Raw genomic sequence first — 210,223 nt, forward strand, 5'->3', positions numbered from 1 at the left:
AGCAGGGGAGTAGCAATACCACACAATCCAGAAACTTGAGTCTGTGGAGACCTCAGGGAGCCCTTCTGAGAAGTTCTGACCTTCATGTGGGTTCTCTGACCCAGAGGAGGTGTACATAAAAGTCCCTGGGATGAAAAGCCACACTGAAAGGGGTAAATCTACCTGTCTGTCACTCCACCTGCCCTGGAGTGAGCTACTGATGAGCTCCCAGAATGGGAGGGAGTACGGTACAGGGCGCCACTCAGAGTTTCTCAGGCAGACGAAAGAACGAGCGAGTGAGGGCTGGTGAAATGGCTCAGCGAGCAAAGGGACTTGCAGCCAAGCCTGGTGGTCTGAGTTCGGTCCCTGGAACCCACATGGTAAAAGGAGAGACCAGATTCCTCCAAACTGTTCTCTGACCGACCGCCACACTTGCACGATGGCTGGTGTGCAAGCACACGCACGCGTGCGCGCGCGCGCACACACACACACATACACACAAACACATTACTAAAAGTAAAAATAGAGAGATAGGTAGATCTCTAGTTCAAGACCAGCTTGGTTCATATAGTAAGATCCAATCTAGCCAGAATCACATAGTGAAACCCTGTCTCAATACATACATACATACATACATACATACATACATACATTCATACATACATGAAATAGGGGCTGGAGAGATGGTGTGGTTAAGAGCACTGTTGCTCTTCAACCTGGGTTGAAGACCTGGCCTTGAGTCCTAGCACCTAGATGGTAACTTCCAACCCTCTGTAATTCAAGTTCCAGAAGATCTGATGCCCTCTCCTAACCTCTGTAGACAGCAAGCATACAGGTGGTATACACACATACATGCAGGCAAAATACTCACACGTAAAATAAAATGAATAAATCTAATGGCTCTGACTAACTCTTGGGAGGCAGAGGCAGGTGGATCTCTGTAAGTTTGAGGCCAGCTTGATCTACACAATGAGTTCCAGGACAGCCAGAGCTATGTATGTAAGAAACAACAACAACAAAATAGACCTGGAAAAATAGCTAGCAGTTCTGAGCACTTCCTACTTTTTCCAAGAACCTGAGTTCCACTTCTAGTAGCCACCTCCTAAGCAGCCTGTTCCTGCTGCTCTCCAGAGGATCTCACATCCTCTTTAGGCCTCCTCAGGCTCCTTACATACATATACAAAAACATAAATAAACCTTTAAAAATATATACATATATGCATAATATAAATAAAATACCAAATGAATATGCTTCAGTGTACCACGATCATTATAAACAGTGATGATAGGCTGGGTGGTGGTGCACTCCTTTAATCCCAGGACTTGGGAGACAGAGGTGGATCTCTCTGTGAGTTCGAGGTCAGCTTGGTCTACAGAGTGAGTTCCAAGACAACCAGGGCTACACAGAGAAAACCTGTCTCAAAAAACGAACAAACAAACAAACCAACAATAATGATGGAGTCAAATAGCTGGTTACAGTCCTGACTCTGCCACTTGTGAGGTAACCTGTGCTTATGAGTTTCTCTCATAAGCACATAGAATAGTAATAGCTTGTTCCTCAGGCACAGGGGAAAATATTTACTCCAGGAAATAGAAATGTTGGAAAAGGGGGAAGTGCCTTACATTAGCCATTATTATTATTCATTTGCCTCTAACATTTTGCTTTTATTACCAGCTAGATAGCTAGAGCAAGCCGGAAGCTGCAAGGCAGAAGCTCACTGCCACCCCTCTCTCCTGACTGCTCTCCGGACTTGGCAGTGGCTTTCGCTTTGCCTGGGATTGTCAGGCTGACCAGAGAGACCCTGTAGCCTCTGAAAGCTCCTCTTGACACTCCACTATGGTAATAATCCTGTACTGGGTTTGGCAACAGTGAGACGGTTGTTCTTAGACATCTGTGCACAGGTCCCATCCCCGCCCCGTCCCCTTGAGGGGTGCGGTATTCTCAGCACAGTGAATACACCTTTGTCCACTAAACATGTACTCCGTGATGTCTTTACCAAACCAGGACCTGTACAATTGCTAAAAACAAAGGGTATTCCTGCTGTTTGGGGGCTCAGATATCTGAGGTAGACACCCCAAAAAAGGCAATTGGCCTTCTGGTGGCCCCCATTCTACAGGAGGGAGCAAAGATGTCTAAGCTGACTCATTAGGTCAGGCAGACTCAGAAGACGATAGGGACAGAGTACAGCCTGTTCAAAATTAGTGAGAAAAGCCCAGCGTAGCCCAGGAACTGCAAGTTCTTAAAGAGGACTCCCCACAGGGTGTGGTGTGGTGTGTGTGTGTGTTTGTGTAGATGTAGAGCGTGGGGCACAGTTGCTGTTTAGCCATTGATTATTATTTGCAGGACAGATTTTCTGTCCTGATAACCTCATCAATAACTACTTTGGTTTTTTTCTTCGGAATGTTTTCTACAGTGCAACAATCTGCTGGTGCCTGTCTGGCTGTTTACAAAGAGGGAGAGACAGTTGCAAATCCAAAGAATGCAAGGAAGTGTGTGTGTGTGGGGGGGGGGGTCTCCCCATCAGTCTGACGCAACAGTTCTCGAGTTTCTGGTTGCATCAGAGTCAGCTCTGGCTTTGGATTTGGTTTGGGTGCTGAGGGGGGAACCCAGGGCCACACACCCCCTACACCTCCAACTTTTCTTGTGCCAGGGACTCTCCCCATTTTCCAGGCAAGTCTTGAATTTGTGACCCTCCTGCTTTGATTTCCTGAGTAGCTGGAATTACAGGCCTGTACCCGGACCCGGTGTGAGGGCACATAAACAAAACGCAGTTTGCTGGTCTTCACGCCTCACCCCAGCCCCAGTCTGCAGGGCTGAAGCGAGTCCCCTAGATTTGCATGTTTAACGAATTCCAGCTGCTGCCGTCGCCGCCGCCGCTGCTGCGGTTGCTACCCTGGGACCTCCCTCACAGCACAAGTGGCCCTGAAGAACAAAGAGAAGCTTTGTGGACTTTGGTCACAGAGGTCAGAGACCCCACACAGAGCAGAGCCCAGGAATCTGGTAGGATCTGCTCCCCGGGACCCCGTGTCTATGGAATGGACACGGGTGGAACAGAATGAGCTGCCGCCTGTATATCACAGGCTACATAAAGCTCCCACCCCCACCCGAGTTCAGCTTTTTGGGTTTGAATTCGCTCACCCTGAGCAGGTTTTCACTGGGGTTGGCTGGTCAAAGTCCTGTTTTGGAACCTAACAACCCACCGTTGGAGACAGAATCCCCGCCCCCACCCCCAGGACGCAGAGCAGGGCTGAAGGCTTGTGAACTGACTCACAAACACAAATACTCCCGAGCTCGCTGGGGCTGCCAGGCTCACATCGACCAGCAATTATATCTTGTAAATTGCTTTCCGGGTGATGTTCAGAACATGTACGTGTGACTCCCTGAGAAGAAACACGCAGAGGACACAGGGCGGGAGCGGCTAGCTGGGGAGTGGGCTGTCTGTGGAGGAGAGCCGTAGTCCTCATCTTCAGCCAAAATTTAGAGAATGTTGAACGTTGGAATTTAGGAATACTAGAATATTCCACTTCACTTTATAGCATCCTGCTAGGTGGTGGTCTAGCCTCTGCACAAACATTCACTTCTCTCTAGTCAACACTCATTCACAGTGATTCTTCGCCAGGCTCAATGAGGTCCACAGTCTGTCTTCAAGAAACCTGTAGAGCCTGGCAGTGGTGGCGCACACCTTTAATCCCAGCACTCGGGAGGCAGAGGCAGGAGGATCTCTGTGAGTTGGAGGCCAGCCTGGTCTACAGAGAGAGTTCCAGGATAGGCTCCAAAGCTACAGAGAAACCCTGCCCAAAAAACAAATGATAAAAACACTGGTTTTTCTTTCAGAGATACAGATTCCCAGCACCCACATGATGGCTCACAACTGTGTATAGCCCCAGTCCCAAGGGATCCAGTGCCCTTTTCCAGCACCACATCCACACAGATAAACATTCAGGCCAAACAACCACACACATAATAAAATAAATCTTTTTTAGAAAGAGGCCATAGCAGTTTGTTTGATAAGCGTGCGATAGGTGTCTGCAGGAGATGGCTAACCTGGCCAGGGACTTCCGGAAGGAAATGGTGTCTGAACCAAGTCCCGAGTGTATTGCATGCGACAGAACAGTGTTCAAGGTAAGGGGAACATGACAAGGAAGAGTCACAGGTGAGGACAGTGAACTGGCGATTGCTAGTTCTCTCTGGGTAACAAGGTAAGGTATGGCAAGAGATGACATTGTGCTTAGAAGCAGGTCTTGAAGCCCCTGCCCTACCTATTGAGAGGTTGGGAACTTTAGCTTCATGGCAATGGGGAGACATAGACCAGCAGTTTATGGGAGAACCTGATCTGACACATAAATCTGCAAGGATTTCTTTGGGGGGAAGTGCTATTGAATTCCTGCTGTGGGGGGTCAGGATAGCTCAGAAGTCTGCAGAACAGCATGGCAGCAGCTTACCTGCACACAAAAGTGACACAGGCCCCAGATAGCTGCTCGTCTTCGAGGAGGCCACTTAACACTGTCCGCTTTGTGCTGGGGACAACTGAAACCAAGCTGCGGGCGAGTGTCCAGGAGAGGCGCACCTGGCCACACCTCACAGATGGTCGCCCCAGTGGATGGGCCACTGGGGGTGTTGATCAAGCTGGTGCTGTGAATTTATGGAAGGAAACCTGTCCATAGGGACCCACTAGGATGCAGAGTAAGTTTCACCAGGTTAGACTCCGAAAAGAAGTCAGAGCTGTCAGGTAAATGTGTAGGGTTGAGGGCCCTTCAAGTGCAGATTCTAATCCCATAGATAAGAAATAACCCAGCGTCCTTTGTGAAGGAAGGTCTGGTTGAATTTGGCCTTGGTGGAACCTGACAATATTTGCAGGCCCCAGAGCAAAGTGTCTTTGTTTCTTTGTTTGAGAGACAGCGGCTTTCCGAGTAACCCAGGCTAGCCTCAGAATGAACACCCTCATGTTGGTGCACGCCAAGTGTTAGGATTACAGGTGTGAACCATCACATCTGGCTTTGACTTCGAATTTTAGAGATACGGGCCCATCCAGGATGGAAGTTGAGGCTAGCTGGCTCAGCCGTTAAGAGCACTGACAGCTGTCCCAGAGGACCTGGGCTAAACTGCCAGCGCCCACACAGTGACTCACAACCATTTATAATTACAGATCCAGGGGCTCTGACCCCCTTCATGGGAATTAGATCCACATAAGGGGTACATACAAGTAGGCAAACACTCATACACATAAAATTAATTTTTTAAAAAAAGACTAAAAGCAAAAATGGAACCATTCCTAGCACCCCCCACCCCTTACCACAACAACCAACACACATTCGAATCTTTTGCCCTGAGTTCTGTAAACAAATAAATAAAATCATCTTAATTCCTGTCCTGCAGACATCTCTCAACCTATTGGGACGGACTGGTAAATTAAATAGAAGGTGACATTGTAGTACAAAAAGCAATAATAGGATTTTGTCCTCCAGTTCAGGGCAAGATCACCGCGTGGTGCAGCAAGGGATCCATCTCCAAGTGCCTTTTTTTTCCAGGCTGCGAAGCTCCCTTTGTGAAACCATTTTCCCGGGCCTCACTCCGGGCTCCTTCACCCAGCCTCTCTCCTGGTGCGTTTCCATGGAGACCACAAGCCCCTCGCAGCTTCCTGCGTTTCTGCACCCCTCCCCCCTTCGCCATCTCTCTGGGCTGCAGATTCCCAGTAGGGTTGATAATATCCAGAACTTTCCCCAGGCAAGATTTATTATCCGCATTCGGTATCAGTGAAAGCTGAGACCCAGACGTTAAGCGATTTGTTCCTGGCTCCGCCTGCCGCCAGTCTCAAGCTCAGACAACCTCTGCCATGCATACTCCTGCCTTCAGTGTGCAGCTCACTGGGCCTCCAAGGCTTGTTTCTCTCTCTCCTTCCCTCCCTCCCTCCCTCCCTCCCTCCCTCCCTCCCTCCCTCCCTCCCTCCCTCCCTCCTTCCCTTTCTCTCTCTCCTCTCTTTTCTTCCCTATCTTTGGTACCTTGGTAGTTCAATTTTTGTCTTAGAAGAAAATCACAACATGTTCTGTCTTAAAAGACTAATGACATGAAGTTCAATCCTTACATTAGTAACTTTAAATCTATTCTTGGATTCGCCGTTTCAAGTCCTTTGTGAACTGAAAATAGTGCTGGATGATAAAGACCTGCCAAAAAGCCATCTCAGAATGTACCAGCCCTGATTATGCTCAGGAAACAATGATGATATTTTTGAGCCTTGCGATATGCCAGAGTGCATTAAGAAAAACCAGGTCTGACCATGCCAAATTTACACAGCACACAGGATTTAGATACAAGGTACCAAGTAGTTAAACTGTAACTCCAGAAGACAAGAACACCTTGACATATGGAAAATAGACTGTCTTACAAAGCTGTTTTCCAATCCCATCAACCCATTCTTTGTCTTCTGCAAGTTAATTTAAAGGTGTCGTTCTTATATGATAACCATACAGATGTGAAAGGACTATCAACATTTTGATGTGCGGGTCGCATGTCATTTATTGTTATTAAATGAATACTAGGGGCTGGAGAGATAGCTCAGATGCTAAGCGCTTACAGTCCATGCAGAGCCACATGGTGGCTCACTAACACCTGTAACTCCAGGGCCAGAGGATCTGAAGGTGCTTCTGTCCTCCTTGGGCTTTTCCGTTCACGTGGTACACATACACACATATAAAGCAAAACTAATAAACATAAAAAGAGATGTCCTCTATTTTCTTCCTCAGTCCCTCCTGTAATAGTCTGTCCTGTCTCTTTAAGAGACAAGCCCCCCACACACACACCCTCAGCTGAGGCAGGCAGATCTTCCTTCCTGCTTGCAGCCTGAGTCTCTATCTTTTCCATCTCCCTGTCTCCCTCTCGAAGAGGCAGCATTTTCCTCTCTCCATTCTCCCCTTCTCTCTCTCTCTCTCTCTCTCTCTCTCTCTCTCTCTCTCCTCTTCTCTCCTTCTTCTCCCTCTTCCCCTCCATAACCCGCTAAATAAATATCCAACTTCACTCTGCATGGAAAACCTATTCATGTCTCTCGCCTGCCCGTTGCACTGGACCAGCCGTCTTTGGAGACCTGCGGCATGGTCTCATGTGCCATCCTTGCTTGAGACTGGCTGCTTTGGGGCCCACTGCCTGCCCCACTTGGGGACCTGCAGCTCATGGCCTGCTGCCCACTGCAGCCACTCAGGATCCACAGCATTTTTTATTTAACCCAGTACACCTCCCCCACCCCTTGTCGGGTGGACTCTGAAATAGTCTGTTACTAACATAGGTGATACCGAAAGTCCACGAGCCTGGCATCCTGAGCCAGATTCTAATCCTGTGGCTCCAACTTTCTTGTTCTATCCATCTGGGCAGTCTGCGTCTAGAGGCCAGTGCAGGATGAGGACTAAGGCCAGAAGGACTGGCCTAGGCCATAGGGGACAAGCAGGTGTCTCTGCTGCCCACCACCGGTGCTCACCCATGAAGCTACAGCCTCATCCCTGTCCCCAGTGTGTTCCCTTCTCCCAGTCAACCTCCTTCAGGGCCTCGATTTCTACGCTATCAATATTCATGGCATAGTTGTCTCCCATTAATTCCAATTAGACCACTTTGCCAATGCTTCTGGGAATAAACCCTCCCTCACTCAGGGTGGGAGCCGGGAACCTACCTGTCCCTTCCTCACCCTAGACTTCTCATCCATCCCGAGCACCTGTTCCCACGGCTACACTCCAGGCCAGAGCAGCGGCTGCAGGAGCATTCCTGTCTCTGCAGGTTCTGTCTGGTACTTGGTGTTCTCTCCCTGATAGCCTCAGGGGAAGGGGGAGCTGCTGACTCACCCCAGGGTTTGACTAAAGCTTTGTTGTGTGAACTCATTTTAGATAGGCAGCTGGAATGGCCCAGCTCAGTGAAGTAATGAGTTTATTGGGCTTACTTCCAGAGGCCTGGGAGACCCCAACACAATCACCACACCTAAATGTCTCCGCCCAGCACAGCATCCCGCGTCCAGTTAATCCTCCACACTCTATATGTTGTTGCACATTGGAAGCTCACGGGCAGCTGGAGCAGAATTGCAAACACTTGGAGTTGAGTGTGTGTAGGATAGAGCAGCTAGAAACTCAGGGGTGGGTCTCAAGACCCTCCCCACCTCCTCCTCCTATGAAGGAGCACCACCCAGCCATATACTATGTTGGAAATAGCTTCCCATGATGCTTGGAGGACTGTGTTCCCCAACAGGTATCCAGGTATGTGTTCTGATAGGACTGCTCCACAGCAGGACCAGTTACCATGAGATCATGTGTCAACACCACCAGAGTGCCAGCCAGGAGCTACTGATGTACGTGGGTCCCAGTTCACGCTGCTTACAGAGTTGCTTCGTGGAGCCAGTGCCTCGTCTGGGTGCAAAAGTATAATGCTTGCCACACGTTAGACTCACTTGAGTAGGGGCCTCATCAGAAGAACTGTCCCGACTGCCTTCATTGCCATGGGAAGACCCTCCCCAAATGTGGCATCTTGAATAAAAAGAGCGTGGCAAAGGGAAGATTGTGCGCCTGTTGTTGCATTGGCTTTCCCTCTTGCCTCCAGGTTGGTTTGCGATGTTGAGGCTGCTGCCGAATCATTTGCTGATATCAGAACCAATGTTTCCAGGTCTCCATCATGGACTAGGGACCAGCAATCCTCCATTAATCTACCAGGTTTTCAGAAGAGACTGCTCAGGAACCCAGTCTCCAGGATTGAGCAGCAACCAGCCTCTCAGATCTGAGGCAACTGTTATTTCTATTTATGGATATTCCTATTCCTTCTATCGGTTCTGTTCCCTTAGAAAACCCCAACCAATACAGGGGACCTCCCTGCCCCCTAGACTCAAGGTTGTTTTGAAAGTTATGAGCAAAGAGCTAACTCTACAGTGTCAAACAACAGTGTATCGTGATGATAGGAAGTGATGTCTAAGTCATCATCACTTAGATGGGCAGCACTTGGGAGGTGGAGGTAGGAGGGTTGGGAGTTCAAGGTCATCTTTGGTTACAGCGGAGTTTGAGGCCAGCCTCAAATAAAATTTGTCTGAAAAACAGAAACAAGACCAAAAGAGAAGAGTGAAAGAAGGAAGATGTCCAAACACACTGTACCACAGAGATGTCTGTCGTCAGCTCCATGCCTGTGCCACTGCCGATCACCACCGCTTGTTGGGCTCTTGGCCACTGCAGCCTCCTGAAGTAACCTCTGACTGTCCTCACCCTTCTGCTTAGTTCCCACCAGACCCAAAGTTCAGACAGTGAGTGAACTTGGCCAAATGCAGGCCCACGCAGGGTCAGAGGATAGAGTCAGGAAAAGAATTCGGACGTGAGATGACCCAGAGCCATCTGTCTCCACAGCAGTCAAGGATCTTAAAGCAGATGATAGTCCACTCTACAGACGAAAAGACTGAGGCCCTGAAAGATTTATTTGCTGTCACCCAGCCTTACAGGAACAGAGGAGCCATGAGCTACGCAATGGGTAAGAGCTGATGTTCTTTCCCTTGGTAATAGTTCACGCTAGGAGTGTTTGCTTGGAGGAGGTTTTCAAAGGCTTGTCTACATTCCCTGGGACTCTGGAGATGGTTTTTCTCCTGGGCCACAATCACAATTGTGTTTGATCCAAGACGATTTCTGTACAGAGAACCATAGCCGCCACCATCACCAGCACGTGCCTTCCCCATCACCACGTTGCTTTTTGCTCACTGGAGCCTCCTAGACTTTCAGACTAGAGTTCGAGACTTTTTGTGGCTGCGGCAAATTCACAGGGTGCATCAGAGTCAGAATCCTACCCAGAGCTCTTGTTTCCCGAGTCCATTCTGGCGCACAGCCTCTCGGAGCGGCGGGCTGAAAACAGAATAGGCAGGCGTCCCCATGGACACACAGCATCCAGGCAGGAAGAGGCCTGGGCTGTGTTCGCACTCTGTCATCCTTGTCGCTGGCGGGAAGGCTGAGTTCCTGCGGAAGGTGAGAAGCGCGCTGCCTGACCCGGCACCACGAATGAAGTCCCCACGCAAGAGCTCAGGTTTAAATGAAATTCTCTTGCCTCTCAGCTCAGAAGTGTTCACCTCACCAGTATGAAGTGACTGAGACGGACATTGGGGAGTAAATAGCCCACCCCGATGTTGGCACAGGAGCTAGTGGAGGTGTGAGTTCACACGAGAAGACAGGGTGGCAGAGTGGCGGGGAAGGAACAGGTTTGCACCTCCGGAGAACTCTGTTCTCTCCGAATCAAGTGATGTCTGCAAACGTTAAGAGTCAATTACCGTCCCCTGTTTGGAATTGATTGCCATAGGCTTAAACCCGTGGGGTTACTGGAATAGCTGGGGAAAGAAGCCTGAAGGTAATTGACTCAAGTAGACCAAACATGCAGAGCCCAAGAACAGGACAGTCTGTGACTGTTAGCACCTTGCCCTGAGGCCCGCACCTCCACACCTGGTAATTTCCATGTACTTTTGCATTGTCCCCAACCCTTCCAGAGCCAGCTCAGACATCACTTCTCCAGGAAATGTTAGTGATTCTCACACCAGATGAGATCCTCCTCTGGTCTCCCAGAAGCCCCACAGCTTCTATGTTGTGACTCTGGCCATTCTGGCTGTTAGGACCTGTGTGTCTGTCTTCTCTATTCCAATGTGTTAACTCCTGGGCATGGATGGTAGCTGCCTGAAAAGAGAGAGGAAAGGAGAAGTACCCAGAAAGCCAGCCCTCATCTTAAGTCCTCCTCTCTCTGCTCCCCCTGAAACCCAGGCTAAGGGACCTCAGACTCCATCCTACCATCTCCAGGCTTTGGCTTCAGACCAGGTTTCTCTGGCCATGAATCGCTCATCACCCCCAAATAACTCTGACTAGCTGCCCTGCTTCTTACAAAAGTCAAGGGTCCTGAGTTGCATAGAAGCTGTCCCCAACCCTGAGTGTTTCATGTACCCTGGCCAGCATTCAGTGAGGTAACCCAAGAGCTGTCACAGGGTTAGCATGTACGCTGTGAAGATACTGAACTCACGTAAGTAGACAAAGCCCACCTTGAGCTGTCACCTGAAGCTTTCCCGAGGGCAGTGGGAGAGTCAGAAGGTGATAGGTAAGCAGGCAGGTGAGTGGTTCCAGCAGGAAGTGGGTGCTACCTCCATCCCTCCCTCCTCTTCCTCTTTTGAGTCACTGGTGTGCCGGGCCAGTCTTAAATTCACAATGTAGACAGGCCTTGTGATATTCCTGTCGCGTCTCCCGAGTGCGGGATTACAGTCGTGGGCCCACACCAGCTTTGTGGGGTGCTGGGGGTGGAAGCCGGGGCTCTGTGCATGCTAGGCAAGCACTTCTAACCGAGCAAGAACCTCAGTTCGACCAGCTGCTCTTTAAGAAGCTCTTACGGGTCACTGACTAGGGCATGCTGAGGCCTCACACTGAATCCTTGAGATGTCCCTAGGCAAGGAGGGTGGCATCATGTCTGGAAGAAGGAGTTTAGGAGTCAATTCCAGAACACGCTAACGTTCTGACGCGCTACCCTGCCAGAGCTGCACACGTCCCCATTTTGTCGTTCCCCACCTACACCACCAACCAGCACTACAACTTAAGCTTCCTTCACTACAAGTATTTATCCCTCTCTTCATTCCTTATACCAATAACTTTAATATTTTGCAGAATGTAAACCTCCTTGAAGAAAATGTTCAAACTAATAAAATGTATGATCTTTCTCCCCGGGGAAAATATACAAGTAAATTTTGTATCTTGTTCCATATAGTAAATGATTCTCGGCAGAGTCCACAGACTCTAAGTTAAGAGCTATTTCATTTTACCCTGCCTTGATCCAGAGGACATTTAAAATAAATCACGAAAGATTTGAGACAGGTCAAGAGGAGACTGGAGAAAAACAAGGTAGGGACAAAATGGAGCCCAGAATGATAGCAGCCCAGACCATTGCGACCTACACAGCCAAGTCTGTGTCATCTGTTTAGCCCTGAAGACTCTGGCAGCGCAGAGAAAAAGGGAAACATAGCTCACAGAGGTCACGGCATTCATGGGAAAAAAACAAACCACTTACTCCTCGAAGATGCACAGCCAGTCCTGGTAGATGAATGAGCTTCCCTTCTGAAAGCCTCCTTAGGGATCACAAAGGACAGGGGTCCCTCTGTAGCAGGGTGACCCCTGTCTCCTCTCCTGCCTGGAATGCTCTCGGCTTTAGTGCAGCCCACACTGCAGGCAGGCCGAGAGTGCTGGTCTCTTTTTGAGTGACAGTTCAGGTAGAGCTGTGTATGGGCCGGTGAGATGGTTTCATCAGGTAAAGGTGCTCACTGCCAGCCCTGGTCACCTGGGTCTCATCTCCAGGACCCACATGGTGGAAGGAGAGAACTGACTCCCACAAGTTACCTCCACAAGCATGCTGTAGCATTAAATGGCTTTTAAAAAATATTTTTATTTTTACGTGTACAGGCATTTTTGCCTGCATATATGTCTGTGCACAGCTTGCATGTCTGATACCCATGGAGGAGGCCAGAAGAGGCTTTGAATACCCTGGAATTGGAGTCACAGACGGTTGTGAGCTGCAATGTAAGTGACGGGAATTGATCCCAGGTCCTCTGGAAGTGGAGCCAGTGCACTCAACTGATGGGCCATCTCTTCAGCACGCATGCGTGTGCACATACACACATGTGCACGTGCGCGCACACATATACACACACACCTGCTAAAGTTTTTTTTTTAAGCTTTTGTAAGCTGGAGCATAGTTCAGTAGGAAAGAACATGTTTAAACATATCCATGATTTTCCATTCCATACCCAGTAGAAAAAAAAATAACAACAGCAACAACAACAAAACTACTCCCTCTAAGATAAAGTCTAGAAATTTTTGAATAATTAAAATTACTTTTTCTGTTTTTATATTTGTTTGTTTGTTTGTTTTTTGACACAGGGTTTTATGTAGCCTAGGCTAGCCTCAAATTCCTTAAACTCCCCACCTTTCTGCTTCCACCTCCCAAATGCTGGTATTGAGATCAAAATGATGCGTGTAAAGTCTCTCACTCTCAGCCAAAAGGTAACACACCACTGTTGCTGAACATACGTACACAGCCATGAGGTAACACACCACTGTTGCTGGACACACACAGTCATGAGGTAACACACCACTGTTGCTGGACACACACAGTCATGAGGTAACACACCACTGTTGCTGGACACACACAGTCATGAGGTAACACACCACTGTTGCTGGACACACACAGTCATGAGGTAACACACCACTGCAGCTGGACACACACAACCATGAGGTGACACACCACTGCTGCTGGACACACACACAGCCATGAGGTAACACACCACTGTTGCTGGACACACACACAGCCATGAGGTGACACACCACTGTTGCTGGACACACACAGCTTTTCTCCCGTGGATGGAATAGCTAGCTACCAGTGTGAGAACTGATGGAAATGCTGAGCTGCTTGCTCAAGGGCCACACTACAGAGTCATGTTCAGTGTGTAAGATGCACACGCATGAAGGAACTTATGAGCTACCTAGTCACTGGGACAGTGGACAGCCGGCTTACCTCTCTTTGACCCGCTAACCATGGGCTGATACTGGGTATAAACTATATGCTTAGTACAAATTCTATTTTCTATTTCTGTCCCTCCCTAGTGTTTTGTTTGCTTGTTTTTCAAGATAGGATTTCTCTGTGTAACAACCCTAGCTGCCCTGGAACTCACTTTGTAGACCAGGCTGATCTCAAACTCAGTGATCCACCTGTCTCTGCCTACCGAGTGCTGGGTTTATAGCCGTGTAACAACCCTGTCTAGTCTTTTGATAGCAAATAAAATTGAATTTCTTTTTTTTTTAAAGATTTTTATTTATTATGTACATAGGTTTCTTCCTTCATGTATCCTGCAGTACAGAAGAGGACACCAGATCTTATTACAGATGGCTGTGAGCCACCATGTGGTTGCTGGGAATTGAACTCAGGACCTCTGGAAGAGCAGCCAGTGCTCTATTCCTCTGAGCCATCTCTCCAGCCACCATAAAATTGAATCTCTATAAGCTAAAACAAGAACTGTATGTGTCTCACAAAATTGTTAGACGAGAATTGAAAAGAATCGAACTGTGAACCATGGTGTCTGAGCGGCCACCTGAGCTGGTTTGGTTTCCCAGCAGCGGCCGATAAAGAGTAAGCTCCAAATGAGCTTGAATACAGGTGGTTTGTTTACAGTTTTGAAACAGGGTTTTAAGTAGGCCAGGCTAGCCTTGAGCTCCTGATCCTCTGGACGACAGACATTTGCCGCTGTGTGTGGTGCTGAAGGTGGAATGCAAGGTATTCTTTGTACTTAATAAACCACGCTACCAACCGAGTTACAGCCTCAGCCCACCTGCTGTATTGTCTGTGGCAGAGACAGGCTATAGGACCTAGTCCTCTGCAGTTATAATAGACCATGACCGCACCTAGAGCATGATGGGTAGCCTTCTTCAGAGGCTTCCAGAGTGAGGAGACTGACTCTCACGTGGGATCTGTTAAGAAGGAGAGGGGCCCGTGTGGCCTTGCCTCTTTCCCCACGCTTGTTGACTGACTCCAAACACACCCAGCCAGCAACAACCCTAATTTCCTGGTGTTTAGACTGCACAGCCCCCTCCCCTGTGGCCCGATGGTCCCTGGGGGCAGGCAGCCCTGACTAATTGGGATCTGTCTGTGTGCCAGAAATTCGGCCACAAACCCATGAGCCACCGAAAGTGAAAACGCGACACGGTGTAATGCTGCCCAGATGTGAGAGGCTGGGACCAGCATGCGGAGGTGAGTTCACAGGCCAGAGAGACCAAGCCTGCAGAGGAGGAAGGAGCCAGCGGGATCGATTCAGAAGGCTTGGCGCGGAATAGACCTGACACTTTTTCCCTAGAACTTAGAAAACAAAGGGTAGACACCGACTTTGGTCGAAATTCTAGAAATAATGACCATAAAATGTGACCTAGCTTTTAGGGCCCAACCTTCTGCTCCTCCACTTAAGAGCGCTGTGACCAACAAGCCACTTAACCTCTCCCAAGACTTAGTTTGCCCGTCTGTGAAATGGGAATGCCACAACATGCCTACACTGCAGAATTATCCTGAGGATTAGATGACTCTCTCTACACGGTACTTCGTTTATGACAACATGCTTTGTGTGTGTAAACTTAATCCTCACACTAACCCAGGGGAGGGGATATCTTTCTCCTCACTTTCCAGGTGATAAAATGGAAGCACAGAGAAGTCAAGTAACTGACCCAGGTCACACAGGTGGAGACAGTCTTGAATGTCCTGTGGAGACCGTTCTCCAATGACCTGCTCTTGCCTGTGTTTCCATGAATTAATTATTTGCATACAGGAAGCGCTGTTTCTATCACTTGCCCGCATCATGGCTGCATTTTAACAGCTTTATTGGAGTATATTTTGCATGTTATGATTACATTTTGGCTATCATATCCTTCTGACACCAAGCTGAAGTCCCCTCAAATCAGGGCAGTTTCCGGTTTGATCCCCAGAATCTCTCCAGCCACATCCTCCCTTGCGTCTGTACGGTCTTGAAGAGATTTGCGGTAACAGGCAGACCTGCCTGGTGGGGCTTCGGCTAGCTTCCTTCCTGTCTGCTGGTGACTTAGCCATTAGCCTAAATGATGGGATTGTGGGATTGACAAGCCTCTGACGAATCCCAGAGCCACCATAGGCCCGGAGCAGCTGCCTCCCAGCCCAGAGCCCCATAAATAAACTACAGAATTTGCAGGGTCCAGTATAAAATAAAAATCTAAGTGTTCTAGTGTGACTTCTGCTGCCCTAATAAGCATCATGACCCAAAGCAACCCAGAGGAGAAGAGGGTTTGCTTGGCTTACACCTCCACATCACAGTCCATCCTGGGTGCCGTCAGGGCAGGAGCGCCGGCAGGAGCTGATGCAGACAGAACAGTAGAGGAGCTCTGCTTACTGGATTGTGTCTTCTAGATTATTTGGCTCCCTTTCCTGGATAGCACAGGCCTACTTGCCTGTGGACGGTACCACCAACAGTAGGCTGGGCCCTCCTCCATCGGTGAGCAATCAAGAAATCCACAGACATGCCACAGGCCAACCTGATACAGGCGATTCTTCAACTGAGGTTTCTTATCCCATGTGTGTCAAGTTGACAACCACGGTCAAGCACCACGTAGGGCCTCATTATCAAAATCGTCCTTAAGACTTTCAAGACAGGGACCGAAAGGCCTCAGACTTCAGAGCTGGATTATCTTCTTGGGTAAGAGATTTATTGAGAAAGTTCTTAACACCACAGAAAGACAACATGGGACTCTGAAGAACTTTCAGGTCCACGCGAGTAAGCGGGGACCCCTTCCTATGTTTCTAAGAGGACGGGGAGGGCTCTCAGCTCACGTGTTAGTAAGCAGCCTGTTGTACGAGCTTACAGTCAGTTGTCTCTGATTGCCAGGTGACAGGAGACAGGGACAGCTTCCGCCTTTTAACTAGTTCCTGTGTCCATCAAGCAGGGTGGGCCGCATGTAAAGTGCCCGGTAAACCTGCTTTGGGAAGCAGGGATTTTTGCAGTGACTGCCAGCCCCAGTGGGGCACGTGCCATGTCTTTTATGAAGCTCAGAGACAGAGAGAGAAAGAAGACAAAGACCCTCTAGGGCAGTGGTTTTCAGCCTTCCTGACGCTGCAACCCTTTAATTCAGTTAGTTCATATTTGGTGACGCCCAACCATGAACTTATTTTCACTGTGGCTTCATAACTGTAATTTTGTTACTATTATGAGTTGTACCATACATAGCTGCATTTTCTGATGGCATTGAGAGATCCCATGTGAAAGGGTCATTCAACACAAAGGTCGAGGAACATTAGAATCTAGCCCAAACTAAGCAGTGACCAGGAGCATTAATCCAAACTGCACCCTTTGCAAACGTGCAGGCCCTGAGGGAATCCTTCACCCTTGGCTCCTCTCGTCCCACCTGCAGCCCATCCCATGCATGCCCGCTGGAGGCTGAGTCTAGAAACTGCAGAACAAAGGAACCGCCCTGGCCTCTCACGTAAGGCCTACACACAGCTGCGCTGGGCCTCAACCTGCTCTTCAATACGATCTTTTCCTTTATGTTGTTGTTTTGAAACCGGGCTTGAATTTATAGCCCCAGCAGGCCCCGAACTCACTCTGTAGGCCTTAGACCTGCAGCAATCCTCCTGCCTTTGCTTCCTAAGTCCTGGGATTATAACTATGTGATACCTCACCCAGCTACAACCTGCTCCTTATAGAATCCTTGGCAGCATTCTGTTGGGAAACCAACTCAGAAACCTGGGCGTTTGTCTGCTATGCCCAGGACCCCCTTCTGAGGTCCCAGGAGTACTCTTTCCTTCTCGCAGAATCAGGGTCACTGACAGGGACCGCTTAGGCTCAACTCCAGGCGGGCCACGTACTCACTATGACTTAGGGCAGACTATATCTGAGCCCCAATCTCCTCATCTGCAAAATGGGCTCCAGTGGCCCAATCTTCCTCACAGGAGCTCTCTTCCAGGAGCTCCCTACAGGAAGAAGACAATATCACCATTCTTATCTACCCCACAGTGACTTCACAACCACCTCTTGCTCGGGAGCCAGAGGCAGGAGGAGCTTGTGGTTTGAGAGCAGCCTGTTCTACAGAAGAGTTCCAGGTCAGCCAGTGCTGCAACACAAAGAAACCTTGTCACTGGGGGATGCAGGCATCACAGCTTGTGGCCACTGATGTCCGGAGCCTGCTGCTGGGGCCTCAGGGAACCTGATCAGAGGCCGTCAGTCAGTGGCTGAGGAGCGGTGTCATCTCTATTCCTGGAGTGAAGAAACCCAGCTGGTTTCAGGTTCCCTCAGGGAACCCTGGCCCTGACAGCTTGCTGATCAGGTGAGCAGTGCCTGACCTCAGGGTGTTCTCCTGGGCTCTCCACGTGGCCAGGCTGAGCGGCCTCTGGAGCACACACAGTGTGCTGTGGAGACCCCACCCCCACCCCGCACAGCTGACCTTAGCCTAGCATCTAGACCATGCTCAGAGATGATGTGTGGCCGTTTGGTTTCCAACCTCTGAGCGGAAAGATGGAGGCAGGACTAGCTCCTAATCCCAGCCGCCTCACTCTCAGGGTCTGCCTGTGTTCCTAGCAGCTGCTTTGGCTGAGCCTCAGTTTCTCTGTCTGAAAAATGGTGAGAGTGAAAGTTTCCTCGGAGGGTCGCACAGAGGACAAGGATAGTTTGTGCTCCAATGGTAGTCACGACTGAGGCCACGAGCCCCTAAAAGACAAGTGCGTGGGTGCCTCTGTGTCCCCAGCGTCCAGCCTCAGGGCCATGCTGGCTTCATGTGTTAAAAACCTTGCTCCCAGGGGAGCTGTTGGGAGGTGGGGAACCTCTGAGGGAAGGGCCTTAGGGGAGCACTTTAGGTCACTGTGGGGTAGGGGTGGGGGGGATGAGTCTAGTGAAGCTGCTAGTTCTTTTATTTGTAACATGTGCATATATGTGTGTGGGCTGTGCATGTATGTGCCTTCATGTTTACATGTATGTGCAAGTGGAGTCCAGAGTTTGATAGCAAGTGTCCTCTCTTTGATCGCTCTCTAGCTGTATACCGGGGTGTGGTCTCTCACTTGTACCCAGAGTTTGCTGATGTGGGCCAGTCTACCTAGTTTGCCAGTTCTGGGATCCCGTCTCCACCATACAAGCTGTGAAACTGTGGGAGGGCCATCGCACCTACCTGGCTTTGCGTGGGTTCTGAGGATGTTTGTACAGCAGGTGCTATACCTGTGAGTCAACATTCTGGCCTCACTCCCCTTAGCAATTCTCTCTCTCTCTCTCTCTCTCTCTCTCCTTTCTCTGTCTGTCTGTCTTTCTCTCTCTCTCTCTTTCTTTCTGCCTCCCCCTCCCAGACAGGTTTTCTCTGTGTAGCCCTGACTGTTTTGGAACTCACTCTGTAGACCAGGCTGACATCAACTCAGAGATCTACTGGATCAAAGGCATTGGCCACCACCGCCTGGTCCAGCTGGTAGTTTGTAAGAATGCTATTGTGCAGCTGGTGGTGTGTGATCCCAGTGCCACAGGGATTTCACTAATTCAAGGCTAGCCTTGGCAATATAGTAAGATGTGACACCCGCTGTGATCATTTGAATGAAACTGTCCCAATAAGGCTTATCCATCTGAAACCTTGGTCCCTGCTGGGATGTTTGGGAAGGATTAGGAGGTGTGGCCCTGTTGGAGGAGGTATGTCACTGGGACTGACTTGGAATTATTTATTTTGTTTTATTTTATTATTTTTGTTTGTTTGTTTTTTATTTTTCATGTCAGGGTTTCTCTGTGTAACAGCCCTGACTGTCCTGGAACTCACTCTGTATGTAGACCAGGCTGGCCTCGAACTCACAGAGTGCTGCCTGCCTCTGTCTCCTGAGTGCTGGGTGTGCCACCAGCACCTGGCTCTGATCTGGGACTGTAAAAGCCTCCCATCGTTCTCATTGTGCTATCTGCATCCCGCTGAAGAGATGTGAGCTCGCAACTGTTCATGCCGCCCGCCATGCCTTTGTTCCACAATCATGGATTCTAATCCTCAGAGACCCTAGGCCCAATTATATTCTTTCTTTTTCAAGTTACCTTATAAAGGGTGTTTTATCATAGCCATAGAAATGCAAGCTGGGAGGTGGCACATGCATTTAATCCCAGCACTTGGGATGCAGAAGCAATTGAATCTCTATAGGTTTGAGGCTAATCTGGTCTACAGAGTGAGTTCTAGGACATCTAGGGCTACACAGAGAAACCCTGTCTTGATAAACAAAACAAACAAACATAATTAATAAATAATTTGGCCTATTTGGAAAAACCCTGTGTAAAAGCAAAAACAAAAACAAAAACCACAAAATAGTGAAAAAAGAGATAACAGCCACTGAGCTGGTTCAGCATGAGCTACATAAGTCTGACAACCTCAGTTCTGTTCTGGGATCCAGGTAAAGGGTGAAAGGACCAGCTCCACAAAGTAGCCCCTGGCCTCCACGCGGCACTCACTCACACACATCACACACAGAGAGAGACACAGGAATAAGGAAACGAATAAGCACTTTTTTTAAAAGAGAAGGGGATTATTACGAAGGCAGCAAGCCTGGCCCTTCCCTTCCCCTTTGCAGTGAGCCTGAGATCAGTCTCCTTGTTCCTACACACACCCCAATCATTTTGCTCTCTCCCTGAGGTGACACAGCTAAGGAGCTGCCCTTATCACAGGGTCTCTTCTGTGACACTTAAATTCTTGACCTTCCAGAACTGTGCACTAAAGCAAGCCCTTTTCTTACAAAGTTAGCCCCTTCAGGTATTTCGCTGCAGCAACACTGACTAATGCAGACACGAGCGACTCCTCTGGTCTCTGGGTTTCAGATTTTCCACACTAATTCCTACTCAACTTTACCTAGACTCATTACCTCTGCATCAGCCCTGGCCTTCCAGCACCCAGCTTGGCTTGCATGTGCCCGGGACCGGAAGTTCACTTTAGTTCACCAATGTTCTTCCTTCTACTCGGTTTCTATACTCACTTCTGCTCTCTGCTTGAGTCTAAAACAAGCCTAGTTCCACTTCCAGGAGAATTAGGAAGTGGCAGGCATTGAGCCAGGCACCTCATTTAATCCTTTAACCTTGATGTTAGCCTTGAAAATGGACAGATACCATCTCTACTTCAGAGACGACGGAAGCAGACTCAGAAGAGACATACCCTTTCTAACAGGGTTTGTCTGTTTGTTTCTTCCTTTCTGTGTATCCCAGGCTGGCCCTAAACTGTGTAGGTCAGGTTGGCCTCAACCTCTCGGCAGTCTTCCTGCCTGAATCCATTCCTGTGACCAAGGATTTCTCCAATGCTGCCCTTTCAACACTCAGGGAACCTGCTGGACGATAGGAGTAGTCCTCGGAGTTTCCTTTTCTGTCCCTTCCCTTCAGTGCACAGGTATGACATGAGTCAGGTGTGACCCATGCTCCAGACAGTCCAGGCCCTTCACTGTTCCAAACCCCGTGAAAAGAGATGAAGAAGCACACATCTTGGGGATCCAGGAGGGCTTCCAGGAGGCAACATTTGAGCTGAGTTCCGAGACTATTGGTTGTCCAGGTTCGTGCCAAGGAGCAAGAAAGCAAGACGTTGTTGTGGTGCGGCTGTGTGCAAACAGCTACAGCTGTAGAGAGCAGAAGGCCTTGGGTTCAATCCCCACCGTCGCGTGAGCTGGCTGACTGAGGTGGTGCACCTGGTGCACCTGGAGGTGGAGGCAGGAAATGGGGAATTCAAGGCCATCTTTGGCTGCACGGTGAATTCGAGGCCAGCCTGGGATACATGAAACTGTGTCTCAAAAACAAAACAACCACCACAAATGTAGAGACGGTGGAGCCGGGCTGCCGAGGGCACGGGGTCTGGCTAAGGAGGGTGGACTTCAGCCACTGGTGCAGGCTGCCTTGCCTGAGTGCATATGGCTCCTCTGGGGTTGCTCTGTTTGTCTGAACTCCAGGTTTTCATTCACTAGGTCAAGGTGGACCCCAGAATTCCTCTGGTTTAAACAGATGCTCCAGGAGAAGAGGAAGTAGGGTGCCTACCACTAGAGAAAAACAAAATCTCAGGAATTGGAAGAGGACAGTTTTTGTCTCTATTAACAAGTAGTTATGATGAACAAAGACCATTTATTATTATTATTATTATTATTATTATTATTATTATTAATTTTCAAGACAGGGTCTCTCTACTTGGCTAGCCCTGGCTGCCCTGGAACTCACAGAGACCTGCCTGCCTTCTGAATGCTGGAATTAAAGGTGTCTGCCACTATGCCTGGCTTGATCATCAACTATTTTTGTTGTTTTTTCAAGACAGTGTTTCCCTGTGAAGCCTTGGCTGTCCTGGAATTTTCTCTGTAAACCAGGCTGACCTCAAACTCAGAGTTTTGTCTGCCTCTGACTCCCGAGTACTGGGATTAAAGTGAGTTTGAGGCCAGCAAGAGCTAGTTCCAGGACAGGCCCCAAAACTACAGAGCAACCCTGTTTTGGAAAAAGTAAAAAATGAAAAAGTAGAAAAATTAAAAATAGAACGGCACCAATGAGCTTCACATTAAAGTTTATACTTTTGATGTTGAATGTATTTTATGCATTTATCTACCAGCAAAAATAAAAGTCATGAGAGAATTTGAACTAGAAAAGCAATTAGCTTTATATTATCTTTCATAACTCTTGTCCATCCCCTGCATCCAGTTCTCCCTCAGTTATTCTTAGTATTTCAAGAACATGTGGCCTACTTAGGAGTCTGGCTGTGAGGATATTAATATTGGTCTGCTGGCATTAAATGACCAAACACATGCTTTAAGATGCCAGAGTGGCAATTCTGGCTCCTGTCCCTTCATTATTTCATTATTATTATTATTATTATTATTATTATTATTATTATTATTATTATTATTATTATTTTGTTAAGCTCAGAGCCCAGTGAAAGCAGACTTGATCTTATCTACTGTAAGCTTCAGCCATATCGGTTGCAGCAGACTGGGGTGGGGGTGGGGAGCCTCATTTACAGCCCTGCGAACCACACGGAGCCTTATGTACTGAGAAGGAGCCTAGGTCTGATTTGTCTTGGTGGGGGAAGCTGTCATCTCAGCAAGCAGCCACCGAAGGCCTGGGATGGGCCCAGCCTCCCTCAGGTCTCAGGGTAGAACTAGAATCGACCAAAGCCCTGCTCCCCAAGAACTCAGTCTTGTGAGGAGCAGAGACCCGTAAATACAGAGAGCTCGCTCTGCTAGGCTCGGCACGTCATCGGTGCTGTGATGGATGGACGCTATGTGAGCGAGCCGACTCAGGGGCGACCCCACTGGAGGAACGTGCAGCCTTCCAGCCTAGGAGATGAAAGAGAAAGGGGTTCCAGGGAAGAATCCAGCACAGGCAACCCGGGTATTTTTGTTATTGCTTTCTCATTTTATTCATAATAACCGACAAATGAAAAGTGTATATACTCAAGGTGAACAATGTGTTGTATGTACACATTATGCACCGATGATCAGGAGTTAATGCCCAGCATATGTCTCCCCACCCCCACAATTAACGCGTGTGCCGACCGTCTTTTGTTGTGGGGTGATAGTGCGGAGACTACAGGCAGCTCCCCGATGCAGGAGCCCAAGACGGAGCTAAATACAGCGTCAGGAATTGGCATGGGGGTGGGGAGACATATGCCGGGCAAGGGATTGTCTTCCCCACTCAAACAGTAGGGAGGCCTGGTCCATAAACTGTAATACAATCGGCACTCCTCGGGCCTGCGGAGGGGCAACAGCTGGGAATAGTTTCCACTCGAGACCCCAGCAGGTGCAGTTCCCAGGGGCTGTGTTCCGGCAAGAGACAGAGGAGAGAGGACCGTGGGGCCCTAAGTCCCCTGCCCCAGGCCCACCTCTTGCAGCTGCTCTGAGCCATCAAAACCCCCCTGGAAAGCCTCCTCCCTTGCTCCTCTGATAGTAAAACGACAGCCTGTTTTAAACGCTAGACTCCCACAGAAGCCGACAATGCCTCTTGGCAAGAAACAAGGCTCTAACAGTAGAGGCTGCTTTTAAAGTCCGTGATTCCATGATAAAGGCTATTACTTAATCCTTCCAAGGACCTCTTAGAGGGCTTTCTTATCTCTACCTGAACACAGGTTGGGTAACTTGTCCGAGGTCAGAGAGTCATTAAATGCAGAACAAAGAGTGGAAACCAGCACGTGCCTTTGGACCTAAAAACTGGTATCTGGATTCCACAACCACCACAAACCATGAGGTGGACTTCAAAGGGGAAGATCCACGCAGCAAAACAGCTTGGCAGCCAAAGCTTTCTAACAATGTAGGTTTTTATCAACACTATCAATATTAGTATGTATGGGCGCCTGCATGCTACACACACACACGGAGAGAGGAGGTTGTTTATGGGGGTGCTGGGGACTGAAGGTCCATTGTCAGGTTTCAGTGGCAAGCACCCTTACCCACAGAGTCGTCTCAGCCCCTAAAACAATTATTTATTTTTCTCACTCTTTGTGCCCTAAACTGTTTAGTCTGTCTCGCTAATCCAGAATGGCGCACACCTGCAAGAAACAGCGTCCAGGCGCTTTTTCCACCCCGTTGGCTTTACAAAAAATGCCAGAAAACACACCAAAAATGTAACTTATTTTTAAATATATTTATCTTAAAAACCAGCAAACAGCTGTTTCTTGTTCTAGCCCCTTCACACAAGCGTCAAATCACTATGAATGACTCCCACTGTCCTTGGAATTGCCCGAGTTAAAATTTATGTCTCTCTTTAAATTCATGCTGGACTGGACTCCGCATTTTGCCTATCCTGTTGCCTCAGTCTCTTTCCCGCCCTCCCTTGCCTCACGTTCCTTAGCACAGGCCCCACACCATCCATGTGTCCCACACTGGGTTTTTTTTTTTCTCTTGAGACAGAGCCTCATTATGCAGCCCAGGCTGGCTTGGAATTCAGTCATCTTGCGTGAATCTCCCCAGTGCAGGGATTACACGCTACAGCACATCTGGCTGAAAATGTAACATTTTGACAGCTAACCTTCTCTATTGTTCCCAGCTCTATCTCAGGATGTGACCTAATGACACAGGTGCCTCAGGTCCCGGGCAGGAACTACTCCATACAAAAGAGTACGCACCCAACAGTGAAGTAAACTAACTCCTCAAATCACAAAAGCCATTGTTTAATTGAAAAAAAAAAAAATATATATATATATATAATTTTTTTTTTGAGACAAAGTTTGTGTAGCCCTGGCTGTACTATAACTCGCTCTGTAGACCAGGCTGGCCTCGTTCACCTGCCTCTGCCTCCTGAGTGCTGCGATTAAAGATGTGTATTAGCACCACCTGGCTCAAATTCCTAATTTTTTAAAAATTGATTTTTTATATGTATGTTCTATCCACATATATGCACCACGTGTGCCTGGTGCCTGCAGAGGTCTAAGAGGGCGCTGGATTGATTACCTGAAACTGCAGTTAGAGATGGTTGTAAGGCACCATGTGGGCACTGGGAACCTAACCCAGGTCCTCTGCAAGAGCAAATGCTCTCAACCATCTCTCCAGTCTCAATTCTGAACTTGTTTTGATTTTTTGAGACAAAGTTTCTCTGTGTAGCTTTGGAGCCTGTCCTGGAACTCACTCTGTAGACCAGGCTGGCCTCCTGCCATCCGGCCCAATTCTTAATTTTAAGAAGAGTTAATCTGGGGGCTGGAGAGATGGCTCAGTGGTTAAGAGCACTGACTGCTCTCCCTAGAAGACCCTGGTTCAATTCCCGGCACCCACATGGTGGTTCACAACCATCTGTGACTCCAGTCCTGGGGATCTAACACTCACATGGACACACACGCAGGCACATGCCAAAGCTGGTTATATCCCACTGTGTACGGCGTCTTGTGTTTTTCACACAGAGAAATCCCGGGGGATCCAGCTTCCAGTTCCTGCAGACAGGTATGCAGGAGTGGAATTACTAGCTCACAGGGCTAATTTAAAGTTTCCTCTTCTTACTGTCAGGTGCTCTAAATGCACAGGCTTGGTCTGCCTCTGCCTAGCCCAGAACTGCACACATCCACAAGAGCGAAGTCCAGGCCTCTCTCTGCTATGCTGAGAGCCACAAATCTTTCCAAGCAACTTCGTAAACAAAATGCAGTTTATTTCTAAATTTTCACATTTTCATCAGCAGGGCATAATGGTCCCGATTTCTCTATACTTGACATCTATTTTAAAGTAGTGGTCCTACTGGGTGTGAGGTAGTATCTTGGTGTGATTGTATTTTCAACAGATTTTCTTACAGCTTTTGGTTCAGAGTAAAATTGAGACAATGCAGCAACTTCCTATAGGAAGAATCAGCCCTTACACAGAGACATCCTGACACTTTCCCCAGAAGGCCCATTATGATCAATGAACCTCTGTTAGCACATGATCCCCCAAAGTCCTCGCTTACATTAGGGTTTACTCTTATTTCACATTTTACCAATTTGGACAAATGGCTCATGACCCGTATCCACATCAAGTGTACCATACAGAGTGGCCTCATGACCTTAAACACTGTAACCACCCTACCATGTGAACTTTACATATCTGTGTACCATGTATGTGCCTACTGCCTCTGGGGCCAGAAGAGGGTGAGATCCCCTGGAGTTGCCGTCAGAAGGTTCTGAGGCACCATGTGATAGAACCAATCTCAAGCCCCCTGCAGGAGCAGCAGTGAGCTCTCTTACCTGTTGAGCCATCTCAGCAGCCTGCCACCTCCGCTTAACCTGTAGTCCCAGAACCCACAGAACCCAGGAACTCAGCCCTCTTCCACAGAGTCACACTGCCAGGTTCTAACTTACCGATACCACTTTTTTGAGGACACCAGTATCATACAACGGGAATCAGGAATGTCACCTTTCAGATTTGGCCCTTCCGTTCAGTAATATCCCTCTGCATCTGCTGTGACTCATTTTTTTTTAAGTACCTAGATATTCTATTGTATCATTTACCCTTTCATCTGCTTTGTTGCTTCCAAGCTTTGACAATCACAAAGTTTGCCACTCACAGCCCTACTGGATTTGAGCCTATGTCTAATACCCCGGGGGAAATATAAAGAGGCAAGATTGCCAAAAGACGCTGTATGTTTAGTTTTCTTAAATACTGATCGGCTGTCTTCCCAAGTGGCTGAGCCATCTTTTGTTCTCATGAACGATGCTGTCCTTGCCACTAGATTCCACCTGCATTTGTTGTTTTGCCTTCTGGGGTCGCAGTGGTGCAGAGGCTGCTGGCTTTTGTTGAGACAGGGTTTCACTATGTAGTCCCGGTTAGCCTGGCACTTCTGCACATAGCTTTCAGTTATCTTGTAATCAAATCGACTGTCTACTGTTTTATTTCTTATTCCATTTATTTTTCACGGTGTGTACAGTCCTGCATGGAGGCCACAGGACAACTTGCAGGATCAGCTGCTTCCTTCCACGCTGTGGTCCCAGGACAGTAGAAGAGTTTGTGTGGTTTTCTTTTTGGTTTTTTTTTTTTTTTTTTTTGGTTTTTCGAGACAGGGTTTCTCTATGGCTTTGGAGCCTGTCCTGGAACTAGCTCTTGTAGACCAGGCTGGTCTCGAACTCACAGAGATCCACCTGCCTCTGCCTCCAAAGTGCTGGGATTAAAGGCGTGCGCCACCACCGCCCGGCTTGTGTGGTTTTCATGTGTAGTTTCCCCACGATTAGGATATTTGCCCAAGCCTGTTGGTCTACAGCAGCCAATCACAACAAACGCTATTTTCAAGACATTCTAAAAGCAAACTTGATGTCTTTTAAAAAGCTCTCTCCACACTCAGGAAAGGCCCTCCTCTGTGTCAACTTGAGGGGGCAGCTGGCTGTGTGCACAGCCCTCAAAGGCAAGCTTGCCTTCTAGGGCAGCCAGCTGCCAGACCAGAAGGGAAGCCAGGGTAAGGATAGATACAGTGGTCCAGCTGTCAGAGGAAAAGGACAAGCTCGCCCCCTAGTGACAAGTAGAGACAATAGAAGGAAAAAAGATTACAAAGGCACATGCAAACACAAAGACAAAAAAGAAAACTGCACAGCCACCATGATGAGTACATTCCATCCTGCCAGGATCTGGAGAACAGGAGCACAACAGATTAAAAAGTCAACTGAAACAGCTCATTCATCTGGACAGTTCAACAAGTTCAGTCAGTCCTGCCTGACACAGTGGGCTGAGGTAGGGCTGGGAGTTTTAAGGCCAGCATAGATAGCACAAAGGCCTGTTCAAAAAAGAAGCAGCCAGACGGTGGTGGTGGTGGTGCGTGCGTGCCTTTAATCCCAGCACTTGGGAGGCAGAGGTAGGTGGATCTTTATGAGTTCTGGTCTACAAGGCAAGTACTGGGATAGCCAGGACTGTTACACAGAGAAACCCTGTCTCGAAACACTCTGCCCACACCCCCAAAAGGAAAAGGTTCTGTTCAGTGGACAGCTTTGTGCTGTCCTGTCAGATCCCGAGCGGCAGCTGCTTCAGGAGTCATCTGTCTTCCCATGAGGAGCAGAGGCAGCTGAGGAGGGTAATTTTGAACTGCAAATGTCTTGTCTAGAGGAGGGGACGCTTAGGTTTTGTTTCCTAACCGCCAGGCATAATATAACCACCTTCAACCTTCACTTGGCACATAGCTCCTGATCCCTATAAGTCTATCGAAAGGCCTGACTGGAAAGGCAAGAAGCCCACACCGTGGTTACATAAGGCAGAGGGCGGCAGTCGTGACTGCGGCTGTTCTTAGCTCCTCAAGACCTCTGTTATGCAAATTAGGACACTTTCTACTTTTCAAGCTCTTCTGACTGATTCTTCGAGGCCTGTGGCTGCTAAATTTCCCAGCTGCTCTTTGTTTCCCCAACCCCAAAAGGCTCCTCAGTTTGCCCCTATTTTTCAGAGGTCCAGTTTAGAAATTAAGGCCCCCATAACACAGGTGTCTTCACAGAAAACCCACAAAGGATTATTTACTAAACACACACTTCCAGCCCCTCCCAGCAGGTGGCACTCTGGAGCAGATGGCACTGACTGACCTCCAAGGGCTCATCTGGTTCCATAGCAGAGGTGTCATTGTCAAGCTGTCCGCTGCTTGGAAGGGAGGGGGCCACATATTACCCAAACGTTAAAGGTTGGACGTTTTTCTGTTGTTCTTTGTGGAGCTGCTGGGCCCTATTTTTCAGCATTTCGGCCTTGGCCTCGTCCTTATCAACACCATCCCCCAGTTTATACATGCGGCTGGCATTGGCGCAGGCCCAGATGTGGCCCAGGTCACAGGCCTTCATTGAATATTTACACGCCAGAGCCATGTCCTTGGGAAAGCCAGGGGCACCCTGTAGAAACATGGCGCTGAGGTTGAAGCAGCTGGCTGCGTAGCCGCCATCACAGGCTCTAGTGTAGTAGTCCCTGGCCTTTCCCAGGTCAGGCTGGCCGTCCTCGTTGACCTGTCCGTCGTGTGCCAGGAGCCCAACATTGTGACAGGACTCCACAGACTTCTTCCCTGGCTTTTCACAGGCCTTCAGAAAGCAGGCGGACGCAGCTTTTAGGTCCTGAGTCAGGCCACCTACGGACACAGAATAAAAAGGAAAGGTAGGCTCAAGGGCTGGGCAGACAGCTCAGTGGGAGAGCTCTTGCCTAACAATATCAGAGGGCCTGGGTTCAATTCCCAATACCTCCACCACACCAAACCAGGGCTGAACCTATTTGTGTCTGGTCAAGGTTAGGGAACCATCCCTGAGACAAGCCTTTGAGCTAAAGTAAGATGGAGGAAGGGAGCCATGGACTCTTTGGTTCACATGATCTCTTATGAGGAAGCCAAGCCAGGAAGAGACAAGTCAGCTTAGAGCACCAGAGACTACCACGTGGGGCTCCGGTGAGAACACTGCATTTTTAAAATAAGCAACTGAATGTTTCTTAATCTAAATATACAGTTGGCCTCCATATTTATGAGCTCTGCATATACAGATCCCATCAGTTATGAACACGATTACAGCACTCAACCCAGACACCAGCTGCAAATTTATCCGACCACGGACTGAAAATATTCAGGGAAAAAACATGTCTGTGCTAAAAACGTATGGACTTTCCCTGTCATTCCCAGAACAGTCCATGGGACAACTATTACGGTAGTGTTTACACTGTATTAGGTAGCCCAGCTAGAAATGATTTGAAGGGAAGGAAGGATGTGTGGGTGTTTATGCCAATTCTCTGTGCACAAGATCTGGAGTACCTGAAGGAAGATTCTGATCCTACGAGGCTCCTGGAAATAATCTCCCAGGGCAGACCAACAACAACGAAAAGCTAAAGCTAAGATGTGTGTGGCTTAACACCTTTAATCCCAGCACTTGGGAGGCAGAAGCAGGAGGATCTCTGTGAGTTTGAGGCCAGACTGGTGCCAGGACAGGTCAGGCTCCAAAGCTACACAGAGAACCAAAAAAAAAAAAAAAAAAAAAAAAAAGTGAAATGGAAGGAATTTCTCTGGCCAAGGAGATAAACGGATTAAGAAATGGAATAAAGGGTGTGGTGACCTCAGGACAAAGATCCCACCTAGCTAAATTTCCAACTTGTGAAAAGGATTAAAGAAAAGTTTAGAGCTGTATGTAGTGACACAGTCCTTTAATCCCAGCTCTGAGAAGTGAGAAGCTGGAAGATCTCTGAGTTTGAAGCCATCCTGGTCTTCAGATCCAGTTTCAGGACAGCCAACTTAGGCCATGGAAGAAATGATCAAAACCAGAAAGTTAACAAAGATGTAACTGAATGAGCCATGTTCCAGCCCCAGCAGAACTTGGCAACTTGAGACACATGATTCTGGCTTTAGAGTTAAAAACAGAAGGGGCTATGGAATTCGCCTGTGTCTAAGGAAAGCTGCTGAGACCAGACATGTGTCAAGGGTGTCCCTGAATGAAGGCCTAGAGAGGGTGTTTTGTGAAGCTGTGAAGTTGAAGCTTGAATTGCGTTGGAGACCCCAGGATACTGGAGATGCCAGAGCTGTGGGACACCTGCCAAGAAAAGCTGCTAACAGGAAGTGGAACCAGTCCAAGAAGAAGGGTACTGCAGTCAACAAAATTGAAAGGACCCGGAGATCTGAAGAGCATTTTGACATGGAGGTGTAGAGTTTGGAGTTTGCCCAGCAGGTTTTCAGTCTTTTCTGGTCTAATATTTCCTCACTATGCTTCCTTCCCTATGTTTTGGAATGGTAATGTATAACCCGTGCCATTATATGTTGGAAGTATGTGACCTGCTTTTTGATTCTGACTTACAGGGGATTACAGTTAAGAGATTGCATGAATGTCAAACTTATTTTCTGAGTACAGGTGAGTGCCTGCATGTATATATGTGTATCACATGCATGCCTGGTACCTGCAGAGGCCAGAAGAGGCATCAAACCCCCTAGAATTGGAGTTAGGGATAGCTGTAACTGCCATGTGGGTGCTGGGAAAGAAACGCAGGTCTCCTAGGAGAACAGCCAGTTGAATCACTGAGTCATTGCTCCAATCCTTTTTGGATTCTCTGTTGGGTTACTTACCCTGAAGAAAGCTAAAGGCAGATCATTAGGAGACTTGAGCACAGCAGGGGGACATGGAGAGCTCACAGTCACTGGGATCAGAGTCCCCAGACAGCAGCTGACTTTGCAATCAGGCCAGGAAGTAAGTCAGCATCTAAAGGGCAACTTCAATCACACCTTCCAACCACTGCAGCACTACTTCCCTTGCCAGTGTTTTGACCAAGGCACCCAGCTAAACCAACCCCAAATTCCTAGCCCATAGAAGCAAAGAGGGAACCTTGGTATGTGGCAAAAACTTAGCATTACTTAAGATCTAATGCCAACTGGGGCGTGAGAAGAAATATAAGGGCACAATTACTCAGTTCTTATTCTGTGTTCAGGACATCCTGATAGCTTTACTGTATTTTATTTCTGAATTTTATTTAGAGTATTCTACCTGTGCATATGTGTGTGCACCATGTGTGCACCTAGTGCTTGAGGTCAGAAGTTGAAGTCCCTGGAACTGGAGTTACAGATGGTTGTGAACCTGGGTCCTCTGCAAGAACAAGTGCTTAACAGCTGAGCCACCTCTATCTACAGTCCACGTACTAATATCTTTACCTGACCTGCCCAGAGTAACTCCATTTTGTCCTAGTTTATCTAACGACACCCCCAGCGCCACATCCTGCAGAGCAGAACGTTCTCATGCGGCTTCCGGAGGGCCATTGTCTTACAACATCAAACAAACTGTTCTAACAAACTGACCTCCTCACACAGGCACACAGACATCCCACCCCACCCTCCCATGCCTCTGACGTGAAGTGATTGTGTTTTGGATGTTAGAACCCCACCGTGCTTCAATTTAGGTGGAGTTCTTTCTGGTATGAGCCTGTCCTCAGTCAGTAGCAAATAAAGGATTCTCCATTGGCCTTGTGTTCTCAGTAGTCTGTAATCTCCTCAAGTGTATGTTTCATACTGATACTCTCTATCTTTCACAATAAAACTATGGAGCAAGAACTAGTTCATTCCTTTTTCTTTTGAATTCTGAGGCAGGATCTCAATCTGTAACCCAACTACATTAAGTCCAGGCTCTGTAAACCCCAGTTTACAGGTGCTAAAACTGGAACACGGAGTTAAAAGTGACTAGCTAAGGCTGGGATGGTTGTCATGCCTAATTGTCAGGGTCATGCAAGGGAACCAACAGGCAGCATGGAAGGAACACATGGAACAATGGCTGGGCGGGCAGCAAAGCCATGTCTGAGTGAGCCTTCAAGCAATGGAACCGCAGGGACTACATGTGCTATTGAGCACAGCTCTGCTCACTGCCCATCATAATCTATGAGTTACATGAAAACTCTCCGGGGTTTCTAGCCCCTCACTGGGCAGTGTTGCTGGTACTTACAATAACAGTGATTGACTTTTTCCAAGCATTGCTGCTGGAGCAGATTGACGACTCAACCACCATTCTGAGAAAGACTCTAGACATATGGATTGCTAGTAATATAGGTTAAGATGCTTTTGTTAATGGCTCTGAGATAGAAAATCTTGGGGGACAATTTATAAAGTTTAGAAAGACACACTTTAAACAGCTGAATAAGGGACTCACTGATGTCAGGGAACAAAAACAATTGCAGCCTGGCCACTGCTGGCTGACGTACCTTTCTTGCGACAATAGCCTGATGATCAAAGACGATGATTAATTACTTGTAACCATTTCTGCTCTCAACTTCCTGATAGGATTTAATAAAAAACACTGTTGATGAGTGGGTATGCACCCTAAGGTCTTAAAGTAGAAATGACTGATTGTTTTTCATATATGGAAGTTTAGATTTGTGATTCTTTTCAGATTTTTATAAGATTACCTTTTGAGATAATTAAATAACTCATTTTTTTAATTTTTGTTTTTTGGTAACTGCAAAATGCAACCTGCTGGTAAAAGAATTAGCTGAGTAAGGCACTGTTGGGAATATTATTTTAAGGTGTGTTACTTTTGTTTATGTTGCATTTGTTTAACTCCATGAAGCTGTGATACATTTTCTGTCTAGAAAACCCGATGATCTAATAAAGATCTGAATGGCCAATAGCAAGGCAGGAGAAAGGACAGGCGGGGCTGGCAGGCACGGAGGATACAGAAGGAGAACACTGGGAGACGGACTTCAGGGGTCAGGCACTCAGCTACACAGCAATCCACAGAGTAAGATTTAAGCTTGGTGGTGGCGCACTTTTAATCCCAGCACTTGAGAGGCAGAGGCAGGTGGATCTCTGTGAGTTCAAGGCCAGCCTGGTCTACAAGAGCTAGTTCCAGGACAACCACAGTTCTTACACAAAGAAACCGTGTCTCGGGAGGCGGGGTAAGATTTAAAGAAATAAGTGAATAGTAGAAACACAGAGGCCAAATGGTAGATGGGATAATATAAGAAACGCAGGCAAGAAATGAGCCAAGCCAAGGCCGGATGTTTATAAATAAGACTCTGTATGTGATCCATTTTGGATCTGGGTGGTGGGCCCCTAAGAGTCCAAATAGCAAAACATCACATTACTACAAAGTGTCTTGTTTATTCACACTTTGTTAATCTATAACAAGTTGCTTGGATATGAATGTATGTGGGTTCTTAAAGATAATTTGTTTTCACCTGTAATATATAAAATATTTACGTAAGGGAAATGGAAAACATGATGTCTCTTATTTGTATTCATTGTAATCATTCTCTTAAAAAATAGAATATAACCATATTGTAATTTTTATATTGCTTGAAAGATTTTTGGGGGTATATACATGCTGTAAGGGAAAAAATAAAGAGGCACAGAAGGGAAACATCAGGGTAGAAGAACAGAAAAAGAATAGAGTAGAACAAGCAACAGAAAGAATAAAAGGAAGAACTAAGCTTTGGTCCGCAGAAAAGTCCTCGAGTGTCTGTTTGTCTGTCCAGCAGTTTGCCTGCTCTGTCTCCTCTTCAGTTTCTCTGAGGGCCTGCTATTCATCAGTACCCTAGTGAGATGCTGACATGCTGGAGGGTGTGTGTGTGTGTGTGTGTGTGTGTGTGTGAGAGAGAGAGAGAGAGAGAGAGAGAGAGAGAGAGAGAGAGAGAGAGAGAGAGTGAGAGAGAGTTTCCAATTCTCACTGGCCCCAGAGAATTAAGGTCAATTGAATGATTAGTCCCGCCGACTCCATGGCTCTCCTTCAATTCCTAAACTACCAAAGGCTGGTCCTTCCAACAGCACCTAATCTGTAATTTCTCATTCAGGAAGCAGAGGCAGGAGGTTCCTGAAAATTCCAGGCCAGCTTGGACTACAGAATGAATTCTAGGCCAGTGTCTTAGGGTTTCTATTGCTATGATTAAATATCATGACCAAAAACAAGTTGGAAAGGAAAGGGTTCATCTGGCTTATTTTTCCATATCCATAATCCACCCTTGGCTTTCTTTTTCTCTTTTTCCATTATTTTTTTGAGACAGGGTTTCTCTGTGTAACAGTCCTGGCTGTCCTGGAACTCGTTTTGTAGACCATAGCCTGCTTTCTTATAGAACCCAGAACCGTTACCTGCCCAGAGTTGGTGGTCTCACACACAATGGGCTGGGCCCTCCCCCATCAATCACTAAGTAGGCAAATGTCCTACTTGCTGGATGGTGGTGGCAACAGAACTTTAATCCCAGTAGAGGCAGGCGGATCTCTGTGAGTTCAAGGCCAGCTTGATCTACAGAGTAAATTCCAGGACAGTCTCCAAAGCTCCACAGAGAAACTCTGCCTCAAAAAACCAAAACTCACCGGGTGGTGGTGGCGCACGCCTTTAATCCCAGCACTCGGGAGGCAGAGGCAAGCGGATCTTTGTGAGTTCGAGGCCAGCCTGGTCTACAAGAGCTAGTTCCGGGACAGGCATCAAAGCTACAGAGAAACCCTGCCTCGAAAAACCAAAAAAAAAAAAAAAAAAAAAAAAAAAAAAAAAAAAAAACCTCAATCAAACAAACAAAAAAAATCCAAAAGAAAAAGAAACGTCCTACAGGGTAGCCCTATAGCCTGATCTTACGCAGGCATTTTCTCAATTGGGGTTTTCTCCTTTCAGAGACTCTAACCAGAGCAGCCAACAAAACTAGAGTAAAATCCTATCCTAAATAATGAGCTAGACCTGGTAGCCCATGCCCAGCACTCAGAAGGCAGAGGCAAGTGGATCTCTGAGCCAGCCTGGTTTACAGAGTGAGTTCCAGGACAGACAGGGCTGTAGAGAGACCCTGTTTAAAAATATTTTAATCATGGCCAGGCGGTGGTGGCGCACGCCTTTAATGCCAGCACTCGGGAGGCAGAGGCAGGCGAATCTCTGTGAGTTCCAGGTCAGCCTGGTCTACAAGAGCTAGTTCCAGGGCAGGAACCAAAAAAAAAAAGCTATGGAGAAACCCTGTCTCGAAACCCCCCCCCCCAAAAAAAAAAAAAGTATTTTAATCATGAGCCAGAGACATGACTTGCTGCTGCCAACTCTGATGACCTGGGTTCAGTTCCCAGAACCTACACGGTGGAACTGGAGAACCAACTTCTGTCAGCTGTCCTCTCATCTCCACATGTAGGGCATGGTACATACCTGCCCCACACCAAAATCAATAAGTAAATGTAATTTTAAAAACTTCTTTAAAGGGGCTGGAGAGATGGCTCAGAGGTTAAGAGCATTGCCTGCTCTTCCAAAGGTCCTGAGTTCAATTCCTAGCAACCACATGGTGGCTCACAACCAACTATAATGGAGTCTGGTGCCCTCTTCTGGCCTGTAGGCATACAGACAGAATATTGTATACGTAATAAATAAATAAATAAATAAATAAATAAATAAATAAATATTAAAAAAAAAACTTCTTTAAGAAAAAGAAGAAAATTAATTAGCTCAAGGTCCCACAATGTGCAAACAGTAACCTCAAAGGCTGCTTCACTTAAAGGGCCACTCTCTCCCACCACCTCTCTGCTGACCCCTGCCTGTACTCTGTGAGGCATCTTACCTTTTCCAGTCACGTAATAGGCCCCCAGTTTATAGCAGCTGTCACTGTGCCCATTGTCCTCACAGTTGAACTTCAGCACCTTGGCAGCTTCATCAAAATTCTTCTGGATCCCCTCCAGATAGTCCACCAGCCGATAGCATCCTAGGAGAGGGAAGAGTTGCTCATACCAGCTGCTGCTGTTCAGTGGGTCCAGGTAGAGCCAGATAGAGCCTAGCTCTTACTCAAATGGCTGTGTGTAGCTAGGCTGTGTGCAGCTAGGCTGTGTGCAGTTAGGCTGTGTGCCGCTAGGCTGTGTGCAGCTAGGCTGTGTGCAGTTAGGCTGTGTGTACCTAAGCTGTGTGCAGCTAGGCTGTGTGCCACTAGGCTGTGTGTAGCTAGGCTGTATGTAGTTAGGCGGCACAGTACTTGCTAGAGCGTGGGAGGCCCTCTGTTCAATCTCTAGCCCCGCAATAAAAATAACACAAGTAAGCTACAAAGAAGGGAACGGGCTAAGATTCGCTTTGCCTTTGTAAAAACGTTACACAGAGGCACATGTTTGCACCTGCCTGTATGACTACAGGATGACGAGACATTCTGACACAGAAAATCATAACACATGTTATCTTTGTTTTTTTAATTCTATTTATTTCCTTGAGACAGGGTCTTATATAGCTTAGACTGGACCAGAACACACTACGTAGCTGAGGCTGTCTGTCCCTGACCCTCCCTGCCTCCACTTCCCAGAGTGCCAGGATCACACCCAGGCCAGGCATGTGCTGCCACACCCAGTTTAAGCCAGGAACTGAACTCAGGGTGAACACTAGCACCCACATCCCCAGGCCTCAGCCCGTTCTCCACTCACAGCTCTGTATAGTCTCCACATAACACACACCAACTACCATGAACCCCTCAAACATCTCTACAGGATCAAGTTCCTGCCTTAGAAGGACGGACACACTGCAACCCAGGTTCCCTGTACAAACTTCATTCTGGAACCGGAGGCAGAGCACAATGGTAAAGACTTGCCTAATACACACAGAAGCCCTGGGTTTGAGTCTCAAAACTGCACCACAAGAATTAATTTGACTTAATTCTGACAGGTCCTGACTTCGACCTTCCAAAAGAGAACTCTGTTTTCCCACCTTACCTCCACTGACTACAAAATAAATAAAACACTAGGAAAACAACTCTGCTTCTCTGGGCGTCAATCAACCCTACACTCAACCACCACACTACACACAAAAGAGGCCAGTTCTGTCTCAGATCTTTTCATTAGCTATTATCTCTGCCTGGCAAAGACCGACAATGGTTTGTCCCCTCATATATAAGTTTATTCAAAAGCCATTCCATTGTGCAGTACCAGTTCTTTTATCCTAACCTGGTTCTCATTTACTATTATGACATATTTCTTTTATTTCCTATGCGTGTTCACCATTGCATCTCAGGTCCTTCCACCCTAAACCCGATCACGCCGGGTCTAGCCTGAGGGCTCCGCCCCTCCGCAGAAGCCCCGCCCCCGGTACACCCCAAGTCCCCGCCCACAGCCTGCTAGTGTCCCTGACCGCGTCCTCAGGCGTCCTCGACCCGCCACGTGACCGCGTCCTAGCCAAACGCTCGCGCCCCTTCTCGGCATCCCCGGCTGCGCGGGCGGCGCTCACCATCCGGGTCCTTCTCGCGGTAGCACTGGTAGTGACACTCCACCTTCATGTTCTCCAGGAAAGACTTCACCTGCTCCTCGTCTTGGAAGTCAACCAAGCCCGCCATGACTCCAACTCCCACGAACCCGGACGTGGTCCCGCCCCCAGATCACGTGAGCTGCCCAGTGGGCGGGGCTTGCCGCAGCATGTGTGAGGTCAGCGCTCTGCGGGTCTCCGGATACCGACGCTCCCAACAGCCTTTGCGGTAGGGGTGGCTTTCCCATTTCTTCGTCTTTGTGGAAGGCTCCCTCCTGGTAGTCTACCTCCGCTGAAGTGAGGTAATTCTGCCACATAGTGGTTTTCTCCCTGCAGTCGGGATCAGCCAGCCCTCCTGCAGGCCCAGTTCTAAAGCCGAGACAGCCGGGAGCTCCGGTCCCTGCCTTCCCAGAGCTTGCAGCGCTGGGCTGGAGCTCACCGCTAAGTGCTCCCAGCCCTGCAAAATACAGAACTTGAAATTCATCAGGAAAGCATTTGCGTATTCAGGCAGCAAGCGTTTTGAGTAACTTGTGTGTCCAACAACATATGGCTGGAACACCTGACAAAAATAAATCTCTGCTAGTGCCACGGGATGCATTTATCTCAATATTCTTTCTAGACCCATCAAGGTCACCACCATTAATGACGTGGGATTTGAATGTGATCGCGAGTGCTGGTAGTGACGTTGGTGATAGCTGGTGCCGAGTGCTGAGTATTGAATCCGGGTCTAAGAGCTTTGCACTAGCTAAACCTTTTACAGCGACAACGTACGTATGATGCTTCTCTAATAGCAGACCGAGAAATGGGTTCAGAGTTTAACTTTTTTCCAAAGAGAAAGAACGAAGAGCTAGGGTTGGAGAGATGGCTTGGTGCTTAAGAGCACTGACTGCTCTTCCAGAGGACCCGGGTTCAATTCCCAGCATACACATGGCAGGCAGCTCACAACTGTCTATAAATCCAGTTCCAGGGCGATCTGACACTTTCACACCAGTGCACATAAAATAAAGTGAAATAAATTATAAAAAGTTAAAAAAAAAAGAATGAAGAGCTAGAGAGATGGCTCAGAGGTTAAAAACTCTGACTACACTTACAGAAGAGGGCACCAGATCTCATTGCAGATGTTTGTGAGCCACCATGTGTCCTCTTCTGGAATGCAGGCAGAACGCTGTATAAATAATAAATAAATAAATAAATAAATAAATAAATAAATAAATAAATAGTTATTTTTAAAAAATATATTTAAGCTGGGCAGTGGTGGTGCACGCCTCTAATCCCAGTACTCAGGAGACAGAGGCAGGCGAATCTCTGAGTTCGAGGCCAGCCTGGTATACAGAGTGAGTTCCAGGACAGCCAGAGATACACAGGAAACCCTGTCTCGAAAAACCAAAAGAGAGGGAGAGAGAGAAAGAATGACGACTTAGCTTGGTGGCAGAGGGCTTCCCTAGCATGTGCAGGGGTCCTAGGTTCGATCCCCAGCACCACGCAAAAGGAGAAGCGCGTCAAGATCGGGCAAGGGGCTTCACCTGTATTTTTTAAAATTTTCACAAACTACCCAAAGGCAGTTCCTCCCTCCCCCCCCCCTTGGTCTAGGGCTTTTCTGTGTAGCACAGTCCATGTTTTCCCAGTATCTGATATAGCGTGGCCTCACCACTAACTCATTTTAATGACAGATGGGGAGCAACTTACTTCAGCTAGTAAACGTCTTTGGAAATTCCCGATTTACGTATTTATTTATTTGGTTGGTTGGTTTTGTTTTTTTGAGGCAGGGTTGCTCTGTGTAGCAGCTCTGGCTGTCCTGGAACTCATATTGTAGACCAGACTAGCTTTGAACTCAGAGTTCTGCCTGTCTCTGCCTCCAGAGTGCTGGGATTAAAGGTGTATGCCACCGTTTTCCTTGGCATAGAATCTCACCGTGTAGTTTAGGACTTCCTTTAACTTGAGACGATCCTCTTGCCTCAACCAACAGAGTACTATTGCAGGTATAAGATACCACATCCAGCTACCCATATTCTTTTTTTTAATCCCTGACCACCAGAGGGAACCTCAGGAAACATGCCCCCGGATGGGAAGGCCTGACCTTTGGTTTTGAGACTCCCTCCTTAGCCTGACCTTCAAGGCCCTGTGAAATCTCATCATATCCTCTCAATAAAGTTTGACAGATACAACGACTACACCAACCCAAAATAGATCTAGAAGCTTCTTCCTCAATGTTCCATATTACTTGATATATTCTGTATAATACGTTATGAAAGGACTAGTTTTGGAGGGTAGACAGAGCTTAGCTGAGAATGGCTCTCCCACCCTGAGAGTGGAGCTCAGAGTTATAACTCTTGCCCATCCTGCTCAAGATCCTAGGTTCAATCCCGGGGGCGGGGGGGGGGGGGAGTCAGTGAGATGGTGTGGATCAAACTCCCCTCCTCCCACAAATGAACAAATACAAAAAAAGTCCTTATCCTGTCCAAAAGCCAGGTGTAGGAGTTCAAAGTCATCCTGTTTTTTTCTTCAGAATCATCCTTGACTATATACTAAGTTGAGGCCAACCTGAGCTATGTAGTGAGACGTTGTCTCAAAAATACAGAAACAGAACAAACAAAACTGGTGTGTGTGTGGGAGGGGGGGGAGTAAGACTTCCTGTGGTGATATTTTGTTTGTGCTATAGCAAATAAAGCTTGCCTAAGGGTGAGAGTGTGGCCATAGAGGCCAGGCAGTGGTGGCTCACACCTTTAATCCCAGCACTAGGGAGATGGAGGCGGGAAGGGATATGGCTGGGCAGAGAGGAATAAAAGGCGGGAGGAGACAGGAACTCAAGGCAATCAGTCTGAGAACTTGTAGAGACAGGATCCCCATTCAGTCTGAGAATTCTAGAAACAGGATTTTGCCCCGTTGGTTCTGAGGATTTCGTAGATGTAAGAACTAGTGACCGGCTGCTCTGCTTCTCTGATCTTTCAGCTTTTACCCCCTAATATCTGACTCTGGGTTTTTATTATTAAGACCAATTAGAATTCGTGCTGCACATTTGCCTGGCATGGTCAAGGTCCTAGGCTGATTCACCAATACTATGAGAAAATAAAATAATAGAGCAGGGTTCAGTAAGGATGCTACACATAATTAAAGTCAAGGACTGGCCACAAGTACTCCTTCTCAGTCATTAAACTGCTGTGCAATGAGACCAACTGAGCAGTAGAGGGCAGTAGAGGGTTGGCAGAAATAGAGGCACCACCAGAACAAGCACAAAGTCACTTAATCATACTTTTTTGTTTGTTTGTTTTTGAGACAGGGTTTCACTGTGTAGCTCTGGATGTCTCAGAACTACTCTATAGATCAAGTTGGCCTGGAACGCACAGAGATCCACCTGCCTCTGCCTCCCCAGTGCTGGGATTTAAAGCATGCTTCAAATTTTAAAAAGAAATGTAAGATCGTCAAAAAAAATAAATAAATAAAAAAAAACAGTATGCTGCTGCTTTATTTAAGTCCTTTCATTATCTCTGTAGGATTATTTCCCTCGGTTTTCAAGTGCTGAGATCACAGCCAGGGCCTCACGTGCGCGGCGCGTTTTCTTCCTCTGAGGCATACCCAGATCTTCTGTTTTCTTCCAAATGTTCATGTTTACTTTGTAAAGGTATTGGTTGCCCAATGAATACATTGATCTGTGTTTATCACAAATTAATCTCTTATTTTTCACCTAACTGCCCTTTTCTGTAAGTGTGATGTGTAGCTAGCAGGCGTGTTTCCAACTGTTGCAGATAAGGTGAAGCAATTTTTCTGGAAAACACTGTGAAGGAACTCCTCCCCACCCCCCGAGACAGGGTTTCTCTGTTTAAAAGTCCTTGGTAGACCAGGCTGGCCACTAACTCACTGAGATCCGCCTGCCTCTGCTGGAATTAAAGGCGTGCACCACCATGCCCAGCTGAAGGAGTTTTTCTAATCCTAGAGTTCACAGCTGACATCCCAAGTGCTGGAGGGACGGATTCATGCATTGCACAGCTCACTTTCTAACTCCAGACTGAGACTGAGCTGATATCCATGGTCATTAACCACCGGTTGTGGTTAATTTATGCAATTCCCTTTGGTCTTCACAGCAATCTCCTCACTCATTCAATATCATCCCTGGGTGCTTTCATAGTGACTAGGGTTTGAAGGATGCACTACTAAAAACCAGAAGGTCTCAATCAAAGCATGCAACTCTCAGAACAGGAAAAGCATCAGCTCATACGTATAATAGTTCTTGTTCTTAATGATGAAAGCCAATTAAAGCCAGTGTGGGCCTGCAAGATGGCTCAGGGGGTAGTGGCACTTGCTGCACCAGCCTTGTGATCTGAGTGTGATCCTCAGAACCCATGTAAAAGTGGAAGGAAAGAATCAGCTACACACTGGGCAGTGGTAACACACACCTCTAATCCTAGTACTCGGGAAGCAGAGGAAGGCGGATCAATGTGAGTTCTAGGCCAGCCTGGTCTACAGAGCAAGTTCCAAGACAGACTGTAATGGTAAAAGTAAAAATCTGCAGATCCCTGGTGGCTGCAGCGGCAGAAACACTGCAGGTCCCCAAGCAGCAGCAGGCAGTGGGCCATGTGGTGGCAGGCAGCGAGCAGCAGGTCCCGAGAGCAGCCAGTCCCAGGCAGGGACAGCACAGTTCCCTGAGGGGCTGCAGCAAGCCACAAGGAGAGACAGAAAGACGGGCATGCCATGAGACCATGCCGCAGGTCTCCAGAGGCGGCTGGTCCCGGATAGGAAACCACATGGTGGGCAAGAGACAGACAGATAGGCATGCCATGAAGAGTGAGGTTGGATATTTATTTAGTGGGTTATGGAGGAGTAAGGGAGAAGGGGAGACGAGCAGAGAGGCGGGGGGGGGCAGGGTAGGGGAGAAGTGGGGAGAGGCAGAAGCTGCCTCTTTGAGAGGGAGATGGAGAAGGAAGAGATTCAGGCTGCAAGCAGGAAGAAAGATCTGCCTGCCTCAGTGGACAGGGAAGGGAGTGGGCTTGGCTTGTCTCTTAAAAAGACAGGACAAGCCTTTAATCCCAGCACTTGGGAGGCAGAGGCAGGAAGATCTCTGTGAGTTCGAGACCAGACTGGTCTACAAGAGCTAGTCTAGGACAGGCTCCAAAACCACAGAGAAACCCTGTCTCGAAAAACCAAAAAAAAAAAAAAAAAAAAAAAAAAAAAGGACAGACCATTACACTAGAGGCTCAGAGTACCATTGCAGGCAAATTTCTTCCTAGACACCTTCACTGGTTCTTTTTTTTGGGGGGAGGGGGTATTCGAGACAGGGTTTCTCTGTAGCTTTGGAGCCTGTCCTGGAACTAGCTCTGTAGACCAGGCTGGTCTCGAACTCACAGAGATCCGCCTGCCTCTGCCTCCCGAGTGCTGGGATTAAAGGCGTGCGCCACCATCGCCCGGCTGTTTATTGTACTTTAAAACAGCCTTTAAACTGGGCAGTGTTGGCGTGTGCCTTTAACTCCTGCACTTGTGGGGCAGAAGCAGGTGGATCTCTGTGAGTTTGAGGCCAACCTGGTCTACAAATCAAGTTCTAGGACAGCCAGAACTATAGAGAAAAACTCTGTCTCAAAAGCAAAACAAAACAGAACAAAAACCTAAAAACTAAAAAAATCAATTTAAAACAGCCTTTAATACGCTTCTAGTACATTGATTCTCATAATTTTTTATTTAAAACTCTAAAAGATAATTTTTTTTCAAATACCAAAATCAGTTAAATATTTTTCATCAATAACACCAAGTGATTTTCTTTTTCCTTATATGGATAGAGTCCTCAGTGCTGGCAGGAAGAAGGTCATCACCCTTACTGGCATCAGCAAAGCGGTCCAAAGAATGTAGGCTCTGAATAGTGGACATTCAATATGACTCCTTTTCCTGGGTGGAAATGGGCATCGGAAGATGGCTGTGGGTGTTGGGGAAGAGTGTGGGGACGTGAAAGGACTCTAGGGGGAGGCAGCTGAGTACTCAAAGGTGGGCCAGTGACTTTTTTTTTTAATTGCATCCATTTATGTGTGTGTGTATGTGTATGCACCAGTGTGTGAGGCCAGAAAACTTTGGGTAGTGTTCTCAAGTATCAACTGAAGTATTTTTGTTGTTGTTTTGTTTTTACATTTAAAAAAATTAATTTTGTGTTGATGAATGTTTGGCTCCTCTGCATTTGCCCCGGGTACACGCCTGGTGCCTGCAGAGGTCGGACAAGATTGTTGGCTCTACTAGAACTGGAGTTACAGGCAGTAGTGTGCTGCCATGTGGGTACCACCGGATCCGGGTCCTGTGCAGGAGCCAGGAGTCCCCGCCCTGTCGTCTTTTGTGATAGGGTCTATGTGTATGGTCCAGGCGGCCTCCAATTGTTGTGTGTTTGTTTTTGAGACAGGGTCTCAATGCATAATATCAGCTGGCCTGGAACTCACAGAGATCCTCCTGCCGCCACCCTCTCCCCAACCGCAGGACACGGTTCCATCACACCTTCCACCTGCTTGTACATGTTACTAATCTAGAGGCAACACAATCCTTGAACTCCTGATCCTCCTGCCTCCACCTCCATCTCCCCAGTATTAGAGTCAAAGGCTGTTTGCCACCACACCCAGTCTAATAGTTCTAAACAGGCATTCAGTCAAATAAAGGTCACACAGCATGCTACCAGGATCCTGCCTATTGCAGAGGTGCTGGACCAATTACGTTTTACCATGTGGTCATTTTGGAGGCTTGGGATTAGTGTTTGTGTCTTAACTAGTCTTTCTCAACAACGGGTATACTAATACTCCCAGCTCCAAATCCTTGAAGATCTCCTGGGAACCTTCTAGACTGGGCAGCACAGAGGTGGGGGTGACCTGCCTTTCCTGCTGTGGCCAGTCAAACCTCAAGCCCAGGAGCCCTTCCTCACTGCACCCTCTTCCCACCCCAGGCTATGACAGCCACCACCCCTGCCCAGACTGCAGATCAAGAGTGATTGATTCCAAGTCACACTCTCCTCCAGTGACCTGCCTGGCCCAGAACCCTCTTAGAGCAGCAGATCTATGAACCTCCCGTGCTAAGCTTGAAACTGCTTGTGCCTTACTTTACAAGGGAGAGGCCTGGAGTTCACCGAAGAAGAGGATTGCAATAAAAGTTAGTGACAGCCGTGAACTCCTTTTTTTCCCCCTCAGGGTAGCAAGTTGTGTGGGAACCTTTTCAACTTCATATTTGGCCTACTCCACATTAGGTTGTGGAGAGAGAGAGAGGTGGAGAGAGAGAGAGACAGAGAGAGACAGAGACAGAGAGACAGAGAGAGATCCGCTTTTAAAGGCTACCCAGTGCATGCACAGGGGGTTGATGTGGCTGTGTGTGTGTGTGTGTGTGTGTGTGTGTGTGTGTGTACACAGATGATGGGGCTCACGCATGAGTGCAAGGGCTTAGCTGAGTCATACGTGGATGATGTAACCATGCATGCCTGTGGGTCACGTGGGGCCCCAGGGCCATTAGGCACTTCTGCCTGAGGGCTTGTCCACATATGCATGGCCCTGGAGCCCAGAAGTGTCAGCCTTATTGTGGCTGAAATCATAACACCCAAGCCCCTTTTGTTTGGGTTAAGGCTTCACTCCAGCCCCTGGCACCCCTATGCCCAAAGAGTATGGAATGTTTGGGTTAACATTGTACCTCAGCCCCTGGCATCCATATATCCAAAAAGAGTCTGGAATGTTTGGGTGGAAAGTACCCCAGCTTCTTCCCCTGGGAGTTGCCTCAGTACAGACTCCACCCCCGAGAGAGCCTGCCAAATGGTGACCCCTCCCCAGAGATGCTCAAGACTACTCCCACAGGGTATGTAAACTGCCCCCCAGAGAACAAACACACCTGTTCCTGTTCTTCCTTCCCCATCTCTTCTCTGAGGGCCTGGAAGGCCACCCGGGAGCACTGGCATCCATTAAACCTGGGCTTTTTCTAATTTGATTTGATTTGGTCTAATTTGGATTATTGCATGGGCAGAGATGTTTATTGGGCCGCAAAAACTTTTCATGTTGGGCTGGAGAGATGGCTCAGTGGTTAAGAGTATTGCCTGCTCTTCCAAAGGTCCTGAGTTCAATTCCCAGCAACCACATGGTGGCTCACAACCATCTGTAATGAGGTCTGGTGCCCTCTTCTGGCCTCTAGGCATACATGCAGACAGAATATTATATACATAATAAATAAATAAATTTAAAAAAAAAAACTTTTCATGTTTTAGTAAAAACTTTACATGAGCCCAGGTCCCTAGCTATATGTAATAGTATACAGACAAACATTTGCTGATAATAAACCATTAAAATGGGTTTGTTTTGTTTTGTTTTGTTTCTTGGTGTATATTGGGAAGTGAGACAGGGTCTCTTCAGCCATGCTGGCCTAGAATTTACAATATAACCCAGAATCAACTTATTTCAAAACCTTTTGCTGGGTGTGGTGGTTCACACCTGTAATTCCAGGACTCAGGAGGTGGAGGCCTGATCAAGGTCATCCTCGAGTTTACGCTAGTTCTGAACTAGCCTAACTCCCTCAGACCTTATCTCAGAAAACCAAAACAATGGGCAGGAGGGATGGCTCAGTAGTTAAGAGCACAGATTGTTCCTCCAGAGATTTAACACCTACTTGGCAGCTCACTACAGTTCCTTCAGATAAAAGAATGGTAAAAGTTACATTAAAATGTGTTTTGTGAAAATGTCTTTTTTTTTTTAAATCTGGTAGCCAGATGAACTGTGTCCAGACTTAGTATTAGCTCTAGGAAGATCGAGGCCTGGGGCCTGAATCTTACACAGAGAACTGAGAAGGCAGCTGAAGCCTTGGTTGCTGCTGTTAAACTGACAAAGCTTCCTTTAGCCTAGTCCTCAAACAGCTCAGAGTTCTAAGAAGAAGATATTTGTCTGAATTAGCAATTAAAAATGGCGGAGACTTACCTGCTGGCTACCTAGACAGCCACTCCCCAGGGTCCTCCATGATCACTGAGGGCAGAGGTCTCAGGGCAACATCAGTCTTTGACTGAAAGACAGGCCTGGCAGGTCTCAGAAGATCCTGTGGATTAGGAGTTGGGGAAGACCAGCCTACCTTTGCCTAGGCAGCTTGAGGCAGTTGATTCGCCAATGTCCTGTTTTGTCCGTAGTCTGAAGAGGGTCTTTGTAGCAGTTGAGGTAAAAAGCACTTTCACTCAGTGGCTGGCGTTGCCAGTTTTGAAGGAAGTTTCAGGCAGACGTTCTTCTGTGCTCAACCATCTTCTTTGGAGGAAATGAGAGCGACAAGGGAAAGATCCCAGGGCGAAATGGGAGCAGGAGAAAGGAGAAAGGGATGTGGTCCATGAGCAGGCTGAGGGAGCACAGAGGCCAGCACTGCCCTTGACGGCCCATGGAGGCCTCTGTTTAAATGCCCAACTCTGGGAAAAGGACCCTCTTAGGGGGCCAGGCATTCCATTATAGAATGTATATCTTATTTATCAAATCTCTTATTTATCAAACATATATTGTCATTCATCTAAGTCCTCTAGAAGCTTTATGTTCACTTGGCAAAAACATAAGTACTTAGATGTAAATCCCTAAGTTAGCTTTTGTTAATCTGAATATATCTTTATAACCTTAAATTTTTATCATCTTGCCAGGCGATGGTGGCGCACGCCTTTAATCCCAGCACTCGGGAGGCAGAGGCAGGCGGATCTCTGTGAGTTCGAGACCAGCCTGGTCTACAAGAACTAGTTCCAGGACAGGCTCCAAAGCCACAGAGAAACCCTGTCTCGAAAAACCAAAAAAAAAAAAAAAAAAAAAAAAAAAAAATTTTTATCATCTTATAGGATATATTTTAAAGCAGAATTGAATCACATATACAGTTTGTTGTAACAGATCTAGCCATATATTTTTATTATCATACAAAAATCCATATCAATCCAAAATGTTTGAGACTCATTGCTTTCTTAGTCTAGGAGATACTATGAACAGAGCTCATTAGGACTAAGAAGTGTACTCTTTAACCTTAGTGAAAGATGACTGCCAGTCATGTGGCTGCCTACATCATGATGAGGCCACCAGCCAACATGGATTCGACCAAGACACGACACCAATGTTATAATTTAAAAAAACAACAGGAGCATGCACAAGAAAGAGATGTTATGTGACATATTATGTGGAGAGTTTATTGGGGGAGGGAAATGGAGAGGAGGAGGAGGAGGAGAGAGAGAGAGGTGCAAAGCTGTGTTAAGTCAATGAATGAGCACCTTAACTACAGGGAATAGAAAGATGTGAGAATTCACACTTGGGGTGCACACCAATAATCCCAGTATTCAAGAGCTTGTTACTGGAGAATCGTGCATTATAAGTAGGCAGGGGCTACATCCTGTTTTGTTTTGTTGAGAGAGATAGGGGAGGGAGAGATAGTGATGCAGGAGGAATAGCACTGGACAGACAGTTGGTTCCAATTCTTGTTATTTTGTTTTGTGTGTGTGTTTGTTGAGACAGGGTCAGGTCTCACTGTATAGCTGTGATCTGGAACTTGCTATGCCACTATATAACTGTGGTCTGAAACTTGCTCCGTTGACCAGGCTGTCCTTGAACTCACAGAGAGCTGCTGCTGCTGCCTCCTGAGTGCTGAGATTTTAGATCTAGGTGGATGCGTAATGGGACTCTGGACTCTGGACTTCTATGCTACCTCAAGGTTAAGAGGATACATACTAACCTTAATTCCTAAAGACTGTTAGTGTCTAATTATGTGTAGGTGTGTGTGTATGGGTGAGTATGTGCATGCAATTACAGAGGGGAGGTCAAAGGTACCAGATCACTTAGAGCTAGAGTTACAGGAGGTTATGAGTCACCTGATATGGAAGCTGGGAACTGGTCTCAGGTCCCCTGAAAGTGCAGGTCCTTTGCTCAGCTCCCAAAGCCCTCCCTCCCGTCAGACGGCCAGGGCCACACCACTGGAAACTCCCTCAGACACACCCCATACTTTGCCCATAGCTCAGGCTTTCTTCCCGGGCTGTCCTTCCTGCAAGCCCCAAGCCTCTGCTCAGGCTGTGATACCACACCCTTGACCTCACTCCCTGACTTGTTCTCCTTTGAATCTTGACTGCTTGGTCCAGGGTTGTGGGCACACAGATGAGGTCTCCTTTTCTTCGATAATTACAGTTATTTCCTTTTTATCACTTCAGTGCCAATTTTACCAGATTATGAGCTCCTTAGGGTTAGGAACTCATTCTGATCTATTTGACCACTTGGTCCCAACATGTCACTAGGACCTTGATAAGTATTCAATCTATTCCTCGGGGTCAATGACTTCCCAAAGGTTTTCTGGGTGTAACGCAAATCTTTGAAGTTTTAGATCTGAAATACCTGAGGACTGGGACCTGCTACTCATTTCCATTCTTCTCACTCGGGATCCTCTGTGCCTGAGCACAGCAGGCTCTGCTCACCAGGCATGCTGATGGCTTCAGCTGGGGATGGCAGCCAGGCTCACAGTGTGAATGTGGACTCAGGGACATTCAAATGGCCCAGATGACTGTAGATCTAAGGGTTGGGAAAGAATTAGGTTTTGTGGTGAATTATCTCGAGTCTCAGCTGAGATTTAATGCCTTCTAAAAAGGCTTGCAAGGTGTCTGCTTTAGCAGTTCATCTGCTATAATTGGAGTGACACAGTGTTGTGGGATATTTGTACACTGTGTGAAAATGCATTGCTGTGCTTAGTGTAATAAAAAAAACTAAATGGCCAATAGCTAGGCAGAAGATACCTAGGTGGGGCTTCTGGGTACAGAAAGAGGAAGTAGGAGGAGATAATTGAGGTGCAGAGAGACATCAATGAGACCTGCAGGGACTTGGACATACAGAGTGAAAGAAATATGAAAAGCCATAAGGCAAAACGTAGATCAATATAAGTTAAGTTATAAGAATTCATGAGACAAGCCTAAGATAAGGCTGAGCTTTCATAATCAATAAGTCTCTGTTTTGTTATTTGGTAGCTGGCTGGAAGCTCAAAAAAAAAAAAAAATCCAACTACAAACGGTACCCAGAGCGGTGACACACAGCCCACTCCTCACAGCGTATAGGAACACAGCTCTCTTCAGAGGCCCTGGTCATGCATCAGGGCACTTGAGCAACTGGCCTGCTAGGGAAAAAAAGCCTGCCACTCAGACTCAGCAAATTCTCAGAGCTGGGGTGACAAACACGGCTCCTGTGGGTGCTGTCATGAGACAAGGCTCTCAAATAACCAAGAGGGCAGAGCCAGCCACCAGAGCCCTGGGGCAGCTGGCATGTCTGTGTAAAGATTGTCTGTGGTTAGGAAAAACTGCAGATGTGCAGAAAGTCAGATTCTGATGGAGAAAACTTCAGAACAGGTAGAGAATGCTTAGAAATGTGCTTAGATGCTAAAGAACGAGAAGAAAATGGGCATAGACAATCAGAAAAAATAAATAATCAAAAAATAATGCCATTAAAAAGAGAGTAAGGTAATACACACACACACATAAAACGAGTCACATAATGATAGAAAATATTATCACACAGGAAGTTTGGACCTTCTGTAGTGTTTTATTAATTTTGAATTTTTTTTTTTTTTTGGTTTTTTTTTTTTTTGTTTTTTTTCGAGACAGGGTTTCTCTGTGGTTTTGGAGCCTGTCCTGGAACTAGCTCTTGTAGACCAGGCTGGTCTCGAACTCACAGAGATCTGCCTGCCTCTGCCTCCCAAGTGCTGGGATTAAAGGCGTGCGCCACCACCGCCCGGCCAATTTTGAATTTTTTGAATGCTGTAATCGGAGACTGCTTTTTCATTCCCAGCTCTCCAGACCTAAATAATCACACAGAAACTATATTAATTGCAACACTCTTTCACCAATAGCTCAGGCATATTTCTAGATAGCTCTTATATCTTAAATTAACCCATTTTTATTATTTTGTATTTTACCTCGAGGTTTGTGGTTTGATATCTCTTACTTCTTAGGCAGCTACAGGGCATCTACCTACTTTGGCAGCTACATGGTGGCTTTCTGACTCTTCCTAAAGTGGTGAGAAAGTCCTTCAGGGTTCCTGCTTCATGAAAGAGTCTGTTAGACATTCTGTAGGACATAGAAGAAAGTGACTGACAAACCACTAATATAGGTGGAACTGTCTGAAATTTCCTGCTTCATGGAAAAGTCTGCCAGATACTGCAGGCCTGTAGGCTGAAGATGGATGCTCCAATGATACAGAAAAACTTTGGGTGATTGTCCAGGCAGAGCAATGTCTCTGTCAATTCTAGAGTTTTGGAAGTTGCTTACACTGCACTTCCTGTATACTTAGGTAATCTATCCCTCTGGAGTATTTGATGATGTTGAAGAATAGATAGATAGTTATAGTTATAGTTTCCCTTGGTTATGACAAAAGATAAAGTGGATATAAATATTGTAAGAGTACAGAGTAAATTAAAAAGAGTAAATAAAAATAATCCACATGAAAAACAGAGTCTGGATTATGTATATTACTGTGTTATCTTTGAATTTTTTAACTGTGAAGAAACTAAATACAGAGAGACATTTCATTGTATGGGCTGCTAAGCTAAACCAGCATGTATATTATAAGGGTATGATGACTTCCAAATTTGGGTCTAAGGATATGTTGCTTTGGAAAAGAGGTTCTTTTCTCATTTCCACAGAGGATGAGAACCTGTGGGTTGCTTCCAGACCAATATAGTTTGATGGAACAAGACTCCCTGAAAGGTTGCTGTGAACACCCCCACAATACTTTGCCCAATAAACAGCAGGAAGCAGTTTGGAGAAACTATGCCCATATTCCCAAATATTGTTTATAAAAGTTTGTATACATTTAAAGGGGAATATGCTATTGGTATGGATCTTGGTTTATTGATATAAATTTAAAGTCAATATTGTCATATGTATATTTCTGCTCCTGATTAAGGTATTGTGCAGTTCATTTAAAAATGTTTAAATAATTAAGAAATATAGGTAAATAGAGAAACATCTACAATAGTCAACTTGTAGTCATATTAGTTAGATTTTATATATATTGAGATAGCCAGGCGGTGGTGGCACACGCCTTTAATCCCAGCACTTGGGAGGCAGAGGCAGGTGGATCTCTGTGAGTTCGAGACCAGCCTGGTCTACAAGAGCTAGTTCCAGGACAGGCTCCAAAGCCACAGAGAAACCCTGTCTCGAAAAACCAAAATATATATATATTGAGATGTATTTCAGATAAGTAGGTATTCTTCAAACCTTTCAAAGACTACAGAATATGGCATTTAAAATGTTTTAATAACTTAGGACTTCTCATGACAATGAGATATATCTGCTCCTGGCAACACCAAGTTACTTCAAGAGGAAGGTGGGCATGGAAGAGGCTCCTTATGGAGTTTGCTAGCCATTTGGGCAAGAAACTGCTCTTGCCTGGACTGCTTAACTGAACATGTAGGATCCACAGAGAAATGACTGCTGAACTTAACTAAAGATGAGATGGTCCTTTGGGGTTCCTACTTCATGAAAGAGTTTACTAGACATTCTGCAGGACACAGAAGAAAAAGAGACTGAAAAACTGTCAATATAGGTGGAACTGTCTTTGAAATTTCCTGCTTCATGGAAAAGTCTGTTGGATACTATGGGCCTGTAGGCTGAAGATTGGCTGCCCCAATGGTACAGAAGAACTTTGGGTGACTGTCCAGGTAGCAAGATGTTCTGTCAATTCTAGAATTTTGGAAGTTGCTTGCAATGCACTTCCTGATACTTAGGTAATATTATATCCTTCTGGAGTCTTTGATGGAGTTAAAGAACTTATAGCTATAGTTATAGTTTTCCTTAGTTATGACAAAAGATAAAGTAAATGTAAATATTGCTACTGCAATTTTTTTTTTTTTTTTTTTTTGTTTTGTTTTTTCGAGACAGGGTTTCTCTGTGGTTTTGGAGCCTGTCCTGGAACGAGCTCTTGTAGACCAGGCTGGTCTCGAACTCACAGAGATCCGCCTGCCTCTGCCTCCCGAGTGCTGGGATTAAAGGCGTGTGCCACCACCGCCCGGCGATAACTATTTTGTTACATGTAATTTTACTATGTTAAAGTTAAAGCCTTCCTTTTTTTTTTTTTTTGGTTTTTTTTTTTTTTTTTTTGGTTTTTCGAGACAGGGTTTCTCTGTGGTTTTGGAGCCTGTCCTGGAACTAGCTCTTGTAGACCAGGCTGGTCTCGAACTCACAGAGATCCACCTGCCTCTGCCTCCCAAGTGCTGGGATTAAAGGCATGCGCCACCACCGCCCGGCCTCCTTTTTGTTTAAACAGAAAAGGGGAAATGGTGTGGGAGGTCCTTTTGTATATGTGTTGCTTTTATTGGTTAATGAATAAAGAAACTGCTTTGGACCTATAGCAAGGTAGAACTTAGGTAGGCAGGGAGAAAGAAGGGCAGAGTCAGAGGGATGCCACTGAGCTGCCATCTGAGATAGATGTGTTGAAACTTTGCTGATAGACCACAAGCTCATGGTGATACACAGATTAATAAAATGGGTTAAATTAATATGTAAGAGTTAGCCAATAAGAAACTAGAGTTAATGGGACAAGCAGTGATTTAAATAATATAGTTTCTGTGTGATTATTTTGGGTCTAAGCTTGCTGGGGGGCCGGGAACCAAAGGTAGCCTACTGCTACAGATACATATCTATCACCATGCACAAAACTCAGGTCCAAATGGATCAAAGACCTCTACATAAATCCAACAACATTGAACCTCATAGAAGAGAAATTGGGAAGTACACTTGAACACATTGGCACAGGAGACCACTTCCTAAATATAACACCAGTAGCACAGAAACTGAGAGCATCAATTAATAAATGGTACCTCCTGAAACTGAGGAGCTTCTGTAAAGCAAAGGACATGGTCAACAAGACAAGGCCAGGCAGTGGTGGCACACACCTTTAATCCCAGTGTCATGGTCCGGGACCAGCCTGGACCATAAATTATTTATCGAACTAGAGGGGAGGTGTAGGAATAATTGAGGGAACACACATGACTTTATCAGGAAGGAGTTTTCAGGGATTCCCTCACGAAATCCTGAGTTCACATCCTGAAAATTACTCATGTTTCTTCTCTAAACAGCTTTTATACCAAAATGTAAACGGAGGGGGAAGTTCATTAGCATTCTGTTTCGTAGGTAGTGGGGAGAATGACCGTGGTCATGTCCACACCTTATCTATGTCCATTTTGTCATGTCTTCCTACCTATCTTCCTGCTCTGTATGCCTGCTCTGTCACATAGACTGAATTAACACCTCTTTCCCAGGTGACCTCCCAAATTACAAAGAAGGAGCAGAGCAACATTAACATATCCTGACCCTTTGTTTAGGATGGCATCAGTTTGTCTCAAAAGGCCAGGTGACCACCCCCTGTGTGGCAGATGCAAACTGTGGCCTGAAATTCTGGCCACCATACAATGTAGAAATAAGGGACTGAATAATATGGCCCTACATCCCAGCACTTGGGAGGCAGAGGCAGGAGTAACTCTGTGAGTTTGAGGCCAGCCTGGTCTACAAGAGCTAGTTCCAGGACTGGCTCCAAAGCTACAGAGAAACCCTGTCTCAACCCCCTCCCTCCGGGGGAAAAAAAAAAAAAAAGGACAAATGGTTCCCTACAGAATGGGAACAGATCTTCACCAACTCCACATTTGATAGAGGACTGATCTCCAAAATATACAGAGAACTCAAGAAACTAGACAGCAAACTACCAAATACTCCAATTAAGAAATGGGGTACAGACCTAAACAGAGAATTATCAACAGACCTAAACAGAGAGTCCTCAACAGAAGAATCTCAAATGGCCAAAAGACATTTAAGGAAATGCTCAACATCCTTAGCAAATGCAAATCAAAACAACTCTGAGATACCATCTTGTACTGATAAGAATTACTAAGATTAAAAAAAAAAAAAAAAAAAACAAAAAAAAAACAACACCCGATAGCAGTTTATACTGGCGAGGATATGGAATAAGGGGAACACTCCTCCATTGCTGGTAGGAGTGCAACTTATACAGCCCCTTTGGAAATCAGTATGGCAGATTCTCAGAAAATTATGAATCAGTCTACCCCAAGACCCAGCAAGACGACTTTTAGGTATATACCCAAAGAATGCACACTCACACCACAAGGACATTTGTTCAACTGTGTTCATAACAGCATTATTCGTAATAACCAGAACCTGGAAACAACTTAGATGCCCCTCAACTGAAGAATGGGTAAAGGAAATGTGGTGCATTTACACAATGAAGTACTAAGTAGTTAAAAAAAAAATAAAACAAAACCAATGACATCTTGAAATTTACAGGCAAATGGACAGAACTAGAAAAAACTACCCTAAGTGAAGTGACCCAGATCTAGAAAAACAAATATAGTATGTGCTCACTCATAAGTAGATATCAAAAATAAAGCAAAAGATAACCATCCTATTGTCCACAAACCCAGAGAAGCCTGAACCCTCATCTAGAAACAGATGGATACAGATGCAGAGATCCACAACTAACCACTGCTCCTGGAGTACAATCAAAGAGAGAGAGGAGTGATAATATGAGCAAAGGGGTCAATACCATGATGGATAAACCCACAGAAACCACTGACTCCAGCTAGTGGGAACATACTGACTCTGAATTGAGACAACGGAGGAACCTGTATAGGACTGAACTAGGCCCCCTGAATGCAGGTGACGATGGTGTGGCTTGGGCAGTATTTGGAGCCACTGGCAGTGGGACCAGGATCTAACCCTAAGGCATGAACTGTCTTTGTGGAGCCCACTCTCTGCGGAGAGATTCCTTGCTCAGCCTAGGCATGGGGGGAGAGGGGTAAGGGCCTTGGTCCTGTCACAAGGTAAGGGGACAGACTTACTTGACTTCCTAGGGGAGGCCTTACCCTCTCTGAGGAGCAGATGGGGGTGGACTGGGAGGAAGGTGGAGTTTGTGGGAGGAGAGGAGGGAGGGGGAGCTGGGGTTCATAGGTAAAAAAACAAAAACAAATACGTTTTTAGGTATCATACATCTTTCCAACTTCAATCATAATATTTTGTGCTTGCTATAAATCTTTTAATGGTGCAATTAAGCTTAAGTTTAAATTAATAAAATTAATTTTAGTTGGGTAAAAAAAAGAGAAAAAAAAAGAAAAGTCTGACTACAACAGAGGTTAGCATGACTCCTGTCCGTGGATGACACTCAAATTTATTCCATAATTTTAGTTAGGAATGGTGATTCATGAATTCTGTGATTTAGGAGGCTGAAGCAGGATTGCCTCAAGTTGCATGGGCTACACCGTGAGAGCCTGTCTGAAACATACCCAGAGCTGTTAATCCCACAGGTGAAGAATAAGGCCACTACCACAGGCCACAGTTTAAAGTCAAATTTGAAGCAAGCTCCCCCCACCAAGACATGGTTTCTTTTTGTAGCCCTGGCTGTTCTAGAACTCTCTTTGTAGACCAGGTTGGTTTCAAACTCACAGAGATCTGCCTACCCCTGCCTCCCAAGTACTGGGATTAAAGGTGTGCTCCACCACTGCCAGGCTCTGAAGCAAGCTTTAATTAAGTAATGGTGGGGGCATGGGTTCTAACCAGACCACACCCAGGTTTCCAGGAAATGTCCCCAAGACATGGTTTGCAGGGGCTTAAAATATTTCTTCTCGTGCCCAATCAGGAGCAAGTGTACATCCTGACGTACTTCCTCCCCATTGTGATGAGGCCCATCTGGTGCACATGAGTCAAACAAACTGGTTTAGGGGAATGAAAACACGTGACTTGTTATTACCCATGAAAAACAGCCTCCAACGTTTCAGTGACTGTCCTTGGGCAAGGGACTTGCAGATCAGAGACGATTTTTGTTTCGTGGATCTCTTAGGCATAGTAATTAAAATGTCTCTGTAACTTTGGCTCTCACAGAGCCTAAAGAGGTGGCTCAGTGATTAAGGTTGGGTGCTGTTTGTGCAGAAAAGCTAAATTAGCTTCCCTACACGCATGCACAACTATCTGTAGCTCTGACTCTGCGGGATCCCACACCCTTTCCTAGACACCCACATGCACATACTCCACCACACACATATAGACACATAATTAAAACTAAAGAAAATAAATCTTTAAATGGAATAAACACAAACAAGCACAACTAACTAAGCTCACAGGGTCTTAAGCTATGACCCCCAAAGTCTCTTCCTGAATGGATGTAGGTAAGTGCTCAAGCACGAGGGAATAAGTTAATAATGGGTTAATAGGGACCTCTAAATGTCATCAAATTCTGACTATCAGAAAAGAACCGGGGCCAGTAGGGTGTTCTAACCAAGTGTCATATAACACTGAAGATGAAACAAGAGCTCGCTCTCCAGAGTGATCTGCCCCAGCCTGTCTTTCCAGCTCTGTCTTCTCCGCCTGGCCACACTCTGTTTGTAGATTCCAAGCACATCATCTGGTTTCATGCTCCAATGCCTCCACATAAGTGAGTCTTTATACTTCTTCCATCTTCCTGAAATTTATTTAATTCTTCCTTGTCCTTCAAAACCCAGGAAAAGCAGTGCATCTGAAAAAAGTGACATGGAGACCTTCACTAAACTCTATTGTCTACTTGGGCTGGGTATATCTAGGTTTCAATAGGTTTCAAGGTTTTGTTTTTGCTGTCCTGGCTATCTTGGAACTTTCTGTGTAGATCATGGAAATCTACCTGTCTCTGCTTCCAGGGAGCTGGAATTAAAGGCATATGCTGTAGTTGTGGTGTTTTGTTTTGTTTTGTTTTGTTTTTACTCTTTGCTCTTTGGTTCTTTGTTCTTTTGGGGGCCCACCACCCAGCTTCCAATTCCAAATAAATCACACAGAGTCTTATTCTTTTTTATGAATGCCCAGCCTTACCTTGGTTTGTTTTTAGCCAGCTTTTCTTAACTTAAATTATCTTGTCTACCTTTTGCCTTTGGACTTTTACCATTTTCTATTTCTGTATATTCTTTCTTTCCTTCTTATCGCATGTCTGGCTGTGTGGCTGGACCCTGGCATCCTTCTCTCCTCCTCTTCTCATTCCCTCATCCTCTCCTCCCAGATTTTTCCTCCTATTTATTCTTTCAACCTGCGAGCTCCGCCTATCCTTTCCCCTGCCTTGCTATTGGTCATTCAGCTCTTTATTAGACCAATCAGATGTTTTAGACAGGCACAGTAACAGCTTTGTAGAGTTAAACAAATACAGCATAAAGGAATGCAACACATCTTTGCTTCATTAAACAAATGTAACACATCATAAAATAATATTCTACAACAATATGCTACCACACAAGATTGATTTTTGTGGTTTTTAAATTTGTGTTTTTTTGGTTTTTGTGTGTGTGTGTGTGTGTGTGCTGAGACTAAAACCCAATGCCTTGTGCAAGGTAAGTTTTAACTCTTCAGTTGACCTGCATTTCATATTCCAGCTATGCAGTGGGCTTAGGGTTAGGGTTTGGTTAGGCTAAGGGTTAGGGTTAGGTTTAGGGCTGGTTTTAGCATTAGGGTTTGGGTTAGGGTTGGAGCGAGGGTTAGGGTTTGGTTGAGGTTAGGGTTAGGGTTTTATATATGGAAGTTTCTGCCCTACCCAGTCCTGAAGTCATTCAGTCCCAAATAAACACACAGAGGCTTATATCAATTTTAAATAGGTGTGCCTACTACATAGTCTTATTACTAATTAGCTCTTACAACTTAAATTAACCCATAATTTTTATCTATGTTTAGCCATATGGCTTAGTACATTTTTTCAGTAAGGCAATCTTATCTTATTTCCTCTGCATCTTGCTTGTGGCTGCATGTCTGCCTTTCTTCTTCCCAGAATTTTCTTAGTCTGGATGCTCTGTCTATATTTCCTGCCTGGCTACTGGCCAGTCAGTGTTTTATTTAAAACAATTCTTGTGACAAATTTCTAGAGTGTACAAGAACATTATCCCACAGCAGTGTTAGTACGAGAGTTAGAGTTAAGATTGGATGTAGGCAGAACTCCTACACAGTTGCAGCTGGTTCCAGAATGTCAGCATATAGCCTTAATCTGCCCTTTGTCTTCAGCAACTTCTGTTTAACATATGTAAATCATGTCTGAGAGTTTCCCATGGCTACAAAGTCTATGCAATCTTGGCTGGGAAAAAATCTGGCATATTCCTTAATCAAAAATTTGCATTTGACACTGTCCCTTTGGAAGCTTAATTAAGATGTTTTGGGATGTGGAAATCAACTTGCTAAAGGTTTAAATTGGAGAACAATAAAAAAGGCCCTTATTTAAGGGAGAGGTCTCGGTCCTCAAGGGGTTGAGGCCCCCAACAGCTGGAAATGCTAAAATCATTCTTAAGGACCTTTGTCTTCTTCTATGGACTTGTGTGAATCCACATCCATTCTACAACTGGAACTTGTGTTAGGGTTAGGTTTGGAGGCAGGGTTAGGGTTTGAAGGGCTAGGATTAGGGTTAGATTTGGAATTGGAAGTAGTGCTGGGTTAAGTTAGACTTAGGGTTATGTTTTGGGTTGGAACTAAGGTTAGAGTAAGGATTGCAACTAAGGTTAGGGTCGGAGCAAGGGTTAGGCGTAGAGTTACGATTGGGATTCAGTTTTGTTTGTGCCTAGGTTTAGGGTTAGGGTAAGTTTAAAATTATGGTTATGCTTATAGTTAGAATTGGGGTTAGGATATGGGTGAAGGAAGCAGTCAGGGTTATTGTTAAAGTAAGGGTTAGGGTTCTGATTGGTTTAGGGTTTGGGTTGGGTTTAGAGTTAGGGTAGAGTGTTTGGGATCAGGCCTCACCCCAACCCCTGGCATCTATGTGTCTACAGGAGTCTGGAATGTTTGGGTGAAACTTTCCGTTCCAGACCCTCTTACCCCAGATTCCACCTCTGAGAAAGCCCACCAAATGGTGACCCCTAACCAGAGAGGGTCAAGACCACTCCCACAAGCTATTTAAAGTGCCCCTTCCTCAGAGTATGAACATGTGTTCTTTCCAGTGCTCTTTTTCTCTCTCTGTGGTTTTCCATTCTTCTTTCCTGTCTTCTCTCTGGGAACTGGAAGGCCACCTAGGAGCTCTGGCATACATTAAACCCGGGCTTTTCCTAATTTGGTTTGGTTTGGTTTGGTCTGATCTGGAGGTTTGTTGGATCATCTGGAGGTCCCACTGAGGGGGCTGTTTTTTGCCACTGGCCCAGGGCTACATGTTGGAAAATACCCTTCTTACCCGCATTTGCTTTCCACTAGTCTAAGATCACCTTTTTCTGAGTCCCCATTCTCAAGTTGCTGCCATTAGGGCGCAGGGCCTCTTCGTTTGTCAGGCTCTCTGTTGAAGTCACGAACGAGCCTGTGCCCAGCACTTGACCCAACCAGGAGGGACAAGGCAGCCTCTGCCCCTGTGATGCTCTTTCAGGTAGGAGATGTCCTTCCAAGGAATCCCTCACACCTCTCTGTTTTCAGCTCAAAAGTCTAACATGGTGGACACATTGTGCTAGGCTTTGAGTCTTGAGTCTTGGCACAGACTTGCTAGATATCCACCTCCAATTTGAAATTGTATTTGCAAATGCTCTTGGGCTGCTTTTTACAAAAAAATCCCTTTAAATTGGGGCTATCTGACACCATACATCCCTTAATGTCTAGCGTAAAACAATCAAGCCCCCATATGCCCATGGTTTCTGGATGCTAGCTCCCACTCCCCAACCTACCTCCCTGCTTCTCTAGCTGTTTATAGTTTGTCTACATTCCTGGCATTAATCTGGTCATGCTGGATTCTCCACAATGAATCCATTTCCCCCTGTCCATCTACTCTAAAGCTGTATTGTGGCACCTGGAACCACCCAGGCAAGGGCCTGGGGTTTAAAAACACACAGAGATGTCGGTCATTCTTGAAGCAAGAATGCCAGTTTTATTATGTTCCAAGGCAGTTTATATAGTGCTCTCCTTGACTAGTGGCCAAGCCCTAGCTCTGGGGATTTTCCACTGCAAGCCCACCAGAAACCACTTCCTTGTTTTCAGGAACTCGTGAGGGTTCCATGCTAAGAGCAGCGGGTAAGCATAGAGAAACAAGTTGCTTACTCCAGCAGGCAAGAGGTCACAGCAAGTTCAGGGTCTGAGTGTCTGAAGCTCCCAACACTGTATAGGTGTTCCATCCTTATGTTTTTGTTCCTTCTTACAGCGTCTGCTAACCTGGTCCTTAATGGGACCACCTGTGTGCTTTCCTGGCTTCTGCTGCCTACACCAGAATTATTATTGGTTTTTTTTTTTGAGACAGGGTTTCTCTGTAGCTTTGGCACCTGTCCTGGAACTAACTCTTGTAGACCAGGCTAGCCTCGAACTCACAGAGATCCGCCTGCCTCTGCCTCCCGAGTGCTGGGATTAAAGGTGTGCACCACCACCACTCGGCAACACCAGGATTTTTAAGTTGGCCAACTGACACAGGGTCCTAAAAAAAAAGTTTTATTTGTCTGTGCGTTAAAATAATATGATCACACTATGCTTGCTTTATGTCTATGTGTGTATATGTGTTTGTTTCCACAGTATGCTTGTCTTATGTCTGCGTGTGTATGTGTGCTGTTTTAAAATCTGTAAAACTTGTAACTGCAGATTATAACAGCTCTGAAAAAATACAAACTTGTGGGTAGCTGCCATTTTGGCCTCAGGGTCATCTTTGGTAAGAGTACTCTTGTGTGCTGAACCTACCAAAGAGACATTCCACCTACAATATTATTTAACTTGTTAAAATATTCCTTTTAATCTTCTTACATTTACTAACATTGGTAAGCTGTAACTGATTGGGTAAAGTATATGCCTAAATTTAACTTATGTCTAACTTAAATATACCTAACAGGTAATGGTATCCTAATTCTCAAGTGCCTTTACAGATCTAAGAGTATGACATTTGACAAAAGAGCTTCTGCAACATCCTATAGCTCTCCCAAGAAGATATATGGTTGCAGAAGACCTTATGCCTGGAGGCTTGCCTTTGGGTATGGCAAAGCCACCCACACAGCAAAAAGTGGCCTTCCACCTCATCAGCTTCCTAGACATTGGGGGCGGGGGGATCAATCATCTTATCCTGCCAAGACAGGTAAACTAAATCCTCCCCCACAGGAAAATCTTCCAGCCTCCTGGACTCAGCAGCTAATGGCAAGCACTGCTTCTTAGACTGGTGTTCACCAAAGACTACAGAGAGACTTGGGATTGCCTGTGTAGCCAAAAAAAGCTGTCTCACTTCTGCTCATTTATCCCTCCCAGATCTGTCTGATGGCATTTGATAACTTAAGGTACTGGTAGCTCATATTTCTAATTTTAAGAGATCCTATTATATATTTTGATTATTTATTTGTATTTATGTTTTTGGTTTGTTTGTTTTGTGTACTTCTGGTTGTTCAAGAACTGGCTTGAAGACCAGGCTGGCCTCAAACTCACAGAGATCCACTGCCTCTGCCTCTCAAGTACTGGGATTAAAGGTGTGAGCCACTACATCTGACCTTGTTATGTATGTAGTCTTGGCTGACCAGGTACTACCTAACCCAGACTGATCTTGAACTCACAGCAAGTCTCTAGTATCATTCTGAAAAGTGTTGGGATTACAGGTATGAGCCACCTTCATATCCTTGCTGGGTTCATCAGAACTAAATTAGCAGCTATGTATCACAAGGCTGGCAACCATAATCAATCTCCTCTGGCAAACAGGGCTTGTAACTAATGGGGACAAATAGTCTTCTCTAACAGTTTTTTTTTTTTTTTTTTGGTTTTTTTTTCGAAACAGGGTTTCTCTGTGGTTTTGGAGCCTGTCCTGGAACTAGCTCTTGTAGACCAGGCTGGTCTCGAACTCACAGAGATCCGCCTGCCTCTGCCTCCCGAGTGCTGGGATTAAAGGCGTGCACCACCACCGCCCGGCTTCTCTAACAGTTTAACAAACAAAATTGCTTCTGAACAACCAGAATAAGCTTTCTGGTATTTTTGGAAAGCTGTCCTCATTTTGCTGAAGGGAGGATTCAAAGCATATTTTTTAACATAAATCCAGTAATAAGTGATCACCAATTCTCCACTATTGTTTTCTCTTATCTTTTAGCAACAGATGTTATTGGTTAATCCAGTGTTCTGTGCTCTCAAAAGTGCTGTGCCTTGTAGCTACTGATCTTACACAATTATAATCAAGTCTCTCCTATGATATTCAGGCAGTATAAATTATATCTTCATAAAATCACTTGTGTTCAGAATTTAGAAGACTCTACTTTTCTTTCTTTCTTTTTTCTTTCTTTTCTTTTCTTTCTTTCTTTCTTCCTTCCTTTTTTTTTTTTTTTTTTTTTTTTTTTGCAGTTTTGGAGATCGAACCTAGAATCTAGTTCATTCTAGGCATAAACCAGTACACCCTGCTGTTGAGAATGATATTGAACTTGATTCTTTGCTTCTGCCTCCTAAGTGCTGGATTTACAGGCATACACTGCTAGTGGGGTTTAATGGAGTTGTTGTTGTTGTTTTTAACTATTGTTGCTTTTTTCTCCAATAACTGTGGCTTAAACCTAGGACTTCGTGTATGCTCTCATACATGGTAGAGCAACTAAATAGCATGTATGAGAGCATGTTGCTCTACCATAGAACAACATTTCTGACCTATATATTTTTTTTAATTTTAGTTTACTTTTAGAATAGAAAATACATTCTCACAAATAAAAAATACCAATCTGTGGAGGCTAGAATGAATGGTTCAGCAGTTAAGAGCACTTGTTGTTCTTCCAGAGGAACCAAGTTAGGTTCTCAGCACCCAAGTCACATGGCTTGCAACTCCAGCTCTGGAGGATCTGATACTCTCTTTGTGGCTTCTGCAGGCACTCTCACACATAAACACACATACAAAGTAAATAACCTGAGCTGGTGTTGCATGCCTGTAATCCTAGCACTGCAGAGGTTAAGTCAAGAGGATGGGATTCAAGGTCACCCTTGGGACACAATAAGTTGAGTTTGAGGGCAGCCTGGGCTATATGAGATCCTGTCTCAAATAAAATAACAATGATAGCCAGTTATGTTGTGTTGGATAATTTTTTGTCACCTTGGCATGAGCTAGGGTCAACTCATCTGTGAAAAGGGAATTAATAGAGAAAAAAAAACCTCCATCAGAGTGACTGTAGGTAAGTCTGTTGGGTATTTTTGTCTTGATTTCTTGAAACAGCGTTTCTCTGTGAAGGTTTAGTTGTCCTGGAACTCACTCTGTAGACCAGACTGGTCTTGCACTCAGAGATCAATCTCTGGAATTAAGGACATGGGTCTCATCGAATTAGTTTTGGGTGCAAGTGCAATAGGCAAATTGCTCTCCTAGTGAACTTTTTTTGAGATTTTTGGTTGTTGTTGTTGTTGTTGTTGTTAATGATAGTGTTGTTGATGTTGTTGCTTGTTTTTAATTTATTTATGACTTTCTTAGAAGAGGGCATCAGATCCCATTATAGATGGCTGTGAGCCACCATGTGGGTTCTGGGAATTGAACTAAGGACCTCTGGAAGAGCAGCCAGTGCTCTTACAACACTGAGCCATCTCTCCAGCCCTGGAGATTCTTTTATTTACCATTATGCCTGTAATTAAAATCAGATGCCCCATGGGAAGGGCCATGCACAGTAAGTGTGCATCACCACCGCCTAGTGCTATTTTTATTTTTATTTTTTTGACCAATGATTGACTTGTGAGAACCAAGCCCATTGTGCACAGTTCCACCCCCAGTCAGGTGGCCCTGGATTGTATAAGAAACAGGTTTAGCAAGCCACGAAGAGCAAGTAGTGTTCCTTCATGGTTTTACTTTCTATTTCTAGGTTCCTGCCTTGGCTTCCTTTAGTGAACCTTAAGCTCTATTACAAAGTAAAACGGGCTCTAAACAGTGTGTATCCCATGCTCATCCCAGGAGGAAGTGGTAATATACTCTCATAACCACTTGCATGTACATAAACTGTCCATGGACTAAGACCAGGGAGCAGGAGACAGGCATGAGTGAGACTTTTTCATAGTGTATCTCCCTGGCACCTGTCCTAGTGTCCTTTTTATTGCAGTGATAAAACACTGACCAAAACCAACTTGTAAGCAAAATAAACTTTTGTTTCCTGCAAGTTTAGCTTAAGGTTCCACTGAATCCCTTCAGCAGCTCAGGTGGCTCTGGTCTTCTGTGGAATGGGGTGGCTGGTATGGCTGTCTCTGTTGGTGTCGTTGAAGTATTCAATGACATGAAAGTGTGCACATTGTCAGAGGAAGTCAAGAAGCAGAAGGAGATGGAGCTCTTCTGTCTGAGTGAAGCCAAAAAGATCCTGCTGGGAGAAGCAGGAAGACCCTGGCAGGTGATGTCGACCAAGTATGGATGACTCGGCCTCGTCTTTGTCAGATAGGAACTGCAGCTGTGCCCTCTGTGATGCAATCTGACAGACCAAGGAGAGGAAGAGGTTTGGTCTAGTGTGCATCTTCCGGGCCCCTTGGGAACTACCCCCTTAAGAGCAAAAGGATCTCCGCAGGACCAATGATACCATCCAGAGGAAGCTGACAGGGATCAATCATGAATTATAACCAAACTGCTTGGAGGTGTCAAGGATCGATGCAGAGAAGCAAGGAGGTGACACTGTTGACTCCCTTAAGGCAAGGCTTTGTGACCCTCTTCTGGCCCCCTGTCTGGAGTGTTCATCAGATTTGCCCCACAGGTTGGGGAGATTCCAGTGGTCATACAAATCCCCGAACCCTGTGATGGGAAAAGAATAATCTCCTTGTTCTAAGGAACAAAGTGGAAGTAACCAAACAATGCTGTAGGGTGCCCGCCAGAGAAGACTGCTCAGACATGCATTTCAGTCGATAGACAGTCTCTAGTAGATGGCGGGACTACACTGGGTGTTCAGGATCCCTTCTCAGGGTGAGCTTTTAAGCACGAAAACCATGTTCTTGGGTGACATACTTCAGTTAGCAAGAACAGTCAGCCAGAAGTGGAACCACAGAAGCCAAAATGCAAGTTTAGTACTTTTACAGACTTTCCCACAAGTTTGGGCTTTGAGGGATTAGGCCTTTGTTTCAGTTTTGGCAGGTGGTGCTGTCTATATGCTATGTTTTATAGTCTGAATGGCACTTCCATCATGGAGTCAGTTGTGCTAAGGTCCCAGGACCTACTTAGGTCTAGGACCCTGCTTCCCCATGGTCTTAGTGAATGAGTCAAATCTTGGACTCATCCAGTTCTAAAGAGGTGTAGTTAGTCCTAAGGATTATTAATTTTACTGAATTGTTACATAATAGGTCAAATAGTTTAGGATGCAGGGGCCTGCCATTAATCTAATCAGAAAGAGAATTAAAGGCCAGCAAGGGCTGATAGCAGAGTAGTTATCCAGAGGAACCAAAAGAACAGAGACTGGTACCAGTTATTTCTCCAACCATGACATGATTGTTTTTCTAAATAGTCCTGAGGACTATATGCACAATGAAGTTTTCAATCTATGTCTAAAGATTTAACTATTAATTGAGAAAGCCAGGCAATTGCTGGACCCCATTGCTAGTCAGGGAACAAATTTCTGGAGGAGTTTTTTTTAGCAGTTTTAGTCTGGGTGGAGAATGTGTCTACCTGTTATAATCTGCTGTCCTGGTCTGTCACCTGGGTGCCCTGTCCCTTTTTTTTTTTTTAATTTATTTATTATGTATACAATATTCTGTCTGTGTGTATGTCTGCAGGCCAGAAGAGGGCACCGGACCTCATTACAGATGGTTGTGAGCCACCATGTGGTTGCTGGGAATTGAAATCAGGACCTTTGGAAGAGCAGGCAATGCTCTTAACCACTGAGCCATCTCTCCAGCCCCGCCCTGTCCCTTTAAGAGACAAGCCCCACCCACTCCCAACCACCCTTTCCACCAAGACAAGCAGACCTCCTCTCCAGCCTGCTCTCTCTCTTTCCCTTTGGTCCCCCTTCTGAAAAGGTAACTACTGCCTCTCTCCAACTCTCTCTCTGAACCTCTCTCTGCTACCCTCCTTCTCTCCTTCCCTTCCCCCTCCATAACCCACTAAATAAACTCTATACCCAAACTCTCTCTCTGTATGGTGTATCTGTCTCCCACCCGCCAAGGGGACTCGCTGAGGCCTTGGGTGACCCACCACTGCCCTGTTGAAGCCTTGGGTGACCCACCGCTGCCCCTTGTGGGACTGGCCTCCGGTCCCCCATGTCTTTATAAATGATAACACTACCCACCTAGAAAAGGTATCTATAAAAACGAGCAAGCGCTTTATCTTCCCCCAGTGGACTGGATCTTGGTGACGTCAATTTTCCTAGAGCCCATCAGGGTGTTGGTTTCTTATCTGGACCCCTGCCTGGGTAAGGGCTCTCTGTTTTATGTTTACTTATGCACAAACCTGGCCTTTGGCTAAAACATCCCACACTAGGCTGTCCAGTCTAGCATAACATACCTTGGTCTAAGCAACCCAGAAAGTTTTGTGGATACCAGACGAGTAGCCTGGTGTAGCTTAGTTTCAGGAGAATGATCTTTCCCTCTGGTGTCCTTCAACCTGAGGGATTGAGCTGTTCATTATTTCTTTACCATGAATGTAGGACCCTGGGCATCTTGGTACACATCTGCCAAGACAAGTTCTATAGAACAAGAAGGTAGGCTGGAGTCTCAGTTTACCCTGAGGCAACACTTGGTTCCAAGACCACAAGCAGAGACCACCCCATGCTCTACCCAGGAACAGTCCATCCAAAGGAAATTCCTAATGTTCCAACTATTGTCAATAAGATCACTTGACACCCCTTAGCCCAGCACACACCCATCCCCTTTTTGCCAGGGCACCCCTAGACAAATGTCAGTCAATCAGGGGTCCTGAACCTTAAAAAATCCCTCTGCTATTGTAAAAACCCCACCTCAACTGTGCTCAGGGCTCTTGGATCCTGCCAATACATTGGGCACTCAGAGTGTAAGAACAAAGGTTCTTTGCTTTTACATACAGGACTTGGTCTCCTTGTTGGTTCTTGGGGGAGTCCATGGATCTGGGTCTAACAATGGAGTCTCAGGCAGCACCAGGTTGTGGCATGTCATCAGAATATTAATAGGTTCCTTTGATCTTAGGGCTGTTCGTTGGGCATCCAGGTCAGCAGCCCAGCAGCGGAAGACAGAAGTTGTAGAAGGAGGCAAATAACCTCTAGGAGGGCCAAGATTTTTTCAATGTCCTTTTTTTCCAGTTGTGAGAAGCCCTTTTTTTTCCCCAAAGATTATATGGACTTGCCTGGTAGTAAAGAGAATAATTCACTGATGGTCCATGCATATGGTGGTGGACTTTGCTTTCCCCATCGGGAAACCCAGGTCAGATCAGTCTGCTCTCTGGGTTTGAGGCACCTGGCTAGGGCTCAAATCATTTTGGTTGAAGTAACTACTGCATCTCCCATGGGCCTGCTTTCCTCTGACCATCGTGGATGAGCACCTGCGTCATCAGGGAAGAGGGTAGATCAGGCCCTGCCTTGAAATCAGATATTCACCTGCTTCTTCCTCCTGTCTCCTGAGTGCTGGGATTAAAGTCTGCAGGCATAATTTTCTATTCTGCCAGCCAGCTCTCAAATAATCACACAGAAACTTATTATCAGTTATAAAAGCTCAGCCTATAGCTTAGGCTTGTTACTAACTACCTCCTACAACTTAAATAAACGTGTATCTCTTACTATATTCTACCACGTGATTTCGGTACCTTTCCTCAGTGTGGCACGCTCATCTTGCTTCTTCCTGAGTCTCCTGGTAATTCCAACTTCTTTCATCCCAGCACTTTCTCCCTGTCTGCAAGTAGTCCCACCTAACTTATTCCTGCCTAGCTATAGGTCACTTATCTCACACATCCTCACAGTGGATGAAAAGATTATTACACAACAGAAGTCCTTCTGCAGAATCATAAGGGTTTTGATCCGCTTTACTTAATTTTTCTGATTTGTAACTTGCCTTTCCTGATTTATTTGCATCAGTATAGATTGTAGGGCCTTCGGTTATTGATGTGTCCCATACAATGAGAGGAAGGATCCAATTAGTTCTCTTTATAAGTTGAATTGGTGTGGGAGAATTGTCTGTATTCGGTCAATCATACTATAAATAAACATTGATTGGCCAGGCAGGAAATATAGGTGGGAAAAACAGACAGGAAGTAGAAATGATGTAATGAGAACAGGAGAATTCTGGGAAGGAGGAAGTTGATTCCTCCCACTCCTGCCCAGACTACTGAAGCAGCAGGATGTGATCTGCCTCACTGAAAAAGGTACTGAGCCACATTGCTAACACAGATCAGAAAAATGGGTTAATCAAGATGTGAGAGTTAGCCAGTGAGAGGCTAGAGCTGATGGACCAATCAGCTTATAATTTATTGAGACCTATATGTGATTTTCTTTGGGGCTTGCCAGCTGTGGGGAACTGGGTGGGACAAAAGCCCCCAACAAGCAGGCCCCCGTTCATGTTACCTTCAATTCTCTTGTTTTTTGGAATAGTTGTTACTAATCTCTCCCAAAAATTACCAGATCTTTTCCAGTGTTCATTTTCTTCCCATAACTTGTCAATTTCATTATTATTAAAAGGTACTATAATTTCTGGTAGGTTTATTCCTGCTAATTGATGAAGTCTCAATTTTCCCTTTAAAATTAACTCAGAGACCATTTTTACATAAGTTTTTAATTTTTTATTTGGTTTATGTGATAAAAAGATCCATTCTATCATAATATTTTCCTTCTGTATTAAAATTCCTCCAGGGGAATGTTTGGAGAATTATATGCATTAAGATATATTGCATTAAGATTCAGGCCAGGCGGTGGTGGTGCACGCCTTTAATCCCAGCACTTGGGAGGCAGAGGCAGGCGGATCTCTGTGAGTTCGAGACCAGCCTGGTCTACAAGAGCTAGTTCCAGGACAGGCTCCAAAACCACAGAGAAACCCTGTCTCGAAAAACCAAAAAAAAAAAAAAAAAAAAAAAAAAAAAGATTCAGATCCACACAATCCACTTGTGCCTTCTGTAATTTCTCTTCAGTCAAAGTTAATTCTCTCTCAGCTTCAGCTGATAATTCCTAGGACAATTTAAGTCCTTGTTACTATCTAAGGTTTTGTTAAAATTAATCATGTCATCAGGACCTATACCAATAGTACACTGTAGGTGGGAAATGTTTCCTAGCAATCTTTAGAAGTCATTAAGAATCTGCAATAGATCTCTCTTAATTTGTACTTTCTAATTTCTTGTAAACTTATTTTATAACCTAAATAATTAATAGAACCTCTACTTTGTACTTTTTCAGGAGCAATTTGTAATCCCCAACAAGGCAAAATTTTCTTTACTTCTTCAAACATTCTTTTTAAAGTACCTACATTTGAATCCGATTATAAAATGTCATGCATGTAATGGTAAGCTATAGATTAAGGACATTGCTTTTGTATCATTTCCAATGGCTGATTTACAAAACATTGGCACAGGGTGAGGCTATTTAACATTCCCTGTGGGAGAATCTTCCATTGATATCTCTTACCAGGCTGAGAATTATAAGTAGGTACTGTGAAGGCAAATTTTCTCTCTTTTTCTTGTGAAGGTATAATGAAGAAACAATCTTTTAAAACAGTAACTGTAAGAGACCATCCTTTAGACAATAAAGAAAGCAAAAGAATGCCAGACTGTAGAGAGCCCATTGGCTAAACCACCTTAATAACGACTCTTAGATCTGTTATCATTCCCTGTTTCCCATATTTCTTTTTTTCCCTTTTTTTATTTTATATTTATTTATTTATTTATTTATTTATTTATTTATTTATTTTGATTTTTCAAGACAGGGTTTCTCTGTAGCTTTTGGTTCCTGTCCTGGAACTAGCTCTTGTAGACCAGGCTGGCCTCGAACTCACAGAGATCCACCTGCCTCTGCCTCCGAGTGCTGGGATTAAAGGCGTGCGCCACCACTGCCCCGCTTTTTTCCCTTTTTTAAAAAAATGATTTTAAAGGTTTATTTATTTATTATGTATACAGTGTTCTGCTTGCATGCCAGAAGAGCGGACCAGATCTTATTATGAATGTTTGTGAGCCACCATATGGTTGCTGGGAATTGAACTCGGGACCTCTGGATGAACAACCAGTGCTCTTAACCTCTGAGCCCTACTCCAGATTTCTTTTTAGCAACAAATGCAGGAAAATTCCAAGGTCTGGTTGATTCTTCAATATACTGAGCATTTTAGTTGCTCCATATTACCTGTTCTAAAGCCTGCAGTTTCTCTGTTATTAAAGGCCAATGTACAACCCATACAGGTTTGTCTGTCAACTATTTTAAAGGTAGGGCTGTTGGTGCCTTTGAAATATCAACAACTATTGTGACCTGTTCTTATACAGCCTGAATGCTCAGTGACTGTTCTTTATAAATCTTGCAGTATTTTTCCCAGAAACATACTTTAATTTATGGTTTGTTTCTAAGATTAGGGGAATGTTAATCTGAGCATTCCATTGCTCTAGCAAATCATGTCCCCACAAATTCATTGCTGTGTTAGCCACACATGGTTTTAATCTTCCTCTCAGTTCTCTGGCCCTATACATTTGACCCATCTCACACTCTGCTTTACCTGAGATAAAATTTCAGTCCCTAAAAACTGAACATTTACATCCTGAAGAGGCAATTTGAGTGCCAACATTCTGATGAAATTATTGTTACATCTGCACCTGATCTTACCAGACCTTAAATGACAATGTCCTTTATTCATATTTTTAATTTTGGTCTTTGTTAATTTATAGAAGTTTGCCAAAATATTCACCTTATGGTTTCTTCTGAATTTTTTGTTCTCTCCTATAACTGTTCTATTATCCAGAGCAATATGGTTTCTTACAATAGGCATTAGATTCTTTGATTTGTCTAGGAAGGAGTTTCCTGTAATATGGCAGGAAATGACTGGATTTAGCATAGAGACCTGTGAGAGGCCCCACATGGAGTTTCCCTATGGCAAAGGATTACCTTGACTATCCCTTATTGACCTACATTCATTAGTCTAATACCTGCCTTTGCCAGACCTTCTGCATAATCCGGAAAGGAGGGGTGTTCTGAATGGATTATGCTTCGAAAAAAACATTGCTTCTAGGAACACCCTGTTTATAAACCCTTTTAAGGTGACCTTGTTTGCTACAGTTGAAACACTTGACATTTCTATTTCTCTTCAAACCTCTGGAAATCACCTCTGCTGTCCAAGCATCATCATGGTCATGTGATTCAATTCAACTCAGTTCATTATATGTCAGATCCATTCCTCCAAAAGTGCTGACCTTGCCTTTAATGGCCTGATTATCCTTTTGCATAGAGAATTAGCATTTTCAAAACCCAGAGATTCAGTTAATATTTCTTTAGCTTCTGAATTTGGTATCATTCTATTTACTACTGAAGTCAGTCTTTGTAGGAAATCTATAAAGGATTTCTTTGTGCCCTGTATAACTTTAGTAAATGACTCAATTTTCTTTCTTACTTCTCCAGTTCTGTCCCAAGTATTCAAAGCTACTATGCAGCATAAATCCGGGATGTGGTCATCATATACAGATCGCCTTTCTATAGTAACATAATTTCCTTCTCCAAGAATTTGATCTTGGGAGATTTACATACCTCTAGCTTTACTCTGTTGTTCAATAATCTTAGCTTTTTTTCTAAACCACGTACTCCATTGTAATTATGGACCAGGCTCTAAAGTACCTTTAAACAGTTCTATCCAGTCTTTAGGGATAATTCTATTACAAACTGACTACAAGTTTAACATTTGCTTCACAAAAGGTGAATGAATGCATGAGACTATTGCTTGTTTAGCTTCTGAATTTGTTATCATTCTATTTACTGAATTGGATCTCCTTAAATCTAACATTGGCACAGGAGTCCATTCTGCTATTACGCTATCATTTGGCAATTCCTGTATGGTTACTGGATATGTTAAGGTTGCTTGAAGACCTTAGGCTGTTCCTCTCTATTCTTATAATACAACACTGAAATTGGTTCTCCATTAAATTCCTTTGTCTAGATTTGAATATCTCTGTGGTCTGTTTTATTAGGTTTTTCTAAGTCCTGCATCTTAGTACTCAGATTAACTAACTTTTTTAGTGACAAAACAGAAATGATAAAGCTGATAATGTTTACAATTGACATTACATAAAATCCCATCTAAATTAGTTATCCTCTCATTTAATTGTTCCATTTTCTAACAAATCTCTCCAATGTAATGGTGTTTCTCCTTTCCTTTCTTTCTTTTTTTTTTTTTTTTCTTTTTAGTTTTTCGAGACAGGGTTTCTCTGTGTAGCTTTGGTAACTGTCCTGGAACTAGCTCTTGTAGACTAGGTTGGCCTCGAACTCGCAGAGATCCGCCTGCCTCTACCTCCCAAGTGTTGGGATTAAAGATGTGCACCACCACTGCCTGGTTGCTTCCCATTTTTTAATGTGGGGAAATTTTTCTTTTTTAAATAATTCCTCCCTTTAAGAATTCCCAATTGTCTGGTATACCAAATCTGAGGCTGATGATGAAGATGTGAGGTTTATTGTTGCTGCGTAGGACAGTAAAAGCCTGGATTTCAAGGCAGCTACCTAGTTTGGCAGCAGTTTGAGAAGGGGGTTCAGGGAGAGAAAAAGAAACAACTAGCCAGGAGAGCAGTGACTCCAGCCACGTGTTGTAGCTCCGGCCTGTGCCAGTGGCTGTAAAGCATAGGCTAATGGCTTTTTCATGAAATCACACCCCAAATGTTAGGTCCCAAATATAGCCATGAATAATAGAAATTCAGAGACAGATACTGGGGTTCAACCTGAAGATCAGAAATACAAAGCAGCCAACCATGGCTCTTACCTCTACCTCAGACCGAAAATGGATGAGATCCTGTCTCCATAAATCCTGAAGATTCCACATACCACTGAGTTCCTGTCTCTTCCCCTTTATATTCCTCTGTCCACCCAGCCATATTGCTCCCGTCTCCACCTCCCTAGTGCTGTGTTAAAGGTGTGTGCCACCACTCCCTATCCTATATATGACTAATATGACTGCTTTGCCCTATGATCTTCAGGCAAACTTCATTTACTAAAACACAAATAATATACTACTATTGACTATCTTTGGACTGCCAGCCTGCCACTAATGACCCAGAGGCTTATTATTAATTATGAAAGACTGGCCTTAGCTTACACTTTTCCCCAACTAGCTCTTATAACTTAATTAACCATTATTTTTTGAATCTATATTCTGCCATGTGGCTTGGTTACCTCTCAGTATGGCACATCCAACTTGCTCTGTGTCTGCTGGCAAACTCCTGTGCCTAGATTCCTCTCCCAGTTTCTCTCTCTCTTGCTCTGCGTGAAAGTCCTGTCTATCATCTCCTCCTAGCTATTGGCCATTTAACTCTTTATTGAACCAATCAGAAGGCACGTTAAGCAGTGACACACCTTTACAGTGTAAACAAATATTCTGCAACAGTATTTACCTTGCTTTACAGTTTCTGTAATTCTGTGTCTGGCTGACTGTTCTTGTTAACTGAAGCATGTCAACCCAGGACCAGTTTTAGTCCTTACAAGTTCACCCTGAGAAAGGATCCCAAGCACCCAGTGTAGTTGCCAGCCATCTTTTGGCTTTGTTTTGCTTTGCTTTGTTTTGTTTTGTTTTGTTTTTTGAGACAGAGTTTCTCTACAGCTTTGAAGCCTGTCCTGAAACTCTCTCTGGAGATCAGGCTGGCCTCAAACTCACTGAGATTGACCTATTTCTGTCTCCTGAGTGCTGGGATTGAAGGTGAGCACCACCACCATGTAGTGATTGCCGGCCATCAAATAAAGACTTTCTATTGGCTTAAACCCATGGCCGAGCAGTCTTCTCTGGCAAAACCCCACATCAATACTAAATGTATCGATTTTTCTTTATCGCATTAAAAAGAAGATTTATTTTATTTTTAACTATGTGTATGTGGGTTCCCTTTGAGGCTGGAGGCATCAGATTCCCTGGAGCTGGGGATATAGACAGTGCTGGACACGCAAATCCTCTGCAATAGCAGTCTAAGCTTTTACCCCCGGAGCCATCTCCCCAGCCCCTCTTTAATGGAATTAGGTTTTGTTTTGCATTTAAAAATACTTTCCTCCGCCGGGCGGTGGTGGTGCACGCCTTTAATCCCAGCACTCGGGAGGGGAGGCAGAGGCAGGCGGATCTCTGGGAGTTCGAGGCCAGCCTGGTCTACAGGAGCTAGTTCCGGGACAGGCACCAAAGCTACAGAGAAACCCTGTCGCGAAAGACAAAAACAAAATGAAACAAAATTCCCCCAGTGTTTTTGTTGCTTTTTTTCTTCACATTTCAGTTTATCTTGCTGAGTAGCATGTTGTGTAGATTCATGTTAACCATTACTAGATAGTTGACTAGTTATCCCAACCCCAAATATAATCCCACCCTTTTCTTACTGATTTGGTATTATATCTTTTTGGTTCGTTTATTTTTCAAAACAGGGTTTCTCTTTGTAACATCCCTGGCTGTCCTGGGACTTGCTTTGTAGAACAGGCTGGCCTCGATTGGTATTATGCCTTGATCATGTTATATTTCCATGTATATTGGATATATTTTTGGACTTTCTAATTGGTTTCATTGACTACACATCAACTTTAGCTCCATTTTTTTGTTATTGTTTTCGGACAAGATCTTAGTGTGTAACCCCATCTGGTCTAGATCTCATTGTATAGAGCAGGCTGGCCTGGAACTCACAAAGACCCACCTGGCTCTGCCTCCTGAGTGCTGGTATTAAAGGTGTGCACCGCCACTTCCTGGACCCCAATTCTTTTTATTAATAAGAAGAACAAAGTGTGATGATACACAATTTTAATTCCAGCACTTTTGATGCAGAATTAAACGGATCTTTGTGAGTTGAAGGCCAGTTCGATCTTTCTAATAAGCTACAGGCCAGCCAGGGCTACATAATAAGACCCCGTCTCAACAAAACAAAAAGCAAAACAAATCATCATCATCGTCTAGGTGGTCATACAGTTCAGTGGTAGGGCACTTGCCTAGCATGCCTGACCTGCTGGAAGCCATAGGCTCAATCCCTAGTCATACACATACACAAATACACATCTCTGACATAGAATGATCAAAATCACAGAGATTAAAAAACAGGGCTATGCTAGCTTTAGGGTGTGGCTCAGTGGTAGAGAGTTTGCACAGCCTGTGTGAGGCCATCAAGGGCTACGACAACTCAACAAAAAGGTAGCCTAGTGCTTGCCAAGGGCTGGCGAGAGAGAATGGGGAGTTACTATTTGATGAGCACGGACTGGCAGGTTTGTAAGAGCAGAAGACTTCCGAGTAGCTGAGGATGTTGCCCAAGACGAGGACTCTTGCACGGTACGTGCAAAGCCCTGGGGTTAATTCTCAGTACTACAAAATGAAAGCAAACGAACAAGTGGCCGATCTGGAGCAGCATGGTTGGTGATGGCTACAGTGGTACTTAATGTTACCTGAACTGTACACTTGAAAGTGCGTAAGATGGGTAAGAAGAAAACATGCACACACACACACACACACACACACACACACACACAGAGTTTATACTTGGTATCCCTGTTTTTATTTTTATAATTTTTTTAAATTTATGTTTATTTTATATCCATTGATGTTTTGGCTACATGTATGTCTGTGTAAGGGTGTCAGATACCCAGGAACTGGAATTACAGACAGTTGTGAGCTGTTATGTGTGTTGGGAGTTGAACTCGGATCCTCTGAAAGAGCAATCACAATCACTAAGCCATCTCTCTAGTCAGTTTACCTGTTTCTAAATTTTTATTTTTCTAACCGGGAGGTGGTGGTGCACTCTTTTAATTCCAGCACTTGGGAGGCAGAGGCGGGCAGATCTCTGTGAGTTTGAGGCCAGCCTGGTCTACAGAACGAGTTCCAGGACAGTCAGAGCTACACACAGAGAAACCCTATCTCAAAAACAAAACCCCAAATTATTTTTCTGACAATTTCTTTTTATTCTATTTTACAAAAATATAGGTCTACCCTGAAGAAAAAACTGGAGTTACACCCCAGGTCCTTTTTCCTAAATTTTTAGTTGGATACAGGAGCTTTTGTTTTGTTTTGTGTTTGTTTTTTTGAGACAGGGTTTCTCTGTTTAGTCCCGGCTGTCCTGGAACTAGCTCTGTAGATCAGGCTAGCCTTGAACTCACAGAGATCTGCGTCCTGAGGACCGGGATTAAAGGTTTATGCCACCACTGACAAGTTAAAAAATATTATTATTTCTTCTATGTGTGCATGGGTATTTTGCCTGCATATATATATATATATATATATATATATATATATGTACCATGTGCGTGCCTGGTGCCCTCAGAGGCCAGAAGAGGGTATCAGACCCCTGGAACTGTAGTTATTCATGGTAGTGAGCTGCCATGTCGGTGCTAAGAACTGAAACCAGGTCCTCGGAAAGAGCAGTCAGTGCTCTTAACTGCTGAGCCATCTTGCAGTGTCTGGAGCTTTTTGATAGTATAAAGGAGAGAGAAGGGATGCAGAAAGAAAGGGAATGCTGGCCACGATTTTCATCATAGGCAACAGACACTAAATGAATTTTTGAAACGAGATACTGAAAGCAGTGCGAGGAAATAATGAAAGAAGTGGGCCAGTGGCTTTCGGGTCCTGAATGAGTTGATAGTAGGAGTATTGGAGAGTGAGCTAGAAAGACAGGAGGCTAAGGAGAAGAAGGCAGTCAAAACTGAGATTGTGGGGCCAGAGGATGGGACTCAGGCAGAAAGAGCACTTGTCTGGTATATTAGAGGCCCTAGGCTCATTCTCAGCATCACAATAAATGCATACATAAATAAAAAATATTAATGGAATTTTCGAGAGATCACAGTCATTGGTAGTAAGAAATGTGGCAATGAGAGGCAGGAACAAGGGTGATCCCCAGAGTAGAGGAGCCAGAAAGGCCGGAGCACCGCAAAAATCCAACATCTTTGGTTGGAGAGAGAGTTCAGCCACGAAGAGCACTGGCTGCTCTTCCAGAGAACACTGGTGCGGTTCCAGTTCCCACATGGCAGCTCATCCTATGTAGCCATAGTTTCAGGGCTCTGCTTCCCTTTTTTGGCCTAAGGGGCACCAACCCACAAGTGGTGTACAGAGATATATGCAGGCAAAACACCCATACTCATAAAATAAAATTTAAAAATACTAAATGACTTAGGACTGGTCAGATGATGTAGTGGTTGCCTCTGAAAATGATTATCTGAGTTCAATTCTCAAGACCAACATGGTGGAAAAGAACCAACTTGCTCAACTGGAAGTCTTCTGACATCTACAGGTACTCATGTCCCATACACACCCAAATACACACAAAATAAATAACTATAATTTCTTTTATAAGGATTTGAGCTGGGCAGTGGTAGTGCACACCTTTAATCCCAGCACTCAGGAGGCAGAGGCAGGTGAATCTCTCTAAAGTTCCGGGCTAGCCCTGTCTACAAGATAAGTTCTAGGCCAGCCAGGGCTACACAGCTTGTCTCAAAAAAAGAAAAAATGTATTTGGGAAAAAAATCATTCACCGAGTGTGGTGGGGTATGGTCTTTAATCCCAGTATTCAGGAGGCAGAGTCATGAGGATCTCTGTGAGTCCCAGGCCAGACTGGTCTTCATAATGAATTTCAGAATAGCCAGGCTATGTAGAGAGATGCTCTCTCAGAAAACAAACAAAGCAAAGCAAACAACAAAGCAAAATAAAATCATGTAACAGAACGCTGAAATCACCAAGAACGATGACAATGATAATTAATGACCGGGAATCAGAAGCTAAATTTTAAAAATGAGCGTGAGCTATGGACCAGCACTGCAGTCTCCGGGTTTAAAGCTCTTCCTGTCAGAAAAACTTTAAAGGAGTCAACGCTTTGAGAAGGGAGTCTTTGCTAGGACGGGGCGGAGTCTCGAGGGGGCGGGACGAAGGGGGGCGGAACCTCGTGGGCGGGGCGAGGCGGGCACGGGGAGAGGGGCGGGTCCTCTAGGGGGCGGGGCGGGCACAGGGAGAGGGGCGGGTCCTCTAGGGGCAGGGCGGGCACGGGGAGAGGGGCGGGTCCTCGTGGGGGCGGGGCGCGGCGGGCACGGCGAGCGAGGCGGAGTCTGTGTTTCGGTCAGGCTGCGGCTGCGGCTGCGGCTGGAGTGGTGTACTTCTGAGGAGCGAGGCCAAGGCCTGGGCCCAGCCCGGAGCCGCTGCCCGACCCGAGCCTCCTGGAGCCCCCTCGCCGGCTGATCTTAGGGGTGGGCTCGGGCTCGGCCCGCCGCCGCACGCAGGACCGAGACTGCATGCCGGAGGACCAGGCCCACGCAGCCATGGTGAGCTAGCGCGGCCTGCCTACCCCCACAATCCCCGGGTGGCCCGAGGACACCGGGCAGCCTAGCCTCCTCACTCTTCTTCCCTCACCCCCGTCTCCGCCTTCTCCGGCCCGTCGTTCCCCATCCAGCAGGAGAGAATCCCTTTAGGGGACATCCTTTAATCTCCCTCCTCTCCGGTGACACCCTTTTGTCCCCCCGTGACAGCCTCCTTCGCGTTCTCATTCCTCCTAACCCCCGTTCTTAACCCTTCCCTTTTCTCCTCAACCATTCTCCCTTTCTCCTCTGTAATCGTTAGCCCCCCCCCTCCCTGTTTTTCGTTCCCGCATTTGCTTGCTTTCCCTCCTCGTCCCCCTTCCCCCTTCACCATTTTATCTCCGCTGTCCCCTTGGTCCTCGACCATCCGCATTTCCTCTGCCCCTTGTCGGATGTCCCCCGTCGCCGGCTCGCACATCTGTCCCTTTTTTCCTTCTTCAGACTTCAGGGGGCTAAGCAGGAACAATTTGAAGGCGATTGCTTTCCGGGAGCTGTTGGGCGGGCACGTACAGATTCGAAGCCTGCCTTTCCCTTTTCTGTTTTGGAGGGTGGAAAGGGGGAGATGGGAGGTATGGAGAAATAGTCTGGAAGCTTTACTACCTAGTGTCATTGCAAAAAAATTGAGTGATAGTGTGTTACAGAGAACATATTGTGTCCGTATGTGATCATCTGGCTTTTGACAGATATATCTAAAAAGGTTTTGAAAATTTTTGTTTCGAGTGTGTTTGCATGTGGAATTACAGTTACAGAAATTAAAAGCCTTTTTAAATTTGCAAACATGACAGTTATTGCTCAGAACAAATGATTTGTTTTTGTTGGGAGGCAGAGACCAAGGGCGTTTGAGGTCTGAACATCACCTTGGCAGTCAGATTGTGACAGTCTTCTGAATTCCTTTTCTAAAGGTGCGTCTGTTTTGCCCTTTCTGCCCTTTCTTGGAGGGACCTTTCCTTTGCACATTTTCCTTCTGCTTCAAAATGGCTGTGGCTACAGCCCTTTGTAAGTGAGTTGAATTACCTATGTTTTGCAGTATGAATATTGAAAACATTGTTCCGTCATATACAGTAAGCTAAATTTTGATCTACCTTCTAGTCAAAGGAATAATACATTCTACTGAAAAGGATTCAGGCTAATCATAGTTTCCTCGTTTCTTTATTTCTCCATCTAATTTTTAGGAAAGTCATTTACTGTCTGGCTGTTTAACATGTAAACATTATATGTTTAATACATTCCCTAGCTCCCTTGACTCTGCCATTCATATGCTGTCATTCTCCAGTGACATTACTGTCATTGTGTGCTAATCTGTTCCTTCCTGTAGAATCTAGATTTCGGAAACGGCTTTGCCTTACGTATCCCTTTATTTCCAGGGCCCTGATCAGGTAGACACTTGAATGATTCGATTATTGGTCTTATTTCCCCAGCTGACAAGCACAGTCTCACACTGAAATTGAAGGCACCTAGCAGACTGAAGCATCTTGCTTTTGGTGTGAAAAGGAAGATAGTGGGCTGTCGTGATAGTGACAGACCAAAGAGCCATTTTTCTGGAGAAGATACCATACTAGACTTTTGGAAATGTGGGCCTTCCCACTGGGATTCAAAAGAGTCACTTGAGCTGGGCCTGAAACATGTATATGCAATATTTGGGAATGAAGGAGAAAGCTTCATTATAAATTTAAGTAGAAGGATGAACGAAATTTAAGATGTGTTGTGAAAGCCAGGTATGGTGGCGCATGCATATAGTCCCAGCACTAGGGAGGCAGAGGTAGGCAGAACTCTGTGAGTTCAAGGCCAGCCTGGTTTACAGAGCGAATTCCAGGACAGCCGGGCTACATAGAGAAATCCTGTCTCGGGGGGAAAAAGAAAGAAAAGATGTGTAGTGAAGGGTTTCTGTTTACTACCTGGAAGGAGATAGGATGTGTATAGGAAATGAGGTGAGAAAGATACTGTCTTAGTCCATTTAGGGTGCTATAACAAAATATCAGCTGGCAAACTTACAGAAAAATGTAAGAGTTTTGAAGTATAGGATATCCAGGAACAGGTGCCAATACACTCGTTGTCTGAAAGGTGTTTTCTTTTTTTGTGTGTGTGGATGTGTGTTAACATGGGTGCATGCATGTATAAGTGCTCATGTACATGTGTATGTATATATGAATGTATGTGTGTGTAGGCCAGAGTTGCTTTTTTAAATTAAAATTTCTTTGAGATTTTTAATATGCAAAATGCCTGTGTGTATGATATGTACTGCTTGTGTGCCTGGAGGTCAGAAGAGGGTGTCAGAGCCCCTGGAACTGAAATTATACATGGTTGTAAGAATGAATTGAACCGGGGCTGGAGAGATGGCTCAGTGGTTAAGAGCATTGCCTGCTCTTCCAAAGGTCCTGAGTTCAATTCCCAGCAACCACATGGTGGCTCACAACCATCTGTAATGAGATCTGGCGCCCTCTTCTGGCCTGCAGGCATACACGCAGACAGGATATTGTATACATAATAAATAAATAAATAAATAAATAAATAAGAATGAATTGAACCCTGGTTCTTTGAAAGAGCAACAAGTGTTCTTCACTGTGAGCTATCTCCCTAATCCTCTTATTTATTTAATTTTTTGAGACAGGATCCCTTACTGAAACTGAAGCTTGTCCATTTGTCTAGACTGGTTGGCCAGTGAGCTTCAGAGATGTGTCTATCTCTGCTTCCCGGGCCAGAGTTCTGGGCACACATCGCCATGCCCAGCTTTTATATGGGTGCTGAGGATGTGAGTTCAGGTCCTCCTGCTTTCCAGGACAGCATTTATACGACCGCTTGCATTTATTTGCCCAGCCCTTTCTTTTACCCCTCCCTACAGCAAAGCCTCAGTGTGGCCCTGTGTAGTGGAGGATAATCTTGAACTTCTGAGCCACCTGCCTCAGCTTCCCTGGTGCTGAGATTTTAGGTGTGTGTCACAACACCTGGATTATGTGAGCCGTGTTGAACCCAGACCCTTGTGCATGCCAGATAAGAACTCTGTCATCTGAGCTATACCCTGAGTCGCATCCCACTCCTCCCCCCTTGTTAAATATGTTTTGTATATTTTATTTTTTGGAGGCAGGATTTCTCTGTGTATCCCTGGCTGTCTTGGAAGTAGCTCAGTTTACAAGGCTATCCTCGAACTCAGAGATACACCTACCTCTGCTGGGGTTAAAGACATAAACTACTACTGCCCGGCTTCCTTATTTGAGTAGCCTTGCTATCTGGCTTGCCATGTAGTTCTGGCTGGCCTCCACCTGGAGGGTGTCTGCTTGCCACAGCCACCTGAGTGCTGGCATGCACCACCATGCCCAGTGTCTAGTGGGAGTTTTTGCACTGGTTCATAGACGCATGTTTTCCCTGTACTTGTTGGATAAGCAAGGCTGCTCCCTGGGGCTTCTTTTAAATAAGAGCACTAGTCTCATTCAGAGGGTTCTGCCTAACTGATCTAATCACTTTCTGAAGGCATAATCTTGTAGGCTAGAATCGTAAGGCACTCATCATAAGCATTTGGGGGAAATACAATCAAACCACAGCAGATACTTGGGCGTTATTGGGTTTTTGTTGTTTTGTTTTGTTTTTCGAGACAGGGTTTCTCTAGCTTTGGAGCCTGTCCTGGAACTCGCTCTGTAGACCAAGTTGGTGTCAGACTCACAGAGATCTGCCTGTCTCTGCCTCCCGAGTGCTGGGATAAAAAACATGTTCCATAACTGCCTGGCCAGCTTTATTGTGCTTTAAACTTCATGTTAAACTGACTTGTGTTGTTCTTGCTTGTTCAAATATGTATGCACAGTAAGAGTGTATGGGAGGGTGAAAAAGGAAAGTACTGACCTATTGGGAGCCGGAAATTACTAGTAGGGGCTACTTTTTGTTTTCCTTGCACAGTGTGTTTAATATATTTTTAGTAAATAATTGAATGGTTATTAGAAAGCTTTGTAGTATATATTTTCTTTTCTTTTTTTTTTTTTTTTGAATTTTCGAGACAGGGTTTCTCCGTAGCTTTTGGTTCCTGTCCTGGAACTAGCTCTTGTAGACCAGGCTGGCCTCGAACTCACAGAGATCCGCCTGCCTCTGCCTCCCGAGTACTGGGATTAAAGGCGTGCGCCACCACCGCCTGGCTGTAGTATATATTTTCAAATGTTTGTTATGATGCATTGCATACTTGAGATATTTAAGGCAGCGATTCTCAGAGTTTACTGTGAATCAGGAAGGGTTTGTTGGGCTCCGTGCCTCTAGAGTTTGATTCATTAAGTTTGGAGTTGAGCCTGAGAGTTTTCTTTCAAGAACTCTTGTAGTGCTGATACGTAAGGCCTAAGACAGTTCTGACCTTCCATTCATCTAACAGTGTTTCTGCCATTTGACTGTGTTTGCATTGGTAATATCACAGATTGTGAAATAGGTGTGGTCCCTGCCTTTTTATGTTTGTGAATGTAGAGTAGTTTTTAGGTGTGAAAGGTTTAGCATACTTAAAATGTGCTAAGAAAGACATGGTGGCATCATGGAGTATGATAGTCAGTGGTGACTTTGGAAAGGATCCTTCTTTCAAATGGAGACCTGAGGAATTAATTTAAGAGAGTTCTGTTGTGGAGAGGCTGGTATAGTTAGAAGGAACCACATGTGCCGTTGACTTGTCATCCAAGAAAGTCAAGGAAATCCTGGTTGTCCTGCCTGCTACTCCTCAAAAGACAAAAAACAAAATAACAACAAAAACCCCTAGGTCACACTCATCTCTGTTATGCAGCTCTTTCATAGGATATATCTCAATTGCTATATTGTTATACTTTTAGCTGTTGTTGTTGATTATTAGAGTGTCTCATCTTCAGAGTATAAGACATGGATGCAGAGATGGCTTCTGGCCAGCTGCTGAGACCTGGATGATACTGTATAGGCACCTTTATTGCAGTGGTTTAAATAAATAAATAAAAACTGGATACAGTGGCATATGACTTTAATCTCAGCACTTGGGAAGCAGAGAGAGGCAGAAGGTTCTCTGAGTTCAAGGCCAGCCTGGTCTTATAAGGAGTTTTAGGACAGTCAGGACTACATAGAAAGACTCAGTTTCAAAAACAAAATTCACATGAGGAAATAGTGACTGGTTAAGAGCACTTGATGTTCTTCCAAGGGATCTAAGTTCAATGTCCAGCACCAACATCAGGTAGTTCACAGCTACCTGGAACCCCAGCTCCAGGGAATTTGGTTTCCACAGACACCAGTATTTATATGCACATATTCTGACATACATACTTATAAATCAAATTAAATCTTTTAAAAAGTGGTGGAAGTGTAATAGGGACTATTGCGAGAAGATAGATGGGGACAGAGAGGTAGAGAGAATGGAGGGAGGGCCAACAAAACACATGTGACAGTGCCATAAAGGACCCTGGGAAGAAATTGCTTAGTGGTTCAAAGTGCTTCTGATGCTCCTCCATAGGACTTCAGTTTGGGTCTCAGTACCCCCATCTTATGATTCAGAACCTCTTGTAACTCTAGCTCCAGAGGATGTGATGCCCTCTTCTGGCCTCTGAGTGCCTCAGGCACCTGCACTCACATCCACATACTCAGACATGAATGCAACATAATTAAAATATATTAGAAACAACAGTATAATAGTTGAATGTGAAATGTCTCCCATATGCTCCAGTGTCTAAAGTTAGCCCGTATGGTCTTCTGTTGTAGGCTGTAGAACCTGTAAGAGGTAATGCCTACCTGGGGAAGTGCGTTACCACGGGGCATGTTTTTTTTTTTTTTTTTTTTTTTCCCGAGACAGGGTTTCTCTGTGGCTTTAGAGCCTGTCCTGGAACTAGCTCTGTAGACCAGGCTGGTCTCGAACTCACAGAGATCCGCCTGCCTCTGCCTCCCGAGTGCTGGGATTAAAGGCATGCGCCACCATCGCCCGGCTTGGGGCATGCTTTTTGAGTTAAAGCTGGGCCTGATTTAGGCCTTGGCTCTTTGCTGTCTACCTGCTGATGTAAGCAGCTGCCTCACCTCTCCTGACATGTCATTCCCACGATGGCAGAACATAGTCTTGAACTGTGAGCCAAATCAATCTTTCCCTTTAATTGTTCTTGTCGGGTAGTCCTAGCACTGTGACGAGAAAAGTCACGGATACCAAAGATGCTGAAAGTAAAGCGTATAGATAAAGGCATGAGGATAAGGGCACAACTGTTGTGCTCTTAAGCTCATGGTAGCTCTGGTCACTTGTGTTACAAGATCTACCCTAGACTGGGCTCATCACTAATCTGTCATGGAGAGGGAGAGGCTCATGAGTCCTATTCTTCTCTGACTTGAAAATAGAAAGGGGGCTAGTTAGGAAGAGTAAGGGGGTCAGTGGGAAGGGGGCAAGAGAGAATAAGGCCGGGAGCTTAGGTTAGTGCATACTTAGTCTCAGGTGACAACAGGAAGATCGGGAGTTCAGAGTCATTCTTGGTGATTTTCAGGTCTGGTGTGGGCAGTCCTTCTGTATATGTGTTGCTTTTATTGGTTAATGAATAAAGAAGCTGGCTTGGCCTGTGATAGGGCAAAGTAGAGCTGTTACGCCCAAATCCGTGGGTCCCCACAAAAGCCAACAAAGGAGACCAAGTCCCATATGTAAAAGCAAAGAGCCTTTATTTTAATCAAGTTTGCAAACTCGGTCTCTCCACATGTTCAACGTATTGGAATATCTAGAGAGCCCCAAGTTTAATTAGAATTGTGTTTTTATAGTAGTAAAGGTGGGGGTGAGGGGTCTCTGAGGTTCAGGACCCCTGATTGGCTGACATTTGTCTAGGGGTGTCCTGGTGAAGTGCTGGCAGGTGTTTCTTTCTACAGTGCTTGGAATGCCAGGAATTTCCTTTGAATGGTCTGCTTTTGGGTTGGGGTCGGGTAATCTTGGCCTGCCAGGCATTGTCTCAGGGTAAACTATTGAGACTCCAGACTCCATTTAAATTTATCAATGGCCAGAGTCCCAGGTGATAATGGTTGGAGGAAGTAAAGAACTTCCTTTCTGCCCAGACTTAGATTATCATGGCTGGCTCTTACAGAGCTAGGTGGGGAAAATTAAACTGAATGCTGGGAGAGAGAAGGCAAAGTCAGCGAAAAGCCATGTAGCACTGCCAGAGACAGACAGAAACTTGCCGGTAAACCACACCCACATGGCGTTTCACAGATTAGTAGAAAAGGGTTAAATTAAGATGCTAGAGCTAGCCGGGCGGTGGTGGCGCAAGCCTTTAATCTCAGCACTCGGGGAGGCAGATCTCTGTGAGTTCAAGGCCAGCTTGGTCCACAAGAGCTAGTTCCAGGACAGGCTCTAAAGCTACAGAGAAACCCTGTCTTGAAAAAAAAAATAAGCTAGAGCTAATAGGCCAAGCAGTGATTTAATTAATATAGTTTCTATGTGATTATTTCAAGCCTGGGCAGCCAGGAATAAACAAGCAGCCTCCTACTACAGAGGTCAGCCTGTGCTACAAGAGACCCTCTCAAAAAGCAAAACAGAGTAACAACAAAAGTCACTAAAGGTAGCGTGAAGGTTTAGCAGGATGTGTTCTAGAAACTGTGATTTTAGCATTGAAGGTGTGGTAGATTAGACAAACAAACCTGTGATCAGACTGAGAAGACCCTGAGTCACATTAAAAACCTTAGTTTCTTGAAAAGCTTGTTGTTTACTGCTTTTTTGAGATGGGCTTTTGCAATATCCAGGCTGGACTTGAGTGATAGATTCAGGTGATCCTGTGCCTCACCCTCCCAAGTGCTAGGCCCGCAGGTTCAGCCATGGTCACCAGGTGGAAAGACTTCACAGGAAGTAGTGTCAAATTTGAGATGGAGGAAGGATGGCCCTTAAGTGAATTATGAAACTTGGTCTGGGATGAGGACAGCTTTTGTTCAGTACGAGTAGCAGTGTATAATCTCTCACTATGTCATAATAGCAATTTCCTTGAATTTATTTATTTATTGGTTTTTCGAGACAAGGTTTCTCTCTAGTTTTAGTGCCTGTCCTCAACTAGCTCTTGTAGTCCAGGCTGGCCTCAAACTCACAGAGATCCTCCTGCCTCTGCCTCCCGAGTGCTGGGATTAAAGGCGTGCGCCACCACCACCCGGCTGAAATTATTTATTTTAAAATCATTATATTATCTGTGTGTTGAGTGTGTGTGGAGGTCAAATGACAACATACAGCAGTTCTTTCCTTCCACCATTGCGACCTTGGGATTGAGCTAAGGTTGTCCGTTTTCAGCAAGTGCCTTTACTTGCTGAACTGTATCACCAGCCCAGTAGTGTGGTTTAAATTGGAGGAAGGAGTATAAGAAAACAAACTGCAAGGACCTGGCATGCCACTCTTCGGCTAAGTGCATTTTCTTTTTCTTTCTTTTTTTTCTTCCTTCCATCCTTCCTTTTTCGTTTATTTTTTGAGACAGGGTTTCTCTGTATAGCTTTGGTGCCTGTCCTGGAACTTGCTCTGTAACCCAGGCTGATCTCGAACTCACAGAGACCCGTCTGCTTTTGTTTCCCAAGTGCTGGGATTAAAGGCATGCACCACCACTGCCTGGCTAGACTTAAGTGCATTTTCTATACTAACCTCACTTTCTATAGTGTGGAGTTGGGAGAAGGGCGTATTTATGTTAGTGTTAGAATTTTGCTTACTGATTCTCAGTTTCGTATAAACTGCCATTAGGGATTTATGAAATTATTAAAAACAGTACACACTTGTAATCCCAATATTTGGAAAGTACAAGAGTATCTTGAGTTTGAGGCCAGCCTGGATTACATTGTGAGCCCTGTCTCAAAACAAAACAACCAAACAAACAAAACCCCAAAGCCCAGACAACACAGGGTTTGAAGTGTAGCTCAATCTTAGCACACTTGCTCAGCATGTGCAAGGCACAGGGTTAGCGTTCTAGGACCACAAAACAACAGAATTACTAAATACAAACCACAGAATAAAAATAAATGTAATAAAATCCTTTATTCATTAAGCAAAGTTCTTGCAAAAGTCAAGTATTAGACTATTAGCATTTTCTAACTTTATTAAATTTTTAGTTGCTTTTAAAGAATTTTTAGCTGGGCAGTGGAGATGCACTCCTTTAATCCCAACTCTCGGAGGCAGAGGCAGGACAGCTTGGTCTACAAAGAGAGTTCCAGGACAGCCAGGGCTACACAAAGAAACCCTGTCTTGAAAAAAGTAATTTTTTATTGATTTATGAGTTAGAGTCTCATGTAGCTCATGCCGTCCTTGAACTCCCGCTCATTCTGTTTCTCCCTTCCAAATGCTAAGCCTGGCTCTCCTGTTCCTTAAAGGAAAGGTAATTAAAGGTAATTACTGTTAAAGAGTTTAAGTTTTTCATAAACTTGACTTCTTAGATTTGAAGAATGTATTAATTAAATTTTTCATACCAAGGACTCTTGTTTCACTGGTGTTCATATTTGCTAATAACGTAAAGGCTCTTGATTGGCTGGATTTTTGTAATGCTGAGGATCAAACCCAGGCCCTTGTGAATGCTAGACAAAGGCTTTACAACTTAGCTCTATCCTCAGCTCAAATATTGTAGCATTTTATTTTATCTGTCACGATCAGAATTGAATCCAATTATTCTGTATAATAGGGACATGATCTACCATGGTGCTACATAGGTAGCCTTTGGTTTGAGACTTACACCCACTATGTAGCTTTAGATGGTTTTGAACCTGCTGTGTTACCCAGGGTGGCCTTGACTTTTCATTCCTTCTGTTTGACTTTGCCTTTGCTAGAATTACAGGTGTGTGCCGTCATGACTAGCTTACTTTAGTATTTTAGAGCTAGTTTTACACACATCCCGTCTATTCCAAACTACTGTCTGATGAGATAGTCAAGGTAGAGGTCTAGCTTCACTTCTTCAGATAAGGAAACTTAGAAGTTAATTGCTTTTCCTTAGACCATATAACTAATAAGTAGCAAAGCCCATAACTGCTGTTTTCGTTATTAAACCTGTATCTGTGAACTCTGTTGTACTTTAAAACTCAGACTTGTGGCTAGGAGGGAAATAATGCTGAGGCATCTCTGTGTTATCACTCGGTATGATCCATAAATGCTCAGTGATTACTGACCTAAATTTTTATGTCTTAGGATAGCTTTACTACATGACCCAAGAAGGAAGCAGGGAGGGGATTGATTACTGTTTGAGACCTTAATCTTTTTTGCTAGAACTCTGCCTCCTTGCCCTTTAGGACATAACTACTTGCCATATTGGCTAGGTTCTGAAGTTATGCATGCAGAAAATTTAATTTTTAATCTAAGAGTTTCTAAAGAGTAATTAGTGATTTCTTTTAGTAAAGCAGCTGGGGATAGCTTAGCAGTAGAGCACTCCAATAGCATGGAGGAGACACGATTCTGGGTTTGAGCCAGCTATTGTGTCACATGCCTTTAATCCCAGCACTGGGGGTGGGGGTGGGGGAGTGCTGCCTCTGAATTCAACTTCAGCCTGTGGTGGGAGACTCCATCTCAAAAACAAGCAAAAGACCTTGGGTTTGAGCCCCAGCACAAAAAGACAGACAAACAAAAACCCTACGTCCAGTAGTTCATAATATCTGCATTCTTGTTTAAAAATGTGCATTGGTGTTTTACCTGCATGTATGTCTCTGTGAAGGTGTCAGATTCCCAGAACTGGAGTTATAGACAGGTGTGAGTTGCCCCAGGTTCCTTGGAAGAGCAGCCAGTTCTCTTAACTGTGGAGCCATTTCTTCGGCCCCTAATATCTGTATTGAGGATGATATCACCTATGTCCTTGAGACTACTTTATTGACTTCATTTGTAAGGTGTCAGAAAGGGGTAGAATAGAGGATTTGGTTTCATCTGGTCTCGGATGCTTATTTCTAGAAGCCTGACTTGGTGGAATTATTGGTACAGAATAATGGGGGGGTGGTATAGCTCAGTGACACTGTACTTGTATAGTCCCTTCCCTAGCACTGCAAAGAACCAAGAAGTGCTTTCTTATGAAGTATGGTGGTCGGAAGTCAGGATGGGTATGTGTGTGCTTCGGTGATGCTTGTCCACCTTTCGGTTCTAACCCGTGACTTAATATCTCTGGGTGTGTCATCTCTTTCTCTAGGTGTGAAGTACACCTAACAGTACATTTGTGCTTGATGATTCCCTGTTTAATGCTCGTTTGTTGCTATGATGTAGTAGGTGTTATTTTAGGCTTATGACTGTATCAGTGAACAAAACATTTTTTTCCTGGTGGAACTTACATTCTATAATAAGCACTGACTCAGCAGTTAGTATATGCTGGGCACTACTTCAGGAGTGCTGTATTTAGAGTGTATTTATTTCTGACAACAGACAGTCTCATGAGGTAGGAACTGCTTTATGCATTTTTTTTTTAGATCATGAACTGAAATACAGGAAGACTAAGTCCTTTACTTAATAAGTTTACATAGTTTTGTAAATGGCATTTTAATCCAGACAGCTGGAGTCCAAGTACAAGATATTACTTAGTCCTTCAAAAAGATGTTAATAAAAAATGCATTTCATGATGGTCAGTAGTGTTTCACGCCTTAAATCCCAGCACTCCAGAGGCAGAGACAGGCAGATCTCTGTGAGTTTGAGGCTAGTCTGGTCTGTAGGAGCTAATTCCAGGATAGCCAGTGCTGTTACACAGAGAAACCCTATCTCAAAAACCAAAAATGCATTTCACAGCCAAGTATAGTGATATAGACCTATAAGCCTAGGGCTGTGGAGACCTAGGCAGAAAGATTGAAAGTTAGATATCCACTTGGGCTGCATAGAGTTCCTAATCTTCATCTATTTATTTATTTATTTATTTATTTATTTATTTATTTAATTTATTTTTTTACCTTAATGAAATGTGGGCTGGAGAGATGGCTCAGAGGGGATAAGAGAGTTTGCTGCTCTTCTAGAGGGCCTGAATTCATGCCTAGTGCTCACATCAGGCAGCTGACAGTCACCTGTAATTTCAGCTCCAACGCCTTCTGGCCTCCTCAGGTATCCTCGAACATGTGTCATGTTCATACATGTCAATAAAGATAAAATAAATCTTTAAAATAAATGATGGGGATGGAGAGATGGCTTAGCAGTTAAGAGCACTGACTGCTCTTCCAGAGGACCTGGGTTCAATTCCCAGCACCCACATGGCAGCTCACACCTACCTGTAGCTCCAGTTCTAGAACTTTGAACATCCTCACACAGACACACATGCAGGCAAGCACCAATGAACATTAAAAAAAATGAGGCAAACACGAGAATGTTTGTGCACACATGCACCTCACTGAAAATAGTCATAGGTTAAGAACTCTTAGTTTTTTAAAATTCATTTTATGTACCAACCACGGTTTCCCCTCCCTCCCAGGTTAAGAGCTTTTACTGCTCTTGGCAGAGGTCAACAGTTTAGTTTCTAAACCCATATCAGGCAGCTCACAACCCCCGAACTCCAGCTCCAGGGGCTCTGATGCAATTTTCTGGTCTCTGTAGGACACACACTCTAAATAAACAAAGAACAAATAAAGCTTGAAAAAAAAATTTTATGGCTAGAGAAATGGTTCAGCATTTAGGCACTGGTGCTGCTGCAGAGGAGCCAAATTCATTCCCCAGTACCCACATGGTAGCCTACAACCTGTAACTTCTAGGGGCTCTAATGCCCTCTTTTGATCTCTGTGAATATGAGTCATACATGTACATATATGTAGACAAAACAAACAGATAAAAACAAACATAAAAAAATAAAATCTTAAAAAAAGCCAAACACAGTGGTGCACACCTTTAATTACAACACTTGGGAGGCAGAGGCAGGCAGATCCCAGAATTTGAGGCCTACTTGTTCTACAGAACTAGTTCCAGAACAGCAGCCAGGGTTGTTACCCAGAGAAACCCTGTCTTGAAAAAACATTAATAATAATAATAATAACAAATCACTAAAAATAACAATAATAACAAATCATTAAAAATTACTTTTTTACATTTATTTATTTAGTTGGAAGGAGTGAAGAGTGCCGCATTGGGAATGTGGAGGTCACAGAGGAATGTGGTGGGAGTCAGTTCTCTCCTGCCACATTATTTCAGGAATCAAACTTGGGTTATCAGGCTTGGTGGCACCTTTACCTGCCAAGCTCTTCGCTGACCCCTAGGCCAGTTTTAAGCAATATAGTGAGACCCAATCTCTAAAATAAAGTAATAATTTCTATCAACAATTGTTATCTAATCTTTTAAGTTACCTAATTTCTTATCCAATATTTAGAAAATAAACGATTGCTATAGCTTAGTGATAGTTTACTTGACATAAAAAAAGTCCTGGGTTTGAGCCCCAGCACTACAAACAATGATAACAACATTAAGCCAGGCGGCACCTCAACATCAGGATTGTTAGTTCTCAGAAGGCAGAGGTAGAAAGATGCCATGAATTAAGGACAACTTGAACTTCAGAGTGAGACTCTATCTCTAACAAAACCAAGACTGTGAAAGTAGCATAGTGTATAAAGGCACAAAGCCTGATCTCAGTTCACCCCTTAGGACCCATGTGGAGAGAGAAACAACTCTTAGAAGGATTAGAAGGGTTGTTGGGGGAAGTGTATCACTGAGGATAGGCCAGAGTCTCTGTCTCTCTCTCTGCCTGTGGATCAGGATGTGGAACTCACAGCTACTTCTCAGCACCGTGTCTGCCTATGTGCCATCCCCAATCAAATGCTTTTAAAGAGTTGCCTTGGCCGTGGAGTCTCTTCACAGCAGTAGGACAGTGACTAACACAGGTGTGCTGACCTCTGCGTGTGTACGCTGGCACGTGCTCCCATATACACTATACATCCCTACATGTGTGCGTGCATACACACACACAATAGCTAAATAAAAATGTAATGAAATGACTCTGGAGGGAGGTTTTTCTGGGTGGGGGGTTTCTCTGTGTAGCCCTGGCTGTACTGGAGCTCTCTCTGTAGACCAGGCTGCCCTCAGAGATCTGCCTGCCTCTGCCTCCTAAGTGCTGGGATTAAAGGTGTGCACCAGCACTGCCCAGCCTGTAAAAGTACTTCTTACAGATGAAACAAAAACATCTTTCAGGTGTACAGGAAAAGGTAGTGCCATTGTTGTCTCTTGATGGGTTTGTCAACCTTAGGAGCCTTTCAAGTAGTAGATGACATTTTGAATTTGACTGAGATCACCACATAAAGGCAGAAATTCTAAAGGACCCACGCTCCTGGTGAAAGGGAAGACTATAAAAATACTTATTTGATGGAGTAGGGAGATGCGATGTTAATTAATTGTCAACTTGACACACTCTAAAATCACCTGGGAAGAATTTCAGTGACAGACTGTCTACATTAGGTTGGCCTGTGGGCTTGTGTTTGGGGGACTGTCTTGGTGCCTTAACAGATGTGGAAATACTCAGCCTGAAAGTTAGTGGTACAGTTCAGTTCTCTGACTTTGGGTCCTGGGCTGTGTAAGAGTCGAGAAAGGTAGCTGAGTACTGAATGTGTATGACCCGTCCCTCTGCTCTTGATTGTAGATGTGATGTGAGCAGTTTTAAGCTCCTCACACCTTGATTGACCTGTGATGTACTGAAATCTGGAATTGTGAGCTAAGACAAACCTTTTCTTCCTGCATTTCTCTATTAAGGTTCTGTCCATTCAGATAACTCTAGTTTGTGTGCTAAGTGGACATAGACAGCACAGAAGGATTCAGATAGGAAAGTCAACAGTTTTAAGAATTTTTGGCTTTGTGCCTGCGCGTGGTGATGCTCACCTTTAGTCTTAGTACTCCAGAGGTAGAAGCAGGTGGATCTCTGATTTCCAAGCCAGCCTCACCTGCATATTGAGTTCTAGTCCGGCCAGAGGTAGATACACAGTGAGACTCTGTCTCAAAAGACAAGAAAAAGGAGTGCTGTCTTCAGTGTGGGGAGAGCCTATGAAGACCTGATAGCGCTTCCTAAGTCATCTGGTGATGACTTAGGGAGGGCTAATCTGCCCTTCCTCTGAGGCCTTCCCTATCTGCCTCTGACTGGTTAGAACCAGCTGGGTGTTCACACGTACCCAGTGTGGTTTCCCTTGTAGTACTTAAGGGATTGTGGAGATTTGTTTCAGGATGTCTGTTCTTTTGAGATGCACATTACAGACTATGTCCTACTGCCTAACACAGTATCTGTTGCTGTCATGGTATTTATTGTCTCTCTCATAGGCAATAAATAGTTATTGAATGAGTAAATAAGGGTTTTATTCTCCACTTTTCTGGAAACTAATTTGTTCGCTTTTGTGTTTCCTTTATGTTCTTTCCTGTGTTCCAAGGAGGAAGCATCTCCCTATTCCTTACTTGACATCTGTTTGAGTTTCCTGACCACTAACCTTGAGAAGTTCTGTTCAGCAAGACAAGACGGAACGCTGTGTCTGCAGGAACCCGGAGTATTTCCACAGGAGGTGGCTGACCGACTGCTTCAGACCATGGCATTTCATGGTAAATGATGAAAGATAGAAGACACAAATTGTGTGCTGTTAATTGGCACTGGATTGGAAAATACTGCTATGGCCCCTTTAATTGTTTTCTTAGAAATAGTAGAAAAAGTCAGATGAGCCTGATTCTAGGAAAAGGAATTCAGTTACTTTTGACCTGTTTTTGTTTCAGATTTAATGTTTTTTTTTTCCTTTCCAGTCTAGGCAAACCATTATTTTTCTTTTTTGATTTAAGAAGTAATTTTTTAAAATAGACACACACCCACACACACATATTTAGATTTATTTATTTTATGTGGATGAGTGTTCTGGCTGCCTGTATGTATATGCATCATGTACGTTCCTGGTGCCCATGGAGATCAGAAGAAGGTGTCAGATCCCTTGGAACTGGAGTTAGGGACGGTTGTGAGTATTTGTGGGTTGGGATCTGAGCACTGACCCTCTATAGAAATGTCAAATGCTCTTAAACACTGAGCCGTTTCTCCAACACCTAAAAAGTGATTCTTATAGCAAAAGGAACTTTTCTAACTACAGTATTTCTACATAGACGTCAACAGGTACAGAAATACCTTACATCTTCTCTTGACAGTGGGAGAATCATACTATTATGAAAAAACTGGTTTCTGGTCTTGACTCTTTTCTGTTGTTGTTGTTTTGTTTGTTTGTTTTGTTCTTGAGACAGGGTTTCTCTGTGTAGTCCTGGCTGTCCTGGAACTCAGTCTGTAGACCAAACTGGCCTCAAAGTCAAGAGATCGTCTGCCTCTGCTTCACATACATGTGTATGAAAAATACTGTTGGGTGCTGGAGGTGGCTCAGTGGGTAAAGGACTTCAACAGCACAAAGTACTTCAGCATTAGGATCCCCAGTATCATACGAGAAGCCAGGTGTGGCTACACCCAGCACTTGGTAAGGAATGAAGACAAAAGGATTACTGTTGCCACCCTGATTTAAAGTAAATACTTAGAAGAACCATTCGCTCCAGGTTCAGTAAGAGACCCTGCTGCACAGGAAGAAGACTAAGAAAAATAGAAGACTAACAACAGAAGACTGGAAAATCTCCTCTGGCCTCTGCATGTACTTTTTTACCCCCACCCATATTAAAGTAAAAAAGAAAGAAAAATATTGTTAGGTGTGAATGTATATTATGCATCCCAAAGAAGAATAAGAAAATGGAGCCGTAATTGAGTTATTTGGTATAATTTAGAAAAGAAAACCTCTATATTTGATTATTTTTCACTGAATTGCTTAACTCGCATTCTGACACAGGAACCAGAATAACTATCAATAAGTAATATATATTAAAAGTAAGTCGCTTACAATGCTGTGCAACAATTTAAGAGATTGTGTAATACCAGTATTTCTCAGTGATCATGCTCAGCATGTACAGTCTCAAAATTTGTTTTAAAAGTATGACAACTTATGCTGGAGAGGATGTGGGGTAAAGGGAATACTCCTGCATTGCTGGTGGGAGTGCAAACCGATACAGCCACTTTGGATTTCAGTATGGCGATTTCTCAGAAAATTAGGAAACAACTTTCCTCAAGATCCAGCAATACCACTTTTGGGTCTATACCCAAAGGATGCTCAATCATACTACAAGGACATGTGCTCAACTATGTTCATAGCAGCTTTGTTTGTCATAGCCAGAACCTGGAAACAACCTAAATGCCCCTTGACCGAAGAATGGATAAGGAAAATGTGGTACATTTACTCAATGGAGTACTACACTGCAGGAAAAAATAATGACATCTTGAAATTTGCAGGCAAATAGATGGATCTAGAAAACATCATATTGAGTGAGGTAACCCAGACCCAGACAAATATGTACTCACTCATAAGTGGCTTTTAGACATAAATCAAAGAAAAACCAGCCTACAGTTCACAATCCCAGAGAACCTAGACAACAGTGAGAACTCTAAGAGAGACATACATGGATCTAATCTACATGGGAAGTAGAAAAAGACAAAATCTCCTGAGTAAATTGGGAGCATGGGGCCCCTGGGAAAAGGGAGAGGAATAGACAAAAATATATAGCTCAGTTAAAAACAATTTAAAAAATTAAAAATAAATAAAAAGCCAGGTGTGATGGGCTCCTGAAATAGCTTAGTGGGTAAAGGTACTTGCTGCCAAAGCTGATGACCTTAGTTCAACTCCACAGGCCCATATGGTGAAAGGAAAACCTGACTTACCCCACATGTACAGAATAACATGCAGATACACTCCAGAAATAAAGTAAATAAAAGCTAGATGCATTGGCACATGCCTGTAACACTTGGGAGGCCGGAACAGGAGAATCAGCAGTTCAAGGTCTTCCTCAGCTACAGAGAGTTTGAGTTCAGTCTGGACTACATGAAAACCTATCTCCAAAAAAAAAAAAAAAAGTTTCAGTTTTGTGTTATATTAGTTTCTTTTCTGTTGCTAGGTTTTTAAAATTTATTTGTTTTTGGGTTTTGGAGACAGGGTTTCTCTGTGCAGTCCTGACTAACTGTTCTGGAGCTCATCCTGTAGACCAGGTTGGCCTTGAACTCAGAGATCTGCCTACTTTTGTCTCCTTAGTGCTGGGATAAAGGCGTGCTTCACCACCACCCAGCTTTGCTGTTGCTGTACTTCACTTGTGTGCTTGATGCCTGCAGAGGCAAGAGCAGGATTGTTGGCCTCCCTGAAACTGGAGTTACAGATAGATGTGAGCCACTGTTTGGATACTGGGTATTGAATGCAGGTCCTCTGCAAGAGCAAGTGTTCTTAGTCCACTGAGCTCTAGCATAGTTTTTTTTTTTTCTTCCAGTTTGTGGTACCTTGTCGACATAACTTGAAAAAGATGTACACACAAAAAGTAAATCAGTAAGATTCACCGGGTGATGGTGGTGCATGCCTTTAATTCCAGCACTTGGGAGGCAGAGGCAGGTGGATCTCTGGGAGTTCGAGGCCAGCCTGGACACAAGAGCTAGTTCCAGGACAGGCTCCAAAGCCACAGAGAAACCCTGTCTTGAAAAACAAAACAAAACAACAACAACAAAAAATCAGTAAGATTCATTATAGCAAAATAAAAAGTTCAAGTTTTAGATACACAGATACACTACCAAGAGAGGTGGGACCACCTGAGTGGGAAAGTACTGAATGGTCTTGTTTGTTACTGTTTGGGGCTTTACTTTATGGAGTTCAGTGGAAGCAGAGCTGGTTATAGATGTGAGTGAGGGGGGTTATCTGTGTTGATTTTTTTTTAATATTTATTATGTATACAATATTCTGTCTGTATGCCATTACAGATGGTTGTGAGCCACCATGTGGTTGCTGGGAATTGAACTCAGGACCTTTGGAAGAGCAGGCAATGCACTTAACCTCTGAGCTATCTCTCCAGCCCCATCTGTGTTGATTGACAGGGTTGTTGTACTGCCTTTTGTCTACTACACATCCCTTAGCAGCTGATTTTTTTTTTTTTTTTTGAAACAGGGTTTCTCTATGTAACTTTGGAGTCGTGCGCCACCACCACCCAGCTGATGCAACTGATTTTAATCATGTGCATGCCCAATTATGTCTAAGCATAAGATAGTAAGTGAGGGATTCTTCCTGAAAGAACTTTCAGACTGCCTGGCAGTGGTGGCACATACCTTTGATCCCAGCATTCAGAAGGCAAAGCAAGAGGATCTCTGTGAGTCTGAGGCTAGCATGGTCTAAAGAGAGAGTTCCCAGACAGCTGGAGCGTTACAAAGAGAAACCTTGTTTTGAAAAACAAAAAAACAAGCAAACATTAACAACAACAAAGGTCTCTCAGGACACAGTTTGTCTTGATGGTTACGTACCTACAACCTGTCCAGGCTGAATAGGTCTAGATACTGGATGCATCTCACGACATGTTTGAGTAGAAACAGGTGTTATCTAGGGATTGCTAAGAAGACTAGTCTTTATTGTTAAAGCAGGCGTATATGCAGCTGAGTGCAGGTGTGTATAGGGTTAGCAGGTTGCAGGTGCATTGATAAGAAAGGGCATGTTATTGCAACTCTGGGTGTCAATTAGTTGCTGAACTATTAATACCCTGTTGGTTGCTTGAGTCACTTTTTGTTCAACATGACAAGTTTCATGAAGACTTTTGAATGTCTTACAATAATTAAATTTTGAATATGCTGGGTAAGAGCTCCTCCACTTAACAACAGCTCTTAGACAAAATTGCCTTAGTTCTGATTTGATAATAACTGTCTGGCAGCTTGAATGGCATTGTTAGTATAAACTAACTGATATGACCATAAAATTTTGTCTTTAAACCCCATGGTATTGATTTATCTTGCTCCAAATGCTATAGCCACAGACCGTTCTTTTTTTTTTTTTTTTTTTTTGGTTTTTCAAGACAGGGTTTCTCTGGTTTTTTTGGAGCCTGTCCTGGAACTAGCTCTTGTAGACCAGGCTGGTCTCGAACTCCCAGAGATCCGCCTGCCTCTGCCTCCGGAGTGCTGGGATTAAAGGCATGCGCCACCACCGCCCGGCCCACAGACTGTTCTTAGAGTACATTTTATAGGTATGGCTTTTACTTCTTTCTTAGTAGGTATTGTTTAATATGTAATATTTTTGAGATATGGCTCCATAGTGTCATATTCTGTAGCACTGTTGTCTGATAGGTCATTTCCTTTTTTGTTTCGAGGCAGGGTTTCTCTGTGTAGCCCTGGCTGTCCTAGAACTAGCTCTGTAGACCGGGCTGGCCTCAAACACAAGTGATCTTTTCACCTCTGCCTGCTGAGTGCTGGGACTAAAGGTGTGCACTGCCACGGCCCAGCATTTCTAAGAGGCTTTTACTTTGCTCCTTTTTTTTTTTTTTTTGCGTTTGTACTATAATTTCTTCATTTGTTTGTTTATCCCTCTTTCTTTAGGAAAAAACTTTATTCTACTTTTAAGTGTGTGTGTGTGTGTGTGTGTGTGTGTGTGTTTGAGGCAGAGGGTTTAACAAGTAATGAACTCAAAATGATCTCCTTGCTTCAGTCTCCCAGTACTGGGATCACATGTGTGTACTACCATTCCCAGATCTTTTCTTTTTTCCCCCCAAGACAGGGTTTCTTAGTGTAGCTCTGGCTGTCCTGTAGCTGGCCTTGAACTCACAGAGATCCACTTGCCTCTGCCTCCCAAGTGCTGGGATTAAAGTCATACGCCACCACTGCCTGGCCAGTGTTTCATGCACTGTCTACAAGTTTGAGGCCCGTCAGAGATACAGTGTGAGACTGTGTCTCAAAAACAAACAAAACCCCAGACGCTGACCCAATGACTCCCTAGATAAATAGCACCACTGCCAAGCCTAAGACCTGAGTTCTATTCTGAGGATCCATGTAGAAGGAAAGAACGAACTCCACAGAGTTGTCCTCTGACCTCCACACTTATGCCATGCCATGTGCAGACATGTGCACACACATGAATAAATAAGTACAATTTCTAAAAATTTAAGAACTAAGCCACACGGGGTGTGGTGGCACACGTCTTAAATCCCAGCAGTGGGGAAGCAGAGGCAGGTGGATCTCTGTGAGTTTTAGGCCAGCCTGATCTACAAAGCAAGTTTTGGGCAGCCAGGTCTGGTAAACACAGATACCCATCTACAAAACAACAGCTTCAAAAACACTAAACCAAAATAAAAAGGTTTCAGATCTGGCTAGTGGATTTTTTGCTTTTTGTTTGTTTTGAGGCAGGGTTTCTATGCAGTACTGGCTGTGTAGATCAAGCTGGCCTCGAACTCAGAGATCTGCCTGCGTCTGCCTCCTGAGTGCTGGGAATCAAGGTATGTGCCATCATCCCCAGATCTGACTAATAGTTTAACAATGAATTCTAGCCATTATATCTACTAAATATATTGTGTGTATGTCTATATATGTAATAATGTATTGTGAATTTAAAAGATAGTCTAGAAATATATTGGTATCAATATGTTAGTGTAAAGTTTAAACCTTGCTCATATATAAACTCTGCAAGGTCCATTGAAGATTCCCTTTCTTTAGTTACATTAGTATCCAGATTGATAGACACTCAGCCCTCATAATACAATCTCTCTAGAACTTGAAGCTTCTCCTTTGTCCCAGAAGGAGAAGAGAGTGTGTGGAATCATAGTTGACACTCGGGTGCTTAAGCCTACAGCCCCTTGACTATATGTGGTATATCTAATTGTAAGGAAGTACTGGGGATCACAGCTGCCTGTGTGTCTCATAGAGTGAAGACAACCAGGTGTTGGGAATCTCTATTTGCTATTACCAGCTCCATAATCTTGGAAAGTCTCCTTTTGAATCTCAGTCTAAGTAATAGTATCTTCATCTCACAGAATTGTATCAAGTGTAATACAGCTACATGGAATTATGTTAGAAACTTAAAATGTGGTGGAAATATTTGCTATTCTTTGACTGTTTTTTGTTTGCTTCTTTGTTTTGTTTTTAAGTTAAAATACTGCTTATTTTCCCCCAGGTCTGCTGAATGATGGAACTGTGGGAATTTTCAGGGGTAATCAGATGCGCCTAAAGCGAGCTTGCATTCGCAAAGCAAAGATTTCCGCTGTTGCTTTCCGGAAAGCCTTCTGCCACCATAAGTTAGTAGAACTTGATGCCACGGGTGTGAACGCCGACATCACTATCACAGACATCATAAGTGGCCTTGGCAGTAACAAGTGGATCCAGCAAAATCTTCAGTGCTTAGTACTAAACTCATTAACTTTGTCCCTCGAGGATCCGTATGAGCGGTGTTTCAGCCGACTTTCTGGTCTTCGAGCTCTGAGCATCACTAATGTCCTCTTCTACAATGAAGATCTGGCTGAAGTTGCTTCCTTGCCTAGACTGGAAAGCCTGGATATTTCTAACACCTCAATCACAGATATCACTGCCCTGCTGGCCTGCAAAGACCGACTCAAGTCTCTCACCATGCACCATTTGAAATGTTTAAAAATGACTACTACCCAGATCCTTGATGTTGTTCGGGAACTAAGACATCTGAATCATCTTGACATCTCAGATGATAAACAGTTCACATCAGACATAGCCCTGCGACTGTTAGAGCAAAAGGACATTTTGCCTAATCTTGTCTCCCTGGATGTTTCAGGGAGGAAGCATGTGACAGACAAAGCTGTTGAAGCCTTTATACAGCAGCGGCCCAGCATGCAGTTTGTAGGTTTGCTGGCCACAGATGCTGGTTACTCTGAATTCCTTACGGGCAAAGGACATTTGAAGGTTAGATCTTAAAAATGTATTTTGTCTGATGGTCAATTGTTTACTTCCACAAGATCTCACTAGGATAACTGTCTATTATATGAAACAAGGCATGGAAAATCATCATATAGTGGAAAGGCTTACTTTAGGCTAGTAGTATCAAATAAAAGTCCAGCAGGGCCAAGCATACTCATGGAGGCAGAGGGAGGTGAATTTCTGTGTGTTCCAGGTAGCAAGGGCTACATAGTAAGACCCTGTCTCAAAAATGTCCAGTGGGGCCTGTGGATGGGGTTCATTTGTTAGAGTGCTTACCTCTAATCCCAGTACTCTGGAGACAGAGGCAGGCAGATTTCAGAATTTGAGTCCAGCCTGGTATACATACTGAGTTCCATACTAGCTAAGAGTACTTAGACCCTGTCACAAATAATATTAATAACAACAGCAACAATAGTAATAATGTTTTAAAACATTTGGACTGGAGAGATAGATGGCTAAGCAGTTAAGAGCCCTGGCTATACTTGCAGAAGACCTGGCCTCATTCAACCCCCAGCACACCCACATGGCAGCTCACAACCATCCGTAACTAGTTCTAGAGGATCTGATGTCTTATAGCATTTACAGCCTTTAGACATACATGTGGATAAAATCATACACATAAGTAAATAATTTAAAAATACTTTAAAAAATAAGGCATGGCATTTCATGTCTGTAATAGTAGCATAGGAGACTGAGACAGAGGTTTTGAGGCTAGCCTGAGCTACATAGCAAGGACCAAGCAAGTCAAGTCTACATAACTGACTCAAAACAGACAAAGGCTCCTTAGACCTTCTTTATTCAGGTATGTACAAAGGTTGATGTTTCTTTGACTACTGATTTGACAGCTCAAAATAAGACAGGTTGAAGGGAAAGAACTGAGATTGCCTGTCTCTTTTGTCAGAATTTATCCAATTTATATGGGTGGTGCTGGTGTTTGCTTTTAATCCAGCACTCAGGAGGCAGAGGCAGGCAGATGATCTCTGACGTCAAGGCCAGCATGGTCTACAGAATGAGTTCCAGGACACCAAAACTCTGTCTTCAAAAACAAAACAAAACAAAAACTCAATTTAGTGTAATTGCTAAGAGTCATGTCTAAAATGGTTATTTCTGTTTTGCGTTACCATGAGTTTAGCTTGTCTTTTGGCTATAAGGCCAAGTAATGGATCCAAGAAACAGCCAATATACTTTCCCAGTATTTCTATGGAGCAGGTGTTTCTAAGCTCCTGTTGTATTTATTGTACTTTCATAAGCATTACTTATTTTGGTGTCTCCATAGTCCTCTTGCTTCAGATTCCTGGGTGTTGGGATTACAGATGTGAGTCACCATACCTAGTTAAGAAAATGGTTTTTCTTTTTCTTTTCTTGTGTTTTGTTTGTTTTTGTTTTGTTTTTAGTTAGTTTTGTAGCCCTGCCTGGACTGAAACTCACTATGTGGAGGGACTGACTTCGAATTTACAGTGATCCTTCTTTCTGCCTTTACCTATAGAGTGCCGGGATTAAAGCTGTATGCCACCATACCCTGTCCCAAAAGACATTCTTTTTATTTTGTGTGTACAAATGCGTTGCCCGGATGTATGTGTACCATTTGTGTGCCTGTGCCTGAAGAGGGCATCACATCTCTTAGGACTGGAATTCCATACAGTTTCGAGCTGCTATGTGGGTGTTGGGAATTGAACTCAGGTCCTCTGGAAGAGCAGTAGCCAGTGCTCTTAACTGCAAGGCCATCTCTCCAGCCCCAGAAATGATTTTCTAGGAGTGATAGCCAGCTGATCTTAGAACCTGTTCTGTGCATTGGACAGTTTGAATCTGACGTGTGTGTGCTTCCTACTCTGCCTGCCTACCTCTACTGAAATAAGTCTTGGTTTGGCTTTTCCTGGGTTTTCTTTACACCGTAGCTGGTTTTCCGACCACAGAATTCCTTCAATGGCTTTTTCATCACTCGTTTCCTAGTCTTGCACTTCACAAGTAAGGTCTTCCATTTGTTGGCCGCCTAACTCCCAAGGCTTACCTTATCAACCAAGCTGTGACTCTGAAGAATTCCTTGGCATCTCCTAAACCCAAAGTTGATTCTCATACTTGATCCTATTCTACCCAGAGAGGTATTTGACAGTTACGTTGCTTTTCTCCTTGTAGTACTTTTGCTTTATTAAACTTAGCTTTTAGGATATCATACTTACCTTGTTTGTTTTATTTTATTTTTTTCTTGTTTTCTTTTACTGTGTTTTCCCTCATTTTTAAGGCTTCTGCTGTTACAGTGTTCTATGCTATAGCCCTGCAAATTTGTATTTTATTTCTATAATTAATCTTACCCAAAAGTTTAAGAATCAACTGTTCTTTTTTTAGAAAACTTTCTTATGGCCAGGTGGTGGTGGCACATGCCTTTAATCTCAGCATTCAGAAGCAGAGGAGGTGGATCTCTGTGAGTTCGAGGCCAGCCTGTTCTACAAAGCAAGTTCCAGGACAGACTCCAAAGATGTCTCGAAAAACCAGAAAAAAACAAAACAAAACTTTTTAATGATTTATTTATTTTTATTTCATATGCATTGGTGTTTTGCATGCATGCATGTCTGTATGAGGGCATTGGATCCTCTGGAACAGGGTTACAGACAGTTGTGAGCTGCCATGTGGGTGCTGGGAGTTGAACCAGGTCTCTGAAAGAACAGCCAGTGCTCTTAACTGCTGAGCTATCTCTCCAGCCCTGCAATTATTCTTTTGTCTTAGTTTTGTTTATTGTATTTTATTTTGTACGTTTTTTAATGTCTTAATTTTTGTTACATTTATTTATTGGGGAGGGTGTGCATGCTTGCTGCACATGTGTGGAGCTTATCAGGTATCATTTATCTTCTACATCATGTTGGTGCCCGGAACTGACCTCAGACCATCAGCCTGACTCCTTAAAATTGCCCTCTAACCTCTATATACATGCCATGGCACATATACTCTCAAAAAATAAAGGTAAAAAATTTTTTTGAATGTCTTTTTAAGATTTATTATAGGTAGGGCATAGTGATGCACACCTGTAATCCCAACACTCAAGAGGCAGAGACAGGCGGATCTCTGAGTTTGAGGCCTGCCTGGTCTACAGAGTGAGTTCCAGGACAGCCAGGACTACATTATTATTATTATTATTGTTGCGGGGGGGGGAGAAAGAGAGTGTGTGTGTGTGTGTGTGTGTGTGTGAGAGAGAGAGAGAGAGAGAGAGAGAGAGAGAGAGAGAGAGAGAGAGAGGGAGAGGGAGAGAGGGAGAGAGAGAGAAACTGGAAGCTAAAGGAGCTGGGGATACAGATACTTGTGAACTGCTCAGTGTGGGTGATAGGAATCAAAACTCCAGTCCTCTGCAAGAGCAATATGTTCTTTCTCTTCTTTCTCCTCTCTCTTTTTGTTTGAGACAGGGTTTTCTGTGTAGTTGCCTTAGCTGTCCTGGAACTCACACTGTAGACCAGACTGGCCTCGAACTCACAGAGATCTACCCGCCTCTGCCTCCAGGGTTCCGAGTGTGCGCCACCACTGCCCAGCCCAGTATGCTCTATTAATCACTGAGGCAGCACCCCATGCCTGGAGTGTCTCATCTCTTAGTGTATAGGTGCCATTTCCGACCCTGGAGTGTCTCATCTCTTAGTGTATAGGTGCCTTCTTCTCTTCCCTTTCACCTTTTTTTTTTTTTTTTTTTTTTTTTTAGATTTTTAAGTTTTATGTGTGGTGCTGGGAATCAAACCCAGGCACTCTATAAAAATAAATGCCATCTCTCCAGCTCTGACCCCCACCTTTTTTTTCTTTCTTTTGAGACAGTATCTCACTATGTAGCCTTGACTGGCCTCAAAATCAGAGATTCATCTGCATCCCATGTTCTGGACTTAAAGGCATGCAATCTTGTGCCCATCTTCCCTCACCCCTCTTTTTTTTGAGACAGGGTATCCTTATAGCTCTTGATTCACCTGGAACTACTCTGTAGACCAGGCTAGCCCTGAACTCAGAGATCCTCCTGCCTCTGCCTCCTAATTATTGGGATTAAAGGTATGTACCACGCCCAGCAATCCTCTCTTTTCTTCCCTTTTATTCCTATTATAAATATGAATACATTCATATATATGTGCCATAGTATGTTTGGTGGTCACAGGCCAACTTGCAGGATTTGCTTCTATGTGGGTCACAGGAACTAAATTCAGGTTTTCATGCTTGATGGCAGGTTCCTTTCCCAATGATCTGCCTCATAGGCCCTTCCTTCCTTTTCTTTTCCTTTAAATGTGTCTCCTGGCCCAGCATGGTGGTGCACACTTTTAATTCCAGCACTTGGAAGGCAGAGGCAGGTGGACCACCGTGTGTTTACAGCTAGCCTGTCTACACAAAGAGCTCTTGATCAGCCAGTGATACATAGTGAGACTGTCAAAAACAAAACAAACAAAAAACAGTCCTTTTGACTTTTACAGTTCTCCTCAGAGTAGAATTTCAGAATTTTTTATTTTTTGGCTACACATGTTCATAGTCCATATTTCTTTCTGTTTTTTTTTTTTTTTTTTTTTTTTTTTTTTTTTGAAGGGTTAGGAGTTGGGATAGGGTCTTGGTGTACCTCACGCTGGCTTGGTACTTACTGAGTTATCTCACCAGTCCTGTATCTTAATCATTTCTTTTTCACTTGCCAGGTTGACTATAAAGTTACTTTTTATTATCTGTATTTGTTTGCATGGTGCTCCCTGACCCACAGTGTAACATAAGTGTATTTACCTGTGTGTTTGCGCAGTGCTCCCTGAACCACAGTGTAACATAAGTGTATTTACCTGTGTGTTTGCGCAGTGCTCCCTGAACCACAATGTAACATAAGTGTATTTACCTGTATAAATTAAGTTAGATTCCATTTTTAATAAACCCTCTTATGGCGCTTGATCGATCTGGGGGAAATTAACAGGTTTATTTGATGCATACATAATAAGTGTTCCTTCTGAGCCATGCATAATGCTAGTCACTGTTGACATATGTTGAGTGGCACATGGGTCAGTAAAGTGGGAGAATCATGATAACTAGGAAAACGAAATTTGGGGGTAACCTGGCTTGAGATTGGTGTGTCAGCAAGGCTTTCCCTAAGATTGGATTGACTTAGGAAGGGTTAGTACAAATTAGTTAAGCAAAGAGAGAAAGTTTTAAGTTGACGTTGTTTGTGATGACCTTTTGCTGAGATAGAACGTGACTGAAGCATCATGGAGAAAGGCCAGTAATCCCAATAGATGATTTAAGGGATGAGTTTTCCCTAAGAGGCATCTTAAAAGCCTCAGTGAGACAGCAAGGCCTGATGGAGCGTGAAATGTCTTGAGATTTATTTTAGGTGTTGGGCAGGAAATACCTACAGGCTTGTGCTGGGCTCTTAGTCCAGAGTGTCTCTGGAGATGATGGCTGTGCTGGGTTAGGAAGCGTTCCCATGTGTTTCAAGCCTTAGTTATGCCGAGCGCCATCTCTCCAACTGATGTTAAGATGGAGAAAGGTAGCGGGTGAGAAGAATGCTAAACACTCATCTTCTGGCTGTTCAAAGGTGTCTGGAGAAGCCAACGAGACTCAGATTGCAGAAGCATTAAGGCGGTACAGCGAAAGGGCGTTTTTTGTCCGGGAAGCTTTGTTTCATCTTTTTAGTTTGACTCACGTGATGGAAAAAACAAAGCCAGAAATCTTAAAGGTAAGAACAAAAACAGGTGAAAAAAATTGAAATTACTAGTAGATTTTGTGTGTTTTGACCTTTATTTTTATCTTTCTCTCTATCTATCTCTTTTGTTTTGTTTTGTTTTTTGTTTTTTTCAGACAGGATTTCCCTGTAGCTTTGGAGTCTGTCCTGGAGCTCTCTCTGTAGTCCAGGCTGGCCTTGAACTCGCAGAGATCTGTCTGTCTCTGCCTCCCAAGTGCTGGGATTAAAGGCATGCACCACCATTGCCCAGCTAAGATGTTTTTGAAAGCTGAAAAAGATTTATTTTTTTCATTTTTCTGTTATACTGGGATTAAATACAAAGCTTTCCATATATTAGATAAGTACTCCACAACTAAGATATATCCCACCCAAGAAAGGAAATTCTTTTGGGGGGGCAGTAGGGAGGTTCTTTTCTTTTTTGAGACTGTGTCTCAATGTAGCTCTGATTGTCCTAGAATTCACTTTGTAGACCAGTTTGTCCTCTGCCTCCCAAATGCTGGGATTAAAGATTCTGTCCTAAAAATAAATAAACAAACACGAGTATTTAACTGGGCCTATAATCCCAATTACTCAGGAGGCAGATGCAGAAAGATTACATGTTCATGTTTGACCTGTATCACAGAGTGAGCCCAGGGCCAGCATAGGTTACATAGCAAGACTTAGTTTCAGAATAAAAATATACAAAGTGAGGAATGGAGGCTATAGCTCAGTGGTAGAGCATTTCCTAAGATGGGTGCATAGCCCTAATGTTTATGTTTATTCCCCAGTGTACACAGAGAGAGGGGGGGAGGGGTATATTCAGTTGGAAATGGTGGTATTAGGTCGTAACTCTTAGCATTCAGGAGACTGAGGCAGAAAGGTTTCAAGTTCAAGCCCAGGTGAGCTAAATAGCAAGTTTAAGAACAACCTAGGCTTTATAAGGAGAGCGTTGGGGCTAGGGAGGTGCTCCGAAAGTTAAGAGTACTCTGGGTTTTGTTTGTTTTGTTTTTTTTTTTAGGTTTGCTTGTTTATTATGTATACAGTATTCTGCCTAGGCACCAGAAGAGGGCACCAGATCTCATTATAGGTGGTTGGGAGCCACCTTGTGGCTGCTAGGAATTGAATTCAGGACCTCTGGAAGAGCAGCCAAAAAGTAGCCAGTGTTCTTAACCTCTGAGCCATCTCTCCAGCCCTGTTTGTTGCTCTTGCAGAAAACCCAGATTTGATTCCTAGCATCCACATGTAAAGAGACTTTTTCAGTTAGTGGGAACAATCTGAAGAGGTGGATTTTATTTTCCATTTTATAGATTGTGAAACTGAGGGCCCGTGTCAGAGCCGGAACTGATTTGATCCCCTAAGTGTCTTAAATTTTTGAATGGACTGCTTGGGTAGGAACTGTAACATTTTATTATTTTCACTAATGCCTGTCACTTCCTCCGTATAAACCAGTAGATGCTGGTATTTGCTTTGTCCCCCCCCCCTTTCAGTTTTTGTTCCTTCTCTTCTCTTCTTTTTTTCCCCAGATAAAAAAGTCCTGGCTGGGACTGGAGAGATGGTCCAGTGATTAAGAGCACTGGCTGTTCTTCTAGAGGTCCTGAGTTCAATTCCCAGCAACATAAGGTGGCTCACAACCATCTATAATAAGATCCGGTACCTTCTTCTGGTGTGCAAACATACATGCAGGCAGAACTCTTTATACATAATAAAGAAATAAATCTGTCCGGGCAGTGGTGGCACACACCTTTAAATCCCAGCACTCGGGAAGCAGGCAGATCTCTGTGAGTTCGAGGTCAGCCTGGTCTACAAGAGTTAGTTCTAGGGAAGCCAGGGCTGTTACACAGAGAAACACTGTTCTGAAAAAAATAAATAAATAGATAAACAAATTAGTTTTTTTTTTTAAAAGCCCCAATTCTCCTAGAACTTACTCTATAGTCTAGGCTGGCCTCAAACTCAGAAATCCATCTTCCTCTGCCTCTAGAGTGCTGGGATTAGAGGTGTTTACCACGATTGCCCAGCTTCAGTTTTGACTTCTATAAAACTAAGCATAGAGCACTAGATCTCTAGCCCTGATTTGAAATATTCATTTGTTTAGAGTAAAGATTAAAACCCATTCACATAAAGAGTTTTGCTGTAAAAGAATGCAAAGGGGAAAAATGGCAATTGATTAAAGAAATAGGATTAAAGGAGAATTTTGGTTTTTAGACAGGATCTTGCTATGTCACCCAGCTTGGCCTCAAATCTATAGTCTTCCTGTCTCTGCTCCTAATACTGGAGTTGCAGGCAAGTTCAATGCCCCCTTATTTTTAAATGAATAGCTTTTTTATAATTTATTTTAAATTTATTTCATGTGCATTGGTGTGAATGTGTCAGATCCATGTGGGTGCTGGGAATTGAACCTGGGTCCTCTGGAAGAGCAGTCTGTGCTCTTAACCACTGAGTCATCGCTCCAACCCCGTAAATGAATAGCTTTTTTTTTTTTTTTTTTTTTTTTTTTTTTGGTTTTTTTGAGTCAGGGTTTCTCTGTGGTTTTGGAGCCTGTCCTGGAACTAGCTCTTGTAGACCAGGCTGGTCTTGAACTCACAGAGATCCGCCTGCCTCTGCCTCCCGAGTGCTGGGATTAAAGGCGTGCGCCACCACCGCCCGGCAATGAATAGCTTTTAAGATATGTCTATCTTTCCAATCCAGAATTTTAAAAATGACATAGAGGTAATTATTTTCTTGAGTAGACAGACGAGGAAATGATCTGGCATATCCATGGAAAGATCAGCTTTAGAGAAGATTGTGATCATTGTTTGGCAAGGTGCCATATGTATTTCTGTATCCTGGTAAAGAGAATACATAGGCAGTCAGAATCTGAAGTTTCTTTTCTAGTTACTTGAGTGTTCTTAGTGTGGTTGAAAGCTAGGTTTTCTAGGGCTGGAGAGGGGGCTCAGTGGTTAATTGAGAGCACTTGCTGCTGTTCAGAGAATCTTCGGGGCTTGGTTTCTAGCACCCTCGTCAGGCAGCTCACAACTGCCTGTAACTTCAGTTCTGAGGGATCCGGCACCCTCTCTGGTTCTTGTGAGGGCACATACACACATAAGTAAATAATAAAATAAATTTTAAAGAAAGCTAAGTTTTCAGCTGAATTGAAGAGTGGGGAAGATTTTAGAAGGGAAAGAAGACAAATGAAGAATAGTTATCTAGTCCTTGAGAGGATGGATTTTATTGCGTTCCAGCTGACAGCATGTCAAGGAAGGAAGTTTGGGAATCGGTTTAGGCTCTTGACTTAGGAACATGTCTTTGAAGTTATCTAGAACAGCAACACAGCCTTGTTATATAAAGAAGGTTTGTGTTTATGGAATTAAGAGGACTAAATGTTTTGTTTTGTTTTGCTTCAGCTTGTGGTTACTGGGATGAGAAACCATCCTATGAATTTGCCTGTGCAACTGGCTGCAAGTGCCTGTGTGTTTAACTTAACTAAGCAGGACCTTGCTTTAGGCATGCCTGTCCGGCTCCTCGCTGACGTAACCCATTTGCTGCTCAAGGCCATGGAACATTTTCCTAATCACCAGCAGGTAAGCACCTGTGAATTCCCACTCAAATATTCTTAGATTCTTCTTTACTACCTCCTATTTCCATAACAGTTCAATTTAATAACTAAGCCTTCTTGTTTGATGTTTTCTTCTTCTGAAGCAGGACCTTTTGTAGCCCAACCTGTTCTTGAACTCCTGAACCTCCAGGTCTATTTCCAAAGTACTGAGATTATGTATGCATCACTATGCCCAGAATTAAAACTTATTGGTGTTCCAGGCATGATGGTGTGTGTATACCTTTACTCCTAGCATTCGGGAGGCAGAGGTTGGTGATCTCTCTGAGTCTAAGGATAGCCTGGACTATACAGCAAGTACCAAAAATACATAGAGAAAATGAAAACAAAAAAAACAGAACCAAAAATGTATTGGTGTAATTAACAAAGGAAAACTGAGAAAAAAATTCAGAATAAAAGGTTCGGAAGTAAGGGTGGGGAAAAAATGGAGTGATTGTAATAGATAATGGATGTGGGTTTTTGTTTTTGTTTTCAGTGTTGACACTCAATCCCAGGGTCTGGCCAGTGTTAGGTACTCTGTCATTAAACTGCATCCTCAGCTAGATTTCTTTTGGAGACAGGAAAACATGCTAAAAACTGAACAAGAGATGTGACTCAATTGATAGAATGTTTGCCTGGAATACACAGAGCCCGGGTTTAATCCCCACCACTGAATAAAACTGGATATGGTGGTGTATCGCTGTAATTCAGAGCTCAGGATGTGGCAGCAGGGGGAGCAGGAGTTCAAGAGCGTGTTCACCTGCACAGCAGGTTTGAGGCCCAGTTAGATTTCAGGATACTGACTCTAGGAAAAAAGGGACTGTGTGAAGACTAACTATGGTATAATAGGTTTGTAACTCTGTGCATAGACTAAAAAATCACACAAAGCAGGGATTGTATACTATGTGAATTATATCTTGATAAATCTGCTAATCTGTTTAAAAAATCTGTACAAGGCCAGGCGGTGGTGGCGCACGCCTTTAATCCCAGCACTCGGGAGGCAGAGGCAGGCGGATCTCTGTGAGTTCGAGACCAGCCTGGTCTACAAGAGCTAGTTCCAGGACAGGCTACAAAACCACAGAGAAACCCTGTCTCGCTGGGCGGTGGTGGCGCACGCCTTTAATCCCAGCACTTGGGAGGCAGAGGCAGGCGGATCTCTGTGAGTTCGAGACCAGCCTGATCTACAAGAGCTAGTTCCAGGACAGGCTCCAAAACCACAGAGAAACCCTGTTTCAAAAAAACCAAAAAAAAAGAAACCCTGTCTCAAAAAACCAAAAATAAATAAATAAATAAATAAAAATAAAAAAAATTAAAAATCTGTACAAATATCATATATAATGACAAAAGTTAGAAGCACCAAAAACGTATTAATCTGGTGTTAGTCGTACAACAGAGTTCTTAAAAACAGTAGTGAATGGCTGGGCGTAGTCTTTTTTTGTTGTTTTGTTTGTTTCTCGAGACAGGGTTCCTCTGTGTAGCCCTGGCTGTCCACTTACTCTGTAGACCAGGCTAGCCTTGGAATCAGAGATCTGCTTGCCTCTGCTTCCCAAACTCTGGGGTGTGCCACCACTGCCTCGTAGTTAATCACATATGTAACCCCAGTGATCTCAGCACTTAGGAGACAGAGGCAGGCCATTCTGGTTTGTTTGTTTGTTTGTTTGTTTTGGGTTTTTGAAACGGGTTCTCTCCAGCTTTTATGCTTGCCTTCAGTAGTCCAGGCTGGTCTTGAACTCACAGAACTCCGCCCTTGTCTGCCTCCTGAGCCACGGGATTAAAAGTGTGAGCTGCGTAGAAAAACCCTGTCTCAAAACAAAGTAATGAATGATGACTTAGTTAGTATTAGATTATTAAAAGCAGCTCTAGAGGGATGAAGGTGGAAAGAGAGGCTTGGTCTGGTTCTACGTGGTACCATGTTTATTTACAGCAAAGTAGCATTTTTGTCACTCGAATGCTAGAATGTGTAGATGGCTGAAATGCCTACAGAGGAAGATGGGATACAGCCCTTTATGGGGCAGAAATGATTTCTGTAGTTCACAAGGGAAGCTGGGAAGTGTAGTCTTTTAGCAAGAAACTATCACAACTGCAAACCACAACTTAGATCAGTCTCTGCAGAAGCCTACATATATGATTTCATGTACTCAGTTGAAAAAAAATCAAAGTTACCCAGTGTGTTAATTATTAGTATTTCTGTTGAGAAGGGGCGTAATTTCTGCCTTTTCTCAGTGCTGGCATCACAGGCAGACCTGTGCACCATATCATTTTTATCCAATGCTATTTAACGGTAGAAATACATAGACCGAGTGATAGTGGCGGATGTTTTTAATCCCAGCACTTGGGAGCCAGAGGCAGGCAGATCTTTCAGTTTGAGGCAGGGCTGATCTACAGAGAAAGCACCAGGGCAGCCAGGCCTACACAGAGAAACACTGTCTCCAAAAACCAAAAACGAAAAAGAAATACATGTTGTAGTTTTTGAAGTTATTTAAAATATAATGTATTCAAAGTTAAAGGCTTTTAAATACAAAATTTGTGCAGGCCAATGTGGTAAATTCCTGTAATGCAAGCACTTAGGAGGTGAAGCTGGAAGAGCAGGGATCCATGGTGATCCTTGACTGTGTAGTGAGTTCAAGCCAGTCTGGGATAAAGTAGACCCTGTCACAAATCCATCCCCTCCAAAATAATTCTTAGGCAAGTCGTGTCTATCTATTAAAGATTAAGAGGTACTACCTTATAATAAATGTATTTTATAAATATTTTGTCTATTTATTTAATAGCATTTAGGGAGTTGAGAGATTGAGTAAAGTACTTGCTGCACAGTCAGGAAGACCTGAGTTCAGATCTCCAGCACTGTAGGGGCAGAGGCAGGTAGATCCTGGGAGCTTTTTGGCCACTAGTCTAGGTGAGACTTCAGTTCCAGGTTCAGTAAGTATATTATTTGCTTTTCCAGTTTGTGATAAGATATTCTGCCGAGATCAGCTGAAGGAAGCATTTACTTAGCTTATAGTTTGAGGTTGCAGTCCATTGTTGGGGGAATATCCTGGACCAGGAGGACTGGATGGTGGTGGTTTGTACTGTTCAGCACACCTTTTCCCTTTATACAGTCCAGGGTCCTCGTTTAGGGAATGATGTCACCTACAGTGGGTGAGTCTTCTCACATCAGTTAACCTAATCAAGACAATCCTGCAAGAGATGCCCAGGGGCTGATCCCTCAAGTGGTTCTAAATCACATCAGATTGACAGTTGAGATTAACCACCACAGTAAGAGACTTTGTCTCAAAATATAAGATGAAGAATAATAGTGGAAGAGTACCAGTGTATACCTCTGGCTCCCACGTATTCATACACATCAAACCACTTATACCACAAATAAAATTGTTATTTATTTATTTTAAAGGTTTATTTATTATGTATATAGTGTTCTGCCTGCATGTATGCCTGCAGGCCAGAAGAGGGCACCAGATACCATTACGATGGTTGTGAGCCACTATGTGGTTGCTGAAAATTGAACTCAGGCCGGGCGATGGTGGCGCACGCCTTTAATCCCAGCACTCGGGAGGCAGAGGCAGGCGGATCTCTGTGAGTTTGAGACCAGCCTGGTCTACAGAGCTAGTTCCAGGACAGGCTCCAAAGCCACAGAGAAACCCTGTCTCGAAAAACCAAAAAAAGAAAAAAGAAAATTGAACTCAGGACCTCTGGAAGGGCAGCCAGTGCTCTTAACTTCTGAGCCATCTCTCCAGGCCTATTTTTGTTTTTTTGAGACAGGGTTTCTTTCTATAGCCCTAGCTGTCCTGGAGCTAGCTCTGTAAACCAGGTTGGCCTGCCTTTTTGCCCTCTGAGTACTGAGATTAAACATGTGCACCACCACCACCGCTCAGCAAATTGTTATAAAATAGAACATTTAAATGTTACTTAATTTATGGGACTGGAAAGATGGTTCAGTGGTTAAGAGCACTTTCTGCTCTTTAAGAGAATCTAGATGTATTCCCAACACCTACATAGCAGCTAACAATCACTTGTAAAACCAGCTTCAGGGGGAATTCGATGCCCTCTTCTGATCTGTACAGGCAGTGCACACACGTGGTACCTATGTATACTCACGTGCACGCACACACGCACGCACACAGATACTATATAAATAAACCTGAAAAAAGGACTTAATATTTAGATAGGCATGCTGTACCTGTAATCCCAGCTACTAGAGATGTTCAGGAAAGAAGATCTCTTGAGCCCAGGAGTTACAGGCTATTCTGCTCAACCTAGCAAGACTCCTGTCAAAATAAGGAAACCCCTCACACAAGGAAAAGTTGCAGCTGCTGGATGCTGTTATGAGCATTTTATTTTTCAGCTGTTTGAACTGAATGCCATAGGCCGTTGAGGGAAGCGAGTAGTACTGTCAGGTACGTGGTGTATGGACAGGGACAGGGAGACTTCCAACAACAAGTGATGGAGTCACATCTTGGAAAACGGGTAAGAAAAGCAGTGGGACCTATATGGAAATGTGCATGCCGTTCCAGAGGGCGAGCTGTTGTGACCAGAATGTAGGAAGGACAGTGTAGGATTAGGCCAGCGATAGCCAGATTTGGTGAATGGCAGTATACAAAATTCTTAAATACTTGCATATTTGAGGCTAGAGCCACAAAAGTCAAAATTCCAGATGGTCGGAACTTGGAGATTGTAACAAATGTCATCTTCTCTGTTTGCTTATGGTGTTTTGCAGAAGGAATAAACTATCAGTCAGATGCAGGGATGCTTTTCTCTGTTACCAATTTAAGCCATCAGTTCAATTAAGCTTAGTGTCTCTTTATTCAGTTTAGAATATGTGCCCCTATGATGAGGTCTGCAATTCAGATAGAAAAACACATAATATAGCACGACACAGTGAATACTAAGAAACAAGTCAGCTTAAGAACCCTAATGTCAAAATTCAAAATCATAGACTGGGGGGAAAAAAAAACCTTTGATGCTTGATGCCTATGTGTTACTCAGAGAGCTTCCTATTTTAGGGCATTTCAGATTTTGGATTTTTATATTTGGTCTGCTCAATTGGTAATGTTCCTATTTATTTATTTATTTTGTTCAGATTGGTTTTGTTTTGTTTTTGTTTTTTCAAGACAGGGTTCTAGCTAGCTGGAACTCTCTTCGTAGACCAGGCTGGTCTCAAACTCACACAGATCCACCTGCCTCTGCCTCCCAAGTGCTGAGATTAAAGGTGTGTGCCATCACTGCCTGGAGATGTTTCCAAATCTAAATGTTTGTCCTTTCTACACTCTGGTCACAAGCTGCTTGCCTAGTGTGGCCTACCTATTTCCGTAATAGGTCCACTGCTTTTCCTAACCATTTTTCAATATAAGGGCTCCAACAGAACCTGCTCTTTAAAATCTTGCCTTACATTAAAAGCTCTGAAATCTGGTGTTTGTGCTTCCAGACATTTCAGCTAAGTAGTACTGCACTGCTGGGAGCTCAAGAAGAGGCAGTTAGGGCAGTTGAAAACTGGGAAAGCATCCTGAGAGATGTAAATACCAGGGCCTAAGAATATAGCGCAGTTGAGAGATTGCTTGCCTTGAATATACAAAGTCCAGGATTCCATCTCTTGGAGTAGGGTATACACTTGCTTGCCTGTAACCCCAGCACTTCAGATGTGAAAGCCGGAAGATTAAAAGTTTAAAGTCATCCTCAGCTACATAGTAAGTTAGAGGTCAGTTTGGGCTGCGTGAGACCATGTCTCAAAACAAACAACAAAAACAGGGTGGGGGTGGAGAGTTGACTTAGCGGCCAAGACTCACTCTTACAGAGGACCCAGGTTTGGTCCCCAGTATCGGCATAGAGGCTGACAACCTCCTTGTGATCCATTGCTATCCTCTGGCCTCTGCGGACAGTAGGTACACATGCTGGGCACACACATACTCAGACAGAACACTCGTAAAATAAAAATAAATTTCAAAGATCATAATTTAATGTGCTGATATAAAACCTGAATTGAATTCCTATGTTTAAAAATATAAAATTTTCAGCCGGGCGGTGGTGGCGCACGCCTTTAATCCCAGCACTTGGGAGGCAAAGGCAGGCGGATCTCTGTGAGTTCGAGACCAGCCTGGTCTACAAGAGCTAGTTCCAGGACAGGCTCCAAAACCACAGAGAAACCCTGTCTCGAAAAACCAAAAATTATATATATATATATATATATATATATATATATATATATATATATATATATATAATTTTCTTAGGCTGGAGAGATGGCTCAGAGGTTAAGAGCACTGGCTGCTCTTCCAGAGATCCTGAGTTCAATTCCCAGCAACCACATGGTGGCTCACAACCATCTATAATGAGATCTGGTGCACTCTTGTGGCGTGCAAGCATTCATGCAGGCAGAACACTATATAAATAATAAATATATAGTTAAAAAACAAAGTTTACATAAAGCAATCAATTTATTTTGATAGCATTTATAAAGAATTAGTTTAAAGAATATAATTTTGAGCCTGGCATGGTGACACATGACTTTAATCCCAGCCCTCAGGAGATAGAAGCAGGTGAGGTCTGTGAGTTTGAGGCCAGCCTGGTCTACATAGTTAGTTCCTGGACAGCCAGAGATATATAATTGAGAGATCTGTCTCAAACCAAGAAAAAAAAATTGTGTTTTTCAAGATTTAAAAACAGTAACTGGAGCAGGTTGTATAGTTAACTGGAGCTTAGTTGTATAGTTGTATAGCTTAGTTGTATGGTTGTATAGCTTAGTTATATAGTTAACTGGAGCTTTTTCATGAACCCTGGGTTCCATCTCCAGCACTCAGCATGCCCATACTTTTCTTACACACATTTAAACAATAGTTTTTAAAATATTTTTTTAAAAACACTTGTCTTGCCGGGCGGTGGTGGTGCACGCCTTTAATCCCAGCACTCGGGAGGCAGAGGCAGGTGGATCTCTGTGAGTTCTAGACCAGCCTGGTCTACAAGAGCTAGTTCCAGGACAGGCTCCAAAACCACAGCGAAACCCTGTCTCGAAAAACCAAAAAAAAAAAAAAAAAACCACTTGTCTTTGATTAACAGGTAACAGAATGATGTTCTTTTCGACTTTGTTTTGTTTTCTTCTTTTTATTCTTTAGTTACAGAAGAATTGCCTCCTCTCACTTTGTAGTGACCGAATTCTTCAAGATGTTCCATTTAACAGGCAAGTAATAGCTTTTCTACAGGAGTTCAGTCCCCAGGACCACACGGTAGAAGTATGACTCCCTCAAGTTGTCCTCTGACCTCTGTGTGCATGCTTTGTGAGAAGATGTGTGTGTACAACTCACGTATAAAAGTTTTAAAAGCTTTTATCAAAGAATATTCTTAAAGCTGTGATGTTGAAATACTAAAATGTTTTTATTGTAGAAGATAAAATGCCAATTTTGACTGTATTTCTACATTATTGTGTCTTTGTGTGTATTTGTGTGTGTGTATATTGTTATTGATATGTGTGTGCACCATGTGCAAATGTATCAGTGTGAAAACCAGAGGTTGACATTGGGTGTCTTCCTCAATTGCTCCTTACCTTATTTTTTTGAGACAGGGTCTCTCACTGAACCTGGAGTTCACGGAGTGGGCTAGACTTCTGGCCATCAAGTCCCAGGGATCCTCCTGTCTCTGCCTCCCCAGAGTTAAGATTACAGGTATGCGTTGCCATGCCGAGCTCTTTGACATGGTTGCTGGGGATTCAACTCAGGTCCGCATGCTTGCACAGCGAGCACTTTACCAGCTGAGCTTTCTCCTCAGCCCCTATGCTCCTGCTTCTCCACCATTGCTATCATTTTGATGAGCACAGTGGTGCAGGCCTATAATCCCAGTAGGAGAATCAAAAGTTCAAAGCCTACCTGGCACCTTATTAAGACTGTTTCAGAATAAAAACAAAGAGCCAGGTATGGTGGCACATGCCAGTAATCCCAGTTTACTGGTGGAGGCAGGAAGATCAGCAGTTCAAGGTCATCTTTGGCTACACAGAGAGTTTGAGGACAGCCTGAACTACATGAGACCCTATCTCAAAAAGACATAAACAAGGGCTGGCAAGGTGGCTCAGCTGGTAAAAGCACTTTCCACAAAAGCCTGACCATCTGAGTTCAAACTCTAGAAGAAAAGAACTGAGTTTCAGATGCTGTCCTCTGACAGCCACATGGATATCATAGCATGCATGCACACTCATGCACATCATAGACAAACACTCACACTACCAGAAAGGAAGATAAAAATAATAGACACTACAAGGAAATAAAATAAGAGAAAGGACTGGGGATATATCTTTGTGGTAGCGCTTCTGTCTAGACAAGGCCCTGGGTCCATCCCCAGCATAGGAAAGAAACCAAAAAGACACTAATGGTAATTTGTTATTCTCTCTCATTAAGAGAAAGCTTCCCTTCTCTTCCCACACACTAAGTTGTAGCATCAGCCCTCACTTGACTCCCTAAAATTATGCCTGGATCTCCAATATTGAGGAAACCCTCTTGTGTTTTCAGGTTTGATGCAGCCAAGCTTGTCATGCAGTGGCTTTGCAACCATGAAGATCAAAACATGCAAAGAATGGCAGTTGCCATCATTTCCATCCTGGCTGCTAAGGTACCTGAACGTTTCTGAATGACTTCCTAAAGGCTGTTTCTCGTTACAGTTAATACTGCCCCCTTCCATTTGTGTGCCAGAAAAGTTAGTACACCTCTTTGCTAGCCTGCTTACTTGGGTTAAGTGTTGCAGAATTGGAGGCTAATGAGCTGCTTCAGTCTAGCTATGGAGGCTGTTGTGGTGAATTATAGTAAACTTACACCCATGAATACTTGGACATTTACTTTGTCTCATATTTGCTTCCAGCTCTCTACAGAACAAACCGCACAGCTTGGTGCTGAGCTCTTCATTGTCCGAGTGAGTTTATTTCCCTCTTTTTAGAACACTACATACTGGTTTGGTTTGTTTGTTTGTTTGGTTTCTTGTTGTTTTTTAACTTTTAAAAAATTATTTATTTTCTGTGTATGGGTGCTTTGTTTCCATGTATGTCTGTGCACTGCGTGGAGGTGACCCAGTGCTTGTGGATGCCAGAGGAGTAAATTGGATCCCATGGGACTAGAATTACAGTTGTGAGCTGCCATGTGGGTGCTGATAATTAAACCCAGATCCTCTTGAAGATTAGCCAGTGCTCGTAATCTCTGAGTCGTCTCCCCAGTCCCTAGTAGTATTCTTCTCTTTCCTTTTATCCTCCTGACAAGTAGTGTGGTATATCTTTTGTGGGTATATGTGGGTATAGGTGTTTGTGTTCCTGGGGAGCTAAGCCAGGGCTGCACACATACTAAGTTGGCTTTCTGCTACAGAACCACCCCTGTCCTGGCTTCTCTCTTTATTTTTAATAAATTCACTTTTTCTAAATGATTGTATTTAATTTTTTTTTGTTTTGTTTTGATTTGATTTGGGGGGGGTGTGGGCTTCGAGACAGGGTTTCTCTGTGGAACGGTCCTGGCTGTCCTAGAACTCACTCTGTAGACCAGGCTGGTTACAGTAGACGTAGCTTACGAGAAGACATGTCAAAGCTATTGTCATCTTAATATCCAATGTTAACTTCAGTTCTCTTACCATTGTGTGTAGCCCAGAGGGACTTGAAGCTGTGACAGTCCTCCTGCCTCAGTCTCCTAAGTCCGGGTGTTACAGGTGTGAGCTACCTCACCCAGTCTTTTCCTTTTTCCTTAAAAAATAACAAACTTGAAATTTGTTAGAATTAGGCCTTCTAACTCTTTTATCAAGTTGATTATGACCAAATTACTTAATATTTTAGATTTAGTTTGTGTCCCTGGGAAATGATACTATAAGTATTATTAACTATAAGTTAAAAAATACTAGTTTTGCCTCCCTTCAACCCCTCTTCATTTTCTTACGTCCCAGGCTTTATTAGAATGGTATTCTATGACCAGTTAAGATAGTTGGTTCGCGACCAGTGAGATGGCTCAGCAGTAAGGCAACTGCCACCAAATCTGGTGACTTGAGTTCAATCCCTGAGACCTAGTGGTGGAAGAAGAGAACCAACTTCTGCAAGCTCTCTTCTGACTACAGAAGTTCAGTCCTTCATACATTTCATTGTCACACACACACACACACACACACACACGACACAAAGTTTAAAATAAAAAAGAAGATATTGCACACACATGAAAGACGGAAGGAAAGAAAGCAAACAAGCAAGCAAACAGAGGTCTGGGGATATAGCTCCGTGTGTGAAATGAACACACTTCATCCTCAGCACCACATAAACCCCGTGTGGTAGTACATGCCTGCAATTGCAGCACTTGGGAGGTGGATGCTGGAGGACAGGAGTCCAATATCATTCTTGGTATATAGTGAGTTTAAGGCGACATGAGATCCACCCTGCTCACAGAGAGAGGGACCAAGAGAGGAACAGAGAGGGGAGAGAGAACACAAATAAGTACTTTTCTTATAGTCCAGTTTGCAGTTCTACACAGTACTAACTAAACTATTGTTTACAGAAAAACAAATAGAAATAAGGGAAGGATAGGAAGGAAAAATGAAGGTCCATACTAAGGAATTGTTGACTGAGAAAGGAGAATCTTGACTTAGAGACTAGCTTTGGCTGCTGTCTTAGGGTTTCTGTTGTTGTGATAAAACACCAGGGTCAAAATCAGATGGAGAAGAGTTTATTTCATCTTAGTTTGTCATCTAGGAAAGACAGAGACTGATGCAGAGGCCATGGAGGAATACTTGCCCTGTCTGCTTTCTTACACATCCTTAGGACTACCTATTCAGAAAAGGCACCATCCACTATGGGCTGGGCCCTTCTATAGCAAGCTCTAATCAAGGAAGTACACTACAAAATTGCCTACAATCTTACGGAGTTATTTTCTCATTGAGAGCCCTCTTCGAGGGGCTGGAGAGATGACTCAGTGATTAAGAGCACTGGCTAGTCTTCTAGAGGACCCGGGTTCAATTCCCAACGACACATGGAACTGTCTGTAACTCCAGTTGCAGGGGATCTAACACCTTCACAGCAGTACTCATAAAATAAATTTATTTATTTATTTTTTTTGGTTTTTCGAGACAGGGTTTCTCTGTGGTTTTGGAGCCTGTCCTGGAACTAGCTCTTGTAGACCAGGCTGATCTCGAACTCACAGAGATCCGCCTGCCTCTGCCTCCCGAGTGCTGGGATTAAAGGCTTGCGCCACCACGACCTGGCTCATAAAATAAATTTAAATAGATGTTTTAAAAGAGAGAGAGAGTCCCTCTTCCAAAGTGACTGTAGCTTGTGTCAAGTTGACTAGCCCTGGGTTGTATAGCAAAATTATCTGAAGAAACAATACAAAAACATACTAAGGCTAGCAAGATGGCTCAGCAAGAAGATGCTTCCTGCCAACCCTGTTTCAATCCCCAGGACCCACAGGGTGGAACTCACAGACCTCTACAGACATGCTGTGACTTGGACATGCACCCCCTACTAGATAGATGGATGGATAGATGGACAGACGGATGGACGGACAAAGTTTTAACCTTTACACGGAATGCTTTAAACTATGAGAATATTCCTCATGGATTTGTGCTTATTGGTAATCTCAGATTATGACAACTCAATAATGAAAAATTCTCTTTTTCTTCTTTAGCAACTTCTTCAAATAGTGAAGCAGAAAACTAATCAAAATTCAGTGGATACTACATTGAAATTTACTTTGAGTGCACTCTGGAACCTCACAGATGAATCCCCAACAACATGCAGACACTTCATTGAAAATCAAGGGTTAGAGCTCTTCATGAGAGTTCTAGAGGTTAGAATGAGAATATACTTAGCTGCTGGATGTGGGTGATTTCTTTGAGCACTTATTTGTTATATTTGTTTCTTTAGATAGTTACACATTCTCTTTCTTTTGTACAGTCTTTCCCAACTGAGTCATCCATTCAACAAAAAGTTCTAGGTCTTTTGGTAAGTTATACACCATTCCTGATTAATTCAAAAGCATAATTATTTTCTGTCTGAGTGTATACATTGAAAGTTGCTGCTTGGGCCCTCAAGGCCCAAGTTGGTTAGGATACTCCCCGCAGAACCTACAGTGATATATTATTTGTGCTTTAATAAATAAAGCTTACTTGAAGGTCAGAGGGCAAAGTAGCCACACTAGTCAGCTGTACAGGCCAGGCAGTAGTGACACACACCTTTAATCCCAGCAGCCACACTAGTACACTAGTTAACCATAGAGGCTGGGCGGTGGTGGTGCATGCCTTTAATCCTAGCACTAGAGAGGAATATAAAACGGGTGAAGACAGGTCTCGGGCTCAGTCTTAGTATTTGTGGAGGTAGGTCGCCCATTTCAGTGGAGGTAAGAGCCAGTGCTGACTGCTTTGCTTTTCTGATTTTAGCTTGAACCCCAATATCTGTCACTGGGTTTTTATTATTTGTGCTACAGGAGCCTGATGATAGGAGCTTGATCCTCAACCCACATGATAGACGAACTCACCTCCAAGTTGTCTTCTGACTTATACATGTGAGATACACACACACACACACACACACACACACACACGATAAATAAATGGGGATATAGGTCAGTTAGAAGAGTGCATGCCTCGCATGCCTGAAACTTGGTTTTCATCCTCTACATCACATAAATTTGCGTGTTTAAAGAAAGTATAAACCATGAGTATAAAGCGTAAGAATGAGATTACATACATACACTTGGGAGGTGAAGAGTAAGAATAGGAGAATCAGAAGTTCAAAGCATCTTCTGCATAGCCAGGGTTTCATGATACCTTGTCTCAAAAAGAAAGAGGGAAGGAAGCTGATGTGGTAGTGCAGGTGAATCTGTAAATTCAGAGCTAACCTACATCGTAGTGAGATCTGTCTAAGAAAAAAACCAGAAGAAATATAGAAATATGATGTTGTGTTGTTTTTGAACATCTAGAGAAAATGGAAAATAGATATAATTATTAAATTAAAGAGATAAAACAAGCCTGGTGTAGTGGTGTACACCCTCAATTCCGTACTCAGGAGACAGAGGCAGGTGGATCTCTGTGAGATTGATGATATCCTTGTCTACAGAGTGAGACCCTGTCTTGAAAAAAGGAAAAAGAAAGTGTTGGTTGCCTTCCAGAAGAGCCAGGTCAAGTCCCTACACCCCTGTGGACAATCCCAGTCACCTGCAGCTCCAGCCAGGGGATCACAACCTTCCCCTGGCCTCCAGGCTCTGCAGTGCACACACCTAATGCACACTCACACACAAGCTCTGTAGACTAGGCTAGTGTTGAACTTAGTCAAAAAAACCTTTTAAAGGAAGACTCCATGATGACAGCCAGTATCAGGATGGCAGCAGGAATGGGTGACTCACATCATGAATTACAAGCATGATGCAGAAGGGGCACCAGGAATGGTGCAAGACTTTGAAACCTTGAAGTAAGCCCCTAGTGATAAACTCCTACAACAAGCCACACTTCCTAAACCTCCCAACAGCATCATCAGTTCAAGTATCTAAGTATCTAAGAGTATAGGGGATATTTGCTACCCAAACTACCGCTATTCCCCTTACCTCTACTCCAGTCTGCAAAGCGACCAGCTTGCATACTTTGTCAGAGATCACCAGGAGTGCTTGTCTAGTGTCTGAAAACAGTCCTCTTAACCATTAATTTGCATAAGACTAACTTTTTTGTTTTGGTTTGGTTTTTCGAGTCCGTTTCTCTGTAGCTTTGGAGCCTGTCCTGGAACTACCTCATGTAGACCAGGCTGGCCTCAAACTCACCGAGATCTGCCTGCCTCCCGAGTGCTGGGACTAAAGGCGTGCGCCACCACCGTCCAGCTAAGACTAACTTTTATACCTTCTTTTCCTCCCAGAACAATATAGCTGAAGTACAAGAGCTCCATTCTGAACTAATGTGGAAGGATTTCATAGACCATATCAGCAGTCTCCTGCACAGTGTGGAAGTAGAAGTCAGTTACTTTGCAGCTGGGATTATCGCCCACTTAATATCCAGAGGTGAACAAGCGTGGACCTTGAGCCGTAGCCAGAGGAATTCTCTTCTTGATGATTTGGTAGGGTCATTTGGTATTTTCTGGAATGATATAAGTTAAATTTGTTATAGTTAAATATGAAAGCTTCATTATGAAGTAATATTGCTAAAAAGTAAGTATTGTAATATACCCTATGTTTTATGTCTTCTAGCATTCAGCTATTTTGAAATGGCCAACTCCAGAGTGTGAGATGGTAGCATACAGGTAATTAGCATGATTATTAAGTAATCTGGTCACTTTTTTTTTTTTTACAATCATTACTTCAAGTATCTCTCATAATATTAGTTTTGAGTAAAGTCATGTAAAGTAACTGCTCATGGTGGTACATGCTTATAATCCCAGCACCGAGGAGGCTGAGACAGGAATGCCAAGTTCCCAGCCAGCCTGGGCTATAAGACAAGACCCAGTCTCAAGGGGGCTTTAAAAAGTATTTTGATTTATTTTCTACTATTCATTCAATATTCTCTTCTTTATCCATATTAATTGAAAGTAGATTCCCTGGAATTTGTTCTCTGCTGTTCAAATTTAAAGAAACTGAGAAGGCTGGGGTTCTCTACCTGGTACAGTGCTGTCTGTGATTTGTAAAACCCTGGACTTGGGATCCCTGTCACTACATAAACTGAGTGTGACTGCTTGAGACAGAAATGCTAATTCTGGGACAGTGGAGATAGGAAGGTTGGTGCTGGAGAGATGGCTCAGTGGTTAAGAGCATTGCCTGCTCTTCCAAAGGTCCTGAGTTCAATTCCCAGCAACCACATGGTGGCTCACAACCATCTATAATGAGGTCTGGTGCCCTCTTCTGGCCTACAGACATACACACAGACAGAATATTGTATGCATAACAAATAAATAAATATTTAAAAAAATATTTTTTTTTTTTAAAAAAAAGAAGTTGAATGTCATCCTAGGCTACAGGAGACCTCAACTCCCATCCTACCCTTACCACCACCACCCCCCAAAAAAATAATAACAACAGTAACAACAAGAACTGCATTCTGGAAGGCTAAATCTGTCTATGACAATTAAGTGATAATATAGACAACTTATTGCCTGAAATATTTCCATTGCTGCGTAATTTTATCATAACTTATTTTTATTGGTTACTTCATACATTCTGGTATGTTTTTGACTTGTTTTAGATTTGATTTTAATTTTGTGTGGATGGTAAGTGTTTGGCCTGATTGTATGTCTGTATACCATATGTATGCAGTTCCCTCAGAGACCATGGAATCAATCTTCTGGAACTGAAGTTGCAGATGGTTGTGAACCAATGTGGGAGCTGGAAATCGAGCCTGGGGCTTCTGGAATAGCAGCCAGTGCTCTTAACTGCTAAGCTATCTCTCCAACCCCTCTTGAATAGTTTTTAAACCCATTTTGTTTAGAACAACACAAAGAGAAAAGCAAATCTGTGCCTTCTTTGTGGTGTTCCGCCAGTTATTATTGACGGTCTCCATTCCTACTTTATACATCAGGTCTTTAAAGTATCTGTCTGTCTGTTTTGGTCCTCCGAGACAGGGTCTCTCTGTGTAACAGTCCTGGCTTATCCTAGAACTTGCTTCATAGATCAGGCTGGCCTCGAACTCACAGAGATCCATGCCTGCCTCTGCCCCCCCCCCCCCCGTGCTGGGATTAAAGTGTGTATCTTAAGGCCGAGTGTGTTATCTCTATAACGCCAGCACTCAAGAGGCAAGATAATTCAATGGGAAAGAACTTACCTGACAGTTTGAGTCAGGTTCCCTCCACTACAGTGGAGAGGGAATTGACTGCCAAGAGTTGTCCTCTGACCGCTTGCTGTTGCACATGCGCTCACACACACTACACAGTAATAATAACTTTAAAAAGGAGGGAAATGTAGGAGAGCAGGCTAGGCTACATAACACATTTAAGGGCAACCTGGGCTATATACTGATTCTGTATCCAAAAAAAAAAAAGTAGGAGAGGCAGGGCTCTTTTTCTTGGTGTTCCCTAGGCAATTGGCCATGTCAAGATGAAGCAGGATGTCTCCTTCCCAGCCACGGACTGTGGCGTGTCCTTGGGTTAGAGAGCGGGACGTCTTTGCATTGCAGCTGTGTTTGTGGTGTTGATCACGCGGGAGCTAATTAAAAATGGGTGATGTTCACACGCCTTTAATCCCAGCACTCGGGAGGCAGAGGCAGGCGGATCTCTGTGAGTTCGAGACCAGCCTGGTCTACAAGAGCTAGTTCCAGGACAGGCTCCAAAACCACAGAGAAACCCTGTCTCGAGAAACCCCCCCCAAAAAAGAATGGGTGATGTTGCTGGGCGGTGGTGGCTCACGCCTTTAATCCCAGCACTCGGGAGGCAGAGGCAGGTGGATCTCTGGGAGTTCGAGGCCAGCCTGGTCTACAAGAGCTAGTTCCAGGACAAGCACCAAAGCTACAAAGAAACCCTGTCTCGAAAAACCAAAAAAAAAAAAAAAAAAAAAAAAATGGGTGATGTTGAGAAAGGCAAGAAAAGTTTTGTTCAGAAGTGTGCCCAGTGCCACACTGTGGAAAAGGGAGGCAAGCATAAGAAAGACTGGACCAAACCTCCACGGTCTGTTTGGGAGGAAGACAGGTCAGGCGGATGGATTCTCATACACAGATGCCAACAAGAACAAAGGTATCACCTGGGGAGAGGACACCCTGATGGAGTGTTTGGAGAATCCCAAAAAGTACATCACTGGAACAAAAATGATCTTCACTGGAATTAAGAAGAAGGGAGAGAGGGCGGACCTAATAGCTTATCTTAAAAAGGCTACTAAGGAGTAACTCCACTGCCTTATTTATTACAAAACACATGTCTCATGACTTTTAATGAGTACGTAATTTAATTCATACCCCAAAATTCAGATCATAAATGGTTAACAATGTTTTGTTGGACAGTCCTGATTAAGGAAAACTGACTTGTAGAAAAGTGGATGTGATCTTTTTTAAAGTAACGATTCCAGTTGCACAAACACTGTCACTGCTCTCCCTTTCTCAAGATAAGATTGGACTTAATTATTAAAGTTCTACTTTCCATAAAGATGGGGTGTCACCTCAAACCTACTAAATGGTCTTATAATTAAATTTATATAATCGGACATATGAATATGTTTAAACACTGGGGAATTCTGTCACCATCTCAGAAACTAGAAGACTCACCTGTGGTAAAGTTTGTACTCCCTGCTGTTACAGGCAATGGCTAAAGGTCAGGAGGCAACTGTCTATTCTTGACTCAATGGTGTTATTTTATTAGAATTCCCTAAGTCAAAGGATGCTGCCTTTTACCATTGAAAGACACTTACTGTGGTCTATGTATAATATATCAAATAAAGAGTATTTAGCAATGTTTAAAAACAAAAAAAAGAAAGGAACTCATTGTAGTGGATGATGAATGCAAGCTTCCTCTTTCTATAAGAAGCTCATGACCACAGAAGTAGCTCCTGGTATTTTGCCTGAAGAGTGAAAGGATTATGTGGTCCGAATCAGTGGTGGGAATTACAGTGTTTTCCTATGACACAAGCGGTTCTGACTGATGGTAGAGGGTACCTGCTAATGACTGAGGGGCTCTTTGTTTCCTAGGTTTGTCCCTCCGCCCCCCCCCCCCCCCAGGGTTTCTCTTTGTTGCCCTGGATGTCCTGGAACTTGCTTTGTAGACCAGGCTAGCCTCACAGAGATCTGCCTGCCTCTTCAGTGCTGGGATTAAAAAGGGCGTGTGCTCCAGAGGGGCATTCTTATAGACCACAGAGAGAGAACGCACAAGCCTCAATCTGAGTGGTCTCAACTTGGTTATTGGAGAGCAAGAACGGTCTGCGGAGGGACTGAAAGATACTGTGCCTTGGCAGTCAGGGCCCAAAAGAGCTAGCAGAATATTAAAATTTCTCAGTGTCTCTAAAGAAGATGGTATGTGCTAGTATTTCAGAAGCCTTTAAAGAAAGTAAAAAGCAGGACCAAAGCACCCAAGATTGTTCTTTTACGTCACTCCAGTCAAAATCTTTAAACTAACAACAGCTGGGGAGTGGTAGTTGCACGTGTCTTTAATACCAGCTCTTAGGAGGCAAAGGCGTGGATCTCTGTGAGCTCAACGCCAGCCTGGTCTACAGAGTGAGTTCCAGGACAGCTAGTGCTACACAGAGAAACTCTGTCTTGAACCCCTCCCCCAAGAAAAAGACAAAGAAAGAAAAAAAGGAGTTAAGTCGGGCAGGTGATGCATGTGAGGACTTGTGCCTGTAACTGTAGCATCAGGGAGGCTAAGGTAAGATCACAGGAAATTCAAAGTGTTTAGCATTGGTTAAAGGGTGAGACTGTCTTTAAAAAAATAAGGAAAAGCCGGGCGGTGGTGGCGCACGCCTTTAATCCCAGCACTCGGGAGGCAGAGGCAGGCGGATCTCTGTGAGTTCGAGACCAGCCTGGTCTACAAGAGCTAGTTCCAGGACAGGCTCCAGTGCCACAGAGAAACCCTGTCTCGAAAAACCAAAAAAAAAAAAAAAAAAAAATAAGGAAAAAATATTTAAATCTTTTTCTTATGATTATTTATTTTGTGTGAGGAGCAGGGATGCTTGTGTATACTATTGTATGCATGTGGAGGCCAGAGGACAACTTTGAGTTGGTTCTCTCCTTCCAACATGGGGGTCAGCGCATTGAACCTAGGTTGTTAGACTTGGTAGTAAGTGCCTTTACTTGCTAAGCCATCTCACTAGCCCAGAAAGAAAGATTTTTAAATGTATGTTACTTTAATTTTTTTGGAAAAGTCATGTGTTTTATTTGTAATTTTGCTCTTACCTACACTGCCTTCCCTTCCTCCCTGTCTCTGACCTCTTGCTTTCCATACGTAGTCCTTCTGATTCTCTGGAAGGGCAGCCAGTGCTCTTAACTGCTCAGCCATCTCTCCGCTGTCAAAGGTGGTGGCTGTAGTTTTGGAGGCATATTTGAGTTCCCCTTTTTTATTGCACCAGCCTACATGTCTGGTTTTGTCCTGGTGCGTGCTGTTTTGTTACGGCTCTGTGGTATAGTTCGAGGTCTGCCGTCTCCAGCAGTGTTCTTTTCTGCTTAGATTGTTTTGACACATTCAGGATCTTTTCTGTTTCTTTTTAGAAGTAGATTATTATTTGTGTGGGGGGTGCTCTTGCCAACATGCCATGATGTGCATTAGACAGGAGAACCTTTGCTAGTCAGTGGTTTTCTGTCCAAGGCCTGGAGCTCACTTTCTCAGCCGACCTGCACTGCAAGTGTTTACCCCAGAGGCCATGTCACAGCCCTGCTTGTGCGTTTTAATAAGAACTTTAGGGTGGCTTTTCTAGTTCTGTGAAGAATGTCATTGGATTTTCATAGAGGTAGTGTTGAATCTGCAGGTCGCCTTCAGTCACATGACCATTTTCACACCATTAATTACACCAGCCGTGAGCTTGGAGGCTTTCAGTGTGTCCTCCAGTTTCCTTCTTGGTGTCTTCAGGTCTTCATTCTAGAAGATTTTAGTTCCCTGGCTAGGTTTATTTCTGGATAATTTTTTTTTTTTTTTTTTGGTTTTTCAAGACAGGGTTTCTCTGTAGCTTTGTGGATATGTTATTTTTTATGAAGTTATTCTGCATGGAATTTTCTTCCTTGAATTATTTCTCAGTAAATTGATACTGCTATATAGAAAGGCTACTGATTTGGCGGTGTATAGCACGAATAATGCAAACCCAGAGACAGATATTGGGGTTCAACCTGAAGATCAGAAAATCAAAGCAGCCAAACCACTAGAGAACTTTCACCTCTATGAAATCCTCAGACTGAAAGGAGATCCTGCCTCCACGAATCCTCAGAATCAGACTGAGTGTGGGACCTGTCTCCTCCTGTTTTATATTCCTCTCTAGTGCTGGGATTAAAGGTGTGTGCCACCACTCCCTGGCCTGTATGGCTGACTAGTGTGGCTGCTTTGCACTGATCTTCAGGCCATCCTTATTTATTAAAACACAAGTAATATACCACTATAGGGATATTGGTTTTGTATGCTGCTACTTTGCTGAAAATATTTAAAAGAAGTAATAATTATCTGCAAATAGTAATAATTTGACACCCTCCTTTCCCATTTATGCCTCATTTATTATATTCTTTTGTCTTATTTCTCTAGAAACTTGAGTCCTAAATTAAGTAACAGTGGAGGACGTGGACACCCTTGTCTCAGTCCTGGAAATACCTTTTTGCCATTTGGTGTATAGTGGGAGCCTGCATGGGTCTGTTGTATCAGGCTGATGTGCTCAGACTTTTTTTTTTTTTTTTTTGGTTTTTCGAGACAGGGTTTCTCTGTGGTTTTGGAGCCTGTCCTGGAACTAGCTCTTGTAGACCAGGCTGGTCTCGAACTCACAGAGATCCACTTGCCTCTGCCTCCCGAGTGCTGGGATTAAAGGCGTGCGCCACCACCGCCCGGCTGTGCTCAGACTTTTATCATGAGAGCTGAACTTTGAGATGATCAATATTTTTGTTCTCATGTCTGTTTATGTGCTGTTTATTGATGTGCATATGTTGAGCTATCCTGAATCCCTGGAATGAAGCCAGCTTGGTCATGATATACAATCTTCTAAACATATTCTTAAATTTGCTCTGTAAGAATTTAATTTACTTTTGGATTTTTTTATTTGTTTTGGCAGTTGGGTTATTTTATTTTATTTATTTTTTAGGCAGGTTTCACTACATAGCCCTGGCTGGCCCAGAACTCACTGTTTAGACCGTTAGCTCCTTGTGATCTGTCTGCCACTCGAGTGTTGGGACTAGAGGTTCACCACCATTCCTGCTTCCCTCCATCCTCTTTCAACCTTTTTGCTTGTTATTAATCTGTTTTAAGTTGTGTATGTCCTCTTGGCTTAATTTTAGTAGATCATTTAGAATTTTATCCATTTTTCCAATTTTCTGTAATATACTTTTTCAAATATTCTCTAATAATCCTCAGGACTTCATTGTATTCTGTTATAACATCTTTAAAATCTCTAATTGTATTAGTGTGGGCCATCTCTTTCTTTTGGTTAGTTTGCCTAAGTGAACTGCCAATTTTATTTTTTCTAAGAAGCAACTCCTTACTTGATTGATTCTGTGCATTGTTTTTAGTCTCCATGTTTACGGCTTTCATCCCTGTTTATTGTTTCATATCACGCACTGTGTTGGGGTGTGCTGTTTATTGTTACATATCATGCACTGTGTTGGGGTGTGCTGTTTATTGTTTCATATCATGCACTGTGTTGGGGTGTGCTGTTTTTCTAGGACTGTGAGGGTACACCATTGGATTATTCTTTTAAGGCTCTTATGTGGCCCAGGCTGTTTTTTTCTGAAGCTAGCAGCCCCAGATGCCTTTGGTGCATCTGTGTGTATAGTTGTTCCAGCTCCTTGGTGAATGACTCCCTTTATTAATATGCACGCCTTTACTTCTTCTCCCCCCACCATACCCTCATCTGTTTTTGTTTTTTTAAAGATGCATCTTAGCTGGGCAGTGGTGGCGCACGCCTTTAATCCCAGCACTCGGGAGGCAGAGACAGGCAGATCTTTGTGAGTTCGAGGCCAACCTGGTCTACAAGAGCTAGTTCCATGACAGGCTCCATAGCTACAGAGAAACCCTGTCTCAAAAAAGCAAAAAACAGGTCCAAATCAAGAGCAGGAGACAGAGCACAAGCAAGGAACTCAGGACCGCGAGGGGTGCACCCACACACTGAGACAATGGGGATGTTCTATCGGGAACTCACCAAGGTCAGCTGGCCTGGGTCTGAAAAAGCATGGGATAAAACCGGACTTGCTGAACATAATGGACAATGAGGACTACTGAGAACTCAAGAACAATGGCAATGGGTTTTTGATCCTACTGCACGTACTGGCTTTGTGGGAGCCTAGGCAGTTTGGATGGTCACCTTACTAGACCTGGATGGAGGTGGGTGGTCCTTGGACTTCCCACAGGGCAGGGAACCCGGATTACTCTTAGGGATGATGAGGGAGGGGGACTTGATGGGGGAGGAGGAGGGAAATGGGAGGCGGTGGCGGGGAGAAGGCAGAAATCTTTAATAAAAAAATTAAAAAAAAAGCGGTATAATGTTGCCAACCAATAGTTCAAAAAAATTGTAGCTTAGATCTGTTAATAAAATTATGTCCTGAAAAAAAAAAGCAGAGTTCGAGACCAGCCTGGTCTACAAGAGCTAGTTCCAGGACAGGCTCCAAAACCACAGAGAAACCCTGTCTCGAAAAAACAAAAAAAAAAAAACAAAAAAAAAAAAAGCAAAAAACAAGAAAGAAAGAAAGAAAGAAAGAAAGAAAGAAAGAAAGAAAGAAAGAAAGAAAGAAGAAAGAAGAAAGAAAGAAAGATGCATCTTTCTTCCTCACTCTGGCTGTCCTGGAACTCAGTCTGTAAACCAGTCTGACCTCAAACTCACAGAACTCCATCTGCCTCTGCCTCCCGATTAAAACTGTGAGCTACCACACCTGTCTTCTTCTAATTTTAAAGTGTAAAGTGTACTTTTTCAGATATCTAAGGGGGAAGACCAAAAAGGAAAACAAAACAAAAACTTTTGAAAAATCCTCACCACCTCCCTTTATACAGTGTATTAAATACCTTTTGTGTGCCACTGTGTCTCAGTGCAATCCTTTCTGAAGTAACCGTGACAAAGAGAAGATGTGTTTTGACCCTTTGTATCAGTCTAGAAATAGCATGCCTTTTCTTAACGACGTAAGAATCACTGCTTAGAAAATGATGCTTGTATAAAATGTGACTTTGATTCTTTTGTTTTGAACCTTTAGGTCCTTTAATCCATTTTTCCCACTGCTTGGCTGTTTTACAACACCGGGAGTCCAGCTGTGGGCAGTTTGGGCCATGCAACATGTTTGCAGCAAGAACCGTATGTACCAAAATTAGAACTATGGTTCAGGTGAAATGCTCCTTTCCAGAAAGAAAGTCATTTTGAGGGGAGAAGAGTTGTTGAGTCTTTCCTATGTAGTCCTGACAAGCTGGGACAGAGCTGACTATATAGCTCAGGCTGGCCATAAACTCTCAGCAGTTCTCGTGCCTCAACTTTCTGAGTGGTGAGATGAATATGTACCATCATGCCTAGAACATGGCTGGACAAGACGTATGTGTATGCCTGTATGCGCACACACACACTCCTTCAGCCCAGAAAGACAAAGGGTTTTCTTTGTTTTTCTTTTTTTAAAAAAAGATGTTGGTTTGGTTTGGGTTTTTTTTGGGGGGGGGGGGCGGGTGTCAAGACAAGGTTTTGCAGTAGCTACAGAACCAGTTCTGGAACTCTTTCTGTACCCCAGACTGGCCTTGAACTCATGTAGATCTGCCTGCCTCTGCCTGAGTGCTGGGGTTAAAGGTGCCACCACACCCAGCTCAAAAGCAATTTTTAAAGCGTATATACCACTGTTTTCTGTTTTGTTTGAAATAGGTCTTACTATATAGACCAGGCTGTACTTGAACTGACAGAGATCCATCTGTTTGCCTCCCAAGTACTGGGATTAAAGGGGTGCTCCATGACTCCTGGCTGCACTGATTTTTAAGTACATTTACTTACAAGTGTGTGTGTGTGTGTGCACGTGTGTGTTTCTCTCTGTGTGTGAGAGAGATATACACATGATTTTGTGGGTACATGCACCCATACATAGACATTCAAAGGCCAGAGGAGGGTGTAGGTGTCTTTCTCTCTTGCCTTCTGCCTTATTCTCACTGAACCAGAAGTTTGCTGTTTTGGGTAGGTTGGCTGGCCAGGGATTTAATGGAACTGGCCTTTCTCATCCCATAAAGCTGGAATTACATGCACACATGGCCATACCTGACTTTTTATGTGGGTTCTAGAATTAGAACTCAGGCTCTCGTGCTTGGACAGCAAACCCTCGTACCCACTGAACCATTTTCCCAGGCCCAAGACACTTAAAATATAGAGTAAGAGATTTAGGTCGTGTTACGAATTAAGTGAATCCTTCCAAAGTGTTTGGCAGGTGTGCTTGGTGGCACAATTATGTTCCACCACTAAGGAAGTTGAGACAGGGTCAAAAAAAGTTTAGAGGCCGGGCGGTGGTGGCGCACGCCTTTAATCCCAGCACTCGGGAGGCAGAGGCAGGCGGATCTCTGGGAGTTCGAGACCAGCCTGGTTTACAGAGCTAGTGCCAGGACAGGCTCCAAAGATAGAGAAACCCTGTCTCGAAAAACCAAAAAAAAAAAAAAAAAGTTTAGAGCCAGTCTGATCTGCATGACAAGACCATGTCTCACAAGAAAAACAAATCAGAAAGAGAAAGAGAGAAAGAAATGGGCACATTTAAAAAAATAGTTGGGTAGCCAGGCATGGTGGCACACGCCTTTAATCCTAGCACTCCTGAGGCAGAGGCCGGTGGATCTCTGAGTTCAAAGCCTGCACGGTCAACAGAGCAAGTTCAAGGACAGCCAGGCCTACACAGAGAAACCTGTTTCAACAAAACAAAAGGCTGGGCTAAAGAGATGGCTCAACAGTTGAGAGCACCAGCTGTTCTTCCGGAGGATCTGAGTTTGGGATTCTCGCATCCACATAGTGATTCCCATCTGTAACGCCAGTTCCAGGGAATTTGATACCTTTTTCTGCCTTTTGCTGGGTCCTGGCATAAAAGGGATACACAGATATACATGTAGAGAAGTAGACAAAATACCCATACACATAAAATAAGAATAATTTTTTTTTTTAAGATTCCTGAATTCAAAGAAATAAAGAGATTAATAGAGGTGGACGCTTGTCCTGGAATTAGCTCCTGTAGACCAGGCTGGCCTCAAACTCACGGAGATCCACCCTCTCTCTTTTTTTTTTTTTTGACAGAGTATGTAGATATACTTCATGTACCACCATGCCTGGCTTTTGATGTATTTTGTTTTAAGCTCTGGAGAACTTGTTTGGTTTATGGGATAACTTAAAAACAAAAATATTTTAAGAGAAATGTCATGTTTTCTTTCAGCTTCAAGGTATTGCAGCATGCTGATTGAAGAAGGAGGACTGCAGCATTTGTACAACATCAAAGAGCATGAGCAGACAGACCCCTACGTCCAGCAGATTGCTGTAGCCATTCTGGACAGTTTAGAAAAGCACATTGTGCGCCATGGGAGGCCCCCTCCCTGTAAAAAGCAGCCTCAGGCCCGACTAAATTGATAGCCATAGATAGTTAGAAATGAACAGTGGAAATCATTTTTGTGGTGGTTCATTGGAATGGTGTGCTCTCTGGTGTGGGGTGTCTGTGATAAGAGTCCTGTGATCCATCTGGGCTTGGTAATGTACAGTCTGATTTGTTCTGTGATTTTTAACTTAGGAGGAGAAAGGTCTTCCTTCATTATTGTCTTTTAGGAAATCTTTCATGTTTGAACTTAACCTGTGCTTGAGATTCTACAGTCTTATGATAAATTGCACGAACCCTTAGGCCAGACTTCTCTCGAGCCCTTCCAGGTAATTTGCAGTGTGAGCAGGGCTGCTGACGCAACATCAGCACTGTTCGATTGTAAGATTTATTACGCTTCTGTAAAAATGCCTTCATTCTCTGTGTGTCTTCCACAAGATGCACTTGTTTGTATGAGTGGAAAGCTCTCTGGAAAGCTCTGCTGTTTGGAGCCTGGATGGCAGTTAAAGGAAAACGAAAGAGAAGCTGTGGAAGAAGAACTGTGTTGAAGAGGAATTAGACATTGCTTTTTCAGCTCTGAGAATGGACAGGTTTTCCTTGAGCCCCTCTCCCAAGGCCGGGAGCAGGAGCTGTTCTCCAAGCTGAAGGCTGGGAGCGTGGACTCTTTCTGCAGGCTACTCTAGAACTACTCGCCCAGTTACACAGTGTAGCGTCACAGCGTAGCATGTCAAAGCCTCTCGGAGACACTGGCTGTCATGCTGTAAGAGTGCGGTTTTTTAAATGTCGCTGGTTAAGCTGCCTGTTTTACCCCTTCTTTTCCAAAGTCATTTTTATTCAGTGGAGTAGACTATTTACAGAGTTAACTTGCTTAGTTAAAATACAATTGACAGGGGCTGGAGAGATAGCTCAGAAGTTAAGAGCATTGCCTGCTCTTCCAAAGGTCCTGAGTTCAATCCCCAGCAACCACATGGTGGCTCACAACCATCTGTAATGAGGTTTGGTGCCCTCTTCTGGCCTGCAGGCATACACACAGACAGAATATTGTATACATAATAAATAAATAAATAAATATTTTAAAAAATACAATTGACAACAGAAAAATTGCTATAAAAATTTAACCTTGAGTTGGGGTGTGGCTCAGTGGTAGAGTGTGTTCTTAGCATGTGTGGATTCAATACCCAGCACTACATACAGAAATGTTAATTTTCTCTCTTCTGATAAAATATGGTTATCTGTTAGCATAAATGGCTCATACCTGTACTCACTCAGGAGACTGAGATAGGGGGAGGATGCCATGAGTTTGAGGCCAATCTGTGTCAGAGAGACAGTTAGTGTATCTTCATTATGTGTTCATGTTAGAAAAAGATGTCCACATCTCACTTCAAATGTGCAGGAGAAGAAGAGGCTGCTAAATGGTTACACGTGCTGCCGAGTGGGTAAAAGGTAAAAGGAAAGTTTTTGATGGACATCATTTAGACAGTTGCCTGTCCTTTAAGGTGGTTGATATAATGAAGACTCAGTTATTGTCCTACAAACCTGGGATATGTCAAGTTACCAACAAACTTAATTTCCATTTTAAGATGGGAATAGTGGAGACCTATAATCCAGTAATCACCAGGGTGAGACAGAAAGAACTAAAAGTTAGAGATGAACTTAGGCTACAGAGTAGCAAGCCCACCTGGGCCATAGAGAGAAACTGTTTCTCACAAAACAGAGCAAATTTTTAATTTTAAGGAAGCTTGGCAGCACTTGCCCGTAATCTAAAGCATCACAGAGCAGGTGGCATGATAGCGAGGCCCATCCCAAACAAGTACAGCAACAGCTCGTTCTGCGAACGGGCTGAACCTGAAAGTTCTTCTGACCACATTTTATTCCTACCCATCTAAAATGCTTTCAATAGAACTTTAAAATGATATTTTTAAATAACTCACAAATATTTCAGTGTAGAGGGGAGCTAGTTTAAGCTGGGCATGGGGGCTTGTAATGTAGAATATGAAGGTGAGAGGATTGTGAGTTCTAAGCCAGCCTGGGCTACATGAGAGTCCCTGTCTATAAAACAAACAAACAAACCGACAAGCTGATTGACGCATTAGTCTGCTTTTAACATGTCTGACTCACGTTTATACTGCTGTCACACTTCAGACTTGAATGTTTAGGGCTTCATTTGTAGGAATGAATACTGAATCAAACTAAAAGAAAACAAATACACAGAATTATCAAAAAGCCATATAAAACAATGGTTTAATTCTTACTTCATTGGTTCCAGGGATTTTTAGAGCCATAACATACATTTTTGCCTGAAATGGTTGCTCAAACCTATGGTTGCCACTGGAGAGAGAGGATTGTTGAAAGTTTGAGGCTAGCCTGGGCTACATAGTGATGCTTGTCTCAACAGCCTCCATCACAAAAAGATGCATTTTTCATAGTTAATCATATTTTAGAGAAAAATTCTGTCAAAGGAGTTTTGCTTTTTGTTAACATTTTACCCCCAATTTTAATGTCTAAAATTAAAATTTTGACAGCAGGATATTCTGCAGTAAATCACAAGTTGGTGCTATTGACCAGCCAGGTCTACCTAGTATGCTTGGGGAGAGCCTATTTGAGAACTTTGCCTTCAGATGTCAGGACAAGAGTGCATGTTCCTATAGACCAATACTAAACTGTCTGCTTTACTAATCTTTAGAATAAGAGGTCAGCTGTGGTGGCATATGCCTGTAATCCCAATATCACCAGCTGCATAGCAAATTCAAAACCCTGTCTCAAGAAGCAGAACAAGAATAGCCAAAACTACAGAATTTTTCACAGTAACCTGATACATGAAGACTCAAGTACATTTCAATTTATATTTCACAGGTCAGTCAAGACTTCATTCCAGACCTAAACAAAAACTGTTCACATCCCAAATATATCAAGATGTTAGCACCTCTGTGCTTTTGATTTTTGGTTGTTGGGGAGTGGTGTGTTTTTGTTTTTGAGATAGCGTCTCACTAAGTATAGACACAGGGCTGTGGTCCACTTTGATCCCACTCAGCTGACAGTTCTGAGTAAGTGCTAAGATTCCAGGCACGTGCTACTGTGTCTGGCTCTGGGATGGTTCCGAAAGCTGACATTAAGACAGAATTTTCAATTCTAATTGAAAATCGCTGAATATAGCTAAATCCTGAGTATAGCCAAAATATAGTAAATACATGTATGGTTGTCCAGCCAGTCTCTAACAGGCCTCTCCTTCATAATTGGAGACCATAATGAAATACTTGGTACTTCCAAAGTCATTGGCTTAGGGGTGTGCTTTCAAGCAGCTTAGACTAAGCTGAATGACCTTGTTGAACCATCAGTGTACTCAGACACAAGCCATTGAGTAGCAACACTTGGGTCAGCTGAAGGAAATACATGCACAAGGTCCCAGGTCCAGTCCCCAGCATCCCGCCCAGCAAGGAAATGAAATAAGACTTTGTAAGATTGTAATCGAATAAAGCAAAGTATAGCAGATCAAAGCATCTGGTGTTTGTGCATCAAGTCAGTTTTGCTATGGTCTTTATACTCTGACTTTTTCTCCTGGGTTGAGAGTGTAACTCAGCTCAGTACTAGAGTGAGTGGCTCTGAGTTAAATTCCTACTATCAGAAAACTAAAAACCATAAATCAAGAAGTAATGGGGTGGACACAGTGACTACTGATTGTAGCTGGGTTTTTTTTGTTTTTTTTTTTTGTTTTGTTTTTTTTTTTGGTTTTTCGAGACAAGGTTTCTCTGTGGTTTTGGAGCCTGTCCTGGAACTAGCTCTTGTAGACCAGGCTGGTCTCAAACTCACAGAGATCCGCCTGCCTCTGCCCCCCAAGTGCTGGGATTAAAGGCATGCACCACCACCGCCCGGCTGATTGTAGCTGATTTAAAAGGTTTAAAGAGTCCTATCAGACCCACAGGTTCAGGAGTTGATCATTGCTGTTGCTGCTTGTTAGCCCGGCAGGCGAGTTCACCCACTCAGGATGAAAACTGCCTTGGGAGTTCTCTATTCTTTGTTTCTAAAGAATCAAAGGTCCATGTTTAAAACCAACAACCAGCTATGATTGGTGGCTCACGGCTTTAATCCAGTACTTGGGAGACAGAGGCAAGTAGATTTCTGTGAGTTTAGGGTTAGTCTCATCTACATAGTTCTAGGAGAGCCAGGGCTATGCAGGGAGACCTTGTGTCAAAACAAAAACTGCATCAATCATAAAAATCCAGTTAATGGGGCTGGAGAGATGGCTCAGTGGTTAAGAGCATTGCCTGCTCTTCCAAAGGTCCTGAGTTCAATTCCCGGCAACCACATGGTGGCTCACAACCATCTGTAATGAGGTCTGGTGCCCTATTCTGGCCTACAGACATACACACACAGACAGAATATTGTATACATAATAAATAAATATTTTAAAAAAATCCAGTTAATGATGTTTCTCTTACAAATGAGTCCTTTTATGCTGGGCTGTTGTCTTCCTATTCAATTTTTATATTTTTTACTTGTTTTTTTTTTCTTTGTTCTGTTTTATGTAACCAGAACTAGTTTAGAACCATCCTGCCTGTGAGCCCCAAACACACCACCTTACCACCTTCCTGACTGTTAATCACTTCAGCATGACTGTTGAGATAACACTGGTCTGTCTTTGATGCTCTTCAACCATACTTCCCCCCACCTTTGGTATATGTTACTGAACACATTAAATATACAAAATTGGAGTGACTTAGTGAACAGTAAGTTTGGCTTAGTTTTTGGTTTTGCTTAATTTTTTTATTTGAAACAGGATCTTACATACCCCAAGCTGGTCTCAAACACACTGTGTATCTAAGGATGACTTTGAATGCCGCCTCCCCATGCTAAGTGTTGAGATTACAGGCATGAACCACCACCCCCAGCTATTTTTGCCTCTTTTTAAAAAATGATTTTATGTGCGTTGGTGTTTTCCCCGCATGTATGTCTGTGTGACGGTGTCAGATCCTCTGGAACTGGAGTTACAGACAGCTGTGAGCTGCCTTCTGGGAATTTAACCTGGCTTCTCTGGAAGAGCAGTCTGTGCTCTTAACTGCTGAGCCATCTCTCCAGGCCTTATTTTTGCCTTTTTGAGATAGAGTCTGGATATATATATTTCCAGGCTGGCCCCAGCCCTCTGAGTGCTGGGATTATAGGAGTGTACTAAGCCAGGTTTGACGTTTTAAAATACATCCTCTGCCCAGAACAGTGTGTAACAGTACTCAGAGCAAAGGGGAGAAGAGGTAACAGAACAAACCATTTTGTACATGATAACCTGCAACCTATCTCCTCTCCGATGGCATACTTTTATTAGTTGGTTAGTTGTGATTTAAACAGTGTAAATAAGTTGAAGACAGGTTAAGGCAGTGCCCTACTGTCAGCTAATAAGGGCTCTTCTGGCTTTATCTGCATATTTATGTGAAGAGTTTGTATGTTTGGGCTTCAAAACTGTTGAGACTGCTTCCGGAGAGGTTTGCAAACTTGCTTTCCTTAAATCCCTTGTGACCATTTCACATGACTGTCTCTTGGATATTGGATATTCAGTTGTCATCTAGTGTGTGTTAACGCGGTTTTAATTTTCAGTGTTAATTCAGAAATTTCCATTTTAGTGATGTGTAAACCCACTAGTGATAGGAATAGAGTATGTCAGAGAATTTTGCAGTTGGGTTTTAGGTGTGTGTCATGGCTTGCGTTACTTAGAATTTCATGGACTGACTTTGCATGATGTGGCATACTTTGTGGTACATGCATTTGTTTCCAAGAGACTATGATGACAATAACCTTTAAAAACAACATTTTCTGTCTTTCCACTGCCCTACTTTTTAAAAAAATAAAGTATGCAAAACTCAATTCATAGCCAGTGGTGGTGGCTCATGCCTTTAATCCTAGCACTCAGGAGGCAGAAATAGGCCAATCTCTGAACTAGAGGCCAGCCTGGTCTACAGGCTCCAAAGCTTTGAGAAACCCTGTCTTGAGACACCCCCCCAAAAGAAAATGTACTACTGTGCTGAGGAGATGGCTCTCTAGGACAGCACAACCTAGCTGACAGTCAGACCTGTGGTAAGAACATGCCAGGCAGTGTGCTAACATATGCTGTAACCTAACATGCAAGTGCTAGGGCAAGAAGATTGTGAGGTCTATACTGTCTTCCCCTATATTCTCAGATGCCAGGGAGGCTGAGGCAAGAAGGTCATTTGAGTACTTAAATTTGAGGACTTAAGTGAGATATGAGTTTAAGATGAGCCTGGGTAACATAATAAGATCCCAACCCAAAAAAATATAATTGTTCCAGGACAGGCTCGAAAAGCTTCAGAGAAACCCTGTCTCAAAAAAACAAAAAACAGGGGGCTGGAGAGATGGCTCAGAGGTTAAGAGCACTGACTGTTCTTCCAGAAGTCCTGAGTTCAATTCCCAGCAACCACATGGTGGCTCACAGCCATCTGTAATGAGATCTGGTGTCCTCTTCTGGTCTGCAGGGACACATGCAAGCAGAATGCTGTATACATAATTAAATAAATCTTTAAAAAAAAACAAAACAAAAAACAACACACACACACATATAATTGGTAGTTGGGTGTGGTAGTGCATGACTTTAATCCCAGCGCTTGGAGACAGATCCCTGAGTTTGAGCTTAGCCTGGTCTGCAGAGTGAGTTCCAGGACAGCCAGCCTACACAGAGAAACTCTGTCGTGAAAAACCAGTTATACATATTTTTTTCAAGATTTATCAAAATTATTTTGTGGCAGATCATAAATCTATTTCATTAATGGTAAAGACTTGATTTTGAGCTTACTTTATGGAAATCTTTGAGTTCTTTTAAGGATTTTGTTTGTTGTTGGGTTTTTTTTTTTTTTGGCAGGGGAGGGTTGTTTGCTTTTTAGATAGGGTTTCTCTCCTGGAACTCATTTTGGAGACCAGGCTGGCTTTGAACTCACAGAGATCTGCCTAGCTCTGCCTTTGTTTTTTTTTTTTTTTTTTAGTCAAAAGTCTTGATATGTTGCCCTGGCTCTGTAGAGCAGCAGGCTGACCTGGATTTGTCACAGAGATCCACCTGCCTCTGCCTTCCAAATACTGAGATTAAAGGTGTGCACCATTACACTGGACTCTTTTAATCTTATTTTAATCAACTTTGAAGCAAGAAGTTTTTTAAGTAATGAAAGTTGAGACACTTTTCATAAAAGGAAATCTTTGGGAACATTTTTTCCTCTTAAAGAATGTTATGTCAAGATTTCTCAGATAGTCTGCAGAAACATCTTTTTTCAGTCACCGACTTGTGTGGGCCAGTGAGATGGCTTAATGAGTAAAGGCACTTGCTGCTTGCTGCCAAGGCTGAGCTCCGTTCCCTGTGGTCGAAGGAGCCAACTGACTCCCACAAGTTGTCCTCTGACCCCATGTATGTATTATGTACACACTCATGCCCACATTAAATAGAGAAGTATAACAAAATTAATCACCAACTTTTAATGTCCACACTGAGGAGACAAAGCAGAAGGGTCTTGAATTGGAGGCCAGCTTGAGCTGCTAAGTGAGTCCAGGCCATCTTGGGCTATATAGAAAAACCTTGTTTGCAAAGTTTAAAATAAGTGATTAATGACAAAATAAAATCTTTGATTCTGCAGGATTCCTCTGTCAAATTCTAAACTTGTGCATATGAAAAGCTGTCTTTTCTTTGAACTCCTATGTGTTTAACTCTTCAAGGAACAGAAACCCATCAGGAAGTTGAATGTGTGTATCTCAGACAACAATCCTGGATTGTTTGGGCTAAAGGTATTCTGGTTATGGCCTGGTGAGCAAGAGTATTCTACACATGAATCATGCTGTATATTCAAATGGAACAGTACTTAACTATTAATGTATGTACAAATTGGGATTTTTTTGCTTAAATAAATGTTACAAATTTTATGTAAATATATCTAGTTTTACTCATATACTTTGAAATTTAGTATTAAGCCAAGCTTTATGTTCTTTAGTAATCTATTGTGAAGAGTGCTTTCTGAAACCTGCAGAACTAGAACATCATTCCTTAATGAAGTACTTATGTTAGAGTCAGACTTGCTGGTATACACCTGTAATCCCAGCACTTAGGGAGACTGAAACAGGACTCAAGTTCAAGGCCAGCCTGTATGATATAGTGAGACCCACACACACACACTTCAACAACAACAAAATTTTGTTTTAAAATAAAGTTTGGGTTCATCACTCATTGGTAGAGGGATTATTAAACATGCTTCTGACACTTCAAGGAATTTAATTTTTTGTTTGTTTGTTTTTGTTTTTCGAGACAGGGTTTCTCTGTAGCTTTGGAGCCTGTCCTGGCACTAGCTCTGTAGACCAGGCTGGCCTCGAACTCACAGAGATCCGCCCGCCTCTGCCTCCTGAGTGCTGGGATTAAAGGTGTGCGCCACCACCGCCCGGCCAAGGAATTTAATTTTAATGGAGAAGCATAATAGATACTATTTAACAGTATGTTCTAGAACAGTCTGAAGTGCTTGTTAAAGGGACCAATGACCACACCTAATTCTAGCTGGATAGTTGAGTCCAATTAGTCCAAAAAATCCCTAGAGGGTAGGGCAGTAGTGGTACATGCCTTATTTTTTTTTTTCCAACTCATGAACAAAGATCATGTTTTGTTAATTCTATTTCAGAATACTTCTCATACGTTGTTTTATTTACAATGCCAACTTTCAAAGACTCACTAAAGTTAACTGAACAATGAACTAGGCAGAAATCACTTTACAGAAAGAGGGAAAGCCCAAAATGCCACTTTCCACAGAGAACCCAAAAGTTCAGTTTTATTCAGAATACTGAAAAAAACTAAAACAAAAGAACTTTTGCTCATAGAAGAAACTCAGCCATAGGTCAGATCTGTACTGGAACTACACATGCAGTGAGGACGAGACTGCGTTTGTCCACTGTTCTAATATTAACAATTATAAACAGAGCAGTGCAACTAGCATTTGGAACAACCCTTCTAGTGTTACAGTGTCAGGCACAGCACTTCACTTCTCTTCACACCACTGGTTCTCTTTGCGTACCTGGGCCTCTTCCTCTTCAGTAAAGTCATTTTTGATATTGAAGGTTTTACGAATCTCCTCAGTTTTCCCCTTAATCATATTGGCCACAGTCTTGCATGTGACATCAAGCAAACCTTTGATGTCTAAGTAGTTTGCAGCCAGAATAAGTTCGAAAAGTGTTCCTTGGTCAACTTTCAGGAATTCTTGGTCCCAAACAGGAATTTCATCTGTCTGCTTTTCTTTGTTCTCATCATCCTCAGGAGGAGGAGGGTCATCCTTGTGATGGGTGCACCACTGAATGACCTTTTTTAGAATTGCTGCATTAACATTTGGTAAAGGAACAGGATCATCATCTCCCTCATCATCCATTCCCAAATCTTCCAGCATGGTCTTGATAGTCACAGACTAGCAATTTCTACATCAACTTCAAATATCTCTCCATCAGAACTCTGCAACTTTATCGAAGGCATGGTGCTCGGTCTCAAGACCGCGGGCCCGAGGCTGCTGGTCGCCTGGCACAGAGGAGGTACTAGGAGGACAAGGCCACTCCAGCAACGCCGCGCGGCGTCAGCCTTTATAGGAGCGGGAAGCAGGCGCCTGGTACATGCCTTTAATCCCAGCACTCAGAAGGCAGAAGGAGATGAGTTTGAGGCCAGCCTGGTTTACAGAACTAGTTCCATGACAGCCAGGGCTACACAGAGAAACCCTGTCTCAAAAACCAAGACAACAACAAAAAAAAAAGTTCTGGAGAAAATGATACCTGGGTTTGTCATCAACAGTGGAGATTGTGAAGTGAAGCTGCAGTCAGTCCCCTCTCTACTTGGGTACAGTTGAGATCTTTTAAAACTTTTTTTTTGCCGGGCGGTGGTGGCGCACGCCTTTAATCCCAGCACTTGGGAGGCAGAGGCAGGCGGATCTCTGTGAGTTCGAGGCCAGCCTGGTCTACAAAGGGAGTTCCAGGACAGGCTCCAAAAGCTACAGAGAAACCCTGTCTCGAAAAAATAAAAAACAAAACAAAAAAAAAAACAAAAAAAAAAACTTTTTAAATATTTATTTATTATGTATACAATATTCTGTCTGTGTGTATGTCTGTAGGCCAGAAGAGGGCACCAGATCTCATTACAGATGGTTGTGAGCCACCATGTGGTTGCTAGGAATTGAACTCAGGACCTTTGGAAGAGCAAGCAATGCTCTTAACTGCTGAGCCATCTCTCCAGCCCTACAGTTGAGATCTTGACTAAGTGCTACAATAAAGAATTAAGTACAGCTGAAGAGGTGGCTCAGCGATTAAAGAGTATAGGCTACTCCAAAGGACTGGTGTTTTCTTTTCACCACCCACGTGGAGGCTCACAACTTCGGCTCTAGGGGATCCAATACCTCCTCCTGGCTTCTATAAGCACTACATGCATGTGGTATACAGACATACATACAAGCATACACATACCAATAAAACAAGCAAGGCATGGTAATGTGTGCCTTTAATCAGAGCTTTTGGGAGGCAGAGGGAGGTGGATCTCTGAGTTTGAGGCCAGCCTGGTCTATAGATCAAGTTCCAGGAGAGTAGGAGCTACACAGAGAAACCCTGTCTTGGAAATAAAACAGCTTATAGACAGTCAACCTGACAATAGTGCCCACACTTAATCCCAGCACTGAGGGGGCTATTGTTAGAGGTTTGACAGTCATTTTGCATGCTCTAATTTAAATAGTAGTTTTAAAAATACAAAATAAATAAATAAAAAACCTCACTGCCTAGGATGTTGCTACCATGCAAAGTTCCACCACACACATACACAACTGTGAACTGAACCTAGGCACATGCTAGGTTAGTGACCTACCATTGAGCTATAGTTCAGTCCTTTAAAAGTTTCTCCTGAGGCCGGGCAGTGGTGGCGCACGCCTTTAATCCCAGCACTCGGGAGGCAGAGGCAGGTGGATCTCTGTGAGTTCGAGACCAGCCTGGTCTACAAGAACTAGTTCCAGGACAGGCTCCAAAACCACAGAGAAACCCTGTCTCGAAAAAACCAAAAAAAAAAAAAAAAAAAAAAAAAAAAGTTTCTCCTGAGATAAAGTCTTGCTAGGTTGTCCATGTTGGCCTTGTACTCACCCCGTAGCCCAGGCAGGTCCTGAGCTTGTGATTCCCCCTACCTCAGCGTCCCAAGCAGGCATTACTGTTTAGGCGCCACAAAATTATGAAAAGATGTTGACTGTAAGGGATGGAGATCTAGTGCAGTTAATAATACTTTGTTGGCTGGTGAAAACACTTAGGTAGGTTAAGGCACTTGCCTCCAAGCCTGACAACTTGAGTTTGATGCTCAGAATCTAGATAATTGAAATGGATTATTAAAATTGCTGCAGGATCCCGGTGGCAGCAGGCAGCAGAAACACTGCAGGTCCCCAAGCGGTAGTAGCAGGCCATGTGGCAGCAGGCAGCAGGCCCTGAGAGCAGCCAGTTTCAGACAGGGACAGTTGCAGGTCCCTTTGCAGTGGCTGGTCCAGGGTAGGGAGATGCACACCCATGCAGAGTGAGGTTGGATGTTTATTTAGTGGTTATGGAAAGGAGGGAAGAAGAGGAGAAGAGTAGAGACGCAGAGAGAGAGAGAGAGAGAGAGAGAGAGAGAGAGAGAGAGAGAGAGAGAGAGAGAGAGAGAGAGAGAGCGCGAGAGAGCGCCCTCTGGGTTCGATCTCTGGCACTATATAAAACTGGAGAAATGATTCAGCAGTTAAGAATGTGTACTGTTGCCGGGCGTTGGTGGCGGCGCATGCCTTTAATCCCAGCACTCGGGAGGCAGAGGCAGGCAGTCTTTTTTTAATTCTATTGACAAATTTGTGCGTATACAGGTATATGTGTGTGGGTATACACACATGCCACATCAAGCCCATGAAGGTCAGTGGGGATCAGTTTTCTTCCACCACATGGATCCTGGGGGTTGAATTTATTGAAAAGTTTCTATACCCCATAAGCCTCTCCACCGATGCAATAATCCAAATTAGACCAAATCAAACCGAATTAGAAAAAGCCCAGGTTTAATTGATACACTCCGGGTGGCTTTCCAGCCCCCCAGAGAGGAGACAGGAAAGAAAGTCCAGATAAACACAGGGAGGGGCAGTTAAAATACCCTGTGGGAGTGGTCATGAACATTTCTGGGGAGGGGTCATCATTTGGACGGCTTTCTGGGTGGGGGGCAGAGTCTGGAGGGAGGTCTTTCCACTCTCTGGTGTCTTCTTCAATTTCTTTTTTCAAAGATTTAAAGTTCTTGTCATACAAGTCTTCCACTTGTTTGGTCAGAGTTACTCCAAGATATTTTATGCTATTTGTGGCTATTGTGAAGGGCGTTGATTCTCTGATTTCTTCCCCAGGCCTTTTATCATCTGTGTACAGGAGGGCTACTGATTTTTTTTTTTTAAGTTAATCTTGTATCTTGCTACATTGCTCAAGGTGTTTATGAGTTGTAGAAGTTCCTTGGTAAAATTTTTGGGATCACTTATGTAAACATATCATATCATCAGCAAACAGTGAGAGTTTGACTTCTTTTCCAATTTGTATCCACTTGATCTCCCTTTGGTGTCTTATTGCTCTAGCTAGGACCTCAAGAACTGTATTGAATAGATATGGAGAGAGTGGACAACCTTGTCTTGTTCCTGATTTCAGTGGGATCACTGGGAGTTTCTCTCCATTTAGTTTGATGTTGGCTGTTGACTTGCTGTATATTGCCTTAATGATGTTTAGGTATGTTCCTCGTATCCCTGCTCTCTCCAAGACCTTTATCACCACTCATAAATTCAGTTCCAGGAGACAGGACACCCTCCTCCGACCTCTGCAGGCACCAAGCATGCATGTGGGACACATGCACACATACATGCAGGTGAAACACACATATACATAAAATGAAATAATTTCTAGAAATTATGCTGGCTAGTTTTCATTTATTTATGCTTTTGGATTTATTTTGTGTGTTTGAGTGCTTTGCTTATATGTCTGTCTGTGAACCACATGCAGGCCTTATGCCCAAGGAAGTGGTAAGCCAGCATGTGGGTTCTGGGAATGGAACCTAGGTCTTGTAGCAAGAACAAGTGCTCTTAACCACCGTGCCAGCTTCTCCAGCACCTAGTTTTCTTTTTTTTAAAAAAAAATAATTTATTTATTTGCATTAGTGTTTGGTGACATGTATGTCTATATAAGGATGTTGGGTTCCCTGGAACTGGAATTACAGAGAGTTGTGAGCTGCTCTTAACCACTGAGCCATCTCTCCAGCTCCCCCACCTCCTAGTTTTTATGTAAACTTGTCCCACGCTACAGTTATCTGAAAGAAGGGAACCTCAACTGAGAAAAATGCCTCCATAAGATCCAGCTCTTAAGATATTTTCAAATTTTTTTTTAAGACAGGGTTTCTGTGTGTAACAGTGCATTTTCTTTCTTTTCTTTCCTTTTGGTTTTCCTTCTAGACAGAATTTCTTTGTAGCTTTGGGGCCTCTCCTAGAACTTGCTCTGTAGACCAGGGTGGCCTTGAACTCAGAAATCTGCCTGCCTCTGAGTACTGACTGATGCCACCACTGTCTGGCTTCAGGGCATTTTCTTAGTGATCAATGTGGGAGCACCCACCCTATTGTGGGTGGTGCCATTCCAGGACTGGTGGTGCCTGGAGTCTATAAGAAAGCAGGTTGCCCCTGCCCCCCCAAAAAAGATAGGTGGTCACTTGGGAGGCAGAGGCAGGTGGATCTCTGTGAGTTCGAGACCAGCCTGGTCTACAAGAGCTAGTTCCAGGACAGGCTCCAAAACCACAGAGAAACCCTGTCTCGAAAAACCAAAAAAAAAAAAAAAAAAAAAAGATAGGTGGTGGTGGCACATGCCCTCTGTGAGTTCACGGCCAGCCTGATCTACAGAGTGAGAGAGTGAGTTCCAGGACAGCCAGGACTGTTACACAGAGAAACCCTGTCTTGAAAAACCAAAAAAAAAAAAAAAAAGAAAAAAGAAAAAAAAAAGGAAAAAGAAAGGAAAAAAAAAAAAAAACAAGCAAGCAGGTTGGGCAGGCTAGTCAACAGCAGTCCTCCAGGTTCCTGCCCTGTGGCCTTCCTGTCCTGACTTCCTTAGATGATGAGACACACACGATGTGGAAGTGTAAGCCAAATAAGCCCTTTCCTTCCCAAGTTGCTTTGGTTATGATGTTTATCACAGCGATAGCAACCCTAACTAGGGTACACCAGAGAAGCAGTTACAGCCAGAGAGGAGAAGCTGTGCTACAGGTCCAAGATGCTATCTGAGGCCATCCTTAGCTTCTGGCTTGGAGGAAGCCAGTGGTCTGTTAAGAGATTCCGAAAGGTTTCTGTCTGTTAGTCATAGACGCTACTTCAGACACAAGTGAGCAAGGACTGGTTGCAGCAAAGGGCTAAGCTAGCACAAGATAAGGTAATTAGCCTGTGGGCCTGCAACGTTCTGGGCTCCTGACTGCATGCAATTCTAATCAGCCAATCCGTCTCTGTAGGTGCAGCTTCGGCTCACACCACCCACTTGAGATCAGGTGTTCAGACCAAGAGCCTTCCCTCTTAGCGCTGCACAAACATGCATGCCTTTCCCTTCCTAGTACGGAAATTAATACGGTCTCATAGGGGCTGGAGAGATGGCTTAGTGATTAAAAGCACTGAATGCTCTCGCAGAGGATCTGGGTTTGGTTCCTGTGAGGCTGGTTCAGTCACTCATCGCACTGCGTCCAGATGGTTCAGAACCGCTGCAGTTCCAGGGGATCTCACACATCTTCTGACCCACAAGGATTCCTATATGCACATGTTGCTGGGAAACCAGAGCAGGAGCCATGTTGGCTTTTCTTCAAAACACAAGCCATCCTTTAATCCCAGCACTCGGGAGGCAGAGGCAGGCAGATTTCTGTGAAAACAAACAAAAAAACAAAACAAAACAAAACAAAAAAAAACCCACGAGCCACATTGTGGTTAAGTCCCCGCACCCTACAAGGATAGGTTTCTATTTCTAGTTAGGAACCTGTGACCCCATGATGTATGACTGCCCCTGGCCTGCCCCTGGCCCTGCAGAATGTTTCCAGGGGTACTTCGATCTATGCTTGCGCCCACCAACTCTGTGACTCCTTAATGACATGATGGATATTCTTATTTTCTCATTTTATTTTTGATAACTGCCAATTATCTTGTCCCTGTAAATGCCTTTTCGCAGCTATTTTCTATTGACCTTGTAGGTTTTTTCCCTCATAAAAGGACCTTAAAAAACTAATCCAGGTTGCTCTCTAAAATCCCAACTTAGTGGATCATGGTTGAGCACACACATACACATAAAATATAATAAATATTTAGAACTCTTTTTTTTTTTTTTTGGTTTTTCGAGACAGGGTTTCTCTGTAGCTTTGGAGCCTGTCCTGGAACTAGCTTTTGTAGACCAGGCTGGTCTCGAACTCACAGAGATCCGCCTGCCTGTTTTTTTTTTTTTTTTTTCCTGACACTGGTGATTTATGTTAAGCATATTTAAATACAGTACAATTTGGGGAAGAGTTTCCTGGTGTAACACAAGCCCATGTCCACAATAAAGCTTAAGGCTTGATTACATCAAAATTCTTTTCAAAGTACTTGTCACTTCTTGCATGAAGATGGTTCTATAGATAGGCTACATATATGTGCTATCTTAAGGGCCTAGGGTAAGGCCTAGTGCTCTTAACAGTCATGGAGATAGTGCAGAGGTCACGCAGGCTATTAACCATTTCTGGCCCTGTATGTGGGAGCCTGGGGGAGCCAGATATGGCTTGGCCCTATAGATAGCACAGAGGGTGCCTTGCCTGTTAACCACCTTAGTTCCCAGCCTTCTGGTCAGAAAACAGGTTATATATCTCTTCCTTTGAATAGATGACCCTGCATGTTCAACATTCCTGGTTTCCCTAGTGCTTATCTGTGAGAGCAAGGACCTCTGCACCCCACAGGCCAGTCTACTTGTATATTTATTTACACTAACTCATAGTCTCTCTTTAGAATGGATTTTTTTTTTTTTTTTTTTTTTTTTTTTGGTTTTTCGAGACAGGGTTTCTCTGTGGTTTTGGAGCCTGTCCTGGAACTAGCTCTTGTAGACCAGGCTGGTCTCGAACTCACAGAGATCCGCCTGCCTCTGCCTCCCGAGTGCTGGGATTAAAGGCGTGTGCCACCACTGCCCGGCTGGATTTTTTTTTTTTTCCGAGACAGGGTTTCTCTGTGGTTTTGGAGCCTGTCCAGGAACTAGCTCTTGTAGACCAGGTTGGCCTTGAACTCACAGAGAACCACTTGCCTCTGCCTCCTGAGTGCTGGGATTAAAGACTTGTGCCACCACCGCCTGGTTTACAATGGAATTCTTAAATCTAAGTATACACTATTCTTTTTTTTTTTTTTTATTGATATTTACTGAGCTCTACATTTTTTTCTGCTCCCCTCCCTGCCTCTCCCCTCCCCGCCTTCAATCCTCCCACAAGGTCCCCAAGCTCCCAATTTACTCAGGAGATCTTGTCTTTTCCTACTTCCCATGTAGATTATATCTATGTAAATCTCTCTTAATGTCTGCACTATTGTCTAAGTTCTCTGGGATTGTGTTTTGTAGGCTGACTTTCTTTGCAGTTTCTGTTCTTTCAGTGTGATGAGTGACTGAAACCTAGCAGCCATTTCCCTACATTTCAGCTAGCAGTGAAGGTAAATTGAGGGCCCCTGTAGCCAAGAGCCCTTTTGACAATCAGAGAGCTGTAAAAATCCCTAGGGGTTGGGAAGCTGTGGCTGCTGTTGGGGCAGGGGTGGGGAACTAGGTCCAGGCCTAGAAGGAACATCTGTGTACCTTCTGTCTTTTAGAAGTCATTTGCAGAATTAAGAGACTTTTACTTTCTAGTCTAGAAGGTCCCCACATAAATCCTCAGTTCTACCTATTTTATTGGCAGTGTTACCAAAAATGGGAGGAGAGAAGAGTGTTGGAGTGGCAGGTGATTGTCTAGGTTAGGGTGGGACCTTGTTATGGGCTTTGGCTGAATTCCCTAAGTAGACTAGGCTGGCCTGGAATTAGTGTTGACTCTGCAGCTTCTCCTACAGAGATGGGGGACCTCCCAGCCAGCCTCACCTATAGACTCTCTGGGGTCTTCACTTCCTTGGGGTGAAAGGAGGACCTCAAGCGTGGTACCGAATATCCTTCCTTGTTTTTAGGAAAATGATTAAAGACTGTTTGTGGTTGGCTTTTGGGGCTCACCTAGCACCCAGGGAGGGGGAAGTAGCAGAATCACTTCAAGGTCACCTTCAGCTACAAAGCAAGTTCCAGGGTGGCTGAAAAAGAAAAGAGCCTGTGAGAGGCAAGTATTTCCTGGTCATTTGTTCTTGAAAACTAATTTTAACATTTGAATTCCTTTATCTAGATGGGGACTTTGGGTGCTATTTTCCTACATTATCTTATGCAATCTTGACTTCAACCTTGGGAGAATTATCACCTGAGCACCAGAGTTTAGTTTTGAGGAAATTAAGATTCAGAGACTTCCAACATTCCAAGGGACCTTAGCTCTTCTACTCTCTCTCTCTCTTTTTCCCTCCCTCCTTCCTTCCCTCCCTCTCTCTTCTTTCCTTGGCATGGATCTCGACAATATATGTACATTAAATTAAATAAGATAGCCTTAATGTAGTAGAGGCTAGTTTCAAACTATTTTTTGGATGACCTTGAACTGCTGACCCTCCTGACTCCCCTTCCCTGATGCTGTTAAAAAGGTCTGTGCTGACCTAGACAACAAAGAGGACCCTACGTGTATCTACACAGAAAAGAGGAAAAAAAGCAAGACCTCCTGAGTAAATTGGGAGTGTGGAGATCACAGGAGAGGGTAGAAGGGGAGGGAGGGGAGCAGAGGAAATGTATAGTTCAGTAAGAACAATAAAAAAAAAAAAAACAAGCAAAAGGGTCTGTGCTGTTTTGTTTTTGAAATGTTATTGTATGTGCGTGTCATGTGTGCAGGCAGGCGTGACTCTGCATGCTGTATGAAGTCTGTTGTCCCCTTTCACCTTTGTGTGGGTTCCGGAGATGGTACTCAGGTGTACCTTCTTTTACTCGCTGAACCAGGTCTCATTACAAGCAGCCCCTAAAAATATTTTGTATAGTTTACATCTAAGAGTCGAAGTGTGACTGGTGTCATACTTCTAGGGGCAAGACCTTTGAAAATTCGTTTAAATTTGTTAAAGCATTTAAAAACCTGGGATATGGTAGTATTCCTGAGCACAACGCGTAAGGCTCTAGGTTCCGTTTCTAACACAAAAAACAAAACAAAACAAAACAAACAAACAAAAAAACCAAACAAACAAACTTCAAGGGGCGGTGGCGGCACACTCCTGTCACCTCAGCCCGCGGGGACGAAGGTAGGTGTGTGGCTAAATCCAAGGCTAGCCCGCCTAGAGAGTGAGTTCAGGGACAGCCGGGACCACACACCCGTAGAAACCCTGTATTGAGAAAAAATAAAATAAATCCAATCCAACCCTGAGTGCGACTGTGGGAACGACCTCGGCAGCCGGTTCCGAGGACGGTCGGCCTCCGCGGCGGCGCCCGGCGAGCGCAGACCGTTGGCCGTGCGGCCGGGGGCGGGGTCGCGGCGGGCGAGTGCGCGGCGGACGAGCCTGCAGTTCAAACGCCCTGCGCCCAGCGCTGCGCCCTCCGTGAGTGCGCCGTGGCGTGACGCTGCCGAGCGGGCTCGCGCGAGCGGGGGAGCCATGGTCTATTTCCTGCACCGGGTGCTGTGGCCGCAGGCCCTTGTCCTGCCCGACGCCCTGGATGACGCGCGGGACCGCTGCGTGTTGCAGGTGAGTGTGGCCGCCGTCCGGGTCCCCGGGCGAGCACCCGTCCGTCGTGTGGCGCGCCCCAGGGCTGCTGCGGGGCGGCCTCCTCCCCGCGGCCCGCGAGTTGGTCGTGACGGCTTCCTGGGGTTCGTGAGCAGGCCCCCCCATCCCGGGCCCCGTGGACGCCGCGTCCCGCCCCCGCGTGCTCCCTGTCCTCGGCGCCGCTGAGGGAGGCGCCGGAGTTCAAGCCCCTTCCATACTGAGTGCCCGCTGCGCGCCGTCTCCGCTCCCCTCAGACTCCCACCCAGTGGGTCTCCTCAGCCTGCTCCCCTCAGACTCCCACCCAGTGGGTCTCCTCAGCCTGCTCCCCTCAGACTCCCACCCAGTGGGTCTCCTCAGAGCCTGCTCCCCTCAGACTTCCACTCAGTGGGTCTCCTCAGCCTGCTCCCCTCAGACCCCCATCCAGTGGGTCTCCTCAGCTTGCTCCCCTCAGCCTGCTCCCCTCAGACTCCCATCCAGTGGGTCTCTTCAGAGCCTGCTCCCCTCAGACTTCCACCCAGTGGGTCTCCTCAGCCTGCTCCCCTCAGACTCCCACTCAGTGGGTCTCCTCAGCCTGCTCCCCTCAGACTCCCATCCAGTGGGTCTCCTCAGAGCCTGCTCCCCTCAGACCCCCACCCAGTGGGTCTCTTCAGAGCCCACCCAACCAGACCCTTCAGTCCTCCTTAGCCCCCTCCTCAGCCCCCCAGCCCTTTTCTCCTCAGCTCTCCCTGCCCCTCTTCAGCCCTTCATCTCAGCACTCCATCCTCAGCCCCCAGCCCCTCTCCTCAGAGCCCTCAGCGCCTCTTCAGCCCCTTTCCTCAGCCATTTCCCTCAACCTCCAACCCCTCTCCTCAGCGCCCCAAGCCCCTCTCCCCAGTGCCCCCAGACTCTTTCTTCAGCTGCCCCAGCCCTGCTCCTCAGCGCCCCCAGTCCCTCTTCTCAGTGCCCCCAGCCCCTCTCCTCAGCTGCTCACCTACCCACTCCATTAACCCTGTGGAGAAGGAGGAAATTGGAAATCCCTGGTTGGGTGGGTCTACACAGGAACTTGACCTGGAGTATGCTGACCTTGGATGCTCAGTGCCACCTGGGGAGTGAAAATTGTGCTGACTCCTGTTAACCCCAGTTTCTCAAAAACTGTGTGTAAGAAAGAGATAGGATCTCCCAGTATAGCCCAGACTGGCCTCCAACTCAGCTCTCCCTCAGTCTCCTGAGCACTGGGATTACAGTTGCCTGATAATATGGCCAGCCCATTTTAATTTTTTTCCCCTTGAACTCTCGAAATTCTCGTGCCTCTGCCTCCTCAGACCCCCACCCAGTGGTTCTCCTCAGCCCCTCCTTGGATTTAAGAGCCTGTAGCTCAATCCTCTGTTTTAAAGGTTCATGTAAAATTGGGTTGTATTTTCAAATACATAAAATTGATTTTTGTATACCAATTTTGTATTCTCTTGCCCTTCAAGAAAAGTTAGTTATTTTGTCCAGGGTTTTGTTTTGTTTTGTGGCTTTTGCATGTGTGTGCAGATCAGAGTTGTTGGTAGTGTATTCTCTCCTTGCACTATGTGGATTTGAGGGACTGAGCTCATGTGAACAGGCACCTTTGTCTGCTGACCCATCTTTCTGGGCCCCTACTTTATTTTGAAGTATGGGAATGAGACTGGTCTGGTGGCTCAGCAGTTAAGAGAGGATGTGGGTTGGGTTCCCAGCACCTGTGGGGCCAGAAGAATATGGTCCATTCTCTGAGTCTAGAGTGCAGGCAGATATAGGTGCTGGGAACTGGACTGTGGCCCTGTGTGCCCTTTTAACCTCTGAGCCATTTCCTTAGCCCCTTTTTATTTTATTTTATTTTATTTATTTATTTATTTATTTATTTTGGAAATAAGGTCCTACCCTAGATCAGGCTTATGTGGAACTCACTAAATAACTCATGCTGACCTTGCATTCTCAACAATCCTCTTGTCTCATACAATTGCTAGAATTACTGGTTTGTGTCATAATTTCGTGCTTGGAGAGTGTGTGTATGTGTCTGTCTGTCTGTCTCAGCACTCAAGCGAGTGACACTGGACTCAACTTCCTTTTGCTTGGATTTGGGGGTTGAATGCTTCATCTTTGTGCCTGCCAGGCAGGCATTTTACTAACTGAGCATTCTCCTCCTCCCTCGAAGGTTTTAACTCATAATCATATCTATTTCTTTGGGTGTTATAGAGCTCCTTGTATACCTCCATATTTATAAAAGGGTTAATTCAGGGCAGTGGTTAACTCCTTTAATCCCAGCATTTAGGAGGCAGAGGCCAGCCTGGTCTACAGAGTCAGTTCCAGGACAGCCAGGGCTGTACAGATTAACCCTGTCTCAAAAAACAAAATAAGGACCTGGAGCGATGGCTCAGTGGTTAAGAACACTGACTGCTCTCCCAGCAACTACATGGTGGCTCATAACCATATGTAATGAGCTCTTCTGGCCTGTAGGTAGACATATAGGCAGAACACTGTATACATAAAAAATAAATCTTAAAAAACAAAAGCAAAACAAACAAAAAAGGAAGACAGCCTTCCCAGGGCTTAGATTGCTGGCTTTGGTAATATATATCCAGGAATTTTTTTTCTCTATTTATCAAATTTATTGGAATGAAACCAATGGAGTTTTACATTATCTTTTTTTGTTGTTTGTTTTCGAGACAGGGTTTCTCTGTAGCTTTGGAGCCTGTCCTAGAACTAGCTCGAACACACAGAGATCCGCCTGCCTCTGCACCACCACCACCCGGCTAAATTATCTTTTTTAAAAAACTTTTTTTTGTGTGTGACAGGGTTTCTCAGTAGACCAGATTGGCCTCAAACTCACAGAGATCTGCCTACCTCTGAGATTAAAGGCGTGTGCCACCACCACCTGGCATAAATCATCTTTTTAATGTATATGGTACCTGTAAATTTTTTTCTGGTTAATAATAGCATTAATTTTTTTCCTGGAGAACCTTTTTTTGTTTCTTTAGTTGTGGGTTGTATCTTTACAACCAGAATCTGTTTCTCTTTGTCCTCTAGCACTGGGGTTATAAGCTTTGTCTGACTTTTTTGTGGTACTGAAATTACCTGGTACAAGTGAGAAGGAAACACAGAACACAACAAACCTGTTAGGAGTTTATTAGAGGGGGCGTGTACAGGCCTGGGGAAGTCCAGTGTGCAGAGAGGGAGAGGAGAGAGAGCACGCGCCATTACACACTTCTGCCTGAGGGCTTGTCTGCACATGCATGGCCCCTAGAACCCAGAAGTATCAGCCTTATTGTGGCTGGAATCATTACAGGTACTAGGGATCTGCTGTCACCTGTGTGTGGCATGTACTTTGGGTCCTGTAAATTGCAGGAACTTCCAGAGACTTGGCAGTTGATTATTACCAAGATTTGTTAAGAAACCTCCAAGGTAGACTGTTTGAACTCAGAGGAAATTGCAGCCCAAGAATAGCTGAATCTGGAGGTGAGTTCCTGATCCTCCAGACTTTGGGTTACTGGGATCAAGAGTGTGTTTCGTCATACCTAACTAAGAAAATGTCACCCCCCCCCCCCCAGGAGACAAAGATTGCCACGAGTAAGTTTTGTTTTGTTTTTTGAGACAAGGTTTCTCTGTGTAACAGCCATTGGCTGTCCTGGAACTCGCTTTGTAGACCAGGCTGGCCTTGAACTCTCTGAGATCCTCCACTTCTGCCTCCCCAGTGCTGGGATTAAAGGCATGCACCACAACCACCCACCCACTTCTTCTTGAGTTTTTGTTTGTTTGTGGGTGCTGGGAATTGAACCCGAGTCCTGGAAGAACAGTCAGCACTCTTAACCAGTGAGCCATCTCTTCAGCCCCTTTCTGAGTTTTTAAATCAATTTATTTGGGGGGAGTACGTGTGAAGGTGGGGGTGCAGAGGTCAGAGGACATCCTGGTGATGAAACTCAGGTCCTCAGTCCTGTGAGCAAGGGTCTATACCAGCTGAGCCATTTCACTTCCCCTTTTCTGACTGCTTAATTTGAGCACTCACTAAAACTGAACTTTTAAAACTGCCTTAGCATTATCTCATAGGTAAGCTGTGCTTCCATTTGCATTTGATTCCAGAAGTAATAATAACTTACTATTATTATTTTGGGGGCTGGCTCTTGCTATGTATACCTGGTTGGTCTTGAACTCACTGTGAAGATCAGACTGGCCCTGACCTCATACAGATATACCTGCCTCTGCCTCCCAAGTGGTAGGATTAAAGATGTGCAATATCATACCTGGTTGTTGTGTTGTTTAATTTAATATGTCCTGTATGTGATATATGGAAGACAAAGAACTACTTGTGGAAGTTGGTTTTTCTCAAGGATCAAATTCAGATCACCAGGCTTGGCAGCAAGCACCTTACCTACTGAGCCATCTTGCTGGCAATGACCCCCTTTATGTTGAATGTTTGCAGATCATTTCTTTCTTTTTCCTTTCTCTCTCTCTCTCTCTCTCTCTCTCTCTCTCTCTCTCTCTCTCTCTTTTTTTCTTTTTGATTTTTTTTTTTTTCGAGACAGATTTCTCTGTAGCTTTGGAGCCTGTCCTGTCCTGGAACTCACTCTGTAGACCAGGCTGGCCTCCTCGAACTCACAGAGATCTACCTGCCTCTGCCTCCCGGGTGCTGGGATTAAAAGCATGAGCCGCCACCACCCAGCTGCAGATCATTTCTTTCTTTTTTTCTTTTTTTTTGAGACAGGGTTTCTGTGGTTTTGGAGCCTGTCCTGGAACTAGCTCTTGTAGACCAGGCTGGTCTCGAACTCACAGAGATCCGCCTGCCTCCCGAGTGCTGGGATTAAAGGCGTGCGCCACCACCGCCCGGCCATGCAGATCATTTCTAACAATTTTTTTTCTTTTTTGTCTTCTTGCTTAGGAGGAAGCATCACCCTACTCTTTGGTCAGCATCTGCCTGGATGTCTTGGTTGCTACATTAGAGCAATGGTGTTCTACAAGACCTGATGGAACATTGTGCCTTCCAGAGCATTGGCGTCTTCCTCGAGAAATATCTGATCAATTCCTTGAGAGGATGACTTGGCGAGGTACTAAACATTCTCTTTAGTTTGGTCTTAAAGTGCTTTACCTTTTGTGTGTGTGTCTCACTGAGTTTAGTTAGGGTAGTTTACAGAGCCATTGACAAGGGGTTATTTACAGGAGCACAGACCCCCCTCACCAGTGGCTATACTATTGAAGACAACCCCATACCCTCATCCCCACCCCCACCCCACCCACCATGTGCACAGCAACCATTAATTACATTTATATCCTCATGGAGATGGGTGCAGTAGAGAACACCCATTTAGGGCTCAGCTTCCAACAGGCTCATGTGTGCTGTGTGTATATGGGTGCCCGTGTGTACACATGCAGAGGCTAAGAGGACATCAGGTGATCTGCTCTATCATTTTCTTACTTAACTCCATGAGACATACGTAGTCTCTTACTAAACCTGGAGCTAGGCTGACAGTCAGCAAGCTCTAGCCACTCCTGTCTCCACACCCACACAGCTCTGGGTCATGGTGGGCCTCTCACTTGAGTGCTGGGGATTTGAACTCCTGTTTTCATGTTTGCACAGCAAGTACTCATACCCCCTAAGCTATCTCCTGAGCTCCAACAGCTAGTCATTCTTAGCAGCCAAGCAGTAATAAGCCTCTTCAACCAAAGCTGACAGCAGTGCTGTGACGTAAAAGTATTTAGAAGGTAGTGTCACAGGTATGTTATGTCCAGTCAACAAAACGACAGCAGTACCTTCCCTGCTAAGGCCTCTACCTCTACCTCCCTGGCTGCAGGCTTTTGACCAAGTTTACAGTACCAGAGATAAATTCCCTCTTGTGGCATGGACCTTAAATCCAACTGAAGAGCAGCTGGTTTTTCCTATGACAGACTTGCCAGTATTGCCCCAGTGGCCGAGTCTTGCATGACCCCTAGGTAGTTAGTATAAACAGTCCACAGCTGAATAAAACTTGACAGTTTCCCCTAACAGCATCTTTTGGTATTCTATAAGGCCTGGCCAGCAAGGGAGGAAGCGTTTAACTCAGTTCCAGCTTCACTGCTTGATTCCTCATACAAAGTGTATCGTGTCTTTAGTACGGTATTTGTTACCTCTAATTCTAGAGAGCATCTAAGAACAGTGACAATAGCATGTATTATTTGGGGGAATCTAAGGAACCTCAGTGCTTAATAATTTGAAAAATAGCCGGACGATGGTGGCGCACGCCTTTAATCACAGCACTCGGGAGGCAGAGGCAGGCAGATCTCTGTGAGTTCAAGACCAGCCTGGTCTACAAGAGCTAGTTCCAGGACAGGCTCCAAAGCCACAGAGAAAGCCTGTCTCAAAAAATCAAAAAAAAAAAAAAATTGAAAAATACCTTTATTTACAGTTTTTACTTTGATTATCTCAATCTTTACAGGATAATCTAACTTTGTAAGCTATTCTTGCTGCTAGGCTAATAGGTAAAGACAATGAAGCCATTGTCACTGATCAGTCTCTGACTTCTCTAACATCCTTATATTCGCTTCCATTATTCTCTGCACTATGGGTGTGAGCTTTAAAGTTTCTTTGGGGCTGAAGATGTAGCTCAGTGGTGGAAGACATGTCTAGTGAGTTTCAGGACACACACACACACAGAGCCAAACTCAATGGCACATACCTGTAAATTCAGCACTTGAGAACAGGAGGCAGGAGGATCAGAATGCCAGTCCTCTTCAGCTCATAGTGAGTCTGAGGCCAGTCGGGGCTCTAGGACATTCTGACTGGGGTGAAAAAAACAGCAACAAAGGAGAGAGCAGCAAGAAGGCTTAGTTAGTGTAAGGGCAGTGAACACTAAGTCTGATGGCCCAAGTTCTAGCCCTGGGCCCTACATGGTGGGTGGAAGAAAGAATAAGTTCTGTGAGTTGTCTTCTGATTTCACACATGCACCATGGCATCAGTGCACCCCCTTCCGACCTGATAAATAAACTGTAAAAAATCAAAATAGCAACAAGAAATGAACAATGAGAAGGAATAAAAGGGTATGTTTGATTTGCTTTCTTAGAGTAAACATTTGGTTTTATATTGTGTGTGTGTACAGGAGTGGTGGTCAGAGGACAACTTCCAGAAGTTGATTTTTCTCCACCATGTGGTTCAAGTGATGAGACAAAGGTCAGACTGTGCAGCAAGCTCCTTTATCGACTGAGCATCTCACTGGCACTTTAAAAATATTATTCTACTTGAGACAGAGTGTTGTAATATGAGCAGCAGGGCTGCGTCTCCGGCACCCGGCCGCCCGCATGGCTAGCTTATGCCCCGAAATAATTACACGGAAACTGTATTCTTTTAATCACTGCCTGGCCCATTAGCTCCAGCCTCTTATTGGCTAGCTCTTACATATTGATCTAACCCATTTCTAATATTCTGTGTAGTACCACGAGCTGGCTTACCAGGAAAGATCTTAACCTGCGTCTGTCTGAAGTGGGAGAATCATGGCGACTCCTGACTCAGCTTCTTTCTCCCAGCATTCTCTCTGTTTACTCCGCCTACCTAATTTTCTGTCCTATTAAAGGGGCCAAGGCAGTTTCTTTATTACTTAACCAATGAAACAACAGATAGAAAGATGACCCACCTCCATCAACAGAGTCTGACAGTGTAGCCTAGGTGGCCTGGAATGTGCTATGTAGTTCAGGCTGGCCTCAAACTCATGGAGATCCTTGTGCCTCAAGGCATGTACCACCACACAAACCTATTTCTTTTAAAAGATTTTTTTTACGTGTATGAGTGTTTTTTCTACATGTACATATGTGTATCACATGTATGCTTGGTGCTCAAGAAAGCCTAGTAAGGTCATTAGATCCTGGAAGTGGAGTTATAGATGTTTTAAGCTGCCATGTTGGTGCTGGGGACTGAACCTAGGTAGGCTTCAAGAGTAGCAAGAGCCATCTCTTCAGCCCTTGATTTATTTATTTATTTATTTATTTATTTATTGAGATGAAGATCTCATCCTTTGAACTCCAGCATGCAGGCAACCCTTGCCTCAGCCTTTTGAGTAGTTGAGACTACAGCCTGCATCACCCCACCTGAATGTGGGTATTTTAGAGAGTTCTGCAGGGGTTGGATGTGCCTCATATCATGTGCTTAGGTCCTGGAATGTTTTGGATTTGGGAATACAGTTGAACACCCATAATCTGAAAATCTAAAATGCTCCAAAATACAGAGCATGTTTAGTATTGTTTTGACTTTTTTTCTTAGTGTGTGTTGGTATTTTGCTGTGGGTGTTCGGTTCCATGGAACTAGAGTTACAGTTATGAGCTGCCATGTGGATGCTGGGAATTGAGCTTGAGTTTTCTGAAAGAGTAGCTAGTTTCTTAACCACTGAGCCATCTCTCCAGCCCCTTGTTGACATTCTTGACCCCACCTCATTCCAGTAGAATTCATTCTAGTTATTTACCGTCCCAAAATTTGTTGGTTTTTTTTTTGTTTGTTTGTCTGTTTTTTTGGACAGGGATTCACACATCTTCCTCTAGGCTGATCTCAAAATCAAATATGTAGCTGAAGATGCTCTTGAACTCCTGATCCCTCCTTCCCCCATCTCTCAAATGTTGGGATCACAGGTATTCACCACCACACCTGGCTATTTCTTCTTTTTTGAGGGGTGGTGGTGGTGGTTTCTCTCTCTTTTTTTTTTTTTTGGTTTTTTGAGACAGGGTTTCTCTGTGATTTTGGAGCCTGTCCTGGAACTAGCTCTTGTAGACCAGGCTGGTCTCGAACTCACAGAGATCCACCTGCCTCTGCCTCCCGAGTGCTGGGATTAAAGGCGTGCGCCACCACCGCCCGGTTTTTTTTTTTTTTTTGTTTTTTCGAGACAGGGTTTCTCTGTGGCTTTGGAGCCTGTCCTGAAACTACTCTGTAGACCAGGCTGGTCTCGAAGGTGGTGGTTTCTCTGTGTAGCCTTGGCTGTCCTGAAACTTGTGCTGTCGCTCAGTAGACCAGGCTGGTCTCAAACTGAGAGATTCGCCTGCCACTGCCTCCTGAGTGCTGGGATTAAAGACTTGCATCTTTCTTTCTTTCTTTCTTTCTTTCTTTCTTTCTTTCTTTCTTTCTTTCTTTTCTTTTCTTTTCTTTTCTTTTCTTTTCTTTTCTTTTTTCTTTTTCTTTTTTTTTTTAGAAACATGTACCAATTTAACCTGACATTAAGCACTCAGAGTAATAAAGAAGACAGTGGTGCCAGGCAGTGGTGGCGCACGCCTTTAATCCCAGCACTTGGGAGGCAGAGGCTAGCCTGGTCTACAAGAGCTAGTTCCAGGACAGGCTCCAAAGCCACAAAGAAACCCTGTCTCGAAAAACAAAACAAAAAAACAACAAAAAAATTTTTTTTTTTTTTTTTTTGTTTTTTTTTGTTTTTCGAGACAGGGTTTCTCTGTGGTTTTGGAGCCTGTCCTGGAACTAGCTCTTGTAGACCAGGCTGGTCTCGAACTCACAGAGATCCGCCTGCCTCTGCCTCCCAAGTGCTGGGATTAAAGGCGTGCGCCACCACTGCCCGGCCAAAAAAAATTTTTTAATTTGTATGTTTGTGTGTGCTCATGCACATGAGCGGCCAAGTCACACGTATGGATGTCAGTCTGCTCTCACTTTCCAACACACATGGGTCCTGGGGATCAAACTTGCGTCATCAGGCTATGGTCCCCAGCTATGTCTCTCTGAAAATATAAATATAAGCTAGGAGTGATAGCTGGGCTACAGAAGGAGGCCCTGTCTAAAATACACATACAGAACCTTCCCTAAAACACACCACTCTCACCTGTCCCAGTTTTATCAATCATATTTTCCTACTGGGAGTTCAAGTTTTTTTTTTTTTTTTGGTTTTTCGATCTCTGTGGCTATGGAACTTGTCCTGGAACTAGCTCTTGTTGACCAGGCTGGCCTCAAACTCACAGAGATCCGCCTACTTCTGCCTCCCAAGTGCTGGGATTAAAGGCGCGCACCACCACAGCCTGGCATGTACAAGTATTTTAATCATCTACTGGTGAACCCTCCGAGATTGAGTTCCTTGGGCCACAGATGTCTGATGTGCCCATTGCTTAGCATGGAATCTTTATACATGCTTTATAAATCTTTGCTAAGTGGAGTCTAGTATAAGCTGTTCGTTTTACAGATGAGGACAATAAAGTCTTCTGGGGTTGTAGCGGTGGCTCAGCAGCAAAGAGCACAGTTGCTCTTGCAGAAACCAGGTTTTGTTCCCAGTACCCATATAGGTCACAACCATCTGTAACATCAGTTCCAGGGGATTGGATGCCCTTTTCTAACCTCCGTGGGAACCAGGCACACACGTGATGCCCGTAGACTCATGAGGGCAAAACACTCATATACATAAATCAATCAAAATTTTTTTAAAAAAGAAAACGGGGATAGGTAAGTGGCTTGTTAAGTCATCATGGATTTTGATTTAGAGTGATTATAACAGAACAAGCCAGGTGTATTGGCATATGCCTTTAACCCTAGCACTGGGGAGGCAGAAGCCAGCTTGGTCTTCAGAGTAAGTTCCAGGACAGCCAGAGCTACATAGTGAGACTCTGTCTTGAACCCCCCACCTACCCTAAAGTGATTATAATGGGGTTACTTGCTTATTGTTTGTTCACCTATTTGGTTTTATGCTTTGTTTCTTTGAACAAGGTTGGCATAGATTAGCCTGAGCTCCGAAGTATGATCTTCCATAAATTGACCTTAGGCAAATTAAATTCTTACATTTCCTCATCTATCTGACAGTAAGTACCAATAATTCCCCTGTAGTGTTAGTGCAAAACACGAACGAGGTAAGCTTAGTGAAGTGTTTAGAACAGCATCTGGCACAGAGCAGGCAGCAGTAAATTTGGTCAGAATTTTTAGTAGCGTCTGTCCTCATTCACTGCTGCATCACGGCCAGGAAAGGCATGAGATTTGGTTGTCGTTGTAAGCGGTTCTGCTTCTCTTACAGGCAAGTTGACTGACAGAACAGCAGCCATTTTCCAAGGCAAGCAAACGAATCTGAAGCGGATAAGTATCCAGAGAGCTAAACTCTCGGCAGCAGCCTTCACAAGAGCTTTCTGCCATCACAAGCTTGTTCAAGTGAATGCCACCTCAGTTGACTCTGAGCTTCTAGCCCCAGACATCATCCACGCTCTCCAAAGCAGTGCCTGGATCCAGGAAAACCTTCAATGCCTTCTGTTAGACTCAGCTAGTGTCCCTCAAGACTCAAGACTACTGGCCTTGGGTCAGTTCGTTGGCATTCGCACTTTAAGCGTGGCCAACATGTCCTTTTGGAGTGAAGACCTAGTGAGCGTTTCTCAGTTACCAAACCTGGAAAACTTGGACATCTCCAATACTCTGGTCACTAATATTTCTGCACTCCTCACCTGTAAGGACCGACTCAGATCTCTCACCATGCACTGTCTGAAGTGTCTGACCATGACCAGTCCACAGATCCTTGCAGTCCTCAGACAGCTGAAATGCCTGCTTCACCTTGATATTTCTAATCACAAGCATCTCAGGTCAGACCTGGCTTTTTGTCTGTTACAGCAGAAGAACATCCTGCCCAACCTAGTATCCCTGGATATTTCTGGGGGCTTTGACATCACCGATGAAGTTGTGGAATCCTTTCTACAGCAGCGGCCTGACATGCGGTTTGTGGGACTCTTGTCCACGAATGCTGGTTATGCTAATTTCTTTATCACAAAGCAAGGCTTGAAGGTTTGTTTTAACATACATTTTTGTTTTATTTGTTCAGAACATTATATGTTCTTGTACATTAGAATCTATATTAGTTTGGCTTGCTTATATAGAGTCCTTAATAGTTTTTATTTTATTTTTGTTTTTTGTTTTGAGACAGGGTTTCTCAACATGGCCCTGGTTGTTCTGGAATTCACTGTGTAGACCAGGCAAGCCTTCAGCTCACAGAGATGCACCTGTCTCTGCCACCTAAGTGGTGAGATTAAAGGTGTGTGCCACCACTGTTGGGCTCAGGTAGTGTTCTTAATTACTGAGCCACCTCTCCAGATCCCTGAAAAAATAATTTTTTAAAGAGCACTTAAGCCGGGCGGTGGTGGCGCACGCCTTTAATCCCAGCATTTGGGAGGCAGAGGCAGGTGAATCTCTGTGAGTTCGAGACCAGTCTGGTCTACAAGAACTAGTTCCAGGACAGGCTCCAAAGCCACAGAGAAACCCTGTCTCAAAAAACCAAAAAAAAAAAAAAAAAAAAAAAAAAAAAAAAAAAAAAAAGAGCACTTAAGGAGGCAGAGGCGGGTGGATTGTGAGTTTCAAGTTAGTTTGGGCTGTGCAGTAAGACCCTGTCTCAACAGAACAAAAGCACTTTCTTGTCAGTTTGAGTGCTGGGAAGATGAAGGGAATGAGGGAGGTTTTAAATTTTCTTTTCATTTTGTAAGATCCTTATTTGTTGTATCTCTTCTGTTTAGTTTTTGTTTCCTTGTTCCTTACTACCAAGGAATGTTGAAAACTTGATCATGTCTAGTATTCTTTTTTCTTAAATCCTTATGTTTTGGAGAACAGCTACAGGAGAGGGTGTAGTAGAAGGTATGGTTGAAAATCTGGAGACCTGTCACCTTTAGGCTAATCAAATGGGCTGTTTAAAATGCATCATCCTGTAGCCAAAACAATCCTGTACAATAAAGGAACTTCTGGAGGCATCACAATCCCTGACTTCAAACTCTACTACAGAGCTATAGTACTGAAAACAGCCTGGTATTGGCATAAAAACAGACAGGAGGACCAATGGAATCAAATCAAAGACCCGGATATTAGTCCACACACCTTCGAATACCTGATTTTTGACAAAGAAGCAAAAAATATAAAATGGAAAAAAGAAAGCATATTTAACAAATGGTGCAGGCATAACTGGATATCAACATGTAGAAGAGTGAAAATAGGTCCATATCTATCGCCATGCACAAAACTCAAGTCTAAATGGATCAAAGACCTCAACATAAAGCCAGCCACACTGAACCTCAGAGAAGAGAAAGTGGGAAGTACACTTGAACGCATTGCCACAGGAGACCACTTTCAAAATATAACCCCAGCAGCACAGACACTAAGAAAAACAATTAATACATAGGACCTCCTTAAACTGAGAAGCAAAGGACACGCTCAACAAAACAAAACGACAGCCTACAGAATAGGAAAAGATCTTCACCAACCCCACATCGGATAGAAGGCTGATGTCCAAAATATACAAAGAACACAAGAAATTGGTCATCAAAAGAACAAATAATCCAATGAAAAAAAAATGGAGTACAGACCTAAACAGAGAACTCTCAACAGAGGAATCTAAAATGACTGAAAGACATTTAAGGAAATGCTCAACATCCTTAGTCATCAGAGAAATGCAAATCAAAACAACTCTGATATTCCGTCTTACACCTGTAAGAATGGCCAAGATAAAAAACACTGATGCCAAGTTATGCTGGAGAGGATGTAGGGTAAAGGGAACACTCCGCCATTGCTGGTGGGAGTGCAAACTGGTACAGCCCCTTTTGGATGTCAGTGTGGCGATTTCTCAGAAAGTCAGGAAACAACCTTCCTTAAGATCCAGCAATACCACTTTTGGATATATATCCAAAGGATGCTCAATTGTACCTCAAGGACATGTGTTCATGTTTGTCATAGCCAGAACTTGGAAACAACGTAAATGCCCTGCGACTGAAGAATGGATAAGGAAAATGTGGTACATTTATACAATGGAGTACTACACAGCAGAAAAAAAGACATCTTGATATTTGCAGGCAAATGGATGGATCTAAAAAACATTGAGTGAGGTAACCCAGACCCAGAAAAACAAATATAATATATACTCACTCATAAGTTGTTTTAAGACATAAAACCAGCCTACAATACAATCCCAGAGAAACTGGAAAACAAAGAGGACCATCAAAGAGACATACATGGATCTAATCTACATGGGAAGTAGAAAAAGACAAGGTCTCCTAAATAAATTGGGAACATGGGGCCTATGGGAGAGGGTAGAAGGGGAGGGGAGAAGAAGGGAGGAGAAAATAGAAAAATGTATAACTCAGTAAAATCAATAATAAAAAACAACTCATCACCCAAGAGTTATGGCATATGAGAAATAGGGTTAGTACCAAGGATGAGGACGAGCGCTCTCCTTTTTCTATGCCTTCCGGCTTTGACTGGATGTTTTCTCCTGTATGAATCTTCCCATAGACCTCCATTGTGATTGTTGATTGTTGGAATTTTGCACACTCCTGTGTGGCTTGTTTGCTGTTTGCACTAGAACTGTACCCTGGGCTTCACCAAGACAAATCTCCAAAGCACAGCCAATTAAGGGTTTATGAGTTTTGTCTTTAACCCCCCAGTTCTTGATTCAGATAGGGTGCTGGTCTCAGATTTGAGAATTCTCTTGCCTCTGCCTCCCGAGTGTTGGGATTCCAGGCATAACTGAACTGTAGTTTAGGACTTCCATCTGGTGTCAGTTCTGACTCTGACACCATCACCAGCTTGTTTTGTTATGGTACCGAGCTGCACATTTCGCTCCTAGGATAGATCTGTAAATTGGAGGTTGAGAAACACAAGATTCTCTTAGAATTAGGACTAAATGGGAACAACTTTGTAAACACCTGGGTGTTTGACTAAACACCTATGGCTCTGAAGCTGTGGGCACCCAGATGCTTGTGTGAGGAGGTGAAGCTTCCCGTGACTCCATATTTTTCAGGTTGCTGGAGGAGCCAACATGCATCAGCTCTGTGAAGCCCTGAGCCGGTATGGGAACAGGTCGTGTTTTATGAAGGAAACACTCTGTATGCTCTTCACAGAGACGCTCTCACTGCACGCCATTCTGCCTGCCATTCTAAAGGTACCTCAGGAGGTCTCACCTTACCTGGGCATTGAAAGCTGTTTACCAGCAGGTATGGTGGTGCGCACCCTTAACCCCAACATTCTAGAGGAGGCTAAGGACAGGTCAGTGGGGGTTCCGGGTCTCAAAACAAACGAAAAAAACTGTTTATTGAGCACTGCCGGAAGATAATAGTAGCATTGTATTATCTTTTTAAAATACAAAACAGGAGTTAGGAATTTATAGGAATTGAATTCACTTTGCTCTAGACATTTCCTATGCATGTACTTATTTGTTTGGTCTTAAAACTCTCATACCTGATTTTTTTCATTCTTTTTCTTTTGTGAGTCTCACATGTCCCAGGTTGGGCTTAAGCTTCATGTTACTGAGGATGATCTTGAATCACTGAACCTCCCACATCTACTTCCCAGGTGCTAGAATTACAGGCATGTGCCATGATGTCCAGTGTATGTAGTGCGGGTGACTGAGTACACCTCGTGTGGTAGGAGGCGCTGTAGCACTACGCTACAGTCCCAGCTCCAGCCTGGATTTTCCGATTCTCTTCTGACCAAGTGCTAGGACTGCAGAAGAGTCCCAGGTTTTCAGGCGTGTTTGCATGCCTGGCTTATGCCGTCCTGGGCTTGGAACCCAGTACTTTGTTTATGCTAGACAAGTGTTCTATTAACTGAGCTATATTTCTTGTCCTAAAGTCAGATTTTCTGAAAGAAAGCAAGAACAGAACAAAATGAAATGAACTGTTACCTGGAATAGTGATACATACTTGTGAATCTAGTACTCAGGATGCAAAGATTTGAGGATCAGAAGTTCAAGGTTATCTTTGGCAAGGCCAGCTTGGGATACATTATAGCTGAATTTTGGCTTAGGAAATGATAAGCTCAGTTTTATTTTTATTTTTTACACATCAGAAAGCATTCACACTATCTTGAGTTTATCCACACTGACTTGCTTCCTCACATTTAAAACTCATTTTTAAAATTTAATTTTACATACATACATACAGGCAAAACACTCATAAAGTAAATCTAAAAAAGAGAATTTAACTGGGCGATAGTGGCGTATGCTTTTAATCCCAGCACTCAGGAAATATCCCCCAAACGGTATAATCTTTCTGATGTTTGTGTCTCTTATAGTGCTTGTCACAGTACCTTGGATGGTGACTTGGGAAATGATCATACAATTTGTGGCACACATGAAGAGATTCAGATCCAGAGCTACCTAGCAAGTTAATGGCTTCATTTGGATTTGAAGCAATTGCAGCAGTTCCTCAATGTCCTGCAGAATAAATGCTAAGAATAGGAAGTCTGTTATTAACCCAATAAGCGGACAGTTGTACCAAAATAGACTGAAGACAATGTGGGGGGTGGGTTACTCTGTGTAGCTTTGCTTGTCCTGGAACTCTCGCTCTTTAGACCAGGCTGGCCTCAAATTCAGAGATATACTTCCTCTGCCTTCTGAGTGCTGGGATTAAGGCATGTGCTACCACTGCTTGGCCACCAGAATTTTTAATGGTGTCTTGTCCCTCTAAAACAAATTTATCTTCAGCTTGTTGCTATAGGAATGAGGAATCACCCACAGGATCTGCCAGTGCAGTTCACAGGTAGTGCTTGTATCCTCAACCTGATTCGGGAGAACCTGGCTAAGGGAATGCCTGTTCGTTTGTTGTCAGAAGTCACCTGTCTACTCTTCGAAGCAACGAAGAATTTTCCGTTCTACAAACAGGTAATTTGAATTAAATTGCTGACTAATATTTAGCCTTAGAGCAAATTCAGGGAAAATACATATTACTGAACTGCAGTTTTCTGTTCTTTTATAGATAAAATAGTACTCAATGTTATAGAGAAAAGTAGGAAATATCGATATGCAATGAAGCATTTACTCAGAAAGCTGGGCGTGGTGGTATACACCTTTAATCCCAGTGCTTGGAGGCAGAGGTATCGTACTCAGATCTCTGAGTTTGAGGCCAACCTGAGCGATTTCCAGGCCTGCCATGGCTACACAGAGAAACCCTGTCTCCAAATATATATAAATAAAAAACCATTTACTAAGAAACATCCACTTGCTAGGTGGTGGTGGTGTACGCCTTTAATCCCAGCACTCAGGAAGCAGAAGCAGGTGGATCTCTGAGTTTGAGGCTAGCCTGAGTTTGAGGCTAGCCTGAGTTTGAGGCTAGTTCCAGGACAGCTAGGGCTGTTTCAAAAAACAAAAACAAGCAATGCAAAGCAAAAAAAAAAAAAACCAAAAAAAAAAAAAAAATCCATCCACTAACATTATCAGGCAGGTGTGATGGCATTCACCTATAATCCTAGCACTTGGGGTGGAGGCAGTAGGACCAGAAGAGCAGGTAATTCTCTGCTACTACTTGTGGGGTTAAAGGCCTGACAGGGCTACATGAGATCCCCTCTCAGACAAACAAATCCCGGGAAAAAAGGAAATTGAGTTGTGGCCAAAAGTAAAAGTTAGCACTTAGCAGGTAAACATGCTAAGCCTTAAGATCTGAGTTTGATCCTTGAGGCTCAGGATGGAAGGGGAAAAACAAACCAAAACAAACTGCACCTCCTGTAAATTGCTTTCTGATGCACAAATGTGTGCGCTCATGCACCTGCACACACACTCTCTCCCTTTCTAAGTGAAGGTAATAAAATATCTTTAATTAGGTGAATGAAATCATAGACCTAAGTATAAAAGTTAAGGTCATGAAATGTTTAGGAGAAAATATTTTTTACATCACTAATCAAAGATAGGTTAGGTTACTAAAAGCAAAGGCTTTTCTTCAAGGTTGGGGACATAGCTCAGTGAAAGAGGACTTGCTAACCTAGGTGAGGCCAACATCCTTGTTTCTAGCTCCAGCACCAGAAAATAAAACCGCCCAAATTTAAGAGTTCTTGGGCTGGAAATACAGCTCAGTGGCAGAACACCTAACTGGCATGCATGGGGTTGTAAGTTTTAGTCCCTGGCCCCTCGAAATAAATAAATGAATAAATAAAAGTTGAGGGCTTAGGGAGATGGCTCAGTGGTAAAGGATCTTGCTCTGTAGGCATGAGTTTAAGTTCCTAAAGCTGCCTGGTGGTGGTGCTGCATGCACGCCTTTAACCCCAGCACTCAGAGGCAGAGGCAGGGAGTCAGACACAGGGATACCTAGTAAAACTGTCTCAAAAACATAAGCCAGGAAGAAGGAGAGAGAGAGAGAGAGAGAGAGAGAGAGAGAGAGAGAGAGAGAGAGAGGAAAAGAGGGAGGAAGGAAGGAAAAGAAGTAGAGAGGAATAAAGGAAGATATTCAAGTAAACACACAGACCTCTCTCTCTCTCTCTCTCTCTCTCTCTCTCTCTCTCTCTCTCTCTCTCTCTCTCTCTCTCTCTCACACACACACACACACACACACACACACACACACACACAATGAATTTAAATGTGAATGTTCATAGTGTCCTAATTTGGAGTCATCAAAAGGTGGAGTGACCAACAACAGATGAATAGGTACTCAAATGTCATGTGTTTGTTTAAAGGAGTCTGACAGAGGTACTGGTACATGAAACACAGGTAACCCTAAACAACATGAGTCAAGCAAAACATGCTAAAAGAGTGGGTAGGTGACATGGCTGCTGAAATCTTGACTGCGATGGTGGCTGTTCAGCAGCATAAATGTGTTCAATCTAATTGGAACACATGATAGCTCTCAGGATAAAGGCGCCTGCACCCGTCCTGGTAAGGCAAGTTTCATCTCCAGGACTCACACGATGGAAGGAGAGAGCGGGTTACTCTAAGTTGTCCTCTGACCTCTGCATGTGTGCTGTGATGTGCACACCCACACACAGACACACACACAATTAATGTAACTTTTAACAAAATGAAGGTTCGGGTCATCCCTCCCAGGCTGGAGAGATGGCTCAACAGTTAAGAGCACTGGCTGCAGCTGGATGGTGGTAGGTAGTCCATGCCTTTAATCCCAGCACATGGGAGGCAGAGGCAGGCGGATCTCTGTGAGTTTGAGTCCGGCCTGGTCTACAAGTTCCAGGATAGTCAGGGCTGTTACAGAGAGGCCTTGTCTCAAAGAAAAAAGAAAATCAAATCAAAACAGCAAAACAAGAGCACTGGCTGCTCTTCTAGAGCACCTGGATTCAATTCCCAGCACCCACGTGGCAGCTCACAAGTGTCTGTAACTCTAGTTCCAAGAGGTCTGACATCCTCACACAGACAAACATGTAGGCAAAAATGAAAAAAGATATATTAAAAAATGGGAGTTGGTCTTTTTAAAAAATGATTTTTTTTATTTTATGTGCATTGGTGTTTTGCCTGCTTGTATGTCTGTGCGAGAGATCTTGGAATTACAAACAGTTGTGAGTTGCCATGTGGGTGCTGGGAATTGAACCCAGGTCCTCTAGAAGAGCAGTAACCACTGACTCATCTCTCCAGCTTGCGACTTGGTCTTTAAGAGTATAATTCAAAAAAAAAAAAAAAAAAGGGTATAATTCAGTCTTTATTCCAACTGTAGGAATAAATTAAAATCCTGGAGAGGACTCCATAGGTAGTGAGGTGTCCATAGGTCACACCAGCCACGTATCTTAACCTGGCTCAGAATGGAGTTTGCTTATGAGTGTCTGTCTTTTCTTCCCTAAAAGTTACAGAAGAATTGCCTTCTCTCCTTAACCAGTTCCAGGATTCTTTGTGACGTTCCGTTTGACAGGCAAGTACATAAAACATCTTATTGAGTTCAGGCCAGCAGCACTTGGCTACTCCTCTTCTTACTGGAGTGTGCTTCTCCTAGAGTCTCTCTGAAATGTTCTTATTTTCATTGATAAGGCTTCAGAAGTTGACATTTTTACTTTAACTTTTAAAATTTCCTTAGCACGTATTATACACAATACTGGATTTCTTTATGATATTTTCATGCCTGTATATAATGTATTGCTATTATTCAGCCCCAAGTACCTTCTTGTTCCCTTCTACTCTGAGCCTCTTCCTCTTCCCAACTACTCATCCTTCCTTCTGCTTTTCATTTGTCATTTGTGAACCTGTTAGCTTAATTAGGCTTACTTACAGGAAATAAACAATGAGGGTTTATTTACATGGAGGGGCACGGGCAATTTGCCACAGGCCACACCAGTGAGGAAAATATCCCTCCCTCTGAGATAAGCCATTAACTGGATAGATTCTAAGGGAGGGGTGGGGCCTCATGAGCTCCACCATGTATTTAACTGATTTATTCTCAGGGAGGGGCTGTACCTCGGGAGCCTTTCCACTGTCAGCCTTGAACTGTGGATAGATGTTTTTAGAAGGAGAAGAAAGAATTTATTTTCACTTTTTATAATTTTATAAATTTTATGTACCTGTGAGAAAAAATTCTACTTTTCAGGTTTGATGCTGCCAAGCTTGTTATGAGGTGGCTGTGCAAGTCTGAGAACCCCAAGATGCAAACAATGGCAGTGACCATCATCTCTATCCTAGCCCTGAAGGTAGGCATGTACCAGAGGCACCATTTCCCCTTCCTAGACTTGGGAAAACTTGGCCACTTCACTTGGCTTTTCTGTTTGCTTGCAGCTCCTGCCTGAGCAGACTGAACAGCTTCAGGAAGAGCTCATCATGACAGTCAAGGTGAGCTGGTGAGCTGAGGGGATCGTCACTCCTGCCCCACCATCTGGGGATTGAACCCAGGGCCTTGTGCATGCTAGGCAAATGCTCTACCGCTCAACTTGACCCGTGATACCATTAAGAAAAAAAGAATTTTATGAATGAAGCATTTATTGTTTTCAAGTGACTTTTTTATAATGTGTATGAATTTTTTAATTTCTTTATTATTATTTATTTATTTTGAGTCAGGGTTTCTCTGTGTAACAGCGCTGGCTGTTCTGGAATTCGCTCTGTAGATCACACTGGCCTTGAACTAATAAAGTTCCACCTGCCTATGCTCCTGAGTGCTGGCATTAAATGTGTGTGCCACCACCGACCAGCTTAATGCAGCTTCTAAAAGGGTTTTTATTCTGTACTTATTTGAGAAGAGGTTGTATGAAATACAGCTGAGTGTTTGAGTGAGAAAGACAAAATTGAGAGTTGGATTTGGCTGGATATGAGGCAAATGAACGGCACATTCCTGAATAATAAAAAGTAATGATCGAGGAGAGTGAAAATATGGTATCTAAATGGTGAGCAGTCTGTGGACATATTCACCGGAGAAACAGGATTGTTACCAGATATAGTGGACACTTTTGTGTTTTTTGTTTGTTTGTTTGTTTGTTTTGATTTTTTGAGACAGGATTTCTCTAATAGTCCTAGCTTCCTGGGACTTGCTTTGTAGACCAGGCTGGCCTCAAACTCAAAAGTACTCAACCCAGCTATATTCCCAGCTCCTACTTTTAGGGTTCCTCTTCCCTTTCTTATACAAGAGTGGAGTGGTTTAACTCTCTGTCTCTTTGGTTTTTAGGAGCTTCTAACAATAATCAGAAAAAAGACAGCCGAGAATTTAAAAGATGTCACCTTCTTGTTTACTCTGAAAGCACTTTGGAATCTTACAGATGAGTCTCCATCAGCCTGCAAGTACTTTATTGAGAATGAAGGATTGGCAGTCATCATCCAAGTCTTAGAGGTGGGAAGGTGGGATTGAGTTTAGATATAAAGTTCTTTCTTTTGTGGTGTAGTAGTAACCTATGTGTTCTTTTGACAGACGTTTTCCGAGCCTTTGATACAAAGCACAGTACTTGGTCTTTTGGTAAGGTGAATTGTTTGAATTAATTTATATAAAACTAATACTTAACTACTACTTACCTTGTGTTGGGCACTGCTATAGTCAGTTTAGATGCATAGATTAATTTAATCATATTCTGAGCAAACTGATAATCCTTGTATGTTAGTTACCTGTTGCTGTGAATAACCCACAGCTTAGTGGCTTAAAATAATAGATATCTGGGGCTGGAGAGATGGCTTAGTGATTAAGAATACTGGTTGCTCTTCTAGAGGACCTGGGTTTGATTCCCAGCACCCATAAAGCAGCTCATAACCATCTGTAACTCCAGTCCTAGGGGAATCCAATGCCCTCTTCCGGCCCTGTGGGTACTGTGTGCACATGGTACACAAAATAAAAATAAAAGTTAAAAAAAAAACAGCTATCTTATTTACTGAAAATGTAGGTGATGTGTATTGTGCCTGTGACTATAATCCCAGATCCAGGAAAGCTAACAAGTTTGAGGCCAGCCTGAGCTCCATAGGAAGATCCTGACTCAAAAATTAAAGCCAAACAAACAAGAGACTGGGAAATACCTTAGTAGGTAGAGTGCACGCCGTGCAAACATGAAAACCCGAATTTGGATAAAGCTGGATGTGGTGATGCATGACTTAATTCCAGCTTTGGTGGTGCAGAGCCCGGATGATCCCTGGGGTTCACAGCTGTTCTAGCCAAATCTTTGTGCCCCAGGTTCAGTGAGGGATCTTTTTTTTTTTTTTTTTTGGTTTTTCGAGACAGGGTTTCTCTGTGGTTTTGGAGCCTGTCCTGGAACTAGCTCTTGTAGACCAGGCTGGTCTCGAACTCACAGAGATCCGCCTGCCTCTGCCTCCCAAGTGCTGGGATTAAAGGCGTGCGCCACCACCGCCCGGCTCAGTGAGGGATCTTGTCTGAATATGTAAGCAACAACTGATTGAGGAAGACACCTGACTTCCACACACATGTGCACTGCACAGACATAACACACATGAACAAGTATATTTCTCATAACCCAAAAGATCCAGCTTCTGGACTGCAAGCAGGGTTCAAAGAACAACTCCACAGTATAGTGAAACTAGATATTTATTCACTTAATGTTTTTTTTTATTTTTATTTTATTTTATTTTTTGAGACAGGGTTTCTCTATGTAACCACCCTGGCTGTCCTGGAATTCACTCTGTAGACCAGGCTGGTTTTGAATTCACAAGAGATCCAGCCTTCCTGTAATTCCAGATTGTCAAGGCAGTTAAAAATTTCAGACTTCTAAATTCATATGTCTGTATTGTCTCTTGACCAGGAAATCCCACAATTTAGAAAGTTGTTTCCAGAAGAGCTGGAATTTGGAGAAAAGGTGAAAAAGAGAAAAACAGTAGAAAATAGTCCGACAAAGTTGAATGGAAGTCTTGTATATTTTAGATGAAAAACATCTCATCTGCCAATATAACATATGATTTTAGTCCACCTGGAAGCCTGGTAGACTGCTAAAGACTCATGAGGACTTTTCTCAGAGTTATGCTAATGGTAACTTGTGTTTCTGCTGGGACTAATGTTAGATAAGCTTAACATGGAGGTCATGTTATCAACAAGGGGTTTAGCTGGTTAAAGAAGGATTGACTAGTCCGAATCTCAAAACCAGGGCAGTCGCTTTATAGTTGTGATTCCTTTGGACATCCTAGTGTCTGGACCTGAGGACTGCAGAAGCTGAAGTGCTGACTTAACGATCTACTCTATGAAACAGTGAGGCTTCTGGGGCTTAATTGTCTCCATACAAACCTCTCCCTCCAGCATGAGCAGGTCCTTTACTTCTTTCTAACCAATAGTTTGCCAACTTTGACAGGATGTTAACTTTGCAAAAGTAACACACATAGAAAGCTTCCACTGCCTCAATGTCAGTGAATGCGTGGTTGGAAAAGAGGGACATCCACATTCCAAAGAACTTCAGATACCCTGTAAGAGCTGAATAAGACACTGAAGTAAGTCTTAGTTCTGCAGTCACAGGAAATGAATTCTGAGTAAGGCTGGATGAAGTTGTGACCATGCGAGACCTCACTGTCATGTCTCATGCCCCGCGGCAGCTGTGAAATGATAAATGCGTGTTATTTTAAGCCAGTAAGTTTGTGGTAATTTATTACACAGCATAGAAAAAGAACGCAATGTGTTTAAAACAACAGGACAGTTTTCATTTTTAAATTGATAGATAACGTAAGCATTTGTGTTAGACCTAGATTACTTCAGGCAGTCACTGGCAAGGCTGACAAGTTAGTCTTGCTGAAGGTCAAATTTCTTTGCAGGATTAAACATTAACTGAGAGATAAAGCTGTTTTTATTTCTCTCATACTGTGCCCAGCACTTAGTAGGTGCTTTATTCTGTTTGCTATTAAAGATCGTGTCCTTCATGAAGAGGTGAGACTTGAGTCATAAGCCAAGTTCAGAGGGAGGAGGCTGCTCTAATTCTGAGACCGTGTCTAAAGGGAGCAGTAGGGAAGGTGCTGGTTCCTGGTCTTTCCTCAATTCCTGCCCTGCTGTGTTTTGCTGCCCTGTAGAACAACGTAGCTGAAGTCAGAGAGCTTTCTCCCAAGCTGATGACAGAAGATGTTTTGAAACATGTCACCAGTCTGCTCCAGAGCACCAACATAGAAGTGAGCTACTTTGCTGCAGGCGTGATAGCCCATCTGACATGTGACAGACAGCACTGGCTATCCCGTGACCTACAGAGGAGTCATCTTCTCCAGCACTTGGTACAAAATCCAGAGTAATTTCTTCCTCAGACAATTTATTTTCCTTGAGTTTTAGAAAGATTCTATGTCTATTGAAATTTACCACTCATCTCATTAAATGTGTGGGCTACTATACCTAGCTTTTGTGTGGCTTTGGAGTTATTTTAGAGTTCTACAGCACTTAGATGTCCTGTCTCTTTAGTATTGTGTTTCTGCCCGTAATTGTTCATCAGGTTGTTTGTCAAATTAGCAGAGGTATCTAGGTCAATCACTTCATTCTTTCAACCAGATTCTTGGTGTTTTTTGTTGCGTTTGTTTCTTCAGACAAGATCTTACTCTGTAGCCCAGGAAGACCTGGAGCTTTTGACATTCCTCTTTCCCTATGCTTCACAATGGTGGGACTGTATGTAGTCAGTGGCCTAGCCCAGTCAACTTTCTGTTTTCAATCCCACCTCTAGTTCATTTAAGAAAGTACCTGGTATGCCAGTGTTTTTTCCCTCAGAAGTTCCATTCTTTTTGTTTGTTTCTTTGTTTTTGTTTTTGGTTTTTTGTTGTTGTTGTTGTTTTGGTTTTGGTTTTTCGAGACAGGGTTTCTCTGTGGCTTTGGAGCCTGTCCTGGAACTAGCTCTTGTAGACCAGGCTGGTCTTGAACGCACAGAGATTCACCTGCCTCTGCCTCCCAAGTGCTGGGATTAAAGGCGTGTGCCACCACCACCCGGCTGTTTCTTTGTTTTTATTGTTTTTGTTTTTCATGACAGGGTTCCTCTTTGTAGCCCTGGCTGTCCTAGAATTCACTCTGTAGTCTAGGATGGTCTCGAATTCAGAGATCTGCCTGCTTCTCAAGTGCTGGGATTAAAGACGTGTACCACCACCGCCTGTCCATTGGTATTTGTTTGTTTGTTTAAAACAAGGTTTCTCTGTGGTTTTGGTGCCTGTCCTGGAACTACCTCTGGTAGACCAGGCTGTCCTCAAACTCATAGAGATCCACCTGCCTCTGCCTCCCAAGTGCTGGGATTAAAGGCGTGTGCCACCACCGCCCGGCTTGTATTTTTAACTTTATCCAATGGTGCATCTGTTAAATCAATAATTTCTCAATCTACTCTGTTTTCTGTTTGCTTCTGTTTCAAATCCTGTGGACATTTGTTTTAGCGGTCTCTTCTTGCTTTAAAGATAGCTTCTTGTGAATGCTTGGAGAAATATAGTGGCTCTATGTTCATCTTTTGCAAGAAGAAAGGATGGATCTTTTGTTTTAAAAACAACAGATTTACCATTCTGTTAAATAAGAATTAAGGAAAGTGTGTAGGGAAAGCCATATTCAGTCCACTCTCTTTAAAAAGAGGTCTTTGGTTTGTTTGAAAAAATTTTTTTTACACCTTTAACTTTTATATATACGGATATTTTCTCTGCATGTATATGTCTCTGCACCATGTGTGCAGTGCCTGTGAAGGGCAAAGAAGAACATCATATTCCTTAAAACTGGAGTTACAGACTGTTGTGAGCTACTATTTGGGTGCTCAGCATTGAACACAGGTCCTAAGCAAGAGCAATCAATGGTCATTTCTTCAGCCCTGCTTTTTTAATTTTACGTGCACGAATGTTTGCCTGTTTGTCTGTGTGCCATGCCTTTGGAGGCCAAAAGAGGGAGATCCCCTGGAACTGGAGTTTTAGATGATTGTGAGCCACCATGCGGTTCTGGATTCAAAAGCAATTAGTGCTTAACTGCTGAGTCCTTTAGTCCTGTCCTCATCCTTCTCAGGACACTAGGCACTGATTGACACAAGGCTTCACAACAAGCTAAGCTAGCAAAGCACTCACCACTGAGCTGTTTTGCTTCGTTTTTCGAGACAGGGTTTCTTTGTGTTGCATTGAGGTCTGTCCTGGAACTCGCTATATAGACCAGGCTGAATTCACAGAGATCCAACTGCCTTTGCCTTCTGAGTGCTGGGAATAAAGGCATCTGCCCAACACTACTGAGATCTTACACCCCAGCCTACCACTGCAGTTTTTCCCCACAAATTGTCCATAAATTACACATATTGTGGTTATCTAGTTGATTTGGCAAATAGGTACATATAAAGTTTTTATTTTTATTTATTTATTTATTTTGGATTTTCGAGACAGGGTTTCTCTGTAGCTTTTGGTTCCTGTCCTGGAGCTAGCTCTTGTAGACCAGGCTGGCCTCGAACTCACAGAGATCCGCCTGCCTCTGCCTCCCGAGTGCTGGGATTAAAGGCGTGCGCCACCACCACCCGGCCATATAAAGTTTTTAAAATCAGCCTCATAATTTAAATAATTATTGTTTGAACTATGTCTAAGTAGGCCGGGCCGTGGTGGTGCACGCCCTTAATCCCAGCACTCAGGAGGCAGAGGCAGGAATCCCTGTGAGTTCGAGGCCAGCCTGATCTATAAGAGCTAATTCCAGGACAGCTAGGACTGTTACACAGGGAAACTCTGTCGAAAGAAAGAAAGAAAGAAAGAAAGAAAGAAAGAAAGAAAGAAAGAAAGAAAGAAAGAAAGAAAGAAAGAAAGAAAGAAAGAAAGAAAGAGAAAGAAAGAGGAAGGAAGGAAGGAAGGAAGGAAGAAAGAAAATGTCTGTATGAACTAGCCTACTGTGATGATTTGTAAGTCATAGAATTCAACAGTAACACAATACTCTGTTTCTCCTCTCCTGAGTGCAGCGTGTAACCCTCCAGAATTGGCCAAGTTCACAGTGTAAGATGTCGGCATTGGTGACTTACAGGTAAGTCTTACAGCAGTCAGCCTTGCCTTCCGTGTCCTCTCCTCTGCAGCGATGCAGTGATAAAGTGTTAGGTCAAGTAGCCTCCTGTAAATTCTAAGGAAAGCTTTAAGACTTAAGTTTTCCTTATGAAAAGAGGCTACCAGCATGTGCTCGTTCATTTACAATGAGACAGTGAATATATGCTGTCACATGAAATACTGTTTCTTAAATAAAGCCACCCCCCAATATAGACTGCATAATTTACCTGTCTCCATGCAGAACAGACTTTTATATCCTAGATTTCTGAATTGACACCTTTGTGTTTTTGCAGATCTTTCAAAGCCTTTTCTCCACTCCTTGGCAACTTCTCTCAGCCAGAAGTTCAGCTCTGGGCACTGTGGGCCATGCATCATGTCTGCAGTAGAAACCGTATGTATTCAATGTGCATTCAGAGCAAGTGTTTTCCAGCTAATATCCGAGCAATGGATGAGTTTAGAATTGATTTTAATAAAATGTTCTCCCCCACAAACAAACAAAAATGTAAAACTAGGCAGTTGTGGTGCATTTAATCTGGGAGGCAGAGAAGGTGAGTTTCTGAGTTCGAGGCCAGCCTGGTCTACAGAGTGTGTTCCAGGACAGATACACAGAGAAACCCTGTCTCGAAAAGCCAAAAGTTTATGGTTGGGGGTCACCACAACATGAGGAACTGTATTAAAGGGCCATAGCATTAGGAAGGTTGAGAACCACTGGAGAGATGGCTCAGTGGTTACGAATACTTATTTCAGTTCCTGGCACTCACCTTTGGGTGACACAACACCTGATTCCATCTTCTGGCCTGCACAGGTACTTACATGTACACATTAATTTTTTAAACGAAACCTAAAATTATTAAAGGAAATACAAAAGATAAGGGGAAAGTGAAAATGTCTTACTGGTTTTTAAGAAGCTGCAGAATTGTAAGCGCAGACATCCTCACAGGTGAGACCGTGAGCTGTGCTGCTCTTCTTCCCTTTTTGTCTTCGGGTGCTGAGGGTTGGCGTCTGCGGCCTTGCACATGTGAGGCACTACACAGCACTGGCCTCATTCTGTGCCTGCAGTTCTACAGCTTTTCCATAGTCACTTATCACTAACACTCCATTGTGTGTCTGAGATAGTCTCTCTAGGTAGCCCTGTGTGTCCTGGGATTTGCTTGTACAAAAAGTGTGTGTTACCATGCTTGGGTGTGTGTTAGTTTCATGTGTATGGGTGTTTTGCCTGCATGTGTGATTCTGTATTCCATATATATGCAGTGCCTATGGAGGCTGGAAGAAGGCTTCAGTTCCTCGGGAACTGGAAGAGCAGTAAGTGCTCTTAGCTGCTGAGCCGCCTCTCCAGTCCCAAGAGCTTCTTTCCCTTTTTATTCTGGCTCCAGGATCATCCCTTTGCTCTATTCATTCAGCCAAACATGTAGAATCTTTATTTGCAACTGTGTACTTGAGAGTGTATGTATGTGTACATATGATATGGGATTCCCTTCTGTATGCTAGGAATATGTTTTGTTACCATTGGTTATTAAAGAAGCTGTTTTGGCCAATGACTTAGTAAAGCCGAGCGGGAAATCCGAACAGAGATAGAGAAAGTAGGCAGAGTCGAGGAGATGTCAAGTAACACCAGCTGCCAGTCAGAATCTCATCAGTAGGCAGAGCCCTCATGGTGATACACAGATTAATAGAAATGGCTTAATTTAAGATATAAGAGTTAGTTAATAAGAAGCCTGAGCTAATAGGCCGAACAGTGTTGTAATTGTTTCTGTGTGGTTATTTGGGTCTGAGCGGCCGGGAAATGAACAAGCAGTCAGTCTACATACATACATTGCTTTTAGGAACCTATGGAGGCTAGAAAAGAACGTGTTGGAATCCCTGAAACTAGAAGTACAGGTGGTTGTGAACTGCCATGTGGGCGCTAGGAATTGCATAGACTGATGACAGGATCACTCCATGGTGTGGCTAAGAGGAAGGACTTTTTATTGTAGATATGAGAAAGAGAAGTCAGAAGCATCTAAAAGAGTCCACAGCGGGGAATAGACTGGACATGGCCAATAGACCTGGACATGGCCAGGGCTATCTGCCAGAGAGGGGAAAATAGCAGGGGTTAGAGAATAGAGAAAACAGAGAGAACGCATGAACATGCAAACATTGAATAGCAAGGCTATAAGGAGAATGGGTATCTCTGGGGAGGGAAGCTCATGAGCTGGAGGGAATTTATGATAGGGGAGAAGGTGAGAAGGGCAGGATTTTGAAATATGTTATAGTTACTTTCTGCCAGAGGTGAGAGAAATGATCCTTTTAGTAGATGGGAACCAGTTTCACAAGTTCGAGAAATGCTGACTTTTTTTTTTTTTTTTTTTTTTTTTTTGGTTTTTCAAGACAGGGTTTCTCTGTGGTTTTGGAGCCTGTCCTGGAACTAGGTCTTGTAGACCAGGCTGGTCTCGAACTCACAGAGATCCACCTGCCTCTGCCTCCTGAGTGCTGGGATTAAAGGCGTGCGCCACCACCGCCCGGCCAAGAAATGCTGACTTTTATCTAACTACCATACATCCTGTAGTTCAGGTTGAACTCATTGGACTGCCTTTTGGAGTCTGAGGAATTGGAGTTTTGTTTGGTGCTACCAGGAGGAGCCAGCAAAAGAACTGAGCGCTGTTAAAACTGCTGAGCCATTTCTCCAGCTCTGGTGTGCTAAACCTAAAGGTGTTTGAAGCATAGAGTTGTCTAAAAAAACGTACTACAATGACCATCTGTGGTTTCACCATGCTAATTACTCTGTTAATTCTTGAGCCACGAAGACTTCAACCTTTCCACTGTGAATGTGGTGAATTGGGAACATTTAAAATGCAAGCTGTCCACAGAAGGGCTTTTGTTTTTCTTCTAGCTGGCAAATACTGCAAACTGCTGGTCGAAGAAGGAGGACTGCAGCTCGTGTATGATATCCAAGAGAACCGTCAGGCCAATGCCCAGGTGAAGCAGATGGCGGCCTCCATCCTGGAGGACTTCCGGATGCACTTCACAAGCTACCAGAGACTCCCCACAGCTCCAGTGCCCTCTTTGACCTAGGAGCCTTTGAGGGGTGATGCTTAAGGACAGAGCTTCTGCCTTTGGGTAACAGAATTTTAAAACCAGCTGTTGGCGTTTATAAGTTATCGACATTTATCTGTTGACTATCTTGGTGTTTTTTTTTTCTGCTACAAAAAAGGCTTGGTCCTACTCCTGCACAACAGGAACAAAGACCTCAGAGAGACTTGGTATTGGCCCAGACTTAAGATCTTACTGTGTATGCAAATTTGTGTGTGTCCATGTACACATTTGGGCAAATGCTTAAAAAGGCCAGAAGAGGGTATTGGATTTGGAACTGGATGTAGGTAGAGTTTTCCCATCCCATAACCACTCTCAAACACTGTAGATTATATTAATTACAGATGCTTGGTCAATAGCTCAGGCTTATTACTAACTAGCTCTTATATTTTATATTTTAAGTTAACTCATAATCCATATTTATGCTCTTCCATGTGTTGGTACCTTTATTAGCATGGCATGTTCATCTCCTGTTCCCTCTGTGTCTGCTGATGACTCCAGATTATACCCTTGTTCTTTATTAATCAGTGAGAGTAATACATATTCACAATGTACAGAATGATTATTCCGCAGGAGATGGAGTTATAGGCAGTTGTCAGCTGGGAGCTGAGAACCGAGCTTGACTCCTTTGCAAGAGTAGCAAGCACTTTTACCCGCTGAGTCATCTTTCTGGCCTCTGGTCAAGACTTAACTGGAGTAGTACCGTAAGCCCTCTTTGAGCGTCAATTCAGGAAGAAACTCATTCTTAGAATTCTAAGCCACATTCTAAACTATAACCCAAGCCCTGAGACAGAAGATACAGAAGGATCTAAAGTTCAAACTAATCTTGCCTACATACCACCTTGTTTCTATTGTCCGCTGTCTCAGAAAAGCAGAATTTATGATCATGTCAATAAACTCTACTCACATTGCTGTGTGTTCGCCAAAAAAAAAAAAAAAAAAAAAAAAAAAGGTTTAGATTCTGAGCCTAGGTTCTGGTACCTAGGAACATTGTGTTCCTGGGAACTGACCTCTGCTAGTGGGAAGGTGTGCAAGGTGTGTTGTCCAGCTCCCTATCAGGCACCCCTTCAAATTTGGTTTCTTTTCCAGTAGTCTTCTAGATCAGGAAGATGGTGAGGGTGGGCTGATGCTAAGGCCCTGAATCCGTGGTTTTCTCCCTTCTGGGATGCAGACATAGCTTGGTATTTGTTTAGGCTGGTGTGTTCTGCAAGACATGCTGCTGTGGCTCCAGGGCAAGCTTGTGCTGAGGATGATCAGCCAGAGATCAGCTTGGCAGCCTTAGTAGAAGAGGAGAGGAGGCGGGCATTTAGGTACGCAGGGGCCTGGGTGGAGCTGGCCCTGTATCCCCTTTATTTTTCAAGTACGGCACCTTTCAGCTCACCTCTGCTCGTGCCAGTTCAAACCACTCGTCCTCCAGGCACCGCCCGAATCCCCATCCCGTCTTTCAGGGCTGCTAACCTTTGTCAGTGCTCCTGCCCGTCTGCTGTCTGCAAAAGGTCCCCACAGTTTCAGAACAAGCCAATGGCTGTAGCATGTTTATTGAACATAGGGATTTTAAGTCATCGCAACTGATTATTTCCAGATAAAAAAGCCGAATTCTAGAGAAGTTAAATGGTTTGTCCAGAATTTCCACCGGGTTATCTGCAGAGAGCTGGGATCTCTGAACTGGCTCCTGACACTTGCTCAGATAAACCTGGATGGATTTGTTCTGTGACTTCCTTCTCACTGTTCAATGACGATCAGAGCCCATGACACAAACCCAAAGCTTCTTTGAGTGAAGGGAACCAGGAAGGCCTGGGTCCCACTGACTAGCCAAGGTGAGAGCAATGTGGAAGGTGGCAGTGGGCGGCATGGTCAGCGCCAGTCACAGTGTCTGTCATTGTTCTTGTGAAGAAACTGAGGGCTTAAGAGGGCTAGCCTGCAGACTTTTCCTCTGCATCCTGTTCTTTTATAGTGTGCGTTTAAAATTAACTGGATCACTTGCCAACAAATTTTGGGGGTCGTTTCTCCCTGAAGGCTGCCATCCCTTCCAGCCGGTCCTGGGTTGGGATGTTCTGCAATGACACAATGGCTATTAGTTTGGGAAGAATAGGATCAGAAGACAAAAAGGGCATTGCATAAGTGGATCTAGACTGTGACATCTGGGTCCAAGTGCTTCCATTGTCTCTGGACTCCGGGTTGTGTAAAGTTGCGAGCCCCAGAGGGTGCTGTATCCGGAAGGCCAGCCTCTAGCAGCTGGCTGTTACTCCTGACATTTGGAGTGCCCATGAGGGCGTCGCTAGGTTCTGTTCACAAGTCAAGACTCTTTGCTTAGGATTTTTGTCTGTTATGATTGAGAGTAGCGTTTTTTGTTTCCTTTCTCACAAGTTATCAGAATAGTATGCCATCAGGTGTATAGTCCCTCTATAGGGTTGGCTGTGTGTTCTAGCCATGCCTTAGCATACTAACTCCAGTTGAGCCCCCAGTAGAGGCAGCTGGTACTGGGCAGCAAAAGTCATTTTTTCTGTTTGTGAAGCATCTTTTTTCCCTGTGGCTCTCTAGGTACCAAATGATGAAGGAAAGAGTCTTGAGCTGAAGATCTGTGATTCCCCGGGAGCCACTGGCATAGTTAGACTGCATGAGGCTCCCTGTGTTTGCTCAGCCCCCACCAAGCATGCACAAACCAGCAGTTGTTACATACCTGGGCATAGCACATGTGTTCAATGGCCATCCCTGATGCAATGTCCACCTGCAAAAAAGTACTTGCCGAGTCAATATGACTTTGCCCAACCCCCTCCACACAGAAGAGCCAGCCCACCCTACTGTCTCCACCAGTCGGAACCGAAATAACTGCTGCTCCAGAACTGTTGCCTGGACGTCACAACAGTGATGAAGGACGCCGAGAGAAGTAGGGAGGAGGCTGCGTGGTGTGGCTCTCAGGTGGAGGTGGCTTCTGCGTGTTTCAGCCAGTGTCTCTTCTTCCTGCCTTTTGTCAGGACTTGGGCATGAAGCTCCAGTCTTTATGACCTGGCGCATTCTCTAGCCTCTGCAGCCTCGTGCTCACTGTTGCTGACGCTGGAGCTAGCACAAAACTTACTTCCAAAACAAGTGCTTTGATCTACTGGGAAGTCTGAGACATGTTAGGGTAACCTAAGGTCCCAGATGCTGCAGTAAGTGGAAAGAATTGGTCTTTGGCTTGAGATCCCTCCCTTCCAGGTTGCCATTCCTAGTCGTCCGTCCTCAGTTTACGTGTCTGTGTTTCTGCTTGTATTTCAACTTTTCTCTGGCTCCTTGCTTTTTTTTTCAAGACAGGATTTTCTGCATGGCCTAGACTGGCCTTGAGTTCTGAGATCCTCTTGCTTATGTCTTCTGAATGCTAAGATTAAAGGCACACGGGTGTACACAAACACACACACACAATGTCTAACTCAGTACTGCTCAGTACCAATAGCTACTTGTCCCATGTGGCTACTTAACTAACTTGGTAAGTCTTTCAAGTATCAGAAGTGAGCAGTAATTCTATTCACAGTTGGGGCTTAAAGCCAGGGCCTCATGCTAACCAGGCAAGCACTGGGCTAGTCCCTGACACTGGCTATCCTATAGTACCATTAATATCATGCAGGCAGTAGACATATTTCAGCCCTACATTTCAGTTCTCAGGTCTGGTGCAGAGGAACGGTCAACAGGTAAACTAATGTCCTGAGAGCTGACTTATGTTCTTTATGGGCCACCAACCCAAGCCCAAGCTCAGGTACATGAACTGAGGACCACACAGACCTGCCTTCTTACTGCTTACTTCTATGTGGTCTTGCCCTTCTGAACCTGTTTCTTTAGGATGCAATCAAAAATATTAGCACATGCTAGGTGGTAGTGGTGCAAGCCATTAATCCCAGCACTTGGGAGGCAGAGGCAGGTGAACCTCTGTGAGTTTGAGGCCAGCCTGGTCTACAGAGTGAGTTCCAGGACAGGATCCAAAGAGAAACCCTGTCTCAAAAAACCAAAAATAAAAACAACAACCCAGCACACTTCCCACTGAAGTGAGCTACATGCACATGGGTCTGACTCCCTGAGTGTTAGGAGAGTCCATTTCTGAGGAGCTCTGACAGCTGTGTGGCAGGAATATACTACATCCTACCCAGTGAATGGCTGACTTAAATCCTGACCAGGAGAATCTTACCTCCATTCCTCGGTCGATGGCAACTTTGCCCAGTCGCACAGCAATGGGAGCCTAGGGGAGAGAACACCCAGAGATTTGGACTAAAGAGACATAGCTCAAGGGAAGAGCTTTGGACAGGAAAGTACAGTACAGACTGATTGTGTGTCCAGCTTTCCCATTGATACTTTAGTCAAGCTTCCATTTTTACATTCCACATGCCCTGGCCCCTTTAGTCTTAACCTACTGGCATCATTAAGTCCGACTTTCCAACATGTTCGACCCATCACAGTCCACAGAACTGCAGCTTCACCCATGCTCGCCACGTGCTCTCCACTGAGTGAGACCCGCAGTGAGCACGTGGCGAGCCCTCACCTCTGAGCAAACATTTAAGGTCTTGCTGAAGCTGGTCTTCCTTTGTGGTCCTTATCCTCAGGATAACAGGCGCGTGCCACAAAGGTGGTCACTGTGCTTACAGACGACACATCTTACAGATGGGGTTGAGTGCTGCAGCCACAGGTATCCAGCGAGTTCCCCGCTGTTGTTCCTTCCCTTCCAGCCCTTCCCCAGTAAGTGCTAGTGTTTGACTTTTATTTTATCCCCTTCTTGCCTCCTCTATTTGGTTTATTTGCTATGATAACCTATCAGCAGCACTGATTTTTCTCATAAGAATAAAAACTTAATGTCCTCCATGATAGCACCTGGGAAGGTAAATTTGAGGCCAGCCTGAACTACATGAGACCCTATTCTCCCCCCCCCCCCCAAAATAAAGAGAGAAAAGACAAAGAAGAAAAAGCTGAGTATTCATGTTCATAGAAGTGATGGGTAGAATAGAATAAAAAAAAAAAATAGCACATGCCAGGCGGTGGTGGCGCATACCTTTAATCCCAGCACTTGGGAGGCAGAGGCAGACGGATCTCTGTGAGGCCAGACTGGTACATAGAGTGAGTTCCAAGACAGGTAGGGCTACACAGGGAAACACTGTCTCAAAAATAAAAACAATTGTTAAAACATACATACACCACATGGACATAAGTATATTTCTATATATTAAAATTAGAAATACAGTGGATACAATTTCAGATGTTACTTGGGAATAGGAATAGTGGGTCACTTGTGGCCTTACAGCCAACTCCTTTAGTTAAAGGATAATATATTCTAATGGGTCTCTGTAAGCTCCAGAACCGTTTCATTCTCTGTTCAGTGGTTTGCCCTAATTGTCTACTACACAAACCCTACTCTGAAAGTTCTAGCTGTGGGACATGTAAGTGGCCAGTGTGGTTAGGCTGGTGTTTGGTACACAAAATTACTTTGATTTTATTCAGAAGCAAGGTCTTGTTTTGTAGTTCTGGCTAGCCTGGAACTTGCTATGTGGACGATGCAATGTAAACCTCTACTCTGTTTAAAGGTATGTGCTACCTCTCATTCCTGGCTTTTTAATTTTTGTCAATACTAAGGATTGGTCCTTGCTAGAGCCTTGTGTGTGTTAGGCAAGCATTCTACCACTGAGTCAAATCCCCAACCCTCCCTCCAGCTATTCTTGAAGCACTGAAATGCCTGTAACCCTAGGATGATGCAATTCTTCCATGCTTCACTATTTGGAAATCTAAATCACCCTGAGCTTCTGTTCAGTTTATTCCAAAAGGCAAATATCCAGCCTACATGTCCAGCTAGCTCACTCGCCTGGCTCCCTCTGGAGGCTTCAGTCACTCGGTCATTCTGAGTTCTGTATGAGCTCAGAGGCTTTGTCAGCATAAGGTTGCCCTGCGCAGGGCGTCGGACTCCTTGCTGAAGTATACGCAGGAAATTGTCCTTGACAGAACATCCCATCGTGTGGGATTATTTCAATTTAAAGACTGCAGAAGTTCCCCTCCCCTCTAAAAAGTTTAGGGGGCTTAAGATAGGTTCTCAGTAGCCCAAGCTGGTCTTGACCTCAAAGAAATCCTCCTACCTCAACCTACTGAATGCTAGCATTATACAACTGGCTTTCAAATGGAGTAGCCTTGGCTGTCCTGGAACTTGCTCTGTAGACCAGGGTGGCCTCAAACTAACAGATCTTCCTACCTCTGCCTCCCAAATGCTGGGATTAAAGGCGTGTGCCACCACTGCCAGCTTCAAATGTAGTCGTAATGTTAAACTGATGTGTGGCTAATATTTGAAATATTATATTTTGGCTGTTTTGTAACATTGAAATATATTTTCCTTCAAAATTAAAATTTTTGGATTCTACTTCTGAGTGTCTCTTGTGTTTGTACACATGCCCACCTGTGCTGGTGTGTGTGGACCAGCTGACACTTCACACTTCATCCTGGCATTCTGCTCCACATTTTTAAGACATGGTCTCTCCTTGGTTTCCCAGTTAGTTTAAGTTGTCTGGCCTCCAAATAAAGCCCTGACAGGTTTTTACTCTCATGTTTGGGAGGCAAGCACTCGACTGGCTGACCCCCAACACATGTTTCACAATCCTACAGTTTACTGTGACCTGTGTTTTGATGCTACAGTCACTCGGTGACCTGGATGAGTTCAATTGCCTTATACTTTTATGAAAACTGATCTTACCCTCACTTCCAGCTTCCTTTGTGAAAAGCACAAACCTCCAGGCCTTGGACACCCAAATCAGCTAGATCCTGGGTCTAAACCTGTCCAGCAAGTAGTTTAAATCTTGTGGGATTACCCCAGGATCGACCCCAGGGCTCTTGCATCTAGCCCAGGCTAGTCTTTAACTCCCTAGTTAAGGTTTATTTAGCATGTATGAAGTCCTAATGAGTTAATGTAGGTCCTGATTATTTCAAGAAACAATCTGCTATGCAGAGGTAGGAAAGGTGGCATGTCTAGTTTTCTGGGTCTTGGGGACACTTAAAGGGAGCACTGTAGTATCACAGGTGCCTCCTGGCATTTGAAAGGGGTCTACTGTGGATTAGGGATCATGAGACCGTGCTTCATACAAGTAATGAAGGTTGCTACCATCACAGGAAGTTACTAGATACTGCAGCTTCAATGGCTTGCAGCCCACTAGATTCCAGTCCTTCTAAATTTACTTTGTATATGAGTTTAGAATTAAAGTTGACTTCAGCTACTCTGTAACAGAATAGGTGCCAAAACTTCAGGGGTCACAAGGTGTGGATCTTGTGCAGCTCCAGGACACATCAGGTCCCCTGGGCCGCCCATCATCCCTCCCCTCTGTGCCCCAGCTGTCACCATACCTGGGGCAGGATCTCCTGAGCCAGTGCCAGTGCCCGGTGGTAGGCAGCATTACCCTCATCATTCTGCGCCACAGCGTGATTTACCAGGCCCAGCTGATGGGCCTGCATCCCATCCAGTCTCCGGCCTGTGAAGATGAGCTCCTTTGCTAGGGCCACGCCCAGGCAGCGGGGCAGCCTCTGAGTCCCCCCTGCCAGTAGAGGGGAGAGCAGTGAGTCAGGCTGAGAAGGGTAAATGGAGAGAAACTCATCTTGGGAACAGTCAGGATGGAAGGAAGAAATAACCTGGGGCAAAGAAGTCGGGTGAGGTTACCTGCTCCTGGGAGAAGTCCTCGGGTGGTCTCAATTAGCCCCATGACAGCTGAGGAAGCTGTTTAAACAAGAATGAAGTTGCCTCTTGCACATCCTCCATTACCAGTCCCTGGGCAGACCATAGCTCTGCCTCCAGCTACTTCCTCAAGGTCTGGCCATACCCAGACCTCCAGTCTGCCCAGGCCCCTGCCCACCATCCCAGCTACTGTGCTGTGGTTGTAAATCTTTGGGTCTTCCCTTCCTGAGTGTGCATCGTGGGGAAAGATGGCTACCCTTCTGCCCATGTCACACAGACTAGGGAATGAATGAAGTGCCAGCAGCAAGGAAGGGGTCCCCAGCGGATGCCTGACATTGATTTGTAGGTTACTGGATTTCCTAACCTCGACTGTTCATGGCGCCTGTTACAACTGTGGTTCTCCCTCATAGACTGTGTCAGCCTGAAATATCCCTGAGGGTTCACGGGACAGTCTTCTAAGTTTTGCCTCCTGAGTGTTTTTCCTTGATAGTCCTCTGCTGAGTTCCCTAAATACAGGCCACCTGACCCGTGCAGTAGAGGCAATAAGATAGGACTGTGCCATTGCTCAAGAGGGGCTCTCCACTCTGAGATACCTGCCTGAACCTCCTGCAGAATTCTGTTGGCCTGGCTCTAGGGTTGAACTCTCTCCAGCTACTTTTAGTGTGTGTGTGGTGCTGGGGATGGAACCAAGCCTCAGGCATGCTAGGCAACCCCTCTACCACTGAGTCAGACCAAAGCTCCGCTCAAGTCTCTCTTCTGCACATAGTGTAGACAGAAACCGCCCTCATGCCTGGATACATAATTTAATATTCCTGGCTTTGAAAGGGAAGGCAGTAGGGGGCGGGCACCTTGGTGGCACTCCAACTATCTACCTCTAAGAAGGGCTCTCCCAGCTAAGTCTGACCTTAAAAAGTGACCAGTGATCTTGGTTCTCCTCCACTACTTGGGGCTCTACTGTAGAACACCTGATCACACTGCCCAGTCACCTTTGCAGTGAGCTGGGACAGTGACAAACAGCCCTCACGGCTCACCTTTGTTCAGTTCAAGTAATCTAACTTGGCCAGATCTACACGATCAAGTTCCCTAACTTTGTCCTCTTTGGCTTCGCCTCTCTTTGCTGCGTAGTCAGCTGTGGCTCAGAATTCTGCAACCTTTCTCAGATGAGGAAAGCAACTCTCACAGGCATGGTCTACAACAGCTGTGGGTGGTGAAGCGGATTTACCTGCTTCCCGTCTCCTACGCTGCCTCGGGGCTTCAATTGTTTGAAAGGCCAAGTGGTGGCTGACTTAACAGAAATCTGACTTTCCCAGCTTGGCTGGGAAAGTTGCAGCCCCGCCACCCTCCATCCCCCAACTCTACCCTGCCAAGTACCTGCTATTCGGAGGTCACAGGCCAGGGCCAGTTCCAGGCCCCCGCCCAAGGCAAAGCCGTCCATGGCTGCAATAGTGGGTGCAGGGAAGGCAGCTGTGGAGACAAAGGTTGGCTTAACCTACAAATCCTAGCAGGTCCAGTACGGAGGGCCTCGGACAGAGGGTCTTGCAGATCCCAGGCTGAGGAACCCCGCCTGATACCTCAGTCAGATTATCTGAGAAATTTGTTTTTCCCAATAGGGTAAGTTCTGGACCCCATCAGGGATTGGGAACGGGGGAATGGGCTGATGCTGCAAGCCCACCCTCTTGCTAGGACCCGTCTCCTATGTACCAAGCCCTGTGCATGGTCCTGGCATGGAACCCAACCAGGTGAGCCCCTGTCCTCCCAGGGGGATCAGCCTGAGAAAGAAGGCAAGCAAACTCATAACCAGCCAATGACAATCTGAGGCCTTCTGTGTTCTGAGAACAGGGAGCTTAGAGTTGGTGAGGAGGACTTCCTGTGTGAGGACGCGCTGGAGGCCTTGGAGGGTGGCTGAAAAGTTAGGTAGCCAGGAAGGGTGTGCCAGGGACTAGGCACAGTCATTGTCAAAGCCCGAAAGTGTGTTCCGTGAACTTGACGACTCCGGAGTTACTAGGAGGACTGGGAGGTCCATGGGACTGGGTCTGTGGCTAAAGAACTAAGGCTGCTAGAAATAACTTGTAGCCAGACTTGGTAGCATATATAATCCCAGCAATGGGGGAGGTCCAGCCTAGAGTACCCAGGGTGTCTAAAATAAAAATAATAGTTTTTAAAAGGAGGAAGGGAAGAAATGTACCTCCCCGACCCCCGTCTGCTCTTCGCAATCCCTGGTGTCCTCATTGAGCTCAAAACAGAAAGAATACCCTCTTTAGAGAGGAGATGGTATCAGGCAGAGGAGGTGCCGGCAGGGCCCCCAGCCTTCCACCCCACTCTCAGACTCACCAATCTCACTCATCAGACCTCGGAGCCGCTGGACAAAGAACCCCACCTCCTCAGCAGTCATCCGCTCCCGTTCCTTCAGGTCTGCACCTGCAGAGGACAAGCCCTTCGTGACTACTAGGAAATGGCCTGTTACTGCAGCATCCCAGGTAGTGAAAGGAGCCAGCATAGGAGACTCGGGGAGGAAGCGGAGGAACCAGGAAACACAGTCCTAGGAGCCAGTAAAGAGAGGGGCAACCACAGCATCAAAACAAAGTGGACTTCTTCAAAGTGAACGCCCTTTGTACATCAAAGAACACTGTTAAGGGACCGGAGAGGTGGTTCAGTGGTTAAGACTGCTCTTCCAGAAGACCCGATTCAATTTACAGCGCCCACATGGTGGCTTATAGCCATCTGTAACTCCAATTCCAAAGGATTTGGCACCCTCTATTGGACTCTTTAGGCACTGCATGCATACACACGCCAAAACACTCATCCACACATACATAAATATTTCTTTTCTTTTCTTATATTTTATGTATGAGTGCTCTGCAAGTCAGAAGAGGGTGCCAGATCTCATTACAGATGGCTATGAGCTACCATGTGGATATTGGGAATTGAACTCAGGACCTCTGGAAGAGCAGCCAGTGCTCTTAACTGCTAAGCCATCTCTCCAGCCCCCTAAAAATAATTTTTAAAAAATTAAAAACACTGTCAAGAGCATGAAGAGAAAATTCACAGGTTGAAAAACAAAACCAAACAGTTTCCCTTCTTTCTCTCTCTCTTTCCTAGACAGGGTTCAGTATGTAGCTCCGGCTGTCCTGGAGCTCTGTAGATGAAGGTGGTCTCAAACTCACCTGCCTCTGCAGAGTGCTGGGATTAAAGGCGTGCACCACCACACCTGGCCTTTAAAGATTTTATTTTTGTTTTAAATTATGTGGGTGTTACCTGTGTGCACACCTGTGCAGAGGCCAGAAGCAAGCAAGCCAAGCCATCTGCCTGAGCTAGAGTCACAGAGCTGGAGTTGCGACGGTTGTGAGCCATCTGATCTGGGTGCTGGGACCCAGACTCAGGTCCTCAGTGCTGGCAGGTGTGGTGGTTTGGATAAGAATGGCCTCTATAGGCTCATAGATTTGAATGCTTCATCACTAGGGAGTAGCACTCTTTGAGAAGGGTTAGGAGGTGTGACCTTGTTGGAGGTGTGTTACTGCCCAGCCTCCTCTGCTCCCCCCATCCTTTTCTCCCTCCGCCTCCCAGCTTTGCCTTCAGATCAGGATGTAGCTCTCAACCACTTCTCTACCACAATGCCTGCCTATGCCAGCAGTATATGCTCTTAATTGCTGAACCAGCTCTCCAACTTCCAGAGAGATGACTTTCAAAACAAAAACAAAAACAAAAAACACAAGCGGTGGGTGGTGGCACACACCTGGAATTCCAGCACTCAGAGGTGAAGGTATGAGGATCAGAAGTCACAAATCAACCTCAGCTACAAAGTGAGTTCAAGGCCAACCTGGGCTATAGAAAAACGTTTCTTAAAGGAAACAAATGAAAAACCAGTAAAACTAAAAGTTAAATGATCATTTTTATCTTCTTGTCAGTCTCAAAAGTGCTGGGGATATGGCATGTGTCATCACACTTAGCGAATTAATTCTTCAAAGGTTAGGTTGTAGGGTCCATGGGGCCTAAGAGCTATGCTTTGTTTTGTTTTGTTTTTTTAACTTCCCTCTTGTAGGTTTGGAGTGCTGTTTCTCAAGTTCAAGGTGCCCTTGTGAGCCAGGGGATGCAGGTTGGAGGCAGTGCTCTAGGGACAAGGACTGGAATTTACTTTGTGAGCATGCTGGGACTCAGTGTTTCCATTTCTTCCATAAAGGCTCAGAAGGAAGCAAGACAGTACAGAAAGAACAAAGATACAATCCAGAGAGACCAAGTTCAAACTGAATCCTATACTAGCTGTTTAAGCCAAACTGGGTGAGGAATTTTACCTGCCTGCATCTTTCCTATCTCCAAAATGGGAATGTGTTCTATTTGGAGCCTGAAGGCACAGCAATCCCTGGGGAGGAGACGGGGAGAGGGTGGGAGGGAACCCACCTGCACAGAACACACCCTTCACTCCACTTCGGAAGATCAGGACGCGGACTTGCTGGTTTTCCCGAAGCTGGGCCAGAGCTTCCAGCAGCTGGAGAGGACAGAGACTGTATAGTCAGTCAGACATCTCCTAGTCTATCCCTGGCCACGCCCTGGAGAACCCTTTCTCACCTCACTGACGAAGATGTTCCCCAGGGCATTTCGGGCATGAGGTCTGTTCATCAGAATTTCAGTGATTCCTGCAAGGGACAGGCAGCCTTGAGTGAGCCGGGTGGCCCTGCTCAGTCAGGGACGTCTGGAGGCAGGAGGCCCAGTTCAAGGTAGCCTCTTCCCTTGAGGAGCCGTGTGACCTGCAGCAAGCCAAGCCGCACACTCGATTTGGGCCTCAGTTTTTCCAAGCATTAAACAGAATAACCCTTGCTTTCTCTGCCCCAGAGGGAGTATAAGGGCTTGTGAACTGTGAACTGAACCAACAAGAGCATGGACACGGACCCACAAGAGCATGGACACGGACCCACAAGCTCTCTCATACATGAGCCTTCAATCCCATTGCTCCCTCTGCATTATCCTCCCCCACCCCAACCACACAGTTCCCTCTAAGGAGTAATATTCAGGATACAAATATCCTTGTATCCATCAGTCAGGATAAAGACATAGAACTGGACCAACTACCTCAGGACTCACCACACGCCCTGGCCAGTCAGTCCCGCTTCCTCTCTCTTCAGGCAGTAGAAATCACCTCCATGAATTTCTTTCCTTTGCCAGAAAATCGTTATTCTTAATTGTTGAGATGGGCTCTAATAGAACCCAGACTAGCCTCCAACTTGTTACGTAGCCAAGGGGGCGGAAGTCTGCTCCTCCTGCCTTGACCGCCAGAGCACTGGGATTAGAGGCCAGTGCCGCCACACCCAGTTTATCCGGTGCTGGCCATCAAAGCCAGGACTTCAGGTATGCTAGGTGAGTATGCTACCGGCTGGGCTATATCCTCAGCCCCAGATATGCATTTATTTATTGGAAATAAGGTCTCCAAGGTATCCCTGACAACTGGAATTCACCATGTAAAGGCCAGGCCAGCCTCGCAGAGATCCACCTACCTCTCTCTCTCAAGTGCTCAGATTAAAGGCAAATGCCACCCTGCCCAGACAATGTCTAATGCAGCCCAGAGTAGCCTTAACTCCTGAGTCTCCTGTTTCTACCTCCCAAGTATTGGGCTTACAAGAGTACACCTCTATGTCCAGCAAGAGACCCAGCCTTCACACGGCAGGTGTGTCTATATCTGAAGTCAGTGCGACAGTTCTTTTTCATGAGACAGATCAGGGAGACAAAACTCTTTTTGAAGGGATTTGGCTAAGGGGTTGAGCATTGGTTAATATTGTTAAAAATACTAATTTCAGCCGGGCGGTGGTGGCGCACGCCTTTAATCCCAGCACTCGGGAGGCAGAGGCAGGCGGATCTCTGTGAGTTCGAGGCCAGCCTGGTCTACAAGAGCTAGTTCCAGGACAGGCACCAAAGCTACAGAGAAACCCTGTCTCGAAAAACCAAAAAAAAAAAAAAAAAAAAAAATACTAATTTCAGGGCCGGGGAGATGACTCAGTGGTAAGAACACAGGCTGCTCTTCCAAAGGACTCTCATTCCGTAGCTCACAACGATCTGCAACTCCAAGTCCAGGAGATCCAACATCCTCTTCTAGTGTCCAAGGGACCCAGGTGCACATGTGTGCACACATATATAAGCAAGCAAAATACTCATATACATATGATAAAAAATAAATAAGAAGAAACAATAAGCCACCCAGTGGTGGCCCATGCCTTTAATCCCAGCACTCAGGAGGCAGGGGCAGTTAATCTCTTGAGTCTGAGGCCAGCCTGATCTACAGAGTGAGTTCTAGGACAGCCAAGGCGGCACAGAGAAACCTGGTCTTGGAAAAACAGTTTAACAAACAAACAAAAAAAGAAATAAAATGTTTATTTCCAGGGTCATAGAGATGGCTCGGTGGGTGGAGGTGTGTGCTGACAAGACTGAGAATTTGAGTTCATCCCTGCAACCCACATGATGGAGAATCAAAACCTGCCAGTTGTCCTCTGACCTCCACACACACTGTGTAGCATGTGCCCCCTCCTCCCACCCAAAATACATGCTAGAAAAAGGCCAGCTTGGCTTCAGGACAGTCCAGTTGTTCTGAGCACTCCGCCTGGATCACTGTGAAGAAACGGCACTCGCGCAGTGTGAGCTGCTGCCACTACAGCTGCTGCTGAAGCCACCAGTTTCTGCTTTGGGTCTTCTCTAATCTGAACTGTCCCAGGCTGCGCCTGCTGGAAACTTCTGTTTATTTCCCAGTGACCCGCTTGCTGTTATTTAGGGAACCTCCCTTGACCGCCCCTAGTGGCCAGCAGGTGCAAGGCCTTATTAGAAAATTGCAGGTTTACCTCTGGGAATTGCGAAAGACTTTACACAAGTGTTGCTAATTACGATGAAATTCTCTTAAAAATTACATTTGTAGCTGGGCGGTGGTGGCGCACTCCTTTAATCCCAGAACTCGAGAGGCAGAGGCAGGCGGATCTCAGAGTTTCAGGACAGCCAGGGCTACATAGAGAAACCCTGTCTCAAAAACAAAAATCAAAACCAACAAAATCGGCCGGGCGGTGGTGGCGCACGCCTTTAATCCCAGCACTCCGGAGGCAGAGGCAGGCGGATCTCTGTGAGTTCGAGACCAGCCTGGTCTTACAAGAGCTAGTTCCAGGACAGGCTCCAAAACCACAGAGAAACCCTGTCTCGAAAAACCAAAAAAAAAAAAAAACCAAAAAAAAAAACAAAAACAAAATCACATGTATTTATTTACTTATCTATTGTGTGTATGTCTGTATATGTGGGGACATGCACACCCCGTGTTAATTACGTGGAGATCAGAAGACAGCTTGAGTGAGCTAGGTCTTCTGCAGCCTAGATCCCTGGATTCAGAATGGATCTCTCAGGTATGGTGGCAAGGGCTTTTCCCCCTAAGCCATCTCGGCAGTCGATGTGAAATTATTATTATTATATACAGGGTCTCATTATATAGCCTTGACTGGCCTAGAACCTGCTATGTAAACCAGACTGGCCTGGAAAGTCAGAGATCCACCTGCTTCTGCCTCCCAAGTGCTGGGTTTAAAGGTGTGGGCCACCGTGCCTGGCCCCATGATGCAATTCATTCTCTCTTGACCAGAGGGTTTAGCCATACTCCAGGGTGGTGGAAATCCTTTCTCTTCCCATGTCCCCATAACTTTGCCTCTCTTTCTGTTCCGCCTCGGTGGCATACATGGCGGTTCATGTATGCCAAAAGTGACGGATGCACAGAGGGACTGGTCGACACCAGCAGGAAGGTGGTGGTGCTTTAGATTTATTCAGGAAAGCAGCTCTTATGCAAGTGGTTCTGAGCAATCGTCCATCTCCAGTTCCAGAGGATATGACACCCTCTTCTGTCCTCCACGGGCACTAGGCACTCAGGAGATACACAGACATAAATGCCCACAAAGGACATAAAAAATAGTTTGTTGGGCGGCAGAGGCAGGTGGATCTCTGTGAGTTCGAGGCCAGGCTGGTCTACAGTGTGTGTTCCAGGACAGGCTCCAAAAAAGCTACACAGAGAATTCCTGTCTCGAAAAACCAAAAAAAAAAAGTGTGCCCTATAGTACACGTATCCACACTTATTCAATGATAAAATAAGTACGTAAGTCTAACACAAACAATAAAACAATACATCAAATATGGGAAAGGAGATGGGATGGAGGTCACACTGATGAGAGAGGGGTCCGCACCCAACTAACGCCTCTGAGGTCCAAACAAGCACCCATACTTCACAGCATACTGTATAATAAAAGACTTTGAATTTGAACTTGTGTGTAGGCGGACCCACACCCGTGCCTCCCTCCCTCCTTGTCCCCGCAGGTCCCTCCGGATTGGATCCGCCATCTCCTCCCCCAGAATCATCGCCAAGGCCCTGGGAGGGAAAAGTCCTGGCCAGCACTCTTGATCCTGATCCCCTGGAGCACAACTCCGCTCCAAGCTCTCCTGTCCTCCACAGAGTCTGGGGAGACGGATACAAAGTCCACTCCGGACAAAGTCCGGGAGCTCCTTCTAGACCCCGGGGCAGCCTGAAATCCAATCCTCCTATCCTCCCGCCTTAGTCTCCCTGCCCGTAACTTTACCTTGGTCCGGACCAGTCAGCGCCTGCACTTGGATCTCGGGTGTCCTGGTCGTCGCGTTGGAGGCGCAGCCGCGGGCCCCCAGGGAACTCCAGGGGCGCGAGAGGCGCAGCACGCGGGGCAGGGCGCGCAGCATCGGGGAGCAGGCTGGCTAGGTAGCGCGGAGACCGGGGTCCTCGGCCGTCAAGCAGGAGAGTCGAAGTTCCGGGGCGGGCGAGGCCTCGCAAAGGGCTCCACCTATGGGCGGAGAGAAGGGTGCGGCGGCCCGCGACCCCGGAGACCCCGAGGCGGTGTGAGAAAGCTTCTGGGCACGCCGCGGTTTTCCACGAATGCGCCGGCAGGAAGGTGGTATCCAAACCCGAATGTGTTGCGTGTGCCTTCTTCACGTGTACCTCAGTTCACTAGTCACTGGGGAGTGGTCTGCACCCAGTGACAAGGTCTCATCTCCCAGAGGCAGTAAGGTCAGGCTAGAAATAGCCGTGAACTGCCAGTCCACCTGAACTCCATTGTTCACCTAACCTTCCTACGTAGAGGTCTTGCAGGGACCTGGGGGGGTCATCCAGGGTGAATCAATCAAATGTCTGAGGTGAACATCCCCACAGTCAAGCTATGGGCCCTCGTTAAGAGTAAAACTCATGCCGCTGATGTTTGTGTGTGTGTGTGTGTGCATAGCGGAGCGTCTCAGTTAAACAGGACCGCAAAAAGCCAGTTATCCGCAACTAGGCGGTGATCTCAAGGCCAGCTTATGGCAAACAGCACAAAATAACAAATAACACAAGCTGTATTCGAAATGCTAAAAGAAAAAAAAAAGAAATGCTAAAAGGAGAAAACCCTTTTTATCAAGAATCCTTGCTCAACAAACCGTCTTTTAAAAGTGAAGGAGAATCTGGTTTCGATGGCTTTAATTCCAGCACTCCAGAGACTGAGGCGGGTAAATTTTTGTGAGGTCAAGGCCAGCCTGGTTTGCATATTGTGAGGTCAACTAGGCCTCCTTCACTGACACTGTCAAAAAAAAAAAAAAAAAAATCAACCAGTTACCAAAAGAGAACAGGGATGGCTATTAGAATATCAGCCAAAATTACCTCTTTTTTTAAAAAATGAGTTTGAGTAGCCGGGCGGTGGTGGTGCATGCCTTTAATCCCAGCACTTGGGAGGCAGAAGCAGGCGGATCTCTGTGAGTTCGAGACCAGCCTGGTCTACAAGAGCTAGTTCCAGGACAGGCTCCAAAGCCACAGAGAAAACCTGTCTTGAAAAGCAAAAAAAAAAAAAAAAAAAAAAAAAAAAAAAAAAAAAATGAGTTTGAGTGTTTTGCCTGCCAACTCTGTGTGCCTGTTTCCATTGGAGACCAGAAGAGAGTCCCTATCACCTTCCCTAAACTGGAAAGACAGGCAGATTCTGTGTATTTAAAGGAAGTCACGGTCACACAATGAGACCCTGTCTCAAAATTAATAAGATAAACCAAACAAAAACCTTTATTTATCTAAAAAAATTACTTTATATATTTTTTGTGTATGAATGTTTTGCCCACATGTATGCCTGTGCTATCCTGGTGCCCCCAGAGGCATAAGAAGCGTCAGGTTCTCCTGAAACTGGAATTATAGACAGTGTGAGCCACCGTGTGGGTGCTGGAAATCAAATTCTGGTCCTTTGCAAGAATAACAAGTGTGCTTAACCTTCAACTGTTAACGGCGTTTGAGCCCACTGGGAAAGACCAAAGACTTAGACCCAATTCTAATTTAGATTAGATGAATTCATTCTTCCCAGAAGTGGAGGCTCCCGGGGTCTTAAGGGAGGACATCAGAAAGGTGTGGCCGACAAGTGTCCATGGAGTCCACAGCTGGGCAGGAACACGGTTTTCTTCCCTCAGCTGTCTTTTCCTCCCCACTATATAGTAATGAAAGACCGTTTCCTCCCCTTTCCCATGGGGACAAGCAGGTGTACAGAAGCAGAGGCGGCTGTTAAGGCCTCACAGCCCGTCATCCTATTGTTATTTTGTTCTGTTTTTTCGAGACAGGGTTTCTCTATGTAGCTCTGACTGTCCTGAAACTCAGTCTGTAGACCAGGATGACCTCTAACTCACAGAGATCCGCCTGCCTCTGCCTCCCGAGTGCTGGGATTAAAGGCGTGTGCCACCATCGCCCGGCTCCATTACCCTATTCTTATCTCACCTGCCAGCCACTAGGACCTCCCAGGAATTCCAGAGAAAGTCAACGGCCCTTAAGGGTTGCCTGGCTCCACATTAAGTTTCTTAGTTATCATGGGGAACCTGTGTAAGTAGTTTTCCCTCAGGTCTGAGCATTCTAAGGCCTGGGATAGTTTTCTGGGCAGGCAAAAACACAGAGCCATCAGGTTAGGGCTGGCCGTCACATCCTTACGAAACCATCTCTCCAATCCCCCCTTCCTGCTTTTTTTTTTTTTTTTTTTTGAGAGAGAGAGAGCGAGAATGATAAAGGACAGAGAAAGAAGATTGATCGTTGTGACACGGCTAGGGAGAATAGAGAGTCTGATAGCCCCCAGGTCTGTCTTTGGGGTGCCGACAGGAGCGGTACATTTGAGTAGGAAAATAAAATAAAACAAGGGACAAACATTGTATACCACTGATGTCTTGGTCAAGTGTTGTCTGGTTGACCACTATCTCTGTTATGGTTCTTCAGGATGTTCCAAAGAATCCCTGTTGCTTGAGGGGAGGACTGACTGCCGGGAAGCACTGGGTATGCTCCAACACCCAGCCTTGCCCTCTTCTGAGAGTGGTCCTGGCTGGCTCTGCAGTTCTTGGAATCCAAGGTGGTTGCAGAGTTAAGACCAGGATTAATTTTTGTGCCTTGACATGCTTCTGTGAGGTGGCTAACAGGCAGCCCAAAAGGAAAGAAAGGGACCTGGAGAGATGGCTTGGTGCTTAAAAGCACGGATTGTCCTGGAGGATACCAGAGTACCATCCCCAGCACCTACCCGGAGAAGCTCACAACTTTCGTAATTCCAGCTCCAAGGGGATCCGAAGCGCCTGGCCTCTGTGGGGACTTACAATCATGTGCACATACAACCCCCCCAAAAAAAATCCCCACAGTACACTGATGTGGGATTCCCCTCTGTATGCTGTGAATACCATTGGTTAATAAAGAAACTGTCTTGGGCCTGCGCAGGGAATAAAGGTAGATGGGGAAAACTAAACTGAATGCTGGGAGAAAGAAGGGCGGAGTCAGAGAGAAGCCATGTAACCCTGCCAGAGACAGATGCCAGAACTTTACCTGGTAAGCCACAGCCTTGTGGCGATACACAGACTAATGGAGATGGGTTAAATTAATATGTAAGAGCTAGCAAATAAGAAGCTAGAACTAATGGGCCAAGCAGTGTGATTATTTCGGGTGTGAGCTTCTGGGAGGCCAGGAAACAAACAAGCAGCCCTCCTTCCAACAGTGCACATAACTAAAAGTAATTTTTAAAATGTTTCAGAAAAAGAAAAAGGTATTCTGAAGACAGTAACACATACCAAAGCAAATGGAGCACGTGTTCCCTGAGGTTGTGTAGAAGAAAGTAAGGTGTACCCAGTTTTGGCTGTATGTGCATTTGTCAGGGTATTTCCACATCCAGCATCTTGATGGTTTGTGCTGCTTGTACTTGTGTTGGATATGTACAAATCATCTGCATAGCAGAACTCAAGCAGTCGCTATTGTCCCTTTGTCCGAATCCATATGCTCCCTTGACACCACAGTCCATTCTTTCTGCGGACCTCACTCTTGCATTGAAATCACCCATAGCAATTAGTGTGTCATTCTTATGCGCCCTGCTGACCTCGTTCTGTAGATCTGTGTAGAAACTGTTGAAGGCATCCTCTTCTGCTTCCGCTGTTGGCACGCATACCTGTGTGATAGTTACTGGGATGTGTTATTGTCCGAAATCTGGCTGATAAAATTTGGTCATTTACAGGTTGGTACCTGAACAGGCATTTTTGGGCCAAACGGGATAGCACTAAAGCTACACCTGCTGTGTGTTTTCCCTCTCCACCTGAGCTTATACTCCTTACTCCAAGTTTCTGTGTTCCTGTCCAGTGCGCTTCTGCTAACCCAATGACATCCCACCTGAAGAGACTGAGCTCATGCACGAGCAAGCCGGTTCCCCGGACTGTGTGTAGTGTTCTCACATTCCAGGTTCCTAATGTCGTGATTCTTTTCGGCATGAGTTTTCTGGTCAGCAGGACACTCTTTTCTAGCAATCATTTCCTAGTGTTGACTTAGGGTCAGATCACCAACATTCCACTGAAACTTAGGAGAGGCACGCCAGCCAAGACAACCGGAAAGATCGTTCGTAAACAACTGGTGATCCCAGATGTATGGAGGGTACAGAAGAACTGCTGAAAATAAGATGAGGGAAATCGCTAAACAGCCCTTTACAGATAGAGAAAGCGGAGGGGAGAAAATCAGAGGAGCTATACAGAGGCTTCAAAGGAGATGCTTGGTTATGCTAAAAGGGCAACACTGGTAGAATGGCTTACTGCAGAGACGGTCAGTCTGACAAAGGAAAGAAGGAAGCTAAAGAGCAAATGAAGAGACAATCCACAGGCAGCAAAACACCACAACTGTCTGTGCAGGGAGGTCAAAAGAAGGACGAAGAAAGATAGAGAGCCGTATATACGAAGTAAATGCAAAGAGGTTGAAGAGGCCAGACTCCATATAATAAAACACATCTTGTCTATGAAGTCAGATAACTGCCAGATGTGCTCTTCAGATTCCGGTGATTAAAGATGGGCAGGTGATTTATTAACAGAACTAGGGAAAGTAAAGCAAAGATGGAGAGAGTACTTTGACACCCTGTACAATGACCCTAATGCTGCCAACATAGAGTACAAAGAAAAACACTTCGGCAGCCACTTGAACACCAGAGAGATCAGGAAATATTAAATATTGACAGGAGTGAGATGGAGGAAGCTATCAAGAGAGTGAAATGCAGGAAGGCCCAGGAGTGGATGACCTCACAGTGGAGGAGCTGGAGGTGGCTACAATAGGCTCAGGGGCCGAGGCGCTTGTCAGAATTTTCAGAGAGATATGGGAACATAAAATGATTCCCACAGAATGGAAGCACTCAGTCATAATTCCCATACACAAGAAGAAGGACAAACTGGACTGCTCAGATTACAGGGGTGTTAGTCTGTTGTACCATAGCAGCAAGATCTTCTCCATTAGGACGGAACAGAGGAGATCCTAGCAGAGGCCCAGTGCGGATTCAGAGTTAACAGGAGCACAATTGATCAGATCTTCACTTTGAAGCAACTGGCAGAAAAAAAAATACGAAGAATTTGGAAAAGACTTATATGTCTGTTACATTTACTCCCAAAAGGCATTCGATAGTATTCGGGAAACAATGAGGTTCTACGGGTACCCAGGGGAAACCATAAGAATACTAGACACTTGGGAGGCAGAGGCAGGCGGATCTCTGTGAGTTCGAGACCAGCCTGGTCTACAAGAGCTAGTTCCAGGACAGGCTCCAAAACCACAGAGAAACCCTGTCTTGAAAAACCAAAAAAAAAAAAAAAAAAAAAAAAAAATACTATGAAGATGCCTTTGCATCAGTCAAAGTCTGTGGAGAGCTAAGTGGTCAGTTTAAGTGTTGCAGGGATGCGTCCTCTCACCACTGCTCTTTAATATATTCCTGAAATTAATAATAGCAACAGCCCTGGAGGATGAGGAGGTAGGCGTGCAAATAGGTGGTAGGGGAATCCAAAACTTGTGCTTCACCGATGATACAGCAGTACTCGCTGAAGGTCCACATGAGCTGCAGGCTGTGGTAAATAACATGGTGGACGGAAGTGAAAACCTTGGTATGAGAGTAGACGTGGAGAAGACTGAGATTCAACACATAGGAAGGGCGCACAATTCTGTGTATCATCGGTGAAACACAAGTTTTGGAGATGGTGACGACAAAGGCATACCCAAGCGGCTTCTCCAAGCCACTTATAATCCATCTCTTATAACCAATCCATCATTTGTATCATTTTGATGTGATGTGGGATTCCCCTCTGTCTGCTCTGAATATGCTTTATTACCCCATTGGTTAATAAAGAAGTTCCTTTGGTCTATGGCAGGGTAGAAAAAAGCAACATGAGAAATCTAAGCAGAAATAGAGGAGGAAGAAGGTGGAATCAGACAGACATCATGTAGCTCTGGAAGGAAAATGATGCCAGAACCTTACTGGTAAGCCACAGCCTCATGGTGATACACAGATTACTAGAAATGGGTTAATTTAAGATATGCGAGCTAGTTAGGAATATGCCTGAGCCATTGACCGAACAGTGTTGTAATTGATATAGTTTCTGTGTGATTATTTGGGTCTGGGTGGCCAGGAAACTAAAAAGCAGTTTCCAATTACATTGGTGGCTGTCAAATCATACCTCAAAAGGTTTGCTGTCATAGTTTCTGTCAACTTGGTACAAACCTAGATATACATGGGAAGAGGGAATCTTAACTGCGGAACCATCTCCACCAGATTGGCATAGGGGGCATTTCCTTGGTCAATGATTGATGTGGGAGGGCCTAGCCTACTGTGAGTGGTGCTGCCCTGGACACAGGTCACTTATATAACCTCTGGGTTATGTAAGAAACCGAGCTAAGCAGCCATAAGAAGCAAGTTTTCCTTCATGGTTCCTGCCTCTGCTCCCTCACCAGTTCCTGCTCTGACTTCTCTCTGTGATCCACTGTTATCAGGAAGTGTAAAATGAAATGATCCCTTTCATTTTATTAAAGGAAATCTCTAAGTTGTTTAGGTCAGTGTTTTATCACAGCAACAAGGAAGCAAAATAAGACACCTGGGAAGAGAACCTCAATTGATGAATTGCATTAGATTGACCTGTGGGCATATCTTTGATTACTGATCCATGTGGGAGGACCCAGTCCCCTGTGGGAAGTAGAGACCCCCTTCTTCAGCAGATGGGCCTGGGCTGTAAATATAAAAAACAAAACAAAACAAAGACAAACAGGGTCTGGAGAGATGACTCAGTGGTTAAGAGCATTGGCTGCTCTTCCAGAGGTCCTGAGTTCAATTCCCAGTAACCACATGGTAGCTCACAACCATCCAGAATGAGATCTGGTGCCCTCTTCTGGCATGCAGGCATACATTCAGGCAGAACACTGTATACATAATAAATAAAATAAAATAAAACAAATAAACCTACGGAGTAATAAGCATTGGATTCCCAGTTATTGAGTATCCTCTGCTGATGCAATAAGCCAAATCAGACTGAATTAATAGGTCCAAATTTAATAAACAGAACAAAGCAATTCATGACTCTTGGAAAGGCAGGAGAGAAATCACGTGGCAGGTCTGGCAGAAAGGTCTTAAATACCCTGTAGATGTGGTCTTAAGCAGCTCTGGGGGAGGAGCTTACCCTTGGCAGGCTTTCTGAGGGGTGGGGTCTGGAAAGGAAGGAGTGAGACTGGAGCAGAGATTCCCAACGGGTAGGTGAGGAGAAAATAAAGGAAGGGAGGCAGACCAAGCAAGCAAGCAAGCAGGCAGGTACGCAGCACTACCCCCGTGAGCTTTGGCTTCAGTTCCTGCCCTGGCTTCAGACAGCCATGAATTGTCTAGGTCATTTGCTGAGACACTGCTAATCCTGAGATTCGCCAGAGAAAACCCAATTCCACCATTCTGAGCCAGATTTGAAGCACGCTTTATCTAAATATTAAATACTGACCAAGATGGACTTTGATCTAGACCACTTCTTGGAAATACTGGCTGGCAGACACATCAGCGGCTGACTACAGCCTGCTCCGAATGACCGCGAGCCCAGGACTTGCTGAAAGCTGATGTGTACCAGTCCAGCTGATGTGAATGCTCCCTGTCTCTTCAACAGTCTGGGAACCAGACGCTTCTGATGAGTGCCCCATTGCCTGAATTCCCTCCTTTGGCTAGCCTTTCAGCCTTCCTGGGCCCTGATGACAACACCCCAGTGTCAGCTTGAAGTAGTTGCAGAAAGGAACACGTCCCATGCTCCTTGCCCAGAATAGGTTGAAATGCTGAGACGAGGGTGAACTCCCTGGCATGGGGGACAAAATGACTACCTATAGTGCCCATTGATATACCAGAAAAATAAGCCCAGAGTTGTCAATTCATGGATTTATTAATGAAAATGGTCCTACAGTAAAAACACACTTTGATTCTTTATGCAGAACCACAGAACCAAACAGGACATTCAAGATTGTAATTACAATCTGGTTGTACTCAAAGATCAGAGCTACAGGGTCTGGGAGGATGGCCACTGCCCTGGAAAAATCTGTTAGCTAATGGTTCTTATCTCCTTAAACCCATGGGCAAGCAGGACCCATGGTTGGGTCCTGTCATTGGTACTTGTGAAGCAGGAAATGTAGGACTCAGCCATGATAAGCTCAATAGAGGCCTGAGTCTCAGTAGTTTACCCTGGTTCCAAGAAAGACACCAAGCTGTTCCTGAACAATTACCCATATACATATGTTTTGGTTCAGTCCCCTGGGAAATGGGGTCAAAATGACCTCTTACCTCACCTGATCTGGCAACAGCTCTCCAGTCAATTATTGGTAATAGCCCTTTCGAATAAGCCAACCAGAATAGTCAAAGAACAAACCCCCTTGCTTCTGTGGCCCCTTTAAAAGTAGCCTGTGCCATCTATTTGGGGTCTCTCGGCTTCCCGAATGCTGAGGGACCCTGTCATGACAGAATTAATAAAATCCTCATGCTTTTGCATCGGCTGTGGTGTATGAGATGGTCTCTGGGGGCGACTCCTCCTCGGTGTTTGGACGCTGGAGTCCAACAATAGGAAGATGTGACAAAATGAGCATAGATAGTTGTGGACTTGACCACAGTCGTTCTCCCTGCTACCTAGGAAGCAAATGCTAATGAACTTCCTGCTCAGTTTACGTTTTGATATAAAAACTGTTTGGAGAATAAGTGTGGGTGATTTTCAGGATGTGAATTCAGGATTTCATGAAGGGTCCCTGAAAACTCCCTCCCGATAAAGTCAAGTTGAGTTGTGTTTTTCATTCCCACACCTCCACTCTGGTATGCAAAATGATTATGCTGGACCGCAACATCTTTGGTATGTGGAAATTGACTTGCTAAGATGTAAATTGTATAACCATAAAAAAAACTTTTGCGGGGCTGGAGAAATGGCTCAGAGGTTAAGACCTGCTCTTCCAAAGGTCCTGAGTTCAATTCCTAGCAACCACATGGTGGCTCACAACCATCTGTAATGGGGTCTGGTGCCCTCTTCTGGCCTTCAGGCATATACACAGGCAGAATATTGTATACATAATAAATAAATAAATATTAAAAAAAAACTTTTGCAAAGCTATAGTCAGCCAGTTCACCAGAAGCTGACTCCCCTATGGCTGCAAAGGCTAAAAACTGCCCTAAAGTGACCTTGTTTCTTCCCACAGACCATGTGAATGGAACACCCAACATACACACACCATCTGTAACTCTAGCCCCAGAGCTGGCCTCTTGGATGCCTGTACATGCATGATTGT

At 44.4% G+C, this 210,223-nt stretch overlaps 4 protein-coding genes, 1 non-coding gene and 2 pseudogenes across 8 annotated transcripts; 3 read left to right on the top strand and 4 right to left on the bottom strand.

The window, feature by feature from the left end:
* Positions 1-25,620: 25,620 nt before the first annotated feature.
* On the bottom strand, positions 25,621-37,912 carry LOC130883682 (cytochrome c oxidase assembly factor 7). Its single transcript, XM_057784373.1, has 3 exons — positions 37,519-37,912; positions 35,882-36,022; positions 25,621-28,985 (listed from the first exon to the last, which is right to left on the bottom strand). Exons 1-3 carry the CDS (start codon positions 37,622-37,624, stop codon positions 28,537-28,539), a joined length of 696 nt encoding a protein of 231 aa, XP_057640356.1. The 5' UTR covers positions 37,625-37,912; the 3' UTR covers positions 25,621-28,536.
* A 40,597-nt stretch (positions 37,913-78,509) lies between these two features.
* Zyg11b (zyg-11 family member B, cell cycle regulator) lies at positions 78,510-143,524 on the top strand. Its single transcript, XM_057783764.1, has 14 exons — positions 78,510-78,711; positions 93,976-94,141; positions 100,564-101,318; positions 106,855-106,995; positions 110,361-110,537; positions 117,652-117,716; positions 119,035-119,134; positions 119,381-119,431; positions 122,164-122,325; positions 122,433-122,480; positions 124,380-124,577; positions 124,708-124,760; positions 133,292-133,389; positions 135,470-143,524. The coding sequence occupies exons 1-14, from the start codon at positions 78,682-78,684 to the stop codon at positions 135,658-135,660; spliced, it is 2,235 nt and encodes a 744-aa protein (XP_057639747.1). The 5' UTR covers positions 78,510-78,681; the 3' UTR covers positions 135,661-143,524.
* LOC130883406 (cytochrome c, somatic-like) lies at positions 127,003-127,431 on the top strand (annotated as a pseudogene).
* A 795-nt stretch (positions 143,525-144,319) lies between the features above and the next one.
* On the bottom strand, positions 144,320-145,208 carry LOC130883973 (S-phase kinase-associated protein 1-like; annotated as a pseudogene).
* A 9,119-nt stretch (positions 145,209-154,327) lies between these two features.
* On the top strand, positions 154,328-187,110 carry Zyg11a (zyg-11 family member A, cell cycle regulator). Of its 2 annotated transcripts, XM_057784743.1 has the most exons (15): positions 154,328-154,428; positions 159,320-159,485; positions 165,387-166,138; positions 169,131-169,271; positions 170,814-170,990; positions 173,888-173,952; positions 174,622-174,721; positions 174,807-174,860; positions 175,687-175,848; positions 175,927-175,971; positions 178,503-178,697; positions 181,355-181,416; positions 181,727-181,824; positions 184,303-184,529; positions 187,044-187,110. In XM_057784743.1, exons 1-14 carry the CDS (start codon positions 154,339-154,341, stop codon positions 184,482-184,484), a joined length of 2,289 nt encoding a protein of 762 aa, XP_057640726.1. In that variant the 5' UTR covers positions 154,328-154,338; the 3' UTR covers positions 184,485-184,529; positions 187,044-187,110. The 2 variants fall into 2 exon arrangements, with proteins under 2 accessions (XP_057640726.1, XP_057640724.1); XM_057784741.1 differs by lacking the exon at positions 187,044-187,110 and having other exon boundaries at positions 184,303-185,227.
* LOC130884513 (small nucleolar RNA Z39) lies at positions 170,169-170,231 on the bottom strand. Its single transcript, XR_009058040.1, has one exon. It is a non-coding gene; the product is annotated as a small nucleolar RNA Z39 (small nucleolar RNA).
* On the bottom strand, positions 185,438-200,939 carry Echdc2 (enoyl-CoA hydratase domain containing 2). Of its 3 annotated transcripts, none has more exons than XM_057784745.1 (11): positions 200,739-200,786; positions 197,239-197,310; positions 196,726-196,793; positions 196,558-196,645; positions 194,494-194,580; positions 193,534-193,626; positions 192,148-192,204; positions 191,838-192,025; positions 188,659-188,709; positions 187,183-187,230; positions 185,438-186,556 (listed from the first exon to the last, which is right to left on the bottom strand). In XM_057784745.1, the coding sequence occupies exons 3-11, from the start codon at positions 196,774-196,776 to the stop codon at positions 186,479-186,481; spliced, it is 741 nt and encodes a 246-aa protein (XP_057640728.1). In that variant the 5' UTR covers positions 196,777-196,793; positions 197,239-197,310; positions 200,739-200,786; the 3' UTR covers positions 185,438-186,478. The 3 variants fall into 3 exon arrangements, 2 of the variants coding, with proteins under 2 accessions (XP_057640728.1, XP_057640727.1); XR_009057997.1 differs by lacking the exon at positions 197,239-197,310 and having other exon boundaries at positions 185,440-185,779; positions 185,884-186,556; positions 200,739-200,939; XM_057784744.1 differs by lacking the exon at positions 197,239-197,310 and having other exon boundaries at positions 185,439-186,556; positions 200,739-200,939.
* Positions 200,940-210,223: the final 9,284 nt, after the last annotated feature.

Source organism: Chionomys nivalis, chromosome 11 (genome assembly GCF_950005125.1).
Source record: "Chionomys nivalis chromosome 11, mChiNiv1.1, whole genome shotgun sequence".
In the NCBI taxonomy this organism is placed as follows: domain Eukaryota; kingdom Metazoa; phylum Chordata; class Mammalia; order Rodentia; family Cricetidae; genus Chionomys; species Chionomys nivalis.

Excerpts from the sequence above, each read along its gene's own strand:
- LOC130883682 (XM_057784373.1), bottom strand. The coding sequence starts at position 37,624 with ATGGCGGGCTTGGTTGACTTCCAAGACGAGGAGCAGGTGAAGTCTTTC. Across the intron at positions 36,023-37,518 it reads CCGCGAGAAGGACCCGGATG|GATGCTATCGGCTGGTGGAC; the intron begins GTGAGCGCCGCC and ends TCCCTCTCCTAG. Across the intron at positions 28,986-35,881 it reads CTATTACGTGACTGGAAAAG|GTGGCCTGACTCAGGACCTA; the intron begins GTAAGATGCCTC and ends CTGTGTCCGTAG.
- Zyg11b (XM_057783764.1), top strand. The coding sequence starts at position 78,682 with ATGCCGGAGGACCAGGCCCACGCAGCCATG. Across the intron at positions 94,142-100,563 it reads TCAGACCATGGCATTTCATG|GTCTGCTGAATGATGGAACT; the intron begins GTAAATGATGAA and ends ATTTTCCCCCAG. Across the intron at positions 117,717-119,034 it reads CAAGATGTTCCATTTAACAG|GTTTGATGCAGCCAAGCTTG; the intron begins GCAAGTAATAGC and ends TTGTGTTTTCAG.
- Zyg11a (XM_057784743.1), top strand. The coding sequence starts at position 154,339 with ATGGTCTATTTCCTGCACCGGGTGCTGTGGCCGCAGGCCCTTGTCCTG. Across the intron at positions 173,953-174,621 it reads TGTGACGTTCCGTTTGACAG|GTTTGATGCTGCCAAGCTTG; the intron begins GCAAGTACATAA and ends TCTACTTTTCAG. Across the intron at positions 174,722-174,806 it reads TCTCTATCCTAGCCCTGAAG|CTCCTGCCTGAGCAGACTGA; the intron begins GTAGGCATGTAC and ends GTTTGCTTGCAG.
- Echdc2 (XM_057784744.1), bottom strand. The coding sequence starts at position 200,871 with ATGCTGCGCGCCCTGCCCCGCGTGCTGCGCCTCTCGCGCCCCTGGAGT. Across the intron at positions 194,581-196,557 it reads GAAGGGTGTGTTCTGTGCAG|GTGCAGACCTGAAGGAACGG; the intron begins GTGGGTTCCCTC and ends TGTCCTCTGCAG. Across the intron at positions 188,710-191,837 it reads CTCAGGAGATCCTGCCCCAG|GCTCCCATTGCTGTGCGACT; the intron begins GTATGGTGACAG and ends TCTCTCCCCTAG.